The sequence below is a fragment of the Schistocerca gregaria genome, chromosome 4 (assembly GCF_023897955.1).
Source record: "Schistocerca gregaria isolate iqSchGreg1 chromosome 4, iqSchGreg1.2, whole genome shotgun sequence".
NCBI classification, from domain to species: domain Eukaryota; kingdom Metazoa; phylum Arthropoda; class Insecta; order Orthoptera; family Acrididae; genus Schistocerca; species Schistocerca gregaria.
In genome coordinates, this window is record NC_064923.1 from 719165932 (window position 1) to 719454289 (window position 288358).

Here is a 288358-nt window from a genome sequence, read left to right on the forward strand (position 1 = left end):
CGACGATTCGGCGTAGATCCCTCAGAGTGGCTGGTGTGTCACGCCGTCCATAAGCAGCCCTTTTCAATCTATCCCAGGCCTGTTCGATAGGGTTCATGTCTGGAGAACATGCTGGCCACTCTAGTCGAAGGATGTCGTTTTCCTGAAGGAAGCCATTCACAAGATGTGCACGATGGGAGCATGAATTGTAGTCCATGACGACGAATGCCTCGCCATTATGCTGCCGATATGGATGCACTATCGGTCGGAGAATGGCATTTACGTATCGTACAGTCGCTACGGCGCCTTCCATGACCACCAGCGGCGTACGTCGGCCCCTCATAATGTCACACCAAAACATCAGAGAAACTCGACCTTGCTGCACTCGCTGGACAGTGTGTCTAAGGCGTTCAGCCTGACTGGGTTGCCATCAAACACGTCTCCGGCGATTCTTTGGTTGATGGCATATGGGACACTCATCAGTGAAGAGAACGTGATGCCAATCCTGAGCGGTCCTGCCGGCCGCGGTGGCCGTGCGGTTCTGGCGCTCCAGTCCGGAACCGCGGGGCTGCTACGGTCGCAGGTTCGAATCCTGCCTCGGGCATGGGTGTTGTGTGATGTTCTTAGGTTAGTTAGGTTTAAGTAGTTCTAAGTCCTAGGGGACTTATGACCTAAGATGTTGAGTCCCATAGTGCTCAGAGCCATTTGAACCATTTTCCTGAGCGGTCCATTCGCCATGTTGTTGGGCCCATCTGTACCGCGCAGCATGTTGTAGTTGCAAATATGGACCTCGCCGTGGACGTCTGGAGTAAAGTTGCGCATCATACTGCCTATTGCGCACAGTTTGAGTCGTAACACGATGTCCTGTAGCTGCACGAAAAGCATAATTGAACATGGTGGTGATGCTGTCAGTGTTCCTCCGAGCTATAATCCATAGGTAGCGCACATCCACTGCAGTAGTAGCCCTTGGGCGGCCTGAGCGAGGCATGTTTTCGACAGTTCCCGTCTCTCTGTATCTCCTCCATGTCCGAACAACATCGCTTTAGTTCACTCAGACGCCTGGACACTTCCCTTGTTGAGAGCCCATGCTGGCACAAAGTAACAATGCGGACGCGATCGAACCGCGGTATTGATCGTCTAGGCATGGTTGAATAACAGACAACACGCGCCGTGGACCTCCTTTCTGATGGAATGACGGGAACTGATCGGCTGTCGGGCCCTCTCCGTCTAATAGGCGCTGCTCATACGTGGTTATTTGCGTCTTTCTGAGGGTTTAGTGACATCTCTGAACAGTCAAAGGGACTGTGTCTGTGATGCAATATCCACAGTCAAGGTCTGTCTTCACGAGTTCTGGGAACCGGGGTGATGCAAAACTTTTTCTTGGTGTGTGTTACGTGTTTATTTATTTTATACACAGGTATACTAAGAAATAGGTATACATGAACACGCGCCTATTTGCATGCAATGTCGTGTTAAAATTTCAAACTCTCGGTAAAAACTTCAGGAGAGATAAGATTTTGAACAAACGAGCTTTTGCATTTTTGTTTGTACATATGTGAATGTTCGTTTGTTCAGAATGTTAAATCTCCTACTGGAGCGCCATACGGTATATAAATATACAGGGTGTTTGGAAATTCCTGCTACAGACTTTTGGAGCTTGTAAAGGGGAGTGACTACGTAATATAGCAACCTATGTCGGGAAACGCACCATTTTCATGTTACAGCTGGTTGAAGACATTTTTGCTAGGTAGGTATACAGCAGGGTAGTCATAGCGAGGGGGTGGTTATGTCTTGTCGGCTGATACCATTTGACTTCTACCTCTATGACCTGGTTCGAGCTGCATTCACGTGTCTGTGAGTGTCAGATCAAGATGGTTGAGTACATTCTTGCAGTATGCACTAACGTGATCTTTCTGGATGGCGGAGCTCACGGTAACGGAAGAGCTGCTCGCCACCTTTATGACGGTCGTTTGTTGGTAGAGGAGGCGTAAACACTGAACATTTCATATTAACTCACACAAAAAAATCGCTTGGGGTTATGCCGGGATAGCTTGGAGCCCATGAAATGAATTGCTAATCGTGAACCCACGATTTAGGTTTAGCCTAAGTTGATTAATTATCTTAAAGAACAAAGTTATGAGAATCATTAAAGTAATACTATTGCGTGCAATAAATTCCATTTACAGCGGACTAAAGCGTCGATGCCTTTTTACAGCGTATCTGTTGATGACATCCCATTTCTTAATTTTGTCCTCGCCCTATTCATTGTGCTGAATGACCTTTCTACGCCGGAAGTGGAAATGGGAATGCACAGCACACATTCAGCGAGTTTCCTTAGTCCTTGTAGCTGATGTACTCCCTTAAGATAAAAGAAGTAACATCAGAAGACGAATTTTCTGATTTATTACGAGGAACATTTACTTAAAAGAACTCAAGTCTGTAATAACAGTGTCAACATGATTAAATCCTGACATCACGCACAGTTCTTTACAACCATTATCACTAAATTCTTGAAATGTCTTAAAACTTTCAAAGTATGCACTTATTTCTATCACTTTCACAGTCTTGTCTCAACCGTTGCTTAATTTCATTAATTATAGTTTTCACAATTTTCTTTACTTTTTTCATAGTTTGTTTCTTGTCCTCCGCGATTAGCGCGCTTTTAACTTCTGTTGAGACCAGTTGTATTTTTTTTTAAATTTTGGTTTGTGTTTCATTGTCTTCAACATTTTCATCGCAGTCGCAAAATCAGTTAATGTGTGTGTAATAGTCCAGAGTTCCACAACCAAATGCAAGGTGTTTTTGGAAACTGTATTAAGTTTGACACAGCATTTAGTGTATCGTCCAAAATCACTAAACCTACAATGAAATTGTAAGTCATAATTTCTAACAAGATTCCCTCTGCCAAACTTGCTAAATCCGCGTTGTTCTTGTAAGTTCACATATCACCGTAATGGACTTGTAGCGCAGGAATATTGCATGAACCGTGCAACAGGTACTCAACCAGCGGATTTCAACAGCTTCGGGTATTTTTAAAAGAGGTTGTTCTAAAGCAAAATTAATTTCATGAAGTTCATTTTCCCGTTTAGCAGAAGCACGAAAAACTTTACAAATGTCCTCAAACAATACGTAATGTGCGTTTTATTATCGGGTGTTATTCCTACAGTTGGTGGCAGAAAGTGACAAAACGTGGGCTCTGAAGTGCTCACTTTTCCTGGTAACCGAGGGCTGACCCCAGTAACAGAACCATTAAAATAAACAGTTGCATCAGAAAGGTACCAGTTAGTTGAATGTAGTCAATTACAGTCATTGGAAAAGGAATGGACAAGGTACAGGGACACAGTACTAGAAGTGGCTAAAGAATGTCTTGGAACAGTAGTGTGTAAAAGTAGGATGAAGCAAACAGCTTGGTGGAATGACACAGTCAAGGCAGCCTGTAAAAGGAAAAAGAAGGCGTATCAAAAATGGCTACATACTATAACTCAGGTAGACAGAGAAAGTTATGTTGAAGAAAGAAACAAAGCCAAACAGATAATTGCAGCATCCAAGAAGAAATCTTGGGAAGACTTTGGAAACAGGTTTGGAGACTATGGGTCAAGCTGCTGGAAAACCATTCTGGAGTGTAATTAGCAGTCTTTGAAAGGGAGGTAAGAAGGAAATGACAAGTATTTTGGACAGGTCAGGTAAACTGCTGGTGAATCCTGTGGATGCCTTGGGCAGATGGAGGGAATATTTTGAAGAGTTGCTCAATGTAGGTGAAAATACGATCAGCAATGTTTCAGATTTCGAGGTAGAATGGGATAGGAATGAGCATGGAAATAAAATCACATTGAGGAAGTGGGGAAAATGGTCAATAGATTGCAGTGCAATAAAGCAGCTGGGGTGGATAAAATTAAGTCGGAACTCATCAAATACAGTGGAACGTCGGGTCTTAAATGGCTACACAGGATAATTGAAATGGCCTGGGAGTCGGGACAGGTTCCATCAGACTGGACAAAAGCAGTAATCACACCAATCTTTAAACATGGAAACAGAAAAGATGGTAACAACTACAGAGGTATCTCTTTAATCAGCGTTGTGGGTAAAATCTTCTCAGGTATTGTTGAAAGGAAAGTGCGAGTATTAGTTGAGGACCAATTGCATGAAAATCAGTGTGGGTTTAGGCCTCTTAGAGGTTGTCAGGACCAGATCTTTAGCTTACGGCAAATAATGGAGAAGTGTTATGAGTGGAACAGGGAATTGTATCTATGCTTTATAGATCTAGAAAAGGCATATGACCGGGTTCCTAGGAGGAAGTTATTGTCTGTTCTACGAGATTATGGAATAGAAGGCAAACTTTTGCAAGCAATTAAAGGTGTGATGGCAGATTCGACTGAAAGTTTGCAAAGTAATATTTCAGAGCTAGATCAGAAATGTAAGGACTATGGTATGAAGATTAGCATCTCCAAAACGAAAGTAATGTCAGTGGGAAAGAAACATAAACGGATTGAGTGCCAAATAGGGTGAACATAATTAGAACAGGTGGACGGTTTCAAGTACTTAGGATGCATATTCTCACGGGATGGCAACATAGTGAAAGAACTGGAAGCGAGGTGTAGCAAAGCTAATGCGTGACCGCTCAGCTACGATCTACTGTCTTGTGCAAGAAGGAAGTCAGTACCAAGACTAAGTTATCTGTGCACCGTTCAATCTTTCGACCAACTTTGTTGTACGGGAGCGAAATCTGGGTGGATTCAGGTTACCTTATCAGGTTGAGGTTAAGGATATGAAAGTAGCTAGGATGATTGCAGGTACTAGTAGATGGGAACAATGGCAGGAGGGTGTCCACAATGAGGAAATCAAAGAAAAACTGGGAATGAACTCTATAGATGTAGCAGTCAGGACGAACAGGCTTAGATGGTAGGGTCATGTTACACGCATGGGAGAAGCAAGGTTACCCAAGAGACTCATGGGTTCAGCAGTAGAGGGTAGGGGGAGTCGGGGCAGACCAAGGAGAAGGTACCTGGATTCGGTTAAGAATGATTTTGAAGTAATTGGTTTAACATCAGAAGAGGCACCAATGTTAGCACTGAATAGGGGATCATGGAGGAATTTTATAAGGGGGCTATGCTCCAGACTGAACGCTGAAAGGCATAATCAGTCTTAAATGATGATCGAATGAGCGCGTTACAAATTTACCGTAAAAAAGTTCTCGTTTCTTTAATTTGCTGTCAACTGCTGTAAACATAGATTCAGTTGTAATACTCCTCAATTCAACCAGACACTTGCTTTCTACTTCAAATGACAGAGTCAGCCCTACATAACAAACCAGCCAAGATACTTAACTTTGGTTCGGATCAGTTGCAGGTTCGTCTCCCATTAAGAGAAAGTGTCTATCATGGAGCATTTTTGCATCTTGATCGCCTGAAAGCTCACCAATACAAATTATTAATTTGCTAGCATATGTGGACCCTTTCAAGATTACTGTCGCTTTTTAGTACAATGTTCCGAATTAGAGATTCGTATTTTGTTGTGCCGGCCGAAGTGGCCGAGCGGTTCTAGGCGCTTCAGTCTGGGACCGCGCGACCGCTACGGTCGCAGGTTCGAATCCTACCTCGGGCATGGATGTGTGTGATGTCCTTAGGTTAGTTAGGTTTAAGTAGTTCTAAGTTCTAGGGACTGATGACCTCACAAGTTAAGTCCCATTGTGCTCAGAGCCATTTGAACCATTTTTTATTCTGTTGTGTTTCCTTACTAAAGAAATACACACTTTGTGTAAAAAAAGACATTGTTTTGGGATTCAAGACTTTTTCTGTTTGTTTTTGTTGAATTATCTGCACATGAATTGGAGCGTTTATCCTCTGTATTTTACAATTTTGAAGTGCGAAGTCTTTTGCATATTATTCTGACTTGACGTACCTCCTGTGCGTCCAGCAGCTTCTCTAAATTTAGCTATAGGTACGTAAAAGAACCCTCCTTTTTTTTTTGTAAAGCTTCGTTGTCATATTTTAAATGGATTTTACGCAATTTGCAAAAAGGCCCACCCCAAGCGTGTTCAAAGTACAACTAGTTATGCCTACGCTCACAGTTTTGCTGCTACTTAAACTAGAGTTCAACACTTCGCTTAGGGTGGTGAGGTAAGAAAGGGTCAGAAATAGCATATTTATGTTCAAAGACTGAAGAACCACTCACCATCACATTTACTAAAGTTTCCTTCAGTAGACTCACACTTATCTATGCCATCTGCAATATCGTTGTATTAGAAAACAAAACAAATGTGGCCGGCCGTTGTGGCCGAGCGGTTCTAGGCGCTTCAGTCTGGAACCGCGCGACCGCTACGGTCGCAGGTTCGAATCCTGCCTCGGGCATGGATATGTGTGACGTCCTTAGGTAAGTTAGGTTTATGTAGTTGTAAGTTCTAGGAGACTGATGACCTCAGATGTTAAACCCCCAAAGTGCTCAGAGCCATTTCAACCAAAACAAATGAGATTTGTTGTTCCGACACTGTATTTCGGCACTAACACTTCCTTTTGTATGCTTATGTGTGGAAGACCCACGCGGACTGACTAAACTTTAAAACAGCTGTACTATGCAGAGTTATCACGACTTCTCCATTGTTGATTCTAAACTCGGTAAACAGCAGATACCGGTGTAGTTGATGGTTCAAATGGCTCTGAGCACTATGGGACTTAACATCTGAGGTCATCAGTCCCCTAGAACTTAGAACTAGTTAAACCTAACTAACCTAAGGACATCACACACATCCATGCCCGAGGCAGGATTCTAAGCTGCGACTGTAGCTGTCGCGCGGTTCCAGACTGTAGCGCCTAGAGCCGCTCGGCCACTTCGGCCGGCTGGTACAGTTGAAATTTGTCAAATCACTACTAGTTTATTAGTTACTACGTTACGCCAGTCCGGAAGATAATCTAAAGTCGTACATTATATTGACTTCTAATGTTATGCACAGTGCTCAGAAACAATTTGAAATGCTTGTAAGGATGTTGCAGGAGAAACTGTACTGAGAAATAATTTTTAAGAAAATAATTCGATACGTTGTGCCACGTCCGTGTCATTTTGCATTGAAGCCAGCCAACCAGGTCGCCGCGCGCGCAGATTCAAGCAGCCCACCAGAGACAGCTTCGTCAAACGTGTTCTTCGTTTGGTTTTCCTCAAATCGAATAAACGTAGCTTTTGCTCGCCTTACTTAAATTTATCACTTCGGGAAAAGGTACATGTTACTGGTAAAGATCATTTGAACAAGTGGTAAATCGCTGCCCTAAAGATGTCTACGGTCTGGATTGACTGTACAGTGCTAAATTACTCGAAAACGGCGCAACGTGTAGAATTTTGTTCTGAAAAATTATTTCTCCCCTGAAACACATTTATTTATAAGTTTTTCAGACTGTTTCTGACGGCACTGTATACAAATAGATACGAATTTCTTGGGGCGAATTTTTTAATTTTCGGCGAAAGTTTCTCCCCTCTTCCCCTCCCCCGTTTCCCCTCTCCCGGGCCACCCCCTGAATTCATCACTCCGTACTACGCAGTATATCTAACTGAAGTAGACTGTAAACAGTATTGATACTTCGTGTGCCGCATTTCGCAGCACACTGTCGCTGAGCGATCAGTAGAGACGCCCCGCCGGTTTCTTAGTCGATGCGGACGGCGCTGGGGTTGCGCCTGCCTGCTCCATCGCCTGGCTACAGGGTTTCACTCCCCTGCTGCGCATCGCCTGCCTACACGAGCGGTCCGGCCCGGTCCCGGCTGCTGGGGTAGCGACACACGGCACTCGGCTGCGCTTCCATTCCCATGTTGTGAGCGCCATCCAATTTAGGGATAGAACAAACCGACGGGTTAAAACCGATACCGATATTTAAATTGTGAATAACCGGTATTTTTCGGTGTTGTCTCGGTTATAGCAGGTGGTTTTCCATCCTAATAACAGGGCAAAAACTGACAAATCAATTTTCCATTGTAGCAGTGGTGAAATTTTTGTATTTAAATACGCTCCTGGAAATGGAAAAAAGAACACATTGACACCGGTGTGCCAGACCCACCATACTTGCTCCGGACACTGCGAGAGGGCTGTACAAGCAATGATCACACGCACGGCACAGCGGACACACCAGGAACCGCGGTGTTGGCCGTCGAATGGCGCTAGCTGCGCAGCATTTGTGCACCGCCGCCGTCAGTGTCAGCCAGTATGCCGTGGCATACGGAGCTCCATCGCAGTCTTTAACACTGGTAGCATGCCGCGACAGCGTGGACGTGAACCGTATGTGCAGCTGACGGACTTTGAGCGAGGGCGTATAGTGGGCATGCGGGAGGCCGGGTGGACGTACCGCCGAATTGCTCAACACGTGGGGCGTGAGGTCTCCACAGTACATCGATGTTGTCGCCAGTGGTCGGCGGAAGGTGCACGTGCCCGTCGACCTGGGACCGGACCGCAGCGACGCACGGATGCACGCCAAGACTGTAGGATCCTACACAGTGCCGTAGGGGACCGCACCGCCACTTCCCAGCAAATTAGGGACACTGTTGCTCCTGGGGTATCGGCGAGGACCATTCGCAACCGTCTCCATGAAGCTGGGCTACGGTCCCGCACACCGTTAGGCCGTCTTCCGCTCACGCCCCAACATCGTGCAGCCCGCCTCCAGTGGTGTCGCGACAGGCGTGAATGGAGGGACGAATGGAGACGTGTCGTCTTCAGCGATGAGAGTCGCTTCTGCCTTGGTGCCAATGATGGTCGTATGCGTGTTTGGCGCCGTGCAGGTGAGCGCCACAATCAGGACTGCATACGACCGAGGCACACAGGGCCAACACCCGGCATCATGGTGTGGGGAGCGATCTCCTACACTGGCCGTACACCTCTGGTGATCGTCGAGGGGACACTGAATAGTGCACGGTACATCCAAACCGTCATGGAACCCATCGTTCTACCATTCCTAGACCGGCAAGGGAACTTGCTGTTCCAACAGGACAATGCACGTCCGCATGTATCCCGTGCCACCCAACGTGCTCTAGAAGGTGTAAGTCAACTACCCTGGCCAGCAAGATCTCCGGATCTGTCCCCCATTGAGCATGTTTGGGACTGGACGAAGCGTCGTCTCACGCGGTCTGGCCGTCCAGCACGAACGCTGATCCAACTGAGGCGCCAGGTGGAAATGGCATGGCAAGCCGTTCCACAGGACTACATCCAGCATCTCTACGATCGTCTCCATGGGAGAATAGCAGCCTGCATTGCTGCGAAAGGTGGATATACACTGTACTAGTGCCGACATTGTGCATGCTCTGTTGCCTGTGTCTATGTGCCTGTGGTTCTGTCAGTGTGATCATGTGATGTATCTGACCCCAGGAATGTGTCAATATAGTTTCCCATTCCTGGGACAATGAATTCACGGTGTTCTTATTTCAATTTCCAGGAGTGTAAAATTATTTTTTAAATACGAGTAATGTTTATATCCAGATTTTTCATTATTTTGATATATTTTATTATTACAGAAATTGGGAAAAGAGATCAGCAGCATTTTAATGACAACGCCTACAGTTATAAAGCAGCAGCGAACACATGACATAAGAATCGGCGAAGCGTTGCAGTTATGATAAAGTATCTGTTGCCTTGCGGCATGTCCTATTAGATGGTGTGCTTCAACGTGCAGTGTGCGACGCTTACGTCCCATCTGACAGAGCAAGCTGGCGCTGTGGTTAGCGTACTGGATTCGCAACGGCGGTTCAAACCCACATCCGGCCATCCAGATTTAGGTGATGTCCCCAAATCGCTCTTGGCAAAAGCCCGGATAATTCCTTTGAAAGGACACGGCCAGTTTCCTTCCCCGTCCTTGAAACATTCAGATCTGGTGCCCCATCTCTAACGACTATACGGTAGTTTCCGCTGTCGCCCTCGGACGTGAAGATACTCGTTCAGAAGTAACACCAGGAAAATCAGTGACAATGAGTGTTTGAGCCAGGTTTAGTGCCTTGCTCGCAAATTTATAAAATGATTAGCGAAGCCGACAGTCCATCCCAATTGCTGAATATGTAAGGGAACTGGATAAACGTCATAATCTGAGTTATCCGTGGAAATTGTGTAAAGAAGCAGTTTTCAGCTCCTCGTTGTGACTTTTCTCTCTTTTAAGGTATGGAACTTGAAATTATATTAAATCATATAGGATATGAATTAAAAAGACTTTTGTTTTCTTTTTATTGCTTTTAAGATTTTTGACCACAATACAACTCTAAAACTGCAGAATATACAACATTTCTTTCTTTTTTGGATACTGTGTGGTACGAGCGGTTTTCTGAACTACCAGTTCCTCAAAGTGGAACATACAATTGGCCATAAGAAAAAGACTCTGATTGTAAATTAGCTCCAAGTTATTCGAATGTCTAATCTTGACCATTGTTTATCGTTATTGCAAATGAAACCTTAATTGGGAACTGAAGTCCCTTAAAATGAATGGCTGATCGATTGGGATCATTGGTGTACGAGAGCTACTTCCTGAGATGCGAACCTATGAGCATAGTAGCTGGAATGACATTACTTGGCATAGTTTTAATGTGAAGACCGGTACAAAATTTCAGAGTATTGAGAGTGCATAGTAGCATTTCAGGAATGCCGAATATAAACCTCAAACTCTGTGTAGGAAAACCTGCTGGATTGAGAAAATTTAGAAATGGTTATGGCTTTGCCTCTTCAGTGGTGACTTTATCGCGGGGTATTGTCACTGTGAGCAGCGCGCTAGTTGTCGATCAGTTTGTAACGCAGTTAACAACAACAACGAAAACCGAAAGATCGCTCAGCATTGGTTCACATCACAGGACGTACAAGGAATGCAGTAGAGGATACGGGAGTGGCACAGAGCCTTAGCCTTAGGAAACCATGGCTAAAGTTATGCGAATAATTAAAAAAAATTAGGTTTGCGTTTTACATTGTAATTCTGTCAGACGGAAAAGGAGTTGCAAGATACGTTGCACTGCATGAGGACGAATTTTATTTGAGCAGCAGAATACTGATGATAAACAACGTAGGAAGCATGTAAGTATGGAGTGGCAATAGCAAGAAACTGGTTACTGAAAAAGAGACATTTGTTACGACTGAATATAAATTTAAGTATTAAGAAGTGTTTTCTGGAGGTCTGGAGTGTAGCGTTATGTGGAAGCGACACGTGTACGACAAACGGTGTAGATAAGAGGAGAACAGAAGCTTTCGAAATGAGGTGATACAGAAGAATGCTGAAGATTAACGTAGCCAGTGGGGAGGTGCTAAACAGAATTAGAGAGGAAAGATATTTCAGGTACAACTTAACTAAAAGAAAGGATCGGTTGACAGGACACATTCCGAGACATCAAGGAATCAACAATTTGATATTGCACGGAAGAGAAGGGGGGCGGGGGTAAAAATTGTAGAGGTAGACCAAGAGAAGAATACAGCAAGCAGGTTCAAATGGCTATAGGCTGCGGTAGTTATGCATAGGTGAAGAGGCTTGTACAGATACCCTAGCGTGGAGAGCGGCATCAAACCAGTCCTCTGACTGAAGACCACAACAACAAACAAGATAGGGCAGCAGAGGCAGAGAGAGCCAAAATTGCTGACTACCCGCTTGAGTCAGTACTTTGCGTTATGTATTTGAACCAGCCACCCCTTCGTTGTCGTCAGCCTTCTATTCTAGAACGGCTGCTATTTATTACACGCTGTCATGTCCTGGAATGTAGTGTGAGTGTCAAACTCTATTTCCTATAAGTCATCTTGATTAACTCGAAGACAACTTAAGAGACTTCAGTGACGACCAAAGCGAACTGTTCCGTCAGGACCTCAAGACTGCGGAAGAGCACTCTCAACGGAAATAGGACAAACGTATGATGGCAGACCACTGCTGGTGTAAATCACGGAATCTCCCTGAAATTGTCCACAAATGGAAGAGCTTGAAACGAAAATATCACTTTTATCCAACGATAACCTTCTTCGTGAAGGTATGTGTTTCGGTTTGTAGCCCTGAACAGTTTTAGACGGTGTTACTGTTTAATTTGTATTTAATTTGCATTACCCAGCTAACTTCAAGAGACTTCAATCAATTATTTATCCACCTACATTACGATTTAATAGAGAAACCATGAATTACTGGAATTTGACGACTGCAAAAATTGGGGCTATCAGAGAAAAAGCTACCTCAGACCTGAAATCAGCATCTTTAAATTAGGTAAAAACAACTGCTGACGACAATGCAACAAAGATGTTGTTGACCAGCGTAATACATATTACAAGTTTTGGACTCAGGTGGGTTACACCAAAAAATGATCCATTTTGACGTTATGGAATGAAAGCAAGTATCATCTACGTCTACATATATCCTCATTGCAAAAAAACATTTGTTTAGGCACTTCAGTAGTTCTATGGTATGCCTGTCCCAACTGAATTTGTTATCAAGTTGTAGCCCGTATAATTTAATCTGTTAGCCTCCTCCTCTCGTCATGTTTTAGGCGTTTACTGGAGGGAAAACTCTTACGAATTCTGAAATGCATGTACTTTGTCTTTTCAAAGTTAAGTGTCAACGAAATGGCTAAGAAACGTTTATTAATGTTCAAGAAAATTTCATTAACCAATATTTCTAAAACTATGCTTGATTTGATATTTGCATTCCGCACTGACCATTTTCGCCAATCGTCAGTCTCCCCGATTCATCCGAAACGTGTGTGCCAGGGGCGACTCCCCATCTCTTTACAGGTACCCAAGAGCGTATACCTGCGCTGTCTTCTTGGAAAGCGAATTGCACGTATCAGACCAAATAAAATATATATTACAGCATCTGTTCAGAAATACCCAAGACAGCAACGGCTGGATGCAGATCAGCTCGAGCAGCATAACCAAAAGCATGTCAGTGATCTTCAGGCAGTGTGTACGTGTTCTGTTCTACCGGGAGGGCCGCATCCCGCCACTAGTAGTACTCATCGTGTAGGTAAACATCTGTTCTCCACGCATACCTTGGACCCTCACATCTCGCGTGCCGTCACGCGCTGAGCTCCCGCTGTTGTACCCAAGGAGGTTGGAATAAATGGACATGGCGTTACGCACGCTGAGAACAATCACTGCTTGAATCCAGAGGGTGTATCAGTCCGCCATCTGGGAGAGACCAAAACGAGGCTCCCCGTGTAAAACTCGCCCTCGTCACTGAACTGACAGTGACACCTGATTCTGTACTCAGATACGACATACAATGAGGTGACAAAAGCCGTGCGATATCCCCTTGAGCCGTAGTTATGTCCGGCTCTTCGAAGAGCGCGCCAGACGGAGTGCTTTCGCTTCGCGTGTAGTGTTTGCGGTGGCGCTTTCGGTTTGGCCCGATGTTTGGATCGCTACCGCCCTCTGGCGGGAGTTTGGATCAAGTGGATCAAGTGTACGGTCGCGTTACGGTCGCTGTGGCGCGAGCGGGGCCCTGTTGTCCGGGATCGTCAACTGCTCGCCACGTGCTTTGGCGGACCTCCTGGCTGTCAGGGGCTAAGTCTGCCTGAGCTGCATGTGCTTGGCTTACGAAGCTTAGAAGCCGTGGTGCAGGAGATCAGCGTTTGGGACCGTATGTCTTATCGGCCGGTGAAACCAGTGGCAGCGGTTGACTCTGACGAGTTTTTCAAGTTCTAGTGAAGTGTGTGAGTTTCTTCACCATTGGTTTTGTTGGGGTCTACCCACCACAGTTTTCGTTTGCCTGTCCGCGGGAATGTGATAATTGCTTCTTGGTCGGGGCGCTTCATTCACACCTTGATTGGGTGATTTAGGGTCGGTGTCGTGTGTCTCTGTAGTTCAGAGTCTGTACAGGCACCGCCCTTGCTACATCTTCTGGTTTTGGGTAGCTCGGGGAGATGGTGGCTCGTAATGCAAGTTTTAGGGCTGATCTGCTGTGGCCTTGTAGACCACCAATAACTATATCCTGACTATTGTGATATGGGCCCCTTTAGACGTGTCACTCCCTCACCGAGCTAAGGAAATTTTTTTTGGGAACTGCCTTTAATGTGAAGGTTTGTGTGCTGGCCTATTCAGATTTATCTTGTAACAACTGACAGGTGTAATATAAGTTATTTAATTGGCAAGAGACGACTATTTTAAGTTTAGTACAAACTAGTTACTTAGTTTTTTAAAGGAATTGTTCTGTTTAAAATCTTATTAGGTAGTTGTTAATGTCATACTTTGCAATCTCCTTTTCATAAAGAAAGTTTTTCAGCTATTGGAAATTGTTTTTGAAATTTTATTTTTTTAAATGCCAGACTTAAAAATTTATTATTGAGAAAGTCTTTTAGAACAAAAAGTATCTTTAGCAGTGTGTGTTATTTCACCAGCACCTCCTGGCCCCTACTTCCACGATAACGTTTTAAAATAACACGTGTACTTGAGTGGTAGTTTGTGAACGGCCCTGATTGATGGGTCACCCCTAATATCGTGTCGGACCTCCTTTTGCCCGGCATAGTGCAGTAACTCGAGGTGACATTGAGACGTGGCACTGACTCAACAAGTTGTTCAAGTTGTTAACATCCACCTGCAGAAATGAGCCATGGTGCCTGTGTAGCCGTCCATAACTGCGAAAGGGTTGCCGGTGCAGGATTTTGTGCGCGAATTGACTTCTCGGTAATGTCCCACGAATATTCGATTGGATTGAAGTCGGGCGATGTAGGTGGCCAAATCATTCGCTCGATATGTCCAGGGTATTTAGAAATGCGGCGAAACACAGTGGAAGGATTTTGGAGGTAGTTCGTCCGTCGCCAGTCGGTAGTTATTGGCAATGTTCACATTATACCACCAGTTTAAAAACAGTAAAGTGATACAAGAAATTCGAAAAGGATAGTCGTTTTTGTGAAGCAAAACATTGATACGGACCGGGAGCGTCTGATCAGACAGTTCACCATGTGAGAGGTGTGATGTTGTCAAGTCCTACAAATTCTACCTGTCGAAATGGTGCAGAACGGAACATGTCTTAGATAACAATGTGGAAGATCCTGGCCGACCGCTGTGGTCGAGCCGTTCTAGGCACTTCAATCCGGAACCACGCGGCTGCTACGGTCGCACTTTCGAATCTTGCCTCAGGCATGGATGTGTGTGATGTCCTTCGGTTAGTTTGGTTTAAGTAGTTCTAAGTCTAGGGGACTGATGAACCCAGATGTTAAGTCCCATAGTACTTCTTTTTTTTCTTTTTGGAAAAATCCTTCGCAAATGATTACGAGTGAAACCGTTCAAATTGCAGCTCGTACAAGCTGTAAACTATGACACAAATTGCGCCATCTGCAGTTCTGCATCGATATGAAGAGCTATCTTGGAAATGACGACTTGCAAGCAAATTAATCTGCAATGACGAAGCCACTTTTCTTTTTACGGGAAAGGTCAACTGACACAACACTTATCTAAGAGTAACAGAGAATGCACATGCATCCGTCGAACAGGTAATGTGTTCTGAGGAAGTTAAAGTGTTCTTTGGTGTGTCCAAAAGGACAGTCCGTGAGTCTATCTTCTTAACTCAGAGAACAGTCAGAGGCGTCACCTGTCTCTATATTCTGCAATTGTGGCCCATGCCACATCTTGAAACTGATGGCAGGGATTCCGTCTTTCAACTCGATGGCGTCCCTCCACATTTACACACTTGTGAACGAGAGTACCTGAAAGAGACGCTGCCACGTCGATGGATAGGCCATGTTGCGGGCGCTGACCTGCATAATGTACAGTGAACTTTTAAAACAGAATAAACGGTACTGTATTTGCTTGTTCTATCTGTTTTTAAAGTATAAAAGCAAATTAACTTTGTTGTACGCGGAAATGGGTAACCCATAAAGTAAGTCACGAAGATGTAGGTTCCAATTTTTGCTATAAGAGAAGCGAATGTATGACGTCTCAGTTGCTAGCCACGTCAGATAGACATTTAAATACACGACGCATGGTGGTACTTCATCATAACTAAATCATTACTCACTATGGTGCAAGATATTTTTCAATAATTATAATAATCGTTAACGGCTCAGGTATTGACTTGACTGACGACATCTGGCTACAAGTTTGAACCATCACAAGTAATTTATTAACTTGAACAAGTACATTTACCGAGAGCTTTTACCTATACGACGATCCTCAGCAAGGGAATTAACAAATAGGAATTAATGGTTCAAATGGCTCTGAGCACTATGGGACTTAACATCTGTGGTCATCAGTCCCCTAGAACTCAGAACTACTTAAACCTAACTAACCTAAGGACATCACACACATCCATGCCCAGGCAGGATTCGAACCTGCGACCGTAGCGATCGTGCGGTTCCGGACTGCGCGCCTAGAACCGTGAGACCACCGCGGCCGGCCTAGGAATTAATAATGGGTGTAATGACTTTTTATAATTTCGTGTAACTCAGCGAGTAAAGGAGAAATTTCGCGTAAATTTCGCACGCATAGCGCCTCTGTATTCGATCCTGCATCGAAGATGGATCGATGACATCGCAACCACGAAAACTTGATATGATGTGCTGTAAGGGTTCCATGACTAAGGAATTTATTGCTAGCGCATTCGAGGAGATGTAATTTTGGTGGTCTGCTCATGCGCTGCCTGCGATGTGTAAGCTATAATAGAATGGCAGACCAAAGAACAGTGTTGGCTGCAGTAGGAGCTGTGTGGCAGTAAGAGTAAGTAGTAGCTAGCAGTCGTGTGTATGGAGTTGGCTGGGCCGGTCGTGGGGAGCGATGGTGGTTTCTGAGCGATGTAATATAAGGTAAAAGCAGCCATGCGCATATGTAGTTTGTTACAACAAAGTTTGTACTATTGTTATATCAAGTGCCATGTAAATGTTTCAAAAAATCTTTTAATAATAATCCTCTTTATAAAATTAACTTTTTGACAATCATTCATCCGAATTTAAAGAATTTACTAATTTCTGCAATCCATGGTCATCCCGATTATCGTAAAGAAAAATCAGTCGTTAGCTTTTATACATGACAAATCTAGCGGCCAGCATAGCTCTAGGCTGTGCCATAAAAAAATCTTATAGGAACACATATATATGCGCGTTATCCGGCGACTTCATTGAGGTAAGAATTTTCAATTTATTCAGAATGGTCTTTCAGAGCCATGACGCAGCACTGCTGACGTCCAAAATTTACCAGTTTAAATTCACAGTCAATTATTGAAAGGTTATAAGTGAGCCACAATTTAATTGAGAGGGTTGGTCACGTTATTATTGCGAGGTTACGGAATAATAAACTGTTGGGAGGTTACACTGAATTTGAATGTTATACATACTTTATCTGTTGGGAGTTTACAACCTGCCTCATATCGTGTAGGGCCCGCGCGAGCACGCAGGAGTGCCGCAACACGACGTGACGTGGGCTCGACTAATGTCTGAATTAGTGCTGGGGGGAACTTACTCCACGAATCTTGCAGGGCTTTCCACAATTCCGTAAGTGTACGACGGGGTGGCGGTCTTTTCTGAACAGCACGTTGCAAGCCATCCCAGATCTGCTCAGTAATGTTCACTTCCGGGGAGTCTGATGGCCAGCCGAATTGTTTAAACTCAGAAGAGTGTTGCAGTTCTGGACGTGTGGAGTGTAGCATCGTCCTGCTGGAATTGCCCAAGTCCGTCGGAATGCACGATGGATATGAATGGATACAGGTCATCAGACAGAATGCTTACGTATTCGTGACTGTCACAGTCGTATCTAGACATATCAGAGGCTAACTGCGCACCCCCCCCACACTACAGAGCCTCCATCAGCTTGAACACTCCACTACAGACATGCAGGGTCCATGGATTCATGAGACTCTCTCCATACCCGTAAACGTCTATCCTCTTGATACAATTTGAAACGAGACTCGCCCGACCAGACAACATGTTTCCAGATATCAACAGTTCGACCGGCCCAGGCGTAGCGTAAAGCTTTGTGTCGTGCAGTCATCAAAGGTACACGAGTGGCCCTTCGGCTCCGAAAGCCTATATCGATGACGCTCCGTTGAATGGTTCGCACGTTGACAGTTGGCGATGGCCCAGCATTGAAATCTGCAGCAGTTTAAGGAATGGTTGCACTTCTGTCACGCTGAACGATTCTCTTCAGCCGTCATCTTGCAGGATCTTTTTCCAGCCATAGCGATGTTGGAGCTTTGGTATTTTACCAGGCTCCCGATATTAACAGTGCACTCATGGAATGCTCGTAGGGAAAATCCTCACTTCTTCGCTATCTCGTAGATGCTGTATACCATCATTCGAGCGCCGATTATAACACCACGTTCAGTCTCACTTATATCTTGATAACCTGCCTTTCTAGCAGCGCCGGCGAGCGCCTCTAGGCACTACAGTCTGGAACCGCGCGGCCGCTACGGTCGCAGGTTCGAATCCTGCCTCGGGCATGGATGTGTGTGATGTCCTTAGGTTAGTTAGGTTTGAACCATTTTTCATCTTACGACAGGGCGAGGAGGAGGATGGTCAGATACACGGGAAAACGGAAGATAATCCCGCATTAATATTCTGATTTACAAACGACACAAGACAAGCATGAAACGTCACATTCTTGCACCATAGGAACTGCTTGTGTGTGTTGAGGAGCCCACAAACTCCTAAAAAGAGGTTTTCCATCCACATAATATGGCAATGAAGCTGCTCTCGCAATCGTGCTTTAAGTACCAGATACACTCCCGCACTGCACAAACCTAATCGCGCAACGGCAGTATCTAAACTCGAGTGATTGTTAAAAAAAATGGCTCTGAGCACTATGGGACTTAACTTCTGAGGTCATCAGTCCCCTAGAACTTAGAACTACTTAAACCTAACTAACCTAAGGACATCACACACATCCATGCCCAGGCAGGATTCGAACCTGCGACCGTAGCGATCGTGCGGTTCCAGACTGTGGCGCCTAGAACCGCTCGGCCACTCCGGCCTACTCGAGTGATGGCAATGAACCCGCACTGGTGGTTCATAAGGATAAAATAAAGGTCGTTCGGAGAAATCGAAAAATGAAGCAAAATCGAGATTCAATTTTTGTCGGGATTAACGCCATATACTATAATCAATAAAGGCGCACGCAACGACTTAAATTGATAGACCACTACTGCGTCCAACATCGTAATCCAAGCCAACCACTTGCCCACGTGTTTCTCTTCTAAATGAACTAAATCTATTCACTAAAATGAAATAAAAGCTTTCCCGAACGTTCTAGATACTGAATGAAATGAATTTCTCCTACTGAAATAACACTTCTCCATACGAACTGAAGTATGATCATCTCAATACAAGTTCCGAAGGAACGATAGGTCTTGCCACTTCAGCACCTGCGACACGTTGCCTCGTTTCTAGAGGCCAATCGAGGCGTTGGACGTCGGTGAGTGGTTTGTTTGACAGGTGGGGGGCCTTGACGGCTCAAAACGCCTGTTGCTAAAATGTGGTAACCGCCCGGATCCGTCAAGGAAGAACCCGCACAAATGTTCTAGCATAAGCCACCGGCACCAGAAAACAGGACGTGCTCTGACTCGTGGGTAAATCACACTAGGAATCCTCCTCTGGAGAAAGCTAACAGATTCGATATTGCAGTATAGATTGCGCAAGAAAAGTTTTGCTTCCCCCATCAGCGGACTCCGACACACAAGCTCACAGAAATTAACGAACCGGAGATGATTTGCGCAACTGAAAAAGGGAGATCAGGTTTTAACGTCCCGTCGAGATCGAGGTCATTTGAGCGGAACAGAAGCTCGGGATGTTTCAAGGATGGGGAAGGAAGCCAGCAGTGCAATTTGGAAGCAACGGTGCCGGCATTTGCCTGAAGTGATTTGGGGAAATCACAGACATAAATCTAGATGGCCGGACGCGTACTTGAACCGTCGTCCTCCCGAATTCGAGTCCAGTTTGCTAGCCACTGCGCCGCCTCGCTCGGTCTCTGCAGCTAAAGTGGAGGGAGGGAAAGGAAGCTGGTCGATACATGAAATAAATACGCACCCGCGCACTCCCTTCACGACACAGAAAAATCATCTGCACCATTTGCATATGGCACCATCCCTTAAAATGAATCATTCAGTTATGAAAGTCAACTTTCAGAGCTGTCTTTCAGTGTATTTGTTTATCTTAATCAATAAGTTCACCATTAATGTTTATATGACAGTTTGGTACGTCTTTCTTGCTGATGGCCATTACTTTTGTTTTACTTATTTCGATTTCGTAGACTTACCGCTGACTACTTTCGTCGATTCGGCATACAAGACGGTGGCGACTATTTAGGCTGTCGGCAAATATTACAGTATCATCAGCGCAGCGCTCATCGTTCAGCTTCTCTCCATTCAAGACGATTCCCTCGTCGACATTTTCAAGGGCTTCTTTAAAGATGTACTCCGAATAAAGATTCCACATCAGTGACAAAATACTGCCCTGTCTCACTTCTCAGATTATCTTTAACGTGTTAGATTTCTCATTTTCTGCCTTTAAAGCAGCATACTGGTTCCAATTTACATTAATTACGATCCAGGGGGATATTTGTCATTCATATACTTTTTAGCACGTCGGCCATCTTGTAATGTTGTACTCTACCGAATTCCTTTTGACGATGAATAAAACAGACATAGATGTAATCTTTCGTATCTCTACACCCCTGGAATGAGACTTAAATACCTTCCAGAGCCTCGACGAGTGACGTTAGAAGGATACAATGTAACCTACACAAAATTTCTAGTTGATGTGATGACTGGCAGCGTGCTCTAATGTAGAAAAATACAGGTTTATGCAGATGAGTAGGAAAAACAGTCCTGTGATGTTCGCATCAGCATCAGTAGTGTCTTGCTGGACACAGTCACATCAGTTAAATATCTAGGCGTTATTTGATATAACGAGACAGTGGTAGGGAAGGCGAGTGGTCGACTCTTGTTTATTGGGAGAATTTTGGGAGAGAGTACTCACCCATAAAGGAGGCCGCGTATAAGACACTAATGCGACCAGTTCTTGAATACTACTTGAGTGTTTGCGACCCCCACCAGGCCAGATTGAAAAAAGACATCGATGCATTTTAGAGGCGTTCTGCTAAGTTTTTTACAAGTAGGTTCGATCAACAAGTATTGCCAAAATGCTTCGTGAGCGCAAATTGGAATCACTGGAAGAATGATAAAGTTCTTTACGCTAAAAGCTGATGGGAAGATTTAGAAAACTGTCATCTGAAGCTGACTGCAGAGCGATTTTACTGCCGCCGACGTACTTTAAGCACCACGAAGATAAGAGATATCAGCGTTCGACCGAACACATAGACAGTTGTTTTTCCCTCGCTCTGTTTGCGAATGCAACAGGTGAGGATGACTAATAGTGATACAGGGTAAGCACTGTATGGTGGCTTGCGGGGTATGTATGGAGGTGTAGATTTCTTGACTACGTCAGACATTCTTTAGACAAACTGTGCAGATCCTATCAGTTCTGCAAAAACCATGAGATTCTATTGTGAATAATTTTTAGAAATATTTTCAGCGGATGGCTCATCAAATTTATTGTTCTGAAATCATTGCATTATTTAGCTCCTCGGTTTTTAGAAAGATTACAAACTCTGATTGAAGCCATTTCGTGAGAAATGATACTCGAATTCTAAATGTAAATGAACTCTATTGTCAACCATTTTATTTCTTCTTCATTAACCCTTTCAGACCCTGTGGTTACAATTGTGTACATTAATTTTCATGATGTCTTAACTGCAATAGAAATATTTTTCTTCAATTTGGAGCTGATGTACACATTTGTGAATGTTCATTCTTTTCACCATGCACAAGTGCTGCCATCTGTTGTGCAGCACTATAAACATAGCAACAGACTAATGTAGCAGTGCAGAGCAGTTTGTGACCTTGTAAGTACCTGGTAGTCTTTGGTAAGCTATAACCCACTGTATAGTTGAGTACCAGTATTGTTGTTTTGCATGATCATTTTAGAATGTTCGATTTATTTATTACAGCAATCAATATTTCAAAATAATTTGTTTTAGTCAACAAAAATAAGCGATGTTTTTCTATGTGCACAATTGTTGCCATGAGGTCTCAAGAACAATGTTTTACATAACTTCGAGTATCTTGTGTTTCCTTCATATGAAGTGCTTGTAGGAACAGTTTCTTTTTATCCTGACGATTGTGCGAGTTTTGACTGGGATTTATTCAAAACATATGAAGTATGTTGTATTACTAGGTAGTGTTATTAGCAACAATTAGGAAAATAGACATAGCACTGAAGCTCCAGTTGATGACAATGTCATTCGGTCTACTATAAATTATTATTTTAGGGAAATACCACTACTGATATTATTATTTGTGAATATTTCAGTTCTGTTCATCATGTCGAAGAAACGGTAATTCAACACAGAGCGAGATGCAGATGCCATTTTAGAGATGCTGCTGGATGGAGAGGTGTCAGACATCGATTTATCATCAGATGAAGAATAATTTCGTGATGTAGAATCCTACTGTACTTCAACATGGAAGGAAATGAGTGTGGGGGCTGACAAAATAAACAGGGGAGAAACCAATGATGAGTCAACTGCAAATAGTGAAAGTGGTGTGTGCAGTGACAATGATAACAACGATAGTGATATTCAAGACAGTGATCCACTTACCAACAATGAGCTCAGTGATGTAAAACACATTTTGTCAGAAAAAAAGGGCATCGTGGCGCCATCGTCCTCTATAGTGGATTCATATTACGAATGGGAACAATGTATTGAAGAACAGGAAATACTTTCTCCTTCAACTTATTTCAGCAAGTACATTACCAATGATCAGTTCAGTACTATGGCTGATATGACAAACCTATATGCCTTGCAGAGTGGATCAATTAGCAATTTCAAATTACAGCAGCAAAACTCCAAATCTTGTTTGAGCTTCATATAATTAAGGAAACTCCAAATGTATTGGGACACAACATTGAAAATGCAATTATTCTTGGACAGCATGCCCAGAAATAGATTCTTCCAACAAATTTTCATCTTGTTAACAACATGGCTCTACCGGCAGACAATAAAGACAAAGTCTATAAAGTTCGGCCTATATATACTGCCATCCATAGCAGATGTCTGTATACCTCGAATAGAAAATGAGGCTGAGCATCTGCCACACCTCCAGATACACCTGTTCGAAGACGATGAGGAGAAACTAGGCCTCCTGAAGAGATTAAGTTTGATGGAACACAACACTTGCCTCTTCATGAAAGTGGTGCACTGGCTACCAGGTGCAAATTTCCGGGATTTAAGGAACGTTCAAGAATAAAATAAGAAAAATGTAATGTGCATCTTTCTGTGTCAAAGGAAAAAAACTGTTTCCGTTCGTTTCATGTCAATTAGAACCACACAATGAACATAATTCCTGACTCATTTAATTTTTAATTAAAACATCGGTGAATTTTGCATGAATTTGTGTGTAAATTATTTCAAATTTATGTGTAATGTTTAAATAAATTGGTTTTGTCTGCTATGATTTCAGTGTTGATTGAGACCCAGTGTACACAAATGTGTAAAAATTTTTTTTCGAAAATGGTAACATATCTTTTTATAAATGTTGCTTCTAAAATCATTAAAAAATCATCCCAGTCCATTACAGTATTTTAAAAAAATTTCCTTCCTCCGGAAAAAATTCGGGTCTGAAAGGGTTGAACAACTTAAGGAATTCAGAACGCGTCCCACCTGGTCCTGCTGTTTCCCCATCTTCTATTGCCTCCACTACTCCTCTCACTTCATGATCAAAAGTGTCCGGACACCTGGCTGAAAATGACTTGAAAGTTCGTGGCGTCCTCCATCGGTAATGCTGGAATTCAATGTGGTGTTGGCCTCCCCTTAGCCTTGATGACACCTTCCACTCCCGCGGGCACACCTTCAGTCAGGTGCTGGAAGGTTTCTTGGGAAATGGCAGCCCATTCCTCACGGAGTGCTGCACTGAGCAGAGGTATCAATGTCGTTCGATGAGGCCTGGCACGAAATCGGCGTTCCGAAAAATCCGAAAGGTGTTCTATAGGATTCAGGTCAGGACTCTGTACAGGCCAGTCCATTACAGGGATGTTATTGTCGTGTAACCACTCCACCACAGACCGTGCATTACGAACAGGTGCTCGATCGTGTTGAAAGATGCAATCGCCATCCCCGAATTGTTCTTCAACAGTGTGAAGCAAGAGGGTGCTCAAAACACCAATGTAGGCCTGTGCTGTGATAGTGCCACGCAAAACAACGGGTGCAAGCCTCTTTCATGAAAAACACGACCACACCATAACACCACACTTAGCAGATAACGTTCACCAGGCGTTCGCTGTACCCACACCCTGCCATCGGATCGCCACATTTCGACCATGAAATCCAAGTTTTGTCACCTCCCTCCTAACTGTCATAGCACTTGCAGTGGACCCTGATGCAGTTTGGAATTCCTGTGTGATGGTCTGGATAGATGTCTGCCTATTACTCATTATGAGCCTCTTGAAACGTCCCCTTAGAAAAATTGTACACGACTGTGCTTAAACTGACACACAATATCTTTAGCGCAACGCAATCTGACTTCCAAAAATCCCTACGAAAGAATGGCCCTGACTAGCATTAACCTATACGTTTCACAAATCACTTACCTCACAAAAATCTTCGTTACTCAAGCTACTGCAATACAGCGAGCGCCACTACTGCCAGCTAAATAAAAGATTCAAACTACTGAAGGCACTAACTACTGATAGGCATAGTTAGCAAATGAAAGATTTTAATAGAGAACAACACAATGTATTTACCTCTCTAGTCATAATATATATAGCAGCAGTTCATGACACCAATTCTTACAAATTTCAAAACTCCGCCATCTCTCTCCCCACGTCCACTACTGCTGGCGGCTCACCTCCAACTGCGCAACGTTACGCGCTGTTCGCATCCAGCTGCCGCTCCCCAACACTACAATGGCAGACAACAATGCAAACCAGTCACAGACTGCACACGGCACAGCCAGTGATTTTCATACAGAGCGCTACGTGGCGGCGGCGTTACCAATAAAAAAACCTAAACAGCCTACTTACACTCTTCAACTGTCGACGTTATCTGTAAGTCAACAGACGAGGTCGGCTTGTAAGCTTTTGTGCTGTACGTGTCCCTTCACGTTTCCACTTCACTATCACATCGGAAACAGTGGATCTAGGGATGTTTAGGAGTGTGGAAATCTCGCGTATGGACGTATGACACAAGTGACACCCAATCACCTGACCACCTTGGAAGTCCTTGAGTTCCGCAGAGCGCCCCATTCTGCCTTCTCACGATGTTTAATGACTGCTGAGGTCGCTGGCAGTAGGTGGCAGCACATTGAACCTAATATGAAAAATGTATGTTTTGGGGGGTGTCCGGATACTTTTGATCACATAATGTACCTGCTGCTGTTTCAACAGCGGCTTGAGATGGATCCGACCTATCGTCATGAGAAAGTCCTGCCCCATAGTTCTTTTAAGGTTATATTCTTTAGTTTTTGTCGATGATCAGCTTATCATTAATAACTACTAATGTAGATGAGGGTCTAGTACGGAAGTTCCCAGCAAATTCCTTGTTTACATTAGAATAGTCAAACTTAGTTTGAAAGTTGAAGTACTTGAGTATATTTGTTTCCTTTGCTTCTCTGTTCTCGCGACGATAATTTTGTTCAGGCATCTAGACTCGCGTGGGTTTGCTTCGCAACTTCTTCTTTGATGCATTAGCTGTAATACTGCCTTTTGCTTATTTCATTCGCTAACCGACTATCACACTAATACACGATCGCTGTATCGAATAGGAATAAAATTCCACTTAGAAAACAGTATTTGTTTCTCGCGATGAATAAGCCGCCGTCTTCCTCCGAGGCTTGTCGCCGCGTGAAACACGTGATGAGTAGTTCATGTCCGCGCTGACTCATTCGACAATAGCAAAAACTAATTTGTAAATATCTGTCGGAACATTGCGGAAAGTGCCTCTGACCACTGGTAGGAAGATTCGTCTTGAAGAAAGGCCAGAGTACCACCACTCGTAGGAGAGACGTCAGATACACAGGGTGGACCCCAACTACACAGATAAAATTTCGAAGATTGTGCGTGGATTTTTTAAATTATTTTTATTATTTTTTTTACACACTATGGGACTTAACGTGGATATTTTCTGAGTGTTTTGGTATAAGGGACCGGTGGTTTCCGGTAGCTCGTTAGAGAGTAATAGCGTAATTATGTTTTACTCTGTTTGTTACGCTAACTCCTTTGTAACACGTGACATGGGGTGTATGTAGGCTAACCCTTCACCAGTAAACCTGTCCACACTGCTGTCAGTGTTGACGTACAGCTCACTCTCCCGGGTAAACAAATCCGAGACAGAACCGAGCAGAGCTGAATACTAACTTGAGAACGAAGCGTAAAGTGGGCGTTCGGCTGTCAACTACAAGTGCCGTGACTCACTGGAGTTCCAACCAAGGCACACAACGCACACCGTCCAAATTTGCACTCTTTTTCAATTTTTTTCAGTGCAATACAGTTACAAAGATAAATGGGAAGGAATTACTCCGTACCAGGTCACCGAAGACCGCGGGTCCCTTTCACCGAAATAATAAGGAAATGTCGGTCGAGTTCTGGTTTAACTTTAATTCAAATGAAACAACACTGTTACTTATTTACATCCATACACGAAACATGTATTAACACACACAAATTCACCTGATAATGGAGGTTTAAGCCTTTGGAACGCGTTGTGGGTAAAAATAAACAGCGACTGGTAAAAGTAAACTTGTTGTTTCAGTCAATACCAGTGACAGTCACAGCAAAGGCTAACCTAAAATGTTCACATTTTAAGTTAACGTTTATAACTGTACCGGTCGATAATGTCAGAAGCTCTGTCCGAGAGACGGTTCGCGTATGGTACCGTAGTACAGAGAATGTTAAAATGAAAGGTACGAAACGAAACAACCCAACAAGTTGAAATTTCGATTTGCCGCTTTGGGCTAACGTAGTCAATAGTGAGACACCGAGGGAAGCGAATGGAGTGCCCGGCACGGTTATGCGCATGCGCGGTCACGTGAGAAGCAGGCAGATGTGTGTTCCGTGTTCCGTCCATTTGACGCGGCAGTGCGTGTGAGGGAAGACACCATGACGTTCACGTTGCAAAATTCGACGACTGAGAAGCAGCGAGGTGTTACCAGATATCTGACTGCGAATGGGTTAAACTGGCCGGTAGTCATCCATGGGATGGTGGTCGTCTACGTGACAGAACGCGTGTCCGACAAGTTAGTGAGAAAATGGAGGACTTGTTTTCTACATCTACATCCATACTCCGCAAGCCACCTGACGGTGTGTGGCGGAGGGTACCCTGAGTACCTCTATCGGTTCTCCCTTCTATTCCAGTCTCGTATTGTTCGTAGAAAAAAGGATTGTCGGTATGCTTCTGTGTGGGCTCTAATCTCTCTGATTTTATCTTCATTTTCTCTTCGCGAGATACACATAGGAGGGAGCAATATACTGCTTGACTCTTCCGTGAAGGTATGTTCTCGAAACTTCAACAAAACCCGTACCGAGCTACTGAGCGTCTCTCCTGCAGAGTATTCCACTGGAGTTTATCTATCATCTCTGTAACGCTTTCCCGATTACAAAATGATCATGTAACGAAGCGCGCTGATCTCCGTTGGATCTTCTCTATCAACCCTATCTGGTATGGATTCCACACTGCTGACCAGTATTCAAGCAATGGGCGAACAAGCGTACTGTAACCTACTTACTTTGTTTTCGGACTGCATTTCCTTAGGATTCTTCCAATGAGTCTCAGTCTGGCATCTTCTTTACCGACAATCAACTTTATATGATCATTCCATTTTAAATCACTCCTAATGCGTACTTCCAGATAATTTATGAAAATTAACTGCTTCCAGTTGCTGACCTGCTATTTTGTAGCTAAATGATATGGGATCTTTGTTTCTATGGATTCTCAGCACATTACTCTTGTCTACATTGAGATTCAATTGCCATTCCCTGCACCATGCGTCAATTCGCTGCAGATCCTCCTACATTTCAGTACAATTTTCTATTGTTACAACCTCTCGATATACCACAGCATCATCTGCAAAAAGCCTCAGTGAACTTCCGATGTCATCCACAAGGTCATTTATGTATATTGTGAATAGCAACGGTCCTTTGTCACTCCCCTGCGGTACACCTGAAATCACTCTTCCTTCGGAAGACTTCTCTCCATTGAGAATGACATGCTGCGTTCTGTTATCTAAGAACTCTTCACTCCAATCACACAGGAGTGTTTATGTGATGACCCAATACCAGGCCAGGTGTACACGGTAACCACAGCCGAACTCATCGACAAGGGGAACAATTCCGAGTGGTGACAGGTGTGGTGTGGGCCAATTTGGAACAGTGTGGACAAATCTCCACGACAGGTTGAATTACCGGAAGGTGTGTGTGTGCAGTGGGTTTTGATGAGGCTCAACGAACCATAACAGAATCTGCGCATATGGAGCTAGCACTGCAACCCCTGTTCCTGTATCGTGACGACCCTGCTTTCCTGGTCCCTGTCGTCGCTGTTGTGGGGAGCTGGTGCCATCCAATGGCTCAAATGGCTCTGAGCACTATGGGACTTAACATCTGAGGTCATCAGTCCCCTAGAACTCTGAACTACTTAAACCTAATTAACTTAAGGACATCACACACATCAATGTTCGAGGTAGGATTCGAACCTGCGATCGTAGCAGTAGCGCGGTTCCGGACTGAAGCGCCTAGAACCGCTCTTCCACAACGGCCGGCGTTGGTGCTATCACTTCGGGCCAGAGACAAAGCGGGACAGCATGCAATGGGCGCGTGCGTTGTCAGCTTCCTCTAAGAAATTCAAAGCTGTGTCCTCAGCAGGCAAGGTGATGCTCATCGTCGTTTTCAACGTCAGAGGTTCGATACTCATCGAATTCCTCGAGCACCGACAATCCGTTAACAGCGACTTGTACAGTGAAACACTCTGTAGCGTAAGCAAGTCCGTGAAGAGCAAACGGCTTGGGCTGCTCACGGAGGGAGTGATTCTCCTGCTCCACCTTAGCGCGTGTCCGCACGTCTCCAAGGTCAACAAAGTGTAAATGCCAAGGTCAACGGGGAGTAGCTTCGGTACCCGCCCTACAACAGATATGTCGCCGTGTGACTTCCTGAGTTTTGTCCGCTCTAAAAATAAAAATAAAAAAAGAACATCTCAAAGGGAAGCGCTCCAACTCGGATGACGAATTCAAGGACGCAGTGGAGGATTGGCTCCTGTCACAACCACAGGAATGCATAGAAAGAAAGATGCTCCGCGAACTCCGGTGGCGAACGCTACGGGAAACGTTCTGTGCACCACCCAGTGCTGTTGAAATTCCTAGAGCGTGTGCTGCAAGAAAAGTCAGGCATCACTCTGGTTGTTCTCGAATACATCTGTCGAAGTTATTAAGATATGAAAATCGGAGAATTTTGACCTCAAACGGAGACGCGCTAGCAGCCGCTCTTCCCGTACGCCATTCGCGAATGGAACAGGAAAAGTGGGAGGTAACAGTGGAGCCCGGAGTTCCGTCACATGCCGTGCACTGGCTTGCCGATAATAAATACAGATGCAGATGTTATACAAATAAGACAACTGAAAACCGTATCTTATACTGATTACGGAATAGATTCTTCTACAAACTTCAAGAGATATCAGAGTAAGATTATAAACTACTTTAGATATTGTGGGTTTCCTAACCCATTTTAACCTGAAGTTGAGTCGATAACTGGCGTGATCTCAGAGTTAATGCACCGAATATATGAGGACGCGCTGAAGCGTAATGCCTCCGAATTTCTTATGCGGAAACCCTGAATCTTATTGAATGCAGCAACCGTTATTAACATTCTACATCCTTATTCATCATGTATACATATTTCTTTCTCAAAACAGTCACCCTGGCGACGAAGACATGTCTCCCAACGAGAGACTGGTTCGTTGATATCATAACTATAGAATGTCTGACTTTGTTGACGGAGCCCTAACGTCACCTCTGCTTGTTCCGCTTCAACGCTATCAAAATGATGTCCTCGAATGGGGTATTTGAGTTTTGGAATCAGATGAACAAGGGCAAAGTCGGGAGTGTATGGAGGATGATCGATAACAGTGAGCCCATGCCTTCGGATTGTTGCAGAGTTGGCAGAAGTTGCAAAGCTCGTGTGTGGTCTGGTACTGTTACATTGAAGGAGAAACTGTTCCATGTGTGGACGAACTCTTAGATTTCGAAAGTCGATTACAACACGCTGTTTTACATGCCACTGTGTTACATACAGGCTACGATTCCGATCTGTCTAGCGGTAGAGGGTTGCAAATTTGTAGACATGAAGATAAAGGTGTAGAATATCAATAATGTTTGTTTTATTTAGAAAGTTTTCAAATAAAATATCTGGAGCTTCAGCACGTCTTCGTAATCCTCCTTGTGTGTAAAAATTTGACCCAAGAATGAATAGTAATATGATTTGAGTTCTATTTATGAGATATTCGGAAGTAGGAAGGACTTCCGTAGCAAAACGGGGATCCTGAACATGTATGATTATGCCCGATATACCCAAATCTGTTAACGTGATCTGAAAGGAACTGCATACTCTCTTACAGAGAGAGTGCGTGCAGTGGAAATACTGACTCCACTTCGGGTAGTGGAATGCCTACTTACACGAAGCATTAATCATAATAGTCATTCTCAATAGGGTCAGTACTTGTCTAGAAGCTCTCAACAGCTCAGACCTCCCTTATACTTAGCGCAATAAGCATGCAGAGGAATAAATGCGAATATGTTATTTGACGATTACAGTTTGTCCGAATAATGATTCCACTGAAGGCAGAGCATATTCACTGAAGAGAGCTCGTCTCGTTTCCAACTTATAAAATGAAATTCTATATGTCCGCCAAGTGGAATGCAAGACCACAAATCATCAAAAGTACAGCGAAATGGAACTGCATATAATCTCTGATCCCCGAGGTAGTATTAAATAAGTGGGTACTAACTTGGGCCATGGCCTGTACTCACCGACGAGTTAAAGGAATATTGTTGTTGTTGTTGTTGTTGTTGTTGTGGTCTTCAGTCCTGAGACTGGTTTGATGCAGCTCTCCATGCTACTCTATCCTGTGCAAGTTTCTTCATCTCCCAGTACCTACTGCAACCTACATCCTTCTCAATCTGCTTACTGTATTCATCTCTTGGTCTCCCTCTACGATTTTTACCCTCCACGCTGCCCTCCAATGCTAAATTTGTGATCCCTTGATGCATCAAAACATGTCCTACCAACCGGTCCCTTCTTTTTGTCAAGTTGTGCCACAAACTCCTCTTCTCCCCAATTCTATTCAATACCTCCTCATTAGTTATGTGATCTACCCATCTAATCTTCAGCATTCTTCTGTAGCACCACATTTCGAAAACTTCTATTCTCTTCTTGTCCAAACTAGTTATCGTCCATGTTTCACTTCCATACAAGGCTACACTCCATACAAATACTTTCAGAAACGACTTCCTGATACATAAATCTATACTCGATGTTAGCAAATTTCTCTTCTTCAGAAACTATTTCCATGACATTGCCAGTCTACATTTAATATCCTCTCTACTTCGACCATCATCAGTTATTTTACTCCCTAAATAGCAAAACTGCTTTACTACTTTAAGTGTCTCATTTCCTAATCTAATTCCCTCAGCATCACCCGATTTAATTTGACTGCATTCCATTATCCTCGTTTTGCTTTTGTTGATGTTCATCTTATATCCTCCTTTCAAGACACTGTCCATTCCGTTCAACTGCTCTTCCAAGTCCTTTGCTGTCTCTGACAGAATTACAATGTCATCGGCGAACCTCAAAGTTTTTATTTCTTCTCCATGAATTTTAATACCTACTCCGAATTTTTCTTTCGTTTCCTTTACTGCTTGTTCAACATACAGATTGAATAACATCGGGGAGAGGCTACAACCCTGTCTTCCCAACCACTGCTTCCCTTTCATGCCCCTCGACTCTTATAACTGCCATCTGGTTTCTGTACAAATTGTAAATAGCCTTTCGCTCCCTGTATTTTACCCCTGCCACCTTCAGAATTTGAAAGAGAGTATTCCAGTTAACATTGTCAAAAGCTTTCTCCAAGTCTACAAATGCTAGAAACGTACGTTTGCCTTTTCTTAATCTTTCTTCTAAGATAAGTCGTAAGGTTAGTATTGCCTCACGTCTTCCAACATTTCTACGGAATCCAAACTGATCTACCACTGGTCCGCTTCTACCAGTTTTTCCATTCGTCTGTAAAGAATTCGCGTTAGTATTTTGCAGCTGTGACTTATTAAACTTATAGTTCGGTAATTTTCACATCTGTCAACACCTACTTTCTTTGGGATTGGAATTCTTATATTCTTCCTGAAGTCTGAGGGTATTTCGCCTCTCTCATACATCTTACTCACCAGATGGTAGAGTTTTGTCATGACTGGCTCTCCCAAGGCCGTCAGTAGTTCTAATGGAATGTTGTCTACTCCCGGGGCCTTGTTTCGACTCAGGTCTTTCAGTGCTCTGTCAAACTCTTCATGCAGTATCGTATCTCCCATTTCATCTTCATCTACATCGTCTTCCATTTCCATAATATTGTCCTCCAGAACATTACCCCTGTATAGACCTTCTATATACTCCTTCCACCTTTCTGCTTTCCCTTCTTTGGTTATAACTGGATTTCCATCCGAGCTCTTGATATTCATACAAGTGGTTCTCTTCTCTCCAAAGGTCTCTTTAATTTTCCTGTAGGCAGTATCTATCTTACCCCTAGTGAGGTAAGCCTCTACATCCTTACATTTGTCCTCTAGCCATCCCTGCTTAGCCATTTTGCACTTCCTGTCGATCTCGTTTTTGAGACGTTTGTATTCCTTTTTGGCTGCTTCATTCACTGCACTTTTTTTATATTTTCTCCTTTGATCAATTAAATTCAATATTTCTTCTGTTACCCAAGGATTTCTACTAGCCCTCGTCTTTTTACCTACTTGATCGTCTGCTGGCTTCACTACTTTATCCCTCAAAGCTACCCATTCTTCTTCTACTGTATTTCTTTCCCCCATTCCTGTCAATTGTTCCCTTACGCTCTCCCTGAAACACTCTACAACCTTTGGTTCTTTCAGTCTATCCAGGTCCCATCTCCTTAATTTAGCACCTTTTTGTAGTTTATTAATCATTATTATTCTGCCAGAAAGTTTCATATCAGCGCGCACTCCACAGCAGAGTGGAAAATTCGTTCTGGAAACCTGCCCCAGGCTGTGGCTAAGCCATGTATCCACAATATCCTTTCTTCCAGCAGCGCTAGTCCTACAGTTTCGTAGGAGTACTGTGAAGACTGGAAAGCAGGAGATGAGATACTGGCGGAAGTAAACCTTTGAGAAAGGGTTGTGGGTCGTGCCTGTGTAGGCCAATCGTAGAATACTTTAACAACAAAAGGCAAAGTCCCCGAATTTGAGGTACAACTAATTCTTTCAATGTTTGATGTTACTGAGCAACAGTCATACAATATTTCTTAAGGGAGCACACCGCCATTTGAGTGTTCTGTTGTTTATTTAAGTACAACGCAGGTATAAAAATGCGTGATTTTTTCATCACGCGCGTTTCCCTTTATTGAGGTAAGGCATTACCAGTGGTCTGTAATTAAGTTATTTAAATTTCGATTTACTTTTAGATTTCTTATGTTTTTCACAACACATTTTTATGCACACCACTGTATTCTGGTTAAAAGTCTGTCTTAGAAGTACAGAAACAACGAGAATACAGTGGTGTGCATAAAAGTGTTTTTCGAAAAACATAAGAAATGCATAGCGCTGCAGAACAACTAAAAATTAGACCAAAGTTATCATTGTCTAACGCAGAAAAACAACGATGTGCTAGCAGAAGGCATTTCCCGATGTAAGCGAGAAATCAAGTGAAAATCACCGTCGTGCTCTGACGACTATTTACTGCTTTGTTACAAGATTGTGATTTTACATCTCGCATTTTGTGGGGAACCAATATTTTTCTTAATTTATGGCCAACTTTGAGCATGACAACGTATTAAATGTCCTGCAAATATGTTAAAGTCATAAAATCAAATTATTGAAAAACAACCTGGGTTGTTCCTGAATAAACAATAAAACGGTAAAATGGAGGTGTGTTCCTTATCTGGGGGCAACTTTCTGCGTTTATGAGAGGTGGCTGCTTCTGTGACAGCTCATTTAACTGCCGTTGTGTGTCGTAGCTGTGGGTCCAATGATACATCGCGTCGCTCCTTACCAGCCTCAGTCAAGTTCGCAGGTGTTAATGTTTCAGTGGGACTGCACCCCTCTTGTACAAACATGGCTGACTGCATAACACGGGGAAAATATTTGATGCACGAATCTGTTTGATTATGGTGCTGAGATGCTGCGTGGATACTGTTGACCATATTCAGTTTGATTTCTGTAGGTTCTTGTTGCTCCCTTGAAATAAGCCACGTGTTGTACTAATCATCATCATCTCATCCTCATCGACACGCAAGTCACCGAAGTGGCGTCAACTCAAAAGACTTGCACCAGGCGAAAGTCTACCCGATGGGACGCCCAAGCCACACGACATTTCATTTTTAGCATGGCTTGTAGTGTAGGAGGAAGTTTTAATATCCATATTTTCCATAAGGTGTCATAAGAAAGGATGTCAATATGATATAGCTTGCCGAACGTGCCGTCGTGTATGAGAAGGCGTTCTGTTTCCAATTTCTTCTTCATTCGGGACCTTTTGTATTTGACGTACAGGTGCCTCTGATAAATGTAACAATGACGGCATTTTTTGTCTTATCAAACTTGTTTCACGTAGGTGAGAGGCAATAATATCAGTAGTGATTTGCGAATGTCTGCCAGATTTTTCAGTAATTCTAAGAACTTTTGTGTGTCATCTGTTATGTGCAACTTTGTAGAATTAATTCGAAAATTTGAAACCAAGTCTAAGATTGGATGGGCTAGAATGCTGGTAATCTAGGAATGTTTCCCAATCACAGTGGCTTCCTGCTGAGCACTTTTTGGGAGGGTATCATTCTGCAAGGTGCGGACGGCGAAAGGTCTTGGCACACTTGCGCAGTGGTTATACACGCAGTTCACGTCTCGCTTGGCCATGTAGCTATAACTGGAACAGTAGTAAAATCGGGGCATCCATCACACTGCTTGAACGACGAATGGTATGCTGTGATGTGAGCAGAAACGTGGTTATGTTCTGGCACTGTTGAGTTTTGTAATGAAACAGCCTGATGCTGAAAGTGTTCTACGTGCGCCATCTTATAGAAGGTTTGACGGTTCGTGGCACAAGTTGGAATTTTGCTCCCACACTGCACGAGAATTGCTATTGGCTTGGTCTGCTAAAATCTCCGGAGTCTGGATAGTTGGTAGGTACGTAATCCTGTCTCCTCCAATTTTTTTGGCCTTTGCTGATGGAATGAGAATGGTATGCGGTTCATCATTTGAGTCTGTGTCCTGAGTGGCGACTTCCTCTATATGCTGGTGCTATACGTCATCAATTTCGGCTCAATGTTTGGTGTTGTGCATTCGTTGTTGTGAATGATCTGCTGCCTTGGGGGTCACCACTGTAGTTACTGACATCTTAGTGGATCGGAATTAATGAAGCTTGAACACACTGTTTAATGAACAGAACTACGCTATTGACCATTTCTTTACACAAAATAAAATACGTACAAACAACTGCATTATCAGAGGACACTGGGTCTCCTTTCTCTCGAAGAACCCACACGTCTCCTTCTTTTGCGCGGGAAAGTTTCTTTCTCCACTTTATTGATTTGATTATCTTTAATTTTGAAGTCATTATTCTTGTCATTGCAGCAAGTTATACAGATACAGAGATGCGACAGGGAAAACCCTGTCAATGCGTTGGCTTCTTTTGCATTCTCTCTCCACGTTCCCGCATGGGCTCCCGAGGAAAGGGAGTTAAGACAAATGAGTGTAGTTAAAAGAAACTTCGCATATACTGAGTTCTGAGATGCTGAATGCTATTCTTAAAGAGCGAACACAGCAGCTTCGACAGCACAATATGTATTTTAAGGATTACAGCCTTCCTTTCTCCGTTGCAAACACAAGTGAAACAAAGCAGTCTTGCGAATGTCAGTCAGCCTCACTACACCGCAGTACTGGATGAAGCAGTAGAAGATGTAGGCGTCAAGGATACAAATTCATATTTAAATTAAGATGTAAAGTGATGCATATCATCGGTTTTGAACTTTTGCAAGGCTGTTGTTTTCGAGTTACCAAGCAAACGTATCTTTTTTTTAAAAAAATACATTCACAGCTAACAAAATAAATATAAATTATGCTAGGCTGTCACATTGTATAATTACTGCAAAAATAAATTGCACAATAATACACCTTGTTTTATTTCAGTTCTTTTATGGCTTTTATTTGTAGATGCAATTAGATTATTTCGTTTTGGAGACTTGGCAAAACTGGTTACACACTTTGTTTACATGTGTTTGTAATTATTATCTTTGGTGCGAGTGTCCGTAGTTAGAATGAATGAGTTATTTCTGTAATTTACGATATCTGTCAAAAAGCTGCAGTAGCTGATGGATGTATTGTAGGTCAGTTGCCACAGTTTTACTTGCCTTCAGATGTATGCTATTTGTGTGGAGTTTGTGTTTACTTAACCTATGCGAGTGATACCGGGGTCCCGAACTTTTCTGAATGTCTATGTTCGCGTTGGGAGTTTCATGTTCCAAATGAATTCATCCTTCTGTACGGAAAAAATAAGTGTTCTTCGCACGAGTAGCAGAACATTTTTGCAGTTTCAGACTTGTATTATGATCACCCTCACACGAAAGCTGAAGAAAGAAACTGATGCTCCTCCTAACACGCCGACCGATGCAAATAAACGCGTTTCTGTGAGGGACAAGCTTCTGGTGAAAGAGGTTAGTAAGTTGTATTTCTTTTTTCTTTAAAGTAAGGAACACTGATAAATGTGAAGTCAATCGCTGTTTCAACATTCAAAGCAAATAATCCACATTTTCATTTTTCTGACAATGTGATATTAATTGATTGAAAGTGCAAACGAATTGCAAATACAAATGGTTCAGGAATCAATGTACAGTTCGCATTTTTATTGTTAGTGTTATCCTAATACAACTGTGCCAGTTCTAACATGCTAAGTTTTCGAAAAGTTTTGATTTCTTTGTTTAATTATGTTTCTGTCCACTGTTAGAACATTTTTAAAATTTTTCGTGACACTTACGCTCCAGTTACCAAATTTTTATGCAGTTTCGTTTCTCAGTAATGCCGATGGGTAGTGGGAAATAAAATGTTACAAGCTGTAAGACATTGCCGGCATAAGAGGCCACTATTATCAGAAAGCAGAGAACGTGAGAAATCTGTACCCTGTTCGAAATTGAATACGGTCTCATCTGTTGACACCGGTTTGCGACAGGGGCAAGCAATTGTATGTTCGTTCAAGGATAGTTGACTTTCATTAGTTGGAATGTATCTGTGTGGTAAGCTATAAAAAAATTCTCTTTGTCAGATCAGAGTTTGACATAGTCCTGGAATTATAAAGAATTAGGCGCTCACGATGCTCATAGATGTTAGCTGTTATTTTTTTTTTTTTTTTTTTCCTCCACCGACGCTCTGGAAAAGATATTTTAGACCAAATCGTTTCTACCAGTAGTACTAGCCCAGGGAGTTCGGACATCTAGTCCCATAGGTGTACAATTCTGTTCGGTGGGCAGTTTAACCAGTCATCAAATCAACAGTTACAGAGGAAGAACTACTGCCATTGTGGGAAAGCGAAGTATTGTTCCGCATATTGACTTTGACCCATGATGTTATCAGAATGACACACTTGAGCAGCTCTGGAATATCCTAATGGCAACTATGACGGACTCATAAAATCAAAATAAATATACAGAAGAATGTAACTAGCAGGGCACTAATGGGTGTCGGAGGGTTTGGGTTATGGCAAACCATTTCCCTCCCACTCAAATAAGAAAGACAACAAAAAAATAAGGTAAAAATCATTAACCTCACGTCACATAAATAAAATGGAAAATTAACCTTGCCTATATAGCCCTAACTAAAATGAACTCTGCAATATTCACCAAACGTGAAACAGAAATATCAGAAACATAACAAACAATTTACGATGCACACATGGTATCATTATGTGAACAAAAATAAACTTCACATCACCCATCAACAGGGAAACACACTATTGGAAAATCATTTGTATTATAAGACCAGTATTACTATAGCACTTAACCAACACAGCTGACATGAACACTTTAATTCCAACTAAAAAAACAAAATCACTAAGACACCCATAACACATCAGTATGAATGTACATTCAGTATAATGTATGTAGCTAAAATGATTCACATATCCAATAAATACATATTAATAAATTAATTTAAAAATTGAAAAGTTATTACATGCATATTAGTAACATATTTAGCTATCAAGACAGTTGTGCCAAAAACTTTTAGACTAGCAGAAACAAAATAGTTTTTTAATATAGTTTTTTAAAATAATAACACCATTCAATATAGAAATTGAAACACAAATTTATACAGCTAAATTAAATACTTGCCCCCACCTATCCCCCCCCCCCCCTCCTCCAATACAACTACCCCAAACTTAAAACTGAAAATCATGATCAGCTGTCCTACAGTAAACAGCATACAAACTAAAATTGAATGAAAATAAGACATATGCTACCTTTTGAAAGAACCCACAGCAGAAAAGCCCCCAAAATTCAAAATTCTTCACTTCACTTAGCAGCCAATCGGTAACCAAATTAGCTACACCCAACTTTTAGGCATAAAACCACTTGAACAATTGCACCAAAACCGAGAAGTAATTCATAAAAATGAATAAAAGATTGTCTGTGCTAAATCAGTCATTACGGTTTTTCTCCATGACACCACATGAGTCCACAGGTCTTATGGGGGGAGGAGTCACTTGCTATTTTTATATTTTTTTCACATTTCGGACATTTAATGTCGTATACCAATACTTTTAAAAGAGTAAAAGTGTGCTTGGCCTCTCACGTATCTCTCTGTTAATGTATGGCTGTCAGATTTATCAAATAACCATCAGTTTGTTACAAATAAGATTTATCAAATAACCATCAGTTTGTTCCTGATATTGAAATTGACCACAGGATAGTGCCATCTCAACCATCACACCTTTTTCAGAATCTTCTTGCCACATACTATTTACCAAACGTAATGCCTGCATATGACGATCACGCTCCACAACATTATTATATGAAGGTTCAAAGCAAAAGCCCAGTACAAATTGCTGTTGCTGACTAGGTCAGTTGGACAACTATTATATTAATGAACATGCCATAAAGTGCTAGTGGGATTGTTCTTCACTGCAGCTATTTGCTTGTGAGGTACCATGGATTCCATCTTCTTCTAGACAAGAGACAATCTCACACACCTATACAAAAGATTAATCTCTAAGTCTCAAGTCAAGCATATAAAAACTGGAGTTGATAATGTCTTCTGTAATTATGTTAAATGTGCAGAGGAGACATTCAGACTCTAGTAAATTTACAATTCATAAGACTGCTAATGATTGAAAATTGAATGCAGCTAATATTATTAATTTTAATTGCTGTTGCTAAGGCTTTGATAAGTGAGGGAATTACACATTGAAGTCCTTTTAAACAAATTTTTAAACTGCTCTGCCATATAGAGGGAGGAAAAGAGACTGAAACCGTGGCTCTTGTTATAGATTTATTAAAACAGTTTATGCACACCTTTACAGTGTACATATACATGTACATATACATGTACATATACATGTACACAAACAGTATACAAACGACATGTCGTAATCGGAGACACTCTAGAATTACTTTGTAAGCTAAGTGACATCTGATTTAATTCAGTATTGTTGCTCAATCATAATTTTAAAAATATAGGAGCTAAGCTGTTATTGAAACATGATTGGTTTATTTTTTCTTTTTTGTAATAAGCCTATGCTGCTAATTACAAAACTTCAATCAGTGCGAAATTACAGTTAATGATGTGTTTTAAAACAATACCACTGTATCATCTTATTTGCTTAGTCTCTTGTATGTGTTGTGTTAATAGACAAGTTATGCCATTTTGACATAGTGATGTTAATTTCATTTATTTAGTTCCATTTGTTGTTATTTATTGCACTGCCTTCTGACTTGTTATTGTGAGCTATCAGTTGCATTCCATGAGAGAACTGTGTGTTAGGATATGAATTAATTTTTAGTGGCACTTGATTGAGTTATCTAACTGCAATGGTAGTAATTTGTGTTCGTACGAAAGCAGTTATGCATAATATGTTCTTATACTAGCAACACACTAAATATTTCATATGGTACATGTTAAGGTTTGATGTTTACAAAATTCGTAGTCTTTCACATGTGTTAGATCTGTAGTTCATAGGAGTAAAATTCTGAAGAGTGTGTATATTTATGCATACATCATGATTTAAAAGTACCAGCTGTAGACTATTTGTGGGGAAGCTTTCATTGTGTTTGAAGGTAAGAGTAAGCGTTGTTAGTAGACTGAATAACATTGTGTTTATTGATGTAAAAATATTATATGTGATAAACTTCAAAGCTAATACTATATTGCAGTACCTATGGTATTCTGAATTACAGTGCAAAGTTCCTTTGGTTGTGCATGCTTGCGCAAAGGAGTACATTTAATGTATTTCGTAATAGCTGTAGTCGCTGCAGTGCCTGTTCCTTTGGACATTGATGCACGTCCAAAGGAACTTTGCTTCATAATTAAGAATAAACAGGTATTGCGATATTGTATTCATCCACCAACCAACCAACCAACCCCACCACCCCCCACACCCGTGGGTCCGGGGGTTAGAATAGGCCTGCGGTATTCCTACCTGTTGTAAGAGGTGACTAAAAGAAGCCACATTTTTCAGCCTTTATGTTATGGTCCCCTGTAGGGTTTTACCTCAATACTTCCAAATTTTTCCAAAGAGCGAGCCAATTGGGGAAGGACACCTTACATTGTGCATTGTATCCATTGTGCATTATATCCATCGTGCATTGAGATCTTTAATTTCTCACATTGCAGTACCGCTCATTCTCCGTCTCTTCAGTGAGGATGCGTTCCTGGGCGCAGTTTCCGCCATCCACTATGCTGTGTCGCTTTCTGCACTGCTGACGACCATGGACTTCTTTGCACCTGATATTCAGCATGGTAGCCAGTCCGTTGTGGTGGGGGTCGCCATGTACTCTCTTGGTTGTAGCACCACTGACAACATGGGGATCGCTCTGCTGATGCCTGCGCTGTTAACTCCCCATGTATGCCAAGGAGTGCCTATCTCCCTGGGGCATTGAGACTCCCGGCAATGGCCATCCTGCCAGGTGGCCCTTGCTGTGGCTGTTTGGCGCCTGTGAGAAGGGCCCTTGGTCGGATGAAACGAAATGAAGTGTGGCACATCTTCTCTTGCTGGTGTCCAGCCACCAGCGGTCTCTAAGCATTCCAGGGCTCAATTTAATGCAAACACATATGACCTCAAATCGTTCCCCTCTCTGCCCACACCATGGGAGGAATGAAAGGCTAAGAATGGCCGCGAAGCTTATTCACCCCGCCTCCTAGTATGTCAAGAGCTGATGTGTCCATGAAGCCTCAGTTTTTTGTTGAGCATTTAGAGGACAAATTTGGGGAGTTGGGGGGCTTGTCCAAAATGAAGTCTGGGTCAGTTTGGATAAAAACAGCATCCTGTGCCCAGTCACGGGAGTTACTCACTCGTGACAGCCTGGGGGATGCTTCAGTTACCATCATGTCCCATAAGAGTTTAAATGTGGTCTAGGGTGTTATATTCCACAGAGACCTTCTTTTGCACTCTGATGACGAGCTGCGCGCCAATTTGGAGTGGCAAGATGTTCATTTTGTCCAGCATTCATTGGGGTCCGAGGGATAATCAGGTGCTACTGGTGCCTTCATCTTGGCCTTCGAGGGTGATACATTGTCTGAGGAGGTCAGGGTGATGGTCTACCACTGTAACATCAAGCCCTATATCAATCCCTCCCCCAGTGTGGTGCTTTAAGTGTTGGGAGTTTGGCCATATGTCTACCCACTGTACTTCCAGCCTCGAGCCATAAGACTACACTTGCGCCTTGACCATGGAAGTTGATCACTCGGGCACTCAGTTGGTGGCAATAGGTGATCCAGTGGCATAATCTGCCTCTTCAGTCCCATCACGCTTTTTCCAGCTGCGGACAATGTCAGCCTCCAGTGTAATTGCAGTGGTTTTTTTCCACCACCTTGCTGAGCTCCAACAACTTCTTAGCCTTCACCCTTTCTTCTGCATTCTTCTCCAGGAAATTTGGTTTCCGGTAATGCAAACCCCCACCCTCAGTGGCTATCGGGGTTATTGTAAGAATCGAGCAGCGTATGAATGCTGAAGATTAGATGGGTAGATCACATAACTAATGAGGAAGTATTGAATAGGATTGGGGAGAAGAGAAGTTTGTGGCACAACTTGACCAGAAGAAGGGATCAGTTGGTAGGACATGTTCTGAGGCATCAAGGGATCACCAATTTAGTATTGGAGGGCAGCGTAGAGGGTAAAAATCATAGAGGGATACCAAGAGATGACTACACTAAGCAGATTCAGAAGGATGTGGGTTGCAGTGGGTACTGGGAGATGAAGAGGCTTGCACAGGATAGAGTAGCATGGAGAGCTGCATCAAACCAGTCTCAGGACTGAAGACCAGAACAACAACATGAGAGGGTATCTGATGGAGTCTGTGTCAAGGTCCTTAACACTCTTTACAGTAAGTGTTCCCCTCTTTAAACACCTTTAGAGGCTGTCGCTGTTCTGGTGTAGACGCCTCAGGCTGTTACTATCTGCAGTCACTATTTTCCACATTATGGTGATGTCCCGCAGCATATATTGGCTGCGCTGATAGCCCAATTGTTGTCACATTTTCTGTTATTGGGCGACTTTAATGCCCATATCCCTTTGTGGGGTGGGTTGGTGGCAACAGGCTGAGGCACTGTGATTGAGCAAGTGTTGGCACAGGTCGGCCTTTCTCATTTAAATAATGGTGACTCCACACATTTCAGTGTGGCACATGGCATGAACTCAGCCATTCACCTTCTGGTCTGCACCCCTCACCTACCATTTGTCCAATGGAGTGTGTATGACGACTTGTGCGGTAGTGACTACTTTCCAGTCTTTGTCACTGCTCCAGCGTCACTCACCTGGGTGCCTCCCGAGATGGGCTTTGAATAAAGCTGACTGGGACTCGTTCGCCTCCATTGCCACTCTTGAGCCTCTTTCTCATGGTGTCATTAATGTGGTGGTTCAGACGATCACCACCAGCATCATTTCTGCCACGTAATCTACAATTTCCTGTTCTTCCAGGTGGATGACTGTGCCTTGGTGCTCACCGGAGATTGCTGAGGCACTTAGAGATCGCAGGCCTGCCCTCCAGCATCATAAGTGGCACCCATCGTTGGAACACCTCATTATCTTTAAATGGCTCAATGCCCAAGTCCGACGCCTTATTTGTCGATGGAAGCAGGAGTGCTGGGAACAGTATGTCTACCATTGGCACTTGTACGTCTCCATCACAGGTTTGGTGCAAGATTAGGTGATTATGGGTTTCGGACACCCGTCAGTGTACCTGGGCTTTCCCTGAATGGAGTAGTCTGTATTGAATCAGACACGATTGCAGAAATGTTAGAGCATTATGCTCAGAGTTCTGCTTCAATGAATTACCCACTGGCCTTCTGCACCCTGAAAGAACATTTGGAATGTTAGAGCCTTTCATTCCATACGTGCCACCCCGAATCATACAATGCTCCATTCAGTGAGTGGGAATTACACAGTGCCCTAGCCACTTGCTCTGATACGGCTCCCAGGCCGGATCGCATCCATTATCAGATGCTCAAACACCTCTCGGTGGACTGCTAGCAACACCTCCCTGAACTTTTCACTGTCTCTGGGTTGAGGGTGAGTTCCCCTCTCATTGGCAAGAAAGCATTATCATCCCACTGTTGAAGTGTGGCAAGAAACCCCTGGAGGTGGACAGCTAGCGCCCCATTAGCCTCGCCCACATTATGTGCAAGTTGCTCGAATGCATGGTGAGCCAGAGGTTGGCTACTTGAGTCTCGGGGCCTTCTGGCTCCATCCCAGGGTGGGTTCCGTAAGGGCCGCTCTGCCACTGATAATCTGGTCTGCTTGGAGTCTCTCATCCGCACAGCATTTGCCCGCTGTCAGCATCTGATTGCCGCCTTTTTTGACATGCAGAAGGCATACGAAACTATGTGGCAACATCACTTCCTCACCACGCTTCAGTGGTGGTATCTTAGGGGTGCACTCCCGCTTTTTATTCAGAATTTTCTGTCGCTTCATTCCTTCTGTGTGAAAGTTGGTTCCTCCCATAGTTCCTCCCGAGTCCAGGAGACTGGGGTCCCGCAAGGCTCTGTCTTGAGTGTCTGTCTCTTTTTAGTTGCTATCAATGGGCTAGCTGCAGCTGTGTGAATGCCCGGCTTCTTTGTATGCTGATGGCTTTTGCCTTAGCAGAGCATTATTCTATCCACTGGCATTGTGGTTGTTGATCGGCAGCTACAGGGCGCTATCTGCAGGGCACTGTCTTGGGTCATCACACATGGCTTCCAGTTCTCAGCTGCCGAGACCTGCATCATGCATTTCTGCCAGCTTTGCACTGTTCACCCTGCCCCACAGCTTTGTCTTTGCACCGAACCTCTTGCTGTGGTGGAGACACATCGGTTTTTGGGCTTGCTTTTTGATGCTCGGTTGACGTGGCTCCCTCATATTCAGCAGCTTAAACAAATGTGCTGGTGGCATCTTAACCCTCTTCACTGCTGGGGTGCCAATCGGTCTACCCTCCTACGACTGTATCAGGCCTTGATTCAGTCCTGTCTTGATTACAGGAGCTTGGCTTATGGTTCGGCATCGCCTTCCATGTTGCGGTTGCTTGACCCCATACTTCACTGCGAGATTCGACTCGCAACTGGAGCTTTCTGCACATCTCTGTAAACAGCCTACTTGTGGATGCTGGTGTCCCTGAATTGTGGATCCAACGACTACTGGCCGCTTATGCTGCACATGTTTGAAGCTTGCCCGGGCATCCAGATTACTGTTTCTTGTTGCCCAATTCGATCATCCATCTTCCAGAGTGGTGGTCCTGGTCAGGGTGTTTGATCTCAGTTTGTGCCTGGGCTCTTTTCTCTGGTCTTGAGTTTTTCCCTTTCTCACCATTTTTCTGGGCCCACATATGTATACCCCCATGCTGTGTGCCCCATCCATGCCTTCAGCCGGATTTGGCACAGGGCCCAAAGAAGTCCCTCCTGAGGTCCTCTGCAACTTTCTTTCCATCCTTGCCGCATTCCATGGCTCTGATGTGGTCTATACCGATGGTTTGATGGTTGCTGGTGGAGTTGGTTATGCTCTTACTCTTGGGGATCATTCTGAGCAATGCTTATTGCTGACTGGCTGCAGTGTTTTCACCGCCGAGCTGGTCGCCATCTCTCGTGCCCTAGAGTATATCCGCTCCTGCTCAGGTGAGTCCTTTGTTATCTGTAGTGACTCCCTGAGTGGTTTATGACCTATTGACCAATGTTTTCCTCGCTCTCATGTAATGATGGTGATGCAGGCGTCCATCCATACTCTTGCCTGTTGCGGCCACTCGTGGTTTTTATGTGGACCCCAGGTCATGTTGGCATCCCGGGTAATGAACGTGTTGACAAGCTGGCTGAACAGGCTACACAATGTGCCACTATTGTGTTTAATACTCGTTAATGTTAGTGTCTTGCCTCTCATGAAGATTGAGAGGCAGGTAGCCGAGACATCAAGTCATAAGGTTTTCAGAAATTAATGCAACCAGTCGCCTTTTATGTAGATGTATTTTATTTAACCATGACCGGTTTCGAGCTGCCTAGCAACTCATCATCAGATGGTATATACATTTAGTGCTTTTTTGTACCCATTGTGTGGGTGGTTGAGTATCTGTGGCTAGACAAGCCACTGAAATTGAGGCCTTAGCTGGTAAACTTAATAATGTTCACCCCAAAATACAGTTCACAGTAGAACACCAAACCCAAAAAGGTATCTATTTTCTTGACCTAAACATAACACATCACAACAACAAACATAAATTTCAGATATATAGGAAACCCACCACTTCAGATGTCATAATAAACAATACATCATGCCACCCAAATCAGCATAAACTAGCTTTTTTCAAATCAGCACTTAACCGTATCAACAAGATACAAGCTGATCCTACTGCAAAAATTAATGAAATCAATATATTAAAAACAATAGCATCAAACAATGCTTATGACCCAAGCATAATTGAAAAATTAGATAAAAACATTATATCTAACAAAGCAAAACCAGCAAGCCAGACCTCAGTAGCAGATGAAACCAAATTCGTTTGTATGCCGTTTCTCGGCAATATCTCATACAAACTTGCTAAGCTATTCAAACCACATAATGTCAAAATAAGTTTTCACACTAACAACAAAATACAGAACAAAATAGTCCACAACACCAAAAGAGCCAGCACACCCTACCAAAAATCTGGTATATATAAATTAAGATGTGACAGCTGCTCCTGCTACTACATAGGGCAAACAGGTAGAAATTTTGAGATCCGATACAAAGAGCACACTGATGCACTTCGCCTAAACAACTTAAATAGATCCACTTTTGCTACCCATCTAGCAGATAATAAACATTCCATAACAGACATTAAAACTAACCTTCAAATCCTACACACTGTAGACAAGGGATTCAAGATGGATCTTCTCGAACAATTAGAGATTTTTACCCACAAACATAATTCCCCACATACCATTTTAAATGAGCAGACAGAATTGGCGAATAACTCCTTCTTTCAGAATTTTAAGGATTCTTTGAACTTAAAAAACTAAACAGTCATTCAGAAACAAAATGCCCCCCCCCCCCCCCCACACACACACATAAAAGCTTGTACCACTTCTGCCCCCCCCCCCCCCTTTCAGCTCTCTTCTCTCTCCACATCACCCTCTCAACCCCCCCTCTCCTTTTTCCTATACACCCCCCCCCCCCACCGCCAACTCCTTTTCCACACCCTTTCAAGTACCAGCATTACTTATTATTTCAAGTTAACCATCAACCTCTCATCCCAGACATCATATGCCAAGATCAGCCAATGGAAGGAGCAAGAAATTAGCTGTCATAATACTCTCAATACCAATAATCTTAAATGTAACTGAAATATAATGTAAAAAATCTAGTTTTATATACCTGTTAAAATTGCACAGTTAATTTATAAATAAACATTTTACTAGTTTAAGCTAATTTACATTTATTTCCTATGTAATAAAGACAAATCTCTTGTCAGTGTGTGTGATGACTAATAATGCCTCTGGTCAACTTGAAATCTTTGATACTGTAGTTATATTGCAATCTTTGGCTTGTTTATAATGTGTAAATCCTGTATTCGTATCTGTGGCTAAGTGCGTTCAGCGATGTTTACGAAAAACAAGATATATGTTTCCAACAGTGCCTCATAAAAGTAATATACATCTAGAGAAAGTTTTAACTTGTGAAATTGTGAAAAACAAGACACAATGGTTTCAAAAATACGTCCTAAAAGAGATATATATACCTGCAGAAAGATTTATCTGTAAGTAACACCTCAAAACATAAATTATGCTGTAAATATTTCGTGTTACTGTACCACATGTAGCGATTATTTGTTCTCGTTTCTGTCTAGCCACAGATACTCAACCACCCACACAATGGGTACAAAAAAGCACTAAATGTATATACCATCTGATGATGAGTTGCTAGGCAGCTCGAAACCGGTCATGGTTAAATAAAATACATCTACATAAAAGGCGACTGGTTGCAGTAATTTCTGAAAACCTTTTCACACCACAGTCGCAGTGTTCCACATCCACAATGGATAAAAGTCTCACATCAAGTCATGTCGCTGTGTCAACCTGCAGTACTTCGGATCCTGCTCAGCAGCCATTTGAACAGTTTTCTCTCATGAATACACTTAAAAAAAGAAAAAACTCAACTTTTCACCAATTCTTTAATTGCTGCGATTACCCAGTTATGTACCTTGCGTACATTGTGGTAGCTGTCTTGACGACTGCTTCATCAATTGTCTTAGGGTTCATTCATAATTCATTATTTCATTTTAAAGTCAGTGTTAGCCACATTTTTTCCCAAATGCTTTCAGGACTTCGTCACTTTAATTATCAGTTGATTATACACGGGATAGTATAAGATTTCACAAAACTTATATTGTAGAAACATATGCCCTCATCTTTTATCTTACACACTCTTTTCACCATGAGCCTTTTGAGACTGGTCAGGCACTGGTCCACTGGGACAGTTCTAAGACAGAATGTCTATAGCACTTTAAAGTATAAACTCTATTTGTAAGATTCAACAATGCATAACTATTAAAAGCAATTAAAGGAGTTCCAGTTTTGTGGTCAGCATAGTATTTGGTAGAATTGAGATGTGAGGGTTTGTGTGCAATGATTTTGTAAGATTTAAGTATTTGTATGTGTGTGAATCAGTGCTGTGCACCTATGCACAATCATTAATCTTTTCTCATTCCATCCCATTAGGACACAAAATAAATTTTCTTGGACGTGACAGTTTCACTGAATGTGACTGGTGACATAATCTCTTAAAGACAAATACATTTTAAGTGTGGAGAGTTATTTAAGAGCACACCCGGTATACTGACAACCATTCACCAGTGTATCCATTTGAATCAGGTGACATTTGGGATCTTAAATTGAGTGTTCATGTCAGGAACACTTATAGTTTTTGGGTATCGTATTCTGTAATCTACAAAACAAATGGTGTAGTGTGAAACAGCAATTGTACCTCTTGATTTTCTATGATATTTGTCTGACAAAACATGAAGAGAATAAGTAGTATTGGCAAAGGAATTGCATCCTTTTCTTTTATCACATCTGGACAAAGTCTTGTGTGAAAGACGTAACACAATGTTCAGTCTATTTTCGGGCATGTGACCTAGTCATTGCATACTTGCAACAATATTATAAAGTAGGGTGGATGACTAATTTCTGTGTAGAAATCTGTGCCCATTTATTACTTAAGATGCTTATACATGTGATTCAAAACTGACATACTGTGAAATTCAGGGTCTGTGTCCACTTGAGAGTGTCAACCCAACATTGTCATAGTTACAGCTAAACCTTTATGACATAATGAGATATGCATAAAAGATAAAAATACACCCACATTCTTGACCACCAAACCCCAAAGAGTGAGACTGTGGCCGAGACAATTAGATTTCATAATTCACTGAGTGACTTGTATAGATAATAAACTGTTGCAGAATTATGTGACTAAAGAAAAAATTGTGCTGCTGATTTTAAATACAACATTCATGTACTGTGTATTTGGTTAGAATATTATCTTTGTATGGAAGAAAAGCTCATGACTTGTTAACCTACCTATATCTGTAATTGTCTTTGATTTCCGGACTGCAGACCTTTGATAATTTAATGTGGCGATACGTATATCTTAAAAAAATTTGGCATTTAGGCAAATATAAATATGTTGGTGAACTTGAAGTAAACAGAAATTAGTAACTGAAAAAAAAACCAGTTATCTGTACTCTCTTTTCCCATTGTGTGCTTAGTATTGTGGATTGAGTTAAGTGCTCAGACCCCAATTAATTTATTTTGCCATTGGGCCGAGATGGATGTGTTGTTAATGTATCTCCAAAACTTTTGGTTCCATTATGGTGTTCAGCTCGTTCTCTCTAAAATTCTTCATAGTTTAACTGGCAATCAGAGAAGATAGAGGGCTATGCATGACAGCACTGTCAATCTGACAAAAATATTTATTTAATACAAACTGCGTTATATGTAGCACATGTACTTTGAATTTCACAGTATGTTAGTGTTGAGTCACGTGTTTTAGGTTCTCGAGGAATAAATGGGCAAGAGTTTTCATTCTGAATATGTTACCTGCCACTCTTCACAACTGCAGAAAGGTTTTTAGCTAAAATATTGATAGAGGAATTAATTAATACTTCATGTAGGCCCAAAAATTGACGGGATATTCTATTCTCTGATAACACTTAGAGATCACAAGTTAGTATGGTAATTAAACTGTGCGTGGATATGCTTTCTTAAGCTTTCTGGAAAAAATTCAGAAACAACCAAAAGTGGACATGGCTGGAATCCTGATCTGCCCATAAAACACACTTGTCCACAGAGCAGCAAGTATTTAAGGATTTCTTAAGGTGTCTTCTCTCACTTTGTGAGCCAGACATGGTCCCATGTATTGCTTTCTCTTCCCAGAACCAAACTGAACCACCTGTGGGAATTGTATCTCCAGAAGTAGATCTACATGCCAACAAAACATTACTCCACAGACCTCCCAAGAAGTCATATCGTGGAGTCTCCACTAAGTAGTTTGGGGGGATGCATGGGTGCTTGCAACATGATGGAGAGCACTGTGAGAAGATATGAAGGTAAGTTTTCAGAAAAGCAGAAATTTGCATTATTCTATCAAAACTTTCAGATTGGCTTCACAAAAAATTGTGACTTCAAGTGAATTACTGGGAACCACTGCAAAAGATTGCATTGTCCGTTGTCTAATACTTATAATCAGTAATAAACTATTTTGTAAAAGTAAGTAGTTGCTGAATTATTGGTGCAGAGAATCTCTGAAGGAAGGAGAGGACAATGGTAAGTAGGGGAGGAGAAGTAGTGGTCTGAGGAAGAGGAACTATGGTGGTGGTGGTGGTGGTGGTGGTGGTGGTCAGATTACATGGAAAGACAAGGATTAGTATTTCATCAATGAAATTAAAACAAGTGATGCTATAACTGTAAAGGATTTCTGTCTTACACAAGACACCTTTGTGGTTTTGTCTTCACTCAAAAATGTTGCATTGTGCTATTTTCAGTGGGTTTATTTGTTTATTTCCTTCTGCAAAATTGTTGTTGTACATTAAACTTTAAAGAATCTTTTGGTACAAAATTTATAAATTTGTAAAGTGAGCGATCATTGTCAAATGTTGTACTTTGGTTTGTGTACAGTACCTGGTTGAGTCATGTGTCACTGTGTTGTTTATTTAAGGTAATCTGAAGGTTCCAGTTGGGAAACAAGGTGGATGTACAAATTCTTTTGCGTACCTCCCTTGAACCTATTGATTTTTCTGTTTGTTATGCTTTTCCAACCGATCATCACTATGTATGATGTTGTTTAGCGTGTTGCAGTTTTTGACATTGTTTCGTTTTTACTTTGTGTGTGTCAAGATAACACAATTATTTCTTTTGTTTGTGCCGTAAGACAAGCATTTTCTAAAATTTATTAGCAAAGTGCTGAGTTTTCGCCAGTTATGTGTTGTGGCTGTGTAGTGTTCGTTTGTTTCGTAGCATGTTTGTTTTGACGTGTGGATTTGAAATGCTGTTGACAATTTTGGTGTGTGTGTGTTTGGGGGGTTGGGGGGGGCACGTGCAGGTGCGTAGGGGTGTGTGTGTGTGTAGTTGTGCTGTGTAATCATTTGTGTTCATGGGTGTTTTGTACATTTTGTGTAATAAATATCTGAAGCTAGCTTCTTCATGGGTTTTGGGGTGATTAGATTGGTGATTATAGGTTCCCTATAAATTGTTTTTCTTCTATATGGTGAGACCTAAGAAATAGTTTTTCCACCTGTGTTTCAATCATGAACTGTTTTGGTGGGTGGATGATGTCTAGGTCTTCATGAAGTTCCTTTCTACGAGATTGTGAGTCATGTATTAGGCAAATTATGTTGTCTACATATCTGTGTCCGTATCTTATTTAGTACTGCTTTGGTTTTACTATTTCGTCTCACATTTGATTTTCTATCTGACTGATGAAAAGGTCAGGTTGAAGATCACTCATTGGGGATCCCATAGGTCAGGGGTGGGCGAATAGCGAAGTGCGGCCACATGTGGCTCACTAAGGGTTTTTGTGTGGCCTGCCAAGACAGTCAAAAAAATCTGCATTGAACAAAGATTTTGTTAAAACAGACACCATGCCATTACCCATGTGTAATGTAGATACTAATCATGCAAACCAGTGTGATATTCGGTGTGGTGGCTGATTGTAGCGACCAGAAAGGTATTTCCATTTACAGCCTCTACGGTCAGCCACGGCGCCAAATGTCAATGTGGTTTCTGCATATAGTATGATGCACACTCTGGAATGATGTATGTTTAATGAAGAATGGACAAATACATATTTCTTTGTTTACACATGCTGAAGCATTGTGTTGATTCTGTCATGAAACAATAGCCGTATATAATGAGTACAATCTGAAAAACATTACAAACCAGAACATAACGAATATGGCTCACACCTCAAAATACTGCCACAGAAGCAAGTTTCTTGGTAGCCTTTAATCTATGTAATCTTTCTTTCTTTCTTTCTTTCTTTCTTTCTTTCTTTCTTTCTTCTTCTCCTTTTTTTCCCTCTGCACATAGTGAGTTTATTAAGCAGTGTGTGCTAGAGTGTGTGAACATATTGTGTCGTGATCTTACAAGCAAATTTGAAAGCACTTCATTGTTAAGAAATGCTGTAGTGCAACCCAAGGACTAAGTGACGAACTCATAGAATATCTGAACAAAGCCAGCAAAGATTTTGCTTGGTCTTCTTTGGCAGTGGATGGGAATGCAGATAATGAAGACACTGCATGATTACTCATCTGTATCCATGAAATTAATGAAAAGTCCCTCATTGCAGAGGAGTTACTCGGCCTACAATCGATGACAGATAGAACTGTTGGTAGGGACATGGTAGAGTATGCTGTGAACTGTATGGAGAAAAGTGGCTTGTCCTGGAACAACATGGCAAGCATTACAACACATGAGGCCAAGGTGTTTTCTGGGACAGTTGTAGGTATTGTCAAGCTTTTAACAAACGAGGTACAAGCACAAGATGCAGATGGTGATATAAAGAATGGGGCAAGTAAAAGTGCCCTGTTGGTCTTAAGAACAGAGTTCCTGGGTATAAAGAAACACAGTAGAGGAAAGGAATTATAGTACTAACATGACTATAGCAGATGTTGAAAGTGACCACCATTCATCTCTTGGCACTTTTGGGCCCTGGTCAGCAAGATGCTGAAGGTGATCAGAGCTGGACTGCAGGAATTGCTGTAGTCTCATCTGAAATGTTCTGCTGCAGCTCCTGAGACTGAGGGTTGTTGCGATACACTTTAGACTTGAGAGCTACCCACACAAAGTAGTTGCACACAGACAGGTCAGGTGATCGGGTTGACCTGCTAGGGCTGTGACCCGACTGACTTGTGCTAACAACTGTCAAGCATGAGACGTGTGTAAATGTGTTCCAAGGTGTGGCTGGCTATATGGACAGTTGCTCCATCCTGTTGGAAGTAACTGTACGTCTTTTCTTCCTTCATTAATGCTGCCACAAATGGTATCCACTCACCTGGGCCTATTTTATTTGCCCTGTACTGTCATTTCATTACATTTTGCATCAGGAGATCCATTGTAAAGCAGCAGTGGACTTGAAGTATGTGGAAGAGGTAGATTATATTGATTGTGTGTTGCATACAATCAGAGCAAGGGACTGCACCATTGTCACTTCAGATCTTTTCGTGAGGATGTGGAGACACAGAGGGAAGATGTAATTTACAACAGCAGCCTGAATTAGTTGAGCTTCGGTGAAGTTTTAGAGAGCCTGAATACTGCAGAGTGAAATCCTCTTATTCCTGAACACAAAGGAGATACCACATGATTTTGTGAGGAGTGGAAATATGAGATGTTGATTGTAGCCTGATACATCTGAGAAATTTAATGAACTGAATGAGAGATTGCAGGGAAAGGAGTTGCTTGCACATGAAATTAGGAAAAAAGAATGTGCCTGAAAGTGTTTCTAATAAGATTAAGGGTCATCTGCAGAGTTTGGAGTAGCAGCTCACAAGATGATTTCAGGACTGTGAGAAAATTTAATTTAAATTCAATTTGCCCTCTCACCCATCACTGCTGATGTTGACATAACATCCTAGGAGCTACAGCTTGAACTTACTGACATGCAGTCATATTGTACCGTGAAAGAAATGTTTAATGCTGAGACATTTCTTGACTTTTGTAAATCTCCGTTGTTTGAAAAATTTCCATCCATGAAGAAGATTTCTAGGAATATGTGCCCTGTACTTGGCTCTACATATATTTGTGAGCAAAGTTTTTCTGCTTTATGATCAACATGAGTAAACATAGAGGTTCCTTGACAGAAGACATAGTAGGCTGTGATGAGTATCTCAGCAAGGAATGTCAAAATGTAGAAAAGGGTGACAGGATGCTGAATTTAAAATAAAATGTGCTTGCAGCTATAGACGATATCTATAAATAAGCTGAGTATAACTCACAAATTAATTTTGTTTAGATTTGTTGACTTTTATCATAACACTTAAATGCTTTCTGAAATACAAAGTTTAGTAAGGAATTCAATATTTTTAACAGGTGTGGCCCTCTGCCAATTTCTGCTTCCACAAAGTGGCCCCCAAGCCACGATAGTTGCCCACTCCTGGCCATCGGTAGTCCCTCTTGTTGAGAGTAAATTTTGTTGTTGAATGTGAAGTAGTTTTGCCTTGTGATGAGCATCAGTGAGGGTGACATTTCTTGTATGTTTGTTGTGGGTACGTTTCCTTGTAGTTGGAGATTTCTTCCTATAATATAGACAGTTTCTTCCTTTGGAATGTTTGTGTACATGGAAATTATGTCAAATAAAATTCCGTATGTTTTCTTATTTTTTGTATGAAGTCTTCTGAGTTCTTTAGACTTCTGTTTCAGTGTGTTTGTGTATTGTCTGTAGTGTCTGGATGGGAAAAAACTGCAAGCGTGTCTTGCATAAGGTGGAAATCTTCCAGTTTTTTTTAGCAAGTGTGGAAGTAAGAACTGCCATTCACAAGATGATTATAATGATGATGATAATTTTCTGAAGGAATGGGAAGGAGAAAAAATATGTTTGTTTGCAGGTTAAAGGAACAGAACAAAATAGCTAGGTACTATTTATTCAGGGGATGTTAGTTTTTGCTTCAGCTTTTATGACTGAGAAATTTTCACTTGATTGCTAATCGGAATGGACATATTTTTAAAGTGCAGAATATGGTGACAATATATTGTATTTTGGAAACAGTCCTGTTTTTGTTGGTGAAGAACACAACCAGATGTGGAGTTCATGAGATCCACCTAGGGTAAACTAATATTGGAAGTCCTGTTTTTAGTCATCTGTAATCTCAGTAGTTGTACTGTATCTCCCTTGTTTGTTTGTTTTTTAGTCAGCTTGAAGACATTATTTGCCCCCATTTATCCTTCCAAATGCTTTATATAAAATTTACTAAGCAACAGTGACACATCCATTTTGACAGTTGTTACTTTCTGTGTCTAAAGTTGTTCCTACCTTAGTCTTTCCCTTCATGGGTGTCAAATCCCTACCAAACAACAAATATATATATTTGCCAACATTAGACATGAAACTCAAGGTTTACAATAAAATGACTTTAGCACTTAACACCCACAAAGTCAGTCTACATAGTTCAGTATTAGAAGACAACAGTCTTTAACACACTTTGCAAAGTAATTTCCATTTTTCAGCTGTTATAGGTAGATTCAGAATTATTTTTTTCTGGTTATCATCATAAGTTGCTGCACTCATTGCTGAGGGCCATGACCCAATGAACCAAGTGTCTCCACCCCGGATGGTTGCCAGCTTCTCTTAGTGCTCGCTGAAGAGGTAGACTGGAGATCTTGTTTTGATCCATCCATCTGCTCACTGCTCGTCCTTTTGGTCTCATGCCCTCGATCTTTCCTTGCAAGATTATTCTCTCTCACAATATGGCCAAAAAACTGGAGCATTTTTTCAGTGACTCGAAAAGAAAGGCGTTTGGAGATAGAGTTGTACAATAATGGACACACTTGCTCTTCTTTCGGTCCATTTTATGCGTAGCATCCTACGCCAGCACCAAGGCTCAAACGCACCAATGCACTGTTTGTCTCTGACCTTGAGTGTCCATGTTTCACAATCATAAAAGAAGACAGAAAACAAGAGTGTTTCAAGTAGCCGGATCTTCGTGTTATTTGTTATTGCTCTGCTATGCCAGTTCTTGGCGGTGAGCTTCATCATAGCGACTCACCCTAGCGTGATCCACCTTATCTCATCTTCACAAATTCCTTTACTACAGATGGTTGACCCAAGATAGATGAAGGAAAGCACGACTTACAGTTCCCTTAATCAACCTGTGAGGTGGATCTGTTCTTCTCAATCAGTTAACATGAGTTTAGACTTGCTGAGGTTGATGTCTAATCCATTTTTTCTGGTAAAAGTACAATTTATCACTTAACATTGTGTTCCAGAGCAAGCTCCTTTGTCTTTAATTTCTCTGGACAATACCCATATAATGCAGTTTTGATAACTTTCTCCCTCTTTTTCTCAACAATTTTTATTTCCATAATGTGTTTCGATATGTCATGTATTTGTTTCCTAATTTGAGTTTTCTAGCATTTATAGACTTAGAGAAAGCTTTTGACTATGTTGACTGGAATACTCTCTTTCAAATTCTGAAGGTGGCAGGGGTAAAATACAGGGAGCAAAAGGCTATTTACAATTTGTAGAGAGACCAGATGACAGTTACAAGAGTAGAGGGGCAGGAAAGGGAAGCAGTGGTTGGGAAAGGAGTGAGACAGGTTTGTAGCCTATACTCGATGTTATTCAATCTGTATATTGAGCAAGCCGTAAAGGAAACAAAAGAAAAATTTGGAGTAGGAATTAAAATCCACAGAGAAGAAATAAAAACTTTGACGTTCGCCGATGACATTGTAAATCTGTTCGTGACGGCAAAAGGACTTGGAAGAGCAGCTAAACGGAATGGACAGTGTCTTGAATGGAGGATAATGGACTGTAGCCTAATTAAATCGGGTGATGCTAAGAGTATTAGATTAGGAAGTGAGACGCTTAAAGTGGTAAATGAGTTCTGCTATTTGGGGAGCAAAATAACTGATGGTCGAAGTAGAGAGGATATAAAATGTAGACTGGCAATGGCAAGGAAAGCGTTACTGAAGAAGAGAAATTTGTTGACATGGAGTATAGGTTTAAGTGTCAGGAAGTCGTTTCTGAAAGTATTTGTATGGAGTGTAGAGAGGTATGGAAGTGAAACATGGACGATAAATAGTTTGGACAAGAAGAGAATAGAAGCTTTCGAAATGTGGTGCTACAGAAGAATGCTGAAGATTAGATGGGTAGATCACGTAGCTAATGATGAGGTATTGAATAGGATTGGGGAGAAGAGAAGTTTGTGGCACAACTTGACTAGAAGAAGGGATCGGTTGGTAGGACATGTTTTGAGGCATTTAGCATTGGAGGGCAGCGTAGAGGGAAAAATCGTAGAGGGAGACCAAGAGAAGAATACACTAAACATATTCAGAAGGATGTAGGTTGCAGTAGGTACTGGGAGAAGAAAAAGCTTGGACATGATAGAGTAGCATGGAGAGCTGCATCAAACCAGTCTCAGGACTGAAGACCACAACAACAAAAACAACATCAGTTTGAAACTATTTTGATCTACAGATTTGTTTTGTACTTCAACTGACTTTATAATATTGCTTTAGGCACAATAATTTTTATTCCCTATTTTTGTATTGCTTACCATTAATTTCTGTTACTCCTCGATAATAGCTTCTTTTTGTCATTGATTGTGGTTCTGACCTTTGTTAAATTGACAAGCATTTTATATACAAATAACCAGCTGTAATTCAGAGATAGATCTGTCTTCAGATGGTACACTTTTTTATTTCAAGATTATGTTATCTCCTGAAAGCAATGTGAAAATTAAATGCAAGCTAAATGGTACGAGGGGGGGCTGGTGGTGTTATCGTGTTCTGCTTATTTTTATCAGAGATTTCATTCTGGTTTTGAGCAGTGGTGTTGCAAAGTGGGATCAGGTGGTAGATACTGATATCAATAGCCTAGTTAATTGCACAGGACTTCGTTCTTATAACAATACTTACATACACATCTGGTCAAGGCCCCAGCAGTTTGGATGTCATTGGTGGCAGTGTCAGCACAACAGACAGCAATTATACTACACCCCCAGTGGTGATGCTGCACAGGCAGCGACCTTGTATTGAGCCAACTGACGTGGGAAAGTGCATACCGAGTGCTATAAGGTGAATGCTCTCGCACTGTACTTCCATGGCCTCCTAAAATTATGAAGGTACAGGACAGTTAAGGAACCCATGGTTCTGTTAAAAATTTGTGTGTTTTAGTACTTCTTTTCTTACTCTAGTAGTCGAGAAAAGTACAACCAGCCCAATAAGTGTTTTTGACATTTCGTGATGTGTAAGCTACACAGAAAAGAGATGATTAGAAATTGCAACAGATGCAATTGAGTATGAAATTAGCATGCCTGAATGCTTGAACATGCAGGAAGTGTCCAGCCACAGATTTGTGACAGAATCTTGTTTCTGCCAGAACTGCAGGTGGGACTAGTGATCAGTTGGGCACAAAACAGCAAGTATCCATTGTTGAGTGTGATTCGTGGCACAGTGTGTGGTAAACGTGAGCTGAACTGGTTGCACAAGAGTGAAGGGGTTCCGCAAAAAAAAAAAAAAAATGTAAAGTTTCAAAACAGATATGAACTCCAGAATACATTAACTCAGGTTAATGATAGCTCACAGAAAAGTCCCACAAAGTCACGGAACTGTTTAGCAGTGAAAGTTGGAATTAAGATTTTTGTGTAGGAACATTATCAGAAAGTTCTCCATCTTTATCTTAAATAATTTTCTATTAGTTATGAGTCAAAGCATTCGAATCAAGATACATGGGTTCAGTTCTGGTGGGGACTATTGAATGAATTATTTGGATCCTCAGTTTCCCATTTCCTCCTTGAGATCTTGTTCATTATGTCCATTTGTGTGAACTCGCAGAATACAGGCCATTAAATATCAGAAAATCTTCACCAGTAAGTTGCATAACAATAATATGTGTAGATCAAAATTGGGTGGCAGATCAAGGTTTGAACCTGGAACCTTTGCCTTTTGTGGGTGAATGTTATAGTGATTGAGTTATCTGGGCATGACTCACTTCCTAACCTCAGAGTGCTACTTCTGCTAGTACCTCTCTCCTACTTCAAAAACTTCACAGATGTTTTCAGTGCATACACTGCTGTAGAATTAGAATTCATTCAGAAAACAATTGCCATAGCTGTGGCTAAGTCATTTCTCTTCAGTATCCTTTCTTCAAGGAGTACTAGTCTTGCAAGCACTTACAAATTATTGACATGGGAGAGAGGCACTGAAGGAAATAAAGATGTGAGACAGGTTTTGAGTCATGCCTGGATAGCCCAGTCAGTAGAGCACTTGTCAACAAAACACAAAGGTTCTGGTTTCATTCCCTAGTCTGACAAACGGCTTTAATCTACATCCAATTTTTAAATCGGTACACACTCTGCTGCAAAGTGAAAACTCATTTTGGAAATTGAGATAGATGTTCAGTGTGCAATGCCTGTTTTCTGAACAGTAACAAGGTCCCTTCACCAAACTGATAATGCTGAGCATCGCATAGGGAAACTGCTTAATCCATTTGTGGATCATGTTTTCAGCAATGTGGCACAAAAGCACACATCGCATTTTCCAACATTGGCTCAAGCTCGTGACATCTTTGCTTAGGCCGGTATTACACTCCAAATTTCTTTGTCAAAGATTTGATCAAAGATGTCATCCAATATTCCGTCCAATATATTTGACAAAGATCTTTGACGTAGCGCTAGACGGGGGTATTACACTGTCATCAAAGTTTTCGTCAAAGTTCAAGATGGCTGACAAAAACAAATTGTTATTTTTAACCGCAGCAGCGGCTGCTTGTGCCACAATTGCTGTGTGTGCCCATGTGATACAGAAGCGGGGGAAAATACGGAAACGTACTTGGGTGAAGCCGTGGGTTTCACGACGAGACAAAAAAAGTATTCAGCAAAACTTGTTACGTGAGCTAATAGTGGAAGACGTCAAATCGTACATCAATTTCTTGCGAATGGATGAGCATACTTTTCAGTATGTTCTCAGTGAAGTGATTCCTCATATCTCAAAACACAATACTCACCTACGAACTGCTATATCTGCAGAAGACAGGCTCACTGTAACACTTGCTACAGGAGAAAGTTACTCTAGCTTACAGTACAGCACTCGAATTCCACAATGCACATTAAGTAAAATAATACCTGAAACGTGTGAAGCAATTTATAAAGTGCTAAAAGAACGTTGTCTGAAGGTAAATAAATGCACTTTATGCCCATGAAGATAAATTGTTATTATTTTATTTATTTTATTTTAGTTACATATCAAATTACAATGGATGTGTGATACCACAAAATTAATAGAGATGTATGAAGCGGATGAGACGCTGTACAATGTGAGGCACCCTGATTATAAAAACAGATTACAAAGATTGGAGAGATACAAAAATTATATGCATACATATTTAAAGAATAGAATCATCTTCGTCGATTCCAGCCTGTTGCAAGGCAGCCTGGATATATCCTGAGGTCGACGGTTGTGTACGGGCTGTCGCATGCAGAAAATCCCACCTGTCCATTAATGTCCGCTCCAGACCATGCATAGTGGCAGTGGTGTATTCCCTGCCGCCCACTTTCTCCATTTCACGCAGTTCTGCTGCGATGTGGGCGCCAAGGGTGCTGTAGCGGTCTTCATGGACAGTCATGGTTCTGGCAGCATCAGCCATAGCCTTAAGTGTTCTGCTGGCCTCCTCCATGACGTTTGTTGTCACGTCTGGCGTGACTTTCCTTCTTTTAGTGGGAGGCCGTTCTCGACGCTGGGGCTGTGGCTGTGCCTCGCTACATGTGACAGGCTCTTGCATCTCACGCTATAAATAAAAGATAAAAGCCATTAGTTACGTACTTCCTTGCACATACATAAATCTTACTTATTTACAGGTACCCACAAGCAGAGGAGAGTGGGAGCAAATTGCAGAGGATTTCGAGAAGAAGTGGAACTGTTATAACACTATAGGAGCAATGGACGGAAAGCACATTCGTATTAAATGTCCACAAGCTAGTGGATCTCACTTTTTCAATTATAAATCCTTCAACAGTATCATTTTATTTGCCATGGTAGATGCTTCCTACAAATTTTTGTATGTAGATGTAGGAACTAATGGGCGTGTTGGTGATGCTGGAGTGTTTTCAAAAAGCAAACTACGTGAGTGTCTCATTGACCGATCTATGCTCAACATTCCTGAAAGCAGGAAGCTTGGGAACACAAACATTACAACTCCAATGGTAGTACTGGCAGATGACGCTTTTCCACTCAGTTATAACATTATGAAGCCATACCCCTTAAAAGGGATCACAAAAGAAGAAAAGGTTTTCAATTACCGACTGTCACGAGGGAGAAGATTAGTGGAGAGCAGTTTTGGCATTCTTGCAAGTCGTTTCAGGATTTTTCTTACTACCATTAATCTGCCTCCTGAAAAAGTTACCACTGTAACACTGGCTGCCTGCACATTGCACAACTTGTTAACTGAGAGAAGAAAACACTTGTACACTCGTCAGGAAACAGTGTCTGCCATAGTAGGAGACTGCACTTATCTTGAGACACAAAGCACTGAGGACCTACAGCGAATGGAACCAATAGCTTGCCAAGCTGCTTCTGGACGTTCAGTACATGGAAGAGCAGTTAGGGAATACTTTTAAGACATTTTACAATGGCGCTGGGAAAGTGCCCTGGCAAGACAATCACATTTAGTAACGTAAAATGTAAACAAATGTACATACCTCAAACATTTCCTCAAACGTGGGTGTGGCACGTTCACTCTCACTTTCCGTACTCTCTAGATTACACACACTCTCATCTGCCTCGGTTGCTTGGTCGAGAAATTTGAGCATTTGAAACCAGTACACTTGTGGTGTGTACGCCGCCTGTGCACTGGCTCCACTTTTGCTTTTATGCATCTGCAATATTAGCAATGAAAATAATTTAAACTACTTGTAGGTTACGTAAAAATTATTGTATGCTTCAAGTCACTGCAGTGAATAAATTAATGCAAATCATTGGTATGACATGTAAACTTTACTTGCATAAATAAATATAAATTAATGTGTCAATACGTACTTTTGCTTTCTCGTACGAGTAGCTAGTGCGGAGGCCATTTATCTTCCTCTTTATGTCCTCGGCCGTACATCCAGGCCTTATGTCATGGCTAATGATCTCTGCTATATTTTTATAGCTCTCCAATCTTCGTAATCTGTTTTTGTAATCAGGGTGCCTCACATTGTAAAGCGCTTCATCCGCCTCATACATTTCAATTAATTTTGTGGTAGACGCCACACACCAACTATATTTAGCTCCAGCGATGCTGGCGCTCCGTGTGGTAACATATCGCATTGCAATGAACAGAAGACAGGCGATTTCTTTGATCAAATATACGGCCTCGCCCTAGATTTGATCAAATATTGGACGACATTTGTCAAATTTCCTTATTACACTATCAAATATCTTGGACAAAGATATTGGACAAAGATATTGGACAAAGATATTGGACAAAGATATTGGACAAAGATATTGGACAAAGATATTGGACAAAGATATTAGACAAAGATATTGGACAAAGATATTGGACAAAGATATTGGACAAAGATATTGGACAAAGATATTGGACAAAGATATTGGACAAAGAAATTTGATAGTGTAATACTGGCCTTAGGAGAGGATGATCAGCAAAGCAGTAAAATATAATGGCCGCTGAGATTGTTTAATCTCTCCCCATGTGATTTTTTTTTTAGCAAGTTGGTGAGGTGTACTTGAATAATTCCCCTTACACTGAGTAAGGTACAACAGGACATCGAAAATGTTGTTATTGCGGCTCCCCCCCCCCCCCCCCCCCCCCCTGTCGGAGGCTTGAATCCTCCTTTGGGCATGGGTGTCTGTGCTGTCCGTAGCGTAAGTTACATTAAGTAGTGTGTAGGCTTAGGGACTGATGACGTAAGTAGTTTGGTCCCATAAGGCCTTACCACAAATTTCCAAATTTTGTTGTTATTGGCACTGCTATTGGCGCACATCAGGTGTAGCTTCTACATGTCCCGCAGTTTGATAATTCATGCACAGCACTGCATTGCTGTCAATAGTAGCTATTTCCAGCATCTTTTGTAAAGAGCAATTATCGTGTTCATAACAAGAGTACTTCAGTCAGACTTTACAACCTGCAGTTTCCTACATTATGACAATTAACTACGTGTTGTTTTCACATTGTTCTCATGTATTCTTGAGTTCAGTGTTTCTTAGTTGCTGCTATTTCTATGTAATTGCTCCCTAGTTGGACGAAACATGACTTCACTTCTTTTTTTTTCCCCAACTTACTGTATGTTGGTATTTGAAACTAATTATTTATTTGAGTGACAACTGTGAATTTATACAGGTAATCATGTCTGATTTGTGGTCTATAGAACACAAATGAAAGCTACCATATGTTCGAACTCTAAGGCCTAAGTAAAGTGTTACATTTGTTTATAGTGGTGTCTCAGAAGATAATGCCTCATATTTCCTTTTCTTCCCAGCAACAAACACCACTTTTTCTGTTAAATGGGGCCCAACTACTGGAAACAGCAAATGCGAAAATTATCATGTACAAGGTGTCATTTATGTGCTTTACAGTCATTGCAGTACTGACTGATTCTGTGTAAATGTTATAAATGCCTATGCATCAAATGAAAGAGCACAGGCACTCACTCACCTGTGTCAACAGGTGAATGAAGGGCGGTACAGAAGTACTTCAAGTGAGAATGAAATGTCTCCAAGTAATAGTGGCAAAATACTGATAAATTCTTGGAGAGTTGCCTGTACTCGTCCAGTTTTTGCATATTTTCACTTTCGAATTCATTTGTGTAATGGTACTTTTTCCATCACTGTGCTTTCTAAAGATAACAAGTGTGTTTTTTTTTATTACTTGTAGCATTTAATATTTCATGTATACATGTTAAATAATCTCATTGTTGTTGTGTTCTCAAAGGTTCAAGAAATGGAGCAAACTTTGCCTGTCACTTGCAAGGTCCATTTTGACAATCCAGATATTCTGTATGATTTTACTTTAACGGTAATGCCAGATGAAGGATACTGGATGGGTGGTCGTTTCGTGTTCCACATTCATGTTACTGAAGAGTATAACATGGCTGTAAGTGTCATTCTCTATTCTGAAAGAATTTATTTTTCATTGTGTAATTTAAGTAAGACTTCGTACACTGATTCTTATTGGAACCATATAACATGCGTACACAACAAAAATCTTTACTTTTTGATTTGGTTTGTTTGTGTACAATGGTATTATGCGTAACTCCAAAACTTCCAGCCTCAGTGAATCCAGACTGCCACAGCCATTCATAATGTGATTAGCAAATAAATTACTCTGTATTAAACTGGGCGTCATGTAGAACAAATAATACAGCTTAAGTAGCAACTCTCCTAATTTTGGAAGCAACCTATTTTTATATGTAAGTTATTTGGAAAACTAACTTTCACCACGGTTGTATCTTCGTTTAACAATGCTCACCTTGAACGTTGCCACATTTAATGCACTTTGATAGATTTTACTAGTATCTCCTTGTACCATGACAATGTTTGATTAATCTGGTCTGTGTCAGTATGCTGGAGGTACACATCTGTAAATGATTTACCAACAGTATTCTAAGACGTCAGGGCTGGACTAAACGGAGGAGGAATAACAAATGGCCTCAAGTGGAGTCTACCATGCCATTTAGATCTATATGTGCTTCACAGTGTGTAAGGCATTTATTCTCATCAGAGCAAATTTCTGGTGAAACCTTGCCACTGTAGCCTGATTTCCATCAATTTTGTTATGTGTCACATTTTGCAGTAGACCTGTCTCTGCAAAAACCAAATCATTACTTGCACGTCAAAAGGATTTTTTAGACACTGAATTTGTTTAGCATGTTAGAGTTGGTGTGTGGATAGGTCCACCAAACCAAACAATGACTAGATGGCAAACTGCCTCAAAACATCTGAGTATGTATGTGAGTAAATCATCATCACTCTCTGAATGACCCTTGTATTTTAAGTAACATTCCAGTGTTAAGGAAAAATGTGGTTTCATAATGGAGCAAAATACATAATTTATTTATACTGAATGAGGTGGTGCTGTGGTGTATGTTGCATTATTCTGGGAGGATGGTGATTCAGATCTTCACTTGGCCAACAAGATAGTTGCCTTCCCCCATCATCATGCTCCAACTCTACTGACTTTGTCCTTGATGGGATGTTAAACCATTTTTACTTCTAACTTGTATTGTGCATTAGGATGGATATGTTTATATGGATAAGTATGATTACCTAATTTCTGCTTTCTAAAGTAATCCCATATGAAAGCTATACGTTTGAGATGGAGGTACATGACATGGCTTCCAGCTGTAGAAACAATATTCACATGGCAGAATGGTTTCAGTATTCAGTCAAACTAACATTGTGAAATGAAATGCCATCAGTGGGGGGAAAATCACTGAAGATGCAGTGACATGAAATTACATCACTAAAAACAGTTCAGAAGTATTGAACCTGTATTGTAATGAATATGCTGTTAACAAGTGGGAATTTGTAGCAGTCAACACTCAAACCCCGACTTCCTGCCTTTTGCAAATAGAGTCCTTAATGATGAGGCTATCTGAGCTTTCCTTTTGCCCTGTCTCAAATCGTCGTCGTCACTGACATCTTCAGCTGTGATATCCAAGTGCATCATCCAGTGGTTCCTCCCCCTAGATATGAGAGATTACCACCATTGGGGAAATAAATAGATGCAATATTTTCTTGAACAGGGCATTACATTCTAGCAACTAAGGGATGCGTGGTGTGTAAATGGCTTTTTGCATTTCCAGGAAGCTAGCTAGTTAAGTTTATATAATGAAATTCATGTCTGTATTACAAAGGAAGACAAAATTATTGTATCTCCTATGTATAACAATAATAGAAGTTCCTGCAAATATGTAAAATAAGGGAAAGTCAACCATGTACCCCTGGAGGACTGGTCTGTGATGCACAGAAACACAAAATAGAAAACAGTTAATGTTAGCTTTAAGTCCTTTAACCCAATGGCAGTACAAAAAACTATTTTAAATAAAAGTAAAACAGTAAATTCCAAATTTTTTAAAGACAAGAGACAATAATTCACTTCTGGTGTGATACCAAAAGGCGGTGATCTATCCAAAACGAAGAGCAGTGTTGTATGTGGTCAACAGGAGTGGCAGCCTAAGTGTAGGTTGTGTAAAGGGGTGGAGGGGGAGAAAAGCTTAGAGGTGGTGGGATCGGAAGAATGGGCAACTGGTGAAAGTGGAAGATAGAAGGGATCAGGAGGGAAAGAGCAGTGGGAAGGGAGGGGGAGGGGTGGTAAATAGAGGAACAAAGGTAGACAGGAAGGGTAAATTCAAGGGGAGCAAGGAATGGAAGAATAAGCTCTGTGGCAACACAGTGGTGAAAATACAGCCAGTCTCCTTGAAATTACATACCTTCATGGCTCTGTGAAATCAAAATCCGCTTCTGGGTAACATTCAGTATTTCAGGATTGTGCTAGTCCACTCTGTGCATTGTAATATGATTAAAACCTCCATGGCATTTATTCTCTAAGTGGTAGAGACTTTGTTGCACAAGCTTTTACCATTCTTTGACAGTGGCCTCCATGTAGTTACCTGGTGTGTAAGGGTGAGTTCCTGTGATGTTGCACTGTTTCAATTTGAGCCAGTGTTTTCATGCATTACTGTCTTAAAACGTGAATTTATTGATTTGTAATGGATGTCTCGAAGCCAAATTGATCATGTGAACAGTTCTCTTGGATTCTCCTTATGGTACCTACAAGGCAGATCTTCAATGTTTTGTGCCTTTTGATGTCACAGGAAACAAATGACATAAGTAACTACTATTTATGGATCATGTTGTTGTTGTTGTTGTTGTTGTTGTTGTTGTGGCAGCAAGAGTGTTATTATGATCCAATGCAACGATGGACAGAGACTAGTAGATAAACTTACGCATGACATTCAGCATTGTACAGCCAAGCGTATGACTGTTCCTGTACCGGAAATATATGCAGAAGTCTTTGGTCATACCATTAAAGTAATTCTTGACTATGGTGCATATATGAATGCAACCTCCGCAGCCATGTTTGAGAGGTTGACAAGACCGGAAACTACCAGTCTTTCCTGCGAGTAATTGTGACATTATAGGTGCAATCGGTACCAGGGCACAGAAGGTAAAGATACAGACTCTTATTGAATTGTGGTGTTGTTGTTGTTGTTGTTGTTGTTGTTGTGGTGGTGGTGGTATTCAGTCCTGAGACTGGCTCGATGCGGCTCTCCATGCTACTCTACTCTGTGCAAGCTTCTTCGTCTTCCAGTACCTACTGCAACCTACATTCTTCTGAATCTGTTTAGTGTGTTCATCTCTTGGTCTCCCTCTACGATTTTTACCCTCCACGCTACCCTCCAATACTAAATTGGTGATTCCTTGATGTCTCAGAATATGTCCTACCAAGCGATCCCTTCTTCTAGTCAAGTTGTGCCACAAACTCCTCTTCTCCCCAATTCTATTCAATACTTCCTCATTAGTCATTTGATCTACCCATCTAATCTTCAGCATTCTTCTGTAGCACCACATTTCGAAAGCTTCTATTCTCTTCTTGTTTAAACCATTTATCATCCATGCTTCACTTCCATACATGGCTACACTCCATACAAATACTTTCAGAAACAACTTCCTGACACTTAAATCTATGCTCGATGTTGCATGCTCTGTGCTAAATTCTACCAGGCAGTTCCCTTTTTCATTCCTTACCTCCATTCCATATTCACCTACTATGTTTCCTTCTCTTTCTTTTCCTGCTATCGAATTCCAGTCACCCATGACTATTAAATCTTCGTCTCCCTTCACGATCTGAACAGTTTCTTTTATGTCATCATATATTTCATCAATCTCTTCGTCATCTGTGGAGCTAGTTGGCATATAAACTTGTACTACTGTGGTAGGCGTGGACTTCGTATTTATCTTGACCACAATAATGTGTTCATTACCGTATTTACTCAAGTCTAAGCCGCACCTGAAAAATGAGACTCGAAATCAAGGAAAAAAATTTTCCCGAATCTAAGCTGCTCCTGAAATTTGAGACTCGAAATTCAAGGTGAGAGAAAAGTTTTAGACTGCCCCTTCAAATCGAAAAACAGTTTGCCCATTGAAGCGTGAAACACATTTGAGGTTGAATGGATGAAGATATAGCTACAGTAGTTTGGTTTGATTCGTTAAGCTTTACCAGGTAGCCATAGCTGTGTCAGGCACTGCGTCTGTATTTATACGGGTACCCTTCCTTTTTCGCATGCTACGTCTGGTTTGAATCGATTGCTTATTTTGCTTTGATCTGATAAGTGACATTCTCTTTGTTATAGGTGTTTGTCACTCCAAGCTGAAAATGCATTATTTTACTGTGTCATGCATTGTTTGTTACATTCTGATAATGCGTGTTGACGACATGTCGCTGCTCGTGGCAAGGTTTGCTTTGTGCGCGCTACCGCGGCTTACAAAAAGAGGAATTGTCTCATAAGCGAAACAATGGCGAGAGTCTGCTATTTGTTGTTACTTAAACTGCTGCTTTCTTGATAATGATGAACAAGAACCAAATAGTAGACTGATGATCTGAACGAGAGTTTAGCGAAAAATTTTCTCCGTTTGAAAATCTTCTTTTGTACATTACATTCTGCACAGAAATTAGGGTCACCTTAGATTTAAAAATCTAGTCAGTTGTGCTTAGTTTCTATCACTATCACTATTCAGCATAAGAATAAACATGTCATTATATGTATATTCTTCCGCATTTGCTGTTCTAGTTTCGTAGTTTATTAGGCAGACAGGACTTAAATCAAAGAACAGCAAACATGAAAAAATACATGGCATAATGTTTACATTCTTCTACCTTTTTGGCGCCAGTATTTATCTTTGTGCCTGCAATGCATACCTGTGTAGCGCGACATGTATTTGACAGCAGAAGTTAGTTAGGCGACACCTACCAACATTTTTCAGAACTTCCGCTTACTTTGCGCTCGATTCTAAGCCGCAGACGGTTTTTTGGATTACAAAAACCGGAAAAAACGTGTGGCTTAGATTCGAGTAAATACGGTATGCTGTTTGTCGTAGCTTTCCTGTTTTTTATTCATTATTAAACCTACTCCTGCATTACCCCTACTTGATTTTGAATTTATAACCCTGTGTTCAACTGACCAGAAGTCTTGTTCCTCCTGCCACTGACCTTCACTAATTCCCACTATATGTAACTTTAACCTACCCATTTCCCTTTTTAAATTTTCTAACCTACCTGCCGATTAAGGGATCTGACACTCCACCCTCGGACCTGTAAAACACCAGTTTCTTTCTCCTGATAACGTCTTCCTGGGTAGTTCGCACCTGGAGATCCGAATGGGGGACTATTTTACCTCCGGAATATTTTACCCAAGAGGACGCCATCATTTAATCATACAGTAAAGCTGCATGCCCTGGGGAAAAAATATGGCTGTAGTTTCCCCTTGCTTTCAGCTGTTAGCAGTATCAGCACAGCAAGGACATTTTGGTTAGTGTTAAAAGGCCAGTTCAGTCAAGCATCCAGACTGCCACCCCTGCAACTACTGAAAAGGCTGCTGCCTCTCTTCAGGAACCGCACATTTTTCTGGTCTCTGAACAGATACTATTCTGTTGTGGTTGCACCTACGGTATGGCTATCTGTATCACTGAGGCCTGCAAGCCTCCCCACCAATGGCAAGGTCCATTTTTCATGGGTGGGGGGGTGGGGGGGTTATAGATCATATAGTTAATATAATTCTGTGTATTTTTTATGTATGTCATCATTTGTGTAATTATAGATCATATAGTTACACAAATCATGACATACATAAAAAATACATAGAATTATTTATAGAACATTTTTAAATCCTCGTGAGGGTACACACCCTTTATTTTCAATGTCTTTGGATATGCCAACAGACCAACAGATATGCAACCGGATGTGGCACTTTTAAAACAACATATGATCCGTGGTATATTCTTTGCCACTTCTTGGTCCTCTTCTGCAGAAGTGAAGATCTTGTATGAGATCTCAATAGTACCAAATCTCCAACATTATAATATTGTTACCTCTTTAATCCCTTGTTGTGTCTCTTCTTTCTCATGAGAGCTTTCTCTTTCATGTTGAGGTAATTATCACAAATTTTTTTCTTCCCATGAGATCCTATTTCAGGGTGTCTTCGGTAATGCTTGCACCCGCTCATTATTTTCTTCGGTATTTAGGAGTAATTCTTCTGGATTATAACCAGTAGTTATATGTGGTAGGTTTGGATTCCAAATCTTTCATCAGCAAGATCCCGTGTTGCTTCTTCTCGTCTTCCATAGAGCCAATGTTCTTCAAACTTTCAGGTAGTCTAGGTAAAGCACCTGTGATCTAGTTATGTTGTCCCTTTTTGTATAAGACTCTGAAATTATATTCTTGTAAAGCCAAGGTCCATCATGATAGATGAGCGTGAAGTAGTTCACATTTTTTGCAAGAATGTAAGAGCTTGATGATCGTAGAACAGGGTAGAGCATGCTCCAAACAAGTAGTAATCAAATTTTTGAAACACCCATACAACCGCCAAAGCCTCCAATTCTGTGGTTGTGTAGTAGCACAAGCAACTTGATAACACGCGACTTGCGTAAGCTATGGGACAGAATGTTGGCTGATTATTTATTTCCTTGATTTGAAACAAACTGCAACCTAAACCCACGCTCTATGAATCAGTCATCAAACCAAACTTCAAAGTCATATCTGGGTGGAGTGACAATTTTGCATCTGCAAGAGTATCTTATCCACAAGAGTATCTTTGATATTCTGGAATGCAACTTCACAATAATATGTCCACCTCCACGGTATGTTTTTTTTTTCCGTAAAAGTTGATGTATGGGCTCTGCATTCATCACCTGTTTGTTTAAAAATTGCCTATAGAAGATTGTCATTCCTATGAAAGATTTTAACTGCTTCTTGTTCAATGGTGTGGGAAAATTCTTGATAGCATTCCCTATTGCTGAGTAAAAAATGAGATTTTTGCAGGTTAGCTGTCACACCTGCTTTAGTAAATGCATTTATGTCTCTGGCCAAGAGGTTAATGTTTTCTTCCCAAGAAGATGTAGCAATAAGAATATCATTGACAAAAAGCGTAAGTTGACTACGCAGTTCAGGTCTCAAAACAGCATCCAGTGCCTGGATAAACACATCAGCACTAACATTTAGGCCAAACGGAAGAATCTTAAAATGATGGCTTCCCCCTGCATAAACAAATGCTTTGTACTTCCTCAATTCAGGACTCAGCATTATCTGCCAGTGAGAACTTCTGAGCTAACAAGTTGAAACGAATTTCTTGCCATGAAACTTCTGTGTAAACTCATCGAAATGTTCTGGATGAGGAACTATAATCTTATTTATCTGTCTTGCGTCCAAAACTAGTCAAACTTTGCCCTCTGGTTTAGGGGCAACAAATACAGGACTACAGTATGGGGTTGTGGACGGCTCAGTCAACTTCAATCCAACATTCATTGCAGTTCTTAGACAGATCATTGAAGTTGCCAAGGTACAGGATAAAAACGTTGGCCATATGTACTATGTCGGTACAATTCTAAATTACACAGTCTTTCACTATACCAAGTTTTTCACTAAAGATATAGATATTCTGCTGCAATAATTCTGCCAATTTTTTTCGCTGCCGATCATCCAAACAGTTAGATTGAGATATAATATTGGTTAATGCGCATATTTGATACACCTCTTCTGCATTTGATCTCCAATTCTTCTTGAAACACCTTATAAGCTTAATTGTTGAACCCCGACAATATCTTCCGTGGCTACAGTCTTCTCTGATCAGCTCCACACACAGGTTCTCATAATCGATCTTAAAAGAGGCACAGCCTGCAGAGAAGTCAAATTTTACGTCCTTCCCCGAAATACTCGCAAAAATATAGTCCTCTAGTAATTTATTTATTACTAGGAACATGCATAAAGTCCCTAATTTCCTATTCTTAATTCAATAAGAGTCTATATCTTTACCTTCTGTGCCCTGGTACCGATTGCACCTATAATGTCACAATTACTCGCAGGAAAGACTGGTAGTTTCCGGTCTTGTCAACCTCTCAAACATGGCTGCGGAGGTTGCATTCACATATGCACCAGAATCAAGAATTACTTTAATGGTATGACCATAGACTTCTACATATATTGCCAGTACAGGAACGGTCATACACTTGGCTGTACAATGCTGGATGTCGTGCGTAATTTCATCTGCTAGTCTCTGTCCATCGTTGCATTGGATCATAACAACTCTCTTGCTAGAACTCCTGACATCACACCCGACCAATTCTCCGGGCATGATCCGGTCGTCTTTACTTTAACAGATGGGTTCTGGGTTCATCAGTGACATCTGTAATCAATGACAGATGCTCTCTCCAGTCATTTATATTTGAAGACTGCTGGTCAATATTTTGTGGTTGCCAATTTGGATTATTCCCTTGGAGTTGCTGATTATTGTGATTGTTGGTTGTGGTTCTTTTGATTCATGGTTTGCATTGGTTTGAATCTTTGTTTGTTAGGTTTCTTCTCTGCCCAGCGAAGTTGGAAATGCACCACATTGGTATTCAATCTTTGGTCGCCATTCAGATGTTGTTTGTTATGCTGAGCTTGGAAGCTTGAGCTCTGCTGCGCTCTACTACTATTGTTGCCGCTCAGTCCTGGGTAATATGCAAAGTTCTTGTTTACACTAGCCGACAACCCATTCCCATGATTTAATAACTCAAAGGTGATGATAACAGAGAGAGTCTTCGACATTGTCTTCGGGAGCATACATGAGTTCTTGACGCATCTCGACCGGTAACTTTGCCTTAATAATCTTCAAAATATCCACCTGTGGGACTGGAATATCCCAATATCTACTTTTATTCAGGTACTTCTCAAAATGCTGGCACAAGTTCCCACTCTTGACTGAAAATGGTTCTGGGTTATAAACCTTTTTTTTCAGTAGTTCTTGAATTCCAGTAGACCAATACCTATTCAAGAACGTTCACTCAAAATCCTCGTAGGTGCCATAGGTTTCCATAATGTCTGTGAATCATAAACCGTCTTCCCCTTGTATGTATCCAGCGACAAAAGAAATCTTTTGCGTGTCAGTCCATGCATGGGGTAAAGCACCTATGAACCTGCAAATGAAAATCACGGGGTTAACAAATTTCTTCTCCGGACAGAAGACTTGGAACTAGTGGTGCTTTAGGACCTCCTCCTCCATCAACATTTGGGCATATACATTGTTGGGTGATATATTGCCATAAATAGTCAGACACCACATATGGGCCTTTTGTCATAGGCGTCGGGCTACTTATCACTGACACTGAATTCGTCACATTTTGCTTCGGTTGGTCGGAAAATGATGTATGTCAGAACCACTCGCTCTTATTGGAACTTTCTTCAAACAATTTGGTTATATTGTCTTTCACTTCGAGAACTCTTGACCAAATTGTTGGCTTATCACGTTATTATCAATCTGGATAGCTGTGGAATCTGGTACATTAGCCAGTTGAAAGTTCTGCACAGCTTGTTGCAGTTGTTCATTAACACACTGGTGTCAACCTCTTTTCTATAACTGTGACACAATCTGATTTGACAAGTTCCAATTTGGACACAAGAGACTCTACGGTTGAGGTAACATCTTTTACTTTGGCTTGAATTCTGGAGATTTCCTCGGGAACTCTCTCCTGCGACAGCTTCAGATTTGCCTTTTCTGTTGCAAGATCACTTTGTTTAAATGATCTACTTCGCATCTCAAATGCTCAAAATCTTTTCTGGATGCCAATGACTCAACCATAGCAATATACTCTTACATAGTTAGCCTGATATTTGCGTTTTCAGCAACCAGTGCCTCCTGCTGCTTTATGAGACCGTCTTGTTTATAAGAGAGGTTTGCCTGTTGTACTGCTAAAGTATGAACTATAGTAGAAATTTTGTTTTGTTGTTCTGCCATTGATTCTTGTGTGGAGTCTATCCTAGCTTGTTCAGTTGTAACAGACTGCACTTTAGCAGACATATATTGTTGTTTTGCAGTTAACGTCTGCACCGCTTGGGATACACTAAGTAACAGACCTTAAATGTCAAAACTCTTCAGTCCTAGCTGTGGTCATTACAGGTACTGAACTATCAGTGGAAGGGGCATCCTCAACTGACTGAATATTGTCTGTTGTATTCTGTTCCCATTCCATTCTCGACTGGGTGTGTGTCCTAACCATAAATCTGTAAATAAAAAAATCTTCACACGACACATGTAGTTTCAAAATGTTGTTGTTGTGGTCTTCAGTCCTCAGACTGGTTTGATGCAGCTCTCCATGATACTCTATCCTGTGCAAGCTTCTTCATCTCCCAGTACCTACTGCAACCTACATCCTTCTGAATCTGCTTAGTGTATTCATCTCTTGGTCTCCCTCTACGGTTTTTACCCTCGACACTGCCCTCCAATACTAAATTGGTGATCCCTTGATGCCTCAGAACATGTCCTACCAAACGATCCCTTCTTCTGGTCAAGTTGTGCCACAAACTTTTCTTCTCTCCAATCCTATTCAATACTTCCTCATTAGTCATGTGATCTACCCATCTAATCTTCAGCATTCTTCTGTAGCACCACATTTCGAAAGCTTCTATTCTCTTCTTGTCCAAACTATTTATCGTCCATGTTTCACTTCCATACATCTCTACACTCCATACAAATACTTTCAGAAATGACTTCCTGCACTTAAATCTATACTCGATGTTAACAAATTTCTCTTCTTCAGAAAAGCTTTCCTTGCCATTGCCAGTCTACATTTTATATCCTCTCTACTTTGACCATCATCAGTTATTTTGCTCCCCAAATAGCAAAACTCCTTTACTACTTTAAGCGTCTCATTTCCTAATCTAATTCCCGCAGCATCACCCGATTTAATTCGACTACATTCCATTATCCTCGTTTTGCTTTTGTTGATGTTCATCATATATACTGCATTCAAGACACTGTCCATTCCGTTCAACTGCTCTACCAAGTCCTTTGTTGTCTCTGACAGAATTACAATGTCATCGGTGAACCTCAAAGTTTTTATTTCTTCTCCATGGATTTTAATACCTACGCCGAATTTTTCTTTTGTTTCCTTTACTGCTTGTTCAACATACAGATTGAATAACATCGGGGAGAGGCTACAACCCTGTCTTCCCAACCACTGCTTTCCTTTCATGCCCCTCGACTCTTATAACTGCCATCTGCTTTCTGTACAAATTGTAAATAGCCTTTCGCTCCCTGTATTTTACCCCTGCCACCTTCAGAATTTGAAAGAGGGTATTCCAGTCAAAATTGTCAAAAGGTTTCTCTAAGTCTACAAATGCTAGAAACGTAGGTTTGCCTTTCCTTAGTCTTTCTTCTAAGATAAGTCGTAAGGTCAGTATTGCCTCACGTGTTCCAGTATTTCTACGGAATCCAAACTGATCTTCCCCAAGGTCGGCTTCCACTAGTTTTTCCATTCATCTGTAAAGAATTCGCATCAGTATTTTGCAGCTGTGGCTTATTAAACTGATTGTTCGGTAATTTCTCATCTGTGCCACACCTGCTTTCTTTGGGATTGGAATTATTATATTCTTCTTGAAGTCTGAGGGTATTTCTCCTGTCTCATACATCTTGCTCACCAGATGGTAGAGTTTTGTCAGGACTGGCTCTCCCAAGGCCGTCAGTAGTTCTAATGGAATGTTGTCTACTCCCGGGGCCTTGTTTCCACTCAGGTCTTTCAGTGCTCTGTGAAACTCTTCATGCAGTATCGTATCTCCCATTTCATCTTCATCTACATCGTCTTCCATTTCCATAATATTTTCCTCCAGAACATTACCCCTGTATAGACCTTCTATATACTCCTTCCACCTTTCTGCTTTCCCTTCTTTTGGTTATAACTGGATTTCCATCTGAGCTCTTGATATTCATACAAGTGGTTCTCTTCTCTCCAAAGGTCTCTTTAATTTTCCTGTAGGCAGTATCTATCTTACCCCTTGTGAGGTAAGCCTTTACATCCTTACATTTGTCCTCTAGCCATCCCTGCTTAGCCATTTTGCACTTCCTGTCGATCTCGTTTTTGAGACATTTGTATTCCTTTTTGGCTGCTTCATTCACTGCACTTTTTTATATTTTCTCCTTTGATCAATTACATTCAATATTTCTTCTGTTACCCAAGGATTTCTACTAGCCCTCGTCTTTTTACCTACTTGATCGTCTGCTGCCTTCACTACTTTATCCCTCAAAGCTACCCATTCTTCTTCTACTGTATTTCTTTCCCCCATTCCTGTAAATTGTTCCCTTATGCTCTCCCTGAAACTCTGTACAACCACTGGTTCTTTCAGTTTATCCAGGTCACACACACAAAATCAGTACAAATCTACACATGATTTTTTAAAAATATCCATCTACGACTAATAGAAGTAGGAAGACTCTACAGGAAAGGACAGTATTAGATTCCAGACTGGTAAACTTGTTGTTGCTTGCCTGTAGCCTGGACATTCAGGTGATCTGTTAAGATTAACCATACAGCATCGGTCTGCAAGCTCCTCTATCCCCACTGTGGTCTGAAAAAAGTACAGGGTATGCAACGCAGAAACACACGTTATAGGACACTTCCTATCAATATCATACATACATGAAAATGATACAAAATCCTAACAAGTTCCCTAACTTCGCAAGCAGTCATGTCAACTGGTTGTCACTCTAAAATGAGATTGCTTCAATGTCGCAAAGAAAATATAAATTAACTTACTTGCTCTTTTGAATTTATGTCTTTGACAGAGATAAGACAGGTAGGCATTAAAAACCTCCCCTTTAGATTTTTTGCCTAGATGCATGCATTATAAAATTTGTACCTGACTAATACAATCTGTGAAAAACTTTGACTATAGATGAAAGTGGTTTTCTTCATGGATGCTGTAAGGAGGGAACACGTTAGGTACAGGATGAGTTTTCAGTCGGAGGTTTCTTCTTCTCCAGTTCTCAGAGAACACTAGGCAAAGTCGGAGAAAACTGCTACAACTCCAATGAAGATGCTGTCTCCCTTAGCAGCTACAATATTCAGTCGCCGCAAGATTTTCTTTTCTGAAAACAATTTCAGAATGACTAGGTTGAACAACAGTGGCAGTATGATATCTTCTGACTAACAAACTGGTCATTTAAGGAATGTCTTGAACATACAAGCTGATAGCAAAAATATTGCACGTCATCCGGACTGTGATAGTCAGATTTGCCCAGTAGGTGCACAGAAAAGAAAAAAACTTATTAGCCTTTGTAGTAATCCCCTCTCAAGTTAGTCGTGCACACGTGCGCACACCTATGCCTCTACATGGCGCTGGCTGGATGTGTGGTGCCAGTGCTGCATTTCGGCATGTGGATTATGCTGTGATGGGATTGTGTCGGGTGGGGTGGGTGGAGGAAGAGAAGGAGGTGGGGGAGAGGGATCGGGGGTGGGTAGCTTGTGGCTCAGAGGGACGTAGCTGCTTCACTGGCTGTGAATACAGGAAGGAGGGGTGGTAGGTGCAGGGACTTAGGCATGTGATGTACGGTTGTCAGAGCTGATGGGGAGCAGCACATTTTGAATGTGTCGGGATGTTAATTGGAAGAGGGTGGCAGGATGGAGGAATGGGAAACTGTTGGGTGGAGAGTGTGGGGCATTGAGTTGCTAGATACTGAGCCCAGCATGATGACGGGAGCAAAGGATGTGTTGTAATAGAACCTCCTGTCTAGATAGTTTAGAGAAGCTGGTGGTGGAGGAAAGGATCCAGATGGCTGTGTTGTGAAGCAGCCATTGAAATTAAACATTTTATTCTCTGCTGCTTGGTGTCACTGTGTGGTCAAGTTCGTTCTTCAAAACAGCTTGGCCGAGGCCATTCATTGTGGTGGACAGCTGGTTGGTTGTCATACTGACTTCAAAAGCTGAGCAGCATTTGCAGCAAAGTTGGTAGACCTGACTCCTTTCGCAGGTGGCCTGGCCTCTGATGGCGTAATATAAGACTGTGGCAGAACTAGAGTGAGAAATGCTGGTTGGGTGGATTGAGCAGGTCTTGTACCAGGGTCTTCCACAGGTATGTGATCCCTGTGGCAAGGGGTTGATGGTGGGCGTGGCATGGGGATGGACTAGGGTGCTATGGAGTTCGGGTGGGCAATGGAACATCAAATTAGGAGTGTTAGGAAGAATCCTGGGAAGGATGTTCCTCATTTCAGTTTATTATGGAAGAGGCCCTGATGAAGGATATGGTTCAATTGCTCCTGTCCAGGGTGGTATTGGCCAACAAGGGGGACACTCTTTTATATCTGAATCTTGGGGGTGGTGGGAAAATAGAGGGTATGTGAGGAAATGCTATGGGAAATCTATTTGCGAACTATGTTCGGGAATGTAGTGCCTGTCCATGAAGGCCTTTGTGAGACCCTCAGTAGGCTGGTCAGCGGAGCTTTCATAACTGGAGATGTGTCGTCCACGAATAACCAGCCTGTACGGGAGGTATTATTTGGGGTTGAAGGGATGACAGCTGTCAAAATGAAGGCACTGTTGGTGGTTAGTGAGTTTAATGTGGACAGAGGTATGCATGGAACGATCAGGAAGGTGGAGGCCAGCATCCAGGAAGCGCTGCATGTTGTGTTCAGGAGGACAATGCAAAACAGATGGGAGAGAAAATGTTGAGGTTGTAGAGGAATGTGAATAGGATGTCTAGGACCTGAGTCGAAATAGTGAAAACATCAACAATGAACCTGAAGCAGCCTAGGGGTTGCGAGTGTTTTTTTTTCTTTTTTTTTGTCTGTGTGTGTGTGTGTGTGTGTGGGGGGGGGGGGGGGGGGGGTAGACAGGAAGGTTTCCTCTAGATGGCCCATAAACAGATTGGCATGTCACTGTGACTGTCCCCAACACTGGTGAAGCCTTTGTCTGCAGGGAGAATGATAAGGTCAGGATCTGTTTTCAGATTGTGTATGGCTCTTTTATAAAGGTTGATGATACCACTTGCAACCTCTGCTGTAGTGACCCATCCCTGAAGTGTAACACATCCTCCAGTTCCATTACATATATGTTAGAACCCATGACTGTTAATTGAATGTAAATACGTAAAACTGCAACCACTCACTTTCTTGAGTTCTTATTTATTAGTCCGTGAACTGGTCTTCATACCTTTTCGGGTTTATCTTCAGATGTTTTTCTGGAAGCTACATCACTATTTCTAACATGATACTGGTTGTTGTCTCTGTGACAAGAAGATGGAACACACTTCAATGTATCGCCATGACTATTGTTTATCTGTCGATATGGATGCAAAATTTAGTTTTTTGCTTACTGACAGTATGGACGGCTTTCTTCATTAGTGTCCATCTGTCTGCTTCCATTTTGATGGCCAATTGGTACATCTCTACATCTCTTATGTACCAATTGGCCATTAAAATTGAGGCAGACAGATGGACACTAAGGAAAAGGCCACCCATATTGTCGCAGTAAGTAAAAAATTCAATTTTGCATCCATATCGACAGACAAACGATAGTTATGTAGTTATGGTGATATATTAAAGTGTATGCAATCTTCTTGTCACAGAGCCAGCAACCAGTATTATGCCAGAAATTATGACATAACTTTCAGAAAGCCATCTGAAGATAAACCTGAAAAAGGTTCAAAAACCTGTTCATGGAATAATAAATAACTGTTCCAAAAAGTAACTGGTTGCATTTTATGTATTTACGTACCTCCAGTTCCCATTGAAACTCAAAGGCCTTGATCTCCGTAAACCTACTGTCCTTACAACCTTCACTCAACAGTTTGCCCATCCTGCGTCCTTTCACACCCTTGTAATTAAAAGTTCCCATGTCATCTTCAGCAACTGTCACTCCCCACAGACTCCAACAACTGTGCATTCCATGCACGTGCCATCCCTCCCTCTGTGCTGCTAGCCACACACCCCCAAACCCTCACATTCAGTTAAAGCAACAATTTTTAAGTAACTAGATTGAATGCATTTTTAAAATTTTTGAAAACCAGAAGACATCTATGCCCATTGTCCATTGTGACTTGAGTCCGATACTCAAATAAGTTGATCGGCTCTTTAGGGTGCTGTTTTAAAATGTTAATTCACACAAAAATTTAAGTATAATGGAAGTTTCCTTTTTCTTCATTTCAGTTGAGGTTACTATAAAAGGCTCATCGTGAACAGTGATTCCTTGTTTCAAAATAAACTCCCTGACTCTTGAAGGAAGGGACTATAGATTTTTGTGTAACAAAAACTCCTTAGAACATCTTTTGTGGTTCATATCCATGAAATTTGGTTAAAAGCCTTTGTCTTGCAACATCAGAAACCTTCAAGGGTTGAAATGGCCCAGCAGCAGTAATGATGTTTTAAAGTTCTTCCACATATGGAAGCTTACAGTGTTTTGCATGTTCCTCAATCACTGCAAATTAGGGATCTGAGACATGGAAGCTATTTTGAGACTTGTTAAAGTCACCAACTTTGACAAACAGATAAAACAGTTCTGCAGTTCACCTGATCTGTAATGCTGTTGCTCCATCCAGAAAGTTTACATTTGTAAATGGCGAGGAGTTCCGTATTCAGGCACTTCTAAAGTGCAGAAAGCCAATTGGTTTTTGCCTGTTACTCATGTTACATCCTCATTTTCTGTCCCTCCTTCCCATTTTCAGATGAAATGAAAGCTTGAACAACCTTTTCACAAAACACACAAATATACTGTAAGTGGATTTCAGAAACTGAAATGGTAGCAAACTGCATTACAATGTGGCACTGGTTTCATACACAATCTGGTGGTGGGGCACTTCGATCTTTTTGTTCAGCAATTACTTCAGAACATAGTGTTGCCAACTTCTGCTAATGTCACAAATAACAACAACACACAAGAGTTTCCACTTGATTATAGAGGGTGGTCCATTGATCATGACTGGCCCAAATATCTCACAAAATAAACGTCAAATGAAAAAACTACAAAGAATGAAACTTGCCTCGCTTGAAGGGGGAAACCAGATGGTGCTATGGTTGGCCCACTAGATGCCGCTGCCATAGGTCAAACGGATATCAACTGCAGTTTTTTAAATAGGAACCCCCATCTTTTATAACATATTCATGTAGTACATAAAGAAATATGAATGTTTTAATTGGACCACTTTTTTCGCTTTGTGATAGGTGACGCTGTAATAGTCACAAACATATTGGTCACAATTTTAGACAAACTGTTGGTAACAGGTAGGTTTTTTAAATTAAGATACAGAACGTAGATTCGTTTGAACATTTTAGTTCAGTTGTTCCAATGTGATAGGTGTACCTTTGTGTCAGTTGTTCCAATGTGATAGGTGTACCTTTGTGAACTTATCATTTCTGTGAACGCATGCTGTTACTGCGTCATTACCTGTAAATGCCACATTAAGCAATAAATGCTCAAATGATGTCCGTCAACCTCAATGCATTTGGCAATACGTGTAACGACATTCCTCTCAACAGCGAGTAGTTCGCCTTCCGTAATGTTCGCAAATACATTGACAATCTGCTGATGCATGTTGTCAGGCGTTGTCGGTGGATCACGATAGCAAATATCCTTCAACTTTCCCCACAGAAAGAAATCCAGGGACGTCAGATCCAGTGAACGTGCGGGCCATGGTATGGTGCTTTGACGACAAATGCACCTGTCATGAAATACGCTATTCAATACCGCTTCAACCGCACACGAGCTATGCGCCGGACATCCATCATGTTGGAAGTACATCGCCATTCTGTCATGTAGTGAAACATCTTGTAGTAACATTGGTAGAACATTATGTAGGAAATTAGCATACCTTGTACCATTTAGATTGCCATCGATGAAATGGGGGCCAATTATCCTTCCTCCCATAATGCTGCACCATACATTAACCCGCCAAGGTCGCTGATGATCCACTTGTCGCAGCCATTGTGGAATTTCCATTGCCCAATAGTGCATATTAAGCTGGTTTACGTTACCGCTCTTGGTGAATGACGCTTCGTCGCTAAATAGAACGTATGCAAAAAATCTGTCAGCATCCCGTAATTTCTCTTGTGCCCAGTGGCAGAACTGTACGCGACGTTCAGACTTGTCGCCATGTAATTCCTGGTGCATAAAAATACGGTACGGTTGCAATCGATGTTAATGTAGCATTCTCAGCACCGACATTTCTGAGATTGCCGATTCTCATGCAGTTTGTCTGCTACTGATGTGCGAATTAGCTGCGCCATCAGCTAAAACACCTACTTCGGCATCATTTGTTGCAGGTCGTGATTGGCGTTTCACATGTGGTTGAACATTTCCTGTTTCCTTAAATTACGTATCTATCTGGTGAATGGTCCGGACACTTGGGTGTTGTCATCCAGGATACCGAGCAGCATACATAGCACACGCCCGTTGGGCATTTTGATCACAACAGCCATACATAAACACGATATTGACCTTTTCCGCAATTGTTAAACGGTCCATTTTTAACACGGGTAATGTATCACGAAGCAAATACCGCCTGCACTGGCAGAATGTTACGTGATACCACTTACTTACACATTTGTGACTACTACAGCGCCGTCTATCACAAAGTCAAAAAAGTGGTCCAACTAAAACATTCATATTTCTTTATGTACTACATGAATATGTAATAAGAAACGGGGGTTCCTATTTAAAAAATGCAGTCGATATGTTTGACCTATGGCAGCACCATCTAGCGGACCAACCATAGTGCCATCTGGTTTCCCCCTTCAAGGTAGACGAGTTAAGTTCTTTGCAGTTCTTTTGTTTAAAGCTTATTTCGTGAAGTATTTGCCCTGGACACTATCAATGGACCACTCTGTATAGTCCTGCACTGGTGTCGCAGCATACATTACTATGTAATAAAACAATTCTACTTGCCCAATTTTGGTATTTAGTCAATTTAGCTTTCCCACTCCACATTTATATTCTTTTTAGTGTTTGTTTAATACAGCAACTGGCAAAAGAATTGAAATTTGGTATTACTGTGCGCTTTAAAAATAAATATTTTTTTCAAGTGATTGCCTCATATTTTAATGGAAATGACTATGTAATGAATTTCTTTCACAGCCTCCATCAGTAAAATGTCTAACAAAGCTATGGCATCCAAATATCAGCGAGGATGGTGATATCTGTCTTAGTTTATTAAGACAAAATTCTATAGATGGGATGGGCTGGGCACCAACACGAAAACTGAAGGATGTGATTTGGGGATTAAATTCTCTCTTTACGGTCAGTATTCCCAAGTACTGAAGTTACCTTTCAGTAATATAGCATTTTTTTCTCTGTATAGCTTTCAACAAAGTAGATATAATAGCCTACATTATTCTTATTTTGTGTTGCTCAAAAATGTGATACAATTTAGCGAAATCAGTGTTACAGGTGCGATGTATTGCAATTAAAGAAAAATGAACACATAGTCATTATGTTAGTTGTTTTTATAACCGACATTTCATTTTTCAGTTTAATAAATCAGTTTTCCATCTTCCCCAAACATTCCACTTGCTTAGTGATTGCCTGAATTGTGTAAAATATTCTTTATCAAAGCTCCATTGATAACCCCTGTTGTCCCTTGTTTTTCATGAGAAAATAGTTGAATACTCAGTATTTGCCAAGCTTCTGATTATCAAAACGGGGGAAAAAAATTTTGGGCATCAAATGCTAGAATTTTTTCATGTCATTAGATTTCGTCTGCTTGAATCTAGAGTTCCAAAAAGCATTTCATGTTTGTATTTTTTGCATGTTGATTCATAATAGTGTGTAGGTGACACTGCATGTGTGATTGAGAATTTTATGTAAAATCCTTCGTTCTGAAATTTCATGAGGCTACAATTTTTATTGCAGATGAATTATTTGATAATGGTCAAATGTTAAAATCAACTGACAATGCATGCCAGATCAATGTTAAAACATAATTAATTCTCAGATGTATTGCAAAATGACAAAAAGGCAAAAAAAATCAGGTAAGTTACAGTACATATGGAGGTTTATCGACAGTTACTCTTTCCACGGGGAAAGAGAAAACGATCATGATCCCAGAAGCGCCATCCTTAACCACTTTCTCCTGCGGGTCCAAGTGTTAGAATAGGCCCGAGGTATTTCTGCCTGTTGTAAGAGGTTACTAAAAGAAGTCTTACACCTTTCGGCCTTTATGTGATGGTCCCCTGTTGAGTTTGGCCTCCATTCTTCAAACTTCTTCTGAAGAGTGAGCCAATTGGGGAAGGGCGCCTTACAAGGTACTTCATGTCCATCGCGCATTGAGATCTGTAGCCCACTTTCTCATTGTCTCATTTCAGTCCTGCTCATTCACCATCTCTTAGGCGAGGGCACCTTCCTTGGAGCATTTTCCACCATGCACTATCGCTTTCTGTGTCGACGATGACCATGGACTTCTTTGCACCTGATATCCAGCATGGTAGCCAGTCCGTTGTGGTTGGGCTGCCATGTACCCTGCTGGTTGTAGCCCCCTGACCACACAGGGATCGCTCTGCTCATGCCTGTGCCATTAACTCCCCATGTATGCCAAGGGGTAGGGGGGTAGGTGCCCATCCCCCTGGGGCATTGGGACTCCCGGCAATGACCATCGCACCTGAATGGAGTCCGTGGGGAGGGCTCCTGGTTGGAGTGGATGGCATCAAGGCGGATGACACACGATGAAGCGTAGTCCATCATATCTTGTTGGTGATGAAACACAAGCAGTCTCCAAGTGTTCATGAGCTCAATTCAGTGCACAGAAGTGTGACCCCAAATTGTTCCCCTCCCTGGTCACACCATGGGAGGAATGTCAGGCTAAGGATGGCAGTGGATCTTATCCGCCCCGGTATCTTGTATGTTCAAGAGATGATGGGGATCTTTCATGACATGAAGCCTCAGTTTTTTGTTGAGCATTTAGAGGACCAATTCAGGAAGGTGGAGGGCTTGTTCAATGAGATCTGCATCAGTCTTGATAAAAAGAGCATTTCTGCCCAGCCACAGGCATTACTCACTTGTGACAAGTTGGGGATGTTTCAGTTACCATCACGCCCCATAAGAGCTTGTATATTGTCCAGGGTATTACATTCCACAGGGACCTTCTTTTGCAGTCTGATGATGAGCTGCGTGCCAACTTAGAGTGGCGAGGTGTATATTTTGTCCGGCATGTCCACCAGGGTCCGAGGAATAATCATGTTGCCACTGGTGCCTTCATCTTGGCCTTTGAGGGTGATACGTTGCCCGAGAAGGTCAAAGTGATGGTCTACCGCTATGATGTAAAGCTCTATATCCCTCCCCTTGATGCGGTGCTTTATGTGCTGTAAGTTCGGCCATATGTCTTCCCGCTGTACTTCCAATGTCACATGTCAAGATTGCAGATGCCCATCACATACCAATACTCCATGTGCGCTGTCCCACATACATGTCAGCTGCGGAGGGCACCCTTCACCTTGCTCGCCAGACTGCAGGATTCTCCAGAAAGAAAGGAAAATCGTGGAGTACAAGACCCTGGACCAACTAACCGACACTGAGGCTAAGAGAAAATTAGAACGCATGCAACCAGTGCATATGACATCATCTTACGCCGCTGCTACAACAGTTCTAATCCTGTCAGCTCTGCCAACCCCAGTCACCTCTCAGAGCCGGAAGACTACACTTGCCCCCTTGATGATGGAGGGGCATTTCCCTCCGCTTGCTCCTGCATCACCTACTTCAGGAGCAACACCCTCTCCAACCATCGGGGACGTCCGTCCCTACGTCTAAGCTGGAGAAGCGTAAGTCTTCTTCGGCTTCTCTCGCTAGCAAGGGGTCCCTTGTGTCACTCCCTTCCCAGGTTGCTGCCAGTGGTAAAGATGACACACACCAGTGACTGAAGTGCCACAAAAATATCTGGTAGTAGGGCTTTATGATCATCCTCAGTCCTGGAGACTGAGCCAGTGAAGTCCTCTTAGCCAGGGAAACCCAAGGAGCAGCAAGAGAAACCCAAAAAGAAAACACCTAAGGCCTACGAGCTCTGCATCTGAAGGTGAGGTGGAGATTTTGGCATCCGCTGAGGACCTACATCTCGCCAGACCCTCAGACACAATGGATATAGACTGCTCAGGCAATAAGTTGGTGGCAGCAGGTGACTCTGAGGCATAAACTACCTTATTGAATGTTCCATGCCTTCCCAGTCTCACGATGGTGTCATCCCCAGTGGAATTGCAGTTTTTCCACCACCTGGCTGAGCTAAGGCAACTGTTAAGCTTTACACCTGCTATCTGCATTGCCCTCCAGGAAATCTGGTTCCAGGCAATGCGGACCCCTACCCTTTGCGGCTATAAGGGATGTTACAGGAACCGTAGTGACTATAATCGAGCATCAGTTGGAGTTTGCGTTTATGTCCTAAACTCAATCTGTAGTGAACCTGTGCCCTTTAAAACCACTCTTGAAGCTGTGGCTGTCGGAATAAGAATGACACAGGAAATAACTGCCTGCAATGTATATCTTCCTCCGAATGGTGCAGTACCCATGAATGTATTAGCTGCACTGATTGAGCAACTCCCTAAACCTATCCTACTTTTTGGAGATTTAAAAGCCCATAACACCTTGTGGGGCAGCACCATGCTTACTGGCCAAGGCAGCGATGTTGAAACTTTACTGTCTCAGTTCGACCTCTGCCTCTTAAAATACTGGAGCAGCCACACATTTCTGTGTGGCTCATGGTAGATACTCGCCCATTGATTTATCAGTTTGCAGCCCGGGACTTCTCCTATTTATCCATTGGAGAGCACATGACGACCTGTGTGGTAGTGACCACTTCCCCACCTTCCTGTCACTGTCCCAGCAGCAGGCCCACGGACACTTACCCAGGTGGGCTTTAAACAAGGTGGACTGGGAAACTTTAACCTCTGCTTTCACTGTTGACTCTCCCCCACACGGTAACACCGATTTGGTGGTTGAGCAGGCAATTGCAATTGTTTCTGCAGCAGAAAACGCAATCCCTCGGTGGGGCACCTCATAGCCTTTAAATGGCTCCATGCCCCCGTTCACCAACTTATCAAATGACGGAAGCAGAAGTGTTGGGAGAGATATGTCTCGACCATTTTGTGCCATACGTCACCTTCCCAAATCTGGGCAAAGATCAAACGTGTTTCTGGTGTGTTATCTACTGACGTAAATGCGATTGCCGAGCAGTCTGCTGAGCACTTTGCTTGAGCCTCAGCTTCGGAGAATTACCCCCCTAGCCTTTCGCACTATCAAACGGCAGCTGGAAGGGAACGTCCTCTCATTCACTACACACCACAGTAAACTCTATAATGCCCCCTTTACAGAGTGGGAGCTCCTCATTGCTCTTGCACATTGCTTTGACACAGCTCCTGGGCCTGTTCGGTTCCACGGCCACATGCTTAAACACCTCTCATCTGACTACAAGTAACAACTCCTCATTGTCTTCAACTGGATCTGGTTTGATGGTGTCTTTCCATTGCAATGGTGGGAGAGCACAGTCATTCCAGTGCTCAAACCCGGTAGCAACCCGCTTGATGTGGATAGCTATTAGTCCATCAGCCTCACCAACATTCTTTGTAAGCTGCTGGAATGTACTGTATGTCAACGGTTGGGTTGGGTCCTGGTGTCATGTAGCATACTGGCTCCATGTTAGGCGGCTTCTGCCAGGGTCGCTCTACCTTTGATAATCTAGCCCACAGTTCCCAGTTTTCGGCCTCATAGTTGTGTGTTGTGCACTTCTGTTGGCATCGTACTGTTCATCTGGACCCAGAACTTTACCTTTATGATGATCCACTCACTATAGAGGAGACATATAGGCTCTTAGGACTGGTTTTCGACGATCGATTGACTTGGCTCCCTCATCTTCGTTAGCGTAAGCAGAAGTGCTGGCAGCACCTCAGTGCCGTCCATTGCCTGAGCAACACCAATTGAGGTGCAGATTGCTATACGCTGCTGTGGCTGTACAGAGCCCTTGTCCAGTCCTGAATCAACTATCTGAGAATGGTTTATGGTTCGGCAGCACCTCCAGCATTGCATGTATTCAACCCTGTGCACCAGTGTGGGGTTAGACTAGCGACTGGAGCTTTTAGAACGTGTCCAGTGACCAACGTACAGGTGGAGGCTGGGGTCCCTCCATTGCAGATCAGACGTGCACGACTGCTCGCCAATTATGTTGCACACATTCATAGTTGTCCTGAGCATCTGAATTACCGTCTCCTCTTCCCACCTACAGCAGTCCACCTCCCGCATTGGTGGCCCACGTCGAGGCTAATGATTGTGTTTCGTGTGCGGTCCCTTCTCTCCGAACTGGAGTCCTTCCCTTCACCACCTCCACTTGAGTTCCGTTCACATACGCCTCCACGGTGCTGCAACTTTGTCTGGACCTTTCATGTGGCCCTAAGGACTCTGTTAACCCTGCGGCTCTCTGCTGTCACTTCCTCTCGATTCTTTACATGTTCTGGTGCTCTGAAGTGGTTTATGCCAACGGTTCAATGGTTGATGGTTGTGTTGGCTTTGCTCACGTTCAGGGTGGCCATATTGAACAGCACTCCTTACCTGATGGCTGCAGTGTATTCACTGCAGAGCTGGTGGCCATTTCTCGTGCACTTCAGTATCTCCGTTCATGCCCTGGGGTCTTTTCTTTTATGTACTGACTCCTTTGAGCAGCCTGAAAACTATTGATGAGTGCTACCCACACCATCCTTTGGTAGCATCCATCCAGGAGTCCATATATGTCCTGGAATGGTCCAGTCACTGAGTGGTGTTTGTCTGGACCCCTAGTCACATTGGAATTCCAGGAAATGAACATGCTGACAGACTGGCCAAATAGGCTACATGGAAACCACTTCTGGGGATGGGCATCCCAACAACTGACCTGCGTTTGTTATTGCGCCATAAGGTTTTTCAGCTTTGGGAACGGAATGGCAAAGTGTCAGATGCACAACAAACTGTGAACCATTAAGGAGACCACTAATGTGTGGAAGTCCTCGATGAGGGCCTCTCACAGGGACTGTGTGGTTCTCTGCGGCTCCACATTGCCCATGCCTGGCCGACCCATGGCTACCTCCTGTGCCGTGAAGACCCACCTCAGTGTCGGTGCGGCTCCCGTTTGACAGTGGCCATATTGAACAGTATTCCTTACCCGATTGCTACAGTATATTCACTGCAGACCTGGTGGCATTCTTCTGCTCTGTCCTCCTTTGACAGCCCTGCGACTTCATCTCCAGTTGCCAGACTCGTTATCATTGATTTTAGCAGACATCGCCTCAGCGGCTGATTTGGTTTTATGTTTCAGCCATGATGGTTGGTTTTACCATTCGATCTGAGTTTTAGAGCTTGTCCTTTGTCCCTCTGTGTCCTCCACCCTAGTGCTTTCAGGCTGGAGGTTTTAATGTGTTGCAGGGTGACTGGCTTTTCCTTTTTATTTTCATGGTCGGCCAGCCACTGTATTCTACTTCCTTGTTTTACTCTCTTGTGTTTCTTGCATCTCTCTGTTGTTTCCTTGTCCGCTTTTGTTCCTTTTAGTGTTCGTTGTCTTTCCTTTGTTCTTGTGGTCTTTCCTTTCTTTCCGTTTTGTGTTAATGTCTTGTCTGTTTTATTCTCACACTTGTGGCATTATTTTATTAGGAGCAAGGGACTGATGATCTTGTAGTAGTAGATTTAGAAAAGATTGCTGTATGGTGTGTCAGGTGGCAGTTGACGCTAAATAACGAAAAGTGTGAGATGATCCACATGAGTTCCAAAAGAAATCCGTTGGAATTCGATTACTCGATAAATAGTACAATTCTCAAGGCTGTCAATTCAACTAAGTACCTGGGTGTTAAAATTACGAACAACTTCAGTTGGAAGGACCACATAGATAATATTGTCGAGAAGGCGAGCCAAAGGTTGCGTTTCATTGGCAGGACACTTAGAAGATGCAACAAGTCCACTAAAGAGACAGCTTACACTACACTCGTTCGTCCTCTGTTAGAATATTGCTGCGCGGTGTGGGATCCTTACCAGGTGGGATTGACGGAGGACATCGAGAGGGTGCAAAGAAGGGCAGCTCGTTTTGTATTATCGCGTTATAGGGGAGAGAGTGTGGCAGATATGATACACGAGTTGGGATGGAAGTCATTACAGCATAGATGTTTTTCGTCGCGGCGAGACCTTTTTACGAAATTTCAGTCACCAACTTTCTCTTCCGAATGCGAAAATATTTTGTTGAGCCCAACTTACATAGGTAGGAATGATCATCAAAATAAAATAAGAGAAATCAGAGCTCGAACAGAAAGGTTTAGGTGTTCGTTTTTCCCGCTCGCTGTTCGGGAGTGGAATAGTAGAGAGATAGTATGATTGTGGTTCGATGAACCCTCTGCCAAGCACTTAAATGTGAATTGCAGAGTAGTCATGTAGATGTAGATGGTCCCTTTCCACCTCTTTTAAACCAACCAACCGTAACCACTTGCTGTAAGGTGGCCTGATGATTTAGTATGTTTACCTACCATTAGCGCTTCCTTTCTTGTTCCGCTCCTCAGCCACCTTTAACCTCATTTATATAGTGGCTCAGAAATGTATAAGGGGCATTCAAGTGAAACCCGGTCACTAGCGTAAGGTAACAGTAACGATTTTATTAACTCGGAAATATAGTTATACACAGTACACATACTCAGAAATAGTCACCAAAGCTGTTGGCTCAATTACACCATTGTGACACTAGCCGGTCGATTCTATCCTTCAACAAGCTAGTAGGCTGCTCTAGGATCTGGGCCTGGACCCAGTCACACACTTCATCATCCGTTGCAAATTGATATCTGCGAATAGAGTGGCCGTGTGTGGGCGGGCATTATCACCTGCAGGAGGATAACACCATTAGACAACATACGTTGGCATTTCGACTTAATGGCTCATTTAAGGTTCTATAAAGTGGCTTTATAATGCTGGGCATCAGTGGTGGTTTCTCATTACAGGAACTCGACAGGCAGTGGGCCCTTGTGGTCAGAAAAGGACATCGTGACCCTACCAGAACTGGTGTGCATGGCCTTTGATTTCTTTGGAGGTGTACTCGCCATACACAGCCTTCATCTGTAGATACATTTCATGGTCTCCATATCCCTCCTCTACCAAAAATTGAATCGCTGCTCTTTGTTCCTGCGTACTCGCCTAAATGTTTGGTAGTGGGCGATAACTTGGGTGACCAACTTCTCTTTGGTGTGAAACCACACTGATGTTATGAAACATCAAACGGTGCACACCTCCAGTTTCTATACAAATATATGGGGCCACGATACATGTAGTTATGTTGTGCCACCTTACGTGTAAGGCAAAGGGAGGCGCACTGACCAGGTTTCATTTGAATAAACCTCATACATGCGTGTCGCAGCTGTTTACATCTAGTGAAGATATCATCAGCTTGCTAGCTTGACATTTCATTGCATTGGGTTTGAGAGGAGGTGGGACATACCATTGCCTCCTTTTTTCTATTCCGTTCTCATAGATTATATTTTTCCACGCTGATTTCTTACAGAAAAACTAAGTAGGTGTTGAAGGTACACTTAGATTTGAAGATACACGAACTGTATATTTGCTTGTTACAAGCTGTTCAAAAGAGTGGACATTGTCTTCCTTGAAGATCTGAAGAATTTCGCAGTTTTGTGGATTTGACAGTTTTAAGTGTTTTTATGCAAGTCTTTCCTGCAGCGCCACTTGTATCTCAAAATGGGTAAGAATGTGAACTGTTTTCAGATTTAATGATGGGTTGTCTTTCTCATATTATCTATTGCAAGAATATTATAAATCCAAAAGTGGTGTGTGATACTTATAATGGCAATAATATTGGAATATCTTACCTACATAGGCAGAACTATCCTTTGAAGAATAGTTATACTGTTACTTATCTAATCCACAAACATATTTATTTCAGTCCATCCACCAACATTTGAAACTACATAATTTTCAAAATTATAAATAATTTCTTCTGTAATTTAATTTTTGCTTATTGTGTTTAACAATAATTTTCATATGTCTAGAAAACCTTCAGTGTTTAAGCAGACAGCTATGAAAGTGAAACACCTCCTTATAAACATTAACTGCAAAATTAAATTATATTAGAAAAGATACACAAGAGCCCATTGGAATGGGGCTGTGTTTCTGAAATGCCATTATTGATGTATATCGGCCACATGAAGGGTGGCTATCAGCCTGATGCAGCGTCGGGCGGCAAGTTGTCTCGAGCTTGGTGACAGTAGGTGCTGTTAGGGGAAACTTCTTAGTAAACATAACCGCTTGATAACGAACTGGAAATCTTTTCGTTATTCATTGTAGTAATTACAGTGCTTCAAAATAAAATCAACTTGTTAGAGGTAAGCCAAAGAAAGTGTTACAAATTTTACAGTCATAGGCTAATTTGAAATTGATGAAATGTATGATGAGATAAAAGAAATTATTCAGGTAGTGAAGGGAGACGAAAGTTTAATAGTCATGGGTGACTGTAATTCGTCAGTAGGAAAAGGGAGAGAAGGAAACGTAGTAGGTGAATATGGATTGGGTGCTCAGAAATGAAAGAGGAAGCTGTCTGGTAGAAGTTTGCACAGAGCATAACTTAATCATAGCTAACACTTGGTTCAAGAATCATAAAAGAAGGTTGTATACATGGAACAATCCTGGAGATACTAAAAGGTATCAGATAGATTATATAATGGTAAGACAGAGATTTAGGAACCAGGTTTTAAATTGTAAGACATTTCCAGGGGCAGATGTGGACTCTGACAACAATCTATTGGTTATGAACTGTAGATTAAAACTGAAAAAACTGCAGAAAGGTGGGAATTTAAGGACAGGGGATCTGGACAAGCTGAAAGAACCAGAGGTTGTACAGTGTTTCAAGGAGAGCATAAGGGAACAATTGACAGGAATGGGGGAAAGAAACACAGTAGAAGAAGAATGGGTACCTCTGAGGGATGAAGTAGTGAAGGCAGCAGAGGATAAAGTAGGTACAAAGACGAGGGCTGCTAGAAATCCTTGGGTAACAGAAGAAATATTGAATTTAATTGATGAAAGGAGAAAATATAAAAATGCAGTAAATGAAGCAGGCAAAAAGGAATACAAACGTCTCAAAAATGAGATTGACAGGAAGTGCAAAATGGCTAAGCAGGGATGGCTAGAGGACAAATGTAAGGATGTATAAACTTATCTCACTAGGTGTAAAATAGATACTGCCTACATGAAAATTAAAGAGACCTTTGGAGAGAAGAGAACCACTTGTATGAATATCAAGAGCTCAGATGGCAACCCAGTTCTAAGCAAAGAAGGGAAAGCAGAAAGGTGGAAGGAGTATATAGAGGGTCTATACAAGGGCGATGTACTTGAGGACAATATTATTGAAAGGTAAGAGGATGTAGATGAAGACGAAATGGGAGATAAGATACTGCGTGAAGAGTTTGACAGAGCACTGAAAGGCCTGAGTTGAAATAAGGCCCCGGGAGTAGACAACATTCCATTAGAACTACTGACAGCGAGTCCTGACAAAACTCTACTATCTGGTGGGCAAGATGTATGAGACAGGCAAAATTCCCTCAGACTTCAAGAAGAATCCCAAAGAAAGCAGTTGTTGACAGATGTGAAAATTACTGAACTATCAGTTTAATAAGTCACAGCTGCAAAAAATACTAATGCGAATTCTTTACAGACGAATGGAAAAACTGGTGGAAGCTGACCTCGGGGAAGATCAGTTTGGATTCCGTAGAAATACTGGAACACGTGAGGCAATACTGACCTTACGACTTATCTTAGAAGAAAGACTAAGGAAAGGCAAACCTATGTTTCTAGCATTTGTAGACTTAGAGAAAGCTTTTGACAAAATTGACTGGAATACACTCTTTCAAATTCTGAAGGTGGCAGGGGTAAAATACAGGGAGCGAAAGGCTATTTACAATTTGTACAGAAACCAGATGGCAGTTATAAGAGTCGAGGGGCATGAAAGGAAAGCAGTGGTTGGGAAGGGAGTGAGACAGGGTTGCAGTCTCTCCCCGATGTTGTTTAATCTGGATATTGAGCAAGCAGTAAAGGAAACAAAAGAAAAATTCGGAGTAGGTATTAAAATTCATGGAGAACAACCAAAAACTTTGAGGTTCGCCGATGACATTGTAATTCTGTCAGAGACAGCAAAGGACCTGGAAGAGCAGTTGAATAGAATGGACAGTGTCTTGAAAGGAGGATATAAAATGAACATCAACAAAAGCAAAACGAGGATAATGGAATGTAGTCAAATTAAATCGGGTGATGCTGAGGGTATTAGATTAGGAAATAGGACACTTAAAGTAGTAAAGGAGTTTTGCTATTTAGGAAGTAAAATAACTGATGATGGTCGAAGTAGAGAGGATATAAAATGTAGACTGGCAGTGGGAAGGAAAGCGTTTCTGAAGAAGAGAAATTTGTTAGCATCGAGTATAGATTTAAGTGTCAGGAAGTCATTTCTGAAAGTATTTGTATGGAGTGTAGCCATGTATGGAAGTGAAACATGGACGATAAATGGTTTAGACAAGAAGAGAATAGAAGCTTTCCAAATGTGGTGCTACAGAAGAATGCTGAAGAATAGATGGTTAGATCACATAACTGAGGAGGAGGTATTGAATAGGATTGGGGAGAAGAGAAGTTTGTGGCACAACTTGACTAGAAGAAGGGATCAGTTGGTAGGACATGTTTTGAGGCATCAAGGGATCACAAATATAGCATTGGAGGGCAGCGTGGAGGGTAAAAATCGTAGAGGGAGACCAAGAGCTTCTATTCTCTTCTTGTTCAAACTACTTATCGCCCATATTTCACTTACATACATGGCTACACTCCATACAAATACTTTCAGAAACGACTTCCTGGCACTTAAATCTATACTCGATGTTAACAAATTTCTCTTCTTCAGAAACGCTTTCCTTCCCATTGCCAGTCTACATTTTATATTTTCTCTACTTCAACCATCATCAGTTATTTTGCTCCCCAAATAGCAAAACTCCTTTACTACTTTAAGTGTCTCATTTCCTAATCTAATTTCCTCAGTATCACCCGACTTAATTCGACTACATTCCATTATCCTTCTTTTGTACATTCCATAATCCTTGTTTTGCTTTTGTTGATGTTCATCTTATATCCTCCTTTAAAGACACTATCCATTCCGTTCAACTGCTCTTCCAAGTCCTTTGCTGTCTCTCACAGAATTACAATGTCATTGGCGAACCTCAAAGCTGTTATTTCTTCTTCATGGATTTTAATACCTACTCTGAATTTTTCTTTTGTTTCCTTTACTGCTTGCTCAATATACAGATTGAGTAACATCGGGGAGAGGCTACACCCCTGTCCCACTGCTTCTTATTCATGTCCCTCGACTCTTATAATATTTACATATTAGCAGTAACATAAGGGACATCAGTCTGTGCTACACTTGGTCACTTTCTAACCACCCCCTCTTAAGTTTTGGGGGATGTCACCTTTGTATTTTCAAATGGGGAAACCCCATTTTTATTGTGTATTAGGATTATACACAAAAACTACATACTGTTTATTCAAACCATTGTTTTCCATTTGTGGTAGGTGGAGTTGTAACTGACATATTTGTGTGTTTTTTTTTGCATTTGATTCTGTGTAAATGCTCTCTTTGTTTCACACCGCTAATTCATGTGCTGCAGTGCAGTGCCAAAATAGTATGTTGCGGGAGGACGTGTCCCACTCCATATACGATCTCCCACTTAGTGTTGTGTATGTGCCAGCTTTACCATGCAAATAATTTGTGGTTACTGTTCCTGAAGCTAATTGCTTTTGTGGACCTGCTATGCAGTCCCACTAGACAGTGACATGTGACCCCTTACTCTCTGCAGTGGGTGTGGGGACTGAAAAAGAGCTCTGATCTGTCCAAGCTACTAACTGTTGTAAACAGCTTTGCGGTAGCTCTTCTGGATTTTACGCACAATGTTTTTCGTGTACAACCGCAGTTAAGATGATTGGTGACTAGATATCTCTTAGTTTGTAGGTCATAACAGATTACAGCATATAAACATGTACTCCTTTTACATTATAGGAAAGCACATAACCGAATAATTATTCTTCCATCATTTTCTGGTATTTACTTGTTTGCTAGTGCTTCTTACTCTCTGGTTTTACAGGTACCTCAAGCCGCAATGCCAAAGCATAAGCACATCTCCACAGCAGGTGGAAATGCGCATTTGCAGTCATGCCTTATCAAGTTGCTGCTTTCCTTTAGCATCCATCTGCACATACATCAAGCAAGGGCATATGCAGTGGGATGTTACACCCTTAACAACTACCCAAGATTACATTTTCCATTTCTAAAAGTACCTTTCATTACTATCTGGTCAAAAGCGGAACATGTTATTTCAGAGGATCACCATATTACACCACAAGATGTGAAGCACTGCTGCACCAATGGGAATGAAACTGCTTCCCTGAATGTGACTGGTGAAGAGCAGCAAATGGTACATCATATAACATTTGAATGTTCACTCATAGCATTCAGAGGGGGCAATGGAAAACCTTCAGAATTTGTCTCCAGAAGCTTCTGATTTGATTTCAAATGTGGACTAAGAGCTATTACAAATTTGAGATTTTGTGTATCTGTGTAGAAATCTATAGATTTGTTGTAAATACTTACCTAGTATTTCTCCTATCTTAAAATTAATAATTAAAGAAGTATTCACTGTGGGTAAATAGTTTTAAATGTCTTCTTAGACACCTTCTTCAAAAACAACTTGTAGGAAAGTTGTGGCAGAATGTAAACACCATGTGAATGTAATTGAAGTATGGCTACTCACAGAGGTCAAGTGTGGGCTGTAATTATTTGTATGGCACTGAAATTTAGTAGATATTCTAATGTGTTAATGTGGAACTGGAACACTGGAAAAAAACAGTAATCCAATTTTGGTCATCAGGTGCAAATATGGTGCTGTGAATGCAAGAAATATGTGTAGAAATATGTTCATATGTAATGGATTAATAACGGGATATGTGCAGAAAAGGTGAGAGAAGCATAATGTTGATTTTATTGTTAACCATCACCTACACAATTTGTTCAGTATGAACACTGCAGATGACTAGGTGCTCTACAGTGCCATATTTTTGGTGGCCAAAATTGTAACAATTTTTTTTTTTTTTCCCAATGTAAATCGGTTCTGCATTATTGTATCTTCGAAGTTTCGCTTCCATACAATAATTAGAGCCCACACTGGAAAACACACACACACACACACACACACACACACACACACACACACACCTGTGCCCATTGGTTAGAGACACAATGCCAGGATTGCATTTCGGCGGTTGAAATAGGGTGGCGTTGGTGGTTGTGTCAAGGGGCAGGTAGAAGGGAATCGGGGTGGGAAGCTGGAGAGGGTTTGGGGTGGGTGGCTAGCAGATCATAGGAAGGATTCAATTTGCGGCCCAGCAATACAGGAGTGAGGTGTGACAGGTGCACAGGCTGGACGTGTGATGCACCGATGTCAGAGCCGGAGGGGAACAGTTCACGCTGAAGATAAAGTGGAGTCGTGAATTGGAGTTTTAGGATGGAGAAGGAGGAGGAATTTGTTGGGTAGGGAGATTGGTGGCAGTGGGTTAGAGAGGATTGAGCCTGAGGCCAGGACAGTTAAGGGAGCGGAGTATGTGTTGCAAGGATAACTCTTGCCTGCATAGTTCAGAGGAGGAGGAGGAGGAGGTGGTGGTGGTGGTGGTGGTGGTGGTGGTGGTGGTGGGGCGGATCTGTATGATTGAGTGGTGAAGCAGTCATTGAAATTGAGCATGTTACACTCAGCTGCATGTTGTGCCACTGCATGATCAACTTTGTTTTTGGAAACAGTTTGTTGGTAGCTGTTCATTCTGATGGACCTTGGTGGTAATCATTCATACTGACATAAAATGCTGTGCAACATTTTCAGCAGAGTTTGTCAACATTGCAGCTTTGATACGTAGCCTGGCCTCTGATGCGTTAGGCTAAGCCTGTGATAGGATTGGAGTATGAAGTAGTGGGTAGAGGTAGGGCATGGGCATGGCATGGGAACAGAATGGATAGTTGGAATGGGTGATGGAACACTGTTACAGGATGGATGCGGAGGGATTTGGACTGGATGTCCCTCATTTTAGGGCAAGATGAGATAGGATCAAAGCCCTGACGAAGAATATGGTTAACCAGTTCCAGTTCAGAGTGATATTGAGTGCTGGGTGTTGGGGAAGGCTCTCCTTTGTGGCTTATTCCTTTGGATGATGGTATGGTTAGGGTGTGTGAGAATATGGAATGGGAAATCTATTTGCAGAGTAGTTTCGGGCAGGGGGTGGTGACTGTCTCCGAAGGCATTCATGAGATCTTCAGCATACTAAATAATAATAATTCTTGTCACTGCAAATGTCATCCACAGGTGGCCAAGCTGTATGGGAAGAACTTTCATGGCGTGGAAGGGATGGCAGTGTCGGAACACAGGTACTGTTGGTGGTTAACAGGTTAAATGTGAAGATAGGTTTGGATGGGGCCATCAGAAAAGTGGAGGTCAACATCCAGGAAGGTGGCACTTAGGATTGAGGAGGACCAGGTGAAATGGATGGGAGAGGTGGTATTGAAGTTGGGAAGAAATGAGGATAAGGTATCTTGGCCCTGAATCAAGATCATGAAGACAGCTTTCTACATCTGCATCTACATTAATATGATCAAATCACCTAGAAGTGCATGGCAGAGGGTATTTCCTGTTGTACTATTTGTTAGAATTTCTTCCCATTCCATTCAGGAAACATGATTCAAAGCATCTGTATGTGCTGTAATTATTGTAATCTTTTCCTCATGAGACCTACATGAGCAGTACGTAGGGATTGTAGTATATTCCTAGTCATCATTTAAAGCTGGTTCTTGAAATTCTGTTAGTAGACTTTCTCGGGATAGTTACCTTTATCTTCAAGAGAGAGCTAGTTCAGGTTCTTGGTAACTCTCTCCCATGGGTAAAAAAAAACCTTCACCATTCATAGTGGCCTTCTCTGTATACATTGAATATCCCCAGTTAGTCCTATTTAGTACGGGTCCTACACACTTGGGCATTATTCTAGAATAGGTAGTGTGTGTGATGTGTAAGCAATTATCTTTTTAACGATGTTATGAAAACGATAGTTGCTACTCACCTTGTAGCGGAGATGCTGAGTCGTTAGGCACAACAAAAAGATTGTCACAAAATAAGCTTTCGGCCTTTATTTTGTGACAGTTTCTTGTTGTGCTTATCTGTGACTCAGCATCTCTGCTGTATGGTGAGTAGCAACTATCCCTTCCATAATATTGTTACATTCTATCCTGGGCAATCTCCTTTTTAGATTGATTGCACTTCACATATATTCTACCAATGAACCAAAGTCTACCACTTCTACCCACAATGGAGCCTATGTGGTCATTCCATTTCATATCCCTAGAAAGTGTTAACACAAGTATTTGTATGAGTTGGCTGATTTGAACAGCGACTTACTGATCTTATGGTCATGTGATACTATGTTTCTTCATTTTCTGAAGTGTGGAGTTTTACATTTTTGAACATTTAAAGCAACTTGCCAATCTTCATGCCATTTTACATCTTATCAAGATCTGACTGAATATTTATGCAGCTTCTTTCAAACAGTACTTCATTACAAATAACTGCACCATTTGCAAAAAGTCTGAGGCTTCTATTAATATTGTCCGCAAGGTCATTAATATACATCGTGAACAGCTGGGGTCCCAACACACTTCCATAGCATGCTGTGTCCTCCTTACCAAAAAGTCATGTAATCCAATCACAAATTTCACTTGATACTCCATATGATCAAATTTTTGACAATAAATATAGGTATGGCACTGAGTGAAATACTTTTAAGAAATTGAGAAATACTACTTCAATCCAAAGCTCTCAGTATGTCAAGTGAGAAAAGTTGGAGTTGGGTTTTACATGATCTTGGAATGCACGCCGGTTAGCACTGAGGTATCAAGGCAAGCGGCTAGGGCACTGTGGAATTCACACTCACTGAATGGAGCACTGTATGATTCAGGGTAGGAATGAAGGAGTACTTTCCAACCACTCTTTCAGGGAGCATAAGGCCAATGAGTAATTCGTAAAAACGGTACTCGCCGAGCATAACGCTCTGCTAAAAATTCTGCAATTGTGTCTGATTCAGTACAGACTGCTTCATTCAGGGAAAGCCCATGTACACTGACGGGTGTCTGATACCCATAATCGCCTGATCTTGCACCAAACTTGCGTTGGAGCTGTGGGTGGCAATGGTGGAGATATACAGTTCTCAGCACTCCTGCTTATCGGGCTCGGGCACAGGCCTTTTGATGGGTAACGAAGTGTTCCAATGATGGGCGCGGCTTATGACGCTGGAGGGCAGGCCTGCGATCTCTAAGTGCCTCAGCAATCTCCGGTGAGCACCAAGGCATAGTCATCCACCTGCAAGAACAGGAAATGGTAGATTAAGTGGCAGAAACGATGCTCGTGTGAACCACCACATTAATGGCACCATCAGAAAGAGGCTCAAGAGTGGCAATGGAGGCGAACGAGTCCCTGCCAGCCTTATTCAAAGCCCATCTGGGGAGGCACCCAGGTGATTGATGTTGGGGCAGTGACAAAAAGATCAGAAAGTGGTCACTACCGCACAAGTTGTCATGCACATTCCATTGGACAAACGGTAGAAGGCCAGGGCTGCAGGCCGGAAGGTTGATGGCCAAGTACGTGCCATTCGCCACACTGAAATGTATAGAAGCACCATTATTTAAAAGAGAAAGGTCAACCTGTGCCAACACTTACTCAACGACAGTGCCTCAGCCTGTTGCCACCAATCCATCCCATAAAGGGTTTTGGGCGTTAAAGTCTCCCAATAACAGAAAATGTGGCAGCAATTGGGCTATCAGTGCAGCCAGTACATGCTGTGGGACATCACCATCCCATGGAAGATGGAGACCCCAGACAGTAACAGCCTGAGGCATCCACACCCGAACAGTGACAACCCCTTAAGGTGTTTGAAGAGGAACACACACACATACATACACACACATACACACATACACACACACACACACACACACACACACACACACACACAGTAAAGAGAGTTAGAGACATAGACACAGACTCCAGCAGAGACCATCATAAGCTGCCCGATTCTTATAGTAACTGTGATAGCCATGGAGGGCGGGGGTTCGCATAGCTGGAAACCAAGATTCCTGGAGAGCAATGCAGAAGGAAGGGTGAAGGCTGAGAAGTTGTCGGAGCTCAGCAAGGTAGTGGTCAAAAACCGCTGCAATTCCACCAGAGGATGACATTGTCCATGGCTGAAAAAAGCGTGAAGGAACTGAAGAAGCAGATTAAGCCACTGGATCACCTGCTGCCACTAACTGAGTACCCATGCGATCGACTTCCGTGTTGTCTGAAAGTCCGGCGAGATCTAGGTCCTCAGTGGACGCCAGAATCTCCACCCCATCCTCACACGCAGAGCTTGCAGGTTGTGGTGAGTTGGGCGCCACCACACATTCCTTGGTCTTAGAGGTGGTCTTCTTGGACTTTTCTCACTGATCCTTAGGTTTCACTGGCTGGGAGGGCTTCACTGATTCAGTCTCCAGCTTAGAAGTGGGAATGGACACCCCTGATGGGTGGGAGGGTGTTGCTCCCCATGGTCAAGGGGACAGGTGTGGTCTTGTGGCTCGTGCAGCCAACTGGAATTCACTGAACTAATGGGCTATCACTGTTGTCGTAGCGGCGGCATAAGAGGAAGTCATTTGCACAGAATAGAGTTGTTCATATTTCCTCTTAGACTCAGTGTAGGTCAGTCAGTCGAGGGTCTTATATTTCATGATTTTCCGCTCTTTCTGTAAAATCCTGCAGTGTGGCGAGCAAGGTGAATAATGATCTCTGCAGTTGGCACAGATGGGAGCTGGGGCACATGGAGTATTGGAATGTGATGGACGTTCACAATCTGGAAATGTGAGGCTGGAAGTACGGCAGGAAGACATATGGCTGAACTTCCAGCACTTAAAGCACTGCATCCGGCAGAGGGATATAGGGCTTGACATCACATCGGTAGACCATCACCTTGATCTTCTCAGTCAATGTATCACCCTCGAAGACCAAGCAGAAGGCACCAGTGCCAACCTGATTATCCCTTGGGCCCCAATGAACATGCTGGACGAAATGAACACCTCGCTGCTCTAAATTGGCGCTCAGCTCATCAGGCTACAAAAGAAGCTCCCTGTGGAGTATAATATCCTGGACTACATTTAAACTCTTATTGGGCGTGATGGGTTTAAACCCAGTCTCTCCCGTCTGCTCAATCTCTCACTTCCAGCCCCACTCCCTCCAAAACCTCAAAATTCCAATCAACACAATCTGGAACCACAACACCCTAATTCAGTACTTAACCTTTCCTCCAAACCTCTCTCCCAATGCGAAACCTCTGTCCTATCCAAAGGCCTCACTTTTAGCCCCACTCCCAGATTCAACCAAACAGCCCTCGTCAAAGGTTTACTCTCCTACACTCATACTCTCTGCTGGAAATATCACTTTGCCACGAAGAAAAGTTATCCTAATCCTACTCCTAATGTTCCAACTCCCCAAGACACTATCCAAATTGAACCCTGTCTGAAACAGTTCCGTCCTCCGTCACAGTGGGACCCACCTCCTCTTCCTCAAAATCACCCTCTCCAAACCTTCCAGGAACTTCTGATTTCCAGCCTTGCCTCTCAATCCTCCTTAAAAAACCTTAATCCTACTCCCAACATCGCCACTGCTGAAGCCCAGGCTATCTGTGATCTGAAGGCTGACCGATCCATCGTCATTCTTCCGACAGACAAGGGTTCCACGACCGTGGTACTTGAACGTCGGGAGTATGTGGCTGAGGGACTGCGTCAGCTTTCAGACAACACCACCTACAAAGTTTGCTAAGGTAATCCCATTCCGGATGTCCAGGCAGAGCTTCAAGGAATCCTCAGAACCTTAGGCCCCCTACAAAACCTTTCACCCGACACCATCAACCTCCTGACCCCACCGACACCCCGCACACCTACCTTCTACCTTCTTCCTAAATTTCACAAACCCAATCTTCCCGGCCGCCCCATTGTAGCTGGTTACCAAGCCCCCACAGAACGTATCTCTGCCTACGTAGATCAACACCTTCAACCCATTACATGCAGTCTCCCATCCTTCATCAAAAGACACCAACCACTTTCTCGAACGCCTGGAATCCTTACCCAATCTGTTACCCCCCGGAAACCATCCTTGTAACCATTGATGCCATTTCCTTATACACAAATATTCTGCACGTCCAGGGCCTCGCTGTGATGGAGCACTTCCTTTCACGCCGATCACCTGCCACCCAACCTAAAACCTCTTTCCTCGTCACCTTAGCCAGCTTCATCCTGACCCACAATTTCTTCACTTTTAAAGGCCAGACATACCAACAATTAAAGGGAACAGCCATGGGTACCAGGATGGCCCCCTCGTATGCCAACCTATTTATGGGTCGCTTAGAGGAAGCCTTCTTGGTTACCCAAGCCTGCCAACCCAAAGTCTGGTACAGATTTATTGATGACATCTTCATGATCTGGGGTCACAGTGAAGAACAACTCCAGAATTTCCTCTCCAACCTCAACTCCTTTGGTTCCATCAGATTCATTTGGTCCTACTCCAAATCCCATGCCACTTTCCTTGACGTTGACCTCCATCTGTCCAATGGCCAGCTTCACACATCCGTCCAGATCAAACCCACCAACAAGCAACAGTACCTCCATTATGACAGCTGCCACCCATTCCATATCAAACGGTCCCTTCCCTACAACCTAGGCCTTCACGGCAAACAAATTGGTGCACGGCCAGCACATCTTGGCACAGTGTTACACCGTCCGGGTTATTTGGATACTTCCTACTAACACCAACCTATCCGAACTCTGGAGATGGGAACTTGCCCTTCAATATATCCTCTCTTCCCGTTATCCACCAGGCCTCAATCTCCACTAATTTCAAGTTGCCGCCACTCATACCTCACCTGTCATTCAACATCATCTTTGCCTCTGCACTTCTGCCTCGACTGACATCTCTGCCCAAACTCTTTGCCTTTAAATATGTCTGCTTGTGTGTGTGTGTGTGTGTGTGTGTGTGTGTGAGTGTGTGAGTGTGTGTGAGTGTGTGTGAGTGTGTGTACGCGCTCCCGGGATTGGAATGACTCCTTACCCTCTCCCTTAAAACCCACATCCTTTTGTCTTTCCTTCTCCTTCCCTCTTTCCTGACGAAGCAACCGTTGGTTGCTAAAGCTAGAATTTTGTGTGTATGTTTGTGTGTCTATCGATCTGCCAGCGCTCTTGTTTGGTAAGTCACATCATCTTTGTTTTCAGATATATTTTTCCCACGTGGAATGTTTCCCTCTATTATATAAATATTCAGTAAACTAGATAAAAAATCAGTAGTATCATATCTCAATGAGGAACTTGAAACTTTCAGCACATTGCAGGAGCATGTACAAGCTTAAACGAATCATTGACCATGCACTGGATAGATATGTATCCAGTATAGGTGTAAAACACAGCAGAGAGAGAGAGAGAGAGAGAGAGAGAGAGAGATGCTAAAAGGAACACATTTGGTTGTCAAGAGGGCAATACATGAATCCTTCAGTGACTACCATTGCAGAATACTGTCAAATGACCTTCCACAAAACCCCAAGAAAATCTGGTCATATGTAAATGTAGTTAGTGACACCAAAGTTACTGTCCAGTCCCTAGCAAATCAGACAGGAACTGAAACTGAGTGTAGCAAAGCAAAAGATGAAATGCTTAACTCCGTTTTCAAGTGTTCCTTTAGAAATGAAAACCCAGGAGAATTGCTCCAATTTAATTCTTGCATCATTGAAAAGGTCGGTGAAATCAGTATTAGTGTCTGTGGTGTTGAGAAACAGCTAAAATCATTAAAATTGAACAGACCTCAAGGTTCCAATGGAATCTCTGTCAGATTCTATACTGAATTGAGGGCCGAGTTATCTTCTCTTCTAATTATAATCTATCGTAGATCCCTTTAAGAAAAAAAACGATGCTCAATTCTTGGAAAAAGGCACACGTTACACATTCTACAAGAGGGTAGTAGAAGTGATCCACAGAACTACCGTTCAGTATCCTTAACATCAGTTTATTGTAGAATCATAGAATATATTCTGAGCTCAAACATAATGAGGTATCTTGAACATTGGCTTCTTTGTATGCTGATGACTTTTGCCTGTACTATAGCTCCACTGGCATTGCGGTCTCATTTTAGACAAGAAGAGAATAGAAGCTTTCGAAATGTGGTGCTACAGAAGAATGCTGAAGATTAGATGGGTAGATCACATAACTAATGAGGAAGTATTGAATAGGATTGGGGAAAAGGGAAGTTTGTGGCACAACTTGACCAGAAGAAGGGATCGGTTGGTAGGACATGTTCTGAGGCATCAAGGGATCACCAATTTAGTATTGGAGGGCAGCGTAGAGGGTAAAAATCGTAGAGGGAGACCAAGAGATGACTACACTAAGCAGATTCAGAAGGATGTGGGTTGCAGTGGGTTCTGGGAGATGAAGCAGCTTTCACAGGATAGAGTAGCATGGAGAGCTGCATCAAACCAGTCTCAGGACTGAAGACCAGAACAACAACATCTTATTCACCAGATGGTAGAGCTGATAGCCTTGGCTCTCACAAGGCTCTCAGTAGTTCTAATGGAATGTTGTCTATTCCCGGGGCCTTGTTTTGACTTAAATCTTTCAGTGTTCTGTCAAACTCTTGATGCAGTATTGTATCTCCCATTTCATCTTCATCTATGTCCTCTTCCATTTACATAATATTGCCCTCAAGTACATTGCCCTTGTAGATTCCCTCTATATACTCCGCCCACCTTTCTACCTTCCCTTCTTTGCTTAGAACTGGTTTCCTATCGGAGCTCCTGATACTCACACAAGTGGTTCTCTTTCCCCTGAATATATGTCTAATTTTCCTGTGGGCAGTTTCTATCTTACTCCTAGTGATATATGCCTCTACATCCTTACATTTGTCCTCTAGCCATTCCTGCTTAGCCATTTTGCACTTCCTGTCAATCTCATTTTCGAGATGCCTGCTTAACTTTTATATTTTCTGCTGTCATCAATTAAATTCAACATCTCTTCTGTTGTGCAGGGATTTCTACTAGCCCTTCTCTTTTCACCTACTTGATCCTCTGCTGCCTTCACCATTTCGTCTCTCAAAGCTACCCATTCTTCTTCTGCTGTATTTCTTTCCCCCTATTGTTGTCAGTTGTTCCCTAATGCTCTCTCTGAAACTCTCTACAACCTCTCATTCTTTCAGTTTATCCAGGTCCCAACTCCTTAAATTCCCACCTTTTGCAGTTTCTTCAGTTTTAATCTACAGTTCATAACACAATAGATTGTGTTCAGAGACCACATCTGCCCCTGGAAATGTCTTACAATTTAAAACCTGGTTTATATCTCTGTCTTACCGTCATATAATCTATCTGAAACCTTCAGTTGTCTCCAGGCCTCTTCCATATATACAGCCTTCTTTCATGATTCTTGAACAAAGTGTTAGCTATGATTAAGTTATGCTCTGTGCAAAATTCTACCAGGTGGCTTCCTCTTTCATTCCTTACCCCCATTCGATATCCACCTGCTACTTTTCCTTTTCCTGATATCGAATTCCAGTCACCATGACTATTAAATCTTCGTCTCCCTTCACGATCTGAATAATTTCTTTTATCTCATCTTATATTTCATCAATCTCTTCATCATCTGTGGAGCTAGTTGGCAATTAAACCTGTACTACTGTGGTAGGTGTGGGCTTCGTATCCATCTTGACTACAATAATGTGTTCACTACCATATTTACTCGAGTCTAAGCTGCACTCTAATCTAAGCTGCACCCGAAAAATGAGATTCGAAATCAAGGAAAAAAATTTTCCCGAATCTAAGCCGCTCCTGAAATTTGAGACTCAAAACTCAAGGTTAGAGAAAAGTTTTAGACCGCCCCTCCAAATCGAAAAACAGTTTGTCCATTGTAACGTGAAACACAATTGAGGTCGAATGGATGAAGATATAGAGCTACAGTAGTTTGGTTTGATTCGTAAGCTTAACAGTTAAGCTTTACTATTGAATTCCAATCTGCCATGACTATTAAATTTTTGTCTCCTCTCACTATCAGAATAATTTCTTTTATCAAATAATACACTTCTTCAATCTTTTCGTAATCTGCGGAGGTAGTTGGCATATAAAATTGTACTAATGTGGTAGGCATGGGCTTCGTGTCTATCTTTGCTACAATAATGCGTTCTCTATGCTGTTCGTAATAGCTTACCTGTGCTCCTATTTTTTCTATTCATTATTAAAACTACTCTTGCATTATCCCTATTTGATTTTGTAATTATAGTAGCCATGTATTCACCTGACCATAAGTCTTATTACTTCTGCCACTGAACTTCATGAATCCCACTACATCTATTTTAAACCCAATTTTCTAACCTACCTGCCCAATTAAGGAATCCAACATTCCATGCTCCGATCTGTAGAATGAGAGTTTTCTTTCTCCTTATAACGATGTCATCCTGAGTAGTCCCCACCTGGAGATCTGAATGGGGGACTATTTTACCTTCAGAATATTTCACCTAAGAGGACGCTGTCTTCATTCAACCATACAGGAAAGCTGCATGCCCTCGGGAAAATTTACAGATGTAGTTTCCCATTGCTTTCAGCCGTTCGCAGTACCAGCACTGCAAGGCTGCTTTGGTTGATGTTACATGACCAGATCAGTCAATCATCCACACTGTTGTCCCTCCAATTACTGAAAAGGCTGCTGCCCCTATTTAGGAGCCGTAAGTTTGTCTTGCCTCTCAACAGATACTCCTCTGTTGTGGTGTGTGCAGTTGCAAAAAATACTAAAATGTTGAACAAGATATTGTACCCAATTTCCTATACACTGTTGTCAACTATGTCTTGTTGGAACACAAGCTCAGTTGTTGTGATATTCTTGACTTGACAAAACTGAATGAGCTGTGACTTTTTTCTCTTTTAGTTTAAAGCTAGCCCATTTGTCCAAAACAAATCAATAACTTTAACAAACATTTCATTAATTATTTTCTCTGACGATGCTTCTTTGCTTAGCTTCACAACAGTGTTTGTATCGTATGCAAATAGCATTAATTTTGGCTCCTGAAACAAGTAAAATGGTAGGTCATGAACATAAAGATAGTGATATTATCTTCTGGGACTTCAACTTTGCATGATGCAGATGATGTGGCATCTCTCTTTGTATTACCAAAGAGCCTAGGGTAACTTCTTGCATTCTGTTTCTTAAATAAGAACAAAACCAGGCATATGCTGATTATAAAAACTTTTTTTTAATGTAATAGTATGATTGGAACAATCAAATGCCTTCACGAAGTGATACTTTACAATTAAATATTTTATCACTTGCTCAGTAAATTCATAAATAGGTGACCTTTCTGAAATCTGAACCATGATAGGAGTAGCAAATTACTACGTAGTCGGATTACAGCCCTGCAGTATACAGGAATTGATGTAAGGAGTGACAGTTATTATTGACAAATATGGAGACAACCTTCTGATAGTGTTGTATTTTAATCTGCCTGGGTAGGGGGGTAACAAATTAATGATATGTTATGTAAGTGAGTAAGTACATACGTTGTGTACTGATTATAGGGCCACAACTTTTTTTAGCATCTTGTCGGAGAAGATTACCCTTCTCATAAAAAACTTTAATTTTTAGAATCATTATCATCGTCCTTGTCATGTGCGGATGTGAGATTAATTTTATTTCACTAAATGTACTCTTGCTTCTTTGGTAAATGAACAAATAATAAGAGAAGTTCTCTTGCAGTCTCAAATATTTCCAATATCAAAATCTGACAGTGATACATTTATTAGTCTGGTATCTGAAGACAATTTTTAGCAATAGTATTACTGCAGTTTGCTTATTAAATGTTCACATCCACCTGTTATGTAGCCTTTGTTATATAACCACAGCTCACTGTATTAATGCAAGTCATTGATTGGCAAAAGAGTTGGTACACTGCAGTTGTGTTGGACTTAATGTTCACAAAGAGGTAATGTAATACCTACAGTGCAGTATAAAACAGTAAAAATGTTGTAAGTTCTAGTATTCTGAAATAAATCTCATCTTTTGTATTCTGTTTTGAGTGAATTGTCATTTTTATACCAGTACAGTGTTGTTGAATAATCATCTTGTTAAGTATCTCTTATTAAACACTCAGGATTAAATTTAGTGTATTATCAACTTCCATATACCCCAAAATTTTATTTATTCTGTTAAATAATATTTTTTGCCTGGGTTTGATTCCATTTGCTGCTTTTACAGGGAAAATTTCTTCTGCAAAACTTAGTGAACAGTAAGTAATGTATTTAAATATCTGAACGGTTTTAGTAATAAAAGGGGGGGTGGTGGTGGGGTGTATTTCGTGAGTATCCACAAAGCATGCATTTGGCTAAGATCATTTGACTTTCAGACCTTGCTCCTGTCTGTTAAATGTTTACTTATTTGCGTGTGCGCGCGCGTGTGTGTGTTGCGCACACACCCTCTCTCTCTTTGGGAGGGAGCAAGGGGTGGTGGAGGGAGAGAAGGCATTGTGTTAATGTTACGTAGATATTGCCACAAGCAGCATTACTATTTTGTGGAACATGTAATCACTCCATACATATTATTGAATAACGGTTGACATCTTGCTGTTTATTCTGCCGTTTTGATGGAAATGCCAACTTGTGTTTTATACTGTAATAATGTTACTACCAAATCAAAAACCCTCTAAATGTTTTTCTTTTACAGGATCTTCTGAATTTTGATGATCCACTCAACATAGAGGCAGCAGAGCTTTACACTAGGGACAAGGATGCATTTCGAAGCAAAGTTCGTGAATATGTAAATAAATTTGCAAAGAGATGACTATGTCACGTCATGTTATGTTAAGTGCAGCATTTATTTTTGTTGAAAGCAAAGTTTTGCTGTTCTGACATATCTAACTCCTTCTGAAGTATTAAGGAATTTAAAAAAAAAAAAAGGAAAAAAAAACAAACTTGTGCTGTATTAAGAATGTGTGCTATTTCTGTAATGAAAGGTTTTGTGTTAGTATTATTTATAGCAACAAATGAAAAACCTGTGGCATAAAGAGAGGATGTTTGCTTCACTGTATACCATATTTCTCAGTGGGGAAAAAAACCACTGGTGGGAATAATTGATAGTCAAGAGGTGTCACTGGTGCTATACATCTTTGTGATAGGGGTGCTAAAACTTAAAAAGAATTTTTGGAAAGTGCTTCATTAGTGAGTCTTTTCTCCCTCAGGAACACTGGAGCTTTTGGCTCGTATAACTTTGACCCATTGGCCAATCCTGCATGAAACTGAACTATTCAAATAATTGTAAATGGCAAAAATAATATATACCAAGTTTCACGGTTCATTCAAGAGGGAGATCTTTGATTTGCACCCTCCAAAATTTCAATTTTATTAGGATGGAATGTGTATGAATAACTGATGCATTTCTTTTTCCTTTTTGTCTCAGAGCATTCAGGATCAATACCCCTTCCACCAGCCATGTGTCTTACATTAGCAGATTTCTTTTGGCCAGGAGTGACATTTTTGCCTTAGCTAATCAAATTTTTAAGTTCTCATTGTTTCCGAGGTAGCAGAATTACTTAACTTCCGCTACTATAGTCATTGCTTGATGTATAGATTAAGCAGTAGGGGAGAAAAAATATCACTACCTTACAGCCTTTACATATTTCTCTATAGCTTCACATTGTTCATTCCCCTCTCTCCTATAAGTCCTGTGAACGTATTCATATTTTACTCTCATTGTCAAGTGCAACACCATACCTGCCTCTCTGATGGCTGTCCCTTAACTAAACTTAATCTGATCACAGATCCTAAATTTTCATTACAGTATAGTAGTATCTGACACTGCCTGTAGTAAGGTAATGAGTTAGTCTGTTATTTTTAGCAAAAGTGTTATCACAATATGCAATTGAAATTTAATATATCTTCAATTAAATTTGGGCAAATGTCTGGCATACAGCTTAATATAGTAGTTTTTAGACAAAGATTTCTACAACAATTTATTTCACTGAAATGTGTACATTTGGTGTATAAGGATAACATTAATCTGCCATATTAAAAATGCATAGTTGAAACACTCCAACAATAACTTTGCAAGTTTGCATATCAAACAACACACGTGATAAAACTATTTCAAACGTTTTAAATACCCTTCATAAATACCCACATTTTCATTGACATTGCAACAGTCATAAAATCTTCCATATATTCAGATAAACAATATATTAGGCACAACACACTCCTTAATCACAATATAATTCCACAGGTAAGTACAAAAACACAGCGAGTGCTCTGAACAGTGATCACAAACTAACAACTAAAACACAATCGTGTGATAAGACAATGTGACATATCATTTATATTTACATTCCACATCAGAAAATGATACACACATGAATATATACTGACTGATGGAATGCTACAATTGCATGAAAAAATTTAGACTGTGGTAAGGTTTTTAAACTGATTGACCCATTTAAAATTTGTCAGTTACATCGTTATAATTTGGACAGTATCCAAGTTTCAAAGAAAAAAAATACAAATCGCATTTCTTCAAAGCTGCTGTAATGTACTCTTTACACTTGACATGACATGATGAATTTTTATACTGCATATTATTAGGTTTGATCTTCCCAAAAATAAAAATTGCTGACAGCCCCCCAAACTATTACAGGTGGGAAGAAACAGCATGCAACTCATTCTGTTCTGTAATTACTAATTTGTTCTTCACTCTCAGTAGACGTGAATGTCTGACATGTCACTGTTAATGTAATGCATACAAAGTATAGCATGCATTCAAACAAAAGTTTTGCAATCATCTTAAACAAAATTATACACATTCACTATTATAATAAATGCTTGGAACTGTACTGCATTTAATAGGGAAAAAGAATTCCCAAGAGCCACGTAAGTACTACGTCAGTTTTGAGAAACACACTGTGAAATGGCAGGTAATATACACAACACAAAGGGTGGGGACCACTGAAAAGACAGTTGATATTAACTAAGCATGTAATTATTGCAAAAAGTAACAATGTTGGAAATATCTACGAAAATGAGCTACACGGAATGCTTGGGGAAAGTTTAGACAATTTCCTGAGCACTTTACTTTTTTTTAAAAAAGATGAAACAAAATTCTGAGTAAATTATGGGTGACTGACAATCATATGAACAAATAGATTGTCTTTTACTTCCGCTAACAAAATAATGGTATTTAAAATTTCAGATTCAATATTAACAGCAGGGCATACTTTTCAAGTTACACAATCCTAATAAATCAATATGCTGCATTCTCTTTTTGTTAGCTTAAGTATAATTCTCTATTACATAATTTTAAAAAGTGATGTGAGCTGTAATGCTTCTTGCATGCAAATGAAAAGAGTTTAATTTTTCTTTAAGCGTCTATGACAACAGTTTAAGGAAATTAAAAAGTATGTTGGTAAAGTAATTCTTAAACATGCAGACCTATAAGGAACCCATTGCTGTGACTGTATAATTTGCAGAGGTTTTGTACTCTAGATACTCGTACCATTCTTGTCAAATCCCTTAAAAAAAAAATGCTTTCCTCACACAAAAAGATAACAACCTAACACTTCCCTAGCACAGTTTCAAATCATTGCATGTAATCATGACACATTCAGACAACTATCACTACCCTTTTTGGTCTTTCTGCTTTTAAAAAGTGTGTTACTGTTAATGGCTTTAGGAATGCTTCTTCCTTACTATAGATATTGCACACTAATGTGCAATACAATTCTTCAGGAAATGTTTCTCCTTTTCTACAGAACAAAAATTACAACTATGGCTTTCACCCATCCTTACTGAAGATGTTTTTATTCCCCATTGAAAAGCTCTACATGGTCCTCCTTTAAATATATATATAGAGTCACTCAACCAAATGTAGTAATAAAAGGACTGTGAGCAATTAAAATGAACTATGATTTTACAAATATTACTAGCATATTGTATTAAAAGTTTCTGCTGCTCAGAAGAGGCATTTGTCATGCCACATTAAAACTGAAGTACAGCAAGCACTGATTTGGAAATCAGTGTGAACACTACAACACTTCCAAGTGATGGCTTTGTGTACCAAATAAGCTACAGTGTAATTTGAAAATCAAAACGTGATGGAATGTCAGTTTTTTGTACAAGTAAATAACCAGCAACAGATTACTATACTAAGACTAAAATCTCATTTTTAATGAAGCATCAGATTCAGTAAAGATGGGTTTCTTTTTCAAATTAAGATAAAATAGAATCCAACAATATAATAAACAAAATTAAGAATCTAACACAGAAAATGTAACAATTATATATCCGTAAACTTAACACACATGGTAACTAGTAATATCTGTTTTGCACAGAAGCTGATATACATATAACATGTTAAATATTTTATTTATTGGTGACAAACCACCATTTGTACTTCATAGACCACCATACCCTTACTGGCCAAAGAGGAAAAAAAAATATATGTACAACGTGAAAACAGAACCCTGAACCTCCCTACTGTAGTGTCCAAGTATCACCAGGTATACATAGGAACTTTCCTCGTTAACAGTGATTAAGGCATTAGTAATGATTTAGAAAATATCAGGTGTTCCAAAGATTTCTTCCAATTAGCTGAAAGTGACTAGCAAAATCAGTGTGCTATCTACTTAACAGCAATTCTGTGAAACTTGTGGTCAGTGTGTTAAAATTCAGTATCACACTTCAAACTGCATATAATAAAAAGTTAGTTATTAAAGTTGAGATCTTTAATTGATAACTACACCATGAAAAACCAATGACACAGTGTTACTTATTTGCGGGGCTGTATGAAAAAAGAGAAGGTTGGAGATCATTATGGATATAATATGGAATACTTTCATGGCACGCACGCACGCGCGCGCACACGCACACGCACACACACACACACACACACACACACACACACACACACACACACACACACACACACACACACACACTAGCACTAGTAACCAGAGAATGAAGTTCTGGGTGTCTTTCCACTTTGAATGTGGTTATGTTTCTTTGGCAAGACTAACATCTGAAACCTGTGATATGTAAGTTGTCTGAACTCTTGACAGCTAAAGCAAGCTGAGTAACAAAACTGTATTTTCCGTATTGGATACTGTGTAGAGGGTGTACAGGAAGCTTTACCAATATTATCAGGCACAGGTTGGCATACCTAACTGTATGCTTTCAGTTCTGAATGCATATTCTTGCAAACAATAGGTACACTTGTAAATAAATAAATTCTGAACCATTATATGGGAGGTATCTTATATGTAATGAATCATTAAATGAACTATGAAGGAGAAAAAGATATACCACTCATTCTGACATTTATCCTCTCCCCCACATTGTTCCAAATTGTTATTGCCTTGTTCCCACTCCCATTCTCAGGCAAATGAGAAAGGAGCCAGAGGTTAAGAACATTAACACTCAACATGCTGAAATTTCATACAGAAAATCTGTACAAAATGATACATGAAAGAAGAAGAAAATGAATCAATTTAGAAGTACATAAAGTGTGAAGTAAATCCATCAAAGCAGTACCCTACTGCCATTCACAAAAACTGTCATGTGAGATTCCTTCAACATAGCAATAATCTTTGGTTTAAAACACTTATTATAGTATTTAAAGCACAATGGTGTCTACAACTACTTTCTTATCTGTTTTACTCTTAAAATATGATATGAAACACCTGATACTTTCTTTTCTTGTACTCTAAAATCTATAATTTTCTGATGTTTCATACAACTAATTTATATTATGTACAAAAATAAATTTGAACATTACAGAATATATATACGTTCAGTAACTGTCTTAAATGTTAGAAATAACTCAGACTGGTGGTCCCAATATTGAGCACATAACTTTGGTCCAGTTCTCCACAAGTAAAAATATGGAGATAACACATGACAATATCTGAGATGTATAGAGTAATGGTCTCCAAGCAGACCATAGCATAAAATTGCACTTAAAAAAGTTATACCTGGCATTATCACATCTAATTACTTACAACGGCTTCAGTTTCAAATAATTCACAAAGTGCATTCTGTCTCTCTTCCTTATGGTGAAGGATCCTTCAATTCTGACTTCTTGTTTTCTTCTACAATTCCACATTCAGATTTATTTCTCTGGCAGTTAAGCCAACCCTATTGAAGATAAGTGATAAGATTATTGTTGTTACTGTTGTTTTGTCAGCATGTACATGAAAGCAAATACTTAAAACTCTTTTCTGATAAGATGGATGTCAATGAAGACTTTTCATTGTGGTTAATTTAATTTACTTTCCAGCACTGTTACAATTATGAATGTAAATGGACTTTTCTCAAGTGTTTTAATTAAAATACTAACAACCTGTTTTTTAATCACATATGATGTCCGGTGATTCATGTTCTGCAAATCAGTTGCTTTAAAACTTCTTTTTTGTTCATACATAAACAAAAATGCAATCATGCTGCTACATTCTGAACTCTTACCTTTGACGTGTACTTTTTTTGTGCTATCCAATGTTGTCTTTCCATTCTACTTACAGATTGTGTGTGTGTTTCCCATTACCCCCACCCAACATGTGTTGGCTACTTGTGTGACGCCATCTCAAGCCCTAGTCTATGAAATTGGGTACTCGGCTGTCTGCCACATGCCCCCTCTACTTGCACAACTATCTAGCCCATGGACGGCTCCCCACTCTCCCAGGAGCCTCTGTATGATTTCTCCCAACAAAACAACTAGTGCACTACTTGAATATCACAGACTGCATCCAGTGTTCCCTGCCATACCAACAACAACTTCCACAATTTGTGGTGCAAGTGGTCGTTGGGTCTCCCCCGGGAGCAATTCCCACATCACCAGTTAATTAGGAATTCTGAATCACATTCTTGAACTGCAAAGTGTTAAGAATATCTCTCCGTATTCATTTACTGTGTAAATAATCATGAAGAAGTGTTAGCAGAAGAAAAGCTGGAAGGAATTTATATACTAGAGAATTGAAAGAAGTATGGGGAAGGAAAGCACTTACACAAAGCTGGTGAAAGATGATCACTTAGTGCTAATAAGATGACAAGAGGAGACATGGGATAGATAGAAAGCGTACTTGGACAAACTACAAAATGTGAAACACAGCACTGAAAATAATGCAGAAATAAAGCATATGGACCTGGGAAAGACAAAGATGTTAGTGTTCAGAGCAGAACTAGCACTGAGCAGAATGGAAACAGGAAAGGCAGCTGGGATAGCTGAAATAAATGAGCAGATGATATAGGCAACTGGACATACTGAGCTAAAATGGTTATCTAGATTGCTAAAATGAAATAGGCTCAAATGTGTGCTGGAAGAGTGGGGGAAGTGAATAATAATTCTATTTTTTAAGAAGGGAGACAGAAAAGTATGTGAAAACTAGCAAGGGATGACAATAATATCACAAATAGCAAAACTAATGTAGGGGAGCAGTATGGCTTTCAATATCTAAGATCAACAGTGGACCCAGTCTTTATTACGAAAGAGCTGGTGGAGAAGAATTGGGAGTATGAGAAATATCTAGTGAAGACTTGACTTACCAAACAATTGCACTCCTTCAAAGCAATGTATGACAAAAGTTTTAGCTGTGTCCAGACTGAAGATGGAAGACCTGATCAGTTTACGAATGTTATGGGGCTGAGGCAGTATCATTTATATTTCTACATCTACATGGTTACACTGCAATTCACACTTAAGTGCCTGGCAGAGGGTTTATCGAACCATTTTCATACTACTTCTCTACCATTCCACTCTCGAATGGCATGTGGGAAAAAGGAACACCTAAATCTTTCAGTTTGAGCTCTGATTTATTTTATATGATGATCATTTCTCCCTATGTATGTGGGTATCAAAAAAATATTTTCGCATTCGGAAGAGAAAGTTGGTGATTGAAACTTCGTAAATAGATCTCGCCGCAAAGAAAACCATTTTTGTTTCAGTGACTACCACCCCAAGTCGTGCATCGTATCAGTGACACTCTCACTCCAATTGCGCGATAACACAAAACGAGCTGCCTTTCTTTGCACTTTTTCGATGTCCTCTGTCAATCTTACCTTGTAAGGATCCCACACCACACAGCAATATTCGAGCAGAGGACGGACAAGTGTAATGTAGGCTGTCTCTTTAGTGAGTTAGTTGCATCTTTGAAGTGTTCTGCCAACAAAGCACAGTCTTTGTTTCGCCTTCCACAATATTATCTATGTGGTCTTTCCAATTTAAGTTGCTTGTAATTGTAATTCCTAGGTATTTAGTCGAATCATCCCCCCCCCCCCAATGAACCATGGACCTTGCCGTTGATGGGGAGGCTTGCGTGCCTCAACGATATAGATAGCCGTACCGTAGGTGCAACGGAAGGATATCTGTTGAGAGGCCAGACAAACGTGTGGTTCCTGAAGAGGAGCAGCAGCCTTTTCAGTAGGTGGTGGTTGTTGGGATGTTTAAGGGGGACTAAACAGCTAAGGTCATCAGCCCCCATTCCAAAAAACAGGAGAGACGAAAATTTATGGAGCAGGGAAAACCCCAAGGGGGAAGGAGACGCCCCTCCCCCCAGTCACTGAAAGAACACCAATGTGGCAGCGAACGCTAGAGACAAGAAGAGTACAGACGAACACCGGGCAGAAAGAAACAGAAGAAAAGATGAGGGCCGGAGACTGGTTGACTGACCATGAGAACAAAAAAAGGGAAACAGTCAACCATCCGAATACACACTAAAATCTGCAACCAATGAGAGACTCGAGGACAAGAGACACAGAAAGGGAAAGGAGCAGGACCCCCTAAATGGAACCATAAAAAGGACTACCACGGATAAAATTTAAAACGTCGTCAGCCATGGAGACATCGTCGCTTAAAACCAAAGGCAACGTGCCCGGGAGATTAAAAGACTGCCGGATGGTGTGCAGTCGGGGACACTCCAACAAAATGTGGGCGACCATCAAACCGGGACCCGCACTGACACAGAGGGAGAACCTCCTGACGCAAAAGATGTCCGTGCGTCAGGTAGGTATGGCCGATGTGGAGCCGACACAGGATGACAGAGTCCCTGCGAGAAGCCCGCAGGGAGGACCGCCACACATCGGTTGTCTCCTTAACAGCCTGCAGTTTACGGCGAAGTCAGGCTACGCCACTCGTCATGCCACATCCCAAGCACCTTACGGCGCAACGTCAGCTGCAGATCACGAGCCAGGAGGCCGATCTCCAAAGTGGGGGCGTCGATCGCCCCTTTGGCCAGCCTGTCGACACGTTCGTTCCCCGGGATGCCAACGTGACCTGGCGTCCAAACAAAGACCACCGAACGACCAGAGCGGGTAATGGCAAAAACAGACTCCTGAATAAAGGATACCAAAGGAAAAGAGGTATAGCAGCGGTTGATAGCCTGGATGCTGCTCAGGGAGTCACTGCAGATGACGATGGACGTACCTGAGCAGGAACGCATATGCTCAAGAGCGTGCAATATGGCCACCAGCTCTGCAGTAAAAATACTGCAACCAGCCGGCAAGGAGCGTTGTTCAACATGGGCAGCATGAGCAAAAGCGTAGGCAATACGACCATCCACCAGGGAACCATCAGTGTAGACAGGCTCACAGCCTGAAAATGAGGCAAGGAGCGCAAGAAAACGGCGATGGAGGGCCACATGCGGAACCGAGTCCTTGGGTTCCCGTGCCAAGTCCAGGTGGACGGACGGCTGGGGCATACACCAGGGAGGCGTGGGTGCACGGACCCGTAAGGGTGGCAGAAGAGGGAACGACCCCAGTTCCGACAGCAGGGACTGGACGCGGACAGCAATGGAAAGCCCAGACCTAGGTCGCTGGTTGGGCAGAGGGAGGACCCTGGCAGGGAAAAGTAGGCGATGATTGGGAGGGCCCGGTGAGCAATGCACGTGGACAGCATAGTCGGCGAGCAGTCGGTGGCGGCGAATCCACAGCAGGGGAACCCCGGCCTCCACCAGTAGACTATCCACGGGGCTCATACGGAAAGCGTCAGTTGCAAGCCGAACCCCACAGTGGTGTATGTGGTCCAACGACGTCAACACTGAGGGTGATGCAGACCCATAGGCCAGGCTCCCATAATCAAGCCTGGACTGCACAAGGGCTCTGTACAATCGCAACAGCGTGCAGCGATCTGCACCCCAAGATGCGTGGTTCAGGCAGTGGAGGGCGTTGAGGTGCCGCCAGCACTTTTGCTTCAGCTGAGTGATATGAGGAACCCATGTGAGCCGGGCATCAATGACGAGTCCTAAGAAGCAGCTAGTGTCCACCACTTCAAGTAGGTGACTGACGAGGTAAAGTTCCGGATGAGGGTGGACCGTCCGACGCCTGCAGAAATGCATAACTCGAGTCTCGGCTGCAGAGAACTGAAATCTATGAGTCAGAGCCCATGATGCCGCCTTACAAACGGCTGCTTGCAGCCTGCGTTCAGCGACTCCCGTAGTCGTTGAGCTAAATGAGATGCAGAAGTCGTCGGCATACAAAGAAGGAGACACCGACGACCCCTCGGCTGCAGCCAGACCATTAATGGCCACCAGAAATAAGGAAACGCTCGACACCAAGCCCTGCGGGACCCCATTTTCCTGTATATAAGATGAACTAGAAGCGGCACCAACTTGCACCCGGAAAGAGCGGCGCAATAAAAAGTTTTGAAGAAAAGCTGGGAGCTGCCCACGAAGACTCCACTCACGCAGTGTATCAAGGATGTGATGCCTCCATGTTGTGTCATATGCCTTCCGCAGATCCAAAAATACAGCAAAGAGATGCTGACGGTGGGCAAAGGCCGTATGGATAGCAGATTCCAGCCGCACCAAACTGTCCGCAGCAGACCGGCCCTGACGGAAGCCACCCTGGGATGGAGCGAGGAGACCGCGCGACTCAAGGACCCAACACAAATGCCGTCCCACCATACGTTCGAGCAATTTGCACAAAACGTTGGTGAGGGTAATGGGACGATAGCTGTCCACCGCCAGAGGGTCCGCACCGAGCTTCAAGATGGGGACAATAACACCCTCTCGCCATTGCGACGGGAACACACCCTAGCTCCAAATGCGGTTAAAGATGGTGAGGACGTGTCTCTGGCAGTCCCTGGAGAGATGCTTCAGCATCTGCGCGTGGATGCAGTCCAGTCCTGGTGCTGTATCAAGGCAATCAGCGAGGGCAGCGAGGAATTCCCTCTCGCTGAAAGGAGCATCGTATTTTTCAGAACGACGTGTGTGGAATGATAACGGCGTCCGCTCGGCGCGCTCCTTTAGAGAGCGAAAGGCGGGAGGGTAAGTTGCAGTCGCAGAGCTCGTAGCAAAGTGCGCGGCAAGGTTGTCAGCCATGGCGACAGCGTCAGTGCAGTCCAGGGAGATTCCAATGACACCCATAGGGGTCTGGTATCCATAAATTCGCCAGATGCGGGACCACACGAGCGACGGGGAGACACAGGAGCCCAAGGATGAAACATACCTCTCCCAGCACTCTTGCTTACACCGTGCAATAAGACGACGGGCCAAGGCACGGAGCTTCTTAAAGGCGATGAGGGTCTCCAGAGACGGGTGCCGCCTATTACGCTGGAGAGCCCGCCTACGGTTGCGAATAGCCTCAGCAATCTCCAGCGACCACCAGGGGACAGCCTTCCTCTGAGAGAGTCCAGAAGAGCGGGGGATGGCAGCCTCGGCCGCAGAAATAATTGACGTGGTCAAGACACGGACCACCTCGTCAATATCACCCTGTTGGGGAGAAGCAATGGTGGCAGCGGAAGTAAAAGCCTGGCAGTCAGCCCTCTTGAGAGCCCAGCGGGGCAGGCGCCCAGAAGAATGACACTGGGGCAGTGACAAATATATGGGAAAATGGTCACTACCACACAGGTCAAGGATGCACTCTCCAGTGGAAGTATGGGACATGTCCGGGGCTGCAAAGAGAGAGATCGATGGCCGAGAACGAGCCATGGGCCACACAGAAATGCGTGGGAGCACCGGTGTTCAAGAGGCTAAGGTCGAGCTGAGCCAACACGTGCTCCACGGCATGACCGCGGTCATCAGAGACAGTCCCACCCCATAGACGGTTGTGGACAATAACGCCCAGAAGCAGCAATGGCGGAGGGAGTTGAGCCAGCAGCGAAGCCAAGACATGTCGGGGGAGCTGCCCATACGGAGAAGAGGGTTTGTCCCCAACTGTTAGGGGGCAACAGAGGAAGGCTTGCCCCCAGAGCAAACTGTAATAGCCGGCGAGAGCTCAATCCTGACAGCGACTGCCTCTAAAGGCGTCAGAAGGGGTACTGGCGAGCTACAGACAGAGTGGTGAACAAAGAGGCAAACTCCACCTGAAACTCGTTGACAGGCAGCGCGGTTCTTATAGTATTCCCGATAACTGCGAAGGGCAGGGATCCTCATTGCTGGAAACCAAGTTTCCTGAAGAGCAATGCAGAGAACAGGGGAAACACTCAGAATCATCCGGAGCTCAGGCAGGTGGCGGAAATAACCGCCGCAATTCCACTGGAGAATGGAAGCAGGAAGGGACTGGGAGGGCGTGAAGGTGACTAACAGGCAGACGGTGCCTCAGAGCCAACGGCCGCCACCGGGCGAGAGTCTGCTGCGTCCATAGGAGAGGCCCCCGGAGGGTTACGTGAGGGCGAGATCCGCAGCAGAGGCGAGGATCTCCACCTCATCCCCAGAGCCAGAACTATGTACAGCAGGCGGTACTGAAACCGCCGGAACGTCCTTCTTCTTGGACACGTTCCGTTCCTTCTTCTCGCGTCTGTCCTTTGGCTTAGAGGGCTGGGAGGGTTTCTCTGAAGGAGCGTCGGAGGCTGATGACGATGCAGAAGCCCTACGACCAGCAGGTGGTGGAACCTTCAGCCACTGGCTGACATCCGGCTGGGTAGGAGAAGAAACAGAAGAAGGGAGGGCCCCAAGGGACCCTCTCCACGAGAGAGGAACCGGCGGAGGCAACGCCGGCGGAGAAGGAGGGGGAGAGGGAGGGATCGAGCCCCCTGGTTTTTGAGCAGATGTCACTCCCGAAGCATGTGCGGGGGGAGTGACAGAAGAGGGTTTGTCCCCAACTGTTAGGGGGCAACAGAGGAAGGCTTGCCCCCAGACACGAGGGGGGCAGACAGAGAGGTACGGCCCCGAGGGCCCACTGAAAGCGGCACAGATGAGGCGACAACTGCCGCCCGTGATGGCGACGATAACGTGGCTGCAGCATACGATGTTCGAAGTGGGACAGGATACAACCTTTCGAATTTCATTTTTGCCTCGCGATAAGTAAGCCGGTCCAGGGTCTTAAATTCCATTATCTTCCGCTCCTTATGAAGAACGGGGCAGTCCGGGGAGCATGAAGAGTGGTGTTCCCCACAGTTGACACAGACAGGCGGAGGCGCACATGGAGAATCGGGTTGAGAGGGTCGTCTGCAATCTCGACATGTGGCGCTGGATGGGCAACGGGAGGACATATGCCCAAACTTCCAGCACTGGAAGCACCGCATCGGGGGAGGGACGTATGGCTTGACGTCACAACGGTAAACCATTACCTTGACCTTCTCAGGCAATACAGCACCCTAGAAGGCCAAGATAAAGGCACCGGTGGCCACCCTGTTAGTCTTGGGTCCTCTGTGTACACGACGGACAAAATGCACACCACGTCGTTCCAAGTCAGCTCTCAGCTCGTCGTCGGATTGTAACAAGAGGTCGCGATGGTAAATAATCCCCTGGACCATATTTAAGCTACTGTGGGGAGTGACGGTAACAGGGACGTCTCCCAGCTTATCACACAAGAGCAACGCCCATGACGGCTGGGGAGGACGTCTTGAGGAGGATGGACCCATTTCTCATTTTAGACAACCCCGCCACTTCCCCAAACTTATCCTCCAGGTGTTCCACAAAAAACAGAGGCTTTGTCGAAAGAAAGGAGTCACCATCAGTCCTGCTGCAGACAAGGTATTGTGGTACATAAGGCTCCGGCTTGGCACTAGATTTGCGTCCCTCCCACGGCGCAGCCAACAAGGGGAACGACTGAGGGTCATATTGTGCAGCATCAAATTCAATTCTGCCTCGCTTAGAGATGCTGGTGGCAGTGCGACCACCAGCTTGGTGAGATTTATTGCGCTTCATTGCGCCACATCCGCCCAGATGCCACCTACTCCGAACAAGGGCTCTCCCCAAGGGCGCCACCCAGCCAAAGCAACGGGTACCTGGCCGATATCCCATTGCCCGGAGTCCCCGTGCCTCAGACAAGATGGGCACATACTCCTTGGCATGCATGCATGCATGCATGCTCTGGCATCTGTAGTGTGATCCCTGCGTGGTCAGGGGGCTACCACCAAGAGGGTACATGACGACCCCACCACAACGGACTGGCTACCGTGCTTGGATTTTAGGTGTTGAAAGGGTCCACAGTTGTCGTGGGTGCTAAGAAGGGGATTGCGCACAAGACGAGGAGGCAACCCAGAAGACATGGGGTGTAAATCCCGCCACACGACAATAGATAGCATGCAAGATGGTGGTGCACGATGTACCAATAGAAAAACACCACGTAAGGCGTCCTTCGCCAAATGGCACGCACTAACAACGGAAATTTTGAAAATTGCAGGTCAAACCCAAGAGGGGACCATCACATAAGGCCGAAACGTTTGAGACTCCTTTTAGTCGCCTCTTACGACAGGCAGGAATACCGCGGGCCTATTCTTACCCCCGAACCCGCAGGGGCCCTTTTCAGTAGTTGCAGGGGCAACAGTCTGGATGATTGACTGATCAGGCCCTGTAACACTAACCAAAACGGCCTTGCTGTTTTGGTACTGCGAACGGTTGGAAGCAAGGGGAAACTACAGCCGTAATTTTTCCCGAGTGCATGCAGCTTTACTTTATGGTTAAATGATAATGGCGTCCTCTTGGGTAAAATATTCCGGAGGTAAAATAGTCCCCCATTCGGATCTCCGGGTGGGGACTACTCGAGGACGTCGTTATCAGGAGAAAGAAAATGCGTTTTACTGATCGGAGTGTGGAATTGTCAGATCCCTTAATTGGGCAGGTACGTTAGAAAATTTAAAAAGTGAAATGGATAGGTTAAAGTTAGATATAGTGGGAATTAGTGAAGTTCAGTGGCAGGAGGAACAAGACTTTTGGTCAGGTGAATACAGGGTTATAAATACAAAATCAAATAGGGATAATACTGGAGCAGGTTTAATAATGAACAAAAAAATAGGAGTGCGGGTAAGCCACTACCAACAGCATAGTGAATGCATTATTGTGGCCAAGATTGACACAAAGCCCACACCTACTACAGTAGTACAGGTTTATATGCCAACTAGCTCTGCAGATGATGAAGAAATTGATGAAATGTATGATGAAATAAATTATTCAGGTAGTGACGGGAGACGAAAATTTAATAGTCACGGGTGACTGGAATACGACAGTAGGAAAAGGAAGAGAAGGAAACGTAGTAGGTGAATATGGATTGGGGCCAAGAAATGAAGGAGAATTTTGCACAGAGCATAACTTAATCATAGCTAACACTTGGTTCAAGAATCATGAAAGAAGGTTGTATACATGAAAGACCCCTGGAGATACTAGAAGGTTTCAGATAGATTATATAATGGTAAGACAGAGATTTAGGAACCAGATTTTAAATTGTAAGACATTTCCAGGGGCAGATGTGGACTCTGACCACAATCTATTGGTTATGAACTGTAGATTAAAACTGAAGAAACTGCAAAAAGGTGGGAATTTAAGGAGATGGGACCTGGATAAACTGACTAAACCAGAGGTTGTACAGAGTTTCAGGGAGAGCATAAGGGAACAATTGACAAGAGTGGGGGAAAGAAATACAGTAGAAGAATGGGTAGCTTTGAGGAATGAAATAGTGAAGGCAGCAGAGGATCAAGTAGGTAAAAAGACGAGGGCTAGTAGAAATCCTTGGGTAGCAAAAGAAATATTGAATTTAATTGATGAAAGGAGAAAATACAAAAATGCAGTAACTGAAGCAGGCAAAAAGGAATACAAACATTTCAAAACTGAGATCGACAGGAAGTGCAAAATGGCTAAGCAGGGATGGCTAGAGGGCAAATGTAAGGATGTAGAGGCTTATCTCATGAGGGGTAAGATAGATACTGCTTACAGGAAAATTAAAGAGACCTTTGGAGAAAAGAGTCACTTGCATGAATATCAAGAGCTGAGATGGAAACCGAGTTCTAAGCAAAGAAGGAAAAGCAGAAAGGTGGAAGGAGTATATAGAGGGTCTATACAAGGGCGATGCACTTGAGGACAACATTATGGAAATGGAAGAGGATGTAGATGTAGATAAAGATGAAATGGGAGATGTGATACTGCGTGACGAGTTTGACTGAGCACTAAAAGACTTGAGTCGAAACAAGGCCCCGGGAGTAGACAAATTTCCATTAGAACTACTGACAGCGAGTCCTGACAAAACTCTACTATCTGGTGGGCAAGATGTATGAGACAGGCAAAATTCCCTCCGACTTCAAGAAGAATCCCAAAGAAAGCAGTTGTTGACAGATGTGAAAATTACTGAACTATCAGTTTAATAAGTCACAGCTGCAAAAAATACTAATGCGAATTCTTTACAGACGAATGGAAAAACTGGTGGAAGCTGACCTCGGGGAAGATCAGTTTGGATTCCGTAGAAATCCTGAACACGTGAGGCAATACTGACCTTACGACTTATCTTAGAAGAAAGACTAAGGAAAGGCAAACCTACGTTTCTAGCATTTGTAGACTTAGAGAAAGCTTTTGACAATTTTGACTGGAATACCCTCTTTCAAATTCTTAAGGTGGCAGGGGTAAAATACAGGGAGCGAAAGGCTATTTACAATTTGTACAGAAAGCAGATGGCAGTTATAAGAGTCGAGGGGCATGAAAGGAAAGCAGCGGTTGGGAAGACAGGGTTGTAGCCTCTCCCCGATGTTATTCAAGCTGTATGTTGAACAAGCAGTAAAGGAAACAAAAGAAAACTGAGGTTAGCCAATGAAATTGTAATTGTGTCAGAGACAGCAAAGGACTTGGAACAGCAGTTGAATAGAATGGACAGTGTCCTGAAAGGAGGATATAAGATGAACATCAACAAAAGCAACACGAGGATAATGGAATTTAGTCGAATTAAGTCGGGTGATGCTGAGGGAATTAGATTAGAAAATGAGACACTTAAAGTAGTAAAGGAGTTTTGCTATTTGGGGAGCAAAATAACTGATGATGGTTGAAGTAGAGAGGATATAAAATGTAGAATGGCAATGGCAAGGAAAGCGTTTCTGAAGAAGAGAAATTTGTTCACATCGAGTACAGATTTAAGTGTCAGGAAGTCGTTTCTGAAAAGATTTGTATGGAGTGTAGCCATGTATGTAAGTGAAATATGGGCGATAAGTAGTTTGGACAAGAAGAGAATAGAAGCTTTCAAAATGTGGTGCTACAGAAGAATGCTTAAGATTAGATGGGTAGATCACATAACTAATGAGGAGGTATTGAATAGAATTGGGGAGAAGAGGAGTTTGTGGCACAACTTGACTAGAAGAAGGGATCGGTTGGTAGGACATGTTTTGAGGCATCAAGGGATCACAAATTTAGCATTGGAGGGCAGCGTGGAGGGTAAAAACCATAGAGGGAGACCAAGAGATGAATACACTAAGCAGATTCAGAAGGATGTAGGCTGCAGTAGGTACTGAGAGATGAAGAAGCTTGCACAGGATAGAGTAGCATGGAGAGCTGCATCAAACCAGTCTCAGGACTGAAGACAACAACAACATTAGTTGAATCGGCAGTCCTTATATTTGTGCGATTTATCGTATACCCAAAATTTATCAGATTTCTTTTAATACCCATGTGGATGACCTCGCACTTTTGTTTGTTTAGTGCCAATTGCCACTTCTTGCACCATACAGAAATTCTCTCTAGATCATTTCGTAATTGGAATTGATCGTCTGATAATTTTACTATACGGTAAATTACAGTGTCATGTGCAAACAATCTAAGGGTGCTGCTCAGATTATCATCTAGATCATTTATGTAAATCAGTAACAGCAGAGGGCTTATGACACTACCTTGCGGAATGACAGATATCACTTCTGTTCTACTCGATGATTTACCGGCTATCACTATGAACTGTGACCTCTCTGAGAGGAAATCACAAATCCAGTCACACAACTGAGACGATACTCCATATGCACACAATTTGATTAATAGTCGCTTGTGAGGAACATTATCAAAAGCCTTCTGGAAATCTAGGAATATGGAATCGATCTGAGATCCCTTGTCGACAGCACTCATTACTTCATGGGAACGATATCTTCTGAATCCGTGTTGTTTATGTATCAATAAGCCATTTTCTTCAAGGTGATTCATAATGTTCGAGTACAGTATATGCTCCAAAATCCTACTGGAAAATGAGGAAAGTGATATGGGTCTATAATTCAATGGGTTACTTCTATTTCCTTTCTTGAATGCTGGTGTGACCCTTGCTACTTTCCAGTCTTTAGGAACAGACCTTTCGTCAAGTGAGCAGTTGTATATGATTGCTAAGAAAGGCGCTATTGTGTCTGCGAACTCTGAAAGGAACCTGACTGGTATACCATCTGGACCTGAAGACTTGCCTTTCTTAAGTGATTTGATTTGTTTCACAACACCTAATATATCTACTTTTATGTCGCTTACGCTAGCAGCTGTTCTAGTTTCAAATTCTGAAATATTTACTTCATCTTCTTTCATGAAGGAATTACGGAAAACTGTATTTAGTAACTCCGCTTTAGTGGCACCATCATTGGTAAAATTTCCATCGCTATTGCGCAGTGACAGTATTGACTGTTTTTTGCACTGGTATACTTTACATACAACCAGAATCTCTTTGCGTTTTCTACTATATTTTGAAACAATGTTTAATTGTGGAAACTATTAAAAGCACCTCGTATTGATGTCTGCACAAAATTTCACAGTGTTCTGACATGTTTTGTGTACCATGGTGGATCAGTCCCGTCTCTTATTAACTTATGCAGTATGAATGTATCTATTGCTGCCGATACTGTATCACTGAATTTGATCCATATCTGGTCTACACTTACATAATTAGCTTGGAAGGAATGGAGACTCTCTCTTAGGAAGGCATTAAGCGAATTTTTATCTGCTGTTTTAAATATATATTCTACGTTTATTTTTAGTGGTTTTGGTTGATATGGTTTTGAGCCTTGCTACAATGACCTTGTGTTCACTAATCCCTGTATCCATCATGATGATCTCTATTACATCAGGATTATTTGTGGCTAAGAGGTAACGTGTGTTTTCGCAATCATTTACAATTCGTGTAGGCTCATGAACTAATTGTTCAAAGTAATTCTCAGAGAAAGCATTTAGTACAATTTTGGAAGATGTTTTCTGTCTATTACTGGCTTTGAACATGTATTTTCGCCAACAAATCAAGTGTAGATTGAAGTCTTCACCAATTATAACTGTAATGAGATTCAAGTTTTCTTTGAACCGTTCAGCTATTATGTCATCTGAGTCGGGGGATTGGTAGAAGGAGCCAATTATTATTTCGGTATGACTGTTGAGTATAACCTCTACCCATAGTAATTTGCAGGAACTATCTATTTCAACTTCACTACAAAAAGACACAAACACACCACCAACTACTTTATTTAATCTATCCCTTCTGAACATGGTTTGCACCCCTGTAAAAATTTCAGCAGAATTAATCTCCGGTTTTAGCCAGCTAGCTTTCTATTCCTATAGCAATTTCAGCTTCAGTGCTTTCTATCAGTGCTTGAAGCTCTGGTACTTTTCCAACACAGCTACGGCAATTTACAACTACAATACCAACTGTTGCTTGATCGATTCTCATCGTTTCTTTGGCCTGTACCCTTCGAGACTGGAGCCCTTTTTTATCTTTATAACGGTGATGGATGAAACTGTGAAAGAGACAAAAGAAGCTCATAGAAGGATGGAGATGAAGTTATTGCTATCTGCTGATTACATTACGGTGCAGGAAACCCATAGTAAGGAGGTACAAGAACACACACACATCTCAAATGAAAAAAATTGAGAGGTATGGAATGAAATGCAGTGTGGAGAAAAGCAAGAATATGGTGGTGAGGGGCTTACTTAGTCTGGGAAGGAAGATGCCAATAAAGTGTAAGGAAGTGTTGCACAAGACATATTTTACACCAATGCTGACATATGCATTGGAGACTTGGATGATGACAAGAAGAGAGGAAAGTAGAATTCAAGATGGTGAAATGAAACTCCTAAGAAGTATGTTAGGGAGAGTCAGAGTGAGAAATGAAGGCGTTAGGAACAAAACTATATGAGAGAATTGAGAAAAACAGTTAAAATGGTTTAGGAATGTGAAAAGAAAGGAAGATGGAAGAATACCAAAACAAATGATGGAGGGCAAGAGGGAGGTCTACAGCACAATGGATTGACTCAATGAAAACAGATGTAAGAAGAAGGAAGCTGGCCTGGAACATAACAATTACTAAAGAAGAATGGTGGAGGGATAGAGGAATGTGGAGATGCACCATAAATGTCCCAACCTGGCCCAATGCTGGATACAGGGGAAACAAAGACGATGATAACTTGCGAAGAGCAGCGGCACTATAGCTTTCCAGGTCCATGCTGATTGTCTGCACTTGTAATGCACACTGATATAAGTGTTTTAATCCTACAGTGCTGCGCCACTACCATACCTAATGGCAATGCGTACAGTCTGAACACCATTCCTATGAAGTTGGGTACCCATAAAGTAAATAATTTCCCATCCACACTAGCTCAAACAGCAGAAATTTAATTATAACCATCCTGTATGCCTAACTGAAATCATTAATGAAATTTGGACAACAAACAGCTAACCATTAGAAAGGACATCAGCATTAAAAAAACCACTACATCCTAATAATTATACAGGAACTGCTCTCTCTTCAGTGACGTATAACTGGTCCAAGGCACTTTGAGGAGATCTGAAGGAATAGTTGACCGACAACTAGGAGAATATCAAGTAGGATTTAGGAAGGGAAGGTCCTGTACAAGGCAAATACTAAATTTAAAGAACATGATACAAAAAAGGTAAATCAGAAACTGGAAATGTGTGGTAAGTTTTGTAGATTTTAAAACTGATAGAACTACATTAATCAACATTATAAAAGAATCTAGACTTGATAATAAAACAACAGGAATAATTAAAGGAACTTAAACACAACACTGAAAGTAAAATTTATAGGGAACTGGCAAGAGTATGTGAAATAAAAGCAGAAGTACTACTACTTATTTATTGTGCATTAGAGAAGGCAGTGAGAGAACGGAAGAAATCCATTGATACTAAGGGTGTTCAATTAAGAAGAAGCTCAAAAAATAAAATAATCAGACTATCCAGCTTTTTTAGATGAAATTGCATTAATTACTGACTCACTGGATAGATCCAAAGAACAAATCTCAAAACTATAAGAAAAGCAGACAAAGTAGGACTGAATATATGATTTGGGGGCGACGAAAAAAAATCCATGACAAATATCAACGAAATCTATAAACTCAGCAACACATTATCTAAAACAAGCCATTTTAAATACCTTCGAGAATGGATAACAAGAAATATAAGAAAAAAGATGGAAAGGCATGCCATGACAAAAAACTTGAACTCTATAAAAAGAAACTCTTAGTCCTTAAAAACAAAAATAAGACACTATCAAACAGTAGTAAGGCCGGAAATACTGTGTGCAGCAGAAAAACTTAAACTAAGAAGATTTGAGATCTTGAAAAAATAGAAATAATTGAAAGAAGAATTCACAGGAAAACACTGGAACCTAAAAGTAATAGTAATTCTGGATACAAACTAAATTCAGAGAGCTCTATTTGAAAATGGAAAAGCAACCTGATATAATGGGGAGGAGTTGACTGCAGTTTTATGGAAATCTATGACAAATAGATATTAACAGACAAACGAAGCAGATCAAAGAAGTCTGCAAATGGAACAAAGTGGACACAGGAAAAAAAGGTAGAGCTCTCTTTAAGGATAAATGAAGTCTGGGAGCATGATGAAAATAATAATAATAATAATAATAATAATAATAATAATAATAATGCACAACTATTCAGGCAGATTTGATAAGCTTTCCAAACAATTGCAAATATTGACAACTTCCTTTAACTCCACAGAAATGTAAAATTGTACAATTCACAAAATGCAAGAAAGTAGTACGTACCCTCCAAATACAATGTCAATGAGTCAGTTGGAATCAATCAGATCATAAAAACACCTGGGTGCAACAATTTGTATGGTTATGAAATGGAATAGCAAATCCAAGTTGCACTCTTCTGCATTATTCTACTTCACGATATATTATACCATAATTTCCTAGAACTGCTATGAATGGAGAAGTCATGATTACCACTCCATTTTTGCAACATATTCTTCAAGGTGAAAGATGCACTGGAAGACCAGCAAAAAGTTGGCAGATTTTGGTTCACTGGCAGAGTACTGGAAAAAATACACTAAGTCTACAAAGGACACTGCTTTAAAAAAAAGTGTCCCATCTTCTTCAGAAATTGGTCAAGAGAGTAGCACCTATACCAAAGAGGACTCGGACGCAATATTGAATGTAATCAAAAAAGGGCAGCATGAATGATCAGAGATTTGTCTGAATCATGAGAGAGCATCACAGAAATGCTTTAAAACCTGAATTGGCATAAACATCAATTATCCTGTGAAAGCCCACATTAAAAATTCCAAGAACCAGTATTACGTGAAAAAACCAAAAATATACTTCAGCCCTGTAGATATCGCTCACACAGGGATCTCAAGGACTAGATTAGACTAAGTACAGCATAGAAAAACTAAACTCTGCACAAAAAGGCCATGAAGACCCAATGATACCGACCCTCCTCAGCCCACAGTTATCACTGGATGCAGATCTGGAGGGGCATGTGACCAGCACACCACTCTTTCAGCCATATGTCAGTTTATGAGACTGGAGCCTCTACTTCTCAATCAAGTAGCTCCTCACTTTGTCTCACAAGGGCTGAGTGCAGCCTGCTTGCCAACAGTGCCTGGCCTACTGGATGGTCACCCATCCAAATGCTGCCCAATCCGACAGTACATAACTTCAGCGATCTGACAAGAACCGGTGTTACCACTGCGGCAAGGCCTTTGGCCTTAATACAGAGGCATTTAAGCAGTCATTCCTCACACACTCCACACACAACTGGAATTGGAGGAAACCTTCACATTTGGTACAATTTCCAATACCCACTGTCATCCACTTCACAATATTTTGCAGAGTATGTACGTAGACGCATTGCATAATGAGAAGACAGAATATGCAGGATTTTACTTGAAAAGTTAACATACATTTTTAGGAATAAAAACACTTGGTGTTTCGTGCATTTAGCTTTTAAACATTTTGTTGGCTGGCTGGTTTTGGTAAAGGGTTAAGGGACTAGAAAGTGTAGTCATCATTCCCTCATCCTTGAGATAGTCGATCTGGCATTAGTGATATCCACCAGAAATTTGACTGAACTGTAGGTAGGAGTGATGAAACTGGAACACTGAAATCAATATTGATGCCAGTGACAAGAAATAGCCAAATGAGAGGTAAAAATATCTGGGTCAGGTTGGTCTGCATAAGAGAGTATACAAGGGCTCCCCTGGGGTTCATCGGTGGCAAGAAGCACCTACCCAACGACTAACTATCAGTGACCCAATGTAAGGGTAAGACAGTAACAGAATAAATAATTCCTTCCAGCTGGTTGGAGAGATCAGTAACAATAAATCTGGAAATGGTAAAAACATAATCAATGTCAAAATGGTTCAAATGGCTCTGAGCACTACGGGACTTAGCTTCTGAGGTCATCAGTCCCCTGGAACTTAGAATTAAACCTAACTAACCCAAGGACATCACACACATCCATGCCCGAGGCAGGACTCGAACCTGCGACCGTAGCGGTCGCGCGGTGCCAGAATGTAGCCCCTAGAACCGCTCGGCCACTCCGGCCAGCAATGAATGCCAATAGGAGTGTAATATGAAATAAGGTGAGAGAAATATAATCATTATAATCATCTCAGTAGATGGGTGGGTGCAATTGAGAGTCCCCCAGGGCTCAGCATTAGGCATCCCTCCCACAACCCCTAACAATTTAAGTGTTACAGATGGCAATGCAGCCTGTTCTCTTTGAGAGAAATATACGTATCGGTTTAACTGTTCTTTCACTATCAACCAGTATCAAGAATGAGAAATTCTTAAGGTTTTGTCTTCATTTCAGTGTTGCATGTAGGGACAGGAAAAAAAATCATTCTACTTTTTGCCAGATCTAGTGTTACTTTTTTCACCGAATTTAATGTTAATTTTTAGCCAATTTTGGTGTTATTTTTTGTAACATTCAGCGTTGCTTTTTGTCAGATTCTGCATTGAAAATTTTGTGTTTTGTGCCAGTTTTGCTGTTTGTTTTGTTTCTTCTAATTTCTGTGTTATTTCACTGAAAACTGTTGATTTTGCATATCATTTAGCGCAAATGCTGAGTTGCAGATAGGCACAACAAAAAGACTGTCACAAATGAAGCATTTAGCCATTAAGGCCTTCATCAACAATAAACAACACACACAACTGCAATCTTAGGCGAATGAAACCACACTGCGAGCAGCATCACCAGTGCGTAATGGGAGTGTCAACTGGGTGGGGGTAAAGAGGACGAAGGGGTGGGGAGGGGGAGGGATAGTGTGGTGGGGGTGGCGAACAGTGGAGTGCTGCACGTTAGACAGAGGGCATGGAGAGGTAGGGAGGGAGTAGCGGACAAAGAGGGAAGTAAAAAGACTGAGTGTGATGGTGGAATGACAGCTGTGTAGTGCTGCAATGGAATGGGAAGGGGCTGGAAGGGTTAGGATAGTGACTAACACAGGTAAATGTATTGCAGAGAAAGTTCCCAGCTTCGCAATTCACAAAATCTGGTGTTGGTGGGAAGGATCCATATGGCAAAGGCTGTGATGCAGTCACTGAAATGAAAGCTGTCATGTTAGGCAGCATGTTCAGCAACAGGGTGCTCCGCTTGTTTCTTTGCCACAGTTTGTCAGTGGCCATTCATGCAGACAGACAGATTGTTGGTTGTCATGCCCACACAGAATGCAACACAGTGGTTGTAACACTAACATCACCTATCCCATAAAGGCAGGGCTACCTGCTAAACCAGTCATGTGATCTACAAGCTAAGCTGCAACCACTGTGCTGCATTCTCTGTGGGCATGACAACCAACAAACTGTCTGTCCGCATGAATGGCCACCGACAAAGTATGGACAAGAAACAAGTGGACCACCCTGTTACTGAACACGCTGTCATGACATCCTTCATTTCCATGACTGTTTAACAGCCTGTGCCATATGGATCCTTCCCACAAACACCAGCTTGTCTGGACTACGCAGGAGGGAACTTTCCCTGCAATACATCCTACGATCCCATGACCCTCCTGGCCTCAACCTTCGTTAGACATTGTGCTCACTCATCCAACTCCTTCCCATTCCCATTGCAGCACTACACAGCCACCCCAGCCTCCTCCTTACCTCACCCAGTCGCGACTCCAATCATGCACTGGTGATGCTGCTCACAGTGTGGTTTAAGTTGCCTAAGACTGCAGTTTTGTGTGTGTGTGTGTGTGTGTGTGTGTGTGTGTGTGTGTGTGTGTGTGTGTTTGAGAGAGAGAGAGAGAGAGAGAGAGAGAGAGAGAGAGAGAGAGAGAGAGAGAGAGAGAGAGGGGGGGGGGGGGGGGGCGGCTTGCACGCGCTTTTGTCGTCTATTGTTGATGAAGGCCTTAATGGCCAAAAGCTTTATTTGTGACAGTCTTTTTGTTGTGCCTATCTGCGACTCAGCATCTCCGCTATAAGGTGAGTCGCAACTTTCCTTTTCATAATATTGTTGCATTCCAGCCTGGATTTTCCATTGTTTGATTTTGGGTTATTGTTTTCACAAAATTTTCATGTCCCTTGTTATATGAAGTTGCACTTCCAAAAAAATAAAATAGTGTGAGGCATAAAAAATGGATAACAGCACCTAAAAGTTGTTAAGAACAGTAAAAGAGGGATGGCCAGGGCAGCTGTCAAGAGGAAGTGGGAGACACCACAATGTGTCCTGAAAGCAGTCTAAAATGTTAGTGCTTAGAATACAGTCCACTTTCTCCAGAGGCAATAAAGAACAGGTGCCACTAGTTAGCACCAGAAATCAGTTATAGTCATTGTTGTTCCTTCTGCTGCCGCTAGTTGGCGTTTTTCGTGTTTTACTTTGGTTTATTAATGCTGGGTGTTGCTCTTGAAGCCTTTAGGAGACTTGGGAGTTGAGGGATATTTTCCAACTAGATTACAGTCAAGTCAGTAGCGCTTCTCTTGTCATTGCAACAATTCTGCAACCTTTATTAGCATTTTGGTGCAGTTGTCGCAGTATTACGCCTGTTTGGAATTGTGTAAAATGGATAGTGATCATTCCAGTGGGAAGACATCTCTGTTTCGGAATCTGGTGATGACTCTTTTGAACTTCCATCAAGTGAGGAAACACAGATTTAGATTGGTCTCAGGTGAGAGTGTGTCAGTCATCCAACCAACACAACATCCTCTGCCCAGCCCCTTGCAGCAGGGTCATATCACTGTGGGAGACCCAGGTGCAAGACCTGCCCAATTGACTCGAACAACACTTCATACTCCAATCCAGTAACTGGCTCATTATAGATCATCAGAGTTCAGCACACTGTGGCATAACATGCCAAAGTTAAGTGGCTGCTTCACTACCTGGGCCATCTGGATCTTTACCTCCACCATGAGCTTTTCTTGACTACACAGATGGGAGTTATGCTTGCAATACATCGTTTGCTCTGTAACTCTCCTGGTCTTGATCACCACTAACCCTCTGTTCCTATACCCGTCACACAACAGCCTTCCCCTTGCTCTGTCCTTTTGCACTCTCCCAATTCAAACCTCTACATCACCTTCATTATGCACCACACTTCACTAGCTCCAGTACCTGTGTATCACATGCCCTGCACCTGCACCTGCACCTGCACCTGCACCTGCCACCCCTCCCTCATGTATTTCTAGTCAACAAACCTGCTGCCTTCCTCTGAGTCACTATCTCCTCATCCCCATCCCCAACCCCTCTTCCTGCCTCTCTCTGCCTCTACCCACCCCTCTCAATATGAACTCCACCCACCCTAATCTACCTGCTGAAATCCAAATACTGATTGTGCTCCATTTTCTGCCAATCCTGGTTGTATGATTCCTTTTGCTGATGATGAAATTCGAATATTTCAACACTTTTTTGATGGAGATTTGCTGGAAATGATACAGATGGAAATTGCTAAATCTATCAGCCAATGTGTTTCAACCATTGGCTGTAACGTTTTGTCCACATCATGTGAAGAACTTTGAATTTGCTTTGCTCTAATTACTTTACAGCCTTGTACAGAAACCTGAATTGCAGATGTACTGGTCATGGCAGGCAAGCATATCAACTCCATTTTTCAATGATGTAATGTTCCACAAGAGGTTTTGCCAAATGAAAAAGTATCTTCATTTTTATGACAACGAAGTATATGATGCCGCATATCATCCAAATCTTATGCTGATCAAAATTTAGCCATCTACCAGTGCCTTGAAAATAAATTTAGAAGTTCTTTTGTTTCTGAACGCGACATTAGGTGGATGAAAGTTTAAGTTGTACAAGGGCAGGTTGGGTTGGGTAAAGTATATCCCACTGAAAAGGGCGAGATTTGGAATAAAAGTCTACATGCTGTGTGAATCGGCTAGTGGATATGTGTGGACCCTTATTATTTACACAGGGAAAGGGACAAAGGTGGATGCAAACTTCAAGGACTTTCCAATGTCATCACAAGTTGTCTTGACACTTGCAAAACCACTCCTGAAGCAAGGTTACTGTCTAACGAAAGATAACTTTTACACATCTCGACAGTTAGCAGGTTTCCTAATTTTGAAGTCCACTGATAGTTATGGAACAGTAAAAATGATCCTGAAAGAAATGACACAATCTCTCCAAAATCTAAAATTACGAAAGGGGGGAAAATGCACCTGAGGAAAAGTACTAGTTTTGCGCAAAGACAAGAACGACGTGGTACTTTTTTCATCTATCCATACTATGGATATAGTGGAGACTCAGAAAAGGTCGAAGAAAATAATAAAGTCAAAACTTGTGCTTGACTACAACTGTACAATTGGAGGAGTGAATCATGCCAATCAAAGAATGACATCATACCCAATACCCAGAAAGTAAGGCAAGAAGTAGTACAAGAAAATCTTTTTTTTTTTCGTTTGTTGGGTGTTTCTGTGTGGAATTTGTTCATTTTATATGAAAAACCTGGGGGGGGGGGGGGGGGGGAAAGACTCACTGGAATTAATATTGACCCTCTCAGAAAAAGTAATTGAGAAGTATAAAGGAAGAATCATTTCTCCTAAGCCAGGGCGACCAGGATGAATGCCCCACCCCCTTCGGTTGACGGAAAGACATTTCCCAGAAGTCATCGAGCCAACACAGAAGAAGAGTAATCCAACACGAGTGTGCACAGTTTGTTCCAAGAAGCAGGATGCATGTGGGAAGTGTATCTGGAGAGAAACATGGTACTTATTGACCCCAGTGCAAGATCCCATTGTGCGTCACACATGCTTCAAAATCTACCATACACAAAAGGATTTTTAATGTGATCGTTATCTTGTATATCTTATCTAACTTATTTGTATACTTTTCCATCTGTAATAAATAACATATTTTAACGAATATTTGCAGAGATTCTTGATGAACCCCAATTATCTTGGGATAATACTGTTTAGCTACCACCAACTGCATTATCTCCTTTGATTTTCAAGATAAACATAAAAATGAATTGTTGATGCCATGCATTTTCAAGAGAGTGTAGAATTATGTAGGAAAATAAAGGTAAGATTTTGAAAGTTTTGTGTCAGAAATGTGTACGTTAAGTGGTTAAGAACTATTTTATGCTCTACAGACTTTGGACCAGGAAGTGGAATGACAGAGAAAACTAGAGTTAATTTCATATGACTTACAGGCTTTGGACCAGAAAGTGGAACGGCAGAGAAAACTAGAGTTAATTTCATATGACTAGAGTTGGGAGAGTTGTCTGTATTAAGACCAATGTACAATGTTGATCAAAAAGCTACAGGTACAAGAAACAAAATTCACAAGTATGAGCAAAGGCAGATATTCTTGGCAAGGCATCCACCTCCATTACATAATATTTCAGTTCTCTCTGCTACTGAATACGTATGTTGTGAGTAAATATAGAAAGGGAGCTACTGGCAGAATGCAAGTAATTTACGAGAAAAGAACAATGCTCATAGAAAGTGTCAACAGCCACACACAAAAGAGAAAGAAAACCTGCTAAGTTTTGGAACAAAACCTTTGTCATACTAGAATGAGTACACACAACACATACACATTGTGCCGGCCAGACCCACAATGGCAGGATTGCATTTCAGCAGGTAGATTAGGGTGGGTGGGGTTCATATTGAGAGGGGAGGGTAGAGGCAGAGAGAGGCAGGAAGAGGGGTTGGGGATGAGGAGCTAGTGACTCAGAGGAAGGCAGCAGGTTTGTTGGCTAGAAATACATGAGGGAGGGGTGGCAGGTGCAGGTGCAGGTGCAGGTGCAGGGCATGTGATACAAAGGTACTGGAGCTAGTGAAGTGTGGTGCATAATGAAGGTGATGTAGAGGTTTGAATTGGGAGAGTGTGTTAGGACAGAGCAAGGGGAAGGCTGTTATGTGACGGGTATAGGAACAGAGGGTTAATGGTGATCAAGACCAGGAGGGTTACAGAGTAAAGGATGTGTTGCAAGCATAACTCCCATCTGTGTAGTTAAGAAAAGCTCATGGTGGAGGTAAAGATCGAGATGGCCCAGGTGGTGAAGCAGCCACTTAACTTTGGCATGTTATGCCACAGTGTGCTGAACTCTGATGATCTATAATGAGCCAGTTACAGGATTGGAGTATGAAGTATTGTGCGAGTCAATTGGGCAGGTCTTGCACCTGGGTCTCCCACAGTGATATGACCCTGCTGGAAGGGGCTGGGCAGAGGATGTTGTGTTGGTTGGATGACTGACACAATACAGCTTTAGGAAGGGTGGGAAGGATCTTGGATACGGTGTCTCATTTCTGGGCATGCTGAGAGATAATCAAAGCCCTACTGCAGAATACGGTTCAGTTCAAGTCCAGAGTGATACTGGGTGACAGTCCTTTGTAGCTGATTCTTGGAGGTGGTGGGACGATAGGTAATCTGTGCGGTTACGGCGTGGCAAATCTGTTTGCGGACTACGTTTTAGGAGTGCTGCCTGTTCGTGAAGGCCTTTGTGAGGCCTTCAGAATACTGAACAAGAGAATTGTTTTCACTGCAAGATATACTGTCCCGTTGGCCATGTATGGCCAGGCCGTATGAGTGTGATTGTTTGGTATAGAACAGGTCACAGCTGTCATGCAGATACTATTGGTAGCTTTTTTTTGGGTCATCAGTCTTTTGAACGGTTTGATGCGGCCTACCACGAATTCCTCTCCTGTGCTTACCACTTCATCTCAGAGTAGCACTTGCGATCTACACTCCTGGAAATTGAAATAAGAACACCGTGAATTCATTGTCCCAGGAAGGGGAAACTTTATTGACACATTCCTGGGGTCAACTACATCACATGATCACACTGACAGAACCACAGGCACATAGACACAGGCAACAGAGCATGCACAATGTCGTCACTAGTACAGTGTATATCCACCTTTCGCAGCAATGCAGGCTGCTATTCACCCATGGAGACAATCGTAGAGATGCTGGATGTAGTCCTGTGGAACGGCTTGCCATGCCATTTCCACCTGGCGCCTCAGTTGGACCACCGTTCGTGCTGGACGTGCAGACTGCGCGAGACGACGCTTCATCCAGTCCCAAACATGCTCAATGGGGGACAGATCCGGAGATCTTGCTGGCCAGGGTAGTTGACTTACACCTTCTAGAGCACGTTGGGTGGCACGGGATACATGTGGACGTGCATTGTCCTGTTGGAACAGCAAGTTCCCTTGCCGGTCTAGGAATGGTAGAACGATGGGTTCGATGACGGTTTGGATGTACCGTGCACTATTCAGTGTCCCCTCGACGATCACCAGAGGTGTACGGCCAGTGTAGGAGATCGCTCCCCACACCATGATGCCGGGTGTTGGCCCTGTGTGCCTCGGTCGTATGCAGTCCTGATTGTGGCGCTCACCTGCACGGCGCCAAACACGCATACGACCATCAGTGGCACCAAGGCAGAAGCGACTCTCATCGCTGAAGACGACACGTCTCCATTCGTCCCTCCATTCACGCCTGTCGCGACACCACTGGAGGCGGGCTGCACGATGTTGGGGCGTGAGCGGAAGACGGCCTAACGGTGTGCGGGACCGTAGCCCAGCTTCATGGAGACGGTTGCGAATGGTCCTCGCCGATAGCCCAGGAGCAACAGTGTCCCTAATTTGCTGGGAAGTGGCGGTGCGGTCCCCTACGGCACTGCGTAGGATCGTACGGTCTTGGCGTGCATCCGTGCGTCGCTGCGGTCCGGTCCCAGGTCGACGGGCACGTGCACCTTCCGCCAACCACTGGTTGAGCAATTCGGCGGTACGTCCACCCGGCCTCCCGCATGCCCACTATACGCCCTCGCTCCAAGTCCGTCAACTGCACATACGGTTCACGTCCACGCTGTCACGGCATGCTACCAGTGTTAAAGACTGCGATGGAGCTCCGTATGCCACAGCAAACTGGCTGACACTGATGGCGGTGGTGCACAAATGCTGCGCAGCTAGCGCCATTCGAGGGCCAACACCGCGGTTCCTGGTGTGTCCGCTGTGCCGCGCGTGTGATCATTGCTTGTACAGCCCTCTCGCAGTGTCCGGAGCAAGTATGGTGGGTCTGACACACCGGTGTCAATGTGTTCTTTTTTCCATTTCCAGGAGTGTACATTCTCAACTATTTGCTGGATGTATTCCAATCTCTGTCTTCCTCTACAGCTCCCTCTAGTAACATGGAAGTCATTCCCTCATGTCTTAACAGATGTCCTATCATCCTGTCCCTTCTCCTTGTCAAGAGTTTTCTACATATTCCTTTCCCCTCTGATTCTGTGCAGAACCTCCTCAAACCTTACCTTAGCAGTCCACTAATTTTCAACATTCGTATGTAGCACCACATTTAAAATGCTTTGATTCCCCCCCCCCCCCCCCCCCCAGTCCACCTTTCACTACCATACAATGCTGCACTCCAGATGTACATTCTCAGAAATTTCTTCCTCAAATTAAGGTCTATGTTTGATACTCATAGACTTCTTTTGGCCAGGAATGACCTGTTTGCCAGTGCTAGTCTGTGTTATGTCCTCCTTGCTCCCTCTGTCATTTGTTATTTTACTACCTTGGTAGCAGAACTCCTACTTTTGTGACCATCAACCCTAATGTTAAGTTTCCCGCTGTTCTCATTACTTTCATCTTTCTTCGATTTACTCTCAATCCACATTCTGCACTCATTAGATTGTTCATTCCATTCAGCAGATCATATAATTCTTCTTCATTTTGCCTTGTGTTAGCAGTGTCATCAGCAAATTGTATCACTGATATCGTTTCACCTAGAATTTTAATTCCACTCCTGAACCTTTCTTTTATTTCCGCCATTGCTTCCTCAATGTACAGATTGAATAGTAGGGGCGAAAGATTACATCCCTGTCTTACAACCTTTTTAATCCGAGCACCTTGTTCTTGGTCGTCTGCTCTTACTATTCCCTCTTGGCTCTTATACAAATTGTATGTTACTCGTCTCTCCCTTTAGCTTACTCCTATTTTTCTCATAATTTCAAACATCTTGCACCATTTTACACTGTTGAATGATTTTTGCAGGTCGACAAATCCTGTGAATGTGTCTTGATTTGTCTTTAGTCTTGCTTCCATTATCAACTGCAACATCAGAATTGCCTCTCTAGTGCCTTTCTCTTTTCTAAAGCCAAATTGATCGTCGACTAGCACATTCTCAATTTTCATTTCAATTCTTCTGTATATTACTCTTGTCAGCAACTTGGATGCATAACCTGCTAAACTGATTATGCGATAATTTTTGTAGTTCTTGTTGTCTTCAGAATTGTGTGGATGATATTTTTCTGGAAGTCAGATTGTATGTCACCACACTCATGCATTCTACACACCAATGTGAAGGGTTTGTTGCCACTTCCCCCAATGATTTTAGAAATTCTGATGGAATGTTATGTATCTCTTCAGCCTTATTTGACCTTGAGCCCTCCAAAGCTCTCTTGAATTCTGATTCTAATACTGGATCCCCTCTCTCTTCTCAATTGACTCCTGTTTCTTCTTCTATCACATCAGACAAATCTTCCCCCTAATAGAGGCTTTCAATGTATTCTTTCCACCTCATTGAACAGTGGAATTCCCGTTGCACTCTTAATGTTACCACTCTTGCTTTTAATGTCACCGAAGGTTGTTTTGACTTTTCTGTACGCTGAACCCGTCCTTCCGACAATCATTTCTTTTTCAGTTTCTTCACATTTTTTATGCAGCCATTTCGTTTTAGCTTCCCCGCATTTCCTATTTATTTCAATCATCAGCGACTTGTATTTCTGTATTCCTGAGTTTCTCGGAACAATTTTGTACTTCCTCCTTTCATCGATCAGATGAGATATTTCATGTTACTCATGGTTTCTTCACAGTAACCTTCTTTGTACCTACGTTCTTCTCTCCAACTTCTGTGAGGGCCCTTTTTACATATGTTCATTCCTCTTCAACTGTACTACCTACTGAACTATTCCTTATTGCTGCATCTATAGCATTAGAGAACTTCAAGCACATCTTGTCATTCCTTATTACTTCTGTATCCCACTTCTTTGCGTATTGATTCCTCCTGACTAATGTCTTAAACTTCAGCCTCCTCTTCATCACTACTATATTGTGATCTGAGTCTATATCTGCTCTGGGTACACCTAACAATCCAGTATCTGATTTCAGAATCTCTGTTAGACCATGATGTAATCTAACTGAAATCTTCCCACATCACCTGGCATTTTCCCTCCTCTTGTAACTCTTGAACAGAGTATTCGCTAGCTACTATTACTAGCTGAAATTTGTTACAGAACTCAGTTAGTCTTTCTCCCCTCTCATTCCTTGTCCCAAGCCCATATTCCCCTGTATCTTTTCTTCTACTCCTCTCCCTACAACTGCATTTAAGCCCCCCCCACCCCCATGGCTGTTAGATTTTCATCTGCCTTTACGTATTGTATTACCTTCTTTCAGTATCCTCATATACTTTCTCCCTTTCTTCATCTTCAGCTTGTGACATCGGCATGCATACCTGGAGTGTCTTTGTCGGTGTGGTTTCCTTTTGATTCTGATAAGGACACTCCTACTACTAAACTGTTCACAATAACACACTCTCTGTTCTACCTTCCTATTCATAACGAATCCTACTCCTGTTATACCATTTTCTGCTGCTGTCGATACTGTCGACGGTGGTTCATGGTGTGGGTTCCTGTAGTCATGTCCTAGTTCATGAACCACGGGCAACGTATGAGTGGCCAAGTAAGTGGTCCCACCAGTCGGGGTACCAGTTACTTTGGAATAAGGCAGGGCATCTCGGACATATTCTGAGTCGTGGTCACCTTTGTGCTCATATGGCAAAGACTACCAAATCCACCAGTTAGTCCCTCAACCGTTAGGGGTAATACCCATTGGGACTCAGGGCAAGTAAGGCTAGCAACCTGCTTCCCTGGTACTTTAAATATGATGCTGGCAACAATCAGAGCAAAATGCCTCGGACCTCTGGAGGTGATCACTAACTGACAAACCAGGGACTCCTAAGATACGACTTGGCAAACAAATGGTAATGAGATGGGGAGCTATTAATATCAATGGGGGCTACTCTGGGAAGAAGGTAGAGCTGGCAGAGGCTGCAAGTAAAATGGGGCTGGACGTTTTAGCTGTTAGTGACATTCGGGTAAGGGGTGAGAAAGAAGAGGAAGTGGGAGAATACAAGGTCAACATGTCAGGAGTCAAAGCAGGAATAGCACAGTGGGGTGTAGGGCTGTACATCAGGAAAGAAATGGAACCCAGCGTAGTTACAATAAGGTATGTAAACGAATGACTGATGTGGATAGACTTGACAGTGGCTAGCAAGAAAATTAGGATTGTGTCAGTATATTCGCATTGTGAAGGGACAGATCAAGATAAGATGGATAGTTTTTATGAGGCACTCAGTGATGTAGTTGTTAGAGTGAAGGACAAGGACAGTGTTCTGCTGATGGGTGATTTTAACGCCAGGATTGGAAATCGAACAGAAGGCTATGAAAAAGTTATGGGTAAATTTGGAGAGGATATGGAGGCCAACAGGAACGGGAAACAACTCTTGGATTTCTGTGCCAGTGTGGGCTTAGTAATCACAAACTCCTTTTTTAAACATAAGAACATTCACCGGTATACTTAAGAAGGCAGGGGAATCAGATCTGTCATTGACTATATAATAACAGATCAGGAATTCAGGAAGGCTGTGAGGGACACACGTGTATTCAGGGGATTCTTTGATGACACTGATCATTATTTAATCTGCAGTGAAATTGGGATTGTGAGGCCGAAAGTGCAGGTGGTCAGGTCCATATGTAGGAGGATAAGAATGGAGAAACTTCAGGATGAGGAAATCAGGCACAAGTACATAACAGCGATCTCAGAAAGGTACCAGTTAGTTGAATGTAGTCAATTACAGTCATTGGAAAAGGAATGGACAAGGTACAGGGACACAGTACTAGAAGTGGCTAAAGAATGTCTTGGAACAGTAGTGTGTAAAAGTAGGAAGAAGCAAACAGCTTGGTGGAATGACACAGTCAAGGCAGCCTGTAAAAGGAAAAAGAAGGCGTATCAAAAATGGCTACATACTATAACTCAGGTAGACAGAGAAAGTTATGTTGAAGAGAGAAACAAAGCCAAACAGATAACTGCAGCATTCAAGAAGAAATCTTGGGAAGATTTTGGAAACAGGTTTGGAGACTATGGGTCAAGCTGCTGGAAAACCATTCTGGAGTGTAATTAGCAGTCTTCGAAAGGGAGGTAAGAAGGAAATGACAAGTATTTTGGACAGGTCAGGAAAACTGCTGGTGAATCCTGTGGATGCCTTGGGCAGATGGAGGGAATATTTTGAAGAGTTAGAATGGGATAGGAATGATGATGGAAATAGTATCACATTTGAGGAAGTGGAGAAAACTGTCAATAGATTGCAGTGCAATAAAGCAGCTGGGGTGGATGAAATTAAGTCGGAACTCATCAAAAACAGTGGAATGTCAGGTCTTAAATGGCTACACAGGATAATTGAAATGGCCTGCGAGTCGGGACAGGTTCCATCAGACTGGACAAAAGCAGTAATCACACCAATCTTTAAACATGGAAACAGAAAAGATTGTAACAACTACAGAGGTATCTCTTTAATCAGCGTTGTGGGTAAAATCTTCTCAGGTACTGTTGAAAGGAAAGTGCGAGTATTAGTTGAGGACCAATTGCATGAAAATCAGTGTGGGTTTAGGCCTCTTAGAGGTTGTCAGGACCAGATCTTTAGCTTACGGCAAATAATGGAGAAGTGTTATGAGTGGAACAGGGAACTGTATCTATGCTTTATAGATCTCGAAAAGGTATATGACTGGGTTCCTAGGAGAAAGTTATTGTCTGTTCTACGAGATTATGGAATAGGAGGCAAACTTTTGCAAGCAATTAAAGGTCTTTACATGGATAGTCAGGCAGCAGTTACAGTTGACAGTAAATTGGGTTCATGGTTCAGAGTAGTTTCAGGGGTAAGACAAGGCTGCAACCTGTCGCCACTGTTGTTCATATTATTTATGGATCATATGTTGAAAACAATAGACTGGCTGGGTGAGATTAAGATATGTGAACACAAAATAAGCAGTCTTGCATATGCGGATGACTTAGTTGTGATGGCAGATTTGATTGAAAGTTTGCAAAGTAATATTTCAGAGCTAGATCAGAAATGTAAGGACTATGGTATGAAGATTAGCATCTCCAAAACAAAAGTAATGTCAGTGGGAAAGAAATATAAACGGATTGAGTGCCAAATAGGAGGAACAAAGTTAGAACAGGTGGACGGTTTCAAGTACATAGGATGCATATTCTCACAGGATGGCAACATAGTGAAAGAACTGGAAGCGAGGTGTAACAAAGCTAATGCAGTGACCGCTCAGCTAAAATCTACTCTCTTCTGCAAGAAGGAAGTCAGTACCAAGACTAAGTTATCTGTGCACCGTTCAATCTTTCAACCAACTTTGTTGTATGGGAGTGAAAGCTGGGTGGATTCAGGTTACCTTATCAATAAGATTTAGGCTACAGATATGAAAGTAGCTAGGATGATTGCAAGTACTAGTAGATGGGAACAATGGCAGGAGGGTGTCCACAATGAGGAAATCAAAGAAAAACTGGGAATGAACTCTATAGATGTAGCAGTCAGGACGAACAGGCTTAGATGGTAGGGTCATGTTACACACATGGGAGAAACAAAGTTACCCAAGAGACTCAAGGGTTCAGCAGTAGAGGGTAGGAGGAGTCGGGGCAGACCAAGGAGAAGGTACCTGGATTCGGTTAAGAATGATTTTGCAGTAATAGGTTTAACATCAGAAGAGGCACCAATGTTAGCACTGAATAGGGGATCGTGGAGGAATTTTATAAGGGGGCTATGCTCCAGACTGAACGCTGAAAGGCATAATCAGTCTTAAATGATGATGATGATGATGATGATGTTGATACTGCCCTACACTCATCTGATTAGAAATCCTTGTCTTCTTTCCACTTCACTTCACTGGCCCCTACTACATCTAGATTGAGCCTTTGCATTTCACTTTTTAGATTTTCTAGTTTCCCTCCCGCATTCAAGCTTCTGACATTCTGCGCTCCGACTCGTAGAATGCTATCCTTTAGTTGATTATTCAATCTTTTTCTCATGGTAAGCTCCCCCTTGGCAGTCCCCTCCCAGAAATCAGAATGGGGAAACCAGTTCAAGTCATTACTTTCTGTGGGTAACTTGCTAAAGCTGCTAATTATTTGAAGAAAAGCATTTCTGTAGCCATCAGCTGTACACATTCAACTTTATTCTTTACTGGCTTTGATTGCTACAACTACCATCACTGTAAGAAAAGCATTACACCAGACGGATCAAAAATACATTTTACTCATAAATGACTTAACAGCATGTCAAATCCATTGATGTTCCACAGTGCAAAGACTTTTCTGCAAACTGTTAACCTATCTGTGTGATTTATGACATTAGCCAAATCATGCGTTCATTACATGCCACTGAGGAACATAATTGTGTTTGGTATGCTGTTGGATCATTTAAGAGGAGTATACATTTTTGATCCTTCTAATGTGCTACTTTTCTTCCAGTGATGATGGTTATAATCACTGAAACTCGTGGAGAATAAAGTTGAGTGTGTACAACTGATGGCTATAAAAATGCCTTTCTTCAGATAGTTTAAGCCAGATTACAGCTCCAGGTACATGACTCAGGAATACCAATTACTACTTCTCCACTAGATTACCAAACATCTGAAAGATTTAATGGAATGTCTGAAGAATAAGGAACAATATACACAAGACACTGACAGAAATGGTCTACAGCAGCATTTCCCACATTTATAAAATTAATTTCTAGTATTAAAATTAGATCCTCAGCACGATATTAGTTTGTATGACATACTGAATGAAATTTTGTAAGAGACGATGTGCCAAAGAGATAGCTGTACCTCTTAACACATGTTAAAAAGCATTGGTATGACCACAAAGTAGCATAATACTATCAGAAAAAAGGTGACAAATTTACCTGGACAGCCATCTGCAATGGTGTAGCTTGGTGATAGAAATGTACAGTTCCAGGTTCTGATGGAAACCAACCAAGACCTTCCATCTCGGCATCAGTGAGAGATGGAAGTCCAGGGCATGCTCTGCCCGTCAATAGTGTAAAAACAGTATGAATAGTTCTTCGCTGAGTTAATTCTACATAGCGATGGAATCTTCCTTGCAAGTGCATCTGATGTTTATCTGAAGTAGTAAAGCTCTTCTCACAAAGAAGGCAATGATGCTGCTCTTTTGTCTGTGGATGTTCCAGTGACAAGTGATTAACAAAATCCCCCTGGAAAATGAAATGTAATTGAATATTTATATTTCCATCAGATGATGTGCAAATTTTTTCATTCAGCATGCAACTAGCAGTAAAGTCATATACAGTTCAAATGAAAATCTAGAGTGCCTACTACTACATTAGGTTTTAGCACTGTTTCACAATTGCTATTACAGACTTCTATGGGTTATAAATGGGACTCAGTAGATGAAGTCATGCTAAGGAACCCATGCCAGGAAATATATAGTTTGAATGTAAAATAATATTAAAAGTGGATCACTTTCAAATTTCCCACTTCATAGTACACATGCATTGGAGACAACAAGCTCTGACCTGTGAGCTCTACAGGAGTCCACTGCATGAGCCATGTTTTGCGTACTTGTCATTGTGAACTCTTTTATGTGGTGAAGTACGTTTTCTTTAAAATCAAGAGTGTAGCTCATCCCTGGAGTACAACCGCCGACCCTCCTCCTTATGAACCTAACTTTGTCGCAGCCATTATTACAGCCAGAAAAATTGTATATATGTTACAATTACAAATGCGGCTGACACTGGCACCCTCTTCTCTGTTTGCGTGTGTACCATCAAGCAGGAGATTTGAAAGTGATCTCAACTTCTTACTTATTTATAACAAAATGGTGTGTTTGTAAATGTGGGTTCCTTGTCGAAACTCCCTATCTACTAAGAGCCCTCTATAAACTGTATAACTATGACAACAAATCACTATATTCATCTATTTTACTGAAATGGGAAAACTAGATTGGATTTTAATATTGACAGAGAACAGGTTACCACATAAATTTAAGATTATAAAAGTGATGGGCAGATATATAAAAGATGTCTTTGTAGGGCTGGTGAACCAAGGTAGAATTTGAGTCTGCATGTGATATGGTTTGACCAAGAATAACTATCAAAGATGGGGTAAAAGTTGTGATTTTCCATAGCTACATCATTATACTTGGGAATATTTTAGCCACCTTACAATAAAGGGGGAAAATTACAAATAAATAAATAAATAATGTATGGGAACTCTTCTTAAAGCTCATCGAAAATTACTTAAAATTAGTAGTGCTGACCCTCACCAAATATAAGATAAGATACTTTATTGCCACATTACATGTTTTCATACAATCATTCGATTGAGAACATTGGTGACTCGTCAGTCTTTAACCTAAGTTGTTACAATATTTTATATACTACAGGAAATACGCAATACATACATTGCTTATTATAATAAAAATACAACATTATATTTTAAATCTTTTCGTAACTCATCGAATCATTACCATAGCCTTGACACACCTATATGAAGTATGGATGTACAGAACGGGATACAAACCGCCATTCAAATTATAATTCTATATATAAACATGAATATACAGTGAACATGTATACTTTGTATCTATATGGCTTCGAAAGTATACCATTTGTACTTGTATCTTTACTCCCTATTCCCTCTTATAATCTATAACTATAAACTATTACATTGCTTTTTATTCATTTAGAAATTCTTCTAGACTATAATAACATTTGCTTTTTAGGTATGTGCCAATGGTCTCCAATGTGGATTCCCCAAATATTGACCTTATCTTATTTCTGATCTTCAGAGCCATGTAATATATACTGTGAGTCTGTGACAAGGTAGCATGTATTTCAATTTATGTCAAGTTTCATAGGCATGTGTGACTGTATTTCCTTCAATATTTCAATCTTATTGGCTATATACACACATGACCCTTACACAGACTGTCAGTAAGTACGACACATTAGCCACCAGAAAAAAAAAAAGCAGCAGCAAGATGGCTCAGTGGTTATCACACTGGACTCACATTCGGGAGGTTCAAAACCCACGTCCAGCCATCCTGATTTAGGTTTTCCGTGATTTTCATCAATCGCTTCAGGCATATGCTGGAATGGTTCCTTTGAAAGAGCACAGCCGACTTCCTTATTCACTCTTTCCTAAACCAATGCCCTAGCTGTTTGGTCCACTCCCCCAAAACGACAATCAGAGTAAAAAGGGCTAATAAATAAGCAGAAAACACTTGTACATTCAGTAAAACAAAGATTTTACCACATTCCTCATACAGGAGCTAGATTTTGGGCATAAAAAACGGGAGAAACCATGATTCCAGTTCCAGGAAATAATCAAACAAGCTTTAGAACAGTACAAACCTAGCAAAAAAATTAAAGGCTGTAACCCTTATTAGTAAACAAATAATATAAGAAAGCTTCTTTAATAGAAAAAAACATTACTTATTGCACAATAGGAAAAAAGCAAAGCATAAATCCATAGACAGGCAGATGTTAACAGAAACACACCTGGTTAGTAGAAGCACCAAGTGTGAAACCTACAATAAATACCATAACAATGTACCTATCACAAAGACCCTCTCTAAAGCCTTTAGATATTTTGTTCATATATGAAGGCTGTAAGTGTCCCATAAATTTGTATCCTGATATCTATTGACAAAACAAGGTCTAAAACATTTAATGGCATAACAAGTCAAAATTTTAAATTTGGTTTTTAAATGTTCCTTCACAGAGGGGAAATCACGGAATATTGCCACTATTCATTTGCTGTAAAGTTATAAAGATGAGTGATACTGTAATTGTACTAGTTTGGTACTTGAGTAGCCTGGAAAGAAAACAATGACATTAAACTCTAATATCCAAGTAAACAGGTAGCTGACTTCAAAGATCAAGTGTTAGCTTTTACACACACCTGATGGTGTATACAAATACTCTTTCACTCAATGTTTAATAATAATAATAATAATAATAATAATAATAATAATGTTAATGGCCTCTTTCTAATCCTAAGTAACATACGTAGCTAAAAATTATCAGTTTCATCCTCACATTTAACATGTGAATTAAATAACATAATGTGACAGAATTCAGCACTTACCTCTGATCTGAATGCTAGATGACAGCGCTGACAGTGATATGGGTGCTGCCTGATGTGGGAACTCCGCTCTGCAAAGTTCTTTAATTCTATTCCACAAGCCTGACAATCAATTTTACCACCATCTTGGCCCATGCGGTTACAGTCACCACTAGATTTGCAAGCTTCTAATTCATCATTCTGCAATGAAACTCGTTGATCAATTAATGAACACCGGGCATTTGGTGTAGCCATTTCACCTCTGTGGTGGACGGGAAAATGAGGCTCTTTGTTAGAAAAAACAGTAATATCTGGACATTTTTTCTTGGATTTAGATGCTGACTTTGTGTAATCACAGTCCCAAAAACATTGCTTCTTCATTGCCGACTTTGAATCTGCCCACTCAGAATGCCTCTTCTTCGAATTTTTTTCCACTTTTTGCCGTTCTTGAAACTTCTTCCTGAGTATTTTATCCCTTGAGCTGCTGTAATGCACAGAGGGTCTTTCTTCATTACTTGATGTATGAGAAGACTCATGATAATTATACTTACTCTCACACATACTGGTAAAATGCTTTTGATTGTATTCACCTGGAGTTGAGACTGAAGCTTTATTCACTTCAGTATCTGAAAACATTTCAACACTTTGCCTCCTTTGTGGCAATTCAATATTGGGCAAAATCTCCTGACAGTCTGACTCAATTCTCCTGCAATCTTTCCCCCTTTCTTCAGTGAAATTCTTATCGTGTTTCAACATTCCTTTGTATTTCTTCCCACTCTTTAAGGGTACTGTATCACAAACTAAAGCAGACTGTAATTCAATCTGTTCATCAGGAAAATTGTTTGCTTCAATTATGTTATGCAATGAGTCACAGGATCTGATGCTTAATGAATTAGTATCACTGTGTTTTGAATTCTTAAGCTCACTTAAATCACCCTTTTCCTTCCTTCTGATAATCTTCTTTTGGCTTGCAATGGAAGTATCAATAGCTCCCCATTCATGCTCATTCCCATTATTCTTATTACCAGGAGCATGCATATTATCCTTACACTTAATCTTGTGGGCCTTTTCCTTAATTCCTGTGGGAATATTCATATTACTTTGTGACCTTCCATCTACAACATGAGGTGAAAATTTACGTTTTTGCATTCGTTTGGCCAGTTCTTCAATATTTGAATCTCTCTTCAGCATCACTACAGGTTGCCAGTATTTTTCTGTAGCTGCAGACAGACAGAGAAAGCTTTTGTATCTTGTACTCCCATCTGGTGAACGTTTGATAATAACGCGAGGTAGTTCTTTGATGCACTCATCTGAATTTTTCTTTATGCTTTTGTCATTTGTCTTTCTTACCTCTTTTGAGTGCTTCACACGTTGAACTTCAACAGAATAACTTGCCTTTTTTCTGGAACTGATACTGTCAGCTTTCACCATATTAAAAGTTTTGTCACTGTTGTCATGAGATTTGGATATGCTGCCACTGTATGAATCTTCTGTGTTCCCTTGTTTTCCTCTTATTTCAATTAAACTCTGTTCATCTCTATGCCTATACATATCACGGCTGTTTCTGTTTTTAGAATCAAATGTGTCCAATTTACAAATTTCTCGTTTATAAAGATTTGAACATGAAGCTCTCTCTTCGACATTACATACATATCCTGAAAAAGGATTCTTTTTATCCACTTTAGTTTTTCCTCCATGGCCAGGGTGATCTCTGTTTCGTTTCAGTATAAGTCTCTGAACTAAAACAATGGGATTAGATAAGATGTCAGATTTTGAATTATTGTCCACAGATTCGATGACATAATTATTGTTTTTCTCTCTCTTGTATCCACAAGGATTAGAATTGTTCCCATGGGTAACATGCCACGTGTTTTGTTTTAATGAAGAGGAATTAAGTGAAGATCTGTGCATATTAGTCTCTGCTTCGTCAAACTCTAAGGTGGCACTTATTTTTTTAGAATTTTTTTCCAAACATTCACTCATAAAATCATCTTTCTGTTTTCTGACTTCTGATGATATACTTATTTCTTTCAGTTTCTTACTCATTTTACTATACAGTTTGTTCTTAGATTTGGGCCACTTCCAACGACTTTGAGTTTTGCAGTAGTAAGGCCAGCTTTTGGTTACAGTTTTTTTAATCCTGTTTTTCATTTTGTAACCACTGCATTTGTCTTTCCCAGACAAATCAAATATCTTATCCCAGCTCAACCTACATTTCAGATCAATAAGTTCATTATTAGCCTGTGTATAATTTTCTTCTGCTGAACTTCTTTTACTTGTGCCAGAACTTTCTTCCATATCTAGATTCTGGCACTGTAAACCATTCTTCATAGTTAGATTATTTAGTGTTGTTGGAGAGCAAGCCAGAGATTGGTTTTTACCTGAATTTCTTTCACAAGTTGTGTTCCCTAATGGAACCTCCGGCTCTACATCTGAGTTCTGAAGCTCTGAAATAACTTCTTCCTCCAAATAAGGCCAATCAGAAACTGAGTCAGCTTGTAACACTCCCGTATTGTAATAATCAACTTCTTCTCCAAAAAAGGAAAATTCACCATGCATGTCAGAGGTAGTGATATTCTGATTCTCTCTGTCCTCCTTGAGTAAAATGGTGGTCATTGTCTTTAACCTGTTTGAGTCTGCTAGTTCATTAATGTGTGTCGTACTTGATACTGTGCTATTCTGATATTCATCTGTACATTCTGTAGAAAAATGTCTAAATTCCACTGTATCTTCTTGAGTGCTGCAGGGAACTATGTCCATCAACAGATTCTGAGGAGATTGCCTTGATGATTCATCCTCACTAACAATAACACAGTTTGAATTCATGCAAACATCATCAGAAATAATTGCAGTTGTAATGACATCGGATTCAGAACACACATCCACAGACGAAATGTGTGTGCCAATATTTCCTTCAGAGTGCAACACATTTTCATGAGTTTCAGGATATACAACACTAGGAACATCAATGTCATTTTCTTCATCCAGAATACCATCATGTGTTCCTGATACAATTGTGACATCATCGGCTTCTACATAAGATTCGACACAAGGCAACTCATCTTCAAACAAGAACAATGACTCTGCTTTGTCATTAAAATTACAGTCAACAACCTCAGTATTGGCTTCTTCAAGTGTACTTGTGCTACTAATAATTACTTCTGATTCATCTGCTAGTTCTAAATTGGAATTCTGTGTTTTCGAACCCACTTGATTTGTTTTCTGAGCAGACAGTCCTAAAACTTGTTGTTCAGGGCCTGAACACATTTCATTTAATGCCAACGAGGAATTTTGTGTTACTGCAGAATCTCTATCATTCATGGCATCAACATCATTATGTATAAGAACTGGACACTTCTCTGTGGTTGTATTCTTGCTGTATGGTAACTCGGATTCAACAACACCACAAATTGTGTCTTCTAGAAATGAAGTGTAAGAGGATGTTTCAGTAACAAGACAGTTCTTGCCTTTTTCACTTTGTGAGATCCCATTACAGGTGTCTTCGTTGTTTAATATAGAATTTTCTTCTTCTACTTCGTACGGAATAAACGCAGCAGGTGCTAGACAGTCTGCATCAGTTCCTCCAAAAAATGATTTTAGTGGCAACAGCTTCTGATGACGAGAAGATAGTTCAGTGATTACCTGTCTGCTAGGAGTTAAAGACCCTTCTTGGTTGACAGATTTATCATTATGACAATGATCTTCCTGTTTTGTAGAATCATCTTTCAATTTTTTAATAATTGTAAAATTGGAGCCTGTGTTTGTTTTGTGGCGACGTGAACTTTTAAATAAATGTTTGCTCAGAATCTTTTGGTAATTACCACCAAAAACATTGTTTTTAATGGAGAACAGTATAGAAAGTTTGTCATCATTTCCATTAAGAGAATGTTTACTATCAATATTTTTGTCATTTACACAGCTATTTCCTTCCGAGTTACACATTTGATCCTGTATTAGCAAAATTTTACTTCTAGTTGTTGAGGCCGTGCAGGTTGTAGCAACTGTATCAATATTTTTCCACAGTTTGTTGTCAATGACATCACGCCTACTGAAACGGGTTGTCTCAAATGTGGATACATCCTTCTCATCACGAGTACATGCTATGGATTCTTTGAATACTGGTGCATGATCAAATTTGATTGAAGCCACATCCTTATGTGAGTGACTATAATTATTGTAACCCAAGTGCTGTAGCCACAAATTGACACAAGATTCTGATATTTTAAAGAGAATACTTGTGCTTTCTAAATCCTGTGAAACACCAGACTGTCCCTGGCTGCACTCATCTCGAAAAGCATCTGAATTGATAAACAACAGAGGTAAATTTGAAACTTCTGGTAAATTTTCGTATTCTGGTTTTTCTCCATTTTCTGAAAGTGCAGGTCTCAAGCACAGCCTTCTACAACCTACTCTTCCTTTGCCACTCTGTTCCACAAGTGTTTTCAGTGCTTCCACAATTCCCTTGTAATAGCCTTGGTTATCCACCTGAGGATATTGTAGAAACAAGCTCAGTCCAATTTCATCAGAATCCCCAAAAATAGTGGTAACATATCTGTTTTTATACTGAAACATTTCTGCTTGTGAACTTCTTGCAGCATGTGAAGCAAAACTGAATTTAGCATTCATCTGACCACTTCCATGAGCTCTTTCATTCCCCAGTTGTGTGGGATGGGAGTATTCTGCAGATCTCTGAAATACACCTTCTCTACTGAGAGTTTTGTCACTGGTCAAGAATCTCTTTTTACTGGAATCCAATGTGCCTGTAATACAGTGATCATGTGTCCTCAAGTTTTTTGCAGAGAACAGTTTTCTCCTTATTAAGCACATTGTAGCTCTATCTAACATCAAATTAACTGGCAATAAAAAACTTTTTGTTCCAGTTCTGGTAAAAGCACTCTCAGAAATTGACTGCTCTGAAAATAAACATCTGCAAGAAATAGATATAACTTCATTCATTGTAGCAGTTGATGCAGGTATAATATTACTGCTTTTATTAAACAGATGTGCAACTCCCACCTTGTTTGAATCTGGCACTATGTTTCCAGGTGGTGTACATGAACTTCGCCACATATGGTTCACCATACCACGTTTATCTGAAAAACTTACAAGGGAGCTCTTATCATTGGACATACATTTAGGAGGCAATTTTCCAACTCCTTTATGCATTTCCAGTTCACAAAATTGATTACAAACAGGTAAGTGTCTTTCTAGGATTTCATACTTATCAGTAGCCATAGAAGAACTTGTGAAGCTACCGCATGATTCTCTCTTGTGTCTTAGTGTGACAGTCTTATAATCACATTTTGTACTGCTTTTAACATGAATATTTAAATCACTCTTAGTAGTTGTAGTTAACTGACATGCATTACGTGCGACTTCATCATAATGTTGCATAATCCCCTTGTTCTTCATTTCCAAAGTAGACTGAATTGCTTTGCAATTTACTGGACACTGCTTTTGGCACCTTATTTCCAAAACTGATTCCTTCACACATTGTTCCATACAACCCTGTGTTACAAAATTTTCTGCATGTGTACATTTATCTAGACTTGTATTCTGCTCGGATGCCATATTACAGATACTGATATTTTCAATATACAATTGTGATCTTTCTGCACCATTTTTATTATCTGTAGCCTCATTTACATCTGCTTTTGAATTCCACTCACAAGGGATGTAAGGATACACTTTATCACGTAATTTTTTTTCGTTCCTTGAAGCAGAGCAATAATAATAATAATCATCATCATCATCACTGTCATCAGGAATGTCAGTCCTTGCAGAAGCATTAGAAAAACTGTATCTGCATTTCAAGGTGCTTTTGCCTTTTTTCCCAGTAGTTAGTTCTTCAAATGCATCTACAGCAATGTCTTCTAAATTATTATTTCTTGATAATGTCATAAGTTCATCACTAGAATGTTTAGTTCCATTAGATGCTTCAAAAAGAAAATTGGACTCATCCTTTTTTACCTTGTTCCAATCTTTTAAGTTTTCACATAGTGGTTCACAAGATACATTTTTTCCTTCATAATTAATATCTGGAGAGACAGAATCTGTCTTCTGCAAGAAGTTGACAGATGTTCCTTGCTTAGCATCACATGATTGCTTTTCTTCATTCTTAACAAAAACAGTTGTTGAAATACTTGTTTTCTCGGCTAACAAACATTTGCTTACTGAGTGTACACCCTGTGTATCTGAACTTTGTTTTTTATTGTATATGGTAGGAGATAATGTCTCTCTTGTTGAAGTGTTTATACTATCAGAGCTTTGCAATGCAGTTCCAGTATTATCCTCTGAGAACTTGTTTTCTATCAGACACACACTATTTTCCTCCTTATTTTCATGTCCATGAGCTAGTGCTATGGTTTTTTCTATGTGCCGCTTTGCACCAACATTTAATTCTGAAGTGTCTTGGTCAGACTGCACAGTCTCAGTTTCACTGATGCTACTTCTCAACAAAATACAATCACTATTTTCTAGAGCTCCTGACTCACCAGTAGCATTCACTTGCAGTCCATCTGCATTTCTGCTTGACAACTGATCTACATGTGTACGCTCTGTAACATTGTCACCAGTATTTACTGGCTGAATGTGTTCATAAACAATTACTCCACTTCTATGAACTGTTTCTTCATTAGTTGAACTGGTGGTAACTGGAGAAATTTCGCTCAAATTTCCTCCTCCACACTCCACAACAAAGAGTGGTGTACCATTACTGCTCAAAACCACATCTGGAAGTCTCGGAGATGCCACATCTTCTGTCTCTTCATCCCATGTTGCTAAAAATTGCCGAACATCTAGCTGTCCTATTTTCTGACACTTCTGCTTCACACTATGGGCTGTTCTGTATTCTGACTTCATAATATCACTAACATGCGATAAATTTCTCTTCATCTGAGGATTTGCAGTAGATTCATAAAACTTTTCTGTACCAAAATCAGGTTGTACTACTTTATTACTCCCAGCAACTTCTGATTCACCAACTGAAGAAACTACAGGACCAGAAGAACTCAACACATCAGGCCCACCTCCTGGATTCAGCACTGGACCAGGTGTGAACTGTTTGCTGTAGGGATCAAAGTTTGTCAGCATCTGAGTGCCAGGAAAGTCAACATTTCCTGCAGAATTGTTGAAGGGGACAGTACCTGAGCCAGATGGAATGTTTCCAGAATAAATATTGTACTCACTACTGTAACTTGAAATATTTTTAATCATTATGTTAGATGGATCATTGGATGAAACGTCTCTAATTCCAATATTCACATTTGAAGCACTGGCATCAATAACTTGCATTAGTTTTCCAGTTATGCTGTTTTCCTGTAACCTTTTACATGACTGTAAATCTGATATACTGTACTCTGCATTTCCATTAAAACTATGTTCATTTCTGGTGGCAGGGTGTATGGTATTTGCAACAATCTTGCTGTCGTCACTATTGGGAAAAGCAGGCTGAGAATCTGAAACACAAGTGGAAGTACTAGCAGGATTCATTTTTGGAGATAATGAATTTGCTACTGAAGGTATTGGTGGATTAGCTGTGACTGAATTAGATGCTAAATGAGTAGAGCTATCATAGTCCTGAAAATAACTGAAGTCATTATTAGTTTTTGATATCCTACTTTGAGTGTAAGTAAGATGAGAACTAAATCTTGAAGGTGGTTGTGCAATGCCTGTTGTAAATGCCTCTGTCACTTTACATACGGAAAACGAATTTGCTGTTACATCTTGTGCTTGAAGCTGACCATTTCCCACATTTTGAAAACACGATTTTGTGGTATTTTTATTATATGGATGTAAAACATTAGGTTGAGCAAATGATGAAACAGAGATGGGATGGCTTCCAATAGATGATGTAAATGTCTGGGATTCCTGAAAAATCACTCTCTCTTGAGGCATGCTGGGTGCACCATTCAATGAAAAGTCATGATGTTTTATTTGTTTCACATGAGAAAACTGAGGAACAGCTTGGGAGTGCATTATATCCCTCTCCTTAAAGTATGGTCCATTTATTTTATTCTGTGTTTCATCTACTCTTCGACCTGGAACATGGTTGCAGAAATTTCCATTATACACTTTTTCTTTCTCTTGATGCAATATTTCTGGATAACCATTTATCAATTGTGGTGCTTGCATGCAAGACACATCATTAACTCTCATTTCTGGTAGTTTCAGGGAATCCTGAGGGTCCTTTGGTCGTGTGTTCTGCTGGGTAGCACCTGGATGATGTGTTGTATACTGTGAGAGGCAATTTCCAGGTAATAAATCCTTCTTGTCTATCCAGCAGTTGGAAGCCAAATTATTTCCACTAATAGCACTGTGTGAATTGTGCACCCACATTGCAGCATTATTATTCTGCCGGCAATATTCAGTTTGAGAGCCTGTATTTGTGGCCCACTGTGTGCAGTACTGAGTTGTGGGCCCTGCTTGTTCTGAATGCAGCCCCGAATAGCACGCCACATTGTCTCGGACAAACTCGTTAGGTGTATCAGTACTTGAATAATCCACAATATCCTGACCTCCAAACAACTCACAGTTCTCACTACAATTCCCATTGCATTTAGCACATGGTTCAGTTCTGGCCACTTTATTTCCTGTATACTTTCCACCTGCTCGGTTGGCGACAGGCAAGGGAGCTGGCAACTTCACATCATACACTGGGGCCAATCCTGGTACATTCCTCAATGGCCCTGAATAAAATGAAGGTTGATTCACAACTGAATTATCTCTATGGCTCAGCACCTGCTTATTAATTGGAGCATAGTATGTGTCTGTTCTAAATCTATAATCCTCATTACTCAAATTACTGTGATTGTTATACAAACTTATATTATCTACAAAATGTCTTGGTGGAGGCACATTAGGAGGCACAGGATTCCAGTGATGAGGCACTCGATTAGGATGACCACAGCATGAAGTTCCGTTTGAGTGGCAATTAATCACTGCAGTTGGCCTTACAACAGTCTGATTATTATTTGGATACGGACACTGAAGCGCATTATTATGGGAACTTGTTCTCTGTTCAGGTATCACAGTTTGATTGTGTGCAGCAAGAGTCTGCAGTTTGATGTTCAGCTGATCTCCGGGGTAAATACGGACATTGTTATAGGACTGAGAATGTACGTTCCACACTGGCGCAGGAGCGTGTTTTGTTTCGTCAAAATTTGCAAACTGACGTTCGCCAAAATTTTCGAACGCCGGCTGTTTATCACGTACATTAGCCGGCCCCTTGAAAGAACTGAACATATTTCCACTAGAATATCCTTTTCGTTTGTGTTACAAATTTTGTCCTACCGTTATGCGGCGACAGGTTTGAGTCGTCATGATCCACTCTGCTGTCATTCCTCCTGAAAAAAAATTATCATACAATTGTTTAAACAAGCATTTTATTGGAGTGTGATGTCCGCAGCAATGTATAACAAAGGAATCTGACGTGACATGAACTGCGAGAACTATACCTCAAATATACACAGCGTCATCAACTTATCGCCATTTTGAAGCTAGTGAAATACGTAAACAAGGAGATGTGTTCCTTAGGACGGGAACACTGCTTAATGAATTTCGCCGTAAATAGCTTTTTCTCTTGTTCGCAGTACTGCCCATTACCTTCCATAAAAACATAAGAGACATTTAAAGAAAATTCTAGTGCTATAATACTTAAAATTAAATGAAAATCGCTACGCACTTATTCTGTCAATGGAATGCACCACAACACTGCCTCATATGTCAAACGGAACAAAAATTCGACTGACAGTTCCAAATCCAATTACTGACTCAAAATGGCTCTGAGCACTATGGGACTTAACATCATCCAATTATTCGTCAAACATAATAGTATATAAGATGAGAATTAATATCACATATACAAGGAAGACAGGGTTTAATGCCCCGTCGACGATGAGGTCATTAGCTACAAAAACTTCTTTAAGGCATATAGGAAGCAGCGGTGCTTGCTCTCACACACACACACACACTACTGAAATTGGCGATGAATGGAAAGACAACGCTGGGATCCCTATCGTCTAGTTACGTTCGTTGTACCAAGTTTGAGAATGTGTTTAGGCCTGAAAGAAGTTTTTGTCGCTAATGACCTAATTCGCTCTTCCTGTTTCGAAAGCTCCTTTCTTGTCAGACTGGCGCCTCATAAGCTGCCCCTAGATGGTCGATAATATTTCTCAATATTTCATGTTGCGTGAGGGTCTAAAGTGGGATTCAGAGGCTGCGCAATAATCAGTGGCAATACCGAGAACATCAAATTCTTCGGGAATATATTGCACTGTCAGGGAATATTGTGCCGTCCGTGGGTAGTACTGACAATATATTTGGCAGCCTGCCGCGTGCTACATAGACCAAGAACATTATGTTCATTAAGAGCCTATTACATGACACACATATTGGCGTCCGACAAAATCGCAGCACGATGACTGTTCTTATGAAAGTAACTGTCGAACTTAAACAAGCTGTGGATAAACAAACTAGGATGTGCATTTTGGATTTCAGCAAAGCTTTAGACACTGTCGACTTTGACATTCTGCTTGCCTAGCTCAGATGCTAAAACTTTTTCTTCAAGTGCTGTAGGGTGGTTCCATTCACAAGTTGCCTACAGTATGTGATGACTGGATCAAAAATGCCACAAATGGGGGGGGGGGGGGGGATGGTGATTTACTATCAGGGGTCCACAAGGATCAGTATTGGGCCCATTACTCTTGTCATTAGGCCTGTATGTGAAGAACTATCTTTATTACCAGTTCTTTGTCATCCACGAGTCAAAGCTGGACAGATAGTGTCAATTTTACTATACTATCACCACATTAACATTAACAAAAAAGATTGCAGTTCAACAATGATACTAAAGTGGGTACTATAAAACATGTGTTTAAGAACTAGGTTACATATAATAAAATGGCAGAATTGCTGCTGTTTTCATTGGTACTGAGTTGCAGCTAAGGTAGACATCACTCTGTTTCCAGAGAAGTATCCTTCTATACTGTACAAATGTTGCTCTTTTAGTATACAAAAACGTTACTCCTAAATTTTTCGACTGATAATGACTGTAATCCTTAGGTAGAGCCTTAAATAATTTTAAAGCTATCACTGGGAAATTGTTCTGCACCTTAGCTAATCGACATCTTGGCCTGTCTATATTGTCTTTAGAGCAAGTGCTGTATTGATGAACTTCATTTTTCTTTCTCTATGTCTCATAATTTGTCTTTGTGTCAAGAACGCAGTCGAAAATATGTTGGCTGAAAACAGTCAGAACTCCTAATCTGGAAAACATTGGTGTGCAAAAGTCAGTTTTTTTGCTTGAGGTAATGATCCTCATTACGATAAAAGCATATTTTTGCAGCCTGGAGAATGGCCCCACAGTAACAGCCCATAGCTCATGTGACTTTGGAACATTGCACACTATACTGTTAATAGGCACTAGTGTGGTATAACTCTTTTTAGTTTCCTCAAGAGGTATAGGACCCATGAGAGTTTGGAACATACATGTTTAGTGTGCTGTTACAAGGTTAACTTGGTACCAATGAAAAAGTCCAGAAGCTTAACAGCTACTGTGTCACTCCCGTATTACTCAGGCTGCATCTCATCCTCTGTGTTTTGTCTTCATTAATTTTTATCTTGTTTGTGATGAAACAGGTCTTGCCTCACCGAATAGGACTTCTGCATGTTGGACAGTTTGATATCCATTCTCCCCTTTTCAGTATAAAGTTGTGTCATCTGCAAACTGCAAGGTGTGCCCATTGGAGCCTATGTCATAAATGAAAGTTAAGAACAACGGCGACACTATTATGGACCCCTGTGGCACACCATGTTTTAACTTCATTTCACCTGTTTCTGCTCTTTTCACTGGTGCAATCTGTCATCTGTTATTTAGGTAGGATTCAAGAGTTTGTAGAACAACTTCCCCAGTACTATATGATTTTAGTTTGCTAAGCAGGGTCTTATGTGGGATAGAATCAGATGCCTCACTAAGGACACAAAGTACCAGTACTATAGACTTCTTCTCTTCAAAACTCTGACTAATATTTGTTACTAAGTAAAGTACTGCTGCTGAAGTTTGCTTACCTTTCCGAACGCCATTCTCTGTTTCAAAAAGAGGTCATTTCTTTCAAAGTACGTTAATAGCTGATCTTTCATTATGGACTCCATTTCTTAGCTAGCATTGATATTAAAGATATTGGCCTGTAGCTTAACACTTCATGTGAAATGTTCTTTTTTGTAAACTGGTATGCACGTGTTACTTTCAGGAAGTTTGGAAATTCCCCAGCATGGAGGCGTTTATTTCTTACTACTGATGATAGTCGATCAGTTTTGCAGACTATAGTTTTTAAAATATACATATCAAAAAAAGTTCCCAGAATTCTGGAAACTGTACAGAAAATTGGAATAGAGATCAACTTAAACATCATTTCTGCTCTTTTTATTGCTCATGAAAACCACGCATTGCGTGTTGTATCACCATACAGCGAGATCTTCAGAGACGGTGGTCCAGATTGCTGTACACGTTGGTTCCTCTAATACCCAGTAGCATATCATATTGCATTGATGCATGCCTGTATTCATCATGGCATACTATCCACATGTTCAGCAAGGCACTGTTGGTCCAAACTGTCCCACTCCTTAACGGCGATTGGATGTAGATCCTTCAGAGTGATTGGTGGATCAGGTCGTCCATTAACAGCCCTTTTCAATCTATCCCAGGCATGTCTGATAGGACTCATGTCTGGAGAACATGCTGGCCACTCTAGTCGAGCAATGTCATTATCCTGAATGAAGTAATTCACAAGATGTACACGATGGGGTTGTGAATTGTGGTCCATGAAGACGAATGCCTCGCCAATATGGTATGCTTGCACTACCGGTTGGAGGATAGCATTTACGTATCATACAGCCGTTACAGCGCCTTCCATGACCACCAGCGGCATACATCGGCCCCACATAATGCCACCCCAAAACAGCAAGGAACCTCTGCCTTGTTTCACTCACTGTACGGTGTGTCTAAGACGTTCAGCCTGACTGTGTTGCCTCAAAACACATCTCCTACGAGTGTCTGGTTGAAGACATATGTGACACTCATTGGTGAAGAGAACGTGATGCCAATCCTGAGCGGTCCATTTGGCATGTTGTTGTGCCCATCTGTACCAAGCTGTATGGTACTGTGGTTGTAAAGATGGACCTCACCATGGATGTCAGGAATGAAGTTGTCATCATGCAGCCTACTGTGCACAGTTTGAGTCATAACACAACATCCTGTGGCTGTTCGAAAAGCATTATTCAACATGGTGGCGTCTCTGTCGTTTCTTCTGAGCCATAATCAGTTGGTAGCGGTCATCCACTGCAGTAGTAAGCCTTTGGCGGCCTGAGCAAGGCCGTCATCGTCAGTTCCTGTCTCTCTGTATCTCCTCCATGTCCAATCTATATCGCTTTGGTTCACTCTGAGATGCCTGGGCACTTCCCTTGTTGAGAGCCCTTCCTGGCACAAAGTAACAATGCGGACGCGATCGAACCGCGGTACTGACTGTGTAGGCATGGTTGAACTGCAGACAACATGAGCCGTGTACCTCCTTCCTGGTGGAATGACTGAATGACTGCAACTGATCAGCTGTCGGACACCCTCCGTCTAATAGGCGCTGATCATGCATGGTTGTTTACATCTTTGGACAGGTTTAGTGACATTTCTGAATAACCAAAGGGACTGTGCCTGTGATACAATATCCACAGTCAACATCTATCATAAAGGGTTTTGGGAACGGGGAGCCAAAAACTTTTTTGTTGTGTGTAGTGCAGGATATGCCATAAATATCCGCATTCCCTAGGTTGTTCTAGTCTTTCACTATTTTTATTGTGTCCTTTTGATACACTTTCTTCCACATTACCATGCTGCATTTAATTCCGAAATTCGCAGCAACTGGAAGATCTGTTCTGAATATAGGAATTTCACCTACTGTGCTTTCTACTATGTTTATAAAACATACATTAAATTAATCTGGACTGCAAGAATTTCAGCAAGAGGTGGACTTTTGCCTACATTCATTAATCAGATCCTATGGTGCCTTGTAAGGATTGTGAGCTTCTTCAATTAATCTGACACAGCTTTCCCTCTTTGCTTTCTCTACTTCTTTTCTGTACATCCTTTTGGCCTGTAGAAAATTGCAGTATAATCTGTCTTTGCTGCCAATATCTTCAGTGGTTCTGACTTTATCATTTAGTTGTTGGACAATGCATTTTATTTTAGCTAATCTATTTTAGCTAAGCTCCTTACTTTGTTTTCAGTGTATATTATGATTTGGAGACTGGATATCTCTTGGTTTTTAGTGGAACTATTCTGTCCCACTTCAGATGTCACCTGTATACTGACAAATTTCAGTTACACTTAAGTGCAAGTCCAACGAACTTGTGCACAGCCCTCCAGAATGTAAATATGGGTCTACTTATATATATAAAAAAAGTACACTCCTGGAAATTGAAATAAGAACACCGTGAATTCATTGTCCCAGGAAGGGGAAACTTTATTGACACATTCCTGGGGTCAGATACATCACATGATCACACTGACAGAACCACAGGCACATAGACACAGGCAACAGAGCATGCACAATGTTGGCACTAGTACAGTGTATATCCACCTTTCGCAGCAATGCAGGCTGCTTTTCTCCCATGGAGACGATCGTAGAGATGCTGGATGTAGTCCTGTGGAACGGCTTGCCATGCCATTTCCACCTGGCGCCTCAGTTGGACCAGCGTTTGTGCTGGATGTGCAGACCGCGTGAGACGACGCTTCATCCAGTCCCAAACATGCTCAATGGGGGACAGATCCGGAGATCTTGCTGGCCAGGGTAGTTGACTTACACCTTCTAGAGCACGTTGAGTGGCACGGGATACATGCGGACGTGCATTGTCCTGTTGGAACAGCAAGTTCCCTTGCCGGTCTAGGAATGGTAGAACGATGGGTTCTATGACGGTTTGGATGTACCGTGCACTATTCAGTGTCCCCTCGACGATCACCAGAGGTGTACGGCCAGTGTAGGAGATCGCTCCCCACACCATGATGCCGGGTGTTGGCCCTGTGAGCCTCAGTCGTATGCAGTCCTGATTGTGGCGCTCACCTGCACGGCGCCAAACACGCATACGACCATCATTGGCACCAAGGCAGAAGCGACTCTCATCGCTGAAGACGACACGTCTCCATTCGTCCCTCCATTCACGCCTGTCGCGACACCACTGGAGGCTGGCTGCACGATGTTGGGGCGTGAGCGGAAGACGGCCTAACGGTGTGCGGGACCGTAGCCCAGCTTCATGGAGACGGTTGCGAATGGTCCTCGCCGATACCCCAGGAGCAACAGTGTCCCTAATTTGCTGGGAAGTGGCGGTGCAGTCCCCTACGGCACTGCGTAGGATCCTACGGTCTTGGCATGCATCCGAGCGTCGCTGCGGTCCGGTCCTAGGTCGACGGGCACGTGCACCTTCCGCCGACCACTAGCGACAACATCGATGTACTGTGGAGACCTCACGCCCCAAGTGTTGAGCAATTCAGCGGTACGTCCACCCGGCCTCCCGCATGCCCACTATACGCCCTCGCTCAAAGTCCGTCAACTGCACATACGGTTCACGTCCACACTGTCGCGGCATGCTACCAGTGTTAAAGACTGCGATGGAGCTCCGTATGCCACGGCAAACTAGCTGACACTGACGGCGGCGGTGCACAAATGCTGCGCAGCTAGCGCCATTCGACGGCCAACACCGCGGTTCGGTTCCTGGTGTGTCCGCTGTGCCGCGCGTGTGATCATTGCTTGTACAGCCCTCTCGCAGTGTCCGGAGCAAGTATGGTGGGTCTGACACACCAGTGTCAATGTGTTCTTTTTTCCATTTCCAGGAGTGTATATCAAACGTTAGACCATCGACACACAAAAAGTTATGATAACCTCAAGTCTCTGAACAAGTTTTCTTGTTTGATCTTTGATGCTAGTTGAACCAGTTTTTAATCAACCTTTTATTTGTTTGGAACAGGGTAGAGGAATTATTGTAGCAGTGGCATCTTTTCTGTCCAACATTCCAAACTGCAGTGTTATTGCATGATATTATTGACTGTATATTTGTCAGTATTATTGAGCACTCTGGCAGGAATGTTAATAACACTGCACAATGTTATAGCACAATATTTTTGGTTATCTAGGCTGCATTAACAACCACAACAAACTTCAACACCACAATGATACCTTGAATTTCAGAGGGATTGGAACAGGAGCTTCTATCTCCCAGAGACAATGCTCCTACATGAATAGCTTCGTATGGAGATACAAACCATACTTTATTATGATGTCCAAAATACACTAAACTCTCGCTAATATGGCCCCCAGTAGTCCAACTTCTCAGTATTCCAGCACTCTTCCAGCTGCTAGTTGTTCAACCTAAAATGACACCTACAATAATAAAATTTCGTCTGCAACAATGTTGTTAGTTAATTATAATGTTCAACGTTCCTGTAAACGTGAAATTGTGGGTTTTCTTATGAATCATTATCATGGCTTTTAAAGGGAAACACTTTATGCTAGACCTCAAGCAGAAAATCAAAATTAGATATAAACTGAACTGAGGGTTCTTCGCAGAAAACCATTGTTGCTGGCAACTATGTATGATCAAACTCCAGCATAAAAGAGGTAATCATAAGCTCACAGGAAAGTTATGAAGAAACAGATGAAAAAGAGGACATAGGAGGAGAGAACATGAGGGTCTCAGACTGCTGACGCTGAAGCTGGAGATGTCTTCCTGGAGTATGTTATGCAACAATCAGAAACATGGCCTGACCTATGAAATGCTTGTGAAGCCATCGTGTGATAAAGCATACTAACGTGGTATATCATCATGGTGATAACTAAAATTTTGGGACATGTTTCATAGTGAATGTCGAGTGATACTAATATGCATGTATGCACTCAAGGACTAAGTTTTGCGTAAAAATGAATGTATCTTTTGATCTGATAAAGTACAATCCCTATGTGTTTTACTAAATTTTAGACACTCTCAACAATCTGGCACTTCCGCTAATCCAGCACCCATATATGTGAGGAATCGCTGGTTTATCTAGAGTCTAACGTATTAGAAAGCCAGGAACATGTTTCTAACATTTATTATAATGTACCACAGCCAATGTCTGTTAAGACTGTGTTATATGCACTGCATATAAAAACCTACAACAACATAACTGTTTTTTTTTGTGTGCTTCAAATATCAAGATTAAAAGTCAATAATACTCTAAACAGACATTAAAGATTAATTTAAACCAAGAAAAGCGCACATTATGTCTGTAATATATTTGCTGTTATATTGAAATAACTAAATGGTTTATAACCACGATCAAAAAATAAACATAGGAAGAAGAGCTTTTGTGGAGTTGGGAGAGTATGGCAGAGGTGTTGGTGCATTTGAGGGCTAGAGTGCTTGGGCGATTTTTGTCACTGTACCTGTTTCATCACTCTTATCTAGCCCGTGGAGATACAATTATGCAAATGCAGAAATGTTACAATGTGATAGCTGGGTGAAACTTTTGTCTGTCAACCGTGAACTATCACAAGACAAAACAGTCACTGTGCCACTAGGTTTTGATAACTGCACATGCACGGGTGATAAAATTGTCGCTCTCTGTGCACTTTGTGCTCTCCCTATTTATTTCCACCTATCTATACAGTGACACGCAAACATGGCCACATTGCCTTAGCATAAACTGACTGTGCACAAAGATGATATGAAATCATTAAGAGAAATTCACATGGCTCGTCATATCATGCCGCTGTTACATCAATGTTATTCACGCTCTCCGTCATGTCAGTTCACCTAGCCTACACTGAATGGTGAAAGTGAGGTTATGTGTTCCCATCTATGATTCAAAAAGTTGGAGTAAAATATGGGAACTGAGGAACTAACAATGATAAAGTTTAATGGATAAAGCAAAAAATGCTGAAAGTTGAAACATTTCAAAACATCAACATTTATTTACTAGAGAATATATATACAAATAAAGACATGAAACAGTATTTATAAGCGAATGAGTAGAGCATGTTCACCTGATCCATTACATTTGTTTTTTCTTATGTAACACCATAAGCAACTGTATTTTCTCTTCTTCATTGCAGCTGACATTTTACTTCAAATTGCTCATCATCTTATGATCTTATTACATTGTGGGCATCATTTCTTTTCTGTTATTTTCTGTAATTTTCTAGTTGCAGATACTATCTAACCTAGCATGTGAAAGAATACAAAATAGAAAAAAATGTCTAAGCCATTATGGAACATTTGCAATTTGCCACGAAAACAAATACTCAATAAAAAAGTTACCTAAATTGGAAGTGGAGTGGGGAAAGGAAAGGAGAGGGAACCAACAATTGCTGTCAGCAGCGTCAGTACTATATGCGGAATCAGTGGCGATGACTGAAAATGTGTGCCTGACTGGGATTTGAAACTGGGTCCTCCTGCACGTTATGTAGTTGCAATAACTACGGAACCCTCATGGACACAGTATTTATCGCCATTGCACGAACTATCTCGGTACACCCCTTAGCTGATCCACATTCCCACCTAGCGCCACCTGTCTGCAGTTCCCATCCATGTCCTCCATGCTTGCTACTTTGATAAATGTAATTGTGGATCCGCACCAAAGGTGGTGGACTCATTGAGTTGTAAGTAGGCTGTTCAGGTTATTTTATTGGTAACGCCAACGCCACGTAGCGCTCTGTAAGAAAATCACTGGCTGTGCTGTGTGCAGTCTGTGGCTGGTTTGCATTGTTGTCTGCCATTGTAGTTTTGGGCAGCGGCAGCTGGATGTTAACAACGCGTAGCGTTGCGCAGTTGGAGGTGAGCCGCCAGCAGTGGTGGACGTGGGGAGAGAGATGGCGGAGTTTTGAAATGTGTAAGAATTGGTGTCATGAACTGATATATATATTATGATTAAAGGTAAATACATTGTTTGTTCTCTGTTAAAATCTTTCATTTGCTAACTGTGCCTATCAGTAGTTAGTGACTTCCGTAGTTTGAATCTTTTAGTTAGCTGGCAGTAGTGGCGCTCGCTGTATTGCAGTAGTTCGAGTAACGAAGATTTTTGTGAGGTAAGTGATTTGTGAAACATATAGGTTAATGTTAGTCAGGGCCATTCTTTCGTAGGGATTTTTGAAAGTCAGATTGCGTTGCGCTAAAAACTATTGTGTGTCAGTTTAAGCACAGTCTTGTATAAATTTTACAAAGGGGACGTTTCAGAGTGACCACAGCGACAATATGTTGAATAATCAGGTCATCTATCGATTTTTCGCGTCGTTATCGCGCATTATTTCGGCGGTGTAACTCACTGTCTTCTTCAGATGCTCCCTGAAACTGGTCCTTGGGTGGCTCAGGTCCAGTATTTATGCCTGGACGGTGCTAGGTGCTCTGTTTTCGGTTTGCGCTACCTCTAGCGCTCCATCCCCGGTCTGTACGTGGTCCGCGACCACCAGGGGCAGCTCTGGTTGTCCTCTTTTGCCGCTGTTGCTCCGACCGCCATCTGCACTGGCTTAAAAGTCCTCTGGCTGGTGCGTGCCCACCCCTCCTAAATTGTAATAAAAAGTCCACAAAGCACAAACAGTGCACCACACAAACATATGTAAATGTGGCAAAATTGCAAACATTGCCACATCGTCTGATGCACTGTTTTCGGTCCACCCGCCGTCAGGCGCCTTGTCCGTAGTTCACGCCCACCAGGAGTGGCTTCAGTTGTGTTCTCTTGCCACTCTTGATTCAACTGCTGTTTGCAACTAGTTTGCAATCCTCTGGTGTCGTGCCTGTTGTATTATGCTCTGTTTCACGTCTGCGCTGGGCCAGGCGTTGTATCAGCCAACTGCTGCCATCTTGGCTGTTCTCTAGTTATCTTGGCCGTTGTGTGTGAAGTATTGCCTTGTTGGGACAGGCTTCTGGTGTCAACCTTCGCAGCAGGTGCTCCCGGTGTTCCGTCTTCTCCGTGGGACGATCGGGTGTTTGGTCTTATGTTCACTACTGTTGGGTCTGTCTAGTATAAAATTAAACTGAATGTGCTACGCACACCAGAATAATAACTGTAGTATTAGCATTAGACTTCTGACACTGTAAACAGATTGTAAATATGGCGCATAATTGTGAATGTGGTAGCCATTCCTGACCATGAATAAAAGCAGCAAGTTGTATCTTCGGTTGGTACATTCATTGCAGTTTTGGAAACTATTTTTGCCGTTTCTTTCTTTGAATGTGAGAACCTGCCAAGTTCATACTCGTTATTTACATACTACAGATATTTATTATGGAAAGTACTTAACAATAAGCATCCCTCAATGGCAAAGTGTGGTGGTTGTGTAACGTATGTTCTAATTTGCGCGAAAAATTACAACTCATAGGCGAGAAAAATTAATTTCTGTGTCCGTTGAAAAAACAGAAACAATGAGAAAAAACAACTGCAGGCTTTCTTCTTTGGAAAAGAAGTCTCGTTATAACTAGCTTGTATATTTTCTTATGTGCCTTATAGACTGTTGAGACTAAGTTACATCCTAATTCTTTTTCGGACATGTCACTCTGTTCTATGTTTTTTATTTTGAGTGACACGTAAGTTGTCTTACCAGATGATCAACATATTTAGAACATTTAGTGACAGTTATGTGTTTCAGACTTAATTTACAGATTACTATCAAGTACAATCACTACAAGGAGAGAATGCTCTTATATGAACATAACATTGTATATAATAAAATGTACTTTCCTTAAAATAGTAAGGTCCCAGAATCTTTTTAAAAAAGCGAAGAAAAAAATTAGATGTGGCAAGACACAAACTGATGCACTCATCACTTTTCATGACCAGACACTCTAACATTCCAGTGTAGACCTTTGCAATTTATCACTTGGTTTCACATTTAAACATCATGAAGACTTCAACTGCTATTACAGTTTTGCTTTATATTTAATTGCAACAAATCTTACCAACAGCAATGGTTTTTCGAGAGAACCTCTATATTTGAAGCAGCCTGTTTTCATAGAACATTGTAGTAGCTTAAAACCTAGCAAATGTGGCTTCTCTCACTACTCTGAACTCGATATTACCAAGAAGGTCGATAGGCGTCCCCAATGGTGGAAACTAGGCATGTGCATGTCATAGTGATGTCACAGAGAAGTGTTAAGCCCGTTCTCCATGGGACGTGTGAGCTTGCAAGATTACTCATGATGCATCGTTTGCGCGAGTTTCTATAGTGTAGATGGCACCACTTGCGCAAGAGTCATGTGAATGATTGCTTTTAGACAGAATGAGATGAATCCTGTACTCATGGGTATCAATGTGCTTCAGACACGCATATATGACTGATTGGAGAGCACAACTAACAAACAACATGAAGCTCTTTGTGAATTGTGTTCCATGTTCAGCAAAACGTTGTAATTTGTTCATCTCATAAATAATTAACAGCTGCAACGTATGCTATAAACACTCATTGGAGTTTAAGCGATAAGAGGCTTTTATGGGTAAATGAATGCAATTCAGTGATCAGGATCTATCTGGAATTACTCTTAAAGATATGTTCTTGTTCAGTTGTAGACGTATTCATGCTGTAATTTGGGGGTGAACCATAGTGTGTCTTCTCATTAAAGGAAAACTGTCTTAACTGAGTAAATTAACACTGACAACAGAAAAGCAACATTTATATAGGTTTGCCCCTGATTTGCAGCTTTTATAACGATGTCGTTTACACGTGTAAGTGACTTAATTTCTCATAAACCGCTGGAGACACTTGAATACAGCGTCACAGTGTCCATCTAAAATACAAATTAATACAGTAATCATTACAAAAGGGCATAAAATATTTGATAGTCTCCGAAAGTGAATGCAAGCCATCGATTCACTTGCTGCAATGGTAGACACTTAAAGGAGATGGCACATACTGTGTAAATTCTTATTTGTAGTTGGACTGTCTATCACTTGGAGCGCTGCAGTAGATGACGACTTTCTTGTTCGTGTCGCATTTCCTGTGTGAAACAGGATTTACTAAGGTCAGCCTAGCGTCTCCCATCCGCTTCAGGTGTAAAGATGTAAACATGACAGGGAGAAATGGTTTCTGAAATGCGGATTTCGCCTTCTGGAAGATCTGTACGTCTGCATGTCCATTCACAAACACTTTCGCTAGTCGTCATGCTCGTCGCTTTAACTAACTAAGTAAATTAATATGCGATAACTGCTGCTGCTTAAGCCATTGTCTTGACCACTTAGCTCATTCTTTCTGTCTGTTACACTTTGTTAGTTTATTTTTAAGGATATGCCACAGCAGAATTTCCTACATTGAGTGTTAGTGTCCTGAACTGAAATGTTCTTTGTGAGGGATAGTTGCTTGCAGCTGGAAGATTACGGGCCAGCAGAACACTGAATCTGTCACGTGAATGTGCCAGATTTGCTGCGAATTTTTGCATGCACAGACATCTTTGCAGACCGAGGACGTTAGAGCTCTAAGCTTCTTGGCACAAACCACAGCCACCTATAATATAGCCGATTACTTGAGTAAAAGAGAGGCAGCCATGTGTAGACAGATTATCGTATGATGAGTTACTAAAATAAGTTTGGTACAACTGGCGTTATGCTGCAATGGTTCTATTCGATTGTGGTGACAAATGGAGTGTAGCCTGAGGGCTAGATTAGGTTGGAAGGTGACATTTGGGCTATGAGTTGGTGGAGACGATGAATGTAAATACCAAATAAAGGTTGTGGTAAAAGACTGATCTGCAGCACAGACTAAATGCCATCATGTCATGTCACGTGTTGTCAAAGTTTCCCAGGAAGAAATTTGGCAGCGTCGCCATCTGCTAATATTGGATGTTAACACACGTATTTTTGCTGTGCTCATTGATGTTATAGTATCAGATCTCGTACATTTTTAATTGCTTAATCTTTATTAAATTATTGTGCTTTGTTTTCTTGGGAAACTGCAAATGTTCTACGACATCTTCGCTATTTTTTACATTGAGTGTTGTCTGCAAATGGGGTCAGATATCAAAAAGCGAAATGTTCTTTAGGTTTTACGATAACAGAACAGAGCTAATTCCCACATTGTATATAAATAAGAACACAAGTTGAGGAAACAATTTTCATTAAATAATACTTGAAGTGAAAGAGTCGACTCTAATGAAGGAGAAAAATGCAGTTGTTTACGATGTTGTAAGTTATTTAAGGGGAAAAAGAAACAAATCTGAAGGCTAAGATAAGCAGGCTCTGTTCATTCTCTTTTAAACATTGCTTGATGTGTTCTATGTATGTATTTACGCTAGCAAATAAATATCGATGGTTTAAAATATCGTGTCACTTCTCAGCACCTTACCGCACAAAATGATCAAGAGTGTACATTAGGCCAATAATAAACTTTATCGTTGTTATACAGATTTGTAAATAAAACACTCTTGTATCATATATAATTTATAAAATTTAAAATTAATTGATCAGGTTCCTGGTGTCGATCGTGATACAATCATCATCAAACCATTAAAATTCTTTGAAAAGAGTAATACAAAGTTTCAGAGAACAAGGCTTAGGCATGGATCTAAGTAAGGTAACTAAGTTAAAATAATAAACTAATTTACTGTAAATAAAATCTTTTTATTGCATAATTTATATATGATCTTGAATTTTTTTTTGCTATTACAGGTATAGTAATTATACTTTACTGCAATCTTTTTATGAAATTATGTTATACTCTGTATTCATTGGCTGTAAATGACGTCATGCAGGAGACAGTGGACAGAGTCTCTGCTACTTTATCACACATGACTGTGCATTGGTCAGAAGTGTTTGTTGTCACTACATAGTGGGCCGGTCCTCGCCACTCCCTCCAGCTGTCATGATGGATCGTTATGGAATTGTACTTAAAATGAGCTACTTTATTTACATTTGTACTTATGAATTGTCCTCTGAAACTTTTTACTACTGTTTTCAGTGTTTTACTAGTCCGATGATGATCTGACTATAATTGAAGTTTGAGCCGGAGAACGATGTCCCCCAAGGTAGCGTTTTATGTGTGACTGTCGTTGCCACAGCTATTAATAGCATAACGTCCATAGTGAAAAGTCCTGTCTGTGTTCCTTGTTTGTGGATGACTTCCCCATGTTTTGCTCTTCTTCAAGCCTCAGAATGGCAACATGCCAGCTGCAGCTAATTCTTCTTTTTTGGATGAATGGGTGCAAAACAGTGGTTTTATATTTCCCACCTACAACTCTGCATGTGTTCTTTTTAAGCATTCTTTTTCCGTTTTAAACTTTCCTTAGTTGAGGATGAGGGACACAGTTCTTAATTTTAAAGGCACAGTGAGGTTTCTTGGCCTCATATTTTATTCTAAGCTTACATGGTTACCACATCTTAAGGACTTGAAAAAACGGTCACTTAAGGCTTTAAGTATTTTAAAACGTCATAGCCATAGTACAGGGGGAGCAGACAGGAGTTGTCTGCTCTGGTTTTACAGGACATTTGTGCGATCTCGGCTCGTTTATAGGTGCACAGTGTACGGGTCTGCGAGACGCTCTTATTTAAAGATTTTGGATGTGGTTCGTCGTGAAGGGACTTGGTCGACCACTGGAACATTCAGAATAAGCCCCAAACCCATTTCTCTGTGCAGAGGCTGCTGTACCACCACTTCACATCAAGCGACGGTTACTTTTGGTGCGCCAGGCATATAAAACACTATCCACACTGTATTTTTTATGGTTCAGAAACATGGAGCGTGGCTAAGCAAGAAAGGGAAAAACTATTAATATTTGAAAGAAGAGTAATGAGGAAGATATGGGGACTGGTTTTAGATAACAGAGAATGGAGGAGGAGGAAAAACGAGGAAATCTACCGTCTGATGCGACAACCAGCTATCCTACATAAGATAAAGAGGAAAAGAATACATTGTGTGGGCCATGTAGCCCTTATATCAGATGGAAGACAGGCGAAGATGATACTAGTGGGGAAACCAAATAGAAAAAACCCCATTGGACGACTAAGGCAGCGCTGGATGGACGCCCTAGATAAGGACCTAGCAGCCCTGGGAATTGAAGACACCTGGAGGAACCAGGCACAAAACAGGAAGGAAAAGAGGCAGTTTGCGGAAGCAGTGTGTGGTCTGCAGGGCCTTTGATTGCTGAATATCCATCTATCTATCTTTCCACACTGTATACACCTGCATACCATACCATTGCTCGGCTTCCATTGGCACAGCTGTTTTGTAACAGTCAACGAGCTATTACACACTATGCCATTCACACACAAGATTGTCTTTTCGAGATGGGTGTGGCCGGTCTTAATATTTACGTCAAAGTTGGAGCAAATTTCCATCATGGCTCCTCCAGAGACCCAGATTTGTTTTAGACTTGACTGGTTCTAAGAAAGATAGTAGTCCAGATTTTACATTCCAATCTCTGTTTTTTAACAGTTTAGATGTGCATCAAGGTTTTACAGTAACCAAACAATGAAATTCCCTTGGCTGCTCTGTAGTGTTCCCTGACCATATCACCAGGATTCGCCTGCCTGACAATTATAACGTTTTCGCAGCGGCGCTCCACGCGATACTAAAGGCACTGGAGCAGATGCGACATATTTGGGGCCAACAGTTTCTCATCTGCTCTGATTCCCTTAGTGCCTTACAGTCGTTACCCAACTGTACCCCACTGAGTAATTGGTCAAGGTGATATATGACCAATTGTACTTGTTCCAACGACGGGGTAAGCAGATATCATTCTGTTGGGTGACAGGTCATGTGGGGATATGGGGAAATGAAAGACCGACTGAGCAGCCCAGGAGGCCTGCTGAGGATAGGCTGTGGCACAGTGTCCTATTTCTTTGCGGACTGTCGTTTCTGCACTACACAGGAAGTGCAGGCAGTTGTGGGATGAGGAATGGAGGGCGGTGACGGCCAATAAGCTGCATTTGGTGAAGTCAACAACCTGGCTGTGGCATTCCTCCTGCCAGTTACTCAGGTGGGATGAAGTGACCCTCACATGTCTTAGAATTTGGCACTGTCCTCTCACACATAGTCTTTTATTCTGGCGCCGGCCGCAGTGGCCGTGCGGTTCTGGCGCTGCAATCTGGAACTGCAAGACCGCTACGGTCGCAGGTTCGAATCCTGCCTCGGGCATGGATGTGTGTGATGTCCTTAGGTTAATTAGGTTTAACTAGTTCTAAGTTCTAGGGGCTAATGACCTCAGAAGTTGAGTCCCATAGTGCTCAGAGCCACTTGAACCATTTTTTATTCTGGCTAGAGGATCCCTCGTTTTGTGATGATTGTGGCGTGCACATCTCCATCTGCCACATTTTAACAGAGTGCATTTTATACTATGATGTAAAGGCAGAAGTAAATATTGGTGGGGATCTGCACTCTATTTTAGCTGATCATGAGACAAAAGTGACTAAGTTTTTAAAGTTTTGTAATGTGTCTGGACTCTTGCCTAAACTTTCAGGCTGGAGATTTTAGTGTGTTGCAGAGTGGCTGGCTCTTCCTCTTCTTCTTCTTGCAGTCAGCCAGCCACATTTATCTGATTTATTGTTTTAGCTCCTTATACCATTTTCGTCCTGTGTAGTTAATGTTTTAATATTGACATAATACTTAGATCTGTGCTTCTGTGTGGTTATGCACATAGTTTGCCAATTTTTGTTACCTTATTTACTGTGCTGTTTTGCCTTGTTGCTTTGTGTTTTTTGCCGACATTTGTCTCAAACTGTTTTCGCGTGGGCGCTGAAGGTCTTGCTATCATGTGCCCATACAAAAATCTCCGTCCTTTCATCCCTCTAGGATTGAAATTTTAACAACTTACATGTGATTCTAGACTGTAATCGTTTATAAAGTTTTGTTCTAATTTTTTACTGCTGTTTCTTAGGAACAATGTTCCAAGAGATTTTTTTTTTGCCAGTTCCATGATTATGGCACTCTGACTCCTTGTTTTACAGATGGTAACTAGTAATTTCACTTTCACTGTTTGGTACTGGGCTAAATGAATCGACATAATATGACACGATGGACAGTGTGATTACAGCCCGATACTATGGTTCATTGACATGCCATGATGTGACAGCTAGCATCAATTGGCTTTAAATGCCAATTTGCACTAAGTGTCATGTAATGTCACGTCAAAACATTCCACAGCACATTAAAAATAGCAGCGTTTACACAAGCCATCAATGTCACATGACATCACAGTAAGGTTTCCCAGGAAGAAAGTTTTGATGGTGACACTGGTCAGGAAACTATGTCACCGTCAGCTAACATCGGAAGTAAACCTATTTTCCCTGTAATCCCTCCTGTTGAAGTAGTGTGCTTCATGCTTTCTTCTTAATTTTTATTTTATTATTTTGATTTGATTTCGTGACAAACAGCAAATGTTCCACTATTCTTACTGTTTACTTTTGTGTAAGTAATACTTTCTCTCTAAGTGATGAGTTACGCTAGAAAATTATTCTATAAGCAACATGCAAAATTTGTCAGCAGGATGATGCGTTTGATTCCAAGATAAGCAATTATATGAAGAGAAAAAGTAGCTGAACTTAATTGTTTGAGAAGCTCAGTAGTGTGCTTCTTCTAGTTCAAGTTTTCATCAGTATCTGTAAAGAATAAGTGTAGGTCCTGGCTCACTCCTTTGTAAGACAACTTACCTAGAACCTACACTTACTCTCCACTTTATCTAATTTTTCAGCTGTGGCTCACTATTTTCCTGTAAAAATTTGATCTTTTTCTGAAAAGGTGAATGTAAGGACAAAACTTGATTTTTCAGGAAAAAGTAAATGTGAGAAAAAAAATCGAATTTAAGAAAATAATGGAAATTAACCCTGTTATCATACTGGGTGAGTCACTAACTATTGCCACCAAGAATAACTGTGAAAGTATGACAAGAGCTGAAAAGTTTGTTGCACAAAAGTTACATGGGACAATGGGGACCATAATATGACGTTGGTTTCTTGTTGGTAGGTGGGGTCGCTTCAGAGATATGCAGGTCAACTTTGCTTTTTTAAATGTGATGCTATAGTTTGGTCCTTATTTTCTGATAGCGGCTATTAAGACGAATCCAACACTGTGTAACAGTAAGGATTGTCAGAGCATGTGCTTTGATAAGTGCCAAAGTGATAAGGAATACCACTCAATCCATGATAAGAAGACTGCAGCACTGCACTGATACCAATGGTCATCACTTCGAACACCTTCTGTAAATGGACATTCATGCCACTTTTGTGACGTTCATTGACCTTCAAACACCTTGCTGTTACACATCATTGAATGTGTCTTTATAGACACTATCAGAAAGTAAGTACCAAACTACAGCATCCAATTAAAAAAAAGAAGTTGTCCTTCATATCTCTGACGCGACCCCACCTACCAACAAAGAAACCTCATGTTGTGGCCACTGTTGTACCATGCAACATTTGTCCCACAAACTTTTCAGCTAGTATCATCCTTCTGGAGTTACTCTAGTTTGCAGTAGTTAGTGGCTCACCCTGTGTACAAATCTTACTTGTTCCAGATGTTCCTAAATCTTTCTTCTTTAGCACTCAAGAACTCTTATGAATGTATATATTTTCGTGTATTTTGGTGTACTCTTGAATACACTTCTACCACATTCAAATGTAACTTTAATTTTCTGATAATATCTTTTACATTTTTTACAAACACTACTATATCCATCTGTTCGATATGTATCTTTATAAAATTCATCAATATCTTTTTACTTGAGCATTAACCACACAGCTTCATCAGCATGAAGGCTCAATGCTTTCTTGTGCACGTCAGTTGTGTAGATTTGTGTTTTTCAGTTACAATAATATTAATTATTCTGTCCTGTTCTCCATTCTATTGTTGAACAAACAATCTTTACAATATTCTAAGCTTATTTTATTTTTAAAAACACATTTCTTCACTCCTTCTGATTTTGTTCTCTAAGTCACTAACTTTATAAGCACACATTTTTGCTCTCAAACTGCAGAATTCTTCCTTTATTTTTCCATTACATTCATCCTTCATTTTTCCTAAAACTTTCTTGTTTACTTGTGGAGTGCAATATATATTATCTGTTGGATAATCTCGTGTGTCAAAGTGATCAGTCATCAATTTCATGTCTTCCAAAAAATCTTCAGTTTTTATGTTGTACATGTAGTTGCCTCCATCTTCATAACACAAGTCTTCTTCTTATTCATTCTTATTCTTCATATTTTGGTTCCATAAAGTTTGGGTTTGGCAGAAGTTTATTACATTTTTCTCCGTATGAAACTTCTGAATTAATTATCAGTCCGTAGAAGTCTTTTCAAAATCGTATTGACCTTAGTCCTAATTTCTGTATTTAGATCTATGTACATTTTAAATTAATTTGATTGTTTACATTTTAAAACTCTATGTATTTTGATTAATTTCATTCCTAGAGACAGGTACTGCTTAAGATTTCAGCAGTGAGCAACATAATTATTTTTATCATCCAGTGTAATCAACAAATTATTTTCCTTCATTCACGGTACAATTTTGTTTTCAGGAGCAAGTAATAAATCTTTGTGTAGATCATGTAACTCTTTTTTGTATTTTAAAACCACATCAAAAAATTAATCATCTTTTGAATTGTCTTTCATATTCCTTATAGCTTTTATCCAATGTTTTAAATAGAATTTGTGGATAGTTTAAACATTCAAATCTGGCATGTGGTAAATACTGATGCATAGCATAACCTTAAAGATTGTTTGCATCTAGATATGTTAAAATTCAATATCTTCCTAACATCATAATCTTTCATTTACAGGGTGGTCCACTGATAGTGACTGGGCCAAATATCTCACGAAATAAGCATCAAACGAAAAAACTACAAAGAACGAAACTCATGTAGCTTGAAGGGGGAAACCAGATGGTGCTATGGTTGGCCCCCTAGATTGCGCTGCCATAGGTCAAACGGATATCAACTGCGTTTTTAAAATTGGAACCCCCATTTTTTATTACATATTCGTGTAGTACATAAAGAAACATGAATGTTTTCACTTTGTGATACATGGCGTTGTAATAGTCTCAAACATATGGCTCACAATTTTAGACAAACAGTTGCTTACAGGTAGGTTTTTTAAAATTAAAATACTGAACGCAGGTACGTTTGAACATTTTATTTCGGTTGTTCCAATGTGATATATGTACCTTTATGAACTTATCATTTCTGAGAACGCATACTGTTACAGCTCGATTACCTGTAAATGCCACATTAACGCAAAAAATGCTCAAAATGATGCCTGTCAACCTCAATGGATATATGTGTAACGACATTCCTCTCAACAGCTAGTAGTTCGCCTTCCGTAATGTTTGCACATGCATTGACAGTGCGCTGACGCATGTTGCCAGGCATTGTCGGTGTATCACGATAGAAAATTCTTATAGTAACATCGGTAGAACATAATTTAGGAAATCAGCATAGATTGCACCATTCAGATTGCCATCGGTAAAATGGGGGCCAATTATCCTCCCTCCCATATTGTCGCACCATACATTAACCCGCCAAGGTCGCTGATGTTCCTCTTGTCGGAGTCATAGCGGATTTTCCGTTGCCCAATAGTGCATATTATGCCGATTTACGTTACCGCTGTTGGTGAATGACGCTTTGTCGCTAAACAGAATGTGTGAAAAAAATCTGGCATCGTCCTGTAATTTCTCTTGTACCCAGTGGCAGAACTGTACACAACGTTCAAAATCGTCGCCAGGCAATTCCTGGTGCATAGAAATATGGTACGGGTGCAATTGGTATTGATGTAGCATTCTCAACACCAATGTTTTTGAGATTCCTGATTCTTGCGCAATTCGTCTAGCTAAAACACCTACTTGGGCATCATCATTTGTTGCAGTTCGTGATTGACGTTTCACATGTGGCTGAACACTTCCTGTTTCCTTAAATAACGTAACTATCCGGCGAACAGTCCATTCACATGGATGATGTCGTCCAGGATAACGAGCAGAATACATAGCACATGCCCTTTGGTCATTTTGATCACAACAGCCATACATCAACACGATATCGACATTTCCTGCAGTTGGTAAATGGTCCATTTTTAACACGGGTAAAGTAACACGAGAGACATACTGTCCACACTGGCAGGATGTTACGTTAGTGACTATTACAGCGCCATCTATCACAAAGCGAAAAAAGTGGTCCAACTAAAACATTCATATTTCTTTACGTACTACATGAATATGTAATAAAATGGGAGTTGCTATTGAGAAAAAATGCAGTTGATATCTGTTTGACCTATGGCAGCGCCATCTAGCGGCCCAACCATAGCTCCATCACGTTTCCCCCTTCATTCTAGACGAGTTCTGTTTGATGCTTATTTCGTGACATATTTGGCCACATCACTATCAATGGACCACCACTTATAGATATCATTTACAATACTGTATTTCCTTTTTCAACTATAAGAATCATTTCATAATGAAGTAATAATTCAAGTTCTTGTCTAGTCATTTTCAGTAATGGATCTTAATCCATACAAGTTTTTCTAAAAATTTTAAACACATCAGCCAATAACAATATATCAGTTTTAAGATACAAATCATGATATTAACCAAGATTTTTTATATTAAATTTTTCTTCACCTAAACTTGCATGTTAATAATATGTATCACATATTTCACAGTCATTCAATTGATTGTAAATTCTTCTTTTGCTGGTTGTATAGTCACCTGTTCTGATCACTAGACTGATTAAATCTGCAGAGAAAAATTTCCTAATGTTTTGCATTTGATTCTTTTCAAATTTAATGAAAGTATGTTATGTGAAGAAGCCATAAACTCTAATGAACTGATGAATCTCATCTTCAAACTTTTTGTCATCTTGCCAAAACTAATGTATCTGTCTTCATTTCTGGGTATTTAAATCGATTTGTTTTTTATCATAACCAAGCTCTTTTATGAAGAGATGTGAATCATATCCAGATAAATTGTTCAAATAAATGTGTATGAAACTTGGATGTGTTAGTTTTGGATTACAATTATTATATAACGGATTTATATATTTTCTTGTTAAATGATCATGATAACAAAACCTTCTTAATTTTACTTGATCAATGACATCTACACAATGAACAAATTTCTTGCATATCTTGATTGTTCTTCTAATTGTCTCATTTTTACGGTTTCAGAATGATTTCTCCCAATATCGTCTAAATCTTATTTCATACATTTAATAGATTTTTTATGACAATTTGGTCTTCTGTGTACAACTGATTCTTTATAATATCCATTAATCTACTTGATATAGAAACTGAATCCACATGGTTCATTTTTGATATTTCATTTTGTAACATGATTCTGGAAATGGCTGACAGTTATTCATCTTAAAGAGCAAACTTTAAAAATCCGCATAAATAATGAATGAAACTTTTATTGTATGCCAATAATTAAAATACTTTTTGATCCTCTTCTGGTATTTCTGATTGTAATGGCTTGCTAAGTAAACAGTTTGGAGAGTGCATGTCTTATTTTTATTTCCTAGTGAAGTGTGGTAAACCTATATCTCTAATACACTTTACTTCATATTTATTAATTTGACTTAAAATAATCTGAGATATTTTTTATAACTATAGAGTTAATTACTTCCAATCTTAAAATAAAAGAGATTTACATGTTTCTCTTTCTTACATTTCATTACCTTTAATGGATATATTTGATATTTTCCATCAAACGGATAGATGTTGATATATACATTAATTTTGGTCTTCAAATAGTTTCAACTTCTCTACTAAATTCAAAATTTTCAGCTGCCTGATCAAGATCAAGACAAACATTTTTATAACTTGTCACTCTTTCTGAATTTTTATTTACAGGATGTAACATCGATTTTATAGACCACAGAAAATTTTTGATAATTGTTGTTGAATTAATATATGGTTTTTTATTTTTTATTTTAACTGGCAATTTGATGTAAAATGATCCTCTCAGTGGAACATATTTTTTAATTCGTAGTTCCAAACTAATAATTTTATTTAATGACCAACCTGATCCTTGTGCTTGAAAATTAAGTCAATTCTGATAAAGTATCTCGTTTACCAGTCTTAAACTTTTTGATCAGCTCTCTTTCATTTGAGACCCTATAGCTCTGTGCCTGGAACATAAATCGCATAACATTTTCATTTGTTTGCATTTGGAACTCACAAAAAGGTTTACAAGTTACCTTCAAGTCATGACATATTCTTAGAATATCTTTCGTAATTTTCATAATTTCTGAGTTTGATGCAATCAACAAGTTTGGGTCAAGGAAGTTTAGATTGTTCTCGAAATTTTAAACTTTGTAATCTGTTTGCAGGTGCATTATCGACTGGATATTGATTAACAATGTTTCCATTTTTTGGTGTCCAAACAGATTTGTAGAAAACTGAAACACCTTTCTCAATGGTTTATCCTCTTTAGTTTCGAAAATTTCATCGTCAGAATGGGGTAACTGTTTCTAGAAAGTTCCACCCTGATGTCTACTATTAAATGTAATTAAACCAGATTTATTTAATTTACTATAACTTGTCAAATTATTTTTTCTACAATAACCAAGAAGCTGGGAACCAAGAATTGCTCCATTTAATTAAAAATAAAATTTAATAGATTTGCAAAAAAAAAAGACTTCAATGTCTGACAAGGGAGATTTCTTATCTAATAGGTATTTATATACCAGGTACACGATTCTTCATTTTTCATATTTTGTAAAACACATTCCTTTCATTTATTAAATGATTATCTGTATGTGATGGATTTCTGTAAAAACAATTGAAATACTCAATTTTTTGACAAATGTTACATTTTTTGAGGATGCATCAATTTGTTCTTCCTCATTTTTAATCCAAAGCAATATTTTCGAATGTTATTCACTTGGAATCCGTGTAAGTGATTTTTACAACGTTATATAGAAATATCTTTTCCACTTACGCAAGAACTTCGTTTTCATTGTATACTCTTATATGATATTATTTATGCATTGCCTACAAATTGTTCTACAACCATTTTTGTGTATTTCTGTGTTATAAAATTATCAATAGTCTTCTCAGTGTTACAATGTCTACACAATTTGGATTGGATGATATTCATTTATTTAGAAAAAAATTGGTTAGGGAAAAATAAAATTTTGAAGTAGTAGAAACGTATTTTTTAATTGCTTCAGATACTGTTTCTGACGATATATAACAAATGATACCAAATGAAGATAAATAAGTTGTACCATCTCTAACTGCTCTTTTTTTGAATTGATGGTGTTCATAGAAAATATACTCCTTGAAAAAAGACAATAGGTGATTAATGTACCTAAATGCAAAATTTATTCCAGTAGGTGCTCCTGGAAATTCTCTAGTTATAATACTGCATCTTTTTATTTAAAACTGCAGTCACCCATCTCTGCATAGAAAAGTTCATTAAAGAATAAAAATATTTTACCTGAATGTGTGTTGACTACACAGTGTAATTTAAAATTTTGAAGTAATCCTATACGAGATATTGATTTTGGATGCCCTGAAACTAAATGTAATTTACTCAAATTCATCACATATATCATACTGCCAACAAATAAAACAACTTCACAACTTGGTCTTTGATATATTTCATCTATTTGTTGTAAATCTTGTGGGAAAAATGTTAATCAAGTAGTTAGTTGCTGGTATTTCAGAGAATTACCTATCCACTCCTACTTTTGATAAAAAATATTAAAAGTCTGTTCAGGAATAGTAAGCGGTCAAACTTTTTAATTTTATATAAGGATTTAGTTGGTTCAGATGAAACAATAGGAATTTTTTGGTTTCTTTGTACTGATACTTCATTACCATACAAGCCTTGAATATCATAGATAACATCTTGAGATAATTCTGAATGTGAACCATTAAGTACAGATACGGTATTGCTCCATCAAATCTGTGCATTCTAAACCTAATGCATGACCAGTTTCACAAACCAAAACTCAAATAGACCTGTTTTTTTCCTTTTGATGTATTTTCCATCAGTCTCTAAGTACCACAATTGTTCATAATTGATATGTGTTTCTAAAAGATAATCAGTCATAGTTGGAAAAAGAATGTGACTTAAAACATTACCTTTTCCATCTAGATACTTTGGACAATTGTGAGCATTTATTTCATAATTATGTACATGTGTCTTTTATTTGTTATTAAAAATCAAGACTGTTGTCATCTTGATAAGAAATGAATGGAATATACTTTTTGCATTATAGAAATGCTTCCCTTGTTACTTGTAAAACCTTTTTAGTTTCACCTTTATAATGCCAGTTCATATGTTTTAGTACATTTATACATATTAGATCTATAGTCACAATGTATATCTTTTACATCACATTGAGGCTTATTCATGAACTTTAAAAATTCGTCATTTAACTCGCCAGTCTCCTGAAATATCATTAATGCTTCACTAAATTCATCATCACTCACTTGAGTAAGCTTTGTTTCAGACTGCACCTTGTTATCTTACTGACCATAATCATTCAAATATCTAGTGACTGGTTCAGCAGTCTGCAGACCACATCTTGTTGCTTTATTTCTGTCATCTGCAAATGATGTTTCCACAAACAACAATGGAAGAAGTAACTTCATTTATGTATAATTGAAATGTTAAGAAATTAAATAATATATGGAAATTTGAATTTGGTAAAACAGGCGGCTTAAAGGTAATGGAAAGTCATCAATAACTGTCAATGAATCTGAAGACTTAATAATATCTAAAAAATAAATACCTAAAAAGTTTTCTATCGAATGGAGTCGATCATAGACCTAATCAACAACAAGCTTACTTATTATAAAAAGTGTTTGGGTAACTGTTGACAAAAATAATCCTCAGTTTTGTACAAACCGAGTTTGCTGATCGTTTAGGATATGCGCATCCTAGGAAAGTAATTAAAGATCATGTTAAAAAAATTGTGAAACACATGAGAATTTTGGTAGTTCCATTTTGGTACTACCTAAATATGTACGAAATTCAACGAAAATTACCAATGAACCTGGTCTTAAATATTTATTGATTAGTTTCAAAATGCCTTTTGCTGAAAATATCCAATATTGGATTTGTAAAGTAATTTTACCATCAGATTTTAAACACGTTGAATATAAAATGAAAAAGAGAATAACTCACCAAGATAATTTAATCAAATCGTAAATGGAGTAATATTAGAAGGAAACAGAAACATAGATACATTGTTCCTCAAACAGTTGCTCAGAATTTAAGGAAAAATTTCGTTCTTTTAAGATTATTTGACTATGAATATAATTATCATGTGATTAGAACACAGTGAAGAAATTTAAGAAAACAGTTGTACTGTATTGAAGATAGACATTCTCAGGTGTTTGTTGGTAATATTATTTCAATATTTTCAAAGACTATTCACAATAACAGCTCATTATTGATATAATAAATCTTCACCAAATTGAGATTATGTGCTTTTAAAAACATTTCTACACATCAGACAGGAAACTTAAAAATTCAGATAAGTCGATCAACTTTGAAACAGACATAATTTGATTAACTTTCAATGGAGATTAAGTTAATCAACTTGAAACATAGATGAACTGGAATGAAGATGAAAATTTTGAATATAAATGAAATTAAATACACTCCTGGAAATGGAAAAAAGAACACATTGACACAGGTGTGCCAGACCCACCATACTTGCTCCGGACACTGCGAGAGGGCTGTACAAGCAATGATCACACGCACGGCACAGCGGACACACCAGGAACCGCGGTGTTGGCCCTCGAATGGCGCTAGCTGCGCAGCATTTGTGCACCGCCGCCGTCAGTGTCAGCCAGTTTGCCGTGGCATACAAAGCTCCATCGCAGTCTTTAACACTGGTAGCATGCCGCGACAGCGTGGACGTGAACCGTATGTGCAGTTGACGGACTTTGAGCGAGGGCGTATAGTGGGCATGCGGGAGGCCGGGTGGACGTACCGCCGAATTGCTCAACATGTGGGACGTGAGGTCTCCACAGTACATCGATGTTGTCGCCAGTGGTCAGCGGAAGGTGCACGTGCCCGTCGACCTGGGACCGGACCGCAGCGACGCACGGATGCACGCCAAGACCGTAGGATCCTACGCAGTGCCGTAGGGGACCGCATCGCCACTTCCCACCACATTAGGGACACTGTTGCTCCTGGGGTATCGGCGAGGACCATTCGCAACCGTCTCCATGAAGTTGGGCTACGGTCCCGCACACCGTGAGGCCGTCTTCCGCTCACGTCCCAACATCGTGCAGCCCGCCTCCAGTGGTGTCGCGACAGGCGTGAATGGAGGGACGAATGGAGACGTGTCATCTTCAGCGATGAGAGTCGCTTCTGCCTTGGTGCCAATGATGGTCGTATGCGTGTTTGGCACCGTGCAGGTGAGCGCCACAATCAGGACTGCATACGACCGAGGCACACAGGGCCAACACCTGGCATCATGGTGTGGGGAGCGATCTCCTACACTGGCCGTACACCTCTGGTGATCGTCGAGGGGACACTGAATAGTGCACGGTACATCCAAACCGTCATCGAACCCATCGTTCTACCATTCCTAGACCGGCAAGGGAACTTGCTGTTCCAACAGGACAATGCACGTCCGCATGTATCCCGTGCCACCCAACGTGCGCTAGAAGGTGTAAGTCAACTACCCTGGCCAGCAAGATCTCCGGATCTGTCCCCCATTGAGCATGTTTGGGACTGGATGAAGTGTCGTCTCACGTGGTCTGCACGTCCAGCACGAACGCTGGTCCAACTGAGGCGCCAGGTGGAAATGGCATGGCAAACCGTTCCACAGGACTACATCCAGCATCTCTACGATCGTCTCCATGGGAGAATAGCAGCCTGCATTGCTGCGAAAGGTGGATATACACTGTACTAGTGCCGACATTGTGCATGCTCTGTTGCATGTGTCTATGTGCCTGTGGTTCTGTCAGTGTGATCATGTGATGTATCTGACCCCAGGATTGTGTCAATAAAGTTTCCCCTTCCTGGGACAATGAATTCACGGTGTTCTTATTTCAATTTCCAGGAGTGTATTTATTCAGTGATATTAATTTAATTATATTAGATCTTTACGAAATTATAAACTTTTAATATCATTTCTATGGAAGGGACAATTAATTAATTTTTTAACCATTTCCAGCACTTTCTTTATGAAGAATATGATTCAAGTAGTTTTTACAAAATTATAATACCATTTTCATTATCTAAGTATATGGAACATTTTTACTTTCTACCTGACAATGGTCAAATATTTGATAAGGTTATGTTATTTCTTGTACGAAAAGTCAGCAGATTTTGAATTTTAAATTTTTTCCCAGTTAACTGTGTGTTTAAAATCTTGAATAAAACCTATGGAGAGTATTTGTTTACTTGATATATCATCCCAGTTTAATCTCTTTGGAAACTCTCTAACACAATTTTCAGAGAATTCTTGATCCCAAGCTATAGTATCCCGAATTATTATATCGTACAATTCTCTCATAAAATCTTGAGACAGTTTTTGAGCTTCTGATAAGAATTCCTAATTAATTTATTTGAAATTCTCTAGTAAAATCTTTAGTCAGTTCTTAACTACATTATATTTCATCACGACTATATTTCATCATGAAATTCTATAATAAAACCTTCAGATAATTTTTGATTAGATGACATACAAATCGAAACTACTTTATTCAGAAATTCTCTAATAGCACCCTCAAACAGTTTTTGATATATTTAATTTTCTTGCCAATGTACTTCATATCAAAATTTTGTAATAAAACTCTTAGGCAGTTTTTAATATTTCTTGCCAATTGATCTTACTGTAAATGATATTATTAAGTTTTCAGAAAGTTCACGATGTATTAGTATGCATTCCCAATCTAATTTATTACGAAATTCTCTCATAAAAAGTTCAAATACTCTATAATAGCCTGTGAATGGATGTTTCCATTCAAATTCAGGAATCGGATTTTTCTTTTTAATATAATCAACAACTGTATTTCCATATGTATTGTTTGTTAAATACAATAAGTATAATTGAGTAAAACTGAATTTTTTCCACGTAAAACGAATCATCTGGATAATTTGTTCTTCTCTAATATTCAGTTCATTCACGTCATATTACTATTATTATTGTTATTAATAAGAACAATAAGTTGTTTCTTCAGTTTGGAATAATCTTTATGTCCAAATAGTTTTATCTAGCTTTTAATTCGTTTGGTTTTAGACTATTTAGACTCAGCAACTCCCAGGGGACACTGCCTTATTGTAGGCATCTTCAGTGAGTCGAGAGCATAGCTACTGGCAGGGTCACACAAGCCAGATTAGTCTAGATGGAGGAGTCAGGCAAAGTGTGTCCCACAATATAGTGCAGGGGGGGCTCTATAGGTGGAGGGAAGCCAATCCTCCTAGGGGTGTAAATCCAAAAAAAATCCAGGTACTCCAAGTCAGTGGGTTGGGCGTGAGGCTAACAACCCCACTCCAGAAAAAAAGTGTTGTGCTCCCTGCCGCCGTTGGGTAAGCAGCTGCAGCAGCAAGTCGTATAACCCTAGCTTACCTATTTGTTAGATAGTTTAATTAATTTCTTTGCGTGTTTTTGGGTACTTGCATTGTTTAATTCATATATTTAGGGCGTATTATAGTATTTGAGGGTTGTAGCATCGCGCATTAGTACCTGAATAGTGCAAATTCGCGTAGTCGTCTGTCTTCTGTTTTTGTTTTGAACAGCCAGTGTCGGTTGGTCACAGTCATTGTGCTCCCTGCCGCCGTTGGGTAAGCAGCTGCAGCAGCAAGTCGTATAACCCTAGCTTACCTATTTGTTAGATAGTTTAATTAATTTCTTTGCGTGTTTTTGGGTACTTGCATTGTTTAATTCATATATTTAGGGCGTATTATAGTATTTGAGGGTTGTAGCATCGCGCATTAGTACCTGAATAGTGCAAATTCGCGTAGTCGTCTGTCTTCTGTTTTTGTTTTGAACAGCCAGTGTCGGTTGGTCACAGTCATTGTGCTCCCTGCCGCCGTTGGGTAAGCAGCTGCAGCAGCAAGTCGTATAACCCTAGCTTACCTATTTGTTAGATAGTTTAATTAATTTCTTTGCGTGTTTTTTGGGTACTTGCATTGTTTAATTCATATATTTAGGGCGTATTATAGTATTTGACAGTTGTAGCATCGCGCTTTAGTGTTTACTTCGTAGATTCTTATTTAAATTGCGTGTGAGTTTCGTATAGGAGGTGCAATTTGGAGTTTTAGTTACTGTAATCGTAAATTCAGCAGATTGTAGCGCAGTCGTTAGTCATTTGTACAGGTTAGTTGATACATTCTTTGCGTGTTCCGCTTGCGTTATCTAGGCACGGACTCGTGTTTCGGTAACTGTTGTTGAACATCGATTAGAATGGACAGGGACTGCGATTGCTGTGTTCGGATGAGGGCTGACTTGGCATCCCTTCGCTCACAGCTGCAATCGGCGCTGACTTCGGTCGCGCAACTTGAGGCTGTTGCCAGTGGGCACCACTGTGGGGAGCCGGACTCGGGTATCACGGGGATGTCAACCTCGCCCCGTCTGTCCCCAGATCGGTCTGCCGCTGTGGTTGCCCCGGTTGCTGCCTGCAGTGGGGCTGAGCCCTCGCCTGTGGTTGATTGGGAGGTCGTTCCAAAGCGTGGCAGGCAGCGAAAGGCGTCCCCGGAGGCTGATCAGAAAGCCTCCCCGGTGCGTCTGACAAACCGGTTTCAGGCACTGTCTCTGGCTGAGCCAGATGCAGCTGCCTGCCCTGTTTCAGAGGATCATTCTCAGCCTTCAAGGTCCGGGCAATCGCAGAGGGTGGGCTTACTGGTAGTTGGGAGCTCCAATGTTAGGCGCGTTATGGGGCCCCTTAGGGATACGGCGGCTAAGGAGGGGAAGAAAGCCAGTGTGCACTCCATGTGCATTCCGGGAGGAGTCATTCCTGATGTGGAAAGGGTCCTTCCGGATGCCATGAAGAGCACAGGGTGCAGCCAGCTGCAGGTGGTGGCACATGTCGGCACTAATGACGTGTGTCGCTTTGGATCTGAGGAAATTCTCTCTGGATTCCAGCGGCTATCTGATTTGGTGAAGGCTGCCGGTCTTGCTTACGAGATGAAGGCAGAGCTCACCATCTGCAGCATCGTTGACAGAACCGACTGCGGAGCTTTGGTGCAGAGCCGGTTGGAGGGTCTGAATCAGAGGCTCAGACGGTTTTGCGACCGTATTGGCTGCAGATTCCTTGACTTGCTCCATAGGGTGGTGGGGTTTCGGGTTCCGCTGAATAGGTCAGGAGTTCACTACACTCAGCTGGCGGCTACACGTGTAGCGGAGGCTGTGTGGCGTGGACTGGGCGGTTTTTTAGGTTAGAAGGCCTCGGGAAAGTGCGGGATGGGCTGCAATGTCAAAGGGTGCTTGGCAATTACAGGACGTGCTTGGATCAAGGAACAGTCGGAATTATAGTTGTAAATTGTTGTAGTTGCGCTGGAAAAGTCCCTGAGCTTCAAGCGCTAATAGAAAGCACAGAAGCTGATATCGTTATAGGTACAGAAAGCTGGCTAAAGCCTGAAATAAGTTCTGCAGAAATTTTTACGAAGTCTCAGACGGTGTTCAGGAAAGACAGATTAGGCAGAATTGGTGGTGGAGTGTTTGTGTCTGTCAGTAGTGGTTTATCTTGTAGTGAAGTCGAAGTAGATACTCCGTGCGAATTGGTGTGGGTGGAGGTTATACTTAACAGCCGAATTAAGTTAATAATTGGCTCCTTCTACCGACCCCCAGACTCCGATGATACAGTTGCGGAACAGTTCAGAGAAAGTTTGAGTCTCGTAACAAATAAATACCCCACTCATACGGTTATAGTTGGTGGGGACTTCAACCTACCCTCGGTATGTTGGCAAAAATACTTCTTCAAAACCGGTGGTAGGCAGAAAACGTCTTCAGAGATTGTCCTAAATGCATTCTCCGAAAATTATTTCGAGCAGTTAGTCCACGAACCCACGCGAATTGTAAATGGTTGCGAAAACACACTTGACCTCTTGGCCACAAACAATCCAGAGCTGATAGAGAGCATCATGACTGATACAGGGATTAGTGATCACAAGGTCATTGTAGCTAGGCTCAATACCATTTCTTCCAAATCCATCAGAAACAAACGCAAAATAATTTTATTTAAAAAAGCGGATAAAGTGCCACTAGAAGCCTTCCTAAAAGACAATTTCCATTCCTTCCGAACTGACTATGCGAATGTAGACGACATGTGGCTCAAATTCAAAGATATAGTAGCAACAGCAATTGAGATATTCATACCTCATAAATTGGTAAGAGATGGAACGGATCCCCCGTGGTACACAAAAAAGGTCCGAACGCTGTTGCAGAGGCAACGGAAAAAGCATGCGAAGTTCAGAAGAACGCGAAATCCCGAAGATGGGCTAAAATTTACAGACGCGCGAAATTTGGCACGTACTTCGATGCGAGATGCCTTCAATAGGTTCCACAACGAAACATTGTCTCGAAATTTGGTAGAAAATCCGAAGAAATTCTGGTCGTATGTAAAGTACACAAGCGGCAAGACGCAGTCAATACCTTCGCTGCGCAGTGCCGATGGTACTGTTATCGACGACTGTGCCGCTAAAGCGGAGTTATTGAACGCAGTTTTCCGAAATTCCTTCACCAGGGAAGACGAATGGAATATTCCAGAATTTGAAACACGAACATCTGCCACCATGTGTTTCTTAGAAGTAGATACCTTAGGGGTTGCGAAGCAACTCAAATCGCTTGATACGGGCAAGTCTTCAGGTCCAGATTGTATACCGATTAGGTTCCTTTCAGATTACGCTGATACTATAGCTCCCTACTTAGCACTCATATACAACCACACGCTCACCGATAGATCTGTACCTACAGATTGGAAAATTGCGCAGGTCGCACCAGTGTTCAAGAAGGGTAGTAGGAGTAATCCATTTAACTACAGACCTATATCATTGACGTCGGTTTGCAGTAGGGTTTTGGAGCATATACTGTATTCAAACATTATGAATCACCTCGAAGGGAACGATCTATTGACACGTAATCAGCATGGCTTCAGAAAACATCGCTCTTGTGCAACGCAGCTAGCTCTTTATTCGCACGAAGTAATGGCCGCTATCGACAGGGGATCTCAAGTTGATTCCGTATTTCTAGATTTCCGGAAAGCTTTTGACACCGTTCCTCACAAGCGACTTCTAATCAAGCTGCGGAGCTATGGGGTATCGTCTCAGTTGTGCAACTGGATTCGTGATTTCCTGTCAGGAAGGTCGCAGTTCGTAGTAATAGACGGCAAATCATCGAGTAAAACTGAAGTGATATCAGGTGTTCCCCAGGGAAGCGTCCTGGGACCTCTACTGTTCCTGATCTATATAAATGACCTGGGTGACAATCTGAGCAGTTCTCTTAGACTGTTCGCAGATGATGCTGTAATTTACCGTCTAGTAAGGTCATCCGAAGACCAGTATCAGCTGCAAAGCGATTTAGAAAAGATTGCTGCATGGTGTGTCAGGTGGCAGTTGACGCTAAATAACGAAAAGTGTGAGATGATCCACATGAGTTCCAAAAGAAATCCGTTGGAATTCGATTACTCGATAAATAGTACAATTCTCAAGGCTGTCAATTCAACTAGGTACTTGGGTGTTAAAATTACGAACAACTTCAGTTGGAAGGACCACATAGATAATATTGTCGGGAAGGCGAGCCAAAGGTTGCGTTTCATTGGCAGGACACTTAGAAGATGCAACAAGTCCACTAAAGAGACAGCTTACACTACACTCGTTCGTCCTCTGTTAGAATATTGCTGCGCGGTGTGGGATCCTTACCAGGTGGGATTGACGGAGGACATCGAAAGGGTGCAAAAAAGGGCAGCTCGTTTTGTATTATCGCGTTATAGGGGAGAGAGTGTGGCAGATATGATACACGAGTTGGGATGGAAGTCATTACAGCATAGACGTTTTTCGTCGCGGCGAGACCTTTTTACGAAATTTCAGTCACCAACTTTCTCTTCCGAATGCGAAAATATTTTGTTGAGCCCAACCTACATAGGTAGGAATGATCATCAAAATAAAATAAGAGAAATCAGAGCTCGAACAGAAAGGTTTAGGTGTTCGTTTTTCCCACTCGCTGTTCGGGAGTGGAATAGTAGAGAAATAGTATGATTGTGGTTCGATGAACCCTCTGCCAAGCACTTAAATGTGAATTGCAGAGTAGTCATGTAGATGTAGATGTAGATGTACTATACACATGCCTTGGTACAGAAAGGATTGTCTGTTGACAACCCAGCGAGAATAACGGTTAAGGAGAAGGAACACAGATATCAGATAGCCACTTGGAATGAGAGGCCTGGCAAGCTACACGAAACTCTGAATGAACTAGATAAGTATCAAGTGAAAATAGCAGAAATACAAAAAACTAGATGGAAAGTGCAAGGAATGATAGCATTGAGGGAACATTTAACTATGTATAGCGGTGGAGATACAGGCCTTAATGGCACTGGTTTCCTTCTACATAGGTCTATGAAGGCTAATGTGATTGGTTTTACGGCAATAAGTGGCAGAATGTGTTCTCTAAGGATAAGGGCAAAATTCTTTAACATTACAATAGTGAATGGCTATGCCCCTACAGAGTAGGCAGATGAAGATACAGAGGATATATTTTATGCCAAAGTGGAAGAGGAAATTGGTAAAATTCAAAGGCATGATGTGAAAATAGTATTTGGAGACCTAAATGCAAAAATAGGGAAAGAAGAGGTATATAGAAGTATAATAGTAAAGGAAAGCCTATGTGATGACAGTAATGATAATGGGCCCAGGTTGATAGACTTCGCCACTGAGAAGAACATGATAACAAAAGAGCACCTATCACCCATGGAAAGATATTAAGAAATGTACATGGGTATAACCAGATGGAAATACAAGAAACCAAATAGATCACGTAGTCATAGACGAAAGGCATGCATCAGATATTATGGAATTTAGCATGTGCATAGGGACAGATGGAGATACAGACCACTACTTAGTATGAATTAAATATAGACAGAAGATAGATTTGGTAAGAAACCAAAGGAATAAGATAAGAATGAAACACAATATACAAAGACTCCAAATGAAGGAAACACAGCAAGAATATAGGAAGAAACTAGATGAGATGTTGGAAGCAGGGAGAAACACAGGGAATGATGATAATGTGGAAACTAAATGGGAGTCGTTGAAAACTGCCATTACTGTAGCTGCAGAAGAGGTACTGGGGATGGAACAACTCAAAAGGGTAGTTAAGTGGTTTGATGATGAATGCTTAACGGTAATACACGAGAGAAATGAAGCGAGCCTGAGAATGTTGCAAAGGAACACGAGATTTGCGGCAGAAGAATACAGAGAAAAGAGGAAAAGAGCGGATAAGCTTTGTAGGGTAAAGAAAAGGCAACATGAAAGGACAAGGATAGAGCAGCTGGACGAAATGGGAGAGAATAAAGAGATCAGAAGGTTCTATGAAAGAACATGAGATCTGAAGAAAGGTTTTCAACTGTCAGCAGTTTTTTATAAGGATAAGGACGGAAATCTAAATGTAGATAAAAGCAAAGTCCCAGAAAGGTGACAGAACTATTTTACTGAACTGCTTGATGGGAAAGAAGGGGATGAAGAAGAAGTAACTGTGATTGAGAATGAAAGGGAAGAGAACTGAGAGTTGCAATCAGAGTTAGATGTAGAGGATCAGGATGAGGAAGTAGTACCAGAGATAGAGGAAGTGAAGAATGCTGTCAAGAGCCTAAAAAATGATAAAGCCGCAGGAGAAGACGGCATAGAGGCCGAATAATTAAAATATGGGGGAAAGAAAATGGAGGAGGCAGTCTATGAATTGATAAAGGAAATGTGGATGAAGGAGCTAATGCCTAAGGATTGTAACATGGGAATTATCTGCCCATTATATAAAAAAGGCGACAAGTCAGAATGTAGTAATTATCGTTGAATCACTCTCTTGAATGTAACATATAAGATTTTTAGTAAAATTTTAGCCCCCACACTTGAAGGAATGATAGAAGGGATATTGGGGGACTATCAGACTGGATTTAGGAGGAACAGATCCATGATGGATCAGATATTTTTATTAAGACAAGTGCTAGAGAAGTTTTATGAGTATGACAAGCAACTAAATCAGTTGTACATTCATTTGAGGCAAGTGTACGACAGCCTACAAATGAAGAAAAATATACAGATCATGAAATAATTTAGAATCCCACTAAAACTGGTCAATTTAACGAAAATGGCAATGAATGCAACAGTGTGTAGAGTAAGATTAAAGCAAGAACTGTCTGGTGAATTCCAAGTACAGAGGGGATTACGACAGGTAGCTGTGATCTCTACAATGTTATTTAATTTAGTTTTAGAAGAGGTGATGCGGCAAATGCCGATAAACCCAGGAGGAACAATACTTTATTGGCAAGTTCAAATGGTGCGCATATGCGGACTACGTAGTATTAATGGCAAGGAATGTAAGAGCACTAAAGAGGGACAATGATACATTAGAGGAAGCAGCAAGAGAAGTAGGTTTAGAACTAAACATAAACAAAACAAAGTATATAATGATGGCGGAGCCCAATACAAATGAACAAAAGAACTCAATAGTAATGAATGGGAAAGAATATTAAACAGTGAAAACATTTAAATATTTAGGTTCTGTAATAATGGAGGACAATAAAGTTGCAGTAGAAATTCAAGAAAGGATAGCGAGTGGAAATCGTTGCTATTTTGCCTTGCACAACGTATTTATTTCCAGGAATGTTAATAGGAACACAAAAATCAAAATATACACAGCTATATTAAGATCTATAGTAATATAGGGACCAGAAGGCTAGGTATTGACATTAAAGGAGGAGAACTGGTTGTTGACATGGGAATGAAAGATACTGGGAAGGATTTTTGGAGCTGTGAGAGAGGAAGATGGGTGGAGAGTAAGAACAATGTAGAACTACAAATTCTTTTTGGACAGATGGATATTGTTGTTAAAATCAAGCAGCAAAGAATAAGGTGGGCAGCACATGTACACAGAATGCCAGAAACTTGGAGTGTCAGGAAAGTTTTTATGGGAAAACCTGACGGGAGAAGAGGTAAGCACAGGAAAAAGTGGCTGGACGATATGGAAGAAGATCTAAAGGCGATGGGAATAAGAAATTGGAGAAGGAAGGCGATGGACAGAGAAGAATGCAGGCAAGTGATACAGGATGCCAAGGTTCTTCAAGGACTGTAGAGCCAACCAAGGAGAAGAAGAAGAAAGTTGGAGGAACAAAATTAAGTTAATTAAATATCGGTTATCGATCTACAATATTGGAGAACAGCTAGATAACAAATTTTATTGTGTATATTTTCAAGAATGTATCAACTGTAAAATGACTGAAGTTAAGTTTAAATCTACATGTTAGTGCTCCAGGGTTGAAGATGGTAAGGAATTGTATAATATGAAATTTAATGACATTATGTATTATGCAGATAGTTTTGTTGAGGAAGTAAATTATTCGTTGTTTAATGATTATGGTCTCAATGGTGAAGAAATTAAAAATAAGTTATTTGATAATACCAGCAGAATATACTCATTGTGTTATCATCATTCAAGAACTCAAAGCTAAAGCAAACAATAAGCTAATTAATAAAATTGTGTTAGAAGATTTACCTAAGAATGAATTAACTCAAATTATTTCTGAAATCTATGAAGAATATCCAAATAAAATGAATGTTGTTAAAAAATTCTAGAAGAACTACTTATATCTAAAAGATAGAAATTAATGCAATGTCATAGGTGTGGACTGAATGAAAGAATGTTATAAGAAAGCTAAACCAAGCACAGAAATAAATTTTAAGCACCATAGTAAGTCACTTATATCGGCTTTTTAAACAATTTTCAAAGAATACAAATTTCTTCTCCATTGAGGTTGTATAAAAATTCACATTCGAATCAGCTAATTGATTTATGAATTTAGAGACTATATCTTCAACATCATCAGGATAACATACAGATAGAAAACACGGAAGTGTAAATTTTCTCAACTGCATTGCATGAAATATTTATATATAAAATTTCTATTAATATCTATAAAATGAGCACCAGCAAAAGCAAACTTCAGTCTTTGACTACATTACTTTTGTATACTCAACTGCTGTATGAATTATCAGATCCCAGCCATTTAACATATACTTTTTTTACTTTCTTTCTTAAAACTTTCTCAACATTATATACATCTGTTTATTTTGTCTGCTGTAATTCTTCTTCATAAAAATTTCTTTCGATATCTTTCAATTTATATATGTCTGGATTAGAATAAATAACATATGTATTTTCAAATATTTCCATTGAACAGTTGGCAGTATATCCTTTATCGAATATTCCTTCTAATATTCTAATTCTCACTTTATCTCCTCTTCTAAATTTGATGTCAGCTTTAGATACAACAGTTGTTGACTTATAATTTTTTCATTAACTTCTATTCGTTACATTTTATTGCTAAATGCTTTGTGTTGTTGTATTCATCAAATAGATATCAACCAAATCGATCCACCTATAATTTTCTTGAAGACTAAATGGCTTCTATATGTTTTCTTTAAGTGTTCTATTAAATCTTTCAACAACAGATGTTTTTAATTTAGTAAAAGCTGAATAATAATTAATATTATAGTTTTCTTCAATTCTTGGAATGCTTTACTATAGAATTCTTTACCATTATCTGTTTGCAAATTTCTTGATGTTTAAGCGACAGCTGAAGCTTCTTTGGACTGCATCCATCTCTAAATACTGTATTTTTTCAAAATAATGAACCACATTCTTATCTGTTTTATATTTTACTGGAATAGCCCAAGAAGTTTTGAAAAACATCAATAACAGTTAATAAATATTTGTAGCCTTTGATTATTTTTGAAATTTCTTTAAAGTTACCAGAATCCATTTATACTAGATCTGCTTGCCATAAATCAATGCCAAGAAAAATGACATTACTTCTTTCAATTTTTTTCTATTGGTTTATGTCTAATGGGCGTTCAAAAAAATAGCCAGAGGCATAACTACAGAAACCATTACCTGTATGATAGAAATATTTACCCCGGCTGTTGAGACACTTGTCCCACTTCCACACAAGGCACTGAAAGAATGTCTCATAAAAATCGCGGTTCTGTGATGTTAACCAGTTCCACACGTACAGCTGGATATCGTCATCTGAGGTGAATCGTTTGCCCCTCAGGGCCTTTTAAGAAGACCATAAATGGCGTAATCAAAGTTAGAGAGGTCCAGACTGTATGGAGGGTGACTGAGAACTTCCCATTTGAATTTCTGCAGGAGTGTCATGACTGTGTTGGCCGTATGACACTTTGCATTGTCGTGGAGTAAAAAAAAAATGGTTCAAATGGCTCTGAGCACTATGCGACTTGACTTCTGAGGTCATCAGTCGCCTAGAACTTATAACTAATTAAAGCTAACTAACCTAAGGACATCACACACACCCATGCCCAAGGCAGGATTCGAGCCTGCGACCGTAGCAGTCGCCCGGCTCCAGACTGTAGCACCTAGAACTGCACGGCCACTCTGGCCGGCTGTCGTGGAGCAGAATAACCCCCAGATGTGAGATTGCCTGGCTGTTTTTATGTGATCACTTGGCTAAACGTGGTCAAGTTCTGCGAGGAATTCTGGGCATTGACTATTGTTCCATACTGCAAGAAGTAAATCAGAAGGGAGCCTTTTTGGCCAAAGAAAAACTTTCCTGCACTCATATGGATGGCCTTGTCTTTTTCTGGCGGTGGTGACCCTGGATGCTTCCATTGGAGACTTTGTCGTTGTGATTTTGGTTCGAAGTGATGACACCATGACTCATCTCCAGCCACCACTAGTGCCAGGAACGCATATCCTTCTGAAGCATAGCGCTGTAGGTGAGCAAGATAGTGGGCCATTCTACATGTTTCCTGGTGTGGTTGAAGACTGTGGAGCACCCATTGGGCACACACTCTGTGCATGTGCAGTCGTTCCTTCTTGATGGTGTGAAGGCTTCCGACACTCAATCTGACCTCAGCGGCTATGGCTTTCACTGTCACACTGTGGTCCTGGTTTATGAATGCATCCACAAGCTGGACAATGTCATTGGTAGTGCAGTATGGTGCTCCAGACCGTGCATCATCGGCTAATGACACCCGCCCTTCCCTGAAGCGCTTGTGCCACGTCTTGACCCTTGCGAGGGACATGCATTGTTTGCCATAGACTTGTGACATTCGTCGATGAATGTCCATTGCTCTTACTCGTTCTGCTGTTAGAAAACGAACAACTTCTTTTTGCTCTTCTTTTCATGCCACCATGTCACAGTTTGCAACGCAACTGGCAGCGTTGGACGATTGATGCATGCTGCTGCTAGCTCTGCACATGTGCCCTTTAGCTGCCTTTGGGCTGTGAACTTCCAAGCTATGGTTGGAACCACACATCATTGTGCATGACACGATATTACCCTCCTGTGTAACTGGTTTGCACATTCCAGACTCCGGCTTTTCATTTGTGAATGTCCCTTATAATTCATTAACAATTTCCTCGTGAATATTAGAAGGGGGAACTATTCATTCCGTCCTTCACCTACAAAAAGTTTTACAGAGTTGATTCAATTAGTTTTACAAGTCGCATAATGTCATTCAGTTCTCTGTCTTCCATTTTTAGTTGATACCCTATGAGGATTATATCTATCAGGTAATTTTTTATGCTTCAAATAGTAGATATGTTACACTTACAAAGATTAAAAAATTAATAAATTTTAAATTTTTGTTCCTTTCTATCATCGTCAGTTGGTTCTAAAATCAGCTCTCCAAACATGAGTTATTTGCCTTAAACAGGTACACTTTTAACAGACTGTTAAATTATGTTGGATATAAATTTGTAATTCGTTGACATTAAATCTTTTTGTCTCTATTTTAGAATCAGTGTGTATCAGGTGACCATTTACAATGGCTCCAAATAAAATAGTTCTCTTGATTTTTACATCATACTCAAATGTGTAAGTTAATATTTCATCAACCCTAACAGATTGAAATTTCTTTTTATGTTTATCACACATTCTTGTTTGAAGATCAATACACTGAATTAGGTATGGTGTTACATCTGTCTTCGAGAAATAATCTGTAAAAGATTTTTCTACTTCCTTTTTTGTAAAGTAATTTGTGTTATCATTATAAAGTTGATTAAAGTTTTCATTAAGTATGTATTAGTTACATATTCATTGAAGTGTGTCAGAATACTTGTATATTTAGGTTTTGTCACATGTTATTTTTCAAAATATTGTTTGTTAACTGCATCATAACTACTTATGGATATTCTTTTTGAAATTATTTGATTTTTTTTTCTAATTTTCAATCTATTATCTTATCTATATGTGTATCTGATTGAAAATTTTGTAATCTATGTTTTATTTTATTTAAGTCTCTGTTTTCTGTTTTTCCATTATTTTGAATTTATGTCTTATTGACAAAAATGTCAATTTATTAAATTCAAAACAGCATAAAATTTATAATTATCAAATGATGGTTTTAACATAAATAAACATGAATAACCACAAATTATTTCATGGGAACTTTGTATTTGTTCTTGATTATAGTACAGCTCACTTGAACTAATGCTTTAGGAATATTTTCTCCAAATGAATGAAACGCAATTTTTTTACCTTTATTCCTTAATAACAGATACAATTTGTACCATTTTACTAGATGTAACTAAATTAACTATTGCAGATTCATATTCTGTAGGATATCGCGGCAGCTGAAGTAGCCTTCAGACTGTGTCTGCTTTCAATTAATTCATCAATCATGAAAACACTTCACAAGTACTTAATCTTTAATTCCTTAGCAAGTTTTTCAGTGGCAAAGTTACATAATGTGTTAGGATACATGGGGCTTAATTTTAAAAATTTGTTAGTCCACTTCCTTCCTTCTCCATTGCTAAATTATATCCTTTTTGTTCTTTTAATTCTGTATCACCTTATTTCTTGTTTATTATGCGTTTCCAATAGCTGCAGATACACTTGATAGTGAACCAGTAGTTCGTAAGTATAGTAATGTGATCAATAGTAATGGGAGAAATACATCTTCATGTTTTTTTAGTCCTGAACCTTCTTTTTTGTTAGATATTCAATAATCTTGTTTTGCAACAGGTGTACCTGATGTTACTAGCAAATTTCCATCTGTCTTATTATCTCTCTCTCCTCTTTGTGCATCAATTAAAAAATTACCGATGTTATGTAGTTGTTCAATATTTAGTTCAATTTTAATTGCTTTTGGTTTTGTTTTGCCATTAGGTAGCAAAGTATATCAATGCCAAAGTTATTCATTTGTGCAGATTAAAAAATTATAAGGATGAATAGTTTTTAGACAGTGGAATTTTACCAGCATTGAAATTTTTATATTTCTGTTCTGGATAACTCCATAAAAGTTTCCTTCATTAGCTTTTTCTTACTACAATTATTTTCATTCTCAGTTTATTTCTATTTATTTGATTTTCACATCATTCTGGACTTTGCATACATCTATGATAATAATCTCTTTTAACTTTAGGTTATTTATCTTAGTCTCTTTTTTCGTGATTGTAAGAATATGCTAAAAGTACATTCAATAAAACTGGCTCAGCATAATTTTTTATTTCTTGCTGCTCTTGAATTAAAAATTTATTCCATGATAAAATTAGAACAGATTGTACAGCTTCAATTTTAAAATTTTCAATACCTAAAAATCTCACATTAGCTGATATTTATTTATTTATTTAACCTGATCTGATTAGGGCCATCAGGCCCTCTCTTACATCGGACCAGTGTTCCACAAATGCAGCATTCATACATCAGAGTTACATCATAACCATAGTTTAAATTAGAAAATTAGCTTACTCTAGTGACTATATGAATAAAGAGTAGTGACTAAGACCTAATAAAGTAAATGCGGCAGTATTTTTACAACAGGTGCTATACATACAGAGTATGATAAAAGCAATAATAATAACAGTAAAAAAATGAAATAATAATGACAAACATGAGAAAGATTAGCAATAGTAATGAAGGTTTGTGCAGATGTACATTAATATCTTGGTGTGTAAAGTAGATGTTTAGTAGTATAGCGAGTTTTGGGGAAGGGAGATTTAAGGAGGGCAAAAGAGGGAAGTAATGAGGTGCAGTGCATTACTGTTGCTTAAGTAGATATGTCGTTAACTCTTTTTTGAAGTCAGACATGTTTTTAAGTTCTCTAACATAACGAGGGAGGTTACTCCAGAGTCGGGTTGCTGCTACTGTAAAGGACTTGGAGAAGGTGACTGATCGATGAAGTGGAATGGAGAAGATTTTATTGTAATGGGAACGTGTGTTTCTGTCATGTTGTTCCGACATGAGCGTTAGGTACGAGGAGAGATATGAGGGACAGTGTACATTTATAAGGCAGTAGATGAGACAGAGTGTATGGAAATCTCTGCGTTTGTCTTCATGCAGCCAGGACAATTTTGCATATGCTGGTGCAATGTGATCAAAAAGTGGAACGTCACAAATATATCGGATGCAGGCATTCATGACCAGTTCTAGACGTTGGGAATTTTCCTGAGAGAGGCCTTGTAGGATAATATCGCTGTAGTCAATGATTGGGAGTATAAGTGTTTGTACTAATTTCTTTTTCAGATCGAAAGGGAAGAGTTTTTCATATTTTTGTAGGACATGAAGGGATGCTGATGTTTTTGCACACTGCAGTTACGTGCTCTGTCCAATTTAGATTTTCATCTATTACTACTCCCAAACTCTTTGCTGAGGGACAAAAGTTAATATTGTTCCATTTAGGATAAGAGGTGGTACAGATTCCCAATGTTTTGGGCTAATGAGCTTAGAGTGACCAACAAATACCGCTTGGGTTTTAGATGGGTTTAGTTTTAGACCTATGTCCTGTGCCCATTTTGACAGTGCATCGAGGTCAGTATTGAAATTTTCAATAGCTTTCTTGAGATTGCTTGGTTTTGCACTTAGATACAACTGAAGGTCATCAGCATACATATGGTATTTGCAGTAGGTCAGAACCGATGACACATCATTGACATACAGAGAGAAAAGTATAGGACCTAATACTGAGCCTTGGGGAACGCCTGACACTACCTGCCGCCATTGTGATTTTATATTCCTAGACAGGACGCGTGGCTGACGAGACCTCATGTGTGAGAGAAACCATTGCACTGCACTTGGTGAGAAATTAAAACCGCCAAGTTTGGCTAGTAAGATGTCGAAGTCGACAGTATCAAATGCTTTGCTGAAATCTAAGAAGCAAATGATAGTCGTCTGTCACCTTTATCAGAGTGGATGTTGTGCTTTGATGTTTACAGAAACCTGATTCGTATTCATCTAGTAGGTTGTTAGTAGTTAGGTAGTTGGTGAGCTGGTCATGAACTATATATCCTAAGACCTTTGATAGTGCAGGAAGAAGGCAGATGGGGCGGTAGTCAGTGAATGCTGTGGCGATGTGCTTTTTAGGCAGTGGCTTAATTTGTCCCAGTTTCCAGGCCTCAGGGAAAACACTTGTGATTAATGAATCGTTGAAAATGTCTGTTATAGAGGGCAGTAGTTGGTCAATAATAAGTTTTACCATCTGGATAGTGATACCATCATTTCCAGTAGATGCTAATCTATCCGCATTATGGCTTTCTTGACAGTACTGCAAGTGACATGCTGTAGATAGAATTTTTCTTTGCTACAGTGGTTCATCCCCATGAAGTAATCAATGATTCTCTGTTTTTTTGCGGTTCAATTTTGGTTGTAGGTAATGTGAAGAATCGGTTTAGTTCTTCAGCTGGGACCATGGGATTTTCTGCTACTTTTATTTTGCCTAAACCGAGACTACGGAGATTTTTCCACAGGATAGCTGGTCTACATCTATTGTCAGCTAATGTTCGGGCATGTCTGAGCTTAGCGTTTCTCACCGCTTGACTGACTTTGTTTCGTTTCTGCTTGTATACAGCATGATTTTCATGTGTAGGGTGTATCTTGTACGCTCGATGTGCAGCATCTCTGAGATTCATGAGCTGTTTTAGTTCATCAATCAGCCAAGGTGCAGGTTGCCTTTTTACTTTTCTGGTCTTTATTGGAGCATATTTGTCATATAGTTGAGTAATTTTGTTAGTGAAATCCTGGAGTTTGTCGTTTATGTCCATGAGGGGAGTAGAGGTCATCCCCCAAATTATTTCTTGTGCCTCAGTTTCGAGTTCAGGCAAATTTATGCGTTTGAAGTCTCGGTATGTAGACAGTTTTTGTTTCTTTTTAGGGCATTCTAGGGCATACGTCATGGAAATGATGTCATGGGCAGACATGCCAGGTGCAAATATTTGAGAGGTGCGGATTATTCTGTTCGGAGATTTCGTTGCGAATATATCTATGAAAGTGTGACTGGTAGTCATGTGATGAGTAGGTGTCAGCTGAAGTAGCGTCATATTTGAGGAAGAAAGCATCCTCTTAAATTTCCCAGTGGAAGGACTATTGCACAGAAAATTAATGTTAGTGTCACCTGCTATAATTACATGTTCATATGACGATTCGAGACTAGAGAGGGCAGTTTCGAAGCAGGCGAACCCACCTACTTTAGGAGGTTTGTAAAGGGCACATATTAAGCACTTTCTGTTAATTGATTTGATCTCTATGAACATATATTCCACTTGTTTATCTACATTATTGTCAGATGTGTGTAGTACTGTAGGTGACAAATCTAAGCGTATGTACACCCCTACTCCACCCCCTTGTCTGTTGCATCTGTCGTGCCTGAGAAAGATATAGCCATCTAGGTTTACGGAAGTTGTAGGAATACTTGGTTTGAGCCAAGCAGTTTGAAATATATATTTGAAATCGTCGAAGTGAGCTGGCAGAGACTGGACATTTGCATGTGCAATATGCAGCTTGGTGCATTCGGGTGTTGATTGCCCGAGGAGGCTGCCAACTGATGTTTGCGGGTCATGGTTGGCGGTGACAAGAGGGTCTGGCTTGAGGAATGCGGAAGGCGTGTGAAGGAGGGGGGTGAGGGAGTGTCCTCCCAGTTCTGTGCAGTGAAAGTGGCTGGGAGGGGGTGGGTCCCCGGGAAGGCAACGGGATCTGCGGCCAAGGTCAGCGAGGTCTGCAACGGTTGTGGAAGTAGCCGTGGGCTGGCACGGGAAGGAATTTCGCTAAACACAACGGGAGTAATCTGCACATTACGACTGAGTGTGATATTAATTTCACTTATGAGGATAATGATGGTGGGTTGCTAATTAAGGATGAAAGTGAGACTACCTTATGTAATAATTAACAAAATTACATGAGAAGAACAATTAAAGATGAAAATAGTTATGTGGGGAAACGAAAAGTTGATACTACAAATAATAACAAAAATTACACGAGAAAAAATAATTAGAGATAAAAAATAGTTATGTAGAGAAACGAACAATTTGATAATACATTAGTTAAGATATGATTGACAGTGGAAACAATATAAACATACAGGTTAGTGGCAGCAACATTAGAGATGATTTAGCTTCTAAAGCACAGGCTTTCGAGTTCATTAACACTGCAAAGTTTTCGGTCTTAACCATTATCCTGCTGTCATTTGTCCATACGTTTTGTAGCCCAAATTTCGAAAACGCGCTCTTCAAAACGTTTAGTCTCTCAGACGTCAGATCCTCGCATACTGTCAGACCCGACTTCGCGAGATTCTTCTTTGCTCTGAAGACTTCAGATCTTTTCCTATACGACATAAATTTCACTTTTATAGGTCTTGGTTTTGTAGAACCTGGCGACTTACGACCCACTCTATGACTTCTGTCAATGTCACTCAGAATCACCTGCACGCCTAGCTTTTCTTGGACAAGGTTTATCACAAGTTCATCTGTGTTGTCTCTGGAATGGCAAACAGTCTGAGATTATTGCGTCTATGATATTGTTCGAGCTCGTCCGTCTTCTCGATCAATTTCTGTTCGAGCAGTCGTGCTTTCTCCTCACTTGCTTTTAACGATGTGTCCAGTGCACGCATCTCGCTCGCATTCGCCTCCAGAGTTTTATGTATTTTATCCGTCACTGCTGCAGTGACAGCATCAGTGATGGTTTTAACAACAAGCCCGAGCGTCTCCTTAGCCTGCAGCGCGGCACTCACCTCAGCCTTCACGAGTGCGGCGATGTCAGCGATGCCAGGTGGAGCGGCCGCAGCTCCCGGTGTAGCCTCCACTCCTGCGCTGTCGTCGGCCTGGCCGTTGGCTGCACTGCGCGTTGTTCGGCGATTTTACATTTTAAGTGCGATTCCGTGTAATTGGTGCTCAGTATATGATGTAAAATACGACACTCGGCAGTAGATATACGACTTTAGTATATGTAGCCTAGCCTAACTGCTTAAAACACCTCCAGATTTCACGTAAACTTGCGAGCCAAGCTAACGCACGTCACTCACTCGCCGCCATGTTGCACTCAGATATAGGTTTTTGATTTCCTTTTTTTAGCATTATCTCGACGACATGCCATTCTTACACATAACAGTGTTGTTTTACTTCCAATATGTATTTTATTGTCAGTACTATTTGTAACCTTGTATACTGTGCCATGTGTTATATTCATATAAATGTTACAATATTTTTATAGAAGAAAATATTAATTTTATAATCCTCATCCATTTTCATCAACTTACTGCACATACGTAATTTTCGCTTTCCACAGATAACACTGGCTACTGTGTCAGAAGATTCTTTCATGTAATTTTGAATCCTTGCTAAGTAATCTTTCTTTTGTTGCCTTTTGAAGTTCATTACCTGCTTCAAATCTTATTTCTAAATCTTTGTTACCTCCGAATGCAATGTCCTGTTGTTCATAAGCTTCGTGTAGTGGATTTTCACCTGGAACTCTTACAGCAAGTTGTTTATCCAGTGGATTACTCAGACCACAGTACAGTACGTAGGAAATGTTAAATTGGTATTATGCTTTCCAATTTCATTAATAATCCAGTTTTCTAAGCCTCTTCCACATTTTTCACTTAACCCAAAATGTATGTGTTAACATATTCAAAAACCTAATCAAATATTGAATTCGTTTTGCATTGTTGATCATAAAACTACTAAATTTATTAGTTAACATCTGTGCTATGACAATTTTTCATTATAATAATGTTTATTTACAGCTAATTCTTCTCCATGAGTAACAGCTAATGCATTGATTAAATCTGTAACATCATTCATATAATCATATTCAACTGGTTTCTCTGTATATTTTTTAATTGAACCTTCACATAGTCATGGCCTGGGACCTGGTTAAGCTTGCACTACTTCATCTGGCGATGTACCCAGAAAAACGGGGACACTTCCACAATTCAATTGAACTAGAAGTGATGAAGGAAAGAAATTACATTCATAGTAATTGAAATCTTACTACTTTGCCATTTACAAAACATTGATAGCATTTATCATTTAAAAAAAAATTACATCCTTTAAATGGCATTCTCCTGTACGAATACATTCATGAAATCTGGTGTTGAGATTCCTTATTGACCGGTGCAACATCTCAGCTGGGATACTGTGAATTGAATTGCACTTTGAATTTTCTGTTTTAAGCCATCCAGGGATATTTGTCGAGTTACAAGTGTAGACATTGCTCTTGAGGTAGCCCCACAAGAAAAAATCTCCAATGGATAAATCTGATGGCCTAGGGGGCAAGGAATGTTACCGAATTTTGAGATCACACAGTTGCCAAACAATTCTCGCATATACACCATTGGTTGCCCTGCAGTATGTGATGTCACTCCATCCTGTTGAAACCAGGCCTCTTGAACGTTTGGAATGTTGTTCAATGCAGGTGTAACGAAAGTATGTAACATCTCCACATAACTATCGGCACTGACAGTTATTGTGTTTCCCTATTCATTTGCCAAAAAATACGGTCTGATAAACCCATGCGCTCATGAATGTCATTAGGATTTGTGTTTGCCCAGTAACGGTAGTTTTGTTTATTCACATAACCTGTGAGATGAAAATGTGTCACATCTGACACCCAGAACTTCTTTAGAAATTCATCGTCATTGTTTATTTTTGTTATAATTTGTTGACAAAATCCTAATCATAACCAGTAATCGTCCTTCAATTGTTGCACTATCTGTAGTTTCTATGGATGAAATTTTAAATCAAGGTGAAGAATTCTGTGAACACTCTCCCAGGACATTCCAAGCACTGCTGCTTGCTTAGGAATTGAACACCATGGGCTCCATAAGACAGACTCACGTACAACATCAATGTTCACTGGAGAATGCACACTTCTTGGTTGTCCTGCTGGTTTCTTCTTTAAGGCAGATTCAGTCTCTTGAAAGTTATTAATCTAATGTTTTATCAGATGTTTCGACGTAACGGCATCATGAGTTCCTAAATTATAAAAATGTCGAAACTCCCTCTGTGCCACTACTGAACTATCGTTCTTTATATAAAACATTTTTATGGCTAACGCATGCTGTTGTCCATTCCACTGGTCCACGATTACCGAAATGGCGGACTCTTTGCTTGCTAACTGTCACGAACCAGCAGTTCTACCACCTGCCCATGGCTGCCACTACTCATTTAAACATTTCCATTATTCTGTGTCACTATGTATGGTCTGCAGAATCTAAGTCTGATCGTATTTAATATAATTTTGGAAAATAGACATGAACAATTTATTTTATCAGTTTATTGGATTTTGTACCTTACCTTGATTTTTTATTTGGATTAATTTCAGAATATAATGTTCCTAAACGATAGAGTATATCTGCATAATTTGTCAAATCAATATCAGTAAAATTTTTTCCTCATTTCATTCCTAATAATCTGTTTTTTAGTAAAACGATTCACTGGTGTATCTGTGCCTTCATATTCTTTCCCACCAATTTTTAATTTGTCTCCCTTTAATTCAACCAGTAAATACTAACAAATTTAAATATATCAACAGGTTTTAATCTGAATGCTGTATCTTCACTATTCTTTCTCTTGTATTCATTTGTTTAATATTATCCTGAACTTTATCTTTTAACTTTCTTCTACTTTTAGCCTCTTTTCGTATTTCCTTTTTTCTACTTTTAGCTTCTCCTTCATATTCGTCTGTGTCGATGAATAAACGACAGCAGGAGGAGGAACGCTCGACACTTCGACACTTGAGCAGATTGGTGAGAAGACACAGTAGAGGCGTGTTCTGGGTCGCCTCGTTGCGGTTCCGCAGATAGACGAAGTATCGTACGCCATGCGTGTGACAATTAGTCGAAGCAGAGGCAATGTGGTTGCGTAACGCTTCGTTCCGGGTGCGGAGTCCGTCGATTTTTGTGCGCCCGTCCGACAAATCAGAGAGCTGAGTAGTAATGTGCTCAAGCAGAGATTCACTCGTGGAAAACGTAGCCAAGGAAGCGGAGACCGAAGTCGTGCTGAAATCGTTTGGGCAAAGAACAGTACAACCAGATGTGTGGCGGAGCGCAGTGGCCTGAAGGTCTGGTGAAAATTAGTAGTGGTGTAGAAACTCCAACCCAATCACAGGTTCATCCACGTCTGCAATGTGGAAAGTCCAAGCGAAGGTGTGGACTGGCGATAGGCAAATCGACATCTTGATTGAGCCAAGGAGCGCAATAGGAGAATGATTTGCAGGGATTAAAGAGAGATTAGCAGGTGAAAGTATGTTGCCTGCGTGCTTGTCCGGGATAACACTGACATCGGGGCCAGTGTAGACGAGAAAGCGAGTGCCCGTTGACAAGTCAGTGCCATAGAGGCGTCGCACAGCTGAAGGGAGTGGTGTGGCATTGGACGGCAGGCGTTGTGAAAGAACGTGATGGGACTTGGCGCCTAAACGTGCCTGCTGGAATCGTTTGGGTAGGCGCAATGCGTGCGACAGTTGCGTGCGACGTCCCCGTAAGTAGAGTGGTACCAGCACAGCGGGTAGGTTGGGAGATGAGCAGTCTGGAGAGGGAGGGGGCCGCAGCTGACTGCGTCGGGGCTGGGAGCCGCTCGGGCTGCTGCTCCGGCGAGATTGGCTGCTGTCAGGAGGTTGCAGGTAGTACGTCCTATAGGCAGCTCCTGACTGTCAGCTGAGGTGCCGAGGCGAGCACGTTGGCCTCTGCCGGGAGGGAGTCCGTGTGACGGCTACCAGGTTTAAATTTTTAAGACTAAAGACGCAGTAAAGTAGTATCTAACAGACTTACAAGGGATTCCTGGCCAGTGTATGTTTAAAGGTGAGTGTGGCATTTATTAAAGTGACCTCATGATATGTGACGTCATTACTCAGAACTGGCAGATAGTAGAATAAGGGAACAGATTCTCAAGTATTGGATCCTTGCTTGCAGCAAGTTTTGCAAATTACTGACTATCAAGACCCTTGTGACAGTGCCATAGATAGTTTTCATTCTGTAAACATTTGCGCTGTAGCACCTAGCAATAGCTTTGTGCGGTCTTCTAAACAGGTGGCTTCCAAAGCCCATTCGGACTTCAGCATGGCCGGCCACGTGAACAGCCTGGCCGGCAAGGTATCTGAGTGAAGTCTCGACTGAGCTGTTTCTGACCGCATAAGCGTCACTTGCGCCCGTCAAGACGTTTCTTTTTTTGCATGTGGTAAGAATGGAATTGTTCAAGCGGTATACCTACATAAACAGAAGGCTCACTCGCCTAATGTACACACACAGATATCAAACCTCAGTGTTGTTGTTGTCTTTAGTCCTGAGACTGCTACTCTATCCTGTGCAAGCTTCTTCATCTCCCAGTATGTACTGCAGCCTACATCCTTCTGAATCTGCTTAGTGTATTCATCTCTTGGTCTCCCTCTACGATTTTTACCCTCCACGCTGCCCTCCAATACTAAATTAATGATCCCTTGATGCCTCAGAACATGTCCTACCAACCGATCCCTTCTTCTGGTCAAGTTGTGCCACAAACTTCTCTTCTCCCCAATCCTATTCAATACTTCCTCATTAGTTATGTGATCTACCCATCTAATCTTCAGCATTCTTCTGTAGCACCACATTTCAAAAGCTTCTATTCTCTTCTTGTCCAAACTATTTATCGTCCATGTTTCACTTCCACACATGGCTACACTCCATACAAATACTTTCAGAAATGACTTCCTGACACTTAAATCTATACTCGATGTTAACAAATTTCTCTTCTTCAGAAACGCTTTCCTTGTCATTGCCAGTCTACATTTTATATCCTCTCTACTTCGACCATCATCAGTTATTTTGCTCCCCAAATAGCAATACTCCTTTACTACTTTAAGTGTCTCATTTCCTAATCTAATTCCCTCAGCATCACCCGACTTAATTCGACTACATTCCATTATTCTCGTTTTGCTTTTGTTGATGTTCATCTTATATCCTGCTTTCAAGACACTGTCCATTCCGTTCAACTGCTCTTCCAAGTCCTTTGCTGTCTCTGACAGAACTACAATGTCATCGGCGAACCTCAAAGTTTTTATTTCTTCTCCATGGATCTTAATGCCTACCCCGAATTTTTCTTTTGTTTCCTTCACTGCTTGCTCAATATACAGATTGAATAACATCGGGGAGAGGCTGCAACCCTGTCTTACTCCCTTCCCAACCACTGCTTCCCTTTCATGCCCCTCGACTCTTATAACTGCCATCTGGTTTATGTACAAATTGTAAATAGCCTTTTGTTCCCTGTATTTTACCCCTGCCACCTTTAGAATTTGAAAGAGGGTATTCCAGTCAACATTGTCAAAAGCTTTCTCTAAGTCTACAAATGCTAGAAACGTAAGTTTGCCTTTCCTTAATCTTTCTTCTAAGATAAGTCGTAAGGTCAGTATTGCCTCACGTGTTCCAGTATTTCTACGGAATCCAAACTGATCTTCGCCGAGGTCGGCTTCCACTAGTTTTTCCATTCGTCCGTAAAGAATTCGAGTTAGTATTTTGCAGCTGTGGCTTACTAAACTGATTGTTCGGTAATTTTCACATCTGTCGACACCTGCTTTCTTTGGTATTGGAATTATTATATTCTTCTTGTAGTCTGAGGGTATTTCGCCTGTTTCATACAACAAATTGTTATGCCGGTGGTTCGCCCATGCTTTGGACGTCGGCATGAGTTGTCTGTGTTACAATGTGTCTTATTGCTACCAGCTGAATCCGAACAATCGCCTGTGGTGATTCCAAAGATTCTCCAGAGACATGTTCTTAGTTTGCTTCGTCAGTCGCTCTGGCGTACTCCACACCAAACAGTTAGCTCGCAGGCACTGCACATGGTTTGGCATGGACTCTCAAATAGAACAGACTACAGCTCATGTTCCCCAGCAACTTACCGAAAATATACATAAAATTTACACAGCTTTGTATCACAGTAGGCAGAATACATGCAAGAGGGCGACAGAGAAACGGCCTTTCGCTGCTCTTGTTTAGTATTGATATTTACGAGAAATACAACATGTAATGTTATGTGTGCCTCACAGCCTTTTTTTAACTAATTTGTGCCTGGTTTTATTCTGAGAAGCACAGTAATGTATGTAAATACCGTAAGTGAAGCGCAGCTGGGCAGCAAGAAACTCTTTAGCGCGCAATCCCCGCAACGATAGTAGTTGTGAATTTTTGAGTATGGACTAATATACACTCCTGGAAATGGAAAAAAGAACACATTGACACCGGTGTGTCAGACCCACCATACTTGCTCCGGACACTGCGAGAGGGCTGTACAAGCAATGATCACACGCACGGCACAGCGGACACACCATGAACCGAACCGCGGTGTTGGCCGTCGAATGGCGCTAGCTGCGCAGCATTTGTGCACCGCCGCCGTCAGTGTCAGCCAGTTTGCCGTGGCATACGGAGCTCCATCGCAGTCTTTAACACTGCTAGCATCCCGCGACAGCGTGGACGTGAACCGTATGTGCAGTTGACGGACTTTGAGCGAGAGCGTATAGTGGGCATGCGGGAGGCCGGGTGGACGTACCGCCGAATTGCTCAACACGTGGGGCGTGAGGTCTCCACAGTACATAGATGTTGTCGCCAGTGGTCGGCGGAAGGTGCACGTGCCCGTCGACCTGGGACCGGACCGCAGCGACGCACGGATGCACACCAAGACCGTAGGATCCTACGCAGTGCCGTAGGGGACAGCACCGCCACGTCCCAGCAAATTAGGGACACTATTGCTCCTGGGGTATCGGCGAGGACCATTCGCAGCCGTCTCCATGAAGCTGGGCTACGGTCCCGCACACCGTGAGGCCGTCTTCCGCTCACGCCCCAACATCGTGCAGCCAGCCTCCAGTGGTGTCGCGACAGGCGTGAATGGAGGGACGAATGGAGACGTGTCGTCTTCAGCGATGAGAGTCGCTTCTGCCTTGGTGCCAATGATGGTCGTATGCGTGTTTGGCGCCTTGCAGGTGAGCGCCACAATCAGGACTGCATACGACCGAGGCACACAGGGCCAACACCCGGCATCATGGTGTGGGGAGCGATCTCCTACACTGGCCGTACACCTCTGGTGATCGTCGAGGGGACACTGAATAGTGCACGGTACATCCAAACCGTCATCGAACCCATCGTTCTACCATTCCTAGACCGGCAAGGGAACTTGCTGTTCCAACAGGACAATGCACGTCCGCATGTATCCCGTGCCACCCAACGTGCACTAGAAGGTGTAAGTCAACTACCCTGGCCAGCAAGATCTCCGGATCTGTCCCCCATTGAGCATGTTTGGGACTGGATGAAGCGTCGTCTCACGCGGTCTGCATGTCCTGCACGAACGCTGGTCCAACTGAGGTGCCAGGTGGAAATGGCATGGCAAGCCGTTCCACAGGACTACATCCAGCATCTCTACAATCGTCTCCGTGGGAGAATAGCAGCCTGCATTGCTGCGAAAGGTGGATATACACTGTACTAGTGCCGACATTGTGCTTGCTCTGTTGCCTGTGTCTATGTGCCTGTGGTTCTGTCAGTGTGATTATGTGATGTATCTGACCCCAGGAACGTGTCAATAAAGTGTCCCCTTCCTTGGACAATGAATTCACGGTGTTCTTATTTCAATTTCCAGGAGTGTATATATCAATTGGTTTATTAAAATCTGTGTCTTGAGGAAAGAGGACGTGTTGCTGGGCTGTCGCTCAGAATTTATTGTTACATTTAATGAAAATTGATATTTTAGTGATAAAACCGGGTAAAGTATGAGTAAGAGTTGCCAAACATTTATGGATACAAATTTCCTGGAAGTGAAGAATAGAAATATCTTGTTTTTGGAAAAGGAGATGAACTTCATTGTCGAAGCTGTCTACCAAAAATGGCTATAAGCACTATGGGACTTAACATCTGAGGTCATCAGTCCCCTAGAACTGAGAACTACTTAAACCTAACTAACCTATGGACATCACACATATCCATACCCGAGGCAGGATTCGAACCTGCGACCTTAGCAGTCGCACGGTTCCGGACTGGAGCGCCTAGAACCGCTCGGCCACCGCGGCCGGCTGGCCGTCTATCAATCGACAGAATTGTAAGTGTACAAATTTCACTAAAATACAGGAAAAGAAATGCATTATCTATAGTCATCATTCAATAAGTAACAACCTCTCATAATTTCTTAATTACAGTAATTGGACTATGTACTTGTACAATAGTATGGTGCTGAACTCCACTGACCAATTTTGATGTAGCGATACGTGTAGTTTGAAGGACGTTTGTGTGCCAAGTAATCTCCTTTTCTCACGAAAAGCAGATTGTTGTTTGATCTTATTTACTGACAACAGTGGTCCCTTAGGTATGAAAAGCTACGGAAACTTGGGCTGAAACCTATCCGCAATACGGCCAACTAACTAACGGAGTCGTATTTTACATTATAACGATATGTTTACGTAATGTGTATACATAAACATACGTTATAAACGTCCCCGTTCGTAGTCGCTAATTATAACAATATGTTTCTTTTGTGCTACAACATTTAGCTATAATCGGCGGTGGAAATATACGTACGAACTCCGACCGTGTGCGGCTGCCTCTTGTTGGATCGTTTGATCAGTCGGAAGTTGCATTGCAGAGGAGAGTAAATGCCTATTCAAAATATAATTACTTTTGGATAGCTCAACATGAATTTCCTAAGGGACCGTAGTTTATCATGCATTTACTAGTAGAATGAGGCGCGGAGAAAATATTTCGCCGCATACAACTTCCCTCCGATTTCGACAAAAGAATTCGTGACTGTGAACTCTCTATTTGGTAGAAACATAAAGAAAATTAAATAACTTCATGAAGGAGTGAGACATAGATTCTACACTAAATAAATAGTCCGTACACCAATTCCATTTAAATCTGAATTTATGGCAATTAATAGATGAACTTACACTACAATGAAGAATTTTAACATGGGTGCCGTTTTGACTGTCACTTCTCTTCTCGTAATGACAATAATTCCTTTGACGTTTTCACATACACGTCGCACGATAAATTTACTGCTATGCAGTATTGCACTTTTACTTTACACTAAAATAATATTATTTTTAACAATAATAATAATACGGCGCCAAGACATGCGCGTCCGACACAAGTTACAAGAGACAAGAGAAGAATGAGTAACTGTTCATCGAGAATATCTCGTACATAAAAAAAGAAATGTGTAAAAGTGTTCTTCTTCTGTCCGTTTTTCGCTTCGCGGTTTTCAAAGTCAATAACTCACTGCATATCTGACGGCGCTTCGACAATAAACAAGTTACGTCACAGGTCGTCCACCTTTTACATTCTCGCAACATTATTTGCTAACTGTAGCTGTTGCCGAGCGACTGCTCGATTAGTGAATGATTTAAAATGATAAGGCAATCACATAATGTTACAAACTCCACTGACCAATTTTGATGTAGCGATACGTGTAGTTTGAAGGACGTTTGTGTGCCAAGTAATCTCCTTTTCTCACGAAAAGCAGATAGTTGTTGGATCTTATTTACTGACAACAGTGGTCCCTTAGGTATGAAAAGCTACGGAAACTTGGGCTGAAACCTATCCGCAATACGGCCAACTAACTAACGGAGTCGTATTTTAAACCTTAAAGAACAATAACTTCCTCCAGATTATAATACGTCACCAGCTGGTGCAGAAGCTGAACATTCAAGGTGGCAGCAACCAAAATTCAGGTACCAGTTACGACTTAAAGTAAAAATCTCAATCAAAAATCAGTCTCTGTCTGTCTGTCTGTCTGTCTCTCTCTCTCTCTCTCCAAACACATACATATTATTAAGATAAAAGTCATTTTATAAACATCGAATACCCAGTAGAAACTAACAAGTGTTTGACAAATAAAATTGTAGAACGAGAGAACACTTTCACATATTTTGCCTATGAACAGTCCTTTCTGGCAGAAACTGATCTGGTTAAAAGAGCCGCTAGGGGTACAAAAACAAAGGGAATCATTAACAATGTAATGAAACACTCCCTAGCTCAAAATACATCAGAATACGCCTTTACGAGACCGTAGCTTGATCTGTGTTGTGCTGTGGCAGTGAAGCTTGGACAATAAAGACAAAAGATGCGAGAAGGCTAACAGTCTGTGAAATGAAATTCTTGACACCAACAATTGGCTACACAAAAAGACATAACAAAAGAAATGAAGATGTGACGAAGGAACTTAAAATGGAAGCCATCACACATCATATTCGGAACTAGCTAAACAACTGGAGGAAACACCTACAAGAAATGACCTCAAAGACGACCCCTAGTAACGGGAGAGCGCTAGGTCGACCAGTGAAAAGATGGCAGGAGAACTTCTCGAGGAGACTTACAGTCAGGAGGCCTAATTCTTAGAAGGAAGATGACAATGAGAAAGCTAACTGTGGCTTGCAGCGCAAGTATGGGGGTCAGAGAGCTGTCCAAGAATATCTTTCTGCTGCTGGAATATTTGAGATTCACTAACGTTACAGAAGGTTTTTATTGAACTGCAGCAAAAGTTGTACCAAAGTTTCTCAACGACTGGTTTTGGGCCTCGGACCATTTTCAAGTATTCACAACTAAACAACAAGAGCCCCTCTGCCAGCTGCCGTGCACGGAACATACGGTACAATCACCTGCCTGCAGCACTTCCTGCTAACAAGGGAACCTCCCCATCGTCCCCCCCCCCCCCCCCCCCCAGATTTAGTTATAAGTTGGCACAGTGGATAGGCCTTGAAAAACTGAACACAGATCAATCGAGAAATCAGGATGAAGTTGTGTAGAACTATGAAAAAAAAAAAGCAAAATATACAAACTGAGTAGTCCATGCGCATGATAGGCAACATAAGGGAGGCTGGGAGCTCAGAAGCGCTGTGGTCACGTGGTTAGCGCAAGCAGCTGCGGAGGAGGAGGTCCTTGGTTCAACTCGTCTTTCTAGCGAAAATATTAATTTTTTATTTTCAGTTTATGCGATAAACTCTTATGTTTCCATCACATTTTTGGGAGTGACTGTCACATCCACAAGAAAACCTGAATCGGGCAAGGTAGAAGAACCTTTTTACCCATTCGCCAAGTATACAAGTTAGGTGGATCGACAACATATTCTTGTCATGTGACGCACATGCCGTCACCAGTGTCGTATATAATATATCAGACGTGTTTTCCTGTGGAGGAATCGGTTGACCTGTGACGTTGCGATCAAATGTTTTCGGTTCCCATTGGAGAGGCACGTCCTTCAGTCTACTAATCGCACAGTTTTGCGGTGCGGTAGCAAAACACAGACACTACACTTATTACAGTTACCAGAGACGTCAATGAACGAACGGACAGATCACACCTTTGCGAAAATAAAGATAGTAAAGTTTTCACGCGAGGGAAGACTTGAACCAAGGACCTCTTGTTTCGCAGCTGCTCACGCTAACCAAGGGATCACGGCGCTGCTCAGCTCATACTATCCTTGCTGTTGCCTATGTTGGGCATGGACTACTCAGTTTGTAAATTTTGTTTATTTTTTTCATAGTTCCACATAACTTCTTCCTGTTTTCTCGATTGATCTGTGTTCAGTTTTTCAAGGCCTATCCACTGTGCCAACTTATAACTAAATCTGAGGGGGGTGTGATGGGGAGGTTCCCTTGTAAGCAGCATTTTAGCTCACACAACCACCACCTATAACGTTGCTTAAAACTTAACAGTATTTGTAAGATTTTTCTTGTCCAACTTGTGATTACTACGAAATTTTGAGCTGTGTCTGTTCCGCTAATTTTAAGATGCTAGTAACGGAAGGCTCTTATTTAACTCGCATATTGGATTATCTCACGAGTCTGTCTACAATAAAAGCAAGTACTTATTCCCAGAAAGAGACTTGCGGTGAGTCATCCCCAGAACACCAAAATACATTCTAATGACACAAAAAAAACTACGCACCTCGAAGGAGTTACGCAAATTAATCCCAAATTGATATTCTTAAGGTATCGACGGAAAATGCAAAATTGTAAACTTTGGCAGCCGATGGATGAATCTGCAGCGCAGTTTCACCGCGCAGCTGCCAGGGATACGAAACAGGGGACATGACGCTACCAGGGCATAAAGTCTTGGCGAATTTTCTTCCGTGTACTAGTAGGACAGTAACAATGATTTCCAGACAGGCGCATGAACAACATACAGAGATGTCAGAATCTGAGATGGGATGCGTAGCTGGGCTCAAAGAAGCCAGCTGGAGTAATCGGATAATCGCTTGACAGTTGAATAGGAGCGCTATCACTGTTTGACAATGTTGGCGTGAATGAGCGAACCACGGCCGAACATAGTGTCAAGAAGGAAGTGGCCGACCTAGAGAGACGACAGAACGGGGGGCACGGAGCAATCGTCAGAGAGGCACTCAGAGCCCCAGAATTATCGTAATAATCGGTCCGATGCCCACATGGTCCATCTGTGACCATAAGGACCACTAATAGGCGGCTAACAGAAAGGAGGTTGAGCTCACGGCGCCCCTTGCGCTGTTTTTAATTGAAATCTGTACACCACCAAGCACGTTTCTACATCTACATCCATACTCCGCAAGCCACCTGACGGTGTGTGGCGGAGGGTACCCTGGGTACCTCTATCGGTTCTCCCTTCTATTCCAGTCTCGTATTGTACGTGGAAAGAAGGATTGTCGGTATGCTTCTGTGTGGGCTCTAATCTCTCTGATTTTATCCTCATGGTCTCTTCGCGAGATATACGTAGGAGGGAGCAATATACTGCTTGACTCTTCGGTGAAAGTATGTTCTCGAAACTTTAACAAAAGCCCGTACCGAGCTACTGAGCGTCTCTCCTGCAGAGTCTTCCACTGGAGTTTATCTATCATCTCCGTAACGCTTTCGCGGTTACTAAATGATCCTGTAGCGAAGCGCGCTGCTGTCCGTTGGATCTTCTCTATATCTTCTATCAACCCTATCTGGTGCGGATCCCACACTGATGAGCAGTATTCAAGCAGTGGGCGAACAAGCGTACTGTAACCTACTTCCTTTGTTGTCGGATTGCATTTCCTTTGGATTCTTCCAATGAATCTCAGTCTGGCATCTGCTTTACCGACGATCAACTTTATATGATCATTCCATTTTAAATCACTCCTAATGCGTACTCCCAGATAATTTATGGAATTAACTGCTTCCAGTTGCTGACCTGCTATTTTGTAGCTAAATGATAAGGGACCTATCTTTCTATGTATTCGCATCACATTACACTTGTCTACATTGAGATTCAATTGCCATTCCCTGCACCATGCGTCAATTCGCTGCATATCCTCCTGCATTTCAGTACAATTTTCCATTGTTGCAACCTCTCGATACACCACAGCATCATCTGCAAAAAGCCTCAGTGAACTTCCGATGTCATCCACCAGGTCATTGATGTATATTGTGAATAGCAACGGTCCTATGACACTCCCCTGCGGCACACCAGAAATCACTCTTACCTCGGAAGACTTCTCTCCATTGAGAATGACATGCTGCGTTCTGTTATCTAGGAACTCCTCAATCCAATCACACAATTGATCTGATAGTCCGTATGCTCTTACTTTGTTCATTAAACGACTATGGGGAACTGTGTCAAACGCTTTGCGGAAGTCAATTAACACGGCAACTACCTGTGAACCCGTGTCTAAGGCCCTCTGAGTCTCGTGGACGAATAGCGCGAGCTGGGTTTCACACGACCGTCTTTTTCGAAACCCATGCTGATTCCTACAGAGTAGATTTCTAGTCTCCAGAAAAGACATTATACTCGAACATAATACGTGTTCCAAAATTCTACAACTGATCGACGTTAGAGATATAGGTCTATAGTTCTGCACATCACGTTTACAGTGGTGTTGGGCGCATTCGGCCTGGAATCTCATTGACTGGAGCAGAATTGTTTTTGTGATGAATCTCACTTCAAACAGAGTTCAGATGACCAGCGAAGACCTATCTTGGGACGCCCCAGTCAGTGATGGAATACTAATCTGAATGATGCCCACAATACGGCCCAACAGCTAGGAATGTTATTCTATGTCCATTTTGTTGCCCTTCATGGCAAGCCATCTGGGCTTACATTTCAGCAAGATAACGGTCGCCCGCAATCGGCTATAGTTTATACTGCTTTTCTTCGTGCTTGTCAATCCCTAGCTGCTAGCAAGGTCGCTGGATTTCTCCCCATTTGAGAGCGTTTGGAGCGCTGCTGGCCCACCAGCCAGCATGAGATTTTAACTGCTTGCATAAGGGCCAGAGGTGGACCAGTGCGTTATTGCCTTGCTCAGTTCGTAAAGCTCTTTCTCTTGAATAAATAGTCAATTTTTCTGAAACTGTTGTAATTGGTTTGTCTGTAGCTCCACATCACGTCTACCCATTACTGTCCCAGTTGGACAATTCCTTCATGGTGAGTCTTTTTTGTGTGTCTTAGAATGTATAACAAGTGAACTGCGCATGTTACGGTATGGAAGCAGAGAATGACAGTAGAGCTGCTAGTGAACTAGCAGGGAATTTGGAATACGGGAAAATGTGGCACGAAAATACTTGTTCTTGCTTCCTGAAATACGAGTATTAGAAAAAAATAATAATTCTCATTTATACTTCATGGGTGAGCCCCTACGTTTGGTGGTAAAGTACATCTAGTTTAATACAAGTGTAGATCGCAATAACATTTTATTAATGACCAGTTTCGACCTCTTGTGGCAGTGAGCTTCAGAAAATGAGCAACACCTGGCCGCTGCTGGCGGCTCCTCGGATGCTCAAGTGGCAACGCGATCGTAAACTGAGCAATAGTAACCACGGGTTGATGCAGCCGACATCGCCGACGACGAGTAGACGCAATGTGATTGTAAAAAAGGTGAACAACGTCAGACAGAATTACTGGTGCGTGTGTTTATGAAAATTTATTGAGGACAGAATACCAAGGGAGGGACAAAAAATGGAGAAAAAATAATTTATTTCTCTGTTAAAAAATGTAATAGCTTAAGTGAGGTTAAACATGGTCAGTAATAATTTTAATGAAATAAAAAAAAAGATAGGAAATTTAATCAACTTCATCCAAGAATTGCGCCTGGAGAAGTCAAATCAAAATAAAGAATTTTAGCTCAGAATGGGTAAGTTAAATAAAGTACTACACAGTGAAAATAAAAAAATTAGGGAAATTATTGGCTGCCTTTTAAACCTGGGCATAGTGCCAATCAAATAAACCACTGCACTGCATTGTTGACATTATGAGAAAGCAGTGTGGGTAGATGTGAGTCTGAGACACTGCTCAACAGCCGAGTGCAGGGAACAGTTGACACAATATGACTAAGAGTGAAGTAATATTTTGTAACTCGGGCCCTTTCATGCTATCAAGAAACATACACTTTGCAAATTTAACCGGGCCTAGAAAATCGTTCTCGGGACAGAGGGAGCTAGGAAAAGCTGACAAACAAGTTGTAAGAAGAAAATGTATTCATCCCTCTCCACTAGAACTACCTCAGAAGCGTAACTATAAGAGTATGAAAAACGAGCTGAGTGGCAAAGCATTCATTCGTGGCACCATTCTGTCTGTGTCCCGAAGTGGAGAGAATGACGGGCATTTGCATTTCAGCGAAACCCTGGTGACGAAGATCGACTGTCTGTCCGCTGACTGACTCATCGAGTTCCGATGAGGCGTACCTCCCTGTGGCGTAGCTGCCGCAGGACTTGAATACTTCACTAATGTGGGAAGCTCGTGTACTGCCAGCATCTGCCCTCTGAGAAACTTTGGCCATTTGGCCACTGAACTGCAAGCTGTCTATGTGGCTGGGGGAGGCGTAGCCTCGTAGCCACCTACACGGCATCAGCTATCATCTGGGTCGATCCCTGGGGGAGTGACCGGGGAATTGCTGCTTGGCAGTTGACAGATGGTGTCGGCTAGCGCTCCTGAGCACAGGACATGGGGACCAATAGGAAGCGTTGGGGTGTGTAGGTGGCACGGCTCAGGAGGGACAGGTTGGCCACGCTGTTCTTCACTGCTGGTGAGCTGCTCGGCGTCTCCCGCGACCCAGGACAATGGACGACACTGCTGGATCGGGGGAGTCAGTGCATTGCGCGACCGTCTGCGTTTGCAAGCACATAGAGCGGTCATGATGACGGCTGGCTGCTTGAATACATGCCTGTCAATACAACCACTGTCTAACTGTACACACCGGCGTAAATCTGCCCTGGCCCCCACCATTTCTCTCATCCATCCTGGCATGTAGTGGTCCGGTAGCTGCGGGGGGTAGCTGCGTGGTCTCAGGCGCCTTGCCACAGTTCGCGTGGCTCTCCCCATTGGAGGTTCGAGTACTTCCTCGGGCACGGGTGTGTGTATTGTCCTTAGTGTAAGTAGTGTGTAAGCCTAGAGACCGATGAACTCAGCAGTTTGGTCCCATAGGAACTTACCACTACCCATCCATCCAGTGGCCTGGCATAGGCTGGGTCATTACAGGAAGTATTGTGCCCTAACCGGGAATGATAGAAAATGCAAATGAATTTCGTCTAGAAAGAGGAAGACATCTGTCTAATAAGTTTTAATGTTTTAAGCCTGAAGGAGAAATATATCCTATAGTCTTTTTATGAACATTTGAACATGAATGAGGAAAAGAAAATCAGATTTGCAGCAGGGTATCTGAAGGCTGAAGCTGGAGAATGGGGAGTCCTTAATGTGAAAGAAGTCCAGAATTATAAACATTTTAAGAGACAGTTTAAAGAGAAATATTGCTCTGAGGGTGAACATCAAAAACTAACACTAGAATTACTGGATCCAAAACCGTACAGCCCTAAATAGGGTGGATTCCGAAAATATTTCGAGTGGCACCTTACAAAGATAAAGTTCTTAGATGAGCCAATAAGTAAGTGCCACATAATGAAAGCTATAATTAGTAGAATGTCCACCTGACTATCGGAGAAAATGATTGGAAATGAGTGGTCAACAGTCAGTTCAATTTTAAGGTATTTGGAAAAGTTCAATATTTTTGATAAATCTGATGAAGAAGAGAGGTGGAGAAAGAATGGTCAGAATTCGCAAGGAGAGACTAGACCCTAGCAGGGACCGATAATAACCAAAAGTAGATATTGACGTACAGTAATTGAACAAAAAAATAACGAGCTGTACAGGCTGTTCAAATTGAAAAGGAGAAATGTAACTGGGAACAGATCTAAAGAAGAGGAAAAATGCACAAACATAATTTTTTAAATTGAAGATACTGTAAACTCTTTGGAAACCAATGAAAGAGTGCTCCAACAGATCATATAGTATAAAAGAGGTCAAGAGGTATACTGGAGAAATGCAATCTGAAAAAAAAGTGTCCCAAAGTGCTTTTAGCTGCCTATCACGATGATTAAACCCATGGTAGGTTTTTTTTTATACCTCTGCATGTCTTTACATGACAGTAGTTAAGAAAATCGGATTCTGAAAATACAGCTTCGTGCTTCTCCAGTATTAACCAAACCCTACCTCCTAACCATTCCAGTGTGTTTCCACTGTGATAATAAAGTAAAGAGAAAAACTTTATAGGACAAGTGATCAAACGAAGAAAGTAGCTTCTGTGTCATGATCAGTGACTGCAAATCTTCGAGTAAGCTTTTACAAAGAGTAGTACTTTGTAATTTCTATACTGGGATGTTTTGTTGGAACAGGTTTTTAAATGGATTTAAACAGTGTTATTGTTTGTTTGTAGGTTAATCCCATTAAGCTATATTCTAATTAGTTTTGTGGGTAGACTCCATGTATCCAGATCTTATATGGCCTATGTACTTCACTAAAAGTGGACAGTGTGGGATATCATCTTGTTCAAATACGAGGTGGGACAAGCCTTGCACTGATAGATGGTGTACGCTTTTGTACTTTTCCCTGGTATCTGTACCTGCTGAATGTGAAATACAGTTTTATTTTGACATTTTATCCTGGGAGCAGCTGAAGACTGGTACCCAAAAAGAACAAGACGTGATATGGCCATCAAAGTTCCTGAGATGATACACTGAATATTTTCCAAAATAATTGACAAAAACTATGTTAAACAATACCTAAAGCACAGAGCATGAAAACGTCCCATTACTGTTCCAGCCCAAAATGTGTAAATCTTTAACTAGCATTGTGAATGAGGACAACAAATTTTATATTGTTGAAAAGTGAATGGAAGCTGCATCCTGCGCTTATGAAATAATCTGTGACATAAAATACTAACCCATGTCCCTGGAGGAACCAACACATCTGGTTGTAAGCTTATTAAGTAAATGGAAGGATTTATTTCCTATTTAGGCTAGTTTATAGATATGTCCTAACAGACACTTTGCATGGGGAGTTGACACAGCATAAACGATGGTTGGTGACAGTTCTACTCAATATAACATTTTTTGGTTGATGAAGGATCACCTAGAATTTTATTTATAACACTTGCAAACAAAGATTAGTTTGATGAAACATTTGCTGAGGGAACGTTCTTGTCTAGTAGTGCATTTGACAGCTCTTCGAGTGATTCAAACCTATGTATGTACATAAAGCTTAATGGTCAATTTTGCTTTTGTGAACAGTGGATTCAAACACAGATTGTGTCGTAAGTCAAAGATACCAAACAGGGATGTCTGTAAAGCAAGCATTGCTGAAATAATGAATGCATTCGTATGTGAGGTATAGACTGATCAGAAATAAATAAATAATCAGAGACAATTATTTCACAACACTATAGTCTCCTTATGGTATACTGACAATTTTTACTTTATGACCATATAACTACAACTAAATGAAACACTATTTTCGTCCCATAAGCACTTCGCCTTTATTCTCTGCAAGACATCTTCAATGGCCTGGAATATGTACAAATTTTTAATATTGAGTTTACATTTTGGGACAATGTATATATAGGTTATAAACAGTTCTGGTAACTGGGTTTCCTATGGCATAGTAATATTTTAAACTCTACTTACAAATTCTGTGAATGATTTTCTAAATTCGTGTTTTTGTTCCATTTTTGGCGCTGTTCTTTTTACACTTGCCATTTGCGTTTTTGTTTTGCACACTTCACGGCACTAGGAACTGAGCACTTTGATTCTGTGTTTTGGTCTTGTGCTGCCGGCTGTCGGCAAGTTCGAATGTTATTGCCCATTGTCAATGTAATTTTTTGAGATATCTGTGATTTATTTGAGTGTGTGTGTTTAAAATGATATTTGATCTGGTATGTTCTGTGCGCGCGCGCGTGTGTGTGTGTGCATGAAATGGTATTTGTTTTGGTACTTTTGTAAGTATGAGTGTGCGTGTGTGTGTGTGTGTGTGTGTGCACATGAAATGGCATTTGTTTTGGTACTTTTGTAAGTATGTGTATGTGTGTGTGTGTGTGTGTGTGTGTGTGACTGTGACCAGATGGTGAGGTGAGAGAGAGAGGGGGAGTGAGAGGAGGGAGAGAGAGAGCAAAAGACAGATAGGGAAAAAGTGAGAGAGAGAGAGAGAGAGATGGTCCAAAAAAGTAAAAATTATAAATATATGTCATTGTATATATTACACTCAACTGAGAAAGACAGGGTCTTCAAAGGATGAAGATGTCTATAGTTTCCTATTTGACTGTATTGTTATATTGGTTGAAGACCATAGCTCTTTGTGTTGCTTATGAGGTAGAAAAATCATAAAATACACTCCTGGAAATGGAAAAAAAACACATTGACACCGGTGTGTCAGACCCACCATACTTGCTCCGGACACTGCGAGAGGGCTGTACAAGCAATGATCACACGCACGGCACAGCGGACACACCAGGAACCGCGGTGTTGGCCGTCGAAAGGCGCTAGCTGCGCAGCATTTGTGCACCGCCGCCGTCAGTGTCAGCCAGTTTGCCGTGGCATACGGAGCTCCATCGCAGTCTTCAACACTGCTAACATGCCGCGACAGCGTGGACGTGAACCGTATGTGCAGTTGACGGACTTTGAGCGAGGGCGTATAGTGGGCATGCGGGAGACCGGGTGGACGTACCGCCGAATTGCTCAACACGTGGGGCGTGAGGTCTCCACAGTACATCGATGTTGTCGCCAGTGGTCGGCGGAAGGTGTACGTGCCCGTCGACCTGGGACCGGACCGCAGCGACGCACGGATGCACGCCAAGACCGTAGGATCCTACGCAGTGCCGTAGGGGACCGCACCGCCACTTCCCACCAAATTAGGGACACTGTTGCTCCTGGGGTATCGGCGAGGACCATTCGCAACCGTTTCCATGAAGCTGGGCTACGGTCCCGCACACCGTGAGGCCGTCTTCCGCTCACGCCCCAACATCGTGCAGCCCGCCTCCAGTGGTGTCGCGACAGGCGTGAATGGAGGGACGAATGGAGACGTGTCGTCTTCAGCGATGAGAGTCGCTTCTGCCTTGGTGCCAATGATGGTCGTATGCGTGTTTGGCGCCGTGCAGGTGAGCGCCACAATCAGGACTGCATACGACCGAGGCACACAGGGCCAACACCCGGCATCATGGTGTGGGGAGCGACCTCCTACACTGGCCGTACACCTCTGGTGATCGTCGAGGGGACACTGAATAGTGCACGGTACATCCAAACCGTCATCGAACCCATCGTTCTACCATTCCTAGACCGGCAAGGGAACTAGCTGTTCCAACAGGACAATGCACGTCCGCATGTATCCCGTGCCACCCAACGTGCTCTAGAAGGTGTAAGTCAACTACACTGGCCAGCAAGATCTCCGGATCTGTCCCCCATTGAGCATGTTTGGGACTGGATGTAGCGTCGTCTCGCGCGGTCTGCACGTCCAGCACGAACGGTGGTCCAACTGAGGCGCCAGGTGGAAATGGCATGGCAAGCCGTTCCACAGGACTACATCCAGCATCTCTACGATCGTCTCCATGGGAGAATAGCAGCCTGCATTGCTGCGAAAGGTGGATATACACTGTACTAGTGCCGACATTGTGCATGCTCTGTTGCCTGTGTCTATGTGCCTGTGGTTGTGTCAGTGTGATCATGTGATGTATCTCTGACCCCAGGAACGTGTCAATAAAGTTTCCCCTTCCTGGGACAATGAATTCACGGTGTTCTTATTTCAATTTCCAGGAGTGTATGAGCTGCACTCTTTGTGTAAGTGAAAACAAATGTATGAATACAGAACTTTGAATTTATTTTCATGTGTAGACTGATGAATAATAATCAATCAGGTATTGAAACCGATAGAAGTGGTGTTATGGTTAGCATACTGGACTTGCATTCAGAAGGACAATGGTTCAATCCCATGGCCGGCTATCCTGATTTAGGTTTCCCATTATTTCCCTAAATCGCATCAGGCAAATGCCAGGATGGTTCCTTTGGAAAGGCAAAACTGACTTCATTCCCCATCCTTCCCTAAACTGATGGGCCCAATGTCCTTACTGTTTGATCCCTCCCCCCTCCCATCTGTTCCTCAAAATCAACCTAACAGATATTGAATTACTAAACTAAAGAAGTTCATAAATACAAATTTTGACTCTAATGTATATAAGTGCTTATATGCTGAAGAGAGTGCCAAGCGACATTCATTCATGAATTAAAAACTATTGGATCACTATGTTGTCAGTACAGTTACTATTAGAAGCAGTCTTTCTTATCTGTGATTGCACAGCTGGTGAGAGGGGATATGTAATGTCACACAGTGGTTGATGTTTACATTGATACTGTTATCACTAGTGCAACCTTTAATATAATGTGATTTAAGATTTTTAACTGTATTCTGAAACAATTAGATCTTCCTATCTTCGTGTGGGGTGAATGAGTGTCGTGGCCAACTGGAGTTCGCCTACCACATTGCATGCCAAAGAGATACATAGGATGGACTCCAAGACGCTTCAGATATATAGTTTCCTTGTTAACATTACGGATCTGTTAATTATTGTTCTTGGGTCTCTTGAGAGGCGTTGGAAAAAGTTCAGCTAGCTCCATTGAGCAATCTGTACTTTTAGGAGAAATATATTCATACAAATAAAAAAGAGGACTGTAATCTTTATGTATCAGTGATAAAAATAGATCGAAATTTAGACTGCAATAGTAGTGGAACGAAGTATGTGCGGCCCCATTCTCCGTTGCTGCCAGATGAATCCAAGATGCCGGCGATGATGTCATCCAAGATGGCTGCCTGTAGACTTGGCCACAGTGCATGATGTCATCCAAGATGGCGGTCATGATGTCATCCAAGATGGTGAATTTTGGCGGAAGTTTAAATTTAGATGGGGAAAATAGGCCAATTGGGCTACCTCCACTAACCTAACACTCTCCCCTCCCCCCGAAAATGGCGGGAAGTTCAAATTCCATCAGTACAATGCAACACACCTCTACTAACTTAAGAAAATGGCGGGAAAAAAGGTGACTTGGGCTACCTCCACAAACGTAAGTCATCCGACCGCCACCTCTTCTTAGGTATTGGCGGGAAAATGACTCAGCCTGCGCTAGGCTCCTGGAGAGGGGAAGTAGTGTACTTTATTTATTTTGGGGCAATTTATTTAGAGGTAGATTTTGAAAGATAGCATATTTATCACAGTGATACAGAACACACGCTCTGACATGCTGGAGGTCATGCCACACAGCCTACAGACCTGTAAACTACTCCTAAATTACCGAAATAAGCCATATATAACGCTCTGCAGACGCACTTTCCAACTGTAAACTGTCAAAATACTGCATTGCACAGCCTACAGACCTGCAAACCGCTCATAAGTAATGCAGTACATTTATGTGCAGAGAGCCAAACAACTCGAAAATTGTCAAAAATAATCATCCATCTGAAAGACTGTGCAAATTTACACACACACACACACACACACACACACACACACCCACATACATACACACACACACACACACACACACACACACACACACACACACACACACACACACACACACACACACACGCACACACACACATATATATATATATATACACTCCTGGAAATTGAAATAAGAACACTGTGAATTCATTGTCCCAGGAAGGGGAAACTTTATTGACACATTTCTGGGGTCAGATACATCACATGATCACACTGACAGAACCACAGGCACATAGACACAGGCAACAGAGCATGCACAATGTCGGCACTAGTACAGTGTATATCCACCTTTCGCAGCAATGCAGGCTGCTATTCTCCCATAGAGACGATCGTAGAGATGCTGGATGTAGTCCTGTGGAACGGCTTGCCATGCCATTTCCACCTGGCGCCTCAGTTGGACCACCGTTCGTGCTGGACGTGCAGACCGCGCGAGACGACGCTACATCCAGTCCCAAACATGCTCAATGGGGGACAGATCCGGAGATCTTGCTGGCCAGTGTAGTTGACTTACACCTTCTAGAGCACGTTGGGTGGCACGGGATACATGCGGACGTGCATTGTCCTGTTGGAACAGCTAGTTCCCTTGCCGGTCTAGGAATGGTAGAACGATGGGTTCGATGACGGTTTGGATGTACCGTGCACTATTCAGTGTCCCCTCGACGATCACCAGAGGTGTATGAAATCGCTCCCCACACCATGATGCCGGGTGTTGGCCCTGTGTGCCTCGGTCGTATGCAGTCCTGATTGTGGCGCTCACCTGCACGGCGCCAAACACGCATACGACCATCATTGGCACCAAGGCAGAAGCGACTCTCATCGCTGAAGACGACACGTCTCCATTCGTCCCTCCATTCACGCCTGTCGCGACACCACTGGAGGCGGGCTGCACGATGTTGGGGCGTGAGCGGAAGACGGCCTCACGGTGTGCGGGACCGTAGCCCAGCTTCATGGAAACGGTTGCGAATGGTCCTCGCCGATACCCCAGGAGCAACAGTGTCCCTAATTTGGTGGGAAGTGGCGGTGCGGTCCCCTACGGCACTGCGTAGGATCCTACGGTCTTGGCGTGCATCCGTGCGTCGCTGCGGTCCGGTCCCAGGTCGACGGGCACGTACACCTTCCGCCGACCACTGGCGACAACATCGATGTACTGTGGAGACCTCACGCCCCACGTGTTGAGCAATTCGGCAGTACGTCCACCCGGCCTCCCACATGCCCACTAAACGCCATCGCTCAAAGTCCGTCAACTGCACATACGGTTCACGTCCACGCTGTCGCGGCATGCTACCAGTGTTAAAGACTGCGATGGAGCTCCGTATGCCACGGCAAACTGGCTGACACTGACGGCGGCAGTGCACAAATGCTGCGCAGCTGGCGCCATTCGTCGGCCAACACCGCGGTTCCTGGTGTGTCCGCTGTGCCGTGCGTGTGATCATTGCTTGTACAGCCCTCTCGCAGTGTCCGGAGCAAGTATGGTGGGTCTGACACACCGGTGTCAATGGGTTCTTTTTTCCATTTCCAGGAGTGTACTTAGCGTTTACTTTCTTGATGTCCCAGCCTGTATTCATAGAAAAAAGTTCCTGCCCTAACATAAGCTGTTTACCAAAATAGCCAAGAATTTGATCTTTTGCGCAGTACACCATTCCTAAATAGTGAAAAAAATCTCTATTTTATCATCTCAACACTATCTAAATTATTTGTCTCAGTGTTTACGAAGCTAAGCTAAATGTAAGAAACACTAGTCTTTGTACCAGCCACCTAGACTTACCTGTATATAGCATTCACCTTCGAAAATCACTAAGGTCGCATACTTTGAGCAAGATGCAATAAAAATACCTCCCTCCATGGTTGTAGACTATATCTAATTGCATTCTATGCAGATGAGCTCGTAATATACACATAATGACTTTAGATTCAGAGGCTGAAATCAAAATCATCCAATGTGTATTCCAAAAAGCATCTTCACTCATAGTATGAATTCTTTCACTGTAAATCCTTAATTTATCATAGACTCAGTTCTCCTCGAGGTACTGGAAGCATCTGGCTAGTTCAGATTTAAGTCACTAGGACTGCTAGTAAACCTCCCCCCCCCCCCCCCCAAAAAAAAAGTCCAACACCCATTGGTTCACACTGAAATCACATGATGCTACATAATCACATCTATATAAGGAATCACTCTCAAATAGTCTTTCTCACACGTCCTTAGTTCGTCTCATCGCTGGTTTGTGTGTGTATGTCTCTGTGTTCGCTATTTCTTTTATCACCACAAGATGAAGAGATTTAACTCCAACAACACTTCAGAGTGTAGTGGGAAGAGACTTGGAGTCCACAATATGGGATTTTCAAGTGAGTAAATAATTTCTATTTTGAGTCCAAATTTTTGTGTTTATGTTAAATTCGCCTTATTAATTCTGTCTCCTTGTTATAGTACAACTCGCTGAACTTGTTCTCGAGTGCAAGGAGCAGACTGGACCGCAACAGGCTCTGGACATCCAGCTTCTTGTGTTTGGTGCACAGTCGGAATTGCCTTGTGAGTATAATTTTAATTATAATTTGTTATTCTTCTATATTACCCATTCAATTTTTCTTCTTATTTTATCCTTTTTTTGTTTCTTGAACACGTGAAACAAATCCAGATTCAGTTGGAGGGGTAGCTGGATGCTGTTCCACGTAGCATTGCTGCGGTAGATAATTGTTTTCAGCCCCCGGCTGTAGATAACCGAGAACAGCACTCACGTAAGTACAGAGAAAAATATGCATGTCTGATCTTTCAGTGTTACTTGGCATTCAGAATAAATAAAATTATGTCTCATCCTGTTACAGGAACAGCTCCTGACGATTTGGATTTGCTGGACAGGCAGCTGGAGGCCGTTCATAAGTGGATGTAGGAACAGCCCCCAGCAAATAATGAGATGGCCAAGCTCCATACTTGTAAGTTTAAAAAAGAGATTACCTATCTCTAATAGTAGTGCTAGTAGTAGCAGTAGTAGTTGTAGTAGTAGTAGTAGTAGTAGTAGTAGTAGTAGCATAGAAAGTTTTTTCTCTAACAAATTGGTTTATTTATCTTGTTTGTTGTTGTTCTAGGCGAGGACTGACAAGATCGATTATATCTCACCCTACTTACGTTAATTATGACGATTTTTCTGAGGATGCCGTAGAGTCACCTGATGAATTGTTTATGCCCTGGAGCCAGGGCGAAAAAGGTAATTACTCACTGTGCTTATAACAATGTGATCGTCAGAATTCATTCTTTCACAGCACCAGCAGCGGTAAACAATGTACTAAACTATTATTTATTTTATCTCTACTTGTTCTTCTATAGGGGTCATGTCTCAACATGGCATCGCGCGCATACCAATGGCTGCTAAACCGTCCTCATCACATCAAAGTGGCGCTCGGAAAGGCACGCGTCGCCTATAAGGGCTCCGCTGCAGGTGCTGACAGATGTGAAAATTACCGAACTATCAGTTTAATAAGCCACGGCTGCAAAATACTAACGCGAATTCTTTACAGACGAATGGAAAAACTGGTAGATGCAGACCTCGGGGAGGATCAGTTTGGATTCCGTCGAAATGTTGGAACGCGTGAGGCAATACTGACCTTACGACTTATCTTAGAAGAAAGATTAAGAAAAGGCAAATCTACGTTTCTAGCATTTGTAGACTTAGAGAAAGCTTTTGACAATGTTGACTGGAATACTCTTTTTCAAATTCTAAAGGTGGCAGGGGTAAAATACAGGGAGCGAAAGGCTATTTATAATTTGTACAGAAACCAGATGGCAGTAATAAGAGTCGAGGGGCATGAAAGGGAAGCAGTGGTTGGGAAAGGAGTGAGACAGGGTTGTAGCCTCTCCCCGATGTTATTCAATCTGTATATTGAGCAAGCAGTAAAGGAAACAAAAGAAAAATTTGGAGTAGGTATTAAAATTCATGGAGACGAAGTAAAAACTTTGAGGTTCGCCGATGACATTGTAATTCTGTCAGAGACAGCAAAGGACTTGGAAGAGCAGTTGAACGGAATGGACAGTGTCTTGAAAGGAGGATATAAGATGAACATTAACAAAAGCAAAACGAGGATAATGGAATGTAGTCAAATTAAATCGGGTGATGCTGAGGGAATTAGATTAGGAAATGAGACACTTAAAGTAGTAAAGGAGTTTTGCTATTTAGGAAGTAAAATAACTGATGATGGTCGAAGTAGAGAGGATATAAAATGTAGACTGGCAATGGCAAGGAAAGCGTTTCTGAAGAAGAGAAATTTGTTAACATCGAATATAGATTTATGTATCAGGAAGTCGTTTCTGAAAGTATTTGTTTGGAGTGTAGCCATGTATGGAAGTGAAACATGGACGATAACTAGTTTGGACAAGAAGAGAATAGAAGCTTTCGAAATGTGGTGCTACAGAAGAATACTGAAGATAAGGTGGATAGATCACGTAACTAATGAGGAGGTATTGAATAGGATTGGGGAGAAGAGAAGTTTGTGGCACAACTTGACTAGAAGAAGGGATCGGTTGGTAGGACATGTTTTGAGGCATCAAGGGATCACAAATTTAGCATTGGAGGGCAGCGTGGAGGGTAAAAATCGTAGAGGGAGACCGAGAGATGAGTACACTAAGCAGATTCAGAAGGATGTAGGTTGCAGTAGGTACTGGGAGATGAAGCAGCTTGCACAGGATAGAGTAGCATGGAGAGCTGCATCAAACCAGTCTCAGGACTGAAGACAACAACAACAGTTGCCACGGCCTCCTCCCTCTGGGGGCCCTGTCCCAGGCTGCTCTCACTGGGAAGCGGACGCCGCCGCTGCCGCTGCCTCGGCCGCTACATCATCGCTCTGGCCTCCACCGGCCGCCCTCTCGCAGCGGCTCGATTCAGCAGTGTCTCCTCCTTCACCGTCACGTGATGCACAGCGCGCACGCCTATCAATCTCGCCAACTCCATCGAATAGTTCTACATGTAGTATTAGTGAAGATCCTGTGGCTAGTTGCAGTTCCCTCCCCTGTCATTTTAGTGAAGGACATCAGGTTGGTTATGCCACACCACAGTTAGAGTACTTGGTGATCGCCGATGCCTTTGAGGAGCGAATCTCGGTCACCAGGATCAACAACCCGGCAGGAGGGTACCGCGACCTCGATGAATTTCTAAGCACGTGCCTTCGTGTCGTAATAACGGAGCTCCTCAGTGTAATCAATGACCTGCGGTATCCCACCATTAAATGCAGTGTGGTGCTTTGCATTGAATTATCGCATCCCCCCTCCCCCTGCAAAGTTGAATCTGGTGTTGAAGAGACAAGTTTTCACTATCTTTGGGGGAAAATGGCGTGATAGCGCGGAGCACATCAATAGCCGACAGGTTTCGTAAATCCACTTTGAGTGCTACATTGGGCCAGTTTTCTGAGATGGAAGTGAGAGGCTCAGCTAAGGCACCCCACAGAATTGTACACCTGGGCATCCATATACATGTCTACGATCCTCTAAATGGAGGGTATAGCTATATCAAGCTCCCTAAAGATACAGCTAATAAGCAGGCATGTAGAAAATGGAAAGTATCAGGCTTGTTTTGCATTGGTCAATCATGACTTGCAAAAGAAAGTCCGATCAAAGGGATCATCTTGAGCGTCCCAGTACATACCATCTAGGTGATAATATTCCTGAGTGTTATAACTTCGATGGTATAGAGTTCCTTGTCAACATCCAGAACATACCTAAATTTGAGGTGCAGAGTACTGGCGTATCGGTTCATGTTTATGGCCTGGAGGAGAAAAGCAAGTCAGCTGAGCAAGACAAGTATATCGTTGTCGCCCCCCCCCCCCCATTTCTCAAAATTTGCTGGTGAGCATGAGCAGCATGTAAACATGCTGCTCTCCTCTGAAGGCGATAATTATCACTATGTTTGGATCAAAGATATGTCCTTACTCCTTTCCTCCCAACTATCATCAAATTGTTGTGTAAAATATATTTCCTTAAGGAGCCTCAATTATTTCTCCTCAGATGAGTTATTAGCAACGCATCTAGTAGACTGCACTTCCAAGGATCCAATAAGTGCTATTATGCCTACTGAGGAAAACTAGTTCATAAATTTTAAGAATGCTCACCACCAGGAGTGATGCCGACTTTGAATGCCTCCTCGCTCCTGTGACCTGCTGTGAAGATCACCCTACAGCCTCACACACAACTTTTACAGAGAAACACGTACCATATGAGGCAGCTTACCAAATTATATCGTCATATGATTCCAGTTTTAAGCGCTACAAATCTTACGTCTGGGACAGCCCTGTGGTTTGGTTGCTCACTCAGCTCGAAAATTTTTTACGAGATGTTGATAAGCTTTACAGCGGCAACGTTCCCATGACCCAATCGAAGGAGAATGAAGATTTGTATAATAATGTGACGGATTGTCATGTTTGTGGGCTTCCATTAGATAGAAAATCGGAAACTCCTCGCAGGGACCACTGTCATCTTACGAGGAAGTTCTTTGGTGCAGCTCATAACTCCTGTAGTTTGAAGTAACAGCTTCCTAGACACATATCCGTTTTCTTCCCAAATTTAAGTGGATATGACGCTCACTTTCTAAATGAGTACTTAGTTGATTACGGTTTGGAGAATCATCAGGTCAATGTCCCACCTGAGAGCGTGGAGAAGTATATTTAATTCTCCAAATGAATAACGCCAAGAATTACACTCTACTTCCTTGATACACTACGTTTTATGCAGGCACTATTCCAGAAACTCGTCGAAACTCTACCTCAGGGGGATGTGGATATCACTAGAGCTGCATTTCCTGATGAGGAAAAGTTTCAACTAGCGACTAGGAAGGGGTTTTCCTATACGAGTATGTGGATACTATGGCGAAACTCGACGAAACCAGGCTACCTGACATAACTGCATTCTCCAGCAACCTCACAGGTGACGCCATAATGGGTGCAAAGTATGAGCATGCCGTGAACGCCTGGCGGGAATTCAATATTTCCAGTTTAGGAGAGTACACACAGCTTTGTATGGACACAGACGTGCGCTTGCTTTTGGACGTTTTCGAGAAATTCCGGAGCCTATCTATGACCACATATTCTTTGGACCCCGCCTTTTATTACAAGGCAATGGGCTGTTGTCTTGGAACATAATACTCAAGAAAACGAAGTGCTGACATGCTCCTTTTCTGTGAGCGTAGAATCCATGGAGGACTTTGCCAATGTGTCCATAGGCATGCAAAAGCAAATAACTTACGGATGGGTGACAGGTTCAACGTATCGCTTGATTCGTGATATATAATGTACCTCGACATGAATAACTAGAAAGAGCACACCATGCAGCAATCACTGCCGATTGGCGAGTTTCGATTGGTGCTCAAAGACGAATGCAAGGGATTAGGTGGAAAAATCATGGAGGGTATGGCAGCTGATTCTGATTAGGGCATGTGGTAGAGGAAGAACTCACATACCCTATTAGTTTGCATGATACGCATACCAATTTGCCGCTGTGTCCAGAGCAACTATTACCGCAAGGAGACTCCACACAAAAACTGATAACAATGCTGGAGGATAAGCAGAAATACATTATTCATTATTGTAACCTCCAGCAATACCTAATCTTGAGTATGGAGCTGGTTAGAATCACCCGGGCCATCACCTGCAAGCAATCCCCCTGGCTGAAGGACTATATTGATTTGAATAAGATATAGAGAGCTTCCACGGCGTGTGACTTTGAGAAAGATTTTTATAACTTAATGAATAATTCAATTTTCGGTAAAACAATGGAGAATTTGAGGGGGCGATGTGAAATTTTGATTAGAACCGAATGAGATGGTTTAAGAAAATGCGTTGCCAGACCAAATTTTAAGCAGGTCGCCATATTCAATAAGAAAATGATTCAAGCGCTGAAAGCAGTTTGTACGAAATTACGGTTGCAGAGGTTAGTGCATATGGAGATGGGAGAAGACTGCAGTAGAGTTTATGAAAACCTATTTATGTGGGGATGTGCATACTAAACCTATCCAAACTTTCATTATGAGTTTGTGAAAACTCATTTTGCAGATCCTAAATTACTTTATATGGATACAGAGAGCTTCATCTATTGGGTGAAGAACTGCAATCCATTTGAAGTAATTAGGTGCCACGGTAATGAATTCGACACGTCCTCATATATGGCCGATAATCCTTATGCTTTTATTCTGCAGAACAAAAAGTGTATGGTCTTATGAAGGACGAGTGTAATGGACTGCCAATTGCGAATTTTGTAGGTCTACGCTCAAAAATGTATGTGCATCGCACACTGGAAGGGGCCACCCAGAGGCGGGCTAAGGGTGTGCATCGCTTGGCATCGAGAGCTCTCTCTATAAAAGACTATTTGAAGTGCCTGTTCAGTGGTGTTAGTTGTGTTGCAGTGCAGACACCACATATGGTACGGCAGATCAGTGTCCGATAGAGAGGACACAAGGTGTACACTGTGCTGCAGTCTAAAATCGGTCATTTATGATGATGGGACTGAAACTCGCCCATACTCACACTACTCACTTGTAGCGAGAGAAGGGGTGGGGCTCTGATTCAGTGATAGTGAGACAGTGAGAGAGAGAGAGAGAGAGAGAGAGAGAGAGAGAGAGAGAGAGAGAGAGAGAGAGAGAGAGGGGGGGGGGGGGAGGGAGAGAGAGAGTCTGCAGAGTAGTAGTATGACCCTTTTATCATAGTGTAAGTAATTTTGTGTGTGTGTGTGTGTGTGTGTGTGTGTGTGTGTGTGTGTGTGTGTGTGTCGTGTAAATATTTTTGTGTACAATGTACTCGTGTATATAGAGTGAGATAGACAGAGATAGAGAGAGGGAATGTGTGGAAAAGAAAGGAATATATTTGCGTACTATGTACATGTGTATATACAGAGAGAGAGAGATAGAGAGAGAGAGAGAGAGAGAGAGAGAGAGAGAGAGAGAGAGAGTGTAAATGCGTGGAAAAGAAAGGATAACACGGAAAAAGAATAAAAAATTTATCTTTATATATGCACACCATGTGTGTGAAAGAAAGAAAAAAGCACAAAAAATATTTTTAAAAACCTAAAAAATAGAAATAATTATATATTCATGTATTTCATGATACACAACGTATTTCTATGCTGTAAATATATCTACACACCAAGTGTTTTTTTTTTTTTAAGGAGAATAGCCATTAAATTTTTCACCTGCCGCTAGCCATCCAAGTCAGAATAGTTTTTAAGTGTATATATAGCTCACAGTACACCAGAATTGTTATTGTAAAAACCTTTGCTATTGTGGACTGTTGAAATTAGATTCTAAGCATGAGCAGTCCATCATAATTATTCTAAAAGCTATGCCACTGGGGCTGTAGAATTTAGTTGTAGTACTAAATAAAGTATCTCTGCTTTAGTTTTTAGCATAGATTTATAAAAAAAACTTCCTACTAGTGATACTGTTGTAGCTTTTAAGTTAAAAGTAATTCTTCATTGGAAAAGCAGAGTCAATTTGTACCTCAAGAATGCTATATTGCACCTCAAGAATATTATATTGAACCTCAGGAATTATATCGTACCTCAATAACTATATCGTATTTGTATGAACTGAATAAAGCAAGATTCTCTCTTTCTAAGCTCAGAGATTATTGAAACAACCTCATTCGAAAGAGCTGTATTACCTGCAGCACCTGATGCCATGAGCAGCCGTAGTCGATCTATTAGCTCGTTGGGGTCGTCATAATATATGTACTGCGGGATTAGATTGTTCACAGCTTTATGCTCAATGTTAATACCATCTCTGCTGCTGCTGTTGCTGTTTTCACCTTCAAGTATTGGTTTTATATTTTTGTTGCTCAGGCTTTTCGTGATCTTATGTACACAAGTCATGTGCAGTATTTCACAGTACGTTTCTCTATCATTAACTGAATAATTTATAGGTTTTTTGGTAGGTCTTAGGAAAATATGATTCATTAATTCAGGTGTTGTCTGAAACCGCCTATCACCAATCTGTATTGTGTCATCAGTTACAGTTATAGGATGCGTCCCCAAGATATATGGTCTCCCCCTGCTAACGCCGAATGTTCTATCTATCTGACCAGGGGCGTGACGGATAATGAATTCGTCAATGTCAACACCATCGTTGTCGTGTGTTTTTGTTTTTGCTGAGAGCTGTCGGAGAAATTCAGTAACAGGCTTAAAGGTCTCTCTTACTGTTTGCTGTAGATCCATACGCCCTAACCTCAGCAACCGTAATTTCTCACGAACTGCTTTCCGCGCTTGAATCACTTTCTGCTTCGTCAACATCTCAGCGTATACTAATCAGATATCTCTGCAGTGTGAGGCTTTATATATCCGGTCATTTTCTTCTTTATCTTACTATGTACCTGCTCCCCATTCTCAACAACAAGGAACTCTACATCTATTTTCCCCTCAATAGCCTCGACCTTTTCAGTTAAATCGGATACTTTTTTACCGACTTCATTAACCAACTCATTTAATGCATTCACAATTCTCAGAAGTGTCTCGTAATACATCTCTAGTTCCCTGCGCATACCTTTAACTTTATGCACAATAGCGTACATTTTTGTATCCATGTACAGGAGACTCTTCTGTCTATGTACACCCACCCTCTCGGGTTGAGAGCTAAACATAATGTGCGAATTAGTCCATGATGCGGCGTATGGCGTATGGCAAATGCGTTTTAAATGCAGATTGTCTTGTCTGAAGGCTATAATGAGGTAGGCATTATCCCTAACCAACTGTTCCGGGATTCTGGAATATGTTTGGCTTAGATAAAATACATCAGTATCCATATCACGACCGAAACAGAAATATTTTCGAATTTGTTCTTGGTTTTCCACAACAACGTTGTCAAATATGAAGACAATGTTTGGCTTTGATTTTTCAGGTGGATGGATACCACCACTTTCACTGAATGTCGTGTGTGTAACACCATCTACACCGCGCAACGTCTCCTGCAATAGCTGATACTTGGGTTGAAACAGTGTTTTTGAGAATATACAAACATGCTCAAACGGGACTCCATCTACAAGTGTAAGCAGCATCATGAGGACATTAGTCTTCCCACAATTGGGTGGACCTACAATAATTGCTCGTGTATTATCAGGAAGGAGAATTCCATTCTTCTTCTTCTTCTGCAGGTCTTCTTTTGCATCTTCACAGGACCAGTCACCGACAACAAAGTCCTTGTGATGAGGATGTTTCACCCACCCTGCCATGACACTAACTACCCCAAGTACTGACTAGTAGTTGACATATACAGAAAGATACACTTGAACGGAGAGCAATAGTATGTGTAGCCACTATAGCTCCATCACTTAACCGACTGAGCTATATTGGCTACACAGAGAAAAAACTATATATTTTACCCATGAAGAGTAGTGGTCTTCTCCCTGGATTTGGAGGAAATTGTGGCTGGTAATCGACGAGGATATGTGGCACCTGACAAGGGCAACAGTGGATCAGCAACTCCTGCATCATGACAAGCAAGTGCCAGTTTTTCATTTGGAGGTTTGTCTGAACCTGTAGCATAGTCCGTCTTCCCTTCCTGTTCCTCTTTCTGGGCTTACTGTAGTCTTGATTCGATAGCTGGTGGTGATGGAGCAGTCTGTGTCAGCCGCGGTGGCTATTCAGCAGCTACTTCAGCAAGTGTCGGAATTAGAGATAGAGCTTGCTCGGTATAAAGAAGCGAGCAAGGAAAGGTTTCCTGTTAACGCAGTAATTCTTGACACTAACGCTGCATCTCTGGTCACCCCTTTCTCCAGAAAAGCTGGGGAGGGTGTTATGATTCATCACAGCCGCTAAATTGGGAAATTGGAGTGCAGAAACACTTTTGCATGTGGCTAAGTTGAAAGTAACTGGGGATGTCAGAGCATACGTTACATGCCATGAAGAATTAAGGGATGCTCGGACATTTGAAGTATTCAAAAAACGGTTGCTGGTAAGATATCGGAGGAAAAATACGTCTAGATATAATCGGGAACAATTGAATAGAATGTATCAAAGGAATAGGGAATCAATAGAAGCTTTTGTAGATCGAATTCGAAAAATTAATGTTAATACCTATGACGTAATGGATTCCGATGGGGTTAATGAAGCCATTCTGCAGGAAGCTGAGCAGAGGGCACTAGACGCATTTTTGTGGGGAATACAACCCGAAACCTCCCACAAGAATAGGATGGAATTCCCTAAGACTCTCAATGAGGCAGTTGGAATCGCTGTGGCGTTAGAGAAAGTTGAAGCACTAACAAAGATACGGGACAGGAAAGCAGTGTTTAATAAAGAAATAAAATTTTTCAGCTGCGGTCGGATGAGACACATTAGACGCGATTGCTAGGAAGTGCAGTGCAGGAAATGCAGACGTTGGGGTCATATAGAGCGTAATTGCGATGGGTCCTGGCAGAAACATGATAGGAAACTACAAGGTGGGCCTCACTCCCATCAGTTAAACGGGGCAGGGGTGGTGTGTCCACTGTGAAACATCCTCGGTAAGAATTAATGCTAGTGCGGAAGCAGTGGCAGACTTTCTTCTGACCGGCTTGGTGAGGGGCTGACCCTGCAAATTTTTATTGGATACCGGGTGTCAGGTATCTGTGGCGAGTAGAAATGTACTCGGTGAAGTAGAATTAAAACCACCACGCTGAGCATTAATTGGCTTGGGTGGGGGACAGGTGAAATCACTCGGATCAGTGGGGTTAAACTTCCAAGTGGAAATGCGGAACTTCCAGGTGAAGGTTATTGGCAGCAGCTATGATGTCATACTCGAATTGGATTTCCTGGTTGCGCATCACGCAAAAGTTAACCTGGAATGGCGTATAGTGGAACTGGACGGAATACAATTTCGCCTAGGTTCTGCAGCCGAAAAACCATAACTTTCGCAACTAACTGCCCAGATGTCGGGTGGGCCACCTAAACTGTGTACAAGGTCCCTTAGGGTTAACTCGCAGGATACTATACCGAAGGGTACAGGGAAAATAATCTGGGCAGATGTTGGAGTAGCGTGCCGATAAGTTCGTTGAACCTTTGTCTGAGAATGAGCCGCTGGATAAAACGAAGCGTTTTGCGCGCCATAGCGTGTCCTACGTGCAGGAGATAGAAGGTTAAAAGGTTGTGCCTGCCAGGATTGAAAATTTTGGCCTTGAAGAGGTGAAGTTAGGACGTGATACCGTAATAGCGAATGTGGAGATAACAGGGGAAGATGAACTGGATAAGGATTTCGCAACAGATTCCACAATGCCGGGAGAGTCTGTCAGCTGGTCCGCACTGAGGGATAAAGTAGCACATTTAGAAGGGCAAGACAGAGAAGTCATGGAGAACCTTATGACTGAATATAAAGAGTTATTTAATTCTCATGGTCCACTGCCCACAACACCATTAGTTCAGCATTACATCCCCACTGGGAATGAAGCACTTGTTTATAAACGTCCATATCGTGTCCAAAAAGTTTACAGCCTGTTATGGAAGAATTTATTAATCAACAGCTTAGGGATGGGATAATAGAAACCAGTCCCTGGTCCGCTCCTATAGTAATAGTGGGTAAAAAATCACGTGATGGGGGCAAGACATATCGTTTTTATTGTGATTATCGTTTCCTGAATCAAAAAACTGTATTGGATGCATACCCAATGCCTAATATTACTGGAACTCTGGATAATTTTGGTCAGTGTCGGTACTTCACGACCTTGGATCTTCGTAGTGGGTACCACCGTTTGTAAGTTGCCCTGGAAGACAGACCGAAGACAGCCTTTTCAACACCTACAGGTCATTTTCAGTATCGGCGAATGCCTTTTGGACTCAAAAATGCTCCGGCAACCTTCCAACGTTTACTAGATAGTGTGTTATGAGAGGGCTAAAACCTAATCAGTGTATGGTATATTTGGACATGCAAGAACAAGTGCGGTTAACTCTTCATATGGAAAAATGTCATTTTTTGTTGCAAGAAGTTCGTTGTTTAGGTCATATTATGGGACAGGAGGGTGTCCGCATGGATCCAAAACTTGTAGAGGCAGTAATGAATTTTCCGACACCTACAAAAGTAAAAGAGTTTCAGTCTTATTTATGTCTCGCCAATTGTTACAGGAGGTATATTCCAAAATTTGCGGAATTTGCAAGGCCCCTCATGCAGTTGTTGAAAAAGGGAGCAAAATTTCACTGGTCAGCAGAATGCAGAGAGGCTATTCAAAAGTTAAAAAAATTGTTAACATCTAGTACGGTTTTGGCTTTTCCAGATTTTAGTAAACAGTTTATTTTATCTTGTGACTCTAGCAATTTTGCTTTGGGTATTGAATTATCTCAGGAAATAGATGGTCAGGAACACCCGATAGCATATGCTTCCAGACAGCTAAACAATGCAGAAAAAAATTACTCAACAACTGAGAAGGAGTAATTGGCATTAATTTTCGGAATAACCTATTTCCGGTGTTATTTGTATGGACGACGTTTCAAGGTGATTACTGACCTTGCTGCACTTAAGTGGTTGTTGGGGCTTAAAGACCCAATGAGTAGATTAACTAAGTGGGCTTTACAGATTAGTGAGTACGATTTTGAAGTGATTCATCGACCGGGTAAATCGCACGGAAACGCAGATGATCTGAGTCGTAAAGTATGCGCCATGAAATGCACAGGAATAAATGAGAACGAATGGATGGCGGCACAAACTACCGACACAGATTGTCAAAGATTTACCTCACAGCGACAGTTCACCATGGAAGATGGGATATTGTACCATAAAACTAGGAACGGTCCACGCAAAGTTTTACCAGAAAAATTCTGAAGCAAAATTTTAAGGCAAGCACATAATTCAATGTTTTCTGGTCATTTGGGTCGAAGACCAACCGAAAGGAGGGTAGCACAGAGTTATTGGTGGTAAATGGGTATGCAAGATGTTTATCAGTACATAAGGAATTGCATTCCGTGCACTCCCAACGGGCGGAATTGAGTCATCAGAAAATTGTGTTGAAATGACTACCGGAAGCGGATACACCTCTCTATTTACTTGGCGTAGACGTCTTAGGACCGTTTGTGCAAACACCAGTGGGTAATCGCTATGTTTTAACAATAATAGACCATTTTGCGCGCTATGTGTCTATGACAGCTATTTCGGACCAGCGAGCCAAAGCAGTGGCTCACGCCATGGTACATCAATGGATATAGAAATTCTGAACACCTGAAACTATAATTACAGATCAAGGGTCAAAATTTATGTCCGATTTGATGAAACAGTTATGCAAGTTGTTGCATGTAAAGAAATTGAGAACGAGCGTGTTACACCCGCAATCTAATGGTCAGACCGAGAGAGTTCATCATACATTAGCTAAGATGTTAAGTTATTATGTAAATTCGCAACCCAAAATTTGTGTTAATACAACAGCTGATTCCTCAAACTAGGGGGCTATCAAGTACGGGGTCCCACAGGGTTCGGTCTTAGGTCCTTTACTGTTCTTGATATACGTTAATGACTTACCATTCCATATTGATGAAGATGCAAAGTTAGTTCTTTTTGCTGATGATACAAGTATAGTAATAACATCTAAAAACAAAGAACTAAGTGATGTAATTGTAAATGATGTTTTTCACAAAATTATTAAGTGGTTCTCAGCAAACGGACTCTCTTTAAATTTTGATAAAACACAGTAAATACAGTTCCGTACAGTAAATGGCACAACTCCAGTAATAAATATAGACTTTGAACAGAAGTCTGTAGCTAAGGTAGAATTTTCAAAATTTTTAGGTGTGTCCATTGATGAGATGTTAAACTGGAAGCAACACATTGATGGTCTGCTGAAACGTCTGAGCTCGGCTACGTATGCTATTAGGGTTATTGAAAATTTTGGTGATAAGAATCTCAGTAAATTAGCTTACTATGCCTACTTTCATTCACTGCTTTCGTATGGTATCATATTCTGGGGTAATTCATCGTTGAGTAGAAAAGTATTCATTGCTCATAAACGTGTAATCAGAATAATTGCTGGAGTCCACCCACGGTCATCCTGCAGACATCTATTTAAGGAACTAGGGATCCTCACAGTAACCTCACAGTATATATATTCACTTATGAAATTTGTTGTTAATAATCCAGCCCAGTTCAAGAGTAATCGCAGTGTGCATAGCTATAACACCAGGAGAAAGGATGATCTTCACTATGCAGGGTTAAATATGACTTTGGCACAGAAGGGGGTAAATTATGCTGCCACAAAAGTCTTTGGTCACCTACCAAACAGCATCAAAAGCCTGACAGATAGTCAACCAACATTTAAAAATAAATTAAAAGAATTTCTAGATGACAACTCCTTCTACTCATTGGCTGAATTTTTAGATATAAATTAAGGGAGGGAAAAAAACTAACTTAAGCATTAGTGTCATGCAATATTTTGTGTAATGTAATATCTTGTACAGACATCTTTGATTAACCTGACACGTTCCACATCATTATGAAGTGTCATATTCATGATCTATGGAACAAGTACTAATTTAATCTAATCTGATACCCTATTGGCGTTTGTAACCGCGGTGTATAACATAAAAGTGCATGAAAGTACAGGATTGTCTCCGTATGAAGTACTGTTCAGTAGGAACATTGCTCAAGACCCCACCAGCAACCGATATTTCGGCTGTTAAGGATTTATCCACAAAGTTGAAAACAACCAGGCGGCAGGTGAAAAAAATTAAACACTAAAGCGTTAGAAAGACAGGACAAAGTTCACAATACGAAGGCGAGTTTGCCCAAATATCATGTAGGACAGTGGGTGATGATGACTAATCTATATGTGCCAAAAGGCAAAACGAAAAAATTTTTATCCAGTTTTGAAGGTCCTTCCCAAGTGATCGAGATGACATCGGCGGTGAATGTGAAATCACAGCTTCCAACTCGCCCTACAATTGTGCATGTAAGCCGAATTAGGCCTTTCAAGCGGAATTTTGAGGAACTTCCTTCATTGCCTGTAGTAACTTTTAGTGGAGAGAAAGATGAATCTAAGAAAAAGGATAAGAAAGGAGTAGATAAACAAGAGAACCAAGTTAATTGTGGAAGCGATCTGATACCCTATTGGCTTTTATGCTCTTAGGCCACGTGTAAAAAGGAAGAGCTAATGTGAGTTTGTTTTTCTTTTATTTCTCAGGAAGCAGTTCGAGCGTCATGGGTTGCGCTAAAGAGGGAAGATGGAAGGTGTGCACTATCTCTCAGCATAGTTATTATGTTTTGCTGTTGCAACTTAGCTGAAGCCTTGAAGGTACGTCCTATATCAAGTGGTGTTTTGTTCTCGCGACAATGGGACGTAATTATGTCCGGGCATCAATTGACCTTAAGGGTGGACTGTAATATTTGGGCGGTTGAAGACGAAATCGTTAAATTAGAGGATACATTTAATGAACTTCATTCCATGGTCAGTAAAGGTTTAATGACACACAGGGGGAATATCTGCTACTACGATCAGATTTTGCACGCTTACAAGCCCAGTTGCCGCAAACTGGAGGGTTATTCCCGCATGTGCGTAGGGAAACAGGATGGTTAGACACAGGTGGCCGTATCCTAAAAACTGTTTTTGTGACCGCTGACGCGGAAGATATTAAAATTATTAATGAAACGCTACAGCAGGTACAGGATAATGTGGATAGCAATCAGGGAATGCTAGATCTTCACACAACCCAGTTAGAGAGTTTGGAGAAAGATGTAGTTAATAATATGCGCCAATTGCGAGCTCTGGCTGCGACCTTGATGTCCCACATTAAGGCCACAGCCGACACAACCAATCACGACTTGGGTATAATCAAGTACCGATTGTATATTATCGATTCACATCTGATAATCGCTAAGCTGCTCCGTTTTCTTGCTGACAGTATTACTGAAGCAAGCGTAGGAGCCACAGAACTACAGGAGGCTTTGTTGCACGGAATGCCCGGGCACCTAACCCTGGTACTGTTACCTTCGGAACAATTTCGGGAAGGATTACCAAAAAATTCAATCGGAACTGCTCGCATCCCTGGAGCTACTGACGACATTAACAGATGAACACTTATCTCTGTACTACAAAATGGCCTCTGTTACCAGTATGCGGACAGGTACCCTGCTGAGAATTCATATCATAATACCATTAACGTGTAAGGATTGTAAATTTGAATGCTATGCCTTGCATATGTATCCAGTGAAGTGGAAATTTTGTAGAAATTCGTACAATTAACCGTACGGAAAATACTGTTAGTGGCATGTAACAGACAAGCTCATGTGTTCCTCACTGCACAAGACTTGCTGCGTTGTTGAACAGGTCCAGTTGCCACCTGCGCCGCGAAATTGTTGCACACTGTTCCCAAATCTTGTGAGTATTCTCTATTCCGCTCTCAAGAACCAATCGTGGAGTGCCCTAAGGAAATTATAAAAGGCACGGTGCAGTTCTTTCAGCAAGTGGGTCCACATTGGTTATTTTAATGGAAAACACAGTCGTTATTTGCGTTTGTTACGAGCAGGGTAAGCAAGGAAGTACACAAAGAATAGAACTGCAGGGGCAGGGACTGTTAGTTAACGGCACACAGTGTGACATTTCAGGGCCACCTTTCCGTTTACCAGTCGTGATTACTGGAGCTACAATCATGAACATAACACGCACATTGATCTATGTACCCGACCAACCGGTGCAATTCGTCACAAAAGGAAATCTCACTCTTTTGAATAGCACATTAGACCTGACTTTGCTCGCCTCTTTGGACCAGATGCTAGCACCTCAGGATGGATGTATAACTGTGAACATCTTTTTCAACCAGTGCATGAGTACTGTAATGAGCACAAGCAACGCTTACTAGTTACTGGATCATCAACCACAGCCAATTGTATTTTATATTTGTCGTAGGATTAGTGTATCCAGTGAAGTGGGAAATTTTTCAGAAATTCGTACAATTAACCATACGGGAAATACTGTTAGTGGCACGTAACAGACAAGCTCATGCGTTCCTCACTGCACAAGACTTGCTGCGTTGTCGAACAGGTCCAGTTACCATCTGCTCTGCGAAGAGGAAAGTAGCCCAAATCCCGCTCCTTCCAACCTTTAACACAAGGGTCCAGACAAAATCACTGAACAGTTATGAGGCACTGTAGCAGAACACTGAGTAATGTTTATGGACAAAGATTAGACTGAGGAATCGCATTTTGTGGTGTTTGTGAAGTGAAATGTAGTTCTTTTGACTTTTTGTTTGAATTTGGGAACGAATTATTTTCGTATGAGGGAGGAATCGTAGAGGACAAGGGGTTATTTTTGAATTTTGATTTAGTATGTTTCAATGAGTGATGTGCCAGTCTTACGGCCAGCGTGTTATGCAGGTGACACAGTTTACAACGAGCGTCGGTATGTGTGTACGTGCGTGGCAGCCATCAGAACTCAGCATTAGCAGAATTATGCAGACGCGGGCCAGTGTGATGCGGTTGCATTAGCCAACTCATCGAGAACCTTCTAATAAACACGCCGCCGAGTTACCGGCGGATTCAGCAGTGGCCTGCGCTATTTGAGGGCATCAGAGGTGAGCGTCGGCATTTGGTTTGACCGATTGGGCGTTCGGTCGCTGTCACGTCGTCGTCATCAGTGACGCGGTACTCGAGGACTGGAAAGGGGGGGGGGGGCGTTACCTGCTGCTGCAACGGCGACTCCCAGCGTCGTCACGAGCTGCCAAGTCTGTGAGCTGGGCCGGGCCTCGTGCTACTAACCTCCTACCGCCTGCGCAGCCACTGACCGAGCGTGGCGTCTCCCCACCACGACACGAGCGGTGGGGCTGAGCTACCGGAAAATGTATTGGCAGAACCAACAATAAAGAGGAAGACTGCTAAAAACAGCCACCTTCTTCTACCCAGCCACACCTACAACCCCAACACGTCACCTGCTCCGGTCTACCTATTACATTAGGATGTAGTATTTCAGGAAAATCATTACACTATTTATTTACCTTCTTCTTCCCTCCTGTACAGTATTTCCCAAACAAAGCTTTTTGACATGCAATAAATTCTGCGTGTAACCCCCTAAAGCAGTAGATGCCTCACAATACTCAGGTCTTTCACACACACAGTTAGTCTGTTTATCTTCAGGTTCAGCATTCAAGTGCAAACAAAAGTGCTGCTTCAAATCATCAACATGTACACTTTGCACATGAAGGGAGTTTACAACATCATTGTATGCAGAGTCTATGCCAGGCAACCAACAGTACAGTCTCTCTGATGCAAGACGTAGCACAGTGTCCAGATCGTATAACTTCATAACTGAGGGATGCCTTGGATAAACACAGTTGTCACCAAATTTCACACATAATGCACAGTCATCATACACTGTTGTAATAGAAAGTGTCACATCAGTACGGCAAATGTCTGGGGGAAAACGAGTTGGATAATACTCTTTAGTCATCTGCTGATTGATGTAGCACTCTACACGACATATTTCGTCCCAGTCGAACTCGGGAATTGGCACTTTAACACCCTTCAATATATTTTCAGGTTCCATTCTCGCATGCAGGCCCCAGACGTGACGATCTTCTATACCAACGTTCACACATTTGTTCCACTGGGAGTTAAATTGTACGTGGAAGAGGAAAGCATGAGTACACTCGATGCCTTCTTATCCACAGCATCTGCACTATCACAGGGGCGTTATGCTGGGATGGGTCATATGTTGGTGAGCACTACTGGCCTCCATCTTGATGTTGTTTAGGACCACTAGCAACAGCGTTCGATGTGTTGGGGGCAGACCGTGTGTCCTCATCACACAAATCAATGAGTGGGATGGGCAACAGCAGCTCTGTGTCCTGCTCCAGAAAGTGGGCTACGTGTGATACAGGATCCTAAGTGGTCGCTACAGGTTCAAATGTGCTGGAGGTTGTTGCTGTCGTAGGTCTAGAGGTCACTGCAGGTCTCGACAAGATGGCAGCCAAGGTTCCTATAGGTCTGGACATAGCAGAGATTGGCATGTTGGTGCTCGACCCTACTGGCTTCAAGGCGTCGAGGGCTACTGCTGACCGAGCGAGGTGGCGCAGTGGTTAGCACACTGGACTCGCATTCGGGAGGACGACGGTTCAATCTCGTCTCCAGCCATCCTGATTTAGGTTTTCCGTGATTTCCCTAAATCGTTTCAGGCAAATGCCGGGATGGTTCCTTTGAAAGGGCACGTCCGATTTCCTTCCCCATCCTTCCCTAACCCGAGTTTGCGCTCCGTTTCTAATGACCTCGTTGTCGACGGGACGTTAAACACCACTAACCTAACCTAACATAGCTACTGCTGAACAAAGATGAGGAAGCGTTACACATTGACCAATACATGGAAACAATAAATAATAATAATAATATATAATAATGCTAACTGCAGAGAAAGATGTGATATGGGGTACTTACTTTTCCGTTTCCTCCTGTTCTGCAGGGCTGTGTTGGATTGTGACTGCTGTTGATGTTTCATGGTTCTTCTTCTTCTGCTGCTGCTGTTGACTGACTGAGCAAGACTGAAGTCCCAGAGCTGCTGCGCTAACACCATATCCCATCCAATGACCTTAGCAGATACTGCCGTCCTACTGGCTGAAGTTTAACACATGACTGGATTAAGGGTTCCTATTGGTTCCCACCATTTCCCCCAACCTGGAACATCATCTTGCATTACGTAATGGGAGGGATGACAGCATGCTCTGGTGACAGTACTGTGTACTAGGTCCAGACCTCATGTTGAAGACACTGTTTCCAGCCAAAATACTCCATCTTGGATAATGGTACTTGTGTCATCAGCTGACGTCATGGGCGCTGTCTTAGATTATGTCACGGAAAGGACAACAGCGCCCTATGGTGGCAGGACTGTGTACTAGGTCAGTTGGACTTGAACACACTGGATAATGGTACTGCCTCAAATTGTTTAAATAAAGACTGCATGCATAATGAAGACTTACGTTCAACATAGGCCGAGTCCTTTTCCCACCAATCCCTCAGATGACTGAGGTTAGTGGAGGTAGCCCATGTGACCTTCTTTCCTGTCATTTTCTTAGGTTAGTAGAGGTGTGTTGCATTGTCTTAATGGAATTTGAACCTCCCGCCATTTTCTGGCAGAGGGGAGGGGGTTAGGGTAGTGTAGGTAGCCCAATTGACCTATCTTCCCCTCCAAAATTCAAACTTCAAGCCATCTTGGATGACATCATGCGCGTTTGGCAAGTCTCCAGGCCTCCATCTTGGATGACGTCATTGCCGCCATCTTGGATACATCTGGCAACGATGGAGAGTGGGGCTGAATATACTTTGTTCCACTACTCGCAAATACGTACTGACCTATGAATTAGCTGTGTTTACTCGAAACTGACGGAACCTGCTCATGAGTCCAGTAGGAAGAAATATTACACAATGCTGGGAAATAAATATGTAGACATGAAGAACAAAGTTGTAGGATGTTAATAAAGTTTTATTTACTTCAAAAATATTTAAGAGTTTCCACATAAAAAAATTCGAAAGTATTACTTTTCAGCATGCCTCGCAGATGCCAACTATCCCATGAAAACCTACTTACATAGTTTCAACAATCAGTATTTAACTAGGAATTTAGGAAAATACACTAGTCCCCTACATATCATCCGTATGGAGATCACAAATATAGGACCAACCGCAGGGCACACAGAGGTACAGAAGCGTTTATTCTTCTTGTGCTTAGTATGAGAATGGAACGAGAAGCAACCTTAATATTTAATGCTATGGGAAGCACCCTCTGCAGTAAATTTCACAATAATTTACCGGGTATGTGTGTAAATGTAGACTGATGCATCAATCTGCCTTATAGTTCCTCTAAAATTCTTAACAAGCTCAAATTCTTTCACTTTATCTGGGTCCCAATGTCTTAATTTCCTAGTTCTCATTAATTTCTTAAATTTTAATCTGCACGAAAGAAAGGTCACCTCCACTAACCTAAGTCACCAAACTGCCACCTCCTCCTAAGCATTCACGGGAAAAGGAAAAGCTTTTACTCATTTTGGAACTTCCAGAAAGATGTATTATAGAATAATTATTGACACAGTAGTTCAAGAGTTCCACAAAACAACATGCAAGACAAACCAGTACAAGCATGTTATGAGATGAGGTTTACATGACTTATAGTATGTGGATACTCTCGATCAGTGGTTCCCAACCTGGGAATAATTTCCCCCTGAGCGGTAAAATAATATTTTCTGAGGGATAAAAACTAAACGATTCGATTCTGTTCCAGTCATGAAACTAGATTACTTTCAAAAGACCATCACAACTTTGTGAGAACCTAATAAAGATTATATAAATTACCATTAAGTATTTTTTTCGATTAGTAGCATTATTGCAGTGGAGGTTACAGGATTCTCACATTGTTACCCATTACACACATATGCTGTGCTTTGTCGCTGATTATAAATATGAGACCTATATGTAACAAACGTTAAATATTTCAAGAAAAGCCTTCTCCAAATTGTAGACAGTACCTGCAGTAGTCCAGAAATTACTTCATTCCTTGCTGTGAAACAGATAAATGAATGAACAGCAGTAACTTCATAAGGGCTGCTATACTGCTGTACAAAGTATTATTATTATTACTATTTCTACTATTGGTGGCTGTGGTCACACACAAGGCATTAACAGCCTGAAGTCTTTCTATTTCTGCCAGTTCAAAAGAAAGGAGTGCAGCAATCAAGTGATGTACAAACTGTAAGAATAATCCACAGTTCTTAATTTGTTGGTTTTAAATGGGGTTCTAGCGTGCAGGTCAAGCAATTGCTGCAATGGAGAAGAGTAATGCACAGGAAGTATGTTTTTTAACAAGTATCTGTCCTCACGGTGGATAGTTAGCTTTCTTATCCAAGAAAAATATGTGAGTAACACTTGTGATTCACCACAAATTCCTTCATCACTCATTCTAAAGCACACACACACACACACACACACATAACTAAATATCATTCATCTTCCATCATTTTAAAAATAAAAGTGTTCCAAGAAATGTGTTTCGTTCTACAGCTTCCGTAGCTGCTAAAATTGGTGATAATGTGGGAGAGGGGGACAACAGATGATATATGGAAGAAGGGAAAGGTGGGGTACTAGCTAATGTCTGATTTCACTCAGAGGTAATGGTTTAAAAAAGCCTAGGCACCACTGCTCTGGATATTATGCAATATCTGTTGGAGTATAAAGATTTCAAATACATTTTAATTGTCACTGTGACAGTCAACTCGAACATACATTTTTAACCATGATAATACTGCTACAAAATGGTTCTGTAATGAATGTAAGCACATTCAAATTCTTCTTTCTAAGGAATATGACAGTTTTTACGAAATTTATGCTACCAGTATCAGTAACAAGATTGCCTGGATTCAGCTTGCCTTCATCCCAAGAAGTTGGGAGACGTTCAACACTTTAGGACAGGTCTTGTTGACATTTTGAACTACCACAGAGTTCAAGCTCTCCTATGAGACAGGTAACCAGAAATTGCCCATACTCATTATAAGAAGGGGTCAGCTCAAAAATCAAAGTACAAACAGGTGACACATTCTGTGGGATGGAGGCTGGCACCCCATGACACCACTCTAGGTAGAATATTGCACCCAGCGTAATCCACCACACTGTGCACAGTCAGGGTACTGTAACCTGTTACGAAAGAAGTGTCTTACAAAACACTTGGTCGACCAGTCTTGAGTATCGCTTATTGCTTTGGGGCATTCAGCAGGCTGGATTATGGGAGAAGTAGACAAGATCAAATAAGAGTGGCGCATTTCATCGTAGGAACATATAGTCGGCGTGAGAGCATTAGAAGCTGTTCAAAAACTCAGTGGAAGATGCTATAAAAGATGTGTTGTGCATCATAGTGAAGTTTGGGCTTGAAATTCTGACAGAGTACATTCTAGGAAGAGTAGGACAATGTATTACTTCCTCCCACAAACATTTCACCAAAGAAGCACAACGAGAAAATTTTAGAAATTAGAGCTCTGTATCAGATCTAATTCCTCGAATTTTCTGATACAAGGGTCCACTAACAATCATTGAATCCACATACCATTCGTGAATCGAACAGGCAAGGGAGACATAGATAGACAGTACCAGAAGTACCCTGACAGATATCTTGCTAAATATAGATGTAGTTGAATGTACTGTGTATCTCACCTATGCAGAACGTGGCTACAGTTACTGGAATACTGACTGACAGTAATTGTGACAGTATGCTCAAAAGCAAAACATTAGTGTATAGAAGCAACAAATGCCAAAACTGATGAAGAATGGTTGTGTATCAGGGATCTATAATTTGATTTTTTGTATATACTGCCCACTGGTACTCCAGTTAACTAATCACTCAATGATGCAAAGATGAGGGTGTACTGAAAAATTATGCTTCCGATTTTTTATGTGAAAATTCTTAAAGCTTTTTACGTAAAACTAACGTTATTAACATTCTACATCTTTATTGCTCACAAGTACATATTTATTTTTCAACTTAGACATCCTAGCAATGAACAAATTTCTCCCAACAAGAGTTCAGTTTGGTGATACTGGCACTGTAGAATGTTTGAGCTCATTAGCAGGGGCACTACCTCACATCGGCGCACATCACTTAATAACTATCGAAGAAAATTCCTCAACTGTGTTCTTTAAGTGTTGGAAACAGATGGAAGTAGGATGGGGCCAAGCCAGGACTGTGTGGAGGATTGATGACTGTGAAGCCAAGGCAATGTACTGTTGTAGATGTCGCAGCACTCTTGTGTGGTCTGACATTATCATGCTGAAGAAGAGGGTGCTCCATGTGTGGAAGAACTCCTTGAATTCGAAACTCGATTATGGCACGCTTTTCTGGCACACTGACATAGTTATGTTATGCACCACAATGTTATGTGATGCAATTCGGAGCTCTCTTGTAGCAGGGAGTTGCAAAATTTTCACATGAAACATTTGGAGGCATTACTTTTCAACACACTTTCGTACAACAAGCTAGCCAATTAGTAGTACCTCAGAATAGACAAATTGTCTGTTGGCCTCTGTCTTTGGTTCTTCAGATGACGTTTGTTGTCGATTTTTCTAACATTTCGCCAACATGAGTGGCTGGCGTTGTCAAATCTTTACCCTCTATTGCTGATATGAGGGTGAGTCAATCAAAAAGACGCAAACGCCAGAACACCGCATGTCGTTTTAAATTTCGCCCATAGACTGTGGCAGTTACGTGCAAGGTAGCCAATACACAGCAATCTGCAGCCAATCGTTAATGACCTACAGTCAGACCAACAGGGCAGGTGTGCTATGAGTGTGTACACGACTTGCACAATGCGATATTTGTGAGCCAACGGACTGTCTACAGAGCACTTCCATAGTGAAATTCGTCCCGTTTATTGGTAGAACTGTATTTCATGGAAATTCGTGTTCAATTGGATACAAGAATTGAGCAAAGGATAAGCCAAAGTCATTAGGAACGATCATCCTGGCCGCCTTGGATATCCAGTGATTACACATTGTTTTCCCATCTAGGGGTATTTCGCTACCCCAGACACGTCGGTCTTGTGATTTTCAACGATTTAAGGAACAAAATAAAATTGTTAGGTACAGAAAAATGGCACATTAGATACGAACACAGACACCAGAATTCTGTGGTGCAAGCTTCTAATGCCTTTTAGAATGATAGGATATTTGTTTAAGTTTGCAAGGGCAGTATGCGACTCTGATATCTCAATCAAAGTTTGCGATTTATTTATTGACTCACCCTCATACCTGGCCTGCCAATGTCTGAAGGCTTTTTCGTGGTCATTACCACTGTGGTCTTTGCTACCTGCAAAGAGTGTTTGCTACAGCGTGGGAATCCAGTATCCATTAACCTTGAGGCTTTCCACTTTCTTTTTAAAGTTATTATCGTGCTTGTGGATTTCTATTGCTTCCGTGAAGAATGTGGGCAAGATAGCTTTCCTCCACAGCAAAAACTTTCGTATGGACAATTTTATTATGTGGTCTGTCTCACATGATACATGTCCTGCAACTGCTCATTTCTCCACCTATCCCAACCTACAGTGCCTCTTATATTCAGAAATACTGGTGTTGATTGCTTTTCCAATCATTTCAAGATAGATTTTTCCAGAAGTGCAGAATATACATTATATTCTCGATGTTGTAAGTGGGTCCCTTTTGTCCTCTGTCAATTTGAGACACCTATTGATCTTATCTGTCGATTTATTAACGGTCATTACGACTTGCTCACCATGGAAATGTGCGGCAGAAAATCCGAACCCGACACTGCTTCTTCCTGTGCATCATTTAGCCGAATATTGGATTTCGTAACAGTTCTTATGCAACTGGTGGAGTACCCATTGCTGATCAGAACGCTTTCCACGTGTTGCATCTCGAGTCTGTCGTTGCATCTCACATATTACTTTTGCATGCGTTATGAACGTACTGATCATCCCTGTTCGCTCTCACAGGTGGTGATTTTACAGTTTGCACAGTGTGAAACTTCAGATAAGTCGTAAGCAAACGTCACCCGAAGCACTTGACATTGAGGCCAACAGGTAATTTGTCAAAAAGTGGCCATGAAGGCCTTAACAATTTTGTGCCTCACTATTGTCAGACAGTACGTTTTGTTCAAAGATTTCTATGTTGTCGGATAATGAAGGGCCCTCTGAAAATACAACGCAATACAAAATAACTTTTTGACAAACAAATTATCGTTTTAAATCATTTCTGCAGAGCCACAAATTATAATAATCACAGTAGCTACAACATCATGTGTCACCCAGCTCTTTGTATTAGATGGCAGATACGTTAGCGTACCTTAAATTGCGTTAAAACTTTATTATCTCACATACGAGATTTATTTTCTATGTACCAAGCACCACTCGTCTGCAACCGCTACTACATTTGCTAGGCATAATATTGCGTTGTTTCTTTGTAAGAGCGTCATACTTCTGCCTTAACTGTTACACCAATCTGCATCCAGCAATTTGGAAATTGAAAAACTGACATTGTTGTTCTAATCATTTTCCTAAACACATATCTCTTACTGACCAAACAATACAAATCTGAATTGAACTGACTGTAAGATAAGGATATTGTGCTACCTTGACACTTTGATTTCAAGCAGGTAAACTGTTTGCTACTAACATTTTCATTAGATGTACCAATATCAACTCTGTTTTCCATAAATTTCTTGAAGACCATTACGATGACCACTAGAGTCAGTGTCCAAAAGATAGTAATTCTGACATTTTCAACTTTTCGCACACATGTTTACAATCGACGTTGCCTCAGCTGAGACCGAAATCAACTGAATATCGTAACTTTCGCGCGCAAAAATAACCCACAAGTTCGATTTGCGGTGCCAACTTGAGCGCATAACTAGCTGGTGAATAAATTGCCATCGTACAGTGCACACCCATGTTACACTGTAGTTATCCTATTTTTCGATCGTGCTTTATCACAGCTTTATCTCTCAATAGTACGAAAGACCGTGTAATATAAAAATAAAAGTAATAACTTCTACAATCGATAGTTAGTCATCGAATGAGACTGTCCGACAGTGATTGAGTAAACGACATCTTTGGCAAAATCAAGGTCATTAAATATGGCTGTGTGTTTTATGGTAGAATTTTAATCAATGCTGTATTTAAATTTTAAGTGTAGTAATGCTGTCAGTGTTCCGGTAAGAAAAAGATATATTTGTTTTCAAATAAGATTATTTTAATAGTACGTATATTTTACTGTGATCATGTTTGATTTGCGTATGTTGGTGTTGACAGTCGAAGTGTCAAAACGGTTTTGGAATTTATTCCTAAGTATTTCGTGTCAGCTTCTACAGTTTGTTCTTTTAAACACTTGCAACTTCAAGTAGCCTGGTTATATTATATCCAAATAATCGAAGATGTTACGTAGATCAAGGAGAAAGTTACTGCCATTTTGTCATTCCACTGTGGCTGCTTTCGCTATCCTGCGCAGGCGGTGTATGGAAATGTTGAATAAATTGATTTCATTTGTGCCTGCTTGTTGCTTGCGTCGTGTAAATAGTTTGAATGTCTAGTGCCCCATAAATATACGCAATTTTCAATCTGTATTTAGTAAACTGCAGTAAACGTATAGGTATAATTTAGTTTGCAGTATTGAATCGTTCCATAAATTTTACGGCACTGACGCGCTGTATTTAGTAAACTTCAGAAAACATTTGGGAGTAGTGAATCGTAGAAACAAGCTAATTTGTAAGCTACTGTTTCAACAGTTTTTTTATGTACGTGAAAAACAGACCCGCTTTAAAGTGTTGTTAGTGTTAATAGGCAGAAAAAATTTAATAGTGTGAGTTCTGGATTGCTGTTTTTTTTTTTTTTTTTTTCCCTTTGTTAGCAAAGGCATACTGCTAAAGTTTTTAATTATCGGTTATGCACGTTTATTTCGTACGATATAGTTTGGAGTTTACATAAAGCAGTATTTTATGAGAAAAGTCTCAATTTACCTTTGCCATTGGATAGTTGCACAAAACTCGCCATAAGTGGTATTAGTTTTGTCAGCACTACATACTCATAAAAACAAATTGAAAACAACCACAGAAATAGAAATACTGGAGAAAAAGTGCCGTATCACTCTAGGGGATGTGACCCTTTATGAATAGCACTGACTCTATTGACTGACATGAATTTTAAAAAGCAACCTTGTGACAACCTAAGCTTTATCATTAGAGAGGAAGAAACGAAAAATAGTGGACTACCTGTTGTGTGTGCCCGGGACCAAAAATGGAGTACAATACTGCAGTTTTGTCACAGAATAAGTATTAGTAATGAGTATGGACAGTATCTGAGTACTAAGAAGAGATTAGCTTTCAAGTGACCGAAAGTTGACTTCAGCCAAAACTGCTTTTGATGTCACTCTATACTCATGTGTTTGTAGTATGAGCTAACCAGTTTACTTTACTAGGAAGAAGGTAGTGCCATATAATGGAATAGTTGAAATGACATTATCAACTCTTTCAAGAAATGTCTGGTGTAAGGCATTAGTATGAAAGTGACCACATATGCTACAGACTTAACCATATAATGTTGCAGTTAGGATAAAAATACGTAAACCCAGGAACATATGAGTGCTTGTTAGGCTCTATATAGAATTGTGTATGCAGGTGTTTAGCTGGGCTGGAGCCGCTTTTGAGATTTTGCCAGTTTTTTAACTGGACTAAAGTGAGCAATAACATTTTTATCTACCTCTAGGTGGTGGTAAATGTGCACCAATCAGCTGCAGGTCACTTTCATTTAATTGGTTTTAGAATTTTTGGAAAGTGAGGATTGTGTAATAATGCAATCTTGTTGCTCCAGGGAATTTCATTTGACAAAGTGGTAGCTGATTTTGTAGATCAATATCACTGACTAACGTAGCACAAATTAACCCAGGTCCATTTGTAGGTCACCACGTTACAGCTTCCAGGGGCAACAGTAATTTGACTTTCAATTTGCATATATTTATTGACTGAATTTAAATTGCTGTTGTACTCTAATCAATAAGAGGTATAATGTTATGTTAAAAGTTTAACTCAAAAAGACAAGTATGTATTACAGATAGCAACTGTGTATCTCTCTAGTTGCTGGTGTCGGAGAGGTACTAGAATCTGGATTCAGGCACCCTGTCCAGAAAGAAGTGAAAATAGTAGAAGCCCCTCTCAAAATGATACAAATATACAGAAAAGCAGTGTTGTTTTATTTCATCAAATTATTGTAGGATTGAGTAATAAGGCAGAATAGCTTCTTATCCGTATGGAAAATATAGATAGCTCTGAAAAGACGACATCCTTTGCCTCTCTGAACACAACGTAACCCCAAGTTTAGATAAGTTACGTATAAAAGATTACACTGTAGCATATTACTCACACACAACTAACATGGGAAAAGGATCAATGTAAATTTTCTAAAGGATTCTGAAAGCAAAAATGATATGGAAACCTTAACGTGGATCTTACAATTTGATCTCATTAGTTAACTTTCCAAACAATTTCATAAAGACAGTAGGACCATAATTGACAATATTTCCTTTTGATGAAGCTCAGTGTGAGAAAATAACTGTTCACCCAGTAACAAAAGCTCTCTCTGTTCATGATGCACAGGCAGGATAAATAACAGATTGCCTTATGTCCTGAGCAAATCACAATTAGGGGTCCAGAAGGGTTGCTCTACTGAGAATGCCATTTACATGTTCACTAGCCAGATTTTACAAGCATTAAATAATAAATAGGCTGGCGTGGTGTTTTCTGTGACGTATCTAAGGCCTTTGAATGTGACATGCAGTATTCTCCTAGGTAAATTGAAGTTTTATGGGATTGATGGTATAATCAACCAATGGATAATGTCATATTTGACCAAAAGAATGCAGAAAGTTGTACTTAGTCAATTACCCAATTTAGTCTGGGGACTTTATTCTAACTGGGGAGCAATCATGTAAGGGGTTCTCCAAAGCTTAATCTTGGGTCAACTGTTGCTCCCCATATATGTAAAAGATCTTCTGTGTAATATACAAGAAGCAGAATTAAGTTCTTGTTGCAGGTGACACTACTATTGATCAATCCAAATATACATACAGAAACAGAAGAGATAGCAAACAAAATTCTTAAAGGTATTATCGATTGGTCTTCTACGAGTGGTCTGTCACTCTATTTTCAAAGGAGACAACATATTCATTTCTGCACATCTAGGGGTACTACACCAGTGAGAAGAGTAACTCACAATGAGGAAATAATATGGTGGAAACTTCAAAATTCTTATGTCCATATTGATTAGAATTTAAATTAGAAGCAGCACTTTTTGGAACTGCTAAAACAACTTAGTTCAGCCACATTTGCACTTACAATCATTGCAAATCTTGGGAAGAGAGAAATCAATAAGTTGACATGGTTTGCTTATTTTCATTCAATAATGCCGTATGGAATAATGTTCTGGGGTAACAACTCTTAAGCCAAAACATGCTGTAAGAATAATGTGTGGTACTTGCCCCCAATCATATTGTAGGCATCTGTTTCAGTTGGACATGCTGACTACTGCTTCATAGTATATTTATCCCCTCATGGAGTTTGTTACAAGTAATCCACTATAGTTCAAAAGGAACAATGCTGTACATAATTACTCCACATTATGGTCTTTGTCTTTAGTACAAAAAGGGATCACAATGCTGCGACAAAAGTTTTTAATCACTTATCTAGTTGTATCTGACAGGCTGTGAAGTAAAATTTGGAAGACACACACGCCAGAAAGTTTCTCTTTGACAGCTCCTTCTATTCCAGAGAAGAATTTCTATTACTGTAATGTGTAAAAAGATGGTAGATAGAGCTTAACTCTGACCTCTATTTTCTTTTCTTTGTGAAAGCAAAGAAAGGAAATTAGACATGTTCAGAATGTAACCATATGTATGAATTAATTTGCAATGTGAATGTAAAATGACTCGTTCCACATCATTACAATCTATTGTGCAAAATGATCCATGCGACATGAAACTGTTTTGAGGCAATGTAAACCATGGCATGCAAATACCAGGCCTACATTCCTCCAGTATTTGAGAATGAGAGCACTTGACTTCCAAGAAAGCAAACAACAATAAACTATATATTTTCTGACCGTGAAAAATTGACTGTGTAGATGAGCTCTCTGCAACTGTACCTTTAGTAGTTAATTGTTTTCATGTATGCCTATCGGAAAAGGGTGTTGTGGCTGAAAATCATATTCCAAATAGTCGAGCAATAAATTCATGCTGGGGAAAAACAAACAACTCATTTTTATGAGTGTGTTCTGAACTCGGTGATTTATGAAATCTTATGTTTACGTAAGTTGTGCACATTTTTGTAAGAACATGAATTCAGCCATACATTCTATTGATGTCACTACCTAAACAGACTTACAGATAGTTTGTTACAGGCAATTTATTTTGAACAGTTTGATTTATTAAAGTTTATATGGTGCTTAAGACAGTGCAATGACCAAATGTTGCAAGTAAACTGGCTCACCAAGACAGTTATGGTCAAAGCTGTGTTTAGTGTGGAATCCAATCCCAACTGCTGCCAAAGTGTGGGCGTATATGCTTTACCAAGGATTGAAGTCTTCAGTACCAGAAAATGAAAATCTGTAGTTATGCATTTACACATGGAGCCAACAACCCAATTAAAAGAAAATAAAGATCTATACAACATTCTGCTTAATATTGTAGGACAGTAGTTTAAATATACATATCATACAGGAATGTCATTAGAAAATTGGAACAAATTCTCAAATGATGTGTGTCCCTTTAAAACTCAAAATATGAAACTGTATGACAATATAGGTGTGGCAGTTGGTGTGTATTTTTGACAGATAGACAAATTTTGGCTGATTTGTGAAGCAGTCATGCCAAATATAAAAGAAATTTTGATGCAATATTTTGCTGTCGAATTCACTGCTAAATAAAACCAAAAAGAGATGTTTGAACCATTCTTTTACATTTTGGAAATTAGTGTGTTTTTATGCTGATAATGGTGCCATACATTTTCATTGCTTGTATACAGAAATTTAAGTAAAGTCATTAGACCGTTCATTGTGTTCTATGTACAGTGTCCCTCCATTTGTGTTTTTACACAGTCACAATATTTTGGTTGATAACCATGTCTAATTAGACCTTTATGCTTAATATCTCCAATAATTTAGCTGATTTTCTGCCACACCATTATGCCTGCTATGTAACATGCTGTGTATGCTACAAATTTCAATTAAGTTACTCTTGACAACTCACTTCGCAATATGTGTGTTTGTATGAATCATGTAATGTGACATTGCCATAACTTGATTCCAGTTGAAAAAATTGTGTTTTTTTAATGTTTCAGGTGGCTTTAGGACCATTCAAGTATCGAGAAAGATCTGAAGAGTCTAGAGTTAATGTAGTTGTCTTTGCAAGGTAAATTACCATTTCATGTTACCAGATATTTCTGTTGTTTGCCCTGTATTATATTAATGCATTTTATGCTGTGGGAGATATTTTGCAGTGTAAAAGAAAAAAAAATGTGGACTGTGTGATGTAATACTGCTATAGATCTTTATACATAGACTATTGGTGTAGTAACCAATGTGGTACAAAACGAGAAAAACTGAGTAATTGTATGAGTTGCAAATAGGAAATAGGGAGGATATAAGAAAGAACTGAGGAAACAGCTCAAAGGACAGGAGCTCAATATAGAGCACAAGTTATATTCAAAAGCTTGATTACTGATACTAAAAGTGTGCTTGGTACATTGGAGTTAACTACTCCTTTTCTATTAAATTTTTTAATAAATGTGGATGTATATATGCTCAGAAATTAAGGAAAATCTGAAATAATTTTAACTGTAATGACATGGCTTGCATCAGATTTAGACTTGTTTTGTGGGAAGTAGTGAGGTTGAGAGGAATTGCAGTGAAAGCAGTCACAAATTCATAAAACAGGAGACAGCGTTTTCCATTAAGTTTGCTGATAATTTGAAACAGTTACTTATAGATTAAGATAAATTATTATGTTCAAAGACTGTCCAATAAAATATTACTATTTATCAAAAACAAAACTGTGTGGAACTGGAATGACAATGTAGAAACAGAAGATGTTTTTTAATGTGTAAACAGTTGATTGTGAGATAAAAGTGGGCAAGAAATAGGAAAGCTGTATAGTGACTGAATAAACGTAGATGGAAATAATGGATAAAATCCTGGGTCAGAAGACAAGCATACATTGAAATTGGAATAACAATTACTAATAGACTTCACAATTCAAACCTGTGTTCTCTCTTCCCTTATTGGTGGTTTATTATTCATGATTAGTCATATTCTGTTGATCCTACATAGTACCTGAAATCTAGAAAGAAGTCAAAGATGTGCATTGAACTGCAATTCAGTTCATTGACTTAACATTATGAAAAAACTGTTGGATTACAGTGCTAATTCTAACTATGAAACAACATAAAGCATTAAATTTAAGAGTTAATTTGAAGATAGTCTTCAGTGTTGGAGGAGAAGTTGCCCTCAGTCTCAAAACTCCACCACATTATCTGCATGACATTTAAAGTGATATATTTTATACCTGTCTACCAGTCTCGTATCTGGACTAATACTAACTCATTTAAATTCTTGTAGAGGCATCTTCTCAGAATTTTTTTGAAAATATTGACGGTAATGTGATGGGTCAGTTATTTTTTACTGGTCCTTTGTTACCCTATTTTGCGAAGTGGCTTTGGGATACTTTTGTCTCTGGGATAGAACTGTTATAGGAAAATTCATTATATAAGTATGTCAGTGTTTTACTAAGTTCAGCTGAGAACATATCATTATTTTATGACTGATTTCACCCTTAGTAACCACTGAAACACATATTTTTAAGACAATGTATAATAATAAAAATTTCTTTTGGAAATGTAGGAAGCACTTCAATTCAAAACAACTTGTTTTGGAAGGCTTTTCGTAGAAACTATAGGCTATTTATTAATGTATAATAATAAAAATTTCTTTGGGAAATGTAGGAAGCACTTCAATTCAAAACAACTTGTTTTGGAAGGCTTTTCGTAGAAACTATAGGCTATTTATTAAGGTTTATACAATACCTATTAAGGAAGTTTTTGAAAGTAAAATTATCTGCTTTGCCATAAAAATGTTGTTAAAGGTATCTGCAGTTTTGGGACTTTTTTCATTTCATTATCTACCTTTCATGAAACTTCTTAATTTTCTTGATTTGTTTCTTCCTGTCTCCTTTTCATTTTATTCCAAACCGTTATTATCTTGTTGATGAAGGAACTTATTTTCTCTTGAAAATGCAGTGTGTTTATAAATGAATATCGGCGTATTAACACTTTATAATATTTATTACCTGATTAAATTTACAGTTATCAATGATATGTCAAATGAAAGAGCAACTCAAACAGTTTTACCAAGAACCGTATAAATGTTCAATGTGAGCACCATTTGTCACACGGCACACATCAAGTCTACAGTAGAGTTCCTCCTAAACGCAAGGGGCCCAATGACAGGGCTTGCTTTGCATGGCCTCCACATTCACCTGACCTAGCGCCATGCTATTTTTTCCTTTGGGGCTTCATCAAGGATCATGTGTACATGCCTCCGCTACCAGCAGACCTCCCTGAATTAAGAAACTGGACTGAAGCAGCTATTGCTACAATCACTGAAAACACACTTATCAACATTTGGGAAGAACTCGGCTATAGATTTGATGTGTGCCATGTGACAAATAGTGCTCTCATTGAACATTGATAAGGTTCTTGGTAAAACTGAGTTGCTCTTTATCATTTGACATCATTTATAACTGAAAGTTTAATATAATAAATATTATAAAGCATTAAAACCCCGATATTGATTTATAATCACCCTGTACATAAATTTTGATTTTCTGATGCCATTGCTTAAAAATTTTACATAGCACTTTGTAAATTGATTGAACCCTGTCATCCTCAGTGTCCCTTGATGGAAAGTAATCTTCTTTTAAATATATTTTATATTGTTATTCCATTAGTAACCCAGAGTTTAGATGTATTTGATCTGTTTCCTCTAGTTAGATTATAGGAAAACGGGTTTTCTGAATAGCCTAATAATCTTCCAGAATTTATATTTTTCACACAATTGGTGTTTTGTAAGCTTTCCGGTCTGTATTTTGCAAACTTTTTTTGAATTCCTGAATACCTTTTCATTTATCATCCTTGTAGTTTTCCAGTCATTTTTGTCACATTCCCTAATAGTAAATGTCACTAGTTGACCATGATGGTCTGAAAGATACAGGGAAAACACTATGAAATGGCAAGGAATTACATTATATATCTGGAATAGATATGTAGTAACCAGATGAATAGGTATGTAGTAACAGGATGCTAAGTTACATCAATTTGTATTGAGCATTCCTGTATCGGAGATCAAATGATAAGAAATGCACACCTACATTATTTGAAGGTTGCTTCAGTCCATCTAATCAAATTAGAAGGTATTTTTTTTTAAGTCTTCTGATTGGTTTGATGTGACCCACCACAAATTCCTCTCCTGTGCCAACTTTTCAATCTGAGTAGCATTTGTAATCTACATTCTCAGTTGACTGCTGGATGCATTCCAGTCTGTTTTCCTCTCCAGTTTTTACACTCTTCAGCTCCCTCTAGTAACATGGAAGCCATTCCGTGAAGTCTTAACAGATGTTGTGCCAACTTGTCCCTTTTCCTTATCAGTGTTTTCCATACATTCCTTTCCTCGCCAATTCTTCAGAGAATCTCCACAGTCCTTACCTTATCAGTCCACGTACTTCTCAACATTCTTCTGTAGCACCACCTCCCAAATTCTTCGGTTCTCTTTGTTTCTGGTTTTTGCACAGTCCATGTTCACCACCATACAATGCCATGCCTCAGCATATATTATCAGATATATGTTCCTCAAATGAAGGCCTGTGTTTGACACTAATAAACTTTTCATTGCCAGGAATGTCCATTTTTGCCAGTGCTAATCTGCTTTTTATGTCCTCCTTGCTCATCTGTCATTTGTTATTGTGGTACTTAGGTAACAGAATTCCTTAACTTCATCTACTTCGTGGTCACCATTCCTGATGTGAAGTTTCTCACTGTCCTTATTTCTGCTGTTTCTAATTACTTCATCTTTTGCTGATTTACTCTCAATCCATATTCTGTACTCATTAAAAAGTTCATTCCATTCAGCAGATCCTGTAATTCTTCTTCACTTTCACTGGGGATAGCAGTGTCATCAGTGAATGTATCATTGATATCCTTTCACCTTACATTGAATGAAAAATAGAACACTTTTGCTAATAAAGTGCTTACCTTATTCGAACACTGTTTTCCCCCTAAACTTAACAAGGTTAGAGTAAAGTCTACAAGGAAGCCATGGATTACTCAAGGAATAGGGGTATCTTGTAAAACAAAAAGAAAACTGTATCTGTCAATCCAAAGCAGTTCTGATGTTGATGCTATAGCACATTACAAGAAATACTGCAAAATATGAAAGACTGTAATACGGATATCAAAGCAAATATATTACAAGGAAAATATAGTCATATCAGCAAACAAAATAAAGACTATGTGGGATATAGTGAAGGAGGAGACCAGTAGAACCAGACATGAAGAGGGAAAAATAGTGTTAAGAGTAAATGATACATTGGTGACATATGTATAGTGTTGCAGAACTTTTTAACAAACATTTTATAACTGTTACTGACAAGATGGGGTTGTCAGGTTCTGTAGATGCTGCTATGGTATACTTCAGGCCAGACATTTCAAGTAATTTCCATATCATGTCTTTGACCCTCACTACCCCAGCAGAAATAATATCCATCATAAAATCTTTAAAATCAAAGTCTAGTGGACATGATGAAATATCAACAAAGTTAATTAAAGAATGTGATTCTGAGTTAAGTAATATATTAAGCTATGTGTGTAACCAGTCGTTTATCAGTGGAATATTTCCTGAATGGTTGAAATATGCTGAAGTTAAGCCACTGTTTAAGAAGGGAGATAAAGAAATAGTATCAAATTTCCATCCAATTTCACTTTTGCTGGCATTCTCAAAAACTTCAGAAAAAGTAATGTACAATTGGCTTCATAACCATCTTATCTCAAATAACCTATTGTCAAAGTCACAGTTCGGATTTCTAAAGGGTTCTGATATTGAGAAGGCTACCTACACTTACAGTGAAAATGTGCTTAATTCATTAGAAAAATTGCAGGCAGCTGGTATATTTTGTGATCTATCAAAGGCATTTGACTGTGTAAATCACAATATCCTTTCAAGGAAATTAGAATATTATAGTGTAACAGGAAATGCTGCAAAATGGTTCAAAGCTTATATCTCTGGCAGGAAACAAAGGGTGTTATTAGGAAAGAGACATGTATCAAGCATCATCCAACTGGGAACTAATTACGTGTGGTGTCCCACAAGGTTCCACTTTAGGTCCCTTTCTCTTGTGTATATCAGTGACCTTTCATCAGTAACATTACCAGAAGCCAAGTTCATTTTGTTTGCTGATGATACAAACATTGCAATAAATAGCAAATCAAGTGTAGTCTTAGAAAGATCAGCCAATAAAATATTTGTGGATATTAATCACTAGTTCCTAGCCAATTCTTTGTCACTAAACTTTGAAAAAACACACTACATGCAGTTCAGAAATGTAAGGGGTGTCCCATGAGTATATGCCTAACATACGACGACAAGAAGATAGCAGAAGAGGACAGTGTTAAATTCTTGGGATTACAGCTTGATAATAAATTCAACTGGGAGGAGCACACCACAGAACTCCTGAAGCGTCTCAACAAATCTCTATTTGCAATGCGAATTGTCAGACATAGGGGATATAAAAATGAAAAAGCTGGCATACTATGCTTACTTTCATTCCATAATGTCATATGGGATTATTTTGTAGAGTAATTCATCAAACTGAGCTAAAGTTTTCCAGGCACAAAAACATGCAGTAAGAGTTATATGTGGTATGAACTCAAGAACATCCTGCAGAAACCTGTTCAGGGAACTAGGGATACTAACTACTGCTTCCCAATATATTTATTCCATAATGAAATTTGTCATTAAAAATATCACTTTTTAAAGCCAACAGCTCAATTCATGGAATCAATACTAGAAATAAGAATAATCTTCCAAGGATTTAAAGTCACTTAGTCTTATACAAAAAGGTGTGCATTATTCAGGAACACATATTTCCAATAACTTACCAGCAGCCATAAAAAGCTTAAAACCCAATGAAATTCAGTTTAAGAGAAGCCTAAAGGATGGATGAATTTTTCAGTAGAACCAACTGATTTGTGTGTGTATATAACCTGTGCACAATTTCAGTGCTGCACCAGTTCAGCGCAGTAATGTGTTCATTGTAAATAAGTATTTAGTAGTTGTATTACACATTTATTACCTTATAAACAAATACCTTATAAACAAATAAAAAAATTATTTTAAGTTATGTGCATTAGTAATTGTAAATGATTCTTTCATATAGTGGTCATTAAAAAATGACGACCATGTCACTTGGGACCTGTGGAATGGTACATTAGCTTATTTGTTTGAGTTGTAAATATTTGTCATGTATTGTTTTTTTCTGACATGTTCTACATCCTGGAGGACCTCCTCACTGTGGACCAATTGGAATGTAATTCCTCCATGAACCATTCTTTCAATTTCCTCAGTCACTTCTTTGATGCAGAGATTGAACAGTAGGTGGAAGACTACATCCCTGTCTTCCATTCATATTAATCTGAGTGATTCATTCCTGTTGTGCCACTCCTTGTTTCCTCTTGGCTCTTGTACATATTGTATATTACCTGTATTTCCATATAGCTTACCCATGTTTTTCACAGAAATTTGAACAACTTGCACCATTTTGTAGTGTCTAACACTTTTTCCAGGTTGATGAATCCTGTTAACATGTTGTGATTTTTCTTTAGTCTTGCTTCCATTATCAACCACAATGTCAGAATTGCCTCCTTGGTGCCTTTACCTTTCCTAAAGCCAAACTGATTGTCATCTAACACATCCTCAACTGTATTTTCGATTCTTCTGTACATGATTCTTGTCAGCAACTTGGCTGCATGAGCTGTTAAGCTGATTGTGCAACAATTCTTGCACTTGTCAACTCTTGCAATCTTCGGAACTTTGTGAATGATATTTTCATGAAAGTCTGATGATGGTGTATCACCTAATTCTCACATTCTATACACCTGCGTGAATAGGCACTTCATTGCCACTTATCCCAATCTCTTTAGAAATTTTGATGGAATGATATCTATTATTTCTGCCTTATTCGACTGTAAGTCTTCCAAAGCTCTTTAAATTCCGATCCTAATACTGGATCCCTGACCTCTTGTATATCGACTCCTGTTTCCTCTTCTGTCAGATCATCGGACAATGTGCATTTAACAGCGGAATTCCTATTGCAGTCTTATTGTTACCACCCTTGCTTTTAATTTCACTGAGGGTTCTTTTCCCTTAGTTATTGCTTTTGATAGTCATTTCTTTATCAATTTCTTCGCATTTTTAATGCAGTCATTTCGGCTTAGGTTCCCTGCACTTACTATTTATTTCATTCCAAAGCAAATTGTGTTTCTGTATTCCTGAATTTCCCTGAACATTTTTGTACTTTTTACTTCGATGAATTAAAATATTTCTTCTGTTATCAATGGATTCATCAAAATTACCTTCATTGTCCGCAGAGAACTTGAATCATATCCCTTCATTCCTTAGTACTTCCATATTCCACTTCTTTGCATATTGATTCTTCCTGACTAGTCTCTTAAACTTCAGCCTACTCATCGTCGCTACTAAATTTTGATCTGAGCGTATATCTGCTCCTGGGTACACATTACAATCCAGCATCTGAGTTTGGAATCTCTGCCTGACCACTATGTGATCTAACTGAAATCTTCCTGTATCCCCTAGCCTTTTCCAAGTGTAACTCCTCCTCCTCCTCCTCCTCTTGTGATTCTTTAACAGATTATTCAATATTACTAGCAGAAACTTATTTCAGAACTCAATTAGTCTCTACCCTCTCTCATTCCTAGTACCAAGCTCATGTTCTTCTGTAACCCTTTCTTCTACTCCTTCCCCTTTAACCGCTTTCCACTCCGCTATGACTATTAGATTTTCATCTCCCTTTATGTATTGGATCACCTGTTCAGTATCCTCATAGATGTACTTCCTCTCTCTCTTCATCTTTGGCTTGCGACGTTGGCATATGTACCGGAACTATCTATGTCGATGTTTATCAATTCTGATGAGAACAACCTGCCACCCAACTGTTCGCTCTAATGCACTCTCTGCCCTATTTTCCTATTAATAAAGAATCATACTCCCTTGTACTGTTTTCTGCTGCTGTTATTTACCACATACTTATCTGACCAGATACCTTTGTCTTCTTTCCATTCTACTTCACTGACTCTCACTACCTCTAGAATGAGTGTTAGCATTTCCCTTTTCAGATTTTCTTGTTTCCCTACCATGATCAAAATCTGACATTCCATGCCCCGACTCATAGAATGTTGGTTATTCAGAGATCTGAATGGAGGGCTAGTCTGAACCTTTTGCCAGTGAAGAGATCATTGTGACACTTTTTCAGTTACAGGCCTGTCCTGTGGGTCCACATCATGTTTTTTTAATTCGGTGACTTCCATTGCCTTCTGCATCCTAGTGCTGTTGATCACCGCTGATTATTCTGCCTTTAAAGGCAGTTTCCCAACCAAGGGCAAGGAAGTGTCCTGAACCTCTGTTTGCTCCTCCAACGTCTTTGACGGGGCCTTTGGCTGAATGGAACGACTTCTTGTGTTGGAAGCCTTCGACTACCATTGCTAATGATTTTTGTTCAAAATTTAAATGGTGGTGGGTTTCGAACCTGTCACTGAGGACATTTTGGTTACTAAATGAAGACATTACTCCTAGACCAGTAACTTTGCCTCATTCTTCTTTTTATCTACACACATTTTAAGTGTAAAATATTGTCATATTGTTTTAAGGTAACTATCTGAAATCATAATTTATTCTAAAAAGTGATTTTTCCTTTACCATCCTTTGCTTTCCCTATCTTCTGTATGACACTTTTTTTGACAAAGAAAATGCTTGAAACTTTGAATACTTGATTTGACAATTTTTCAATGTGCTGCTAGTGTGTTTCAGTATATTATTTATACAGTTATGTATATGTGCTCCTTTTTTACATGCAACTACAGTACTAATTTTTCCCCATCTTGTGTATTATGTAAATGTTAGTATTCACATCATTTCAGTATTCATGTAGCAAATAAAGAGTTTAATGTGTGAAGCAAAGAAACATAATACAAGACAGCATTCACACTAGTTTTTGAGCACTAGCTTTATTTTTAGCCTAAGGACACACACACACACACACACACACACACACACACACACACACACACACACACACACACACACACACACACACACACACACACACACACACAGAGAGAGAGAGAGAGAGAGAGAGAGAGAGAGAGAGAGAGAGAGAGAGAGAGACTAGTTGTTGACATTCTATTATTGAGAGTGTAGGGAAGGATGCAAGTAGTGAGTAGTGGGAAAGAGGTGGATCTTCTGACAGATGAATCTGCTGCTGCACAACAAGATTAGAAGCATCCAGTGGGTACAGCTAAAAGACATTGAGGAAGAGGGAGAGAGGGGTGAGGAGGGGGAGAAGTGGAGATGAAGAGGGAGAAAGGGAGAGGCGGAGAGAAGGTGAAGCTGTTGAAAAGAGAACATTAGTGAAGGAGGGGGGGGGGAGGGAGAGAGAGAGAGAGAGAGAGAGAGAGAGAGATGCCAACCTGAGGTGGTAGGGTGAAGAGGAAGAAATGTATGGCAGATTTGGGCAATTGTGAGGTTCCTAGCACCAGTCAGAATGAGAAGAATGTTAACAAAATGCTATCGAACGTCGAGTAGTGGCAGAGCTGAAGGCGCGGTAGTTTCCCAGTGCTAGATAATATTTCTCTCCTGACCAAGGTATTATATTGAAAGCTCTTTCTTTTTAGCAGCTTGTCTTAAGGCAGTGATGCCCTCTGATCATTACATTCAGTGCCAGTCTTCTGTTTGAAGCTCTCTCTCTGTGTATGTGTGTGTGTGTGTGTGTGTGTGTGTGTGTGTGTGTGTGTCAACATAAACTGGTTACTTGATGCCGTCATCATAAGAAGAGTGATGTCATGTCATCATCCAGTTGTGCATGAATGTTCTAGGCTGTATGCTTTCCAATGTCTCTGGGAGCAGTTAAAAACAGTGAAACTCAGGTTAAAGTCTGGACTTTATAGGGCTGATAAAATGGTGTCTCTCTTTTTTTCTTAAAGTTTTTGACACCTTGTGAGGTGGTGCAGAGATAAGTCACTGTACTTGTATTTTGGAGGAGGGTAGTTTGTATCGCTACCTGTCCACCCATACTGGGATTTTCGGATATTTCTCAAATACTTTCAGGCAAATGCCAGCATAGTTCCTTTTAAAGGATATGGCCTATTCCCTTCTGCAGTCTGAGTGTATGCTTAGTATACAATGACTTTTTGATGATATAAAATTCCAATCTTCTTGCCTGTTTTCTCAGGTCCCAGTAATATGCTGAGTTGCTAATATGATGCTTGTGCTGTTACTCAGTATGCAGGATTCCATTCCTCAAGAAGTCCCAAGCAGCGTAGTCAGCTAACATTTGTCTGCTTTCGCTGGAGTGTAGTCACCATTCCTTTCTGATTCCTTAGTGCCTTGTTTTGGCTTGTGCATATTACATATGATCTATGAGCCTTATTACAGAAGATAAGATTCAAAAAGGCAACTCCTTCATCTGCAGTCATTGCTGAGTGCTTTTTACAAATTCACAGATGTTTTATGTTTTGTTTTTCAATTGAAACTTTTCTGAAGCCACTAGAAGCACACTTTACAGTGGCTTAGTTTCTTTGCAATGCTGACATAACAATTCCTATAACTTAATCCAACCTGAGAAGCAATTTTGGAAGCCGCCAGGTCTGCTGCTTTCAGTTGGATAACAAATGATGATAAAATTCTTGTCTGTAGTATTCATTCACAGATAATGATTCTGACTCATCTGAAATCATTTACAATCTTTCTTGAATTCTTGGGCACATTTGAAACCTCTCAGGTGTCTCATTACCAGTCAGTGCTTTTAATCTCTACATTATTTCTGCCTGAATAATAAATTTGGTAATGATTTGTTACACAGTCATATGTGAACTTGCTTGTATAGTGTGAATAATACTAACAGAACCTTCTGTGAAGACCTACCACACACATTCCCCACTACAGATATCCCCCACCTGTACCTCACAGAAGTCGGAGCACACTCGCTCGAACAGTACACTCGGAACAGGTCTTGTTTATAAATAATCCAGCCTTGTTTATCTGTCTCAACAATTTATGGTTCTGCTTAGTCAGGATGAGGTACCAAAGGCAAAGCATAAATTAGGAGCATCAAAATATACCATTACCTACATCTATTGCCATTATGTCAGTTACTTGGGATTTGGAGTTACTGTTTTCATTAACAAGAGGCATTCAGAAGGGTAAAGAACAATGGAAGACAGGAGGACAGTGTGTAATTAAAGGTTTAGGTAAATTGTAGGATTACTATTTGTGTTTGAGACATATACTTCAACTTTTAAATGTTGTTTTGCTATACATCCTTAGATCTACCAGAATTATTTCATTCATCAGTTGTTGTGAAAACTACTAAAGGGCTTAATGAACTTGTCTCTGTACATATCGAGACTTGTTCTCAAAACTGTGTTTTTTATGCTGTGTTGCAAATTGGTTACCAAAGTTATAATCTGTTGAAATTGGATTGATAATTTATTGTATGAAATTGCAGTCAGTAATGGAATACTGTGTGCCATATCGAGACTCCAACCCCAAACATTTCTTTCGGGAGTGCTAGTCTGGCAAGGTATACAGTTGGGCTTATGAAAAATTTCTTAATAGGGATAGAGGTGCCAAGAGAAGTGAAGATGTGAGATCAGATCATGGCCCTGCTTGGAAAACTCAATTGGTAAGAGCATTTCGAACAAAATGCCTCTTTTTGAATTTCTCTTGTTCTGGCACTCAGTTCTAATCTACAGGAAAGTTAAGAAACAGTGTATACTGTTGGAGAGTAAAAAGGTTCATTTTGTAATTATAAAATAACAGGGAACATTTGGAAGGTAAGGTATTTTAACACAGTGCACAGCAGATGTGCTTCACAGACCAAAAGTTAATTTTTATACTTTGCCCATACTTCGTCTTTTTTGTGTGGGAGCACACCATATTGTAAACTCTACACTTTTTGTATAACCTTTATATTTAATTGTGTATTTGTTACATCAAAAAAGTATTTACAATAATTTATCTATTTGATTGGTTTTGTTATGTGAAGAAAGTTTGTACTTTTATGTTCTTTGATTTTTAATGAAACTGCCTTTCAAATGCCACCTTATTGCTTTGAACGGAGGATAGTGATATAAAATTCATCAATATTGATTTTAAGTGTTTCACAGAACTATTTGTGTAGTAAATTTATGCATCTGGCATAGTAAGACCCCCATGTTGTTGCTGTTGAATAAGCTTCCTTCCCCTCTTCCCTCACCTGCAGCCCCTCTTCCTCTTACAAATTGTTTTCATTTCTGCATGACTGTTGGATGTGTTCATTTGATCCATCGCTGGCACTGAAAGTCAACAGTATTGCAGTTTTCTACTCATGAGTTGTGCCACTGTGACAAATTATTGTGTTCACATCTAGAAACCAACTAAGCAAAACTTTCAATTGAACCCCTGCTGTACCAGGGGGGAGCATGCTACTTTGTGCCCACCTTCTGTAAATGTTGTAATTTAGATTGATATTTCATATTTTAAAATTCTTATAAAATGTGTGTTGTTTTTTATTATTTCCTATACTAGATTTTATAAATGTATAAATTTTTCTGTTAAACTTAATCTGTTAATTTAAGTGTACCTCCTTAGCAGTAGATGTGATTTGACAAGGATTGTCTTATACAATAAATTATAACATTTTGGCAGTAGTACCTCAGTGCAATGAATTTCTCTGTGTGCATAGTAACAATAATCTCAATAACAATTTGTTTCTGTATGATTTGTGATTGTTTCTTCTTCCTTCTTATTCAGTGCCATTTTGTCCAGTGTTAGAGACAACTGTGATTGAAAATGTATCATCGCTATCATACTGAGAGAGAAGTATTAGAAATTTTAGAAGAATCTGCAGATTTGGAAATTGAATTTGGTGAGTGAAACTGAAGAGGAATGTGTTGTATGTGAGGATTTGGACAGTGATGGTATAGAGACACTCGGAAGAGGAACTCTGTGCACCTGCAAAGAATGATAACACAGCTGGTGAGGTCACTGACAAGACTGGAAAAGTTTTTACATTCAGGCCTCATCGTACCGCAAGGCGTGTAGCACAAAACATAGTGAAAGAGTGAGAAGGCATAAGATAAGCAGGTAAAGTAGGAACAATAATAGAATCATTTGAAAAGATTTGTTCTCCAGAAATTGTCGCCATAATAAAGCATACTAATGGAGAAGCATTTAGACAGAATTTACTCAAAACAGGCTGACTTGAATTCGTGGCATATGTCGGGTTACGTATTGTGGGGAAGGAGAGCAAGAGTCAGTCATGTAGTCTTGATGTATGGTCCAACACCTCAGGAAGATTTGCTTATACTGCTACTATGAATAGAACTATCTTCCATCATCTTACTAAAATAGTAAGATTTGATGACAGAGACAAAATGAGTGTAGAGAACATGGCACGTTCGCTCCAGTATGAAATGCATTTGAGGAAATGATTGAACTACTCTCAAAATATTACTCTGCTGTGGTGGACACAGTTATTGATGAAATGCTGCATTTTTTGCGTGGCAGATGTCCCTTCAAGGTCTTCATGAAGGAAAAACTGGGAAAGTGTGGTATGCTTGTATGAATGCTCAAACTCTTTTAAAACCAGATATGTTCTCAGCATGGAGTAGTATGCAGGGAGAAAAAATGATAGTCCACAACAATCAAATTCAACTTCAATTGTAGTGAAATGCCTTGTTGTTCCTATAAATATTTCAGGGTGCGTTGCCACCGCAGACATATGTAACAGTTCAGTTGATTTGGTCAAAGATTTTGGAGGAATCACAAGCTGACTCTTGTGGGAACATTACAAGTTAACAGGAAGCATATACCACAAGAACTGAGACATCTCAAAATCAAATGGTGATGAAATTTTCTATTTAGAGGGCTACAAGAAGATGGCTGCTATATATTTTCTATACTCTTGTGGACATAGCAGTATTAAATGGCTCTACATTGTTTCTGCTCAACTCCCCATTGTGGGATAAGACAAAATCTAATAAGCAGTGGCTTACTATTCAAGAACTGGGACTACAGCTCACGAAACCATACGGTGAAGAAAGGACTATGTATAATAGAAGACTCCAGAAGTGTGTGGTTTCAGCCATGGGAGGTATTCTCGGATGGAATATCAAGCAGAAGTTCGTTGCAGAGGAAGCTAAAGGAGGGAGGGGACGGGCTCATTTGTGTTGTCATGAAAGCCAGTCAAAAGCAGTCAAGTACAAAACAGGAATGATCTGTGAAGCTGTAAGGGATACATGCAGTAAACACAGCAAGAAAACTGGTACATGTATAAAGTATGAAGACTTTATAAATCGGTAATGACTGTTTCTAACAGTGCAAGGAAATACTGCTCAAGAAAATAGGTCTAAATAAATTTAAATGACCCTAAAAATTAAAAATTCTAAATACTTTTTTGTATAGTGTGCTAAAAGAAATTTAGTATTTCTGGGCTTTTAGTTCACATCAGTAGCTCTTTATGCAATATTTTGCTGATAAAGGCCGATAAAAATACCCTCTCTGCCTCCCCATTGGTACTGTGCATTATGAAAAGTACGTTTGTACTGTAAGGGTTTTAATCTTAGTGCATTTCAGTTGTAAAACTACTTACTCTCTTTTAAATTGGGTTTCATACTTAATGATATGGTCTTCCACAGTTGCCGTTCTGAATTGCTACAAAATTCTGTTTTCCTGTGAGCGCAATGCGTCGCCGGATGTCAGATGCAATTTTAGCTCCGGAAATTGAGCCTCCCAAAAAGAGAATAGCTTCTAACGGTAATAAATTGCCTGATCCAATAAGAGAGGGGGAGATCCTCACGGATGTGTTAGGAAAACGTTGGAGACTTGGAAGATCAATAGGTGTTGGAGGTTTTGGTGAAATATACCTGGGTAAGTAATGGAAATCAATTTTTGTATGTGAGCATTAGTTATAGGTGTAAAATATTTCCAATACTATCACATTACAGTGAAGCTGGAGCTCTATCTTCTTTCATTTACTCTTCTCGTTTGTATTAGTTGGAGTTTGTGTTGTTGTTGTTGTTGTTGTTATTATTATTATTATTATTATTATTATTATTATTATTATTATTATTATTATTATTTCATTGTCGGTGGTGGTGGTGGTAGTAGTAGTAGTAGTAGTAGTAGTAGTAGTAGTATAATACAGCACCTAATGGTGGAACGCAGTCCAGTTTTTAACTATTCTCTGCACCGCCCGTCCCCTGCTCCCCCCAAACCATCAGTAACCAGTAACATTAGTCTTCCTCATAATGCCTTGCTGTGAGCAGGTCTGTACAGCTATAAATACTCCCCTCCATAATGTGACAGACTTTTCAGTTGTGATGCTGTGTTATCAATTGATGTCTGAACAAAACTTCATAAAGCTTGGCAACACGTTGGAAGTTGTCCTCCTCACCACTCCCTGTGTCTGCTGCTACTTGTAAGCAGACATAATCATTTCCTTGTGTGTGCATCTCACCATCCCCACCTCTACAGTGATGCCTTCAGTGAGATTTGCACTGTGGTAGTTATAGTATGGAAGATGAGAGGCAAGCTATATACTCTCTACAGTTAAATTTAGTATGAATTATAGTAAATAGCACAGAGACTTTGGAAGCTAGTGATGCAAGTTGAAATATGTATCTGGGAATTACAAGGTAAAGTGTTACACTATAAAGAAAATATGTATTAGTTTAAGTTTATCTTGTAATTATATTCAATAAGTAGATTTTAGAGTGGCTACAATCATCTCTAAATAGTTTAGTGTAACATTACTCCCAATTCATATGTAAGTATTGTACAAAAATACCAATCTGAGAGGCATTGGAAGTGTTACTCCGGCAACAGCATGCAGTATGTTTCTATCTTCAGGTACCATCTTGAAAAGCTTAAGAAATCAAGTTTAGCACCAAAGCTGTGATGTAAGTAAATCAATCCCAGTTTCTATTGTGTGCAGAGCATTCTGCCAATTTCACAATGCATGATCATCTTGGACTTCTAAACACAGCTATATTGCTGATATTAAAGTATTGATGAGTTCTCGTACATGTTAAGAAATTCATTCAGTGTACTAAACTACAACCAAATTGTAATATTATTAGTATATGTGCATTTTTATTTACATTAAATTTGATGAAATATTCCATTCCGATCATTTTACTTGGTTCGCCAAATACAAGGAAATCTCTGAAATTCAGTATGCACAATTTGTTTTCACTTTAGCACAGCATGAATTTCTAATTTTTTTCCCAGCAAACTCTATTTTCCATACGTTTCACTAAACACAAACTGGTAGCGTTTGTTAACTAAGACTGGAGCCAATTTCATGTCACTTTAAATATATTTGAATATCCAGCTCTATAAAAGAAACTCTTTCAGAGGGGGAGGGTTGGTAGTGATTTCCTGAAAATATTGAACAGTTATCTTGGTGTGTTAAAATGTTTCATCAAAAAATACACTACAAAGAAGAAAAGTATAAAATGTAGTGTCTACTGTATGAATGTTAGCTTTGTCATCTCAAAAGTTTTTGCATTTCTGTGTTGTTATTTCAGAGGTGCAAATTTTTTCAAGCTTCATTGTGAAATTGTAATGATTTAACATTGGCTTTTTCCGTCAAATACCTCATTTTGTCATTGTCTTTTGAGGCCTACGCATGTGGAAGATGTAGTAATAGTACTACTACAAATACTTATTGTTTCACAATTAAAAATGTACACACATTCTTTGACTGTAAATTCATACTTAAAGCAACTACTTGTCATTAATTTCAATCAGTACTTCTTTTACTCCCAGTTTGTTGTTAATGTTGAATACAGATCACTCTTGAATATGTCCTAACTGTCACAAAATTAATCACCATAGCCAAATATAAAATAGATGGGTAAAAGTGTGTATTTTAAGGGTTATGGAATGCTTCAATTAAAGGAATTGTCACTCAAAGGACCACAAGGATTTTTTTATGTATGGACTGATAAACTTACACTTTGGGCACACTTCTCGTGGAATTTTATGGTACAGCTAATCACTTAATTGTTATCATTCTGTAAATCAACAAACTGAATATTTTGTTGATAGATATTTATGCAGAGATAAGGAAACTATTGTGTAATGCAAGTTATATAGTTGTTGGTTGTGTGTGTCTGTGTTTAATTGTATGTTCTTTATGATAATAAAACAAATGTATTATAAGAGGTCTTTTTATTTATTCACTCCCACACATGAGCAACCCAACAAGGCACCTTACTCATTGGGATTTATTCAGTACTTGAAAGTAAAGCTGTTCTCAACCTGAAGGTTGGTTTGAAGTGCTTTACTAGGTATGTTATTATTGGAGGTGTTATGCCCTTGCCTTCCTCTGACTTTTGAACTGACTTACCTGCTCAGTGATATAGTGACCCACAGTTTAATATGGACTCCGAACCATTGTGTAACTTGGGAATTTACACATCAAAAATTGATGCCAGAAGTGAAAGAAATAATTGACAGAAAACATCCTAAGCCAACTTGGATCTGTAGTCTGTCAGTTACCAAAAATTTAGTGTTTCGATTTTTTAAAACACTTTTAGTAGCTACTTTTATACAGTGTATTCATTTTAGCAGGGATATATGGCTATATCACGATAGCCATATGACAGGTACAGTATCTGTAATTGCCCAAGAATGTTTTTTTTTCCAATGTTGCTCCAATACTTGTGCTCAGATGTTCTCCTTGCTTCCTATCCCTTCTTCCTTCAGTACAGTTTCTTGTAGAATTTTATTCATAATCACAGTCATCAAACTTTAATTCCCACAGCATTCATATATTCAGTAATTGCCATTCTGGTGTGAAAGTTCCGTGTATTTACTGTTGCATGTATCAGCAAATGACCCAAAAAGTGATGTCTTGCAAAAATTTATACTTAGCAATTGAATTTAGGACATGTCATGTTGCTTTTCTTTACAGTATGTAAACTCATTGGTTGTATATTGGTTAGGACTGTAACAAAGTGAAGCTTTTCATGTATGTTTTGTAATTAGAAGGGAAACAACCTTGCAGAGGAGTGTTCTCTTGACTACACACTATTTGTCAAAAGTAATAGGAGACTTCTCCTTGTAGTGGGGATGTGTTTGTCATACAGCACAGTAATTTATTTATGCTTAGGCAGTAAATCTACCAAAGCTTTTGTATTTGATTGACTCCAAAATCTATAACTTTGTTTCAGGAGCGAAAACCGAAGCAGTACCCTTTCAGTATGTATGTACTAAGAATGTTAAATTTGTGCTAAAGCTTTTCAGATCCTTAATGTGATGGCTGCAAATAACTACTCACTTTCACCCTTTCAAAAAATATTTAATGTTGAGAGCTGCATCACACTTCTTTTTGTCCGAAAGAAATTAGTAACTTTATGTGAATGTGCAGCAATGTTACGGTCCACTCAGTGTCCGTATGCACACTGAAATGTTCCTAACATTTGCAAATGTTTAAAAAGTGAATTTCATATTTGATATTTTCGTTTGTTTATGTGCTGTGTAGCTTCCCATGAAATCGGCAGGGCAGTTGGTACAGATGCGGAACATGTTGTGAAAGTAGAGCCACATAAAAATGGACCACTTTTTGTGGAAATGAACTTTTATATAAGAGCTGCAAAACCTGAGATGAGTAAGTACTTACTTTTGCTTGTACTGCTTTTTTCATTTTGTCGTCTTGCTTCTGGTACTCTATTGTTCGCAGTTAATGAGCCCATTGTTCATAATATTTGAATAGTTTATCAGTAGTATTTAGTGTCCTTTGATTGTTGTTCACTTTTAGACTAACTTGCATATTGTACACAAAATGTGCAGTCTTTGATAATATGAGGGTTGGAACTTAAACAGTGGTAACTATCTATTCACAACTGATTCAAAAGAGCTACATGTTTGCACCTGTTCCTGTCCTTCGGAGTAGTCACCATCATTGTGTAGAACCTGTTGTCAGCAATGTGGAAGGCATAGTATACTGTTAGCAGAGCCTGTTCTGTTGATGGTGCGAATGGAACAGCCTGCTGCGTGTCGAATCTCTGGAACAGTTCTGAAGCAAACGCCACAAAGTGGTTCCTTCATATTTGGAATCTAATCAGTCACAAGAACTTAAGTCCGGAGAGCATGATGGACGGTACAGTACTTCCTAGTTCCATCAACCAAAGAGAGCAGCCACAGCTTGCATTGTATGCGGCCGTGCATTGTTGTGCAAAATGAGCAGAAATGGTTTGAGCTGAAAGTGTTGCTGCTTCTTTCACAAAGCTGGTCACAGGTGATGCTCTAAAAACGTGTGTGTGTGTGTGTGTGTTTTGTGAGCAATCACCTGAGGGGGGGGGGGGGGGGGTCCAGCCAGGAAGGCTTACTTACAGTAAGGAGATAGATACACTTCTCAAAAAATTTTACATCACTATTGTGGCACCCCCTGCACTTCATTTGTATGGGTCTAGGTTAGACGCACAGTTCTGGGCAAATGTAGTTGAATTAGTTGCTCTTTGTAACAAATGAAGCAGTCCTCTTTCCTCCAGTTCATGGGGAGTAGGTATTGCTTCATTAATTTTATTGGGCAGTCGAAAGGCAACAGCTCAAAAGTGTTCAGTGCATAGTAAGACTCCTCATTTTAATGTTGGTTTCCTGAATATTATTTTACAAATAACTTAGTTCAATTCATTACATTGCTTGGGTAAAGATTTAGTAAGTAACCTTAAAAATATGTGTGGTGAACCCCAGCCGGTTTAAAGTTTGGGATTTTTTGGATAGAATAGTTCTGTTTCCCAGCTTCAATTCTTCTATCAGCTTGGCTGACAGTCGACCATTTCTATTAAACTTTCTTTTATAACAATATTATGAAAAGGATAGTTGCTACTTCCATATAGTGGAGATGATGAGTCGCAGATAGACATAACAAAAAGACTGTCGGAAAGTAACCTCCTTTCGGCCCATAAGGCCTTTGTCAAACACACACACACACACACACACACACACACACACACACACACACACACACCCCTACCCCTACCTTCTGACAGGCTTTCTATTGTGCCTATCTGCGACTCGGCATCTCTGCTATATGGTGAGTAGCAACTATGCTTTTTCATAATATAGTTACATTTGATCCTTCATGCAGAGCACCTGGCAACAGGGCAAACCTGTGGCCAATCAGAGCATGTGGCCACAAGTTTCTGTAGTATAAAAATTGTGCATTGTTGACCTACACAACACTAGTAGTTTTGGTTCCTACTGGCATCGGTATCCAGGGTTAAAATTTCGTGACACAATTTTTCTCTACCTTGTATATTAAGTAGATACTACTGGCCTGCAGCTAGCATAAAGCAAAAAGAGCCAGATGTGTGTTGCAAGATGGATGCTGAAGTTAGAGACTAGAAATCTCTAAAGATCTTTAAATGAAGATAGATTGTACCTAATTGAAAACAGGAGGTGCTTAATAAGACAAGTCATGTAGAGAAAGATGGTTACCAGCTTAACTTGAGAATTTCTAGAGCATTTGATCCAGCTCGTGCCTTGCAACATGCCTGGCTTTGATTTAACATTTTTATTCCCTAAGAAAATGAAATATGAACGCATCTTTTAGAGTCCCCCAAAACAGCAGTGCATCATTCCTAAGCTGGCACAGAACCTTTTACTAAGGGTTGGAGATAATTTCAAGTATGTAAAAGTAAAATGAAGGGACTATAAGAAGATAAAATTTATAAAAAATGTAATAGATTGTGTAACATTCTTGATAGTATTTAATGAGAAATATTACCCATAAGTCAGGTATATGAGATACATCACAAACACTTGAATGAGGCACAGTCCACATCTGTAATAGTGCGCAACCACACAAAAACAAATTCTCAACTGAAATGACTTTTCTTGAGTATATGTTAGAGATGTGGGATGGGATTAGGAAAGAAAAAAAAAAAGAACGGATGATGAGGCTCTCCAAGTGTGAAATACGTTGGGGCACAAATGGAGAGGTATCTGGTACCTGAGGATTCACATTAAGATAATGTTGTAGGGAAAGATGGAGAACCTGGACAGACAGACGTGTGTGTGTGTGTGTGTGTGTGTGTGTGTGTGTGTGTGTGTGTGTGTGTGTGTGTGTGTGTGTTGGGGGGGGGGGGGGGAGAGAATGACAACTCAGCTGTGTATGCAGAACAACACCATTAATTGACAGGAAAGTATTTAGGCGTATGTATGGTATACAAACGGGAAGATAAAATGGTATGGGTGCAGGCGGAAGGAAAGGGGAATTAAAGGTGTACGGCAACAATTTGAGATGATTGAATCTATGAGCTGGAGACAAACTGTGTAATTTTGAAGAACCTGTTCCCAAGTGTGTAATCCAGAAAATCGTTAGCTATGGCAGCATCCATATTGCGTCGATTAAGAAGCAACAGATGTGTGGTGCAGTGTGCCCTTAGTTACAGGTAAGTTGTGACCATGCTTGGTTCATCGTTGGCTTGTGGCCATACTGCAGTAGTATGGTGTGCAACTGACCCACAAAAGAGTTGATTGATGTGATTACTATTGTCTCCAGTGAGATAGGAAATTCCAGTGACAGGGCAGGAATATGAGAAGCTGGCAATAGATGTGGGGGAACAGGTCTTCCGGTTAGTTCTTCCACAGGAATAAGACTCATTCATTAGGGTGTTGTGAGCATATTGTGTAGGTTGGGGTGACTGTATTCCTGTGTGAGAGGCAGGAGGAGATAATTGGTAGGATATTTCCAATTTCATTATACGATGAGAGGTATTTAAATCTGTAAGAGAGAAAGTTTCTCTATTATTAAAGACCAGTATGATATTAACAGTGTAGGAAATGACAGATAGCTACTTACTGTAAAGAAGACACGTGAAGTTGCAAACAGGCATTACCCCATCAGGTGCTGGGCCACCTGTGAAAGCAGCCATGTCATTTACCATCTCTGCTGCAATCATTGCACATCTTTTTATATTGGATGATTACTAACCAGCTGTCCACCAGGATGAAAGAACACCGCTAAAATGTGGCCAAGAACAAAGTACACCACCTTGTGGCACAACATGCACTGAAAATAACACACTTCATTCCAATGGTGGGTTCACTACGTGAGCCATCTGGATCCTTCCCTCCAACAGAAGCTTTTCTAAACTGCGTAGATGGAGTTTCCCTTACAGCATGTTCTCCGCTTCCGTAATTATCCCAGCCGCAACCTATGGTAATGTACTGCCCCCACACCCTCCATCCAACAGTTTCCATCCCATCTGTCCTATCATCTTTTCTCCATTCTCCTCTCCCACCCGTATGTGCAGCTCTCTGCCAATACATCTGCCCATCTTTCCGTTCCCTTCTCCTCTCCTTTTTTCCCCATCTCCCTACCACACAACCTGCTGATGCTCTGCCTGTTGACAGTCTAGTCCCTGCATACTCCACCAGGCAGGATTCATCTCTTTCTTTCTCCACCCGGATATTACTATCCGTTTCCCTTCCCCACCCTCTCCAGACATCTGCTTGCATCCTACGTGATAATTGCATTCCGGCACGAAATGCTTCAATTGGCGATAGTATGTGCATGAGGTATGCTTGCGCGCGTGTGTGTGTGTGTGTGTGTGTGTGTGTGTGTGTGTGTGTTTCACTGATGAAGGCTGTGGCCAAAAGCTTTAAGTAAGTGTCTGCTACTTGAGGTGTCTTCTATACAGTAAGTAGCAATTTGTCTTTTCCTGTATTGGTGACATTCTTACCTGGAGTTTCCAGTGTTTGCTCCAGCACAATATTGTGTGATAAAGAGGTTACTCCTTTTTGTTCGTAATCAGTGGGTGTGCATGGGCATGGGGTGTGGAAGATTTGTTTTCGGTTGACGTAATGGGGGTGGTGTTTCTATGCAACAGGCTCAGCAAAATCTTCAGCATATTGAGATAGGAGCTATTAATCGTTGCAGGTGCTATTTCCACTGCTGGCAAATGTGTGTGGGTGAGCAAGTTTGGATTTTGAACATTTAACCCAGCAGTTCATATAGAGCTAATCTGGGTGATTGGCAGGTTGAATGTGAACTGATTCCTAAGAAAGCAGGACTGACGTGCTCAACACTCAGCAGTGAGGCTCAGCTGAAACAATTGGAAATGTGTTTTGATATTTTGGAGGAATCTTAATATTTGCCCTAATGGACCTATGCTAGATGGGGATTTAGAGTTATAAGTGTCTATTACAGATATCTGTAGATGGTCCATAACATGTTGGCATAGAAGAGTGTCATGGCAATGACCATGGCAGTACTATAGATTTGTTTGCAAGTTCTGTCTTAAAAGTACTAATAGTTATGTGAAGAATA

General features: G+C 40.9%; 3 protein-coding genes across 7 annotated transcripts in view; 2 read left to right on the forward strand and 1 right to left on the reverse strand.

Moving 5' to 3' along the window:
• Window positions 1-36373: 36373 nt before the first annotated feature.
• LOC126267046 (NEDD8-conjugating enzyme UBE2F-like) lies at window positions 36374-110080 on the forward strand. Of its 5 annotated transcripts, none has more exons than XM_049971872.1 (5): window positions 36374-36502; window positions 36707-36829; window positions 63952-64113; window positions 83109-83270; window positions 109834-110080. In XM_049971872.1, the coding sequence occupies exons 2-5, from the start codon at window positions 36722-36724 to the stop codon at window positions 109948-109950; spliced, it is 549 nt and encodes a 182-aa protein (XP_049827829.1). In that variant the 5' UTR covers window positions 36374-36502; window positions 36707-36721; the 3' UTR covers window positions 109951-110080. The 5 variants fall into 5 exon arrangements, with proteins under 5 accessions (XP_049827829.1, XP_049827828.1, XP_049827830.1 ...); XM_049971874.1 differs by lacking the exon at window positions 36707-36829 and adding an exon at window positions 50250-50422 and having other exon boundaries at window positions 36389-36502; XM_049971875.1 differs by lacking the exon at window positions 36374-36502 and adding an exon at window positions 50250-50422 and having other exon boundaries at window positions 36741-36829.
• A 1011-nt stretch (window positions 110081-111091) lies between these two features.
• LOC126267045 (uncharacterized) lies at window positions 111092-161165 on the reverse strand. Its single transcript, XM_049971870.1, has 5 exons — window positions 160831-161165; window positions 160604-160751; window positions 151173-160492; window positions 147968-148276; window positions 111092-115283 (listed from the first exon to the last, which is right to left on the reverse strand). Exons 3-5 carry the CDS (start codon window positions 160389-160391, stop codon window positions 115197-115199), a joined length of 9615 nt encoding a protein of 3204 aa, XP_049827827.1. The 5' UTR covers window positions 160392-160492; window positions 160604-160751; window positions 160831-161165; the 3' UTR covers window positions 111092-115196.
• A 98583-nt stretch (window positions 161166-259748) lies between these two features.
• Window positions 259749-288358, forward strand: part of LOC126365979 (serine/threonine-protein kinase VRK1-like) — a 67435-nt gene continuing 38825 nt past the window's right edge. The window contains exons 1-4 of the mRNA XM_050008786.1: window positions 259749-259865; window positions 265035-265105; window positions 279711-279942; window positions 283565-283690. Of these exons, the coding sequence (XP_049864743.1) occupies window positions 279756-279942; window positions 283565-283690 (313 nt within the window). The 5' untranslated portion in view covers window positions 259749-259865; window positions 265035-265105; window positions 279711-279755. The remainder of the gene's footprint in view (window positions 259866-265034; window positions 265106-279710; window positions 279943-283564; window positions 283691-288358) is intronic.

Bases quoted from the DNA above. Each gene is read 5' to 3' on its own strand.
- LOC126267046 (XM_049971871.1), top strand. From the start codon at position 36,572: ATGCGAGTGATACCGGGGTCCCGAACTTTTCTGAATGTCTATGTTCGC. The intron at 36,830-63,951 runs GTTAGTAAGTTG...GTGTTCTCAAAG, and splicing joins ACAAGCTTCTGGTGAAAGAG to GTTCAAGAAATGGAGCAAAC. The intron at 83,271-109,833 runs GTCAGTATTCCC...TTTCTTTTACAG, and splicing joins GATTAAATTCTCTCTTTACG to GATCTTCTGAATTTTGATGA.
- LOC126267045 (XM_049971870.1), bottom strand. From the start codon at position 160,391: ATGTTCAGTTCTTTCAAGGGGCCGGCTAATGTACGTGATAAACAGCCG. The intron at 148,277-151,172 runs GTAAGTGCTGAA...TTCATTTTCCAG, and splicing joins ATCTAGCATTCAGATCAGAG to GGGGATTTTGTTAATCACTT. The intron at 115,284-147,967 runs GTAAATTTGTCA...TATCTTCAATAG, and splicing joins CATTGCAGATGGCTGTCCAG to GGTTGGCTTAACTGCCAGAG.